The sequence below is a fragment of the Pelmatolapia mariae genome, linkage group LG14 (assembly GCF_036321145.2).
Source record: "Pelmatolapia mariae isolate MD_Pm_ZW linkage group LG14, Pm_UMD_F_2, whole genome shotgun sequence".
NCBI lineage: Eukaryota > Metazoa > Chordata > Actinopteri > Cichliformes > Cichlidae > Pelmatolapia > Pelmatolapia mariae.
The window spans coordinates 21,922,739-22,189,734 of NC_086239.1; the positions used below are offsets into that span (position 1 = coordinate 21,922,739).

Below are 266,996 nucleotides of genomic sequence, written 5' to 3' on the forward strand. Positions count from 1 at the left end.
TGATAGGCTATCTCTTAGGGTTCTTTATTATATAAAAATTTGAAAATGCATTTTTATTCACTGGCTTTTGACTCAGTGGTTGACTGACTTGTATTTACTTATATTTTATTGTTTTCGCTATGTTTATTATTTTATCGTATTTATTATTCTTATGGTATCTATTATGTTTCTATTGTTCAGCACTTTGGTCAGCCTTGTGTGTTTTTAAAGTACTATATAAATAAACGATGAACGATGATGAACGATGAACGATAAAAATTTACTTTAAAACTAGAAACAGGACTCATTATAGGTTCGTTCTGATTCAATGGTCATCCTTTTTTAAGGAGATTTGAGGAGATTCCTTATTCACAATAAATGCCAACAACGTATCTAAGGAAAAATCAAAACATGTTAATTATAGCCTTTTATAATATTCGTAAATTTAATATAACCTTTAAAATGTAATATTTAGAGACACCTCAGAACATGACATTACTGTTTCCTGTCTATAGGCATCCCTGCCCTGTAAAATAAATAAATAAATAAAAATCTTTCAATCCATCATGTTTGTGCTGTTTCACAGAAAACACTGTGATGACTGTTCGGAGGTACTCTACAAGTTCCAACCTGTCTGGGGTGACTGTACAGGACGGAAGGATTAACAGGGTCCAGCCAAGCAACTCTGGTTGGGAAAGACTGCAAGAAGAAATCCAACATGGGAAAGGTGTCTTTGGTAACTCAACAAAGGAAGATGTGGGAAAAGTTACCAACCGGCACTCCCTGCAGGAATATGTTCATAAAAACAGGTAGAGATAAATACTATAAATGCCCCAACTGTAGCCTTAAACAAAAATTCATCTTAAACTTGACCTCACAGAGGCTTTAACTGCTGTCTCCATTAATGGCTAAATTCAATGTACTTTGTTCATTGCTTTGCCTCAAAAAGCTAGTCTTTATACAGTATTTCTGAAACTGCAGCAAAATTATTCCCGTGTTTTCTTTGCACCTTAAGGTCCAAGGTGAAAACTGTCACCTTCCTTCTACCTGTGGATGACATTTACACCAGTCGACCAGCTCTGACCAAACACCAGGAGGATCCTAAACTGTCTGACCTGGATTCCATAACTGAGACGGATTCTTGAGAAAACAACCAGACTTTAAACAAGGCAAAATTCAGACATGAACTGAGCCTCTGTGGCCTGCGACAGGTGACAGGTTGGCCTCTTCATCTAGGCTAACGTAGACTGGGCTCTTAGTGAGTGAGCCAGCAGACCGATTTTTATCACACCTGACCACACAAACAGAAGACTCTGGTTACAGGTGTTGTTTTCATCTGACCATGGTCAACAGTGATGAAGCACAGAGCCCTCCGGAGCGAGGATCAGATATCTGGTCTCTTCACCTGACCTGGGGTGTTGCTTGAGAGTGACACACACACCTGCAGGTGACAACCCTTTTACGGACAGCTGTGGTCGCTGACTCAGACCTCATGAGCGATGTTTTATTCATTATTTATTCATCTTAGTTTCTTTTCACAATGTAAACTGAAGAAGAGGGTCAATGGACTTCCTGAAGATGACCTGCTGTTCCTGAGCATGTATTTTTTTTTCTCAAAACCAAATCACAATCTCTGCTTTCATGTATAAAAGTCTTCTTAAAAGAAACCAGTGTTTGGCTTATTTATATTAAATATAAATGGTATGAAAGTCATGTTTAAAGGAGACTGTTTTATTATTCCATAGATAGATAGATAATCATTTCTCAATAACATGAAAACATTTTGCTTACTGTGCCACTGTCACTGTGCAGGGCAGACACAATTAAAACTCCTAATATAAGACGCATGAGCTACAACCAAAGCATATAATCATTACTTGAACTTCACCTGCAACTTCAACATTTGATCTGCAACATCCAATAAATGACACATCTACAGAGAACCTTGTACAGTGCAGCGAATCACTCTAACTGATGAAGTACAGAACATAATCTCTGCAGCAAAGTTGTTTTGTCAGTAGTTGGTGTCAGCTGCAAGGGTTCATGCTCATCATTACACCCACTTTTGCTGATAAACCATTTACAGCCTGTAAACTATTATGCATGGTATTAGCAGCTCAGAGAACTACACAGAACTGGGTTTGGCTATGTTTTCTTTCAATATTAGTTTCCAAAGAATCACTCATCAAGTTTTGCTCCTGCATGTCCACATGGCTATCACTGTCTAATTCCTCTACGTTTTTCTCTGTGTATTCTGTTTGGCCAAATTTAGCAGTAGCTTGTAACTGGTCAGGAGCTCCATCCTCTGATTGGTTTTCAGTGTCGAGGCTTCCATAGCTTTCTGAGTCTGAGGGCTTGAGAATTGGGCGGATTTGAATCTCAGATATATTTGATGATGGCAGAGATTCACTTGGACTGTCTTTGTAATTCATTGGGATCAAGAAAGGCTCATCTCTGTGCTTTGTTTCAAAACCTGTAAAAGAGGACAAAAACCCAGTCAGAATCAGAATACTTTATTCACTCTAGAGGAATTTATGTGGTCACATTTGCTCCAAGACTGTTTCTATATACAGTTGAAATTGAGGTGCCCCTCTTGTCATATTGATTTTGTTATTTTCTCTGTAGAGGATGTGATACTAAGGCTGTGTATCTATTGCAGTGTGCACTTGTGCTTTAGATGGAGGAATTGTACAGACAGAAATGTCAAACAACCATCAGTTATAATTTAAAAGACACACAACAAATCACTACATTTGGTCTATACAGACCTGGCTGGTAGCTTCCCTGGCTGCTGTCCTCTCCATCTGTGGCCTCCAGGTCACAGAGACCCATAATCTGCTGCTCGCTCACTCCGGTGTTCCTTTCAAGAAAGTAAGTGGTCATACTCCCTTTTCCCTTCACCTCTATCTCTCCTCGTTTCTGGATGACAAAGCATTTGTTCTTTAAAGCCCTGAAATATATGAAAGCAAGACTTAGAAATAAAGGCAGTAATCATTCTGATGATAACACAGGTTTCATAGCACATGGAAGTGTGTATGGATGCAGGTTTTCTTGTGCAACATTATGTGTCTCCTCACTGGTATACAGTTGGGCTCAAATGGATCTTGTTGGGGAGGCCGTGACTCTCCATACGAGAGGCAGTGTTGACAGTGTCTCCGAAAAGACAGTAGCGTGGCATCTTTTCCCCAACTACACCTGCCAATACAGGACCACTGTGGAGACCCACACGGATCTACAGAAATACAAAACATCACACAGATGGAGTTACATATGTATATTTGGATTCAAACTCTGGCACAGGTGCATTTGGGGGAGTGAAAGAAGACTTCTTCCACTCGAAAGTGTGTTTTTGTCACTGCTGCTTACAGCAGAACTACCATAATGGTGTAGCGCAATAATTGAGTAAAATTACTTCTATTTCACAACCGTTTACTTAAGAAGTGCTCTATAAACTTCCTTGCACCTGAATGGGTCCTCCAGTTATGGGGTTAATAACCTCCTTGGCAGCTATAATCATGCCCAGAGCAAAGTTGGCCACCCTCTCAGCATGGCTGGAGACAGGTATAGGAACCCCACCTACCACCATATAGGCATCCCCTATGGTCTCAACCTGGTAAAAACAGACAAATACTCTGTCAGGTTCAGACAGATGACATGATGGAAAAAAAAAACCCCAACCCGTAACCAAAAGCTTTATGGAAATGCATGAATGGTTCTTTTCTTTTCCAGTGAAATGCACTTGCAAAAAAACAGGTTACACCATTCATATTTACCTTGTAGACATTGTGCACAGTGGTGAGTCGGTCAAATTGCAGGTACATGGAGTTAAGCATATGAACGATTTGAATGGGTTCACATATGGCACAGATATTGGTAAACGTCACTACATCACTGAACAATATGGTGCATTCTTTGAATTCTCCTGTAGGACATACACACACATTAAGATGCAAAACAGCCACATCAGATAAGCCTAAACAAATTATCCAGTATTTATATCTTTTAACTATCTATTAACCTGCTTCTACTTTTTTGCCCTCTTTCAGCTGGTTGGCTACATGCTTAGGCAGCATGGCATACAGCAAGTTCTCTGTCTTTCTCTTCTCTTCCTCAAGGTGCTGGGACAGGATGCGTAGCTCTTCCTTCTTCCTTTCCAGCTGACTGGATAGCTCCATTTCAGCCAGTCGCTGGTGATTGAGTAGGATAAGGTCCCGGGTGACATCATGGGGTGCAATGTCAGAAATGTGCATGTGCATGTCCTCCAGCTCCTGAAGGCTTCTCAGCAAAGGAGAGGCTTGATATAACATGCAGCGCAGAGAAGGCATCCAGATCATCTGACCTGAAGACAAATAACAGAAGATGGAAAAAAATACACACATAAGAAAAATAAAATATTTATTTCTTTTTACCTCTGAGCTGAAGCATAGGCCGGTCTTTCCATGCCTCAGGCATCATTTCCCTGCGAGTCTGCATGACAAAGTGGCTGTTGATGAACTTCCGGATGCTGGAGATCGTGAAAGTCACCTCAGGATGCACAATGCTGAAGTACTCATCTAAATGGATATTCACAATCTGCAGCCCAGGGACAGTCCTTTGGAGATTCACTCCAGCCTGATGCACCACCAGCTGTACCGCACACCACCACCATTAGGTTTTCACCGTTAATATTATATGCCCTAATTATTTATGACTCTTGAGTTGGTTTCTGCAGAGACTGTTCATCGCTAATCTAAACTATGTATATATTTCTGTAAATTTTACCTGCTCATCAAAGACTACATGGAAAGGGAAAGCATGGCAGAAAGTCTGCAGGTCAATTTTGAGCTTCATGGGATACACGGGTTCAAAATTCTTCAATGATTTGCCTGTATAGCAAAATAAATATTGTAAATATTTATTTATACATGCAAATGAAAACAACACTTCCTGTGCAGTTATCTCCAGTCTGATAGCAGTCGTTGGGCACAGCCCATTGCTCCAAGGCTTTATGTTAACTGTACCTTTTCCGATGTGAACCAACTCCTTTGATGTCTGCCAGTGACTCCTGGGCATGGTGAAACTGATCTTTGTTTTCTTTTCATGATGGGACTGTTTGCATAAACAGAAAGGAGTTAGAATTCCAGTAAAATAAAATAGTTGTTTAATTTACCACTTCTAAAATCTAACCTTTTTGATCCCGACGGTGGCATTAGGTTCATCAGTCAAAGAATGAAGGATCTGGGCCTTCGAGGAAGCGTCAGTTTTACTGCTAACTAGGAAAACCACATGCTCCTTCTTTCCAGTTCTCTCCAGTTCCTCTAGCTGGTTAACAATCTCCATTGTTATCTCACTGTTGAAAAAATCCTTGGCAACAGCACCAATAATACCTACAAAAGAGAACACTTGGTATTTAGATACAAATACTCCATATTAAGAATGAGAATAATGTAGCTCAAAATTGTTATTTCTAAAGGAAATGTTTCCAAAAAAACCAGGAACAATGTGACAAAGTCCTCTGCGGTCAGAATAATAATGGAGAAGCATGGTTCCATCAGGGTTCCTTTCCACTCGAAAAGAAGGTGCATTCATCTCCTGCAAGAATCAAGCAGGGAATAATAAAATATATCTCCATAAAAAAAGAGGAGGGGGGGGGGGGGGGGGGAGAGAGAGAGAGAGAGAGAGACAGAGACAGATGTGAAAGCAAGTACCTTATAGGAGAGCGACAGGTAGCTGTGAAGTGCATCCAAATTCTCCGTGAATTCAGACAGATTTCCTCCTAAAGTCCGCAGCATGTGATGGTAGCCGGAGCGTTTGCAAAACTCAAAGAAATACTCTCCGAACTGCCTCAAAACTACCTCTGGTTTTACTCCTGAAAGTAAATAAATAAATAAAAAAAAACAGGTCTGACTGGAATTTTCAATTTCATATATTGAAACAACTCGTGAATGGAAAGACACCTAAAAGCTTGCAGGCCTCTGCCACTAAGTGCAAAGTGATTTCATCTTCATAGACTTCATGTGTCAGGAAGGTGTCCTGGACTCCAGCTTCATCCCTGTGTATGATAATGATGATGATTTTGGGAAGACAATATGTTTATTTCCTATATGTTTTAAGAATGTAACAGAAATGTGTTTCTGCTGTAAAAATTCATTAATAAAGTAAACAGATTTTGAAAAATTCAACTCTCTCAAAGGGAAATTTTTCTTTTACCTGAGCTTGACCCATGCCTCCTCGCCAAACTTTTCCACTACCAGCGATTTCAAACAGGCATTAATAAATCCATACTGTCAGGAATACAACAAACAAATCAGGCCAGCTAAGAAACTAAGATAATAAAAGATAGCATACCATGAAAAGCAGCATACCATGTCTCTGTGCAGTTTGGCTCAGTTTGTCCACCAGCAGCTTTCCCCTTCAGGATTATCGTCACACCGCTCTCTCACCACACCCAGCTACAAACCCTGCTCGTCCCGGTCTCTTCTCTCATAAAATAACCAACAAGAAAATCCAGCCTGTTTAGAGACTTCCCAGTCTCATCTCCACAAAGGAGTTGTTCAGTCCAGCCTGGTGCTAACAAACCCCCCTGGGGTCTGGGTGACATACAGCCTCTTATAAATAACACTTTGATAACAGGGACTTGAAAATCACTGTAACTCATAACTGGTAATGAGTTACAATTGTAGCAGCCAAATTTCTTTTTTTTTTTTACCCATTTTAGGAGGGTTACAACATGTGTTCTTATTGTCACATCTAAGTAATTTTGATTCATATATTTGTATAGTCAAGTCTCTATGTGCAGATAAACAATTCTTTGTATTTGGACCATTTTAATCAATAACAACTTGAGGGTACTGTTATTTACATCGCTGATAATGCAGGAAATTATAACAGAATTTAATCTGGATTAAAAAAGGGGAAACAGAAACAGACATTTAAATGGTCTTTTAATGCAATGGTATAATGTTTCATACAATTTCAGGAAAAAGTAATCAGGAATGGAGAATTTATTTGATGGATGTTGTGATTTCACTGAAGTCGGACACCAGCATCAAACGCAGGAAGGACAAGTCTTTGGAAGAGGAGCACCTCAAGCACATGAGGGTTTGAGGAAATTTTCAGTATCCAGCCCTCACCCCCCAAAAAAATCTCAACAACCAAAACGATGTACTGGACCAATACTGCACAAACATAAAAACATAAACGTGTCTTCACTAAGATCCAGGCTACTCCTGATTGTAAAAATAATAAATCCCCTCACATTTGGGCCACTTCTAGAAATGATCATGGACTTTAAAACTGCATAGAAAATATAAAAGTGTAACTTTTACATACACAAATTGCAGGATTTAAAACAGATGTAGAGAGACTTCAATAGTCTCTACTGGCATAAAAAAAACAGATAAGAGGAAAATGTTGGGGGTAAAATGCTCCATGAACCAAGACACTGTCTCTTTAATAGTACTTGTAAATAATAAATCAAGTACCATTTAAAGCCCAGTTTTCTTTAAAATATTCTCAACATATTGTCAGACAGTAATATGAGAAATCATTAAGAAAAAACAACAAGTCATTTAGTGTTGATCATCAGTGACATCTTAAATCTGACTCATACCACAGTCTTTTCAAATATTCTAGTAAAAACATATTAAAGAATTTCAGGTCATATGCTCTTGAACCTGCTCATCAAATAGACGCTTGGTAAACACAGGCTGGTTCTTCGTGTTCATCTAGTGTTTTTCAGCCAGTGTCTGTTTTGAAGTTGAAGTAATTGCTGAGGGTAGGTAAATAGCACCAACAAGAGTGACCTAAAGTGTGGGCAAGTGTCAGGTCCGTAATGAGGTCTGCAGAGCCTTCATGTCCCTCAGGAGCCTCAGATTCATCTTGCTTCTGTCTCCTGGTCTAGCTTTGACTGCTGCCGCAGAGTGACCTCTGGTGGACACTGTGGTAGACACCCTCACCTCATTCCCATTGCTCTGCCTGCAATTGGCTTCTTTTCTTAACTTTTTTATCTGGCAGAGAGACAGGAAAAGATAAGAGACACAAGCTTTAACAAATTATAATAATAATAAAAAATAAATAACAAGAAAGAAAACTAGTGACTGCATATGTGAAAACACACCTGTGACTTGTGCTTGTACAGCTTACTGATCTGCTCTCCTTTCCTCTCCATTTTCAACAACAGCCTCTCCTGCACTCTCCGAAGTTCCTTTCTTTCCTGTTCAAACACACAATCCTCTACCTGCCTCATTAACTCATCATGCTCCCTGCAACACACACGCAGAAACACACTGAAAAAACCCCCCAAAGTACTTTTGATAATCTTCGTCTGTGACTTGCTCCATGTCGAGATCAAATGAAATACTGCTCACAAGCTCATGAGTCGCAGCTCCTCCTGCAGGGCTTGCAGCAGCTCCGATAATTCCTCCCCGCTAGCCGAAGAGGAAGAAGAGGAACTGTCTGAACGCCGGTGGCCGTCTGTGCCGGAGCCGTTTGTGTTGCGTGAGAGGACGCGGCTGTTGCAGAGGTGGGGCTGGTGTTGCTTCAGGAGAGACAAAACTGACTGGACGTTGGCTCTGACCGAGTGGCTGCAGCCTACTGACTAAACGTCACAGAGAAAGAGAGCGAGTCAGCGTAAGGGAAGTGCATGTTAAATATGGCAGACCATTTTATTCCATCACTCTGGCATTTCTTTTTATACCGTTCCAGCAACAAAGGGTACATCTCTCAGGCTCAGTCTATAATGTGGCTCTGTGTAGGAATATTGCTGCGATGATTTCTGGAAAGGAAATGGAAATAAAACTAGGGAAGATGGAATTTGGATTGATGTTTTTATCTGGTTTCCCTGATGAACATGTTTAACCTTTTTTAATAAAATCTACACTTGTGAGCAAAACTGTCTCTTCTACCATCTACTTATAAAGAAGGAAGACACCTTAGCAGTCTCAAACAGAAGTAAAACCATGAGCTGAGCATGTGAAGGTCTTAACCTTTGTATTGGACTTCTTCTCTTTGGACTTCTTGGTGGATCGGCACGGTGACACAGACTGCAGCAGGATCCTACTGGCCTCCAACCCCGTCTGTAGCTGAGCATTGGAAAGAAGAAAGTATGTAAAGTGAGTAACAGAGAGAGCAAGGATGAAAATTATATTTCATGTCTCATTACTTGGTTGGCCTTGTCTTGGATGAGCTTTCTTTGGTACTCCTCTTCCTGTAGTTTCATCTCCAACTCAAGGATCTTCATCTGAAGACAAACAAACCCATCATACGATGAATATATCAAAACACAAACTTTTACTTGTTACCACTTTTAAGTCCAGTAAAAATAGAAAATACTGACAAATAAAGAACAAACCTGCAAATAATTCTTAGCTTCTTAATGTGCAGATTAAGGTTTAATCCAGGTCCATGACAACATACAGGATTTTAAATTCTGAGCTCCCCTTAAGAACCAGTATTCTTTTTGTCTTGTTCTGGTCTGTTTAAAGACTTCTTCTAAACTCTTGTGAACATTTATCTGTTTTCTTTAATATGAGCCGTGGGAAATTCAATTGAAAATTACACTAAAACTGTTGTTCAGTAATCTTAGAAAAGACTTCAGAACTCTTCCCTTTTCTTTTAATGTAAACACGTTTATGCAGATTATGGAAACATTCACATTTAATGATGTACTGACTTATAAAGCAGGTGATGAACAGCTTGAGATGCTTTAAAGTCCTATTTCTGACATGAAAAAACAACCTATTTTAGTGATTAAATGTTTTGTGAACCACTTGCTTCATCTATATTTAAGTAAGTAGTACCGTGAAATAGCCAACAAATTATGCACTGCTTCACTGCAATTTTCTCATTTTGCAAAGCTAACTGTGGGCCAAAATCAGACCCTTTAGTGGGACATTTACAGCCCCCAGGACAGCAGTTTGATACTCATGCTTTTGATTTATCTTGGGTGGTTATTTTAAAGTTTTTCTTTTTACTCAAACCATGCTTGAAGAAAAACAAGCTGCGGGTAGTCTGGGGAAACCTGATCCCACTGCCATGGATTTTATGATGTTTAATGGCAATATTCTCTTCCTTATGACAGAAGAGCATGGGTTGTTCAGTAGATAATTTCAGTGTACCTGACACTACGTCAACACGTCTGTATATTTACCTCGGAAATGTTCTGTGTACGTGTCAGTCTGAGATACTCCTGCTCAAGTCTCTCCAGCTTGTCCAACTGAGCATACTGTGATGCTGTGTCAGATTGCCACTCAGCTGATTTGGCTTTCTGCAAGATGGCCTGAAAGGACGATAACAATTAATATGGATCTACTGACTACTGATTTCAAGTTTTTAAATGAATACAGTGGTCCCTCGCTATAACGCGGTTCATCTATCGTGGCCTCCCTGTTTCGATTTTTTTTTTCGTGCAATTTTACATGCTTTTTTTTTACAGTGCATTGTGTTCTGCGTCCTGATTGGCTGTAGACCATTGTCAGTCAATCTCGTGCCGTGTCTCCTGTACAGTACAGAATGCGTCCAGCTTGTCAAATTTACATAAATCTTCTATCGCTAGCAGTGTGACTCTGAAGTGCTGTACTGTATGCTTGTAAGTTTTCTCCCCAACAAACACAACAGTGTCGACGAAATGTTTTGCACCGTCAAAGGCAACCGCGGGTGACTTTGGTTTCATTCTATAATACTGGACTTATTTTTCTATGAAGGTTTGAACTTTGAGAGTGTTTAAACAAGAGAGAAAAGTGTGAAAATATCTGAGAAAAGTGTATAAAGTGTGTAGTGAGGGGTTTTACAGCCTTAAAACATCTACAATAATTGTAAAAAATAAAGTCGACTACTTCGCAGATTTCACCTGTTATTTTTAGAACGTAACTACCGCGATAGACAAGGGACCACTGTATATTTTAAATGAAAAGCTACAGGCTATGACATTTAACCTGCTGTTTGAGCAGGTTGGTCCTTTCTGTTCTGGCATTGCGCAGCATCCTCCTCATGTGATCCAGCTGTCGCTCCAGCTTCAAACAGCGAGACTCTGCGGCAGCAAGGTGGTTGATCAGCACTAGAAATAGAGAGAAGATACGCTGAAGACATGTAGGTAACAAAAAAAGACTACAGCTTGAAACAACACAGTAATAAAAGTATATGAAAAGGTAATTAAATTATTATCACCATCTATATATCTATATCTATCTATCTATTCTCACCTTGGTTGCAGTTGGACTGGGCACTTCTTTGTCTTTCTGGGTCTTTTTGATCATTTAAGAGTCTCGGTGTAATATCTTCATTCTGTAGAAGTGTTTGTGAAGCATCTTTTCCCAGTGCATGCAGACTCCGCTCTGCATGTCCTTTTTCCATCTCCAACCTCCTGATCTTTTCTTGGAGGTTCCTCAAGGCAGATAAGATCACTACACAGACATAAAAATATAAGTTAGCTACAGGAATGGTCTGCATATGGTGACATATCTGGTGTAACAAGATATTTTTGGGGTCTAAAAGGAAAAAGAAGATAACATGACAGGAGCTAAGAAAGGATGATTGGACGAATGAATAGATGTTGGTGAAGCTGAGACATTCAAGTAGTGCAGCATCATGTTGCATGTGTAACCATGGAGCTCTGAAACACTACAATGCCTAAATGGAAACTCTACAGAGGCGACAAAAGAGATGCACAAGTTAATTGTACCAGTACTGTTGGTCTCAGGGAAGGCTTTGATGGGTGATGATGGAACATATGATTGATGAGTGTGTGTTTGAGGTCTGTGATGCACAAGTGTGTTGATAAAAGGTCGGTGAGCTGGGTAGTCTTTGTAGGATGGCAGAGACAGACTGTCAGGCACCGGTCCACAGGTTGGTGGTGGTGGATAAGGTTCCTGCAGGGAAACAGGACTAAATGTTATTTAGTTATCTGCGTTTTCCATATTAGACTTTAGATAACTGCTGGCATCTACATTTTTTACAGTGAGCGAATAGAACAGGGCCAAAAAACAACAAATGGAGTACAGAAAGTGAAATGACCGTGAGAAAAAAAACCTATATTCATTCCGTTCAGTTCACGTCAAACACAGCATAACTTCAGCCCACTATTAGGTTTGCAACATCGTTTAGTTTGAGTTGTAGCAACTGCTGCTAGGCAGCTTCCTGTGCAGTCTAGCTAACTCAAGATAAACGGTGGCAACCTGCTTTTAATTTTTCTTTCAATTGAAATTCACCCAAATCTGGTAATACTACCGTTTCCCGCGTAGCATCAGCTGCGAGTGTTTTTGGCAGAGTCTCCATTGAAATGCAACCATTCCAGCCTGTCTCGCATGTGTTAAAGAAATGCAAATGACGCAATGCTAGCTGAGAGTAGAACTACAGCACATCGCTTTTTAATTACGACTGACAGATTGCTAGCTAAGCACAGTTTGTACAGCCGCTTGTGCTAATATGGACTGTGCAAAAGAAAACACCACTTTGGCAAGCGACACAGTCCATGGTTTCTGAAGGGTACGAATGGTTTAAATCACATTGTGACTCGTTAGATACTAAGGATATATAAAAGACGTGGACCGGAGTGCCAATATCAATAAAACAAGCGCACACGGTGGGCTTACCGGAAATGTAGTTTCTCCTCAGCGGAGATTCCGCTTTAAAGAATCGAGATGTTTAGGAATGAAACTACAATAACTCTCAGGCACCCTTGAGGGGTGGAGTGAGGGTTTGCAAGAGTTGCCGGGAATTTTATGGCAACTTGGGTAGTTTAGAGACTGTAGAGAAGGTAAGTGGGATGGTCGTGTTATTTTTCCAAACTGTGTCGTTACCTAGGCCGTATGAGCATCTTAACTGTAGGCTACATCGAACAAATTTACGAACACAAGATAGGTTTGTAGTAGTTATACTATTAATACATTTCACCCACCGCTTTCCAACACAAGCAAAAGCTAACCTGCTGTCTTTCCAATAACGTGTTAGTGTTAGCTGTAGCTACCGTCTTACTAACATAATAATAAGTTAGGTCGGCGGTTCATCATGCATAGTGTGTCGTTAGCATGTTTCTGGGACATAGGAACTCTTAAAAAGTGCTAATTTTGATTCTGAACTTTTTACAACTATCCACTTATTTTCATTGTTATTGTTTGTGATTAATTTTCTTACGTTTCTTAATATCTTAGGTTTCCTTAAGATATTTTTAAAATAAATATTAATTGTTTATATTGTTTGTATTTTTTGCAGAAAAGCCTTATTGCTGAGCCCCTGCCAGCTGTAAACACATCATCATGTCTTCAGAGAATACCTCGTATGGTCTTTTAAGTCCTTCCTCTTGAATGTGTTCTTGAATGTAATGTTTATATCCATGTAATATATACACATATGTTTCCATTTTCTAGAGATGATGAGGATACTTTCAAGATCCTGATTGCTACAGATATTCACCTTGGTTACCTTGAGAAGGATGCCATTCGTGGAAATGACACATACAACACACTAAATGAAATCCTGCAATGTGCCAAGCAAAATGAGGTGCATGCTTGTTGTAACTGGACCTGAATGGACCATTACCTCCGCATGTCTCAAGTACCCATTTCTTTCCTTTTTGCCTGTTTCTTTGCTAACAGGTAGATTTCATCCTCCTTGGTGGCGATTTATTCCATGACAACAAACCTTCACGCCAGTGTCTTCACAAGTGCCTCACTATGCTGCGAAAATACTGCATGGGAGACTCGCCTGTACGCTTCGAAATCCTCAGTGACCAGAAAGTCAACTTCAACACAACACAGTCAGTTTCACTTGGTGTCATCTTATAGAGGTTTTGGACGTAATGTCATGTGCAGGTCGCTTAAGAACTGTTCGCCATATTGGACATGATAAGTGGTAGCGATCACATCCAACACACTTAACATACAAATTATCACTACTTTTTTCCCCTCACAATTCCTATATTCTGCTGCATGGTTGGGTGCAGCAATCATCAAGGACAGAAAGAGAATCCTTTTTAATCACTGATTTCAATCAATAATTTCGTGTTTCAGATAGAAGAATACAAAAAAACAGTATCTGTTTCCAACATCATAGGTTTACTTGCTAACTGTGAGTCTGCCCATGATAGATCCACTTCAAAAAAAGTTTTGGGAACAGCAGCACTTATTGATGGGAATTACAGATATCTTCAACAATTCACCTCAGTACCGCTGATATTAATAAGAAATGAGCTATGCTGACTCATTGACGATGTAAGAGATAATGTACAGAGATGTGTCAGTATCATTATAATATAAATACAATAAAAATCAGGGAAATACCTGAGCAATGACTGTGGTCCACTTGATCCAGTGACTACAATTCCAGTCAGTCCAGTAACTGGGTTTTTTTTTTTACCGATCTTGACATCTTAATACTGATAATTATTGAAACTTTTGTACGCCTTCATATCTTGTCCAATATAATTAGTTTTTAAAAAACATAATGATCTAAATCGTGTGGCGTGCAGTCGAGTAGAATGCCATGGTTACACATAACAGCACTAGTAAATTAACATCCTTCTTCAGCCCTTCCTTTCCCAATTTCTCCCCATAACAAGCAAGATGCTTGTCATGAAAGTTTATCACTTTCTCTGAGAGAGTATGTACACTGGTTTCTTTACTCTTTTACTCATCTAAGGAATGGTTAGTAGGTTTTTCACTGTATTTCAGGATTAATACAAGTCCAAAAAACAAGTTAATGTCACGTGGTAAGCGGTCTGCTAAACTTTTATAATCCACTGTTTTATTTGTTATGTATAAATGTTATGTGTGTGTTGATGTTTTGTAGGTTCCCCTGGGTTAATTATCAGGATGAAAACCTGAACATCTCTATTCCTGTGTTCAGCATTCATGGGAACCATGATGACCCAACTGGAGTGAGTTGCTTTTAGTAACAAAGGAAGTTATTAATTCAGATACAACACCCATTGGGTGTATCCCAATTCAGGGTCTGCAGCCTTAAAGTACGCAGCCTTAACGGTCCACAAGGGCCGCATACTCAAAGACCACTAAGGCCGGAAGTGCGAGGCTTGTGAAATGGGCGGTCTAGCCTCCGTCGCGCTGCCCAGGTTGCCTAGCAACCATGACACTAACAGCTGGAAACGTTTCATACAGCATTATTTGACAGAAATGAAGGAGAAAATCTTTTGTTCATTTGTTTGTTTGTTTCTACACGAGCTTTGATTTGATAAGTATCTGAGGCTGAGACCACGGGACTGTGAAATCATGATTATTGGGCTTCATTTCTGTACTGAACAGTCATTTTAAGATTAGCTAGTAAATAACAATTAGCTAATGTTGTTCATGAGACTAAAGTCATCTCACTTTGGTAATGTAAATATAATATGGCCAATATTAAAGTTATCATTTCAATCATTATTAGTTATTACAGCAGTGAATGAACTCTGTTTCAAATACTGAGCTTCAGTAAAGATTCAAGCTGCATTTATTTATATTTCCTTTCACCTTAAATCTTCACTCAAAGACAGGTTCCTTTGACACTGTATATATAACTGTGTTATATGTAAGAGACAAATATTGTTCTTTTAATATGTTGACATTACTAAATTTGTCTCAGTGCTTACTTTAAATATCCATAAAATCATCACATTCTCTGTAAGATTAAGGTCAACTATTGAACGGCGTATATTTTAAAGTAAAGGCTTTAAAACCAAGTTAGTACAAACATCGCTAATGTCACATAACTTTCCCGACATGTGGCCAACAGTAATGTTTTAATGTTCTTCGTTATTAAACATTTGCACATAAATAAGTGACATAATATTCAGTACTTACTTTTAAAGGTTTACTCTTCGGGCACCCCTCTTCCGCCGTTTTTTTTCGGCAAAATTATCCACACCCACCGCCGCGCTATGCATTCTGGGATATGTTGGGCCACGAAGTCTACACTGCCACATCCTTAAAATTCAGGGAAATGAAGGACGCATTTGAGGGCCGCATTTCGAGCAGCCTTTGAATCGGGACAGCCTTCGTCGCGTCGCTGTGACGTAATCGGCCTTAAAATGCGGCCTTTAAGGCTGCAGACCCTGAATTGGGATACAGCCATAGTCAGGGTTCCTTTGACCCAGTGTTTTCAGTTCTGGACCTTTTGTCATTGTTTGTTTTCACATGTGTGTTTCCTGTTTTATTGTGTTAGTCTTCTGTCTGTGTGCATTCTGTTGAGTTCTACTTCCTCTTTGTCATTAATCAGATTTAGTTCAGCTGTTCTCACCTGTTTACACTCATCATCGTTATCCAGTGTATTTAAGCCCTCAGTTTCCCTCAGTTCTTTGTCTTGTTGTCATCAACTCATCATGTGTTTTTACAGTCTAGTTCAGTAGTTAAGTTCAACCTTTCATGTTCAGTTCACCGTTTCGTTGTAATAAATCTGTGAGTCCTGCAGTTGGGTCCTCTCTTTCCATTCCCACACACCTGACCATGACACCTATGCACTAATATCCAAGTATGTGGATTTCTGTATGTTTTCTCCAAGGCTGAAGGCTTGTGTGCATTGGATTTGCTGAGTGCTTCCGGACTTGTCAATCATTTTGGCCACTCCCACTCTGTGGAGAAGATAGAGATCAGTCCCATTTTAATGCAGAAAGGCATCACCAAGCTTGCCTTATATGGTCTTGGTAGGTTCATGTTTCCAGATGGATCAGTAGTGTCCATTCCTAAAATAATCTTGTTGTTTCACTAAGATTTGTCAATCAATCAACGATTGATTTTAATTTTGTATTAATGTGTCTGAAGGTTCTATCCCAGATGAGCGCCTGTACAGGATGTTTGTCAACAAACAGGTATCCATGCTTCGCCCGAAAGAAGACCAAGATGGCTGGTTTAACCTCTTCACCATCCATCAGAACAGGTAACTACATCATTTAAAAGAATTTGAGATGCAGCTGTGTCAAACTATGGAGTGCTGAAAGTGTCAAACAGTATTAAATAAATACATAAATAAATACTTCATCATGTAATCAGTTAAACAGGTCATTAAAGTAAACAGTGTTACTGGCGATTTAATTTGAAATGTATTCTGGGATACCTGGATACTCCAAATCCACATAGCCACCTATTGACATTGACACTGCATCAATCCATAATCCATAATCTGGGATTGGGCCATCTTGATTTGCTGTGCAGGGTAACCAAGCAGATGTGTGGGTCTGTTGACGAGTTGTTGTGATAGTTTAAATGACTTCATGATCCAGGAACCATGAAATAAAAATAAATAAATAGTGAAATAGTAAAACATGTTTTTAACTAATTAATTTAAGTAATTATTATTTTTTAATTTATTTATTAATTTGTTGAATTTATTTCCTATCTTAGTTAATTAGTCATACAATTAAATAATGATGTCTTATCATGAATTATTAATATGTGTTATAATTAATTAATTCAATAATTAAATAAGTACACAATGGTGCATTCATTTATTTCATTTACTAAACAAGTCTATCTCTAAGTGTTCCTCAGTAAAAATACAGGGTGTTGTGTATATGAGAGGGAAGTTGTGACATGAAAAAAATCTTGTATTAGTATAACTTGTTCATAAATAAGCACATGTTAATTAATTTAATAATATCTTTTTACTGCAGCACCTAGCTATTTACATAAAAAAACAACAACTTTTTCTGTGTTTGTATTTTGTCAAGGAGTAAACATGGTCCCACAAACTACATTCCTGAGCAGTTCCTGGATGATTTCCTTGACCTGGTGGTGTGGGGTCATGAACATGAGTGTTTGATTAAACCCACCCTAAATGAACAGCAGCTCTTCTATGTGTCACAGCCTGGAAGCTCTGTAGCTACATCCCTTTCTCCTGGAGAAGCCACCAAGAAGTATGAATGCACACACGTTAAATGAATCACATTCTGCATGTATTTTAATGTCAGTTCTCAAAACACGGTTTGTCTGTTTATTTGTATCTAGGAAAATTGGTCTGTTGAGGGTGAAAGGTCGTAAAATGAAATTGCAAGAGATCCCCCTGAAGACTGTGCGTCAGTTCTTCATTGAGGATGTGGTGCTGGCTGATCATCAGGACTGCTTTACACCAGATACACCTCATGTAACAAAGAAGGTGGAGGACTATTGTTTTGCAAAGGTCACAGAGATGCTGGACGAAGCAGAAAGGGAAAGACTTGGATGTCCGCTTACCCCTGAGAAACCTCTTGTTCGCCTTAGAGTAAGATGGACACACTGTGTGCATACATCCTAATGTTGCTGCTTAATTTAAATCTAAATATGAAATTCTCTTTGCAGGTGGACTACAGTGGAGGTTTTGAGGCATTCAATACCTCACGGTTCAGCCAGAAGTTTGTGGATCGTGTGGCCAACCCGAAAGACATAATTCACTTTGTCAGACGACGTGAACAGAAGGAAATCAGAGGTTTGGCTGCTGCTGTGAATCGCTACACCATTAACTCAGCACTGAATAAATCCCATGATGTGGTGTAACATGCTTTTATTGTGTGTTCGTACAGATGGGTTCTGAATCCTAAATGTAGAAAAGTATACTATTTGAAATGTTTTGTCACTGACCTATTTATGTAACTTTGCTTCAGAGAGCAAACTGACCATTCAGCCCTCTGATTTAATTAATTTTGCTTTTTAGATGAGAGCAGTATTGACTATGGGAAGCTGTTCAAACCTACTGCTGTCGAAGGGTTGAGAGTGGAGGACCTTGTCAAGCAGTACTTTGAGGCAGCAGAGCAGGTGTGCTCATCTTAAAACCGGCATGTTTAGTGTATGAAATCTCTTGTTTTCATCTGGCATTTAATCTTTGTATTCTTTCTGTATGTCTAGAAGGTACAGCTGTCCCTGCTGACCGAGCAAGGCATGGGTAAGGCCATTCAGGAGTTTGTTGACAAAGATGAAAAGGAAGCCATCGAGGAGCTTATCACTTACCAGTTGCAGAAGACACAGCTCCATCTTCAGTCTAGAGGAGTAACCACAGAACAGGATATAGATGCAGAGGTAAAAGAACGTGGCATGTAGTGGAAGTGGAGTAATTATTGTGGTTATATTATATATTTTTCATGTTTTTATATTTTCAGGTTCGACTATTCAGAGATTCCAAAAAGAACACAGCTGAGGAGGCGAAAGACATCCAAGAAGTAAGTAATGAATTCACTGAAGCCTGAAATTCATTTCTATGTTTGGTTAATTGTCTCTTTCTTTCTCAGGCTATGAACAGAGCCAAGGCTCACCGGTTGGAGCGTGGTGATGGTGACTTCGCAGATCAGGATGTTTCAGATGTTACTATGGACTCTGACGAAGGCTCAGTTCCAGTTGCTGCACCTACACGAGGCAGAGGGCGAGGAAGCAGAGGCCGTGGTGGCCGAGGGAGGGGCAGAGGTGAGAGCGATAAAGAGAAGCAGTAAAGGTGTATTTAAAAGTCTTGATATGCAACAGTGCAGTGACTAAGTACAAGTTCCCATAAATGTGTGGCACTTGTAGGTTGACTTGCTTTCACTCTTATGTCCAGTTCATCCCAAACCAGCTCGATGGGGTTTAAGTCTGGAGACTGTGCCGGCTACCCCATGTTTTCACGCTTACCATCTTGTACATTTTTCGTGAGGTAGTTCTGGCATAGCTTGGACTTATGTTTTGATGTTGATGCCACACACTGTGGAATCATCCTTTCGCCTACTGACGGCGTTCAAAGACCCTGAATGATGAACCGAAGATTTCAAATTTTGATTCATTAGTCCATAATACCTTCTTCCAGTCCTCAGTAGTCCAATGACAGTGTTTCATAGCCCAGGCAAGCCTCTTTGTCTTATTCTGACGTCTTAGCAGTGGCTTTCTTGCTGCAACTCGTCCTGTCAAACCTGCAGCTCAGTCTTCTCTTCACAGTTGAAACTGAGACTTGTTTACTACGACCACTATTAAGCTGTGCTTGAAGCTTTTGTACTGTGAGCCGCCTATCACGCAAGCTGTTAACTCTCAGAAACTTGTCCTCTGATTCAGTTGTGGCTTTGGGTCTGCCAGAGCTCTTCCTGTCAGAGTTTGCCCCAATTTCTGAGTAGCTTTTGATGGTGAAAGAAACTATAACGACTCCTTGACTTTCTTTGCAATTTCTTTGTAGGAAGGACCTACATTTTTAAGTGTTATGATGCTCTGTCTCTCTTCCATTGTTAATTGCCTTTTTCTCACCATTTGTGTAGCAACACACTAGTTTCTGCAATACAGTACTGTTCAGCTGATGCTCACAAGGGTATGGTACCACAGGGTGTTCCAACACTGCTTTATACAGACAAAGGAGTTTGTAAGTAATCTAGAAAATTTGAAACACCTGTAGGAATTGTAGCACCAGCTTTCAAGGCTTGATCGACTTCCATTGCTGCAGAACAATTTTAAATTGTTAACCCATTTTGTGTTCCCTGAAAAAGGAGTGTTTTGTATAATTCTGAAATGTACATTGATGACAACATGATGTCATGATGGGATGACATTTCGCATAAATGTCAACAAGGCTAATGTGATAGTACAGAAAAAGCAACGTATATAATATCAATCCATGATTTCAATGACTTGTTCCATTATTTTTCGGGCTGTTCAGGTGCGACTGCCTCTGAACCAAAGCCAGCTGGTCGGGGTCGGTCCCAGAAGTCCTCAACAACATCCCAAAGCAGGAGCATTTTGCAGGGTAGGGGAATGTAAACTTCTGTTAGTGTGACTGTCTGTATGTAAACATCTTGCAATTGTCTATCCACAAAGAGAACCACAGAAAATTCACAGAAATCTGTCCCCCGTCCACTGTATGTTTCCTCCCTCGCTCTTCAGCATTTCAGGCATCCTCTCAAAAGCCTTCTCGGACTAGAGCCACCAAATCTTACGCAGATGAAGTGAGTTAATGATAAACGATAACACTCATAAACTCACACACCTCTATTTTTAAGTGAAGCATATGGTCAACTAACCTTTAATCTCATATTTATCCATCTTTAGGTGATCATTGATGACTCAGATGAAGATATACCCGTAACAAAAGCTGCTCGACCCCCTCCAAAGTATGTTTGTTTAAACCTAGACTGTAGAAGTGTTATATAGTGTTGTATTTTAGAGCAATGGCTTTTCTTAAAATCTTTGTTCTTTTCTACACCAGACCGTCATCCTCATCATCATCGTCCTTCTCTAAATACGGCTCTCAGAGCCAGAGCCAGTCAAGAGGAGTTGCGTTTGAGGACAGCGATGATGATGAGGTAAAACAAGAAGGCAAATTCATGTATAGGATGTGTCGTGTAAAGTGGGATTAACATTAAATCATATAATTTTAGGTGCAATAAAAATGCATCTGAATTCATGACATCACACATATATTTATCCAACATTGTTACATCTTTTAGTTTTCTCTGACTCGTGCTTTAATCCTTTTTTCTTCATCTCTCTCTTTTTTTTTGATACAGGATGATCCATTCAAAGCCCCGACCAGAAGATAACCATAAGTGCATCATAATTTTTCCAAAGTTGCAAGTTAGCTGCTCCGGTATTATTCTGAATGATTTCAAGGTCCATACGCATTCAATTTTCTCATCACTCATTCTTAATGTTAACATTTTCATATCAGTCTGTTTTCTGGTGAAAGGTTAGATTGAAGGGTACATATGGGCAAGGTGGAGGTTTTGTCCTGGGTTTCCACAGTAAGACTGTGCCTCTCAGTTGGTGGTGGACTGCATCTGTACATCAACAGTAACCACTAGTGGGGTTTATCTCTGGCTTTTGTAGTACTTTTGTAGTTCTTGGAAAATAAATGTTGCTTTTGATATGTAATCAAGTGTTTTATTTTTGCAATATAACTCAAAGTCACACATACACTTACTGGACCCTTTATTAGGTCCTCCTAACTAGTACAAGGTCGATAATCACTTTTGCCTTACTTCTTCGTGACATAGATTCAAAAAGGATACTGGAAACATTTCTCAGAGACTTTGCTCCATATTGACATGATAGCGTCAGACAGTTGCTGCAGATTTATCAGCTAGATATCCATGACAAGTCTCTTAATTCCATTCCAACCCAGAGTTGTTCTATTGTATTGAGATCTGGTCACTGTGGAGGGCATTTGAGTACAGTGAACACATTCTCATGTTTAAGAAACAGTTTGAGCTTTGGGGCATGGAGTCTTACCTTGTTGGAAACAGCCATCAGAAGATGGGTGTACTATAATCATAAAGTATAACAAGAAACTATTTTTGACACCTTTACACCAGCAGCAACGGCTCGAACCATTGCTACAAGGCAGGAAGGCTGACCCAACCATCTAAATTCTGCAGGAGACATTGGGTCTCCTTAGACTCCTCTGCAGCTGTAGCTCATTTGCTTCAAGGTTTGAGTGTTGTGCATTTAGAGTTGCTCTTCTGCATTTCTTGGTTGTAACAAGTGTTTATATAAGTTACTGTTGCCTTTCTATCAGCTTGACACAATCTAGCCATATTCTACGAATTCTGAATAACACCATTTTAGAGGTCAGGTATTAACCCTTTAAACCCTAACCTAATTTACCCTTTAAAGCAGGGGTAGGCCTGGAGTTGCGCACCCCTGCTTTAAAGACGGGTTAGGGTTTAAAGGGTTAACGGAGTGAAAGCCCTGTACTTTGTTGACCACAAGGGGGCAGTATTTCTTTAATCTTCAATCATGCTGAACAAATGATTGTTTCTCCTGGCAAGGTGGGCTATCATCTGATTGTGCAAAAAGTTTGAATTAAAAGTTTGATCTAATATTTCATAATCTTTTGTTATTAATGTAAATAATGATAAAAAAATATTTCTTCTTCACTTTAATTTAAGGTCTGTGGGTGTTTCTTTGAGGCTGGGATGACACTGAAACATTTAACGACACAATTAAGAATAGAACAATCGTCCCAGTTATCAAGTTAACATTGTTTTTATTGTCTTTGCAAACGACTCAGATATATTAAACAACAACAACAAGAACAACAAAATGGAAAATATTCACAAATATTAATCCCCATGGCACTCATACTCATGTCCAACTCTATTTAATATATGATATAATAAAGTACATTTTTTAGTAAAGAAACAGTTTTTAAACAAATTCAGGTTGATTTCCTGTTCGAATGAGTTTTGGTTGAGTGCAAAAATTAACCAACTGCAATAAATTTGACAAAAACAAATTCTGCAGTATTTTTGGGAGAAATTCCCTTGCAGTGAAGGAAATAACTTGGTGAACACTAGTTGGAATATTCTGGCTATAGTGAGAGTATGAGTTGCTTACTCATGATGGAGCCAATATGCAGTGTGATCTATGAATGTTTGTATTAAATCTATGTGTAGACTCGTGACCTAAATCCTCTGCGCATAAAGTGAGGTCCTTTAATTCTCACTTTCCACTTAAAGTGCTAAATCATCTTGAGGTCAGAAGTATCACACCTGCAGTCCTGCAAAAAAAAAAAAAAACAAAAACAAAAGAAAGTGCCTTTGCCCTTTAATAGAGTGATCATCTAAAATAGCACAATAAATGCAAAACTCAGACCTTTTGTCACTTTTAAAATATTACCAATACCTGATAATAAGGTCTGTTACCTTTCTCTGTAGCAGTTGAACATATTAACCCTAACCACATATTCCTAACCAAAAGTCAAGGCACACAGTAAACAAGTACATTATATCTGAGGCTTGCCAGACAAACTCCAAAAATAAAAGACACTAAAAAAAACTTCACAGGACAGTGTTTGCAGCAATTAGTGTCAATATAGCTAAAATAAACTTTGATGGTTCTTCTCTAAGAAAAACAAAACAACAACACAAGTCAATTGGGTCTGACAAAGACACAAACACAAAAAATGCTTTAAAAACAAAAACATGTATAACATTCTGCTATAAAGCTCCCAAACATACCAGTTCACACAGCTACAGGCATAAATAGAATTGTCCCCTGAGATAACGAATATGAAATGGCACAAGCAGTACCTGATGTGTGTGTTTGATGAAGTGTGTGTGCGCGCGCACTTTGTTTATGCATATGGCTGTGTTTCTGTTTCCATTTTGCTGTTGACATCCTCAACTCCCCCTCTCTCTGCAACCTTCTCTCACCTTTTGGCAACCAAAATGGAAAAAAAAAACCAAAAAACCAAAACAAAACCAGATTTGTTTAAGTTTCACAGTCTATCAGAGGTAGACCGCACTGGATTCTCGTGGTGGTACTTTGTCACAGTGGATGACATCATGGGTTTTTCTGTAGAGATGAAATAGAAATCATCTTGAGGATTGTATATATTAAATTACAATATTATGTTTTTAATATTTTTGAGGCAAATTCTTAGCCAGTGAAGTGACAAACATTATGTTGTGATGTGACTTCCTTTCAACATTCATGGTGCTATTATTAATCCATATGCAGTACCTCAATGACTGTTTGGATCCAGTTGAGCATCACTTCCACGTTTGAGTAAACACCTGGCTTTCCCTTCCGGGCACAGCCCTCACCCCAGCTCACCACGCCTACCAGATTCCAGGAGTCACTGATGTGCACCAAAGGGCCTCCACTGTCCCCCTGACATTTAAAATACATTTTAAAAATGAAGTTTGTTCACCAAAAATAACTATAATACCCAGAATACAAAGTCTAATGTAACACCTTTAATGAACTCAAATTAGAAAATAATTACCTGGCAGGCATCAACCTTCCCTTCTGGGAAGCCAGCACAGAGCATCCTATTTGTTATGGCGCTACCATAGACTGTGGGGCTGGAACATACTGACTGAGCAATCAGAGGGATATTGGCCTCCTGCAGTATGTCAGCAACTGCACCTGAAGGCAGAACACAAGCACACAATGTTTGCAACCTCATAGACAGGCAAAAGTATCTTTTCTGTTTGCATTATTAGTTGATAAAGAATAGGTTACATGTAGGATTTCTCACCATTTTCCCGTTGGTATCCCCACCCTGTCACAGTCATGTAGGTTCCAGCTGTAATGATATAGTCTTTAGGAGGCAGACAAACTGGTCTTCTGACATCTGGAAGAAAAACATTAAATAAAGTGGAAATTGTTATTTGTTTTATGTAACTTTGAGAGTTTGAAAATACATATAAAGATATAAGCTAATTACACAGACTGAATATAAGTTACTATGTAGTGAGAAGCTTGGTATTTGACGCATAGCCACTAGAGGGCAACAGAGAGGTGGTTGAGCCTACTGAATACAAACATACTGAATACAATTTAAACTAACCTGACACTGTGATCGGCCTAGTGAGTCTCATCAGTGCTATGTCATAGTCATTTGTTTCTGCATTGTAGTCTGCATTCACTATAACTCTGTCCACAGAGGAGCCTCCCAGTGCGATTATGCTTGTCTGGCCTGACACCACTGCCCATTGCCTCAACTCCTTATTACTTCTGCAAAAAAAAAAAAAAAGAAGAAAAAAAAAAGAGAGAGAGAAAGCAAGAAGGAAGCGGGATCATGAGGCTAATGAATAAGACAAAGCAAATTTAGTGGAAATGATATACTATGGTAACTATACTGACCCAGTGAAGCAGTGGGCAGCAGTGACTACCCAGCGCGGTGACACCAGTGAGCCTCCACATGTATGTTGGCCAGACCGCTGCAGGCTGACCTGCCATGGCCAGTGGTCAATGGATGTATCAGTGCCCCCAACGATGCGATCCTCAGGGCCCACATTTCCACAGTCTGATAAGATATAATATTGTTATTTGCAAGGACCCATGGTTCATTTCAAACTGCTTTTTATATTATGTCTGTTTATTTGCTTTCGTCCAAAACCTCTCTGAGCAGTTAGGAATGAAGGAAGCTACTTTGTTATATGTTGCTAGGAAAGAGTTCTGCTGTTTCCTGGAGACATGTATGGGCCTGTTAGTGTGAAACTCTAGTCTTCCACCTACAAAGCCAAGAACTTCACTCTACCTTGTTAGGTGTTGTAAACAATATTAGTGACAGGTGCTGCCTTTGTAAAAATAAAACTCACCTGAACAGGATAAAGATACCACAGATCCAGACTGGCATACACTGCTGTTGAAGAGATGTAAGAGGAGTTGGGCAGATGTCAGACATTATTCATATGATCACAAAACAGCCTCACAATTAGTCAAATACAGAAAACACACATCCAATTGCTAACTTGTCTTCATGAAGAATTTCGTTTGCATTTCTGCTGGGGTTTTATACAAAGTAAAATCTTTGTTTTGTTCACTTTCGTAAAGGATAAGATAGAAGGAACAAAAACTGGGGGACTTTTTGTCTTTCAGGAATAGAAACTAAAGACTCATTTGAAGGGGCTGCATATGAAAAGGGAAAAAAAAAGTGAAATCTAAAAGAGAAAAGGAGAGAAGAAGTGAAGATTTTCCTAACAAACACGGATACCAATAGGGATACCAAGCATGGGAAGTGTATATTGACATCCTGTTTTAGCTAAATGCAGAAGCAACTCGCAAGGAGCCGGTGCTTCTTTGTAAGAATACATGTAGCAGAAAGTGACTCACAGAAAGTTCCCTTATTAGCATTTCTATTTTGTCTAGTTTATGTCGCAATGGCAAAACATGAAGTCATGATTTGGCTCCCATATGATGACATCTTCCTTACCGGTCAGCAGTGGCTTGTTGTATAGGTGTGTTTGAGGTCCCTGGCCTGACAGCTGTAAATGGTCCAGTTTTCATCGATGACGTTAAGGAGCTTACTAAGATGTTTTTGCTAGTAGGCTTCCTGTGGAAGCAAGAAGTGTGTGTGGGGGGGAGCAGATCACATAACATAGATGTTAAATTTGCAAGGTATTCCTCAAATATAAACACCTTGTGATCATAAACTCACAGTGTGTATCCCAGTTGTGTACATGCTGTCTGTGTGTGCGCTTGGGTCCAGTCGTCATAACAAACAGTCCGCCAACCTGAGTCTGGACTGTAAACTTGCAAGACCTGATCATTCGACTGGAGTCGCACTGGAGAGCGGAATGAGGAGAAGGCATTTTTCAGTTTTTCGTTTATTTATGATGACAAAGAAAGAGTGGGGAGTGCGCTCTACCTGGAAATGTAGTGTTTACTTTAAAGGTCGTCATGCAGGTAATTTCATCTTCTGCTCCTGCACAGTCAATGTGCCCATCGCAGGTTTTGTCTAATGGGATGAATTTCACCGACCGTGTGCAAAAGAAGTATTTGCTTTCAATCAAGTTTTTAACTAAAAAGAAAAGAGAGGGACAGGAATCACAAGGGTGTGGCCAGTTGTACATATTGCAGTGTGTAAAGTGTGTTTTGAGGAAGTACATTTTTCAGGAATTGTAACTCACTGAAGTATGCTGCAATGGCCAGTATGCCCAGTATCAACAGAACTGTCAGTGTAGTGATCAACACTTTCTTGATCTTCGCTCTCTTCTCTTTTGGGGTGTTTGGAGCCGTCATGGGCCTTCTGTGGCGTCCTGGCCGAGGAACTGCAGAAAGAAGAATAATTTGAAGTGAGATAACAGAATGTAAAAAGAAACGTAAGGACGCAATCAACAGGAAACTGCGATAGCAGAATAGAAACCGCAGAACAGAGACCAAAAGGGTAGAGAAATTTGTCAAGATGGAAAAAAAGAAGTGTGCACATGCAAATTCTAATTACTGCCTGGCCTGGCTGTTTCCAAGTATTTATCATAATATGCATAAAAACATTATTCCAGTGCAGCATAAATACATATATTGATCCCAAACCAACACAAACTTATAGCTTACCTGGATTCTTGGGATTTAATGGCCTTGAGGTTTCCTCAGGGAGCTGACCAGCTGTCTGAGAACAGAAGAGACAAAAGCAAAGGTGAGGACTGGGGTGTAATCTGCACTGCATCACATCAGGTGCCTGTGTCTCTAGGTTATACCTCCTTCAACTCCCTGAGCATGGACATGCTTTATTTACCATGCGACCATGCAAATGTCAGTGTAAGTAGCTGAGCTTGCACAAACTCTTTCAGCAGAGCTTTTTTGTGTTTAGTTCCAGATAAGTGTTTAAATATGTGTAAAAATAGCTCTCTTAAACTTAAGTTTCCTGCAGTGCCTTGCTCTTCTCCATTGTGTCTTGTCTTCGTCTGAGTTGGGATGTTTGTGTGTGAAACACTAGACCCAATTTCCTAGTCTACTTGTGACTGATCACACCTGCCCTTCATCTGCCCATCTAGACAGCTGTGAATAAAAGGTGGGCCTTCATCTCCTCTCTGTTACATTGTTCAGTCTGCTAACATGATGGTATCAGTAGTCATTAGGCCACCGGACTAATTAGCTGTGATTACCTTTTGTTGCTTTAGCTAGGGTCGGTTTTTTTTTGGGATTAACATCATTCCTGTAATTCAGCACGATCTGCCATTTTGTCAGTATGTTTCAATTAATCAGGAGTGCTAAAGCCATTCAGCCTCTAACCCATTTCCTCTTTCAGCCCTCACCCAGCCAACCACAGTAGGCCTGCCCCACCTGTTTTCACAGCTTTTTCAAGTGCTGCCATTTCAGCTCGCTTAGCCCTTCTGCCAGTAACCAACATCTCCTCCCTGCATACTCATGGTTTTACCATTTCTTCAATTCTCTAAGTATTAACAGTAAACCGGTGGATCTGTCTTTTATGGGTCTGCATTTGTAGATTGGTGCATAAAATACAATCTATGTCTAGTGGAGGATCACAGAAAAAGACCAGTTATGGAAACATGGCAGAGAATGTGTTGTTCACATTAAAACTATGTGTCTTTTTGGAAAAATCACCCAAGCACAAAATACACCAACAGTACAAAGTGTCCCGTGTAGTGAGGAGTAGTATGACAGGCTGTACTGGGGACCAGTGAACTTTCTGTTTAACTGGAGCTGATACTGTGGAAACAGTATAAACTGATAGATCAGGGTGAGTGTCCTTCACATAAAAGGAATCAGGTTAAAGGCCCATATTATGCAAGTCAAACAGCTTGTGTAAGTGCATAGTGTCCATTTCAGTCACGAAATTTCAGTCACGAGTAATGCCTATATTCTTTTTGTTTCATTTTCATACTTTGGCTTTCAGATTAGGAAATGTGTCTAAATGACCTAACTACAGAAGACTTAAGACAGCAGCAGATCCATGATTTCAAATCAGTACACTTACTGATGACTGATGACACCTTGATTTTGTGATTTTTCATAAGGTTGAATTGTGCTTGAAAAAAGCTCTGCAGTGTCTTTTTAAAAATGTTTACCTTACACAGACTTCAGTTAGAAACATGAATGTTTTTTCAGTAAGTTCATTTTACTTTGGTCTCTTTAGTGGAGATCGGTAACACCAAAGGGGTAATAGGAGCAGATGGTCTTTGACTCTGACATAAGTTGTTTTAATAATCCTTTTTTCCTGCTTACCTTTTTACTTAACAACACACAAAGTGGCTGTCTAGCTTACATTAGCCGCAGCATAGCAAGATGTTACTTTAGCTCATACATAACAGTTGTTCAAAGATGACTTTTGGTAATATTATTGGCATGGTTACTGCATATATAGTAACCGGTTATCCATCCCTTATATATCCACTCTGCACCATTGCACCATAAATACGCAAAATGTGTTGTTATGTGTTGTCTATGTCATGTTGATGCCATGTTGTCAGTATTGTCTGTTGTGTACACGGAGAGCAAAGAAATAACCAGAGATCAATTTCTTGTATATGTACACATATTTGCTATATCAAGCTGATTCTGATGGTCAGTAATGATAACTAATATAACTAATGAGGCTGGTTCCAAATGAGCTCTATGGGGTAGTTAGAAGTTTTACATCATACAAACAGCAAACAATCAGGCAACACTGACAATCAGTGTACCTCCAAAAAGTAGAGTGCTACATGTGCTAATTATCAAATGTGTCATGGGAGAGATTTGGGGTTTAGCCAGCGACTGGTTACATTCACATTAAAAAGACATTAAAAAGGTATTTGGTGCTGAGCTTGAGGAGTTTTACAGAGCTTTGTGGTTAAAAACAGATGCTCCAAAGCAATTATTCAACTTGCAGGCGACCTAATATATACATTTTTCTTCTTTCACTCATTCGTTGCGTGTACTACACCAGAAAGTCAGTCACTACTAAGATACGTGTCTCTTGTTCAATTATAACTTAGAGTAGCTTATTTTATTCTCTCATTCACTCAGTCATTTTTTCAGCTCTGAGGTGTCTCTCACATCCATACCATTAAGCTATGATGTGCATATTCATTACATCTAACCAGTCCCTTTCCTGCCTCACTGGCCCTCATTAGCTGTTGTTGACAAGACAAGCTACTTTTAGAAAACAACAAGAACAACTAATCTGTGAAGAAATTCAGGTAACAAATTACTTGAAGAGTCAGGACCTACAGATTTCAGATTCAAGTAATAATTTACTAACTATTAAGTCAGCAGCCAGATAAGAGGAAAATGAAGACCACAGTGGAATAAAGTAGTGAAGAATGATATGCCAACATTGCAGAGGAGGATGCTTGCATCAGGGTGAGATGGAGGTATATGAACAGTCAAAAAAGAAGAAAAAGAGGAGAACTGTGACATGTCGTTTGGCATTTACGGGTTTCATCAGGGCTATAGTCCATAATCTGAGAGTAACAGGGGTGTTTGTCTCTTCCTGAGTTCCTGTTTTTGAAACGTAAATGTTTCAGATCATCAAACAAATTTAAATATTAGACAAAGATAACACAAGTAAACACAAAATGCAGTTTCTAAATGAAAGTGTTTATTACTTAGGGGAAAAAAAAATCAAACCTTCATGGCCCTGTGTAAAAAGGTGATTGCCCCCTAAACCTCAGAACTGGTTGGGCCACCCTTAGCAGAAAAAAACTGCAATCAAGCATTTATGATAGCTGGCATAGAGTGTTTTACAGAGATGTGGAGGAATTTTGGCCCTCTCATCTTTGCAGAATTGTTATAATTCAGCCACATTGGAGGGTGTTTGAGCATGAACCACCTTTTTAAGGTCATACCACAGCGGGACTGGGCCACTCCAAAGTCTTCATGTTGTTTTTATTAAGCCATTCAGAGGTGTACTTGCTGGTGTGTTTTGGATCATTGTCCTGCTGCAGAGCACACTTGGGTTCAACATAAACAAATGGCTGCACATTCTCCTCCACGTCTTGATAGACCAGAAAAATTCATGTTCCTGTGGTTCTTAAAGTTGTACTGGTGGTCTTTTGTGACCTCCTGGATGAGTCATATATGCTTTTTTTTGCAATTTTGGTCAGCCATTCACTCCTGAGAAGCTTCGCTACTGTTCCAAGTTTTCTCAGTTTGTGTATAATGGCTCACACTGTGGTTCACTGGAGTCCCAAAGCCTTAGAAATGGCTTTATAATCCTTTCCAGACTGATACTGTAGATGACAGTAACTTAGATTGTGGCATGATAGCCTGCTTTACTTTGTTGGAAAGGTTCTTTTTAAGTAAGTTCTTGATTCAACAGGTCTGCTAGTAATCAGGCCTGGGTGTGCTTAATGGAACTGAACTCAGATTTCCATGAAATGTAGTTAATTCAAGAAGAGAGAAAATTACTTTTTCCACACAGGACCAGATAGGTTTTGATTATATTTCTCCCTTAATCAAAGACATCATCATTTAAAACATAAATGTTGTATTTAGTCAGGTTTCCTTTGTTTAATATTTAAAGTTGTTTGATGATATGAAACATATAAGTGCGACAAATATGAAAAAAAAAAAAGAAGAAGCGAAAAACAAAATTCAATCTAGAAGGGGGCAAGCACTTTTTCACACCACTGTATATACTGGTAAAATATCTTAGCTTTGTTCAGGTTCAAAAAACACTTGGTAAACTTGTTAGCTTCTTTATTTCTTGTGCAATAAAGGGACTGGGAAAAAATCTAATCAAAAGTATGGTATTTTTGTCATACCGGTTTAAACTGCTCAGTCAAGCATGTAGAGTGTTCATAAATTTCACACAGCAGCGAGCAAAAAACCGCGGTGAAAGTGTACAACACAGAAAAATTCCCATGGCTTCGGCTCGGAGTTTCTGTTAGAGTGATTTCTCATGCTTGACTGCCATTACTGTTCCTCAAGTCCAGTCACCTTCGCAATTAAAATCGCAAGTTGTGTTCTTAATATGAATGTAAAATTCTATAGTCTTTAATAGGAATTAGATGAACATTTTACTGAACAAAACTGGTGAAATCTATTTCTGTACTGTGCTGTGTGAAATAATAACTACATTTTCAACTTCCCTCTTAAAGTTCCTAAAATGCTACTGTAATGTTATTCCCCCTCGAAAAGTGCAAACCTTTACTTGCTTATCCCCAGCATCTCAACAACATATGCCAACATTTTGAATCTCAACCACTTTTATGCCTTTGACAAACAAAGGTTATCTGTGTTGTGCTATGCTCAGTTATGACTGTTAGTCTCACTGCATTTCCAACATTTGGCACACATTATGCTAGTCATGTGGTTTCGCCTGTAGCATTATACTGTAGATCAAGTGTCACATCAATGTGGCTGCTGACTGGCCTATTAGAAGATTTTAGTATACGGTATATTTTGTTACAGAGGGGTAGCTCGAAGAGCACTTTTCATCTGCCTGCTGTTCTACCTTTGTCTTGTCCTCAAAGCTCTTCAACCGCTAGATTACAAATACATTCAGCGTAGCACGTATGCTTCAGATCGGCTGGTACAAAAACACAACATGCAGGTCACTAACCAGTGAGGACTTTCCAGAACCAAAACAAAAAACAAAAGACAAAGATTAAAACTGGGAAGAGTTATTTTCTTTCATTTTCACTACTGCTTATTTTTGATGCAGAAGTATCAGGTAATCTACCCTTCTATTTGCACATTTATGTGTCACTAGTGCCACTTAATTTGGTAGAGCTACAGAGAAGTATGAAGGCTAAATTTTGAAAACAGATCCCATAACTGCCACTGTCTGTCAGTGGAAATATACAAGTTGCGGAGAGAGAGAGGCGAAGAATGCTGTTGGGCAGGTTCTTTTTTTTCTTTCTTTTTTTTCTGAACAGTAGCTCAGTAGCTCTGTGCTGGTTTTGCTCATGTGCTCATGTTCAGCATTCAGCTTTCATCTTAAAGTACGAGAGTTGAATACAGTGTATAAAAGAATGTGACACCTTCCTCTTTTTTTCATTTACTGACATTTCAGAATTCTCAGATTTCACTTTACATAGAAATCCAGTATCCAGTGGCACTTTTGCAAATAACATGAGAATTTTACTCTCCTACAGTAAACATGCTGTTAAGCTGTAGTTAGTCTATATCCATATACTTAAAAAATAAAGAAACAAAAAAAGCAATATAAGATGATTCTGAGATTTAAACACTGTGTTTCACCAAAAATAAAACATTCACCATTCACCATCCCTGAAACCAACTGGAAGTAAGGTTTATGGGGGAAATAAACAGTGGGAGAAAGTAGGTTATCGTCTTGTGGTATAAATTACAGTTATTTCGGGAAGTAATAAAAGCAGGATAAACAAAACAGTGGGCAGGCCATACGACATGGGAAACCAGGAAGCCGGCTAAAGAAATTTGCCTTGAGTGGACCTTCCTGTAAAAATGCATTGTCATGCCATGAGATATGACGACAGTGTACTTGGAAACTTAGATGTTGTCATTGGTACCAAGACAAATATAAACTTTTATGAGTCAGGGCAATATTTCAAAACAGCCTGGTAGTACTAGTTAGTCACGTGTTATTCAGAGCAACAACTAACCTGTTTATGAAAAACACTGGGAGTGCTGCACTGGATCAAAAACACTGTTGGTAATGTTTGCTCGTCAAAAGGCCAGTGGTGAAGTACAAGTGGGAAAAAAAATGACAGCCTATAAAACCAAGGGCTTCTATTGATAACAATGACTTGATATTAATAGGTCCTTGGTTTTATTTGGCTGTTAACCAAAATACTGTATGTAAATATAAATGTCCTTTATACATGAATTTAAAAACAAACAAACAAAAAAACCCAGAACAAAAACCAACAGCTATGTATTTGGAGTAAGTAAGGGTATAACTTGCGATCGCAATAAGGTGAGACTCCTTCTGGATTGCCACCTACAGTAAGCTTCCACTTTTAATAAGCCTAGCTGATTCATACAGTGGACTGCTGCCAAAAAGCCTTGAAGGGAAAAAGTATAATTGGGTCAAGTTTAACAGAAAAAAGCCGTTGATACGGTAAGCTCAAGTATGTTTCCCTTACTGCTTTGTTGTAGTAACACACACACACACACACACACACACACACACACACACACACACACACACACACACACACACACACACACACACACACACACACACACAAGAGTCATCCTCTGGGAACGTGTGTGATACTTGATCATTTTTCCTTTTTAACATAAGACCATTAATTGTTTATTAATGTTTTTAAAATCATAATAAGGCTGATACAATATATAGTTTTCTATGCAATAACCAATGCATGTTGATCTTTCCTGTAGAGTCATTGTGGAGCATTGCTTGTTGCTTGGGATGAGTGCGAAGCTACTAATTGTAATGTAACAAGTACCTAGATCTCTCTCTCTATAAAAAAGACTTGACTGGAATTATTCTTTATGAACCCTGAAATGAGTAAACGTACACACTTCTTGTATACCCACAAAATGTGTTTGCGTTAAGTGTTTTGTGGGTCCAACATTAATGGCTGTCTTTTCCATGCTGTGTTATTATGAAAAGTATTGTATTCTTCATATGGCCTCGCTCTACATTCAAATATCAAAAATTCTATTGGCAAAATTATGAATGTGAAATGTTCCTGCGTGTTACTTCTACTTGTCACAGACCGTTGATAAGGTCCTCAAAATATGTCACTACGCAACATCTGTTCTGGTTTTGTATGAGCTACCATTTCAACATAGCTGCTGTTGTAAATAATATCAATGCAAAAGGTCTATCCAGTGTCTTTATATTACGTTAAATATCAAGTTTATTACCAAGTAATATCCAGAGGTCATTATTCAAATCACTTCTTAAAGGTAAGCCATTGACTGTATATCTACACGATGTAAATAATGTTGATTGTACTTCCAGTTGCACTTACCCACATGGTGAAGGTGTCTCTTTTGGTAAGGCCTTGATGTAGCTTGTCACAGAGTACAGAGTAAACACTGCCCTCCCTTTCAGGAGGTGGGATTCCTCAGAAACTTTGCTGTCCCTTGGTTATCTTTGTCCCCTTCCTTTTACCGTCATGCTACAAAACCTGGCTCAGTTGAGTCTCCCACTGTCTTCCTTCTTCCTTCCTCTTTTCTTTCTGTATTACTGTAACTTAATCAGATGCCCCTCTTTAAAACCCCAAGGCCGCAATGAAGCATGATAATATGTAGCCTTTCAAATCAACACGGAGAGCTTCTTTTAAATGATCGATTCCCACTGACAAAACAAAACTAAAGTCCAGGTAACCTGACACTTTAACCCTCCTCTTTTCCTTGCTTTCTGTCTCTCTCTCTACCTGTGCGCTTTTCTCATTTCTGTCCCTCCTCCCACACCATCCTCCATATCTAAACTTCTTCAGCCTCTGCGACACAAAGCATGCTCTCTTTGTATTTTTCTCCTGTCCTGTTCTTTACCCCCCCTTCAGTCATTCTTTGGCTTTCAAATTTTACCCAAACATACATTCATGTGGCAAGCCATCTGCGTGTATACAAATGGATGCAAAAACACAAAAGTAACACACAAACCCAGTAAAACATGAATTTTCCAGTGGCAGGGCGTACGCCCGGAGGTTTAGGTGTGTCTCCTATCTGTTTTTTTTGACAGTGTAATGAGAGTTTGGTTTGTATTAGTCAGCGCCCTGTCTGACATCAACGTCATGAAATACTGCACGTCAGTACAAGCAAACTGTGTACAAAATCGGTGTAGCATACTGGAATGCAGAGGCAAATACATTTCAATATGCTTTCCTTCTATATGTTATGCAAGATTAATTTAATAATGGAATGGCAGTAGTTGCACAACTGTTTTGGATAGATTACTGTAATACTATATGTGCAAGTACACCACAGTTGTAGTGACAGCTGTAGTGACTGTTGAGATTGTGACTAAAGGTCCAACATCCCCGTCTGTTTCAACCATGCTGCAGAATATCTCTTCTTAATATTCTGAGAGCTAAATTATCTTTTAAAGGTGCATTCAGTGACCGACCTGGTCACTAAGTCAGAGTTTCTAAAAATGAAGCCACTGTGAATGTCATGGGACACTGAGCATAGATGGCAGAGCAAGAAAAAAAGCTTGATTGGGAGTGTGCGAGAGAGAAGACTGATAAGGTCATCTGAAGAGAAAGAACCATTGTAAATAAACAGGAGCTGACTGTGCTGTTTGGTCTACTAAAAGAAACAACCCTTCATCACTTGGACTCTCATATGGTATCATCAGTTGTCTCACAGCATACACTATATAAGAAAATGGAGGGACTGATAGTACTCTAGGTGTGCTGATACAATATACAGGTAGACTTGCCGGAGTGAATCAATTTGAAGCTAATCATTTTTGCTTAGGTCTCTTTCAGCCAATAACTGCTGTTACTTTGTTGGAATTCAGGCTGGGGTAGAATTAATAAGACATTTAGAGCCTCCACCCTGAATTATATGCATGAATTCTTTTTGTGAGTTTACCCATTGAAGCCTGTGGAAAATTGTAGTCACAAGCAGCATTACACACTGGCACTTTTTTTTTTTTTTTTTTTTACCACAGTTTGCAAAGAAAATCAGGCATCATTTATATCCCCTTTGCTATATTACATTTCTCACAGGCAAACAATGTAAGTTGTGTGAATGCTGCAGTCGCAATATTTACCCTCTCCAACAGTCTGACATGATTAAACAATAGCTGACAAAATGTTTGCACACACAATAAAAGAGAAGACGAGAGAAAGCCAGGGATCTAATAAAGCTATTGTATGCCCTTGCTTGATTCCATTAAAAGACTGTTCTTTTTTTTTTTTTGATAATCCTATCAGTTCTGTGACGTGACATCCAGTCGAATGCAGATAAAATTAATTAACTTCTTTGTGGAAGCCACCTGTTGTTTGTATCTTCTGTTTTCTTTTAAATCTAGTTGTGTGCAAAGCTCAAGGACAGCATGAACGTCCTGCTAATAAGTTACATATTAACTTAAATACATGTGTGTTTCTGCTGAGACTCAGAAATAATGACAATGAACATGAACCAAATAAGAGAACTTCCTATTTTCAAGCGTTTGTATCGCTTATTCTACGAAAGCATTCTCGAGCAACAATTATTTTAGCAGCACATTTGAATTCTGTGCAAACCTCTGAAGAATTTAAGCAGAGAGTGATTTTGTTTCACATATTAGGTTGTTTAAAAACATATTAATGGCATTGAGTATTACAATGCCAAATTTGCACAAATTAAAATAAAAATATGCTTGCAGAAACAACTCCAACAACCTCCTGTTAAAACAGCTAATAATGCTGTATTTGACTATGTTCAACTTTAGCCCATCACGAATGGACGCAACGCATACACGTTAATTCCGCACAGCTTTCCGTTTCTTTTCAATGACGTCAGAGATTGATCTTATCATTCCATGAATTTCACTGAAAGAATGTTCATATGAAGAACTTGAAAATGTGTTGGACTACAGAAATTTAAAATCTGGGAATCCCCTTTAAGGCTAAGACATCTTTATCAGGCATGCTCTTATCAGAGTTTAGTAAAGCTGAAACCTGGAAACAGAATTATGAAAGTTTTCTCTGAGCTGGTGAAGTTCCCCATATCTATAACTCATACAGGATGCTGTTCTTTCCTCAGTTCTCCCTTTTCTGGATGAATACAATAAAACACGCATAATGACGTAGACATTACCTAGATGCCATCACGATTGCAAAGTTGTAAAAAAGAAAAAGAAAAAGAAAAAAGAGAGAAATAGAGCAGCAGGACTACAAAAAATACTTATTACATTAACACAGATAAACATATATTGCTTTTCCTTACTTGAGAAATGGTTGTCACTGTCAGTCTTTCTCAGTGAAGTTCTCAGTAAAGCATCTGTAGAACAGGGAGCAGCCTGGTTGGAAGTGACACCTGGTATGCAAACTTCCACTCTGTAGACCGCTTACCTGAATGTTTCCCCTCTCTCGCTCTCTCTCGCCCTCACATGCCTGGCCAATTTATCATCAAAGCTATTTCACTGCTACCTCCCCACCAGTTGACGCAAGCCCTCCTTTGTCCACACAGGTGTGTATTTTGTGAAACTTGATACATCCTCAAGAAACCTGTGAGACTCAAAAAAATAAACGGTTAATGATTAACAATCTCACATTTTAGGGTCCCGGGTCTCTCCACTTTCATCTTAAATCAATCCTTTTGTAAAAATAGGATCATCAAATAAGACTGAAATTAGTTTTAGCTCAAGAGAAAATTGACTCAAAAGACACAAACAGATAAATCAGTTTAGATATTTATTATATTTTAAGATAAATAGTGCTATTTTGGAACATGAGTGGACTGGATAAAGCAAATAGGGTTCATTTTCTTATCGGAATATGAATGTCTATCTTAACAAAACTCTAAATATGTGAGCCGTGGAAAGTAAAATATGCCGTGTGGTTTAATTGTGGAGATTTTCCAGAAACTATGATCCTAACTCTTGTATCTATTTCTACCGGGAACACATTCAATTGTGTTATTGTGTCACCTGCCACCCACCCGCAGTATAAGGACTACTGTCTTATGCCCAGAAGTGTACTCTTTTACGGTACTTATGTGTGCCACAAGCAGGTAGTCTTGATCGTGAAAGACGATATCTTCATAGACGCAGGGCGGCGCAGCCTGGTTTCCTATGATTACTGTCATTGCAGAGGATCAGTGACACTTCTCAGTGTGATGTGATAGTAAAGGAAAATAATTTACTGTAAATTTGCTAACTTATTTCCAAGAATTTTTTAAAAAAGATTCTTTTCAAGAAATGAATGGATTCCCGCTCTTATCAACTATTTCCTGCAGTACAGAAACAAGGGTTACATTTGAAGATTTGGATTGCTCATGCCTTTGGAATTTTTCTGAACTTTATGAAAAAGTATTCCCTGGTCTGATGACCGTCAATTTCTGCTGCAGCATTCAGATGTCAGAATTAGGAATAAACAACATGAACTCATGAATCGGACTGGTAAATGGCCTGTATTTGTATAGCGTTTTACTTGGTCCCTATGGACCCCAAAGCGCTTTACATTACATTCAGTCATCCACACATTCACACACTGGTGATGGCAAGCTACATTATAACCACAGCTGCCCTGGAGCGCACTGACAGAGGCTAGGCTGCCAGACAGTGGCACCACCAGGCCCTCCACCACCAGTAGGCAACGGGTGAAGTGTCTTGCCCAAGGACACAACGGCCGAGACTGTTGGAGCCGGGGCTCGAACCGGCAACCTTCCGATTACAAGACGAACTGCCAACTCTTGAGCCATGATCGCCCCGTGATCGTGGTGGTGGTATAATACTGTGAAGAATATTTTCTTGGTATATTTTGGGCACCTTAGCATCAACTGAGTGTTATTTAAATGCCCCAGCCTATGTCATCATTACTGCTGATCATACCCTTCCCTTTATGACTACAGTGTACCCATTTCCCGATGGCTGTATCAAACTTGTTTCTTGAACTTGATAATGGGTTCACTGTACACAAATGGCCTCCACAGTCTCTGTAACTTCTGTAACTTACTGATGGCCATTGTATCATTTGTCAATATCATTTTTATATATATAGATATTAAAATATATGCAAAACTTAAGAAAGGCCTCAACAGTCACCATATTGTTGTTATTGGGAAAACCAATATATGCACTACAGTTTTGCAAAAAGATTACTGAAAGCAAAAAAAAAAAAAAAAAAAATACTGTTATTCATGTTACTACAAATAACAATAAACATCAAACTAACATTTTCTGTTTGATAGAAATTGCAAAGCAAAGTGCTCAAATATCAGGTTTAGTTTTGCATACATATCTCAGTCAGACATCTGGCTTTGGGTGTAGGTACTGCACCTGGCAGCGTTGCTCTGTGAGCCAAGCTTCTAATCAGCAAGCAGCAGCATTTGTGGACATCAGCAACGTGCAGCCACAGGAATGCAGTGACTGGGCATACGTTGCCAGAGGTCAAAATAGATGAAACTGCAGTTAGATTCAGTCAGGATCACTATGCACATATAGATGCTTTTGGACTACAGGTTACACTGCTAGTCTCAGTGGGAGTGAATGTCTTATAGTTTCAATACTTATTTAACTGTTAAAAGCTAATGCTTACTGTGATGATTATCTTATTTTAAGAACAACAGGAAGTACATGTCATTATGGTTAAAATTTTGGATGATTTAAAATTGTGACCTTATGATACTGCACAAGTAAAGTCAGTGAACATCAAAAACCCTCAGGAGCCAGAACTGAGGGCAAATACTGTTAATGTGGCTGGTTGAGTCAAACTAGACTGGCTAAGTGAGATAAATAATACGCAAACTAATAATTCAAAAGTGGAGCACAACTGCAACACCAATTTCTTTGCTCTCTTTTGGTTCCTTTCAATAAGCAGGAATTTTCCCACAAGTAAATGCTACGATTCCACGTCATAAATACCTGGAGATGAAACAGCATTAAGGGTAGAACAGATGAATAACGGAAGGAAAAATAAAAGGGTCACTTTATATACGTGTACTGAGGTAACACATTTAGCTTAAATTCCAGATAAATGTGGAGGTGTTAAAGACATTTTGATCTGGGTTCGTCAGCAGCAAGAGAATGTGTCACATTTATCAGTTTAAGATATGCAGTTAAGTAAGGCATTTAACTTGATGTGCAGCGTTGTGGTTTGCATTTCGTGGTTAGGCTCGTGATGTCAGAGTATGATTCACTCAGACAGTTTTAATAACAGGAAACATTTAACCACTGGTAATGGCTCGTGCATAAGTGTTAGCACGTCTTTTAGACTTGTTTTGTACAGTACTTGTTAAATCGTGATGAGTTTATAGCAACCGTTTTCTATTCTCATGTACAACAACACACAGATAGACAAAATATGCACAATATTGTATGCAACAACATACAATATACATATTAAGCTCACTATCAAGAAAACCTGTGAAGGACAAAAAATATAAAAATGAATCCCAAAAGGTTCACTTTAAGCATAAAAGTTAATAAAGTCCTGGAGCTGGTGGGTCACTGCATTGGATTCTCCTTGTATATTCTAAAGAAGCCCACCTATTCTGTGATACTTTCACAGGGGAAAACAGAAAATAAAAAAACAACTAGCCAATAACAAAAAATTATCTTCTGGCTGGAAACTTTTATTTTAAACTTGCAACTTTTTACACTTATGCAAAACCTTTGCAGCATGTTGTATTTTCAGACTTCTTTGTATGTAACTTGTGATTCAATACCAATACTGCTTTTTGACTCAGATCTATTCATATGCTGTTTCACCCAGGTAAAATTTGGTTTCACCTACTGTTTGCTGTCACAAAGATGTGTGATAACTCAGCCATCCAGCAGGAGTCCCAATGCACCACCTAATTCAGGTGTCAAATAGATGGATAGTAAATGAACAGGATTTTATGTAGAAGACTTTTCTACTCAACTTGAGCACTTAAAGCAGTTTGTATAACATGCCTCATTCACCCATTCATACAATCACTTTTTCCTACATTTAAGTACTTTATATCAGGAGCATCCTGGGGTTCAGTCTCATGCCTAAGATACTGATACAGGGGCAAATACAGGGACTGCAGTCTTTATCTTAATGCCAAAGAGAGCCAGAGATTTAACTACCAATCTTACAGTTAGTAGATTGCTCTATGTCCTGATTTAAAGTCACAAAATAGTCTCATTACAAATGTAAGGCTCTATGTTCAACATAGTATTCTTAAAGCTTAACTTTCTATTTTTGAGTTTGAGTGTCCAGTTATTTAATCATCAAACTGGTGACTGATTTGTTAAAAGGTTTTCCACTGCTCGCAGAGTGACAATGCAAAAGAATGACGGGCTAGTAGAACCACTTCTATTGTTCTAGCAATTGTTAATGAAGGTAGGGTAGAAGACGTGGAGAATATAGAAAGGAGATGAACCGGTTTTAAAGCATGACTGGTATGGGGACATGGAAAAGCAGACGCAGGCAAAGAGAGCAGAAGACAGAGAACTCTGCCTTTGGTCTAGTTCACAGTTGAGGCAAATAACTTAAAAAAGGCTGATGTAAAGTCGAGAAAGTGAGTGACACAGCTCAACTCCAAACAGACGGGGGAGACTCAAAGAAAGAAAAGTGATAACAACAGTCATCCTGAGAAGTCAACTATGGGGAATGGTGGTAAGAGTCTTTAAGCTGAGATACCTTTTTTTAGTTTTGTTTACAGTAAGCGTGACACACGCGAGAAAGTATCAAAAACTGTTCTGTGTAATGAGTCAGATTTATCTTTCTTGTCAAGTACTGGACTTTCGCAGAAAGTTTTCTTTAAACTTCATTTCTTTCTTGTTTTTTCTATAGATACACTGCTTTTAAATGTGTTGCTGGTTTTGCTTTTCTGTTTCATACAGTGACTAAGTGTTTTACATGCATTTTGTATTACAAGCTGTCAAATCTGAACTTACACAGATCTTTCTTGAAAGCTGTTAACGGTTCTGGAAGTTTATAAAGAGTTTATGGTGTGATACTTGTTTTTATTGAAAGCAATACCTCCCCAAATCAGATTTCTGTCTCTTAACTGTCTGTACCCTTGGTCTCTCAGTTTTGCATCAAAGAGAACCACTAGCGTAATGGCCAGTTTTATTTATTTTTATTTTTTGCTACAGATTGATTTTCCAATCAGAGTCAGAGAGAATATTCATTCAACACAAACACACATATATATATTGATCTAATTAGGCCCAAGAAACCAGACAGACTGTTTGGTAATTCATTTTTGTTAGAAATACCCTATGAAATTCAATTTCCATGTCATTTCAAAACTTTGTTTATTATTATTTACATGCCTGTAAGGTTATTGGAAAATGTATTAGTCTGTAGTATTGATCTAATTAACTAATTTTCTATTTGCAGAAAGCAGAGTAAACTCAACGGCAGTTGGGGTTCTTGTTGGCTTTGGAATCCTGTTCATTCTATTCACCATAGGCATTGTACAATTCTGCTGCAAGTACAAATGTAAAAAGTGTAAAAAATGCTGCAAGAAAAAAGGTGAGATAACAAAAGCATATATTTTCTAGTCTCCTTTTGGTCATGAAGAATATAGCTTGTGTCTACAGCATCTCTGCTGCTTCACCAATTAAAAAACGTACATTTAGTCAAGTCTAACAGTCATTATAAGTCATTATACTAACCACTGACTGTGAGTAACAAGGGTATTGAATTCATAACACAAATCAACTTTTTTTGCATCACAATTTGTGTTTGTAGCAAAGACACACACAGTACTGTGCAAAAGCCTTGAGCCAATTCTCATTTCTTTATATTTTGCTTCCAAAGAGCCAGAATTTCTTGTAATTTTTTTAAGTTGTCTTCGGGGATAGTTCCCCAGGCTTTCTGAAAAATTTTCAAAGTTTTTCTTTGGACAATGTCTGCTTTTTAGCTCCAGTCCTTGTACCTTCCCATTTTCAGATTTTTTTGTTTGTTTGTTTTGTTTGTTAAGCCACTTCAAACTGAAGTAAATTACATTGAGTAATTTAAGCATAAAAAAGGCAACTAACTCAAGGGATGAGCCAATGTTGTATGGGACATAGCATAAATTTAGAATCTGAAAGTCACGTTCTTAAGAAACAGGAAACAATCCAGCAAAGGATAGTCTCCTGAGAGATGCATCTGGCTCTTCAGCTGATCGATCTACTGTGCACTGAAGCTTAATCAGAAATGGTGTCAGTGGAAAGGTGGCTTTCAAGGAGGAAGGGAAAAAGGGAGAAAAGGTTGAGGTATGAGGGACTGAAGATCAGTGGCAACAAAAAAGTAGAACTTTCCAAATATGAAATTTTTGGTTCTATTCAATGTCAGTATGTACAGGAGGTCAAGAGAGAGGTATTACACTGAGTGTAATCTGTAAAACAAGGTGAAAGTTCTGTCTTGGTTTGGGGCAGCAGTTGTGTCGGGGATCTTGTTAAAATTGATGGAATTACGCATGCAGAAAAGTATAGCGAAATTTTGATACACCATCTAACAAGCATCTGATTGGCTTCCAAGAAAAAAAGTAGATCTCTGAATGTCCTTCAAGAACCTACTTTAATACATTAAACAAAAGCTTGCTCAAAAGAAGTTATGCTATGTCATACCACATATTAACTTTCATGTTAGAATTGTACGAACTCCATTCCTGCGTTGTATACTGTGTATTAGATTCGGTAAATCGCTGCATATAGTTCCTTTTGTTCTAGCAATAAATGATGAAATGATGAGTTCCTCAGGTCAGTTCCACAAAAGTGGAATGAACCCGCTTATTTTTCAGAAACATCGATTTCAACATGCACAAAAACGGAAAATAAAAGAAACTATCCACATGGTGTAATAATTTGACTGAAACAACTCTCTAAATATCCTTCTGAAACTGTCATACGTGTGGTTAAATGCTTGACTGCATCACTGCCCAGCAGTAATGCTACAGCATGATAAATCCACCACACTATTGTGCTTTAGAAACCTTACTTATTATGTCTCCTTTTATTCTGTAGAGCCGTCAGTGAAAGACAAAGTGCTCACGTAAGTAGATTTTTTCAACAATGACCTTTGAGTGTAGATCTTTCACATGCATTTTAAAAGTTTTATTTCCTCCTTTGCTTCATGATCACATGGGTGTTTTTGATTTTATGCTTCACAGCAAAGTCGGCCTGAAGAAGGCTCCCCCTCCCTTCTCCATTAGCAGAAGCATAAAATAACATCTTGTCTGTGTTTCGATCATCACCTTGATGGAAGGCATTCAGTCGTTTGTCACTTTCCTACACACCACCTACCTTTTTTCAACATGTATGGCTCTGTTCCTGCTTGTTATTTGCTGCTTTATGTTGGTGTAAAAACCTGAGGAAAACCCAGACTGAGGGGTTTGTTTACCATGTTACTTTTTGATTCCTTTTGATTATATTTGTATCATGCAACAACTTTATTCTATAGTTATGTTTAAGAAAATGCAAACTTTTTCTTAAAACAAGGAGAGGTGTTGCATTTTTTTCTGTATATGCAGAACTACGTTGCTGTTAATATCATGTGATTTTAAGAATATAAAATTATAGATGTAAATAAATATTTCCATCCAATTTCACACTGGCAGTTTTGTTATGTGTCATGAGAAACTGACAAGATGTTGCGGTGTCCCGTGATACAGATTTGAGTATGCACACACACATGCACACACACCAATGGGAGGAAGCATATATACACTTGTATTGCAGAGGAGACTTTTTTTTTTTTTTTTTTGCATTGAAGGCAGAATATCAACAACTCAACCACAGCAACACGGCAGTTTTCTGGTAAGCTGCAGGTGACTTCCCTCCTAATGCACATGCACATAATGGTTCCTTTCTGATACTTGTGATAATTGGTAAAGTCCTTATAGTCGCATTATTTTATTTCCCATAATGAAACTGAACCTTGTCTAAGTCATGTATTGAAAAAACAATGACCTCTCTGAGGTGGGGGTGAATAAATGTCATCTTTTGAATTCAGTGAAAATGAGTCATATCTCACAGAAGACAAAAGTTTTTTTTTTTTACAACCGAAATAGTTTTAGATGGTTTTTAACTCAAGCTGTAAAAACAAACCTTCATATCTGTACAACAATAGAGTTACATTCTCTACTAAAGCTCTAAAATAGAAAATATAATGTATTAACTTTTCAGTGCCCAAAATATTTCACTGACTGCACATAAATTTGCATGTGAAGATATTTGCAGTCACTGATCATTGGATATGCATGGATTACTGAACTGACAAAAATCAGCTATGAAACCCTGGGGCAATGCATAAACCTTTTGGTTTTAGACATTGAGGTCTTATATCTTCACAACATCACTCAGATTTTTTTTTAAGACAAAGATGTTTCATGTAGTTTAACAAGTCTCAAAAAATGAGTCAGCAAAGAGTAAATATACGATTACATGCAAAACTGTCTTTTCTAATAGTAATTCTGAAACAGTTCCAATACTCTGGTTAACATTTAACATTTAATATTTATTGTTTTTATTGGTAAACATCACCCAAAAAATAGGTAAATAAGAGTTGTTCTTTTTTTTACTTGGCTTCAGATTTAGATTTGCTGTTGTTTTATTGCAGGAATATTAGATTCTCAGTACTGAACAGTTGTATTGTTAAGGATTTGGTATCTACAACACATTTTCTATAGTAGGATAGTAGTTTATTGACTCAGTGATTCAAGTGACAGTGTTTTATTATTAAATGGAAAACAGTTCCATATTTTTGTTATTTCATTGGGAATTAAGCTGGCAATCATGTGAGGAAGGCTTTTCATTTTTTGATGAAAAGATGAAAACTGAGCCTCTTCTTTTAACGGGTTTTATTTCTGTGATGTCAGTCTTTGCTGGCAACATAAGATAAAGCATAAGCTGCACTATAGTTCTTGTGATACCTGCCATAACTTGTCTATGCATTGGCTCTAGTACTGTAAGTACAGTAACTTGTCAACAGAGAAGGATTTAATCTGGCAATAATGGGAAAAACAAAGTGACATGTTTCTCATTGTTAACTAATGTGGGTGTAGGCGTATTTTGAAATCATACAGAGGACAAAACCCAGTTTTGGAAGTTTTGTGTTGCACTTTAATTGTCTTAAAATTAGCCAAGTATTTTTCCAGTTTTGGTAATTGAACCGGGAGTTCCCCTCAAGTTCAATTACCAACCTGGAGAATGCACAGACATTCAAAAAAAGTAAGGGAACAGTAGGAGCGCATAAAGAAAGTTTTACCACAGGAATTCCCAACATGTTAACGTTCTATAATAATCATCAGTGTATATGTAAAAATATTATGATAAGTTGCATGAAACTGTCTTACTTCCCTGTATGCAGTTTATACAGAATACCTGTCACAGGATTTCCCTAATGCTGTTTGGTGTATGAAAATCTACCCATATTGACAATATTCATTCTCTTCTCGGGACTTTTTTAGAAATGGGGTAAGGCCTGACAGAGGAAGTGTTTGTTTCTCAGTTTAGAAGCTTCAAAACCACTGACCTGGTTCCTGTACATAATTTGCATATGGAGATCCCTAGTAGCCTACAGATTGTCTTATGTAATGGTTCTTTAAAGAAGGTATCATTTTGTTGTCTCAGGGTTTTCCTTGGGTTTTCTTTAGTCATGGTTTCTGAAAACAGCATGTCATCTGCCAACTGGTTTCACTGACTTGTGAGTGTCTAAAAATAATATTCGCTTAGTTCTAAATTGGATAAAAAGTTTGCTGTTCAACAAAATAATTTGCAATGCCACATAAAGTTGCAGGTGACTGGATAATCCATAAGACTTAAATGCAAATGACAAGAGTTTGACTTTTTAACTTAATTTAATAATTCTTTTCAAAAAATATTTTCAAGTTCCACTTTCACTTTTTCCACTTTTCACTCACTGTTTAGCTAGGTTTAGGCATTGTTTTTAGGAATCTTAGCAACATATGAATTTTACAGACTAGTCCAAGGTAAAGTTTTAATCATGAGTAGCACATGTATCAGCAAAGACATTAAATAAACAGACTAATAAATAGACTGAACAAAGAAGTAGCTGGTCTATAAGCACAAACATGAAAATATTTTGCCATGTAAGAAAACATGAAAGAGAATCAGACACTAAATGCTCTTTATATCAAAGTTTGCTTGTTAAGTAAGGTGAAACCACTTGTTATTGTAAAAGGTTTGTGGATTGATTAAGTATCATGAAACTGTGTGAATTAAACACACTGCTGAGAAATAAGAACACTCTCATGTGGGCAACTGCAATAAAGTTCATTGTTGGCGGCGATGAAATCACAAAATGTCCAAGAGCATATAATTGTCAAGCCGTTTCTCTTCAGTGCTCCCCACACAGTTTCACTTCCGGCAGACAACACATTAGTCAGTTGTAAATAGACTCAGTGAAACAGGGTTAAAAAGGGTGTTTCTTAGAATCTTCTCAGTCTTTATAATCTCCCAAGACTCCTTCCAACGGTTACCAGTCAGTAGCTGTGTAATCTAACCTCTGTTTCCTTCCTACAGTATGTTCAGTAACTGCCTGTTAACCACTCGGTTTTATCCCCAAGATTTCCGCATGTTTTTTCAGTTTCTGGCACTGGAGCTTTTTACCTCACTCTAGTGCTTCTGTTTCATTAAGTGTAGAAAATGTGAGTTTATTGCTCCAGTATTGCACTGTAACATGCGGTGGCAGGATTTTTTTTCTTTTTTCTTTTTAAATAAAGTGTTTTGTCACATCTCACAGTTTATCAGTCAATTTTCAGCTGTACATCGCAGAGAGAAAGGGACACATTGTTCATATTGAAGTCCTGCCCACACTTCACTAAGGGCAGTGGGGACAGAGAGGTCAGCAGAGGAAAATCCCTCAGTGGAAAGACTGATTCTAAGTCATCCATCATGTGTGTGTCAGTTTGTTTCTCTCTAGAGTAACCTGGATGTGTAACATCTCCTTTGTAAGAGTCTATTAAATCAGATTGGCTTACAAGTAGTCCATTTTCAATAGACACTTTTCTATATTGTTTGATGACTTTGGTTTCATCGTGGCCTTGCTGATGACACCAAATGCACTGACCAGCTCCTGAACAGATACACGACTGAGGCCCAGCTCTGTAGCCCGTGACCACCTCGGCCAAAACCAAGTCTGGAAGTATCTGTTTAAATGTTTCCTCGTCTTCAGAAGCTTGCATCTGCACATCTGAAGGACTCTGGCTGCGATAATTACCTCCAGCAGCAGACTCTTTTAGAGGCCCACTGTCCTGCCCATCCAGGTTTATGCAAGAAATCATCTGGCAGCCCAGACCCACCCCACTGTCCTCTCTTTTCTGACTGGAATCAGCCCGCTCAGTCTCAAGTGGGTAATCTGTTTGGCTGCTAGTTGTGCTTTCAGGTCCTCCCATGCTTCCACAGCCACTGTCATCTTGTCTCATTGGTGGATTCTCTTCATTGTTTGAGTTAGACTCCATACTGAGCCCACTATCCATGCTGGTCCTCCTCTCCTCTTCTTCATTGTCCTCTGTTACTGTAAGATGACTGATTGGGTCTTTCACACCATCTTTCATGTCTTTTCTGTATGGTGACAGAAACCATCCTTTGTCTGTAACCACCTCCACAGTCCCATCTTCAACATAGAGTGGAAGCCAGCCACTAGCAGGGGATTTCTAAGGTGAGTCAAAGAAAAGAGAAAATTAGGTTTGACTTATGAACCATAGGATTAGTGTACATTGTAAGATCTCTTTTCAAAATACTGTTTTTCTGTTTTCCAAATAGTTGACACTACAAGTGTGCACAGTTGTCTATAGTTTACTGTACCTACCAGTGCAGCAGGTGTTTTCTCTGGACTTTTCAGGTAACACAGCAGGCAGACTGCTATGATTGCAATGAATGCCAGCCCACCCACAACTGACAGGGATGATACGGCAATAATGTAATATTCTGAAAAGAGCAAAAGCACCAAAGAATTTAACAAATGTGAGTGTCTTGCTGAAAAAAAGCAAGGCTATAGCTGAGCTTTTATCATACTAACAATGATACTTCATAAAGGTCAATCCCGTGTTGTAAATATGAATCTACCACACACAGTGGACGATAGATGCTTTATTAAGATTTGTTTTAATGCTGAAAAATTTTCAAATGTTTGGCATTTAGCTGCCATTCCTGTTTTCAGGCCCTGTGTAAATGTGTTTTATAGTAGACCTAGTTAATAATCTTCCTAAATAATCTACCATTTTTTTCTTTACCTGGCTCTGGCAACAGCAGACACTGTTTTTTGGAAACACTGCTGGTGTAGAGATTTCCACTGCCCTCTAACTTGACGCTGACACAGTACTCTTTACCCCAATGGAGAGAAGTGAAAGTAGTCTTCTGATCCTCTTCCATATCATCATTCAAGTATGCCGTGGTATTCTGTAGGGCAAGAACATAGCTGTTTTTTTCTTTAAATAAGCTTTAAATAATGAAAGTAAGGGCAATTCATCACTATATTTTCCAGGCTTAAATTATGAAGTTGTTGGAAAGGTATAAAAACCTTATTCCTTTAACCTAATCCTAACCTACCTTATTATCTTGTCCTTTCTCCTCTAGGTAAATCGTATAGATTAGACCAAAAGGAAAAATCTTCTTCAGAATGGGTTTTGGGTGAACAGAGACGGTTATAGTGCTGGATGTAGCCCACAATGTGAAGGAGGGAGGTTGCAGTTTGCCTATGATCAGAGAAAGGAAAGAAAAAAAAATCTTATTATGTGTCTGAATTATTAATTACAGCATTTTAACCTTGAAATAACACAACAAAATGAAAATCAGTACTTACTTTCATTCAGGAGAAATCTTTTAAGAACCCAACCAGACTTGTTACTCCCTGCTACCAGCTGAACTCTGACCTTGTATTTAGTCTGAAAATCAGGTATAAAACTGCTAAGGCTGCAGTAGGTATCATTAATCTGTGTGCAACTTGCCAAAATGTCCCAGTCATCGTTGAACCTAAGGACAGAAAACAGTCACCAAAATAAAAAATGTGAACTTAAAAAAAAAAGGTTTAGTAACTCTTAGTTGAAAAATAATTAGCATCACATGCTTGAAAAACAAACTGAAGACAAAAATAAAATTACGTCACAGAGAATAAAAACAATAGAAAGTTTTGGGGAAATTTAATAAAAAAAAATAAGGGTAAGGAAGTTCAGAAATTGACATATTGTAAGTCTGTAAAAGGATTCTTACTGATATGTAAGTTAAACTTACTTTGCCATTTCCACATTGTAGTAGTAATTTGAAGGTGCATCCTCAGGTGTGTCCCAATGTAGTATTACCTCCCCATCCAAAATTTTCACCATCACATTGGCAGGGCCAGGAATGCCCTCTGCTCCTGATATAGAAAAAAGAGGTTAAGATGTCATTAATTGTTACAATAATGGAAGTTTAAAAAAAATATATACACATATTTTTTTCAAACACGAAGCTTCGAATTCCTGTATATGGGGAATGAGCTATAAAGTCAATGGTAATGTAAAACCCTGTTAACATATTCCGAAAGTGTTACTGCCAGACGTTTTTGTGTGGAACTTGTGGTCAAGAAAAGAAGAAAAAGAAGCTGACAAGCGTTGATTTATGGGATCTCCAACTAAGTGTCTCTGGGTTTTTTGGAAAGGGAACAGAATTTCCACTCTTGCTGTTGAGCTCATTTACTGGTATGATTGTATGAGGCTTCATATGATCATAGAAATAATAAAAATATTATAAATGATCGTGAAGGAAAAATATAGTATGTTCTAAATACTTTTTAAATTGTTATTTGAGTAAATGATCAACTGTGAGTTTTTTTCCGTAACTGGACATACTAAGTAAGATTACAAATAGAGCATATGAAAAGCTTTTAATTACCTGACACAAGGTTCATGTAGATCATTAAGAAGACAAAATCCAGCAATTTGGCTTTGATATCCATTTCAAGTATCTGGAAATACACCATTTAGTTAGAATCCGGTTAGTAGTCGCCAACAGAGTCCCTTATTCCAGTCATCACCGACAGAAACATCCAGCCTCCACATCGGCACTGTGTAACTGTACAGAAGAGCTAAACTAAACTGTCGATTAGTATTAACAAGGAGGAAGCAGCTGTTTTCTGCTGATACTGTGCTGCCTACACATCTGCGGTACAAAGAAGAAGAGGCCCCTTGTTTTTCGAAAATGATTTTATTTACATAGTTCTCACCAAGTACCTTCGTCGCTCGCCTAACTCCCCTCCCTCTCAGATGATGAGTTTCCTGTTGTGACTATATCCGTGACGTTGCTGCTAGTTTCATCTCTCGCTTGCTCTTGCCTTTCTCAACAAGAGAGCCCTTTCTTCCTCTTTTGTTTTTTCTTTTCCCCTTTCCATGCTCTCACCGGGCTCATAATGTAATTAGTGTTGAGCACTATCAGAAAAAAACACAGTTGGAGTGTGTCTACACCAGATATGAGAAGAGGAAGCTTTCAGGAATTCCCCTTTCACTTTTTTTCCCCCTAAAATGTAGGCAGTAGTTACTATCAAAGACTCATTCTGGTGTTTATCAGTTCACTTTGTATACTCTTTTGTTTATGTAATTTCTGTTTTTTCACTGACAAATATAAAATGTAAACTCAGGAAACTCGTCTTAACACTGGTTTCCTCTTTTAGGTTTTGTCTACCTTTTCCTGTGACACTTTGTTCAGCACGACCTCCTTTGTGGTTTGATGCATTGCATATGTTGTTTCTTTTTTTTTCTTTTTGCACTTAACCATGGCTGAAGATAGAAGAACAGAGACAACTAAAAATGCACATTAATTATAGGCACAATTAGGATGAATGTGCTTACTTTACAGCATTAAAACTTAAATGAATCAAAAATAAAGGTCTTGAAAGTCAGATTGCACTTGATGAGAAGAATAAATCATGAGCTTGTGTGGATAACAGGCATATAGCTTCATCATGCATTATACCATATTAATATGTCGCAAGCATGCGAGTTATTATGTGCGATTAGGCAGAAACATTTTTCTATGTTCTTTAAAAACTTACATTATCTAACGTGAGGGATGCAAGGCAACCTATATCTTTAAATATTACATGAATAAAGTATATACTTTTATCTACAGTATGTGCGCAAGAAACCACAGTGACTACCAGGCCTTATCTCTACACCTCATCCTACACAAAATTTCAGTAGTTCAGTTCATTACTCCTGTTTTGCAGATTAACAAAGAAAGCTGACGGCATAATGTGTGTTATGGGTAGATATATCGATTTCTGGTTAAGAAATGACTCATAAAAATACCCCTTGTTAAACCGTTAACAATCACTTATTCCTGCACAATTCTCCGATTTTTCATTGTGTCCATCATTGTCTCTGCTGATTATCAAGGCTTAAAAGCGTCACATACAAATTACTTTTCTTCCTCTGTCTGCTGGATTCTGCTCATTCATTACCGTAAATGTGTAAAGGGTATTGATTTACTGCTTAACATAAGTTCCCTAAAACAAATAGGACATAGACTGCTGAACCTGCAATGTCATCTAGCCTTCCTCATCTTTTTAAACTGTTTCAGGCTTTACCCAGTTTTTCCAACAAAAGAACAAGTCTGGTGCCCATGGGAGTACCACACTCTTTCTTTTATTGTGATTGCATGTGACTTATGCTTAGTCCACTGAAACTGTATCAGAAAGAGGATTGGTTGGATCTAGCACAAACCTCAATATCTAAATTATACCAAAGAGAAATACATTGGGATGTTGATTTATTCAAGGAGCTTTTATCTAGATATACTTTAGTAAAGAGTGCCTTCCATTTCTGAGAAGCAGCTTTCTCTTAAAGTTAGCCATATATACCCCCATGTTTTCTCACCTCCTCCTCTCATGTGATTTCTTTTTAGTTTTACTTCCCAGTAAATGCAAACAGGGTCTCTGCAAAGCACACCACATCTCTATTTGATAATGTCAGGTGGACAGAGAGCCGCTGACTAAATGTGAGCTGTGGGGGGAGGGAGTCTTTTTTAAAAGGTCACAAGATCAACTGCTGTTGTTCAGAACAGGGACTTTCTTGCAAGCCACTTTTTAAGTTATAAGTGCCCTTTGGCTTCATGCACAATAAGATCACCCTCTAGTGGTGTGAAAAGGTGTATCATAACAGTGAATATACTCTCTAGTGTGTATCACAGACTCAGTGCATCATTAAGTATCTCATTAATATCAGCCATGAATAAACCACTAATGAGCAGACAAATTAAAATGCTGAACATCAGGTCTCATAATACAGATCTACATTACAACACCTGGATTATACTTAAGCACATTTCCTTTAAGGTCATTATCTTTTATGCATCAGTTTTACAGTCATGCAGAGTCACAACAAAGGAAACTTGGGGGAAGATAACAGGCGGATGACGTGTCACAAATCATCTAGATTCAGATCTAAAACTGTGTTTACAGTTTGCGAATGTCCCACATTCATGTTTCCAAAAAGTTGATTCTGTTCATCTGGATTTTGCATTCAGCGCCCGAAGAAGACACCTGGATGAGTCATGAAACATTTCTGAAACTGTAAATTTAACATCCAGATGAACAGAATCAGCTTCCTGGGATTCCCTTACCTGGATGACTGAGGATATGTGAAGACATTCATGTTTACAGTTTGTAAGATACGTATTATGCAACATGCTCAACAACGGTTCAGCAAAGATGAGCAACAGAGATGCAAAGAGTTTGCAGAAATAGTATCCACTACACTAAACTACAGATGAGTGAAAAAATTAAAGCCAGAACTAAGACAAAGTTGGTATTAACATTGTGTTAGACCGGTATGTGCTGCCATAACAACTTCACTGTGTGTTGTATTGATGCTATAAGCCTCTGGAACTCTACAGGTGAAAAGAAGCTGGTTTTTTTGCTTAAAAGATATTCCATCGGGAGGGTAATGAAGAGCGTAAAAGTTCAAAAGACCCAAAAAACACTCCAGCAAAATGCCACCCGAAGCAAAACATTTCCTGGATTCCATCACTGTAGGGAAGATTTGAGTTTTTTCTTTAATTTTCACCAACATACCAGTATTTCCCAACCAAGTGGGAAATACTGAGGATGATCAGCCTAGTGGGACTTTCAGATTTTCAAGAGTCTCAATGGTTTGGCACCACCTTATTCAACTGACTTTTGCGTCGCTGCATTTCCAGCTGCTCCTCAATAATCCTAGATCAAACCTTAAAAGCAGAGGTGATAGAGCCTTTTCATTTGTGGCTCCTAATTGAAGGAACAACCGATCATTTCACATAAAAGCCACCCACTCTCTTAGTCATTTCAAAACACTGTTTAAAACCTACTTATTCTTGCTTGCTATTAGTTCTAGTTGAGCAGAGTACACTAGTTTTTATTATGCAAACACAGACTTATGTGTATTTTTCCTTTCATGATTTTAGTGTATATTTATTTTTGATTTAGTGATTTTTATGCATAGCGTATATCTCTTATAACCTGTACAACAATTGAGGTTGTTTAAAATCTGCTATAGAAATAAATTCCGACCTGACTTGACTTGTCAGTTATACATTTTGCAATGGTCAAAGTGAAAACAGCGATGAAAATTATGTTTTAGTTTCAAATTGAAGGGGGTAAAAAAGAACAACTGAAGAAATGTGTGGCTGCAAGAGGAAGTAGATCATATGTAAAGTGAATCTGGCAGGTGCAAATCAGAAATACCCAGGAGCCACATCTGTGCGGAAAGGCACCAACTTCGTGAGAAAAATGCTTTTTCACACATCCAAAATTACTTGTATTACCACGATTTGGTTCCTTGGGATTTTGCCACCAGTGTTTCATTTTGCTTAACGTTTTAAAGCCCGAACAATGAAATAATTACCATAAAATTCAAATTGGTAGCACTTTATAATAATGTCAAAGTATTAACTACTGTTAAGATATTAGTAAATCATTAACATGTACTTAATTCATAATTTATATAGCATTACCCCTCCTTATTATGACATTTATAAATACAGAGATATTATTATGACTATGATTATGATTATGATTATTACTAGCAGTAATGTAGTAGCAGTGATAGCTGTACATAGTTACACCATGTACAGTAGTGATAGCTGTACATGGAGTGACTGTAACAGATATACTTATAAATATAATATTAATACAGATAAAAACACATCTATATTTATGAATGACAGACTAATTCAACATATATGATGATTTAAGCACTTGCTTATACCTTAATAATACCTTAATACTAATGCTTAATAGTGTGACATCAATTTAATAGTGCTACCTTTATTCTTTTTTGAAAGTGGAATGTTTATTTAACCTTCTGAAAAAAATGAATTCAATACCAATTTTGGATATTTTAATTTTAATTTATATCATATTTCCATTTTTTTGCAATGTAGTAATTATTATGTATTATACAATGTAAAATATATTGTTCAATTTATTTTTGTTTTTAAGAAGTGCTGTGCAATACTGCAAATTCTGGTATCAACCTGATACCAAGTAAATACGGGACCAGTATTGCCATAGCGATACCGATACATAGGGGAGAGCAGTGTGTCATGATTTATGAGATGAATCATCATACGATGATATCATCTTACGATGATAGAAACAAAGTATCAATCCTATCGTGCCAGTATTGATCCATTAACAATACTAATAAACTATCAATATTTGTATCGATTCACCCACCTCTATTTTTCAGACGGAGAAATTGCACTAATAATGTAGAAGTCTTCCTGGGTAGATGCTAGGTGGAACGGAAATGCTGTAGGTGAGGTCAGACGCTGGAGACTTGGGGGAATAAAGATTAAACAGACACTTTTTGAAGCTTAAAACACACCAGAAAATTGACAGACAACAACACATATCTGCATAATAATTTCCAACACCCTGGAGGACAACAAGGAGAATTTGGATGCTCTGAAGGAATACACTGACTGCTGCTTCGACGCTATAGTCAGAAAGAAGGCCCAGAGTTTCTCTTCCCCAGCCAAGAACGAGATGCCGTCTTCCAAGAGAAGTCATGGACCAGACGACCAGATAGCCAGGAGGAGCTGGTCGTCTGTTCGGGGTCCAGGCTGATGGGCTGCTCTGCTGTTGCGGGGCCGGGCAGTCTGCTTGTCTCCATCCCAGAATGAAGGGGATCATCTCCTGGGTTTGTGAGCTGATTGCACCTCTGGTGGTATTGGTCCCTGGACCTAGGAGTATAGAGTGTGTGATTCTCAAAGTTTTTTTGTCTCTCTCTCCCTCTTCTTCTCCTCTATTTTCATGTCCCTCTCTTTCTGTAAACTTTCTCCCCAACTTCCGTTTCTTGCTTTTTTTCTTTTCTGTCCCCCTGTCTTGTCCGTTTATTGTTGTAATAATCCAAAATAAAAAATTCTAATAAAGTTCCAATAACAAAATGACAATTATAGCCATTATACTCTCACATGGCTCATGTATTAATCATGATACACTAGGTGTTCAGGGTTTAAATACACTGTGGTGAATTCTACATCCATGAATTCCAGATTGAAAAAGAAATCATGTCATACTCTCGGGAGAAGAGGCCAGTTGGGTCCAGGGCCCTGACAGCTCAGCTGAGGTTATTTGAGCTTCATACTGTGAATCAATCTTAGTATGCTGCTGCTACAAAACTGGTCTGACAGGTAGGATATTGGTGCACTGGACACACCCGTCTCTGTGAAGCAAAGAAGGAAGGATTTACATGGGAGGTATTACGATGGGAGGGGGAAGATAGGCCTACCTACCTGTTGCTTGGTTTAATTTGAGTGGGAAACACAGTTGAGTGGAAAGCAGAGGAGAAGAAAGGAAGGAGAAGAACAAACGTGCTTAATGTTTCACCACCATGCTCCAGACTGTGTAAACCTGCACTGAAAAAGCTCCACCCACCTGCTCTCACCTCCACTCTACACGCTTTGCTTTCCTGAATCCAATGGATAAACATGACCCGGTAGGTTCTGATTCTTGCTGGTGTGTCTTCACTCAAAAGTCAAACTTCCCACTTAATTACTGTTCACCTGAATGATGGCTGTGTTTTCTGCTTCAGTTTGCATTATTTTGAATTTAGAGAACTGTGTTGCTTGTGAGTATATGTAGCATTCCCCAGAAGGCTGAAGAATGTTGTTCAGTATAGAGATTACAGAGCGAAAGGTTTGACTTGTTTCACTTTCCTTCTGGTGAAACAGGTGTTATAGAGGCTTTCTGTCTTAGCTTATCTAGTCTATATGGGCAATTATTTGTATTCTTTATTCAATTTTAGACTGTGTAATATAGAGATATGGTATAGATGCACTAACACATAAACAAATCCCTGTGTCTGTGAAATTGTGTATATTCCTGATGCGATGATGGAGGAAATAATGTTATTAAACTTCACATTTTCACTGTACTAACTCTTGTCTTTTTAGATAAAATAAAGAGAGAGATAAAATACCTGTAATTGCAGGTTTCTGCATTTCATTGTATGTTCTGGATATTGTGTTTGAATCTAGAATTATTAATTTTGCACATACAAGGCAGGCAGATTAAAAAAAAGGGGACAGTTTTAGTTTACTATTTTATATCAGATTATGTTGTAGCTTACCCTGAACTGTGCAAACAGAAGAAAATGGATGGATGGATTTTGTAATTTTAGATGACATGGTTTTTTTTTTGAGTGATGCTGTCCTTTGTGTTGCTTAGATCCTCTAATTCTTCCACCTTTTATTTATAATAATAGCTGGAAAGCAAACTGTGAAATATGACCGTGTTCACTATGCTGAGAAATATGACTATACCTCCACCTAATTCTGCTTAGGCATTTGATTTCAATAAAGTAAGGTTTATGCTGCCTATAGGTCTTTTTTTAAAAACTATACATCTTTGTTGGTGAGTAATGCTTGCCTTCACAGTTTTTTTTTTCAACTTTTACTGAACTCAACTTGAAACAGGCGTAATAGCAAATCTAAATTTTGAGAACTATATGCTCGTCTCCCCAGTTTATGGAAGTGTGATCACACTGATATCAGAAAAAGGTCTCAACAGCTGAGGAAAGGCAATGGTCAAGCCCAAAATTTAGACTGCAGAAAGGAAAGTATTTCTTTAAGGGTTATTTACCAGTAACCCTTACACTAATAGCACATCTTATTTTTTCTCAATTTCTTGGTGCGGTTCATACACAAACTGCAAACTGCTGCTGTGCTATTCAGGATTGGAATAACTTACAACGTGACAAAAACTGTTTAAATAATGTATGTATGTGAAAACAAACAAATGTTTCTCTTTCATGCTATAAGAATGTCAGGAGGTCAAATGACTCATCAGAAACTTGTTTTTTCACATTGTATGACTTTCTACAGAGGCTTAGTTGATAATGGAAACAGGTGATTAAGGCATGCTGTGTTCAAACAGGTACAGCCACAGAGCATTTAGCATTTGTAAACTTTGATATCACCAGCTGCATTCCTGCATGTCACATAAAGAGCACAGTACTAAAATTAGCACACGTTTTAATTGCTGTACAAAAATACTTTTGCTTAGTTTAGCTCAAAATAGTTAAGAAAACTGTTCAAAAGTATCACATGAAAGTTAGTGACATGTTGGTTGGTAGATTTTGTTACCTTTAGACACAACCAGGCACCAGTAGAAGGTTTGCCTCATTAGACTGATCTACAAAATATATTTTTATTTGCTAGTAGGAAATTCCAGGTCTTTGTCCATTGTTTTACAGTGATTTCAGATATGTAATCAAATTGGAGCTTGCGTGTCAGGTTTATGACATACACATCACTCAAGCTTTGATACTGCTGAACATCAGTATATCAACACAATGTTTGGAAGTTTAACTATTTTCTGCCAAGACTGTTTTGTTTCCTTTGTAAGCAAACCAGAAGAAAATACTAGAGATATGTTAAAGCAAATCTCTGTTAATTTAGCTCTTGGTTTTTCACTTGTACTGCATATCTGTTTGTCTTTGTAAGGACCAAGAGTTGATATTGTTTTTTTATTTTGATGAAATCCTTTAACATGCTCATTGCTGGCATAGCCCAAATTCAATAAAGAATACTAAAAAAAAACAACCCAAAACTGATGAGAATGTAAAAAGTGGATATTCAGGGACATTCTGGCTCTAAGTAGTTCACACATTTTCTGTACGTTATCCACAAGCTCAGCAAAACTTTTTACTCTGTGACTGCCGAGAAAATTCTGGACAACCTAGTTGAGTTGGGTTCAGTTTCATTTGGAACCAATCATCAAACATCCGTGGACAGATTTCAGGACCAACAAAAATGCTTTCCTTAATTTTGGTTTTACTTTTCTTGAGACCAAACTTATTTCTTAAATGCGGAAACATCATCCAAGTTGGCGAGTACTTGGAACTTAATTTTCCAGTTTGATGTCAGCCAGTAAAATCTGCTAAAATACAGGTGAAAGAGTCCCAGAAGGAAAACGCTTGTTGACCAGTGTTGTTAGTCTTATTAGGTTAATTTCCAGTGAAATTAATCTCAAAAATTTATCAGACCATTTGTCATTAAAACAAGAAAACACGAATATTGAAGAAATCAGCAGAAAACTTGTTTAAAACTAAAGATCATGCTGTTATTGATGAAGAAAATAACAAATCAAATTCACACTTTTTTGCCCAAATTTGATTTAGCACAGTGGACTTCTCTGAGAAGTCAGAAATGATTGAGCATAACGTTTAGCCACTAAAACAAAACAGTGCATTTTAAAATTAATGGCTAAAAGCAATAATTATATTCTAGTATTAATATTATTATTATTAGTTGTAGTGGTATTGATATGCTAATTTAATATTAAAGATATATTTTTGATTGCAAGTAAATAAAACGAATTTGTAATTACCAATCTCCTTAATTTAGGGCAGCTGTATCACTGAGTGGAGATCTAATAAATTTGTTAAGCACGGTATATAATTTATAAGACTTTAAGTACTTTGTAACCATATAACTAGGTAAAGATTGACTCTATCTGCATAACTGGTGTGAACACATGAGGATGAATCTTCTTTAATTTGTTTGCTCTAAAACAAAATTGCGGTCTATAACCAGTGCAGTCTTCTAATAAATAAATGTATCTTATTTTTAAAGCTTAATTAAGATTCAACATTTTTTATGACTGAATTCAATTGAAAATTTTCATATTTTAAATAACAAAGAAAAAAGTGTTTTCTTCAACCAACAGATTCAGATTCATTCCTGACAAAACATAGACAAACATCTTTTAAAGCGAAACAATGGGCAATGAACACCATGCTATGTTACACAAGTGCTACACCTATGGCAATTATAGTCCATTGTGCACACTCACAGGGTTTTTTACTGGTGCTGACTGGGTAGCAGAGTCACCTGAATCACCTAGCCAGTAAGAGAAAACATACCTAAAATGCCATTGCACACTATTTCAAGGAAATGGTGCATGTGACACTGAAACACTAGCAGCACAGGCCAAACTCCTTTCAGAATAAACACAGCATGTGTTGGTGCAGTGATTCTCAAGGTGTGGGGTGGGGGCCAGGGGTGAGAGACAAATTTAAAATTAGATGGGAAGTGAACAAAGACAAAGAGTTTGCTGATGCTCTCATGCTGACCTTAATTTCACTAAACTTTAACCTGGGCAAACTTTCATTGTTAATAATTGATAAAAATGGGGAGGTATGGCCCACAGACTAACTTTATCATCTTAGGAAAAAAGAAAACGAGGCACTGGGTCAGTGTTAGGGTGCTGAATTGCTGGATTGTTCTGTAGTAGAAAGGCAATCAGAGAGATATTGTTATATGCAGTGATTCCAGTCAATGACACCCAAAAGTTGAGAAATGCTTACTGGAACTTTTTTGTTAACCAAAAACAATACCACACCCTCTTAAAACAAACACAAAGAAAAAATGCATTAGGAAGTGTTCACAGAAAATGTTTTCTGTTACAAAATCCTTGTTTAGCCCAGATTAACCTCCAACACATTTGGGAAAACATAAAGTAACACTTGCTAACAACGAAGCGATACCAAAACCAGTTCTTTGGTAGATACAGTAGGGAAACGCACTAACACACACACAAAAAAATATTGCTGACAGCTGCTTAGACACCATTCTTTTACCAAGGTGGCTTTCTAACTAGTCAGTAGTCTGTGCCATGAGTCACTCCCACTGAACACATGGTAGAGCTTTAACCCGTGTGGATTAAAGTATTTGAGCTACTTATTCCTCTAAGAAAAACCCAGTGAACAAACTTGTTCTTAGGTGCATTTTTCCCACTATCATTTTGCACCAACTTGTCCCATACAAGTCTCCAAATATGGATTAAGACCTTTGTTTGAAATTCTTGATATGGCTACTGGCAGAGACGATATCACACTGAGAAATGAGGAACATACTCCTAAATCTGATCTGTTAGACACTGTTGCCAGGATACATCACTTCTTTCTTTGTGCCTATAAGGTTGCTGAGCTGGTGTAGACTTGATAACAGTGTTTGGATATCATGAAGGACAATAGGTTACATGCAGACTCTTGACAACCAGAAACGTGCAGAGTCTTAACAACAAGAAACACATATGGATGATTTACCATTCTAGCTCATGTATGTCTAATTGTATATATTATACCTAATATATATACCTTAGAACATGACTTAGTACTGGAAAAATCCTTGTTGGCAAGCACAGTGGTCACCAGCTTTTTACTTAGGAAGGCCCACTTTGACCCACTTCTCTTTACAGAAACAAATCCTTTAGTTTTCTTGGCTGCTGCTTGGCAATTTGAAACTTCAGCTCTCTCCACAGATTTTCTATATGAGTGAGTTTTGGCTATGGCCCTACATGACCTTGACCATGGTCTTGCACATGGTGGTGGTCAGAGTCAGGTTTCTAGCTAGGCTGCAGAGGACCAAATACTAATTTCACTCATTGACATGCAAAACACTTTATAACTTTGATTTAATTTGGTTGAAATTCAGAACGTTCAGGTTCTCCCCACTAAAATAAAACTACTCTAAAGATAAGCAAACATACAAATTCAGCAGGGAATCAAATAATTATTCCGCATCTTGTGCCCAAGGAGAGATTACATAATATTGGACATAGACTTCACATGACATTGTTTGTTATTCCAGTAAGAGATTTTATCTATGAAATCTTGCAGAGTATTTGTTTTGCCCTCATTGTTTTTGTCTTTTTCTCTTAGGACACCCCCCCTCCTCCCTACTACTCTGTTGCTGTCCACACGCAGCCACCCCTCAGGTCTTATGAAGAGGTGGTGTACGGCTTGGGTCCAGGGATGATGCCCCCAACCCAGCCACGTTACATCCCTCGATATCCACCATCTGTGGCTGTTCCCCAAGTCTCACAGCCCATCACAAGTGAGTTATACCTGCACCTCCCATATTTTTCTAGGAATAAAATCCACGTATTGCAAATGTACAAACAAAATAAATGTTGAGTCAGAGTCGCTCCAACGATCATTAATATGTGTGTCACTATGTGCTTTTGTTCTGACTGTGTTTAGTCCCAAAGAAGAAAAAGGGATGCTGTGAGAGCAAGAAAAGGTGCATTGGTGTGTCGGTGTCAGTCCTACTGTTGCTTGCTCTGCTGGGGGTGGCCATTTGGCTTGGAGGTATACTTTGATCACTGGACAGTGTCATCAAAACTTGTGAACTAAGTTATTTGAAACGGTTGTATCTGCATGTGAAGCTCAGTTAGTTACAGTAGTTTTTGTGCCCTTGTGGTCCTAACAGTGTAAGAATTTATCTATTTTTATTTGTTTATGCTCATTTTGTGTAACTGTTGGTATTTAAAAACAGTATGAAGCATAAACTCAGTTACTAAATGTCATTACTAGTATATGACACATTATTTTGCAACTATAAATACAATTGAATTGAATTATTGGGCTCCCACCCATTTTTTTTTTTTTTTTTTTACTTCCACAGAGATTTGTTGGCAGTGACAAAATGTTTCCTCTGTGTGGTCCGTTGCATGCAGTGCTCACTTTGAAAATCATTTATGTTAACTGGAGTACATAGGAATAGTTGCTGATATTTATTAAGTGAGATGGAAAGTCAAGATTTTAAGATGCATATTACTGTTCTTATTTTATTTCATTATTTTGTTTGGGTGAAGTATAACAATAATGGCACACTCTACCTCTCCTTACTTTAAAACCATTACTACATACTCTCCAACCACAGTTGTGTACGGCACCAGGAGAGCAACATCAGCGATCCACTACGATGAGCATGATGGGAGTGATGATTTGAAAACCCAAAGTGCAGTTTTGCCAAAGGACACCTGCCCAAACAATACTGTCATATGTGATGGAAAAGAGGACTGCCAACATGGCACTGACGAAGCATACTGTGGTAAATCAGCACACTCATAATCTTACCAGGATTGGGCTAATACAAGGAAAGAAGATGAAGTAAGATTGGAAAATAAAAAATAATAATCTACGGAAGGAATATGTATCAATATGTGTCAGAATTCTTAGGGGATCCAACTTAAATCTGAATCATGTATAATTATATTGGCTTTATTCAGATTATACTCTCTATGTAATGCCTAACAACAAGGTAAATATATTAGAAGAATGCACAAGAAAGGTCTTGGCAAATTAAACATTTTCTGCAAAATGAAAGCTAAAATTGCCTAATAGTCACATATGCACATAATGGACTTAGGAGATTTAAGGTGTATTCTTTTTGTTATCCCTCCATTACTTCTCCAGTGAGGTTTGGTGAGGGAAACAGTCTGCAGGTCAGAACAGCCACAGATGGCCGCTTCCTACCAGTGTGTAACCGAGGGTGGGATGACAATGAAGCCAAGCAGATCTGCAAGCAGCAAGGATTCAGAAAGTATGATCACCACTTTACCCTGCCTATTATTGTCATAGCTCACCTAAAATGTATTGAACATCATGTATAAAAAAGTTTAAAGATAGCTGGGTGCTGGTATAGTTCAGTAGAACAAGAAACCCAGACCATTACAGAGACCTGGGTTTGTATACACCCTGAGGCCCTTTACTAGCTGTCTTCTCTCTAGTGCCCTATCTAAATAAAGGCTAAAGAGTTTAAAGGCATCTGAGAAAATTTTTGGATCAAAGGTAATCTTCATAATATATATTACCATTATCTATCATCATTTAGACCTAGCACGGGCTTCATGAAAGAGTGATTTAGCTCGTCATTTGGAAGGGTCAATTTCAACAACAGCCCTTAAACACGTGGACTTCAAACCCCAACCTGTAATTACCCACAGAGGTTCATGTAACATCACCTCATCTGCTGCTGTGTTTAGGGTTGAATTGATTCTCCACAGGAATGACTACAAGTGGGGGGTCTCAGTATGACAGAAGCACAATTAGTTTACAGATTCACTCAGATATTGACTGCAGAAAATGGTCTCTATATGTGCACGTTTATCTAATCATTTTTCTCTCTGTCTCCAGCGTCTATATGACAGATACAATTCAATCAGATTCCATAGGTTTAACACTGAACAACAGTACAAGATCTGCTCCAATCCAGGCTCGGGTAAATGTCAGGTACATATGATTTGTTGGTTAACAACATTAGCATTGGTTGAGTGCATGTACCCATTTTAACATGTTTCCCTTATTGTGGCAACATGCAGTTCTCCCTGTCCGAACAAGCAGACTGTCTCCCTGCAGTGTGTGGGTAAGGAGCCTCCATCTGTTCCTACAGTCATATGTCACACACTTTTTATTTCTTTTTCTATGTCTGTCTTATGTTACACCCAGTACCTATGACTGAAATGCAGTTATTAGCCAGTGCAATACTAACAAAAGTATCTGAATCATTTTCTGAAAATTTCAAGGTTCAAGCATTTTTCTGTTAGAATTTTTGATAGCGTTGGTCAGTACACACGGCCTCAATCATGAGGATGACTGCTGGCTGTACGGTTGTTCAGATGATGATAACTGACAACCTCCAGGAGGGTGAGCCACAGAAGGTCACTGCTGAAAAGGCTGACTTTAACAGGCAAGATGAAGCTTTGAAAGGATTGTCAAAGATTAATTCAAGAACTTGGCAGAGCTTTGAATTTGGGAAAGAGGCTGCTGTCTGTGAAGGTTCTCAGTCATCCAGGTCATCGTAGTCAAAGGAGTTTGCAAAGAAAAGCGTCTGGACTTCTTTAAGTTGCTTGAAGACGTTTCACCTCTCATCCGAGAAGCTTCTTCAGTTCTAAGGTCAAATGGCCGAGAGTCCCAGATTTAAACCCAGTGGGAGTATCCCCCCAAAGAGGGACAAAGGACCCCCTGGTGATCCTCTAATCACATGAGCCAAGGTGTGAAAGCGGGTGTGGGACCTAATCAGCCAGGGTTTCGGGTGAGCTCATTGTGAAACCTGGCCCCACCTTGTCATGTGAATTCCTGAGGTCAGATGGCCCAGGATGTGAGTGGGCGTTAAGGCGTCTGGGGAGGGAACTCAAAACTGGATTATAGATGGCAGACAGTTGGTGTCGTAAACCACCACCTCTGTTCAAAGATGGTCGCTCACAGTGGACATAGATGGCCTCTTTCACTCCTCTTTCAAACCATCTGTCCTCTCTGTCCAAAATGTGAACATTGGCATCCTCGAAAGAGTGTCCTTTATCCTTAAGATGCAGATGGACTGCTGAGTCTTGTCCTGTGGAGGTGGCTTTTCTATGTTGTGCCATGCGCTTGTGAAGTGGCTGTTTGGTCTCTAAAATGTAGAGGTCTGGGCACTCCTCGCTGCACTGTACAGCATACACCACGTTGTTAAGTCTGTTTTGGAGTTTTGTCTTTCGGGTGAACCAGTTTCTGTCTGTGTTGCTGGGTCTGAAGTACACTGGGATGTCGTGCTTGGAGAAAACTCTCCTGAGTTTCTCTGATACACCGGCTACATAGGGGATAACAACGTTGTTACGTCTGTCTTTCTTATCCTCCCTCGCTGGTGTCTGATCTTCTTTTCTGTGCCTCTTTGCTGACTTTATGAACGCCCAGTTAGGATAACCGCATGTTTTAAGTGCTTCCTTTACATGTGTGTGTTCCTTCTTTTTCCCTTCAGGCTTAGAGGGAACATGTTCTGCCCGGTGGTGTAGGGTCCTAATTACTCCAAGTTTGTGTTCCAGAGGGTGATGGGAGTCAAAGAGGAGGTACTGGTCCGTGTGTGTGGGCTTCCGGTAAACTTCGATGTTGAGGTTGCCATTCTCTTCAATGTGCATGACGCAGTCCAGGAAAGGCAAACAGTTATCCTTTGTGTCTTCCCTGGTGAACTTGATGTTTTTATCCACAGCGTTAATGTGCGCAGTGAAGGATTCCACTTCTTGTGTCTTGATTTTGACCCAGGTGTCATCTACATATCTGTACCAGTGGCTGGGTACTCTTCCTTTGAAAGAGCCAAGAGCCTTCCTTTCCGCTTCCTCCATGTAAAGGTTGGCTACAATAGGTGACACGGGGGAGCCCATGGCACAGCCATGTTTTTGTCTGTAGAAGCCTTCGTTGTATTTGAAGTATGTTGTGGTAAGGCAGAGGTCTAACAGTGTGCAGATCTGATCGGGTGTGAAGTTGGTCCTGTCTTCCAAGGAGCTGTCTTCTTGTAGTCGTTTTCTGACAGTCTCCACTGCTTCCGTGGTGGGTATGCAAGTGAAGAGAGAGACTACATCAAAGGACACCATGGTTTCATCTGGATCCAGGGTAAGTTTCTGGACCTTGTCGGTGAAGTCGGTGGAGTTCTTGATGTGGTGTGGGGTGTTCCCCACGAGAGGTGCAAGGATGGTAGCAAGGTGTTTCGCAATGTTATAAGTGGCTGAGTTTATGCTACTGACTATGGGTCTGAGTGGGACCCCTTCCTTGTGGATTTTAGGAAGTCCATAAATGCAGGGTATGGCATCCCCTCGATAAAGGTGGTGATATGTGAGGCGGTCAATGATTTTGTCCTTTTCAAGGTCTTGAAGGCAAGCTATAACTTTCTTTTTGTAGCTGCTTGTGGGGTCTCGCTTTAAAGCTTCGTAGGTGTTGTTGTCACTGAGGAGAGTAGTGATCTTTGTGTGGTAATCTGTTGTGTTTAGGACCACGGTGCACCTTCCCTTATCCGCTGGTAATATAGTGATGTTGTGGTCTTTGCTCAGGGAAGCGACGGCCTTCTTTTCTTGTAATGTAAGGTTAGACGGAGGGACTTTCGCACTGGAGAGGGTGGCTGAGACTTTCATCCTGATTTGCTCTGCTTCTGTCTGTGACAATTTATTAATCCGTATGGCGGTTTCTGTGGCTGTGATGAGGTCCACTATGGGCAACTGTTGCGGAGAAATGGCGAAATTGAGTCCTTTGGCTAAAACCCTCTTTTCAGGTTCAGTGAGATTCCGGTCTGAAAAGTTCTTTACCCATTTCTCCCGACTGTCTTCAGGTGTGTTTTTTTCTCTGAGTTGTGTGGGTTTAGACTGAGGAGTGTGGGTTTTTGAAAGCAAGGTGTGAAATTTCCTGCGTTGTCTTTCTTTTCCTTGAGAGTGTTGGGCCCGCTGAGCCTTGTCCACAAACTTGTAAACCTCTTCTAGGATTGGAGAGGGTAGAAGGGTTTCCAGTTCCTGCAGAAAGAGGCTGCTATTTTAGCATTACGAGCCACCACATACAGAAGTCTTAAGGAGCATCTTGATATTAGGAATGCGAGAAACAATATCAAAAATTTCTTACCTGGACGTTATGTCCAAAGTCCTCTTAAAAGATCAAATTACATTTTGCATTTCATTTGTAAATCAAGGTCCTGAAGTCTGGAGGAAAAGTGGAGATACAGAATCCAAAGTTTTGTGTGAAGTTTTTGCTGTCTATGATGATTTGGGGCACCAAATCATGTCGGTGGTATTTTATCATATCAAAAGTTAATGCAGCCATATACCAGGAGAGAGAACTTCATGAGGACTTGATGTTTCCATTTGCTGACAAGCTAGTTGGAGATTCCTTTTCCTAATGGAATAAAAACCTACCCACAATGCCATAACTAATGCTAAATGGTTTACCGATCATGATCAGAATGCTGATAATCATTACTGCATTTGGCCAACCGGTCTGATCTGAATCCCAAAGAGAATCTATTAGACATTTAAGAGGAAGAAAAACCCCAAAATACAGATTACCGGAAGGCCAAAGCAAAGTAACTTGAGCTCGGAATTGGCCGTCCGATTGGGGTCTGGAATGTGGGGCCTCCCTGCTGCTGCCGAGTCGGGGAAGTCTGCTTCTCTCCACCCCAGGGAAAAGGGTAACACTACCTGGGTCTGGGTGCAGTTCCCCCTCTAGGGGCAAGGGTACCTAGACCTGGGATATAGAGTACGCTTGGGGAGTGTGATTGTGTGTACAGTGTCTGTTTATGTCTGTCTCCACCACAGATAGGCAGTAACGCTGCGTTACTGCGTTACTAAAACCGTGATTTTTTTTTGCGAGAATGTCTCATAACAGTGACGTAAGCGAGTGCGACGTTCATGACAACAGCTGTGTGCAGATCAACAATGGACAATATATCGAGTGCGGGAGAGAGTATGAGCGTGCAGCGTTTAAAGCGTGGAAGTACTGACCTTACTTTGAGTTAGATTCCATAAAAAGTGACAAAAACATTAGTGTCCGTTGTGCGTGGGAAGAAAACTTCTTTTTACAGCGAAAAAAACCCCTAAGCTTCCAAACAAGCAGCGAGTGCGCTACGACGTAATGGGAAATTCACAGAGAAACTCGCGGATTCTTCAACTGACCGCCGCGGCACACCTGCACCAGGGTAAACCTCCGCCTAACCCACTCCTGCTTTATAGGTGAAAATAGAGCAACAGGACCGCTAGTCTTTAATTTTATTTATTTTCTGCTGTGTTTTACTCGCATCTATTTGAAAGAGTGAGTGTAAACACAAAAAAATATTTTATTTTATGTGCTGGAATGTGCAGAAAATAGGTTTAAATGTTAAACAAATTTCTCCCAGTCAGAAAATGTTGCATATAATTTAATTTTTGCTTGATGCATAAAGTTAAAAGATTTAAAGTTTAAAGTTTTAAAAAGAGACGTTTCCATTTGATTACATTTTGTATGATGGATTATGCAGAAAAAGTAGAATTGGGCTGAAAGATCTATTGCTTTATCACCTATTCAGGTTGTAAATCGTGTTTTTAAAAAGTAACTAAGTAACTAAGTAATTAATTACTTTTGAAAATAAGTAATCAGTAAAGTAACGGGATTACTTTTTGGGGGAAGTAATCAGTAATTAGTAACTGATTACTTTTTTCAAGTAACTTGACCAACACTGGTCTCCACGTTGGGTGAGTGCTTTGTATTTGCATATGAGAGCATGAGGGTGGGAATGGATGTTTGTATCTGTGTGTGCCTGTATGTCTGTGTCCATATGTCAGGTTGGGTATCAGACGTCACCTCTCTAGGGACATCTCAGGCCCTCCAAGGTATGGAGGCCTATCTCCCCCCACCGCTTCCCCTGCCAGTGGCAGACGCCCTCAGACATCGGTGTGTTGGTGGTTCTTTGTGTCCGGGGATGGGCGTCTAGGTACACACCGGCTCACTCCTTGGTGGCTGCTTGTCGGGGCCTGGAGCCTGGGGCTCACTCGGGCCACTTCGGGGGTGGGGTGCCCTCGGCCTGGGGCTCGGTCACTCTGGCACAGCTGGCTGCCGGCGGAGCTCACGGGCACGTCACTGCAACCCCCCCTGGCTTCTGCTCCGCGGCTGCTCAGTGACCCCTCATCTGGGGCTCTCCTTAGCTCTTTCTGGGATAGTGGCGCGGCTGCCCCTCTGTTGGTCTTCCTTGGTCTCTTGTGTTCTAGGGGCCTCTGGATGTCTGGAGTTTTGATCTCCTTCATACCTGCTTCATGCCCTGGAGGACGGGGCTGTGGCTCCTCACACCCTCTAGCAGATCATTACATGAAGGAACCTTTTAAATACAAGCGCGCTCATGCTCACAGTTGTACACACGGGGACTCACACACACAAACTACACCCTTTTTGGCTCCTACCTCAAAGCACACTGTGCGCTGTCGATCTTACGTGCTGCACAATATTGTTTAATATTTAGTATTTACTGTTATATTCCCATAGATCATTGTGATGTTGTTTATTATGTTGCTTTTTTTTCCTTCTTTCTCAACAGGTGATCCAGGTGATTGATATATGTATTTTCTGTCTGTTTGTTTTGTTGGTTTTTGTTTTTTGCCCTTTATCCCCATCCCTCTTCCCCGCTGTTTTTCTTTCCCTCTTTCTTTCTCCCCTTTCTTTTCCCCAGTCAAGTCTGTCCCGTATTTAGCAAGTGAAAATAAAATAAACAATAAAAGGTGAATCAAATAGACCATTACGGCAAGGCTGGGATGGTCCATTTGGTAAAGTAAATCCGTTGGGAATCTTTCTTCGCCTTTAGACAATAATTCTGATGGCAAAAGAGCCAAACGGGACAGGCAAAAACAAACAAACAAAAAAAAAAAAACAGTAACTTGAGCTTCAGTAACATCTCCAGATTGCCACACCTCCATGCCTCTCAACGTAGTCTAAATCCATCAAATCATAAATTAGGATGAACTATAAGCCCAGGACCCACCGCACCAGCGTAGGGTGCGACAATGGATCCAATGATTTAATCCCAATACCTAATGGCAGTCAGGGGGCCATAGTCTAGCCTGCAGAAGTCTGTTCATCCTCCCATGGATATGGTTCCCCAAACCATCCTATCTCCATCACATACAGGTTTCTCTAGAGCCTTTCATGTCTCTCAGATATGGTAAGGGTGAACCTGCTCTTACCTGCGAAAAGCACAGGGTGCCAGCGGTGGGTCTGCAATTTCTGGTAGTGAGCACAGGGCCAATAGCGGATGTTAGGACCTCATCAAAGCAGTTAAGAAAACCCCTCTGCTACTTAACTGGCTAAAATTTGGCCTCATAAAATCTTAAGACTTGTTTAAAGTTGTGTAAAAATTACTCAAAGAGTTCTTAAGTTATGGCCACAAGGTGTTTTGTTAGGTGACCGTGACCTTGATAACATAAAACATTGTGACTCCTGTGAAGATCTAACAGCACTGCAGCAGCAACGCTGGCACATACAGTGTATTTTTTTTCTGCATTCATCAAGGATAAAATTGTATGCTGACAATAGATTTGTTTCCCTTTCTTTCTTTTGCATGGTACCTTGCATTGTTGTCCAGATTGTGGTAAGCAGCAGGCCACGTCCCGGATCATTGGTGGCACCGTAGCTAAAATAGGTCATTGGCCTTGGCAGTTGTCGCTACAGTTCAGAGGATCCCATGTCTGCGGAGGAGTCCTGATCTCCCCTGATTTTGTGCTTTCTGCTGCCCACTGTTTCCCAAGGTGACAAAAAAAGAATAAAAAGAAAACAAACATACCTTTGAAATTTTTTTTCACACTCTCTTAAATTGACCACAGTCTACCTTAAGAAACTCTCTGATTCCTAGAGTCTGTACATTGTAATTGTAGATATTTTAAGGTCCAGCTGCAGTTAACAATTCAAAATCCATACATTTTAAAAACCATAATGCCCATTATTCTGTGCTGAAATCTACATTAATCTGTTGCTGTCCACTGAAGAGTGTCTTTCGGGGTTTCAGAGACAACTCTGCGGCTCTATCCCCTCAGAACTGGAGAGTATATGGTGGAACGGTGTCGCTGAACAACCTGCCTGCTCCGTACCTTGTTGAGAAGATAATAGTCAATGAGAACTATGACACTAAAACAAATGACCAAGATGTTGTTCTTCTCAAACTTACATCCCCAGTCACTTTCAATGGTCAGTTGCATCTTTACATTCTTTAAAAAATGTGTGTAGTCATCCAACCTCTATAGCTGTGTTCAGATTTTAATAATCACATAAGCATGTATGTGGGCATCATGTTGGAAAGCAGAGTGTGTGAAGGATTTAATTGCTTCCTCCATGGAAATATTCAGCACAGAAATCCTTCGATGATGAAACCTGTGTTTAGTAGCACTATGGAGAGTGTTATGCATATATATTCTGTACAGTATAGTGGGGGAAATAATTATTTGATCCCATGCTGAATTTGCTCAAAGGAAGGAACAGCCTTTAATTTTTATTGTAGCTTTATTTTAAGCTACCATACACATCACATAAAGTTTTTCCAAATTCAGCAGGGGATCAAATAAGTATTTCTCTTACTCTCTGCTGTATATAGTCTACAGTAGATTATGTAGATTATTAACAAAAACAGGACACTAAAACAATATGCAGGATAGTAACAGCAATGAAAATATTTCCTTTGCTGCTCAGTCTGAGCTTTGAAAGCCTGTGAGTTCACAGTCAAACTGTTAATCTGCTTTACATAGTGAAGTTGTTTTACCGTATATATACAGATCTATCTACAATACTATCCTTTTGAGCACACAAGGCGGCTGATGTGTTGGCAAAATTTTAAATACATATTTTTGTGTTAACCAGATAAAGTTCAGCCTGCTTGTCTGCCAGCATATAACCAGAACTTTGTCCAAGGAACTCAGTGCTGGACCTCGGGTTTTGGCACCACACAGGCCGGTTCAGGTAAGCAGAAATTCAGAAATGTTAAGTATCTAGAAATCTAGACTAGAAATCTAGCAAATGATCAAGTTTTAGTTATTCATGAATGTAATTTATTTTACTGAATTCCCATGATTTCCATACTAATGTGTTGGGCAATGCAGTCTGCCTTGCGTACATCTGCATTACATGTTTAAGTGCTGTTGTTTCCAGTAGTGTTTGATTGTTTTACTGTAGATAAGGCTTTAAAAGTTTAGGTTTGGTCTATGAGTGACGTTTAGCCATTTTAGTCTCTAAAACTAATGCCTTAAATTGTAGGAAGATAGGACCCACCCAACGCATTGATAGAACAAAAATACAACATGAGCATAAGTATTCGCAGCCTTTGCTATGGCACTCAAAATATGTCAAATGTTTCTACAACATGACCGGAGTTCATCTGTGGTAAATTCAGTTGATTGGAGATTATTTTGAAAAGCACAGATCATCTATATAAGGTCCCATAGTTGATGGTGCTAATGAATTGTTGCGAAAGAATTGTATGGAGGCATAGATCTGGGGAAAGGTGCAGAAAAAAAAAAGAAAAAGAAAAACTTCTGCAGCATAAAAGGTTCCAGTGAGCATAATGGCCTCCATCATCCGTAAATGGAAGAAGTCTGAAACCATCAGGGCTCTGTCTGGCCAGTCTGAGGTATTGGGAAAGAAAGGCCTTAGTTAGGGAGGAGACCAAGAACCCAATGTTCACTCTGACAGAGCTCCATCTTTGCTCTGTGGAGAGAGGAGAACCTTCTAGAAGAACAACCATTTCTGCAGCACTACACCAGTCAGGCCGGTAAGGCAGAATTACCAGATGGAAGCCACTCCTCAGTAAAAGGCAAACTATTAAACATTGCTGATGCAATAAACAAACAATCAAACAAAAAAAACAAAAACAAATCTGCAAGCTGAGAAAGAATGGGGAAGGATTACAAGAAAGCAACAACAATGCCATCAGGGAATGATGAGAAAGTAACTAGTATCTGTTGTCTATATAATCATCTGATGAAAAATATGCTTGAAAAAAAATGTTAACGACTGATGGGCGGGTGACAACTCTCAATCAATAAACAAAAGACTGGGACATTATTAACCATAAAAACTGAAGAAAAATGAAGAAAACAAACAATGCACAATTTCTGTTGCTGAGACGGTGCAACTCACAATAATGTGTAATATTTACATCAAGCTACTAATCTGGGGTATTATACTGCCATGAAAAGGAAACAATGGCCTTTTTTTTGTTTTTTCTTTTTTTTAAAGGTGTTGTCTCGAAGGATCTGATGGAAGTGAGTGTGGACATCATTGATACACGGGTGTGTAACAGTCGTGATGCTTATGGAGGTCTAGTGACCAATAATATGCTTTGTGCTGGGAAACTCGAAGGAGGCAAAGACTCCTGTCAGGTGAGCAGTCAGTATTAAGGAACAGCTAACAGAAATCATATAAGTATGCATGGATTTGACCATCTAGCAAACTTTGGAGTAACATTTCTGCTAACCAAGTATAATATATTTTTCCAGGGTGACAGTGGTGGACCTCTGGTATGCCAGGGAGAGAGTCGCTTTTACCTGGTGGGGATTACCAGCTGGGGAGCTGGCTGTGGTGAAAAAAACAAACCCGGGGTTTACACCAGAGTCAGTAGTGTTCTGCCCTGGATCTACACAAGCATGCATGTAAGAGCGAAAGCAAAAAGAATAAATAAAAACTAGAAGGGGAAGGCTTTCTCTATGTTAACTCCTCCTTTGCCTCTTGCAGAGAGCTATGGTGTGACATCACTTTGCCTCCTGCTGGTGTTTTCCTCCCAATGAAGTCTGCACTATGAAGTTGTCTTGAGGGAGTAGCAGCATGACAAAAATGCCCACATACATTCATTAATGTTGTGCTCATCATCTATACTCATCCCAGGTCACATGGATTTAATATATTTTACACTACCCACATGTATACAAGCTAATCAATGCACTGACTTCAGTCTTTCAATTTTGATTTTATTCTTTTGTGTGTGTACTAAAGCTTACTTTTAATTTAAGTGAACTTTAAAAGCAGATTATTTTTTTTCAATTGTATTTTATTGTAATTCAATGAAAGGCTTTACTGAGGCTCTACTGAGATTTCCTTAATCGGTTTGTGGTTGATTAATGTGTGATTGTATATAATTATGTATGATTAATTATTATGAAGGTGTTTTTTCTCTCAGGAACACAATTTTAACTGTTGTGTACCATATTAAAATCAAAACATTTTGTGCATTACCTTTGTGAGGTACAAGTACAAGTGACACTTGACTCAGTCACTAAGCAGTGCACTTAAGCCGCTACTCATGTTGGGATTTTTCTTGAAATTGTTCTTGATTGTATGCCATTTTTCCGTATTCTTTATGTTCATGTCATAAGTTTGTGAAGGATTGCGCGAAAAACAAACACAACATATATCAGATAAAGAAGGAACCACCCACTCCCCTTTATTGTGGTGTTTAATGATTTTGTGGGCAGGAGGGTCTGTGGTGAGCGTGCCTGGTGTGTGAGAGAGGGAGAGATGCAGAAAGGGAGCGGCAGGGACGATTCCAAGCACTAAATAAGCAGTCACTCCAGGAGTCACACTGTTGTCGTCATCACATCTATTTTTCCAGGGGAAGTACATATGAGCAGGTTGCACATATTGACAGATGAGAATACTTGAAGCAGAGTCCTTGTGAGACAAACTGATTGATTTTTGCGGGTGGATATCAGTTTGTTAACCAACGGTCCGCTGGAGAAACAAAAGGTAAGTTAATAAGCGACATATTTGATTGTGTTATTCATATAAAAACAAAAAGGGATCCAGTGGTCTAAAAAGAATATGGGTGCAATAAGACTGTAAGGCAAGGCAATTTTATTCATAATGCCTCTCCAGTGTGCATAAATTGTGTCTTTCGTGCAAACTTCTTTGTGGAATTATTTTAGGCAAACGTGTGGTGTAATTTATTACTATTATTATTATTATTATTATTATTATTATTGTTGTTGTTGTTGTTTTTAATGTCCCACCTGTATGGTGTACATGGTCACAATAACTAATCGAGATGGCATTTTCGAGGCTGCTTGTTATTTACCACGCGAACATGTACCACGAGGGTGTGTCTGTTGGCACTAATCGCTGGTTACGCAGATATTGCAAAAACGGGATAAAAACCATGATTAATCCACTTGTCATTACCAAGTAAAATTAACTCGTTCGTTATGACACTGCTGTTTAGCTGTTTCAGTGTAAAGGAAAATCACCAGGCGGATGATGATGATGGCTCGGGTTTTCTCAATCATCAGATAATCCACAGGTTGAGAGACGCAAAAGTGGATCAATGCGAAGACGTCACGCATCGGACATTGAGGCATATTGTGCAAGGTGTTTTTTGTTGTTGTTTTATGAGACTCTCAGTCAAACCAAACAACACGTAATTTAGCTCAGAGCCTTGATGGATCGTCACGAGTAATAGAGAGGTTATCAGTGTGTGTGATTGAGGTCTCCCTTTGTCCCCGACAGGCGACTTTATCTGGAAACAACCGCTGAATGTACGGTCACGCACATTTATTTATTTATTTATTTATTCATACATATATCAGTTATCTTAGAAATGGTCTCAATCTAGGCCAGCGATTTCGACCTTAAAGATGCGTGCCACACCCCTTATTCCTGTTTAAGTGGAGTCAGTGTTGTCTCTGCTTTAACCCATTTCTCTTTCGGCGCCACAATTGTCAGTTGGAGACAGTTACCATGGCGATAACTGGACACTAAATTACGATGGCTGTCATAGTGGTGTAACATCATTATAATGGCAGATATAGAGGTCAAGGGTGTTTTTTGTTTTGTTTTGTTTGGGTTTTTGGATTAATGTATTGTACAACCCAGTAAGCTGCCCCACATTGTATTGATGTTAATATATAGGGCTCTTTTCATATTTAATTGGATTTATTGGGTTTAGATAATGCCTAAGGGTTATTAGTCACCCAAACTAATTTCCTTCAGACACCCGCACTACTTCAAAGTGTAAAGTGAAACAGGAAGATATGGCCCAGTTATCCCAGCCAATATTTTAAAACTGTGTTAAAAGGTACGTCTGCTATCTAAATACCAATAGATCTACAAAGCAAATAGTGTGGTATCAGTCAGGGAAGTGCAAATTGAGGTTCAAATGAAATCTACATGAATTTGCACTTCCCTGACTTTGAAACACACAGGACAAGCCAGTGGGGAAAAACAACAACAACAACAACAACCACAACAACAACCACAACAAAAACATCTGTCATGTGATAATTTCTAATATCACCTAACCTCTGTTTCATTTGGTACATGATAGGCTATTGATAGAACTACTATACTATTATTGTAGGGTCTCCATCTTGCAATATAAAGCTCATTGAGGCAACTGCTATTGTGATTTGGCACTAATATAAATTAAATTGAATTGAATTGACTGAGTGTTGGTGTTAGTGGGGTGTGGTCATCTGTAAAAACACACACTGTCATTTTAGGATGGATTTTCCTTCATGACCTTGTTGTTTTTTTCCATAACTCCTGCATGAGAGTTACACATTTGCCAAGCAGTATAATGTCAAAGGTTAAACCATTATTTTTTTTTCATGTCTCTGTGATTCTGGAGCACTCTGCTGCCCTTGTGTACTTCACTATCTCACTGCTGTTATTGCTTTGTCCCTCCTTGGCCTTTGTTTTTAAAGCTCTGTGCATGTTATACTGTAAATGTCACTACGGTACAACAGGCTGCCCTATCACAGTCCTCTCCCCTCAGACAGTGTCTCCTCTGCATGCCCTTCACCTGTACTACCAGACAATGTCTAACCCTGTCAGCCTGTCTCCCAGTCTCACTGGCTTTCAGCTTGCCCTTGCCTCGTCCCAACATTACAGGAAACAGCCTCCATTCAGTGTTGTTGCCTTTTCCAAACAGATATCATCACCACGTCTGCCCTTTTCTAGTTCTGTACTCTCAGACAATAGAAAGCCTGGCTCAGGAACTTGATATTACCAAACAATGGTGCAGATTAGACAGAGGAAAGATGGAAAGGCAACTGCTCAGGTGTCATGTTCATGCACAGGGAGAAAAAGGCTGGCAGAAACAGTCAGATGATACATTATATGGGGAAGTACAATTGTGCCAAATCGCTAACTCATTCTCACAGGAAAAATATGACACTGACCCACCCAAGGTCAAAAGTGCGACACTTCAGAAGGAAGCCAAATTGAGCTCTAACAAAAGTCATTATAATTTTTGTATTCATCTGATGCTCAGGGATATTGGTCAAAGAAGTAAGTAATTTTAAGCTAAACCTATGAAGCTGATATTTTAGTACTGGTGTATAGATGTTTTGTCTTCATCCTTTTGTGGGATATTTGATAGGACTTGGTAGATTACAGGTTTATGTCATATACGAGTATATTGTAAACTAAATCATGATATCTTCTTAAATATAACCAAGTTATTTAGTGCCTAAACCTTGCCCAACACTGAGTAAACTGTTAAACTGAACAGTGACTGAAACCGAAAAGAAACAGTAAGCAGCAAAGTATAAAAACTCCACTACTGACTAGATTATATATAGTGTTATGTATAAAACACTCAAACCTAAGGAATTTCTCACCTTCAAACACAATATAGTAAAAGGTAGTGTAAAATAACAGGCGTCAATCACTTTTCTACACATCTCATCTTAATGTCTAGCACTCTAAATAAATATTCTTCTGCTTTTCAGCCATTAAAAATCAAGAGTTTTTGCAGGCAATCTAAAATCAATACCTCAATTATTGAAATTGTTGCAGAACTTTTTCCAAGATGAATGTTTTTTTTACTGCTCAAGGGACAGCTCTCTATGTTCTTACAAAGGGGGATGAGTGTTGTGGTCTGAATAAACTTGCTATATTTTGTGTGACACTGATTACTTGCCCTTTAACCTCAGACTATCTTTGGCTCCTCTGAAATCAGCTGAGGTTGTCCAGCTGGCCACTTAACCCTGGGCACTTACTGTCATATCTATGCCATTAGCAAGTGCCTGAGTGAGAAGGACACAAAAGAGCATCAGACCTCTCTCCATCAGCCTCAGTATGGTTCTGTCTACTTTTTCAAAATTCTCTCCTTCCATTAGCACCAAAGTGACAGATCGAGCTTTAGATTACCAGTGCAAGAGAGCAGCTGGCTGACACACATTACGCCATATTGCTCTTGCTGTATTATGTTGAGGGATATTACACGAAGACATTATTCACATGAATAAGTGAACAATTCCCCGTGTCAGTATGACCTCAGATTATGCTATTTGATAGAAAAGCAATCTTGTGTATGCACACACACACAGGTGACATGATACATTTTCCTCATAATGTTTACTGATGCACAGCTGGTGGTAATGCATCAACAAATGTAACATATTCAGGGAGAAATGTATTAGAAGAGCTGGATATGATGCCACCCTGTACATGCTAATATTTACTAATAGCCACTTGAGGTATTGCAAAAACAAAAAAACAAACCATTGAAAAAAGCCATTTTCCCTTTTTTATAATTAAAAAACCTTTTAAAAAGCTGTCAGGTCACTCTCCCTCTATCATGTTCATAAATGTAGTTTTTGTGATGCCATCACCAAGTAAAGGCTTAGTGGAAATCTGATCTGTGGGTGGGCGCAGGAGGATAAAAAAACTTTCACTGACTATTGATTATTTTTGATAAAGGCTCATCAAGCACAATCGTTTCTTGCTATCTGCCTTTTTTTATTTATCCCATATCATGCTGGATGGTGTTTTTTCAACAACAGTTTAACAGCATGTGAAGAGTCAAAGATGAAAGTGAAAGGCCATTGAAAAGGGAGTTGTAGGTGGCTCACGGTCAAATACCTTCCTTTATTGTAACCATCATCACGGCTGTCAGCTCTTTGGTTATTGTGATTTTAGCCACAGTAAAACTAGCATGAAAGATGAAGCATTAAAGATTAAAAAAGAAACAAAATCAACTAAACAATTGTCCATGAAACAAGGAGTGTTTGAGAAAATAAACATAGATGACCTGCTTAGTTAATGAATGACCCATTTTTTTATGCCTGCTGCATGCTGCACGTGAGCAGATGCAGTGTTTATTAATAAAGCTGAACTGCATGTTAATCTTCTTAACATGCACACCTTGAGAAAAGAGGACAGAGCTTTCTGTCTTGTCTGCTTAGTAACAGGTGTGAAAAAAAGTGCTGCGCTAAAGGAAGCTATTTTCTTTTCTATCACTGGGATGTTACATAGAACTTTGAAGGTCTTAATAATGCAACATATAAATGAATACATTGATATTATTTATTTAAAAGGGACAGTGCATATTGATGAATATATCAATGTAAATAAACAGAGTTAGCCAAAAGGCTACTTTTCATCTGTAGTCCCTGGCAGGTCAGACTAAAACGATAAATAAGAAATTCAACACACCATCAAACAATGTATACCAATCTAGTCCAGACAACAAATTTAAAACATAACATTTCATAGGACAGTAAGAAAATGCAGAACAACAAATACATATAAAAATACATTAAAAAATAACATATAAAACATATATATTATATAATATTATATATTATATATTACTATAACATATATTAATATCAAATTCATGATCACAAATCTGATTCCTCTTTAGCCATCATTTGAGATGAGTTTTAAATGATTTGAAGGTAGTACATTCTCCTATTACAGCTGGAATATTATTCCAAATGTCACTACCTTTAACTGATAATACCTCTTTACTGAATGTTGCATGTCTAAAAGGTATTGAACAATTGCCTGTAATAGAGGCTCTGGTTACTCCATAGTCCATAGCAGGTAGGATCTTATAAATAGAACAAGCAACCTTAAAGAGTCAATGATGGAAGGAAAAGGATTTTCTATGTAACATTTTAAGGCCTTTTTAATTAGTGATTCTATTGATTTTAAAGTAGCAGTACTTGCCAGTTACCAATTAGCAAAACAAAATTTGTCTAAAATTGTGGACGTTAAAATGAATGATTTTAGATATGTTCTTAACATATCTTTGCCTGCTGCTTAAAATATTCTTAAAAGATTCCACCTTATGATTCTCAAATCATAAGGTGGAATCTATAGGAATGTATTCGTGTGTGAAACAGGCAATTAACAAAAAATATTTCTTCTGTTCAAGGTCACATGCAAGGATTTTTGTTTCAGATGTAGCCGTTATCATTCTATTGGATGGGACAGCTTCATCTGTTCCTCCATCATCGTCTTATGTCACATCATTTTAGAAATGTCCCAGTTACTATTCTGCTGTTTAGATCTGTTTATAGCTCACAAATCAAATAAGTGGAGCACAACATACAAATTGCAAGTGCGCAGGAATGCTATTGTTCATACTACAGCTAATGACCATAATGGGATAATTTGTTTGCTTAAATGCATTATGTCCTATACCAGTGATGCAGCTGAACACAGGCAAACAGCCAGATGGCTAGATGGAGTCAATCAGAGGACCAGTTCAGTTCTCGTAGAAATAGTAGTCGATACTCTCAGTTAACAGTACTAAAGTATGAGTTATAAAACCTCTGGAAGGTGCAGTGCGGACATCCCATGGTTTGTTTATAGATCATGCATGTTGAACTGCAGACTTGTTTTGTTTTATTAGTTCACATAGAGCATTGTTCTGCTCCATCGAATCCATTGCTGTCATGCTGTGTTTCCCATCTATATTCATTCAGAGTGAAGTATTGTAGTCAATAGTCACTGTCAGCTGATGTATAACAATCTATCAGACACTTTATTTGCACAAGCTAATTTGATGGGGAATTGGACTGCTCACTAAACATTGATCTATGACACGTATTTGCATTCAACAGCCATGTACAGTGGTATCATGATATTAGAGTGACAAAAAAAGAAACAGATTAACTGAACCTGCCATATGTTTTGTTTATTTACATGCTAAAAAATAAAATCAAGAAAGTGGTCTAAGTTGGTCTCAGAGATTCCAACACTAGAGGTCAAAGGTGAGACTCATTCATTATCCACTGATCTGCTAAAACACAGAAAAAGACCAAATCTGTTCATTTTACACATTCTCACACACCTGAATTTTTATCGCCAGATGGTCTGGATGATGTCAGAATGCAAACTGATTAACTGAGTTTCAATTTTACTATAATTCCCCTTACAACTGATCACGGAATAAATAGGAGGGAAGAAATTTCATAAATTGACTTGTTGTAAAAAAAAAAAAAATCGTCAATTGAGGGTATAGAACAACTTGATGCATATTTTTTCAGCACTTGAAAGTTGAGCCCAGTTCTGTAGTCCTTGGATTACTGCACTGTGTCGAAAACAGATTTTACAATCTCACAACTTTTCTAAAATCTTACTCTAACATCGAGAAGTTTTGGGACACCCAACGTTATTTACACAAATTTTTTCTAAGTGGATTTAAACCAAGCAACATGAGGCAGCATTTAATGTCTAGAAACTGCTAAAACTTCCTATCCGTCCATCCATCCATCCATCCATCCATCCATCCATCCATCCATCCATCCATATGTGTAATACCTTTTTAATATTTATTATTAATTTCTATGTTACTGTGAATTGTGTTAATGATATTGTGAAAAACAAACTTCCCTTCCCTGTGCAGAATGTCATGACAACCCACGTAATAACACCTTAGATATTTTAGTCTGGGTCAAAGTGGGGAACCCACTGGCTGATTGACAATCCAACATAGCGAGCTGTGGAGCCATATACCTTGGATGTCTAAAAAATGATTAATTAAATAAACTGAAAATGAAAAAATACATAAAATATTTTAGCGCATTATAGTTTGCCTGGACATAACAACATTGTAGTTGCCTAAACATAAGAGATATCTCTGTAGCAGACATGGTGTGTGTCTGCATGTGGGTGCGCAGTGAATAGCCTACATAAAAATAGGTCAAGGTTGTGTGATGCCCACAGAGACGAAGAAGCAGTCTCTGGCAGAAAAAGAGAACATGTATGGCTCTGAACACAGATCATTGTGCAAGATAAAAGCTGTATCCACAAGCCTTTGACATCTGCTATACTCCAAAAGGCTGGACAGAGCAAGTGTTGTGCGTGATGTGAGTCCTCTTCCTCAATAGGTGTGTAATTGTGTGGTCATCATCTGCGCAGTATACCTTGAATGCATGTTCATTGTTACTGTTTTTGTCCCAGACTGCAGACATGAATGTGCTGGAGTGGAGTGGGGAAAACAAACAAGCAAACAAACAAACAAACAAAAATCCCTCTGACTGTCTATTTTGTCTTTCTTCCATTCTCTCTCACCCCCCCCCCCCCCTTTCTTTTTTCATTACTCTGTGTCAGCAGTTGCCATGGAAACTATTTTGCTCATCGTCTCTTCACTCCTTGTATATATGACTGGTAAGTACAACCCTATTCATGCAACGCACACGTGCATCCATGCATACAAACACACATGCATGCACACTCGCCGATTGTCCATAGGGAGGCAGTGTTGGCGCAAGCGGTGACATTTCATGGAAAAAGGACTGGGGGTGGACAAGTCAAATCCATAGAGAAACATCAGTTACTACTTTAGAGATTTAAGTGTGGATTTTACTGATTGCATGCCTGGTCTCTTATTGTGTGGGAATGAATTCGCAAAGATATGTTTTTCATCTTTCACTTATGGCCCTCTAATTTCCTCTGTTTCTCCCCTTTCTGTTTTCTTTCCACCTTTTCACTTTAACCACTTAACACTCTGCCTTGCAGCTGCAACAAACACTGATACAGAGGGGGGTGAGTACTCTTCCTGTGGTCTCTAATGGGGTCAAACGTTAAAGTGCTTTACTGATGATCTATTCATGTTTAGATCAGACTCTTCCGATGTACTGATAGAGCCTTAAAATTACCAGACCAAGTTATTAACCCAAACAGATTCTAGTTTTGAAGACATATGAGCAGTAATTTGGCAAGAAATAGAGTTGATAAAGTAGGATAAATATATAGGATTTCAAAATCTATGAAATCCAAAGTGTAGCATCTAAAGAGCACTGTTTCAAAGTCAAACCATCATAATGCTATTACTGAAAAATCACTGCTTGAAGCAAATGACATTTTATATGAAATCTATTTAATATGTGATATTATTATATGCAATATTGTTTCATGCCAGCTTTCCCCTTATCTCCTATTGACATATAAAGCTATAAATATTTGTACGTACATAACAAGAATCTATTAAATAAGTACCCTTCAAAAATATGTGTTTTATATTGTGTATAATTTATGTAAGCTGGATATTATAATGTGTGAAGTTACAATTTGTTACTACATCCATTAGAGCCCAGAGTTTTAGCTTACAGTGCCACTCCAGACTGAAACAAATAGTAGCCTACCAGACACACTGACTTAGGCTTAGTATAGTCATTTTAGCACAAACAAAAAGGTTATTGAGATACTGAGATATTGTTATTGAGATTAACATCCTGTTCACAATAACATTTTGTTTCTGAAAAAACAAACAAAGAGTATTTATCTTTTTAAGCACAAGCTCTTACAGTCTGTATTAGCTGAAGAGAGAGACAGATCACTGAGTCAGTGGTTTTCTATATCCATTTCATTTTCATTAACAGAGCCATAATTTCCTGAATGACCACCAATACACTTAGGAAAGCTGATTTTAGTTTACTAATTTTCAAGATGAATAATTATATGGATTACAAAAGATGAAAGACATGGATTTTGTCACAAAACACTCAAAAAAGTGTATTGAAAGTAGTGATACAGGCTTGCAACTGAGACAATGTGTTTTGATTTCTCATTGTGGTTTTATAAATGTGTTTGTTTTCCTGTTTGCAGCTACCAATGCATCTGAAAACCCATTTATTTATGGTAAGTTAAAGCAAAATCTTCTGAAATAACTAGCACATTGAAAGTAATTAGCACATTGCTGAGACATAGACTCATTGTAAATCCCTAAAAATAAATAAATCAAATAATTTAAAAAGCATTATTTGCGATAAACAATGATTAAATTACACTCCTGCTGTTGCTTTCTATCTTCTGCAGACTATGAGACCTTGAGGATTGGGGGATTGGCATTTGCAGTGGTGCTGTTTACACTTGGCATTCTTCTAATCCTCAGTAAGTTAACCTTGTGTGTGTCGTTTCATCTTGTCTACATGCGCTCTCCACTATAACCAAATGTTACAGTTTAATTAGAAATAATAAAAAACAGCATTTTCATAGAATTTTCACATCATTCTACTCCATGACCTTGCTTACACGCTGTTTTACAATCCAGTAACACTTTAATAGTGATGACGCAGATGTTTCGTTCGCAACAGAACAATACAGCTGACAGTTTATTGTGTTTCCAGGTCGGCGATGCCGCTGTGGTATTAACCAGAAGCCCAGGTATGTCAGTGTCCCTGTCTGATTTACAGAAATGAAATTTAAAAAAAAAAAAAGCTGCATGAAGAGCTTTTTTGGGTCATACTATTTGATTTAGTTACCATGACAACCTGTGGATCCTCTCTTCAGGGCCCCCGGAGATGAGGAGGCACAGGAGGAGAATCTGATTGTCTCCAAGGGTAAGATGCACATTTTAACTCTTGTCATTTCCTCCTCACCTCAAGCTCACCCTCTGACATACATCCATAATTAAGTTTCCTTCTGAGAGAGCCCATACAACACAGGAACTGGGAAAACTGCTCCTTTTGGCTACATTTCAGAATAATGCAATATCTGCTTTTTTTTTTTTTTTTTTTTTAAGTTAAAAAGCTTTTAAACAATCAGTCAAATGTGGGATCATTTTTTGCAGTGTTTCTGCTCTCATGTTTTCCTCAGTATCCATTTGTCTAAAGCTACTGATGGAAGATGCATTGAGATCCTTTGGTCACATAAAACCAGTAAAATCACAGCAAAAAATATGCTTTACTATATGCTATAAAAGAAAAAGTGCAAATTTTTTACAGTGTTATTACTGTAATTATTACATAACAGTGCTTGATATATTTCAAGATATTTTTAAATAACGTCTTGAAGAGGACATATATTCTTACACCCCACAAAAAGTTGGTGTATACCGTATATTTCCCCATTATGTGGTTTTCAAGTTTAAGCTTAGAAATATTGCTTAGACTTTTCATTTTAAAGTGGCTTTTAGTCCACTGTATATAACCTCTGCTTTAAAGAGATGTTTCAGCACCTGTTGCTTTAAATCTTAGTGAATCTTAGCTTCTGTTCATGCCGTCTTTGGGAAGAGCTCAGTGATTCACAAAGTAGCAGGGAGAAAGTTTGTCTTTAGGCTTTAGACCAGAAAGTTTTTCTTTAAGATATTATTTTAGTTTTGAAGTGAAGTTTGGTTAAACTTATGCAACAAAACTACTTTAGGTTTGGGGAACAATCAAGATTTGAATTAAAGTACACCTTTTCAAGAAAGCATATGGGCTATGTGTTTTAACTGAATATTGTGATATGACATTTATAGCATTTTTACTGAATTGCATGAGTTAACTTGTGTGAGTTATAAGAGTATCTTCCACTCTAAAATACGCATACCTTGTACATTAAGTGAGTGAATACATGTACTCTACAGTAGTGCTCTTTGTTATAAGGTCACGAGTACAAAATCCATGTACTCCTTGCATATTTAATGGCCCTCAATTAGCAGCAGAGCCCTGAGCATTGTCCTTCACCTTCAAGTGATTGCAAGTGAGTGAATGTTTTGGCACAGGAGAGGAATATTTAACAAGAAATAACTCTGGGCAAGTTTAATGTTTTGCATGTTCGCTTCAGCTAACTCACTCATCATTGACCTTTTTCAGCTGCAGCAGCTGCCAAGGAGACTCCACCAGAGAACTGAGGCAACTCTAAAGAACTACCTTCTGAAATGAAGATTTTATTTGATACTTATCCACAATAATAGTGAAGGTGTGGGTGATTATTATAACCGGTCATGCGATAGGGTAAGAGGGGAGGTATATGTTTAGAGGTGTAATGCTGATATGTACATAATTCTTGTGCCTGCTGTTCTTCGTTGTGATCATGCCAGTCCCTCCCTCGCTGCCTGTGCTCTTGTCCATTCCTGTGCCTTTCTGTGACCGTGTCTCCACTTTATTGTCGTAGCCAGTAGCACCTTTAATGCAAGATTGTCTTTAAAAGAAAGAAGACTTTCGAATCTTGTATGACCTGCTGTTCCTAATTGTTTTGTTAATTGTCCAGCATCATATTTTGCCACAGTTAGAATATAACACACACACACACACACACACACACACACACACACACACACACACACACACACACATATATATCAATACGATATGTGTATAAATAGTACTGATAGTTCACAGAAACATGAATATCTTCATTTATGTTTAAGTGTGAATGGCTGGGTGTGTTTGTGTGGCCATATGAGTGTAGTTATGTGTGCATGCATATCCTGTATGTGTATGATTGTGTGTACATCACAAGTGCATGTGCATCTCTACATGCAAATGTGATGAGCCTTATATAAGACAATCTCAACTGCCACAGCTCTCTTGAGTGAGCACAGTAGTGTGCAGGTACCTGCATGGGCCCCTCCACCGCAGTATTTAACAGTTCATAGTGGAGGGAGCTTCTGCATCAGCTATCTCACTGCCACCTTCTCCACATATCCACTCCACTGCTCTGTCACTGGCTCCGTCAGGATTAGCTAGTCTCCAGCAGGCTATAATTAGTTTTCCCATACACACTCACTGGTGCCACAAATCTGTCGAGCCAGGGTAGCTTTCTTTTCTCTTTGTTATTTGTTTAGTCAGTCTCATGATGTTTTAAATAACCAGACATGCATTACACTGCCGGAAGAGAGATTAAGTTTGTCTGTGGAGTTTGAGAGTCGTGATATTGATATTATTTTTTTGCCAGACTACATTAATAGTAGCCTAATGTAAGCCAAATTATAGAGAGAGTATAGATGACTAGTCCTTGTTGTCAACCTGCTGCCAGTTCAGGTTTTAACCAGTATTAAGTCTGAAATTAAACATGACAGCTATACAAGTAAATATGTTCATTCTTCACACAAGAGCCTTGTTGTGTGGCAACCTGTTGTGCTTTTGGCATAAATAAAAGTGGCTGAACACAAAACGTGTGTTTTTATGTTTATTTATTTAATTTCTTTTTTTGTTTTCATTTAGCTGGAAACCTGATTATGTTGTAGAATTTGGATTCTTATTGTTTTCTTCAGGGAACTTTTCTACTTTCTTTAAACATTAATTTACATGCAAACGTCAAACAGCATTTGAAATCACTCTGCTGTTTTCCAATCAATGTCAGTCAAGGTTATAATACTGTCACCTGGGGCTATGAAACATGTGTCAGGGAAAGATTTCTCCACCTGAAGAATCTATAACATGCCGCATTTTCTGTTACGATTCCAAAGGTTGAAGCAGCTTTTGTTTATTGGCACCAGCTTGCAAATTTTATGAGACTATAAATATGTAACTGAGCGGCTGAACTAAAATATGCCTGAGCGTGGAGGGGTGGTTTAGTGGGTGGGGATTTCTACTGTGGGAGTCTAGTCTGGAAATGCAGACAGGGCCACCCGCAGACACACCTGGACAGTGGTGATACAGAGCCTTCTGCAGCTAAGGTGAGTGACTGCTCTCTTAAATAAATATTAAAATGAATGTGGCACAAAAATCTGTTACCTTAAAATGATTTAAATGCTAGAGCTGGATCATGTATGGAAGATACATGTTTTAATAGGTTTAAGTTAATCTCTGTGTTTATTTCTGTATTAAATGTGAATTACCGGCATTCCTGCAATGAAAAGTTTAACCTTTCTATGCAGGCTGTCCAGTAAACAATAGTCCAAAACATGTTCTCATGGCTCAGTTAATATGTGTTGTTCTGCTGGGTTTAGAGGACAGTAGTTTGTTTGCTAAATATCCTGCTAGATGCCCACTTTTAAAGAAATCTCATAGCAGTGATGTAGTGCTTGACTTTAGGGGTGCTGTCTTTATTTGCCAAAATCACTGAATATCAATTAGGCAGTTGTCACAGCAGCTTCTTTTCCATGTTCTATCTATAACCTCTATCAGACTGTGCAAGGTTCAAGGTTAATGAATATTGGAGCTGTAATATATTAATGAGTAACTGTCCAGTATGCCCTTATGCTCAGTGGTGCATTGAAAAGGCCTAGGCACATAAAGGATTAAAGAACTGAAGTTCACAATGCACACAATGGCATGCTTGAAGTAAGTTGAGAGAGCAAGGGAAAGTCTCAGTTCTTTAATCTGTTTAAGTTAACAATTAAAGACTTGGAGATCAAACAAGAAACGTGTGTTTGTGGGAATGCGTGTGGTTTTGGTGGTGGGGAGGGGTGGTGAAAGATGTTGGCAGAATGGGTGGGGAAGAAGAATCAATACTGCCATTAACCTCTCAGTGAAGATCAAGGCAATCGCTTTGCCATTAAGACTGCAGTAGGCAACCCACAGGGCAATTTGTTCAGGACATATAAAGTTTCCAAGCCTTTCAACTGCCTCTCATCTAAAGCGAATAAGCCCAGTTAAATTAGCTACTAGAACAGTCAAACTTTATTACAAGAGAAGGGCCGTAGAAACAAAATACCCACAAACTTTTTAACCCACACACGCTTTCACATACCAGACCCAATGGTGGGAATACTATTAATACAAAGGTTTGTGTTTAATAATTCAAAACAGTGGACCTTGGTGGATCACCGGTTGGTAGATGTGCAACCCCCCCCCCCCCCCCCCCCCCCCAATCGCCCCACACACGCACACTTTAAATTAAAAAAACCTATTTGTATTATCTTTTTGCAGTTTGACCAGCTGAACACACAAACAAGACAAGACAAGACAACATGTCTTCTCCTAAAGGTGAGTTACACAGCAGCTGAACTGCTCATTATGAACAAACGCCAGGGCAAGGAAACAGACGCATTCGAGTGACATAACATTTGCAAGGTCATAACTATCCTTACTGTTGTGATTCTGAGTCAGAACCGCAAGTGAGCATGTTAGTCATATATCAGGGGAGCGCAAAGTTCCCTTTTTTATTGTTATTAAATTTATGAACAACAATACAAAGGTTAACACTGGTCATGGAAAATATGACCTTCTGGCATTTAAGCATTGTTCCACAGTCAATCATGCTTACTTAGAATTTCTGCATTACTAGTCATGCCTCTGGCTTTTTGGTAATAAGGTGATATAATAAATTAGATGACAGTGAATTCAAGTGCATTTGTGGAGGCAGTAAAATAAAAACAAATTTAGGGGCTGATAATGGAATACGGAATCATTATTTAAAGAAACATTTGAACTTTTAAAGCCACTTACGATCTGCCAGAAGAGCCTGTTGTCTGTGCACAACTTCAGACAATGGACCAATTTAGACTGTCACCCTGTTTTCACAACGTGCACAAAATAAAACACTGAATTGAGCCCTGAATGTGTCCAAATGACAACACAGTGAAAAATAGCTTCAATATTTAAGCTTGATGCAGCTTGCAGTTATGTGTCTGTAGAAAAAGGTTTTTACTGGCTCTGTATCTCTTTCCACTCGCTGTCCTTCAATAGGTGCAGATGTTGACCCTGATGCAGACTTTGTATATGGTAAGCAACTACGTCTTAAAAAAGTGTATCTCATCATAGTGTGTAGAAAGCAAGATACAGTCAGTTTCTGTCGTTAGGATTAGGGGTCTGGGGGGTGAGGGGGTGGAAAGTAATGGTGTAGTGACAGAGCGCTTTGTGAATTTGTAGATTATGAGACGCTGCGTCTTGGAGGTCTGATCTTTGCCGGGGTCATTGTGTTCCTTTCCATCATTCTGTTGGCAGGTAAGACAACAGTTCCATCCTATATGTGCTGTGTTTTGTGTTTGTATAAGATTTCCTATGTGTTTCAATGGAAAAGAAAGGAAAATAGAAACAAAGGCCCTAACAAATGGAACAGCTAAGGTGAGGATTGCCGAGGACATGGTTGGAAAGGCTGGCTGAGTGTGAACAGCCAATGAAGATACAGAGATATATGCTCTCTTTTTCTAGTCCCTGTCAGTACTCTCACTGAAGTATTTTGGATCAGCTGAAGGCTTTTCAGGGAGTTTTTAGGACATCCTGATAATAATGAACTACAGCAGTCCAGCCTAGAAGTAACAAATGTATGAATACATTTTTCAGCATCAGTACAACATTCTGATTTTATAGATATAATTAATTTATCAGAACAGATTTATTTATTTATTTTTAACTATCCATAAGTTTTGATAGGAACTAACTATCACCTGGTTTTGCTTTTTTTCTCAAGGGAACAAGATCAGAAACTGTGGCAAATCCAAGGTAAGATATTGCCGGATGGGTTTATAGTGACATCTGCTGGTCATTATGAAACAATAACTCGTTATATGATGAAGCAGTACTCTGTTTTAACTTCTGCATAGTGCAAATCTTCATAAAGCTAAAGTTAACATGATATGAAAAAGGCATTAATGGATGCAACCCCTACATGAAAAATGACCTCATTTGTTTTCTTGTCAACAGCCAAGACGTGTTGATGAGGAAGATTACTAATCTGAGAAGAACCATTGTGGCAATGTCCTGCGATACACGGCATTGCCGTGAGGTGTTATGTGTGTAAGAATGTAAGGCTTTTGTAAAAATAAAGTGTATTCCACCACGCTTTGTTTGTGCTTGTATAAGAAGATATAAAAGTAACTAATTATACAATTTAAAAAATAACATAACAGCAAAATGTATAATCTGACAGTATTAAAGTGTTCATATGCATTAAAGTGAACAACAAAGGCAGTTACTGAATAAAAACAAGTAAATGGTATCCAGAGGATGATAGCCTTCCAGTTAAAAGAATCACCTGACATCTGACACCTTAAAGAACAAAAACAAGTCTGCTCGGAAAGGAAACGCCCATCCCAGGCACAGCGTCTCTTTAGTAGCCTACCTGGAAGTGGTTTGCATTACAAGCTCCCCATCATAATATAAAAGGCTGTATGCAGAACTGTATGAAGTTTACACTTTGATAAAGAGAATGGTAAGTGGACAGTGTTTGTACGGCACCTTTCCAGCCTTATAGAGTACACAGGAAATGATCCAGACTCACACCAACCTGTAATAAATCCTCCCTTTGTCTATGAGGCACCCGCGGCCCGCCCAACAAGTTTCACAAGTTTTTTTTTTTTTTTTTTTTGCATAAACCTCCTGACAGTTGATGAAACATACACAAATAGCGCAAAAACAGCTCTGACGTCGCGATCTTAATTCCACAAGGACCTCAGGTGGAGAGATGGAAGAGCGTCCTTCGAAATTTCTTCTGTGTTTTAGTAATTGCTCGTGATTCATAGGTTTACGGGAAGTCTCTCACTTTAAACTAATTTGTGTTGATTTGCAGTTAATCTTCCTTCTAAGTGGGCGGCATCCAAAAACTGAGCAATCAAAAAGTCCCGTAAGAGAGCCGCTAAAATTCCTCTTTCGACAGAGGTCAATAGTTCAGGTTTCCACTTGTAATTCGTGTGAACTTCATATGTACTGCTTGTAACAAAAACAACCACAAGGTGGCGCCCTCGGATCAGTATGACGATTAAAGGAGTCGCACGACGGGGCCGTGAGGAGAGAGCTGCTGACTAAAGAGAAGAAATTCAAAGTGTGGGAAAAATGCACTACACTGAAACAGAACACCGCGAACTGTAAATTTCGAGGAACGTTAATTCTGCAGATTACATCAGCGTCAACGTCAAAGCATAAATAGAGGCCCCCAGGTTGTATTTAAATAGCGCAGTATATGAAAAAAATTCCCTGACGTGGTTGTTTTTCCTTTTTTGTTTTGTTACAGAAAGAGAATGCACACATCAAAAGTTAGGCCTGCTTTCACGGCTCCTTGCTGGGAGGCAAACAGGACTTCCCCTGTTTGCCGTTTCATCTGAGCCAGTTAGACTCGAGCAGCGGCATCATAGGTACTGTATTTTCATCGCTGCAGCACAAATGACAAAGCGCATTAATCATACCGCCATAAAACTGCGCCTGATTAATTATCCCTGAATAAATAAGTCGTTACAGAGAGAGACAGGAGCTGTCAACCAGCTGAGTCTCAAGGACCCCCTGCGCTCTTTTTTCTCTCTCTTTCCCTTTTCCCTTTCTTTTCCCATTCAGGCCCCAGAAATTGCTGAAAAATACCGAGCTGTAAAAATTACCGCCCTTACTGCTAAGCGGCGAGGAAGGCAGTTTTAACAGTTGGATCCCCCGGGCCTTGGTTCAGCTGCTCTCCATAAGGGCTTCAGTTGAGGTAAGCATGAGAAGCCATTTATCTCACACTTCACTAGAACTGATAACATCTCTGCACCAAGAAGAGGTTTGGAGAACAACACACATACAGATGCATATTATGCCGGACAGGTGTTAGACGCTGATCAGATACTGTTCACATAAGCGTTTAGAGTAACTGCTGGTAACTGCTGAGACAGCACTCCGGGGTGACTGCTGAGAGAGGGTGGAAAAGTTTGACAAAACAGTTTAAGGGAAAGTGTTGACAAAGTAACGTGAACTATTCTCGATAAACGCCTAGCACCAAGCTACCCTATGATCTCACATAGACTGGCTGTTTTCAACTAAAGCTGGAACTTCTTTTCTTCTAGTTGGTGCAATGTTCCTGTGTTCTCATACTCTCTTCTACCCACTTCATTAGGTACACCTGTTCAACTGCTCATTAGCCCAAATAGCAAATCAGTCAATCACATGGCAGTACCTCAGTGCATTTAGCTATGCAGACATGTTTAAGAAGACCTAATAAAGAATAGGTAAATAAAGAATCTTGAATCTAATAAAGTCCAATCTGAGCATCAGAATGAAAAAAAAAGTGATTGTTGATGCTTGTTGGTTTCTGAGTATTTTAGAAACTGCTGATCTACTCAGATTTTCTCAGGAGAATGGGCAGAAATGCTTTGAGCTGACTGACAGTAACTCCACTGTTACTTGATATGTTACTTGATAATGCATTCACGCTGCCACAGTATTTGCCAACTGAGCGATGTTGTTGAACAAGCTGTTCTTTTCAGGACATGTAATATCAGCAGCTTGTGACATGCAGTCCTTCAGAAACTGCCCTTCGGTGAATCACTTTCCTGCTTTGGCGATTAATTCATTAACCGCATAACGTCCTTACTGAATTGTGGAAAAGTTCTTGCAGGGATAGTAGTCGTCTTTGTAGCTGCTCTGCTATTTTTTTCTGTCTTCTCCCTTGTTATTCTCATTACGCTCTTTGTGTTTAGCTGCATAATGACACTTGAGATTATATTCCTTCAACACAGCAATTTTCTGCTTGCATATAAGGCAGATCACATTTCCATAAAATTCAACAAAAAATACTGCAGTATGCATCTTTCTTGAAATTGTCTGTGTTCTTCATCCACTTCTGCTTCTTTTTGTTCTGCTAGTACTACTTTTTCTTCTTCTTCTCCTGCTTCACGTTATCTGCCCCGATCGCATCAAAAGCTGCACTTACTTAATTGAACAAAGTAAGTGCGTGGGCCGGGAGGTTGAGATCTCTGGTGTAAAGGATATTTTCTTGCCACACTTTGAGCACCTTAGTACCATTGAGCATGAATTAAACACCACAGCCTACCTGAGTGTTTTTGCTGATCATGTGCCTCCCTTCATGATTACAGTGCACCAGTCTTCTGATGACTACTGTCAGCAAAATAACACACCTATGTCATAAAGGTGAAAGCAACTTAAATTGGTTTATTAAACATGAAATATGGAATCTCATTTCACTGTTATGCCGATTGACAAATTTACTTTCCTCTTAAAAAGCATTCTACAGCCTCTTAAAAAGTTTTGCTGGACTGCTTTGCTTACATAAAATCATGGTTTTTAAATGCGAATGATCAAAAAACAGAGGTTGTACTATTTGGACCTCCTGACCCTCGTTCTTCTTTTAAGGGTTACCTTAGCCCTTTGAAAAACTCCACAACTCTCTTTGCGAAAAGTCTGGGGATGATCTTTGTTGGCAGTTATACATTTGAGAAACAAATAAATTGTCATGTTAAAGCCACATTCTTCCAGCTGAAGGCCCATTATTTTGGTATCAGCCAGGCTCTGCTCTCTTGTCTCCAACTTGTTCAAATTGTGGCAGCCCAACTCTTGACAGGCACACGTAAACGTGACAATATTTCATCAGTTTTGGCTCATTTACACTGCCAGTACGTTATAGAATTGGTTTTAAGATTTTATTGTTTGTTTTAAGTCTCTAAATGGATAGTAGCTCCCTCTACCTCTCTGAACTTTTAACTAAACATACTCCAAACAAAATCTGGGGTCAGCTGATCAGTTGCTTCTGGTTGTTCCTAGAAGCAGACTAAAACACAGAGGAGACTGGGCCTTTGTGGTTGCTGCGCCGAAACCTTGGAACAGTTTTCCTGTGAGGTCAAATTAGGATCTCTCCAACACCCAACATTTTTAAAACCCATCTGAAGGCCCATTTTGCTCCCCAGCTTTTAATTGTTGTTTTGCTTCTATGTCTTGTGTTATATATGTATATACACACATCTATTTATCTATTTATCTATATATATATATATATAGATAGATAGATACATAACATATAGATAGATAGATAGATAGATACATAACATATAGATAGATAGATAGATAGATACATAACACACATATATATATATATATATATATATATATATATATATATATATATATATATATATATATATATATATATATATATATATGTTATGCATCTATCTATCTATATATGTAGCCACACATCTGAAAGCATATTGATTTGCTCTCCTGATATTTAGACTGTAGTATTTATATTATAACCTGGAAGTCCCGAGGTCAAAATGGGAGATTCCCCCAAGGGTGATGGAGAATGACCGAGCTAAGATCCTGTGGGACTTCCAGATACAGACGGACAAAATGGTGGTGGCTAACCAACCGGACATAGTGGTGGTAGACAAACAGAAGAAGACGGCTGTAGTGATCGATGTAGCGGTTCTGAATGACAGCAATATCAGGAAGAAGGAACACGAGAAGCTGGAGAAAAACCAAGGGCTCAGAGAAGAGCTCGAGAGGATGTGGAGGGTGAAGGTAACGGTGGTCCCCGTGGTAATCGGAGCACTAGGTGCGGTGACTCCCAAGCTAGGCGAGTGGCTCCAGCAGATCCCGGGAACAACATCGGAGATCTCTGTCCAGAAGAGCGCAGTCCTGGGAACAGCTAAGATACTACGCAGGACCCTCAAGCTCCCAGGCCTCTGGTAGAGGACCCGAGCTTGAAGGATAAACCGCCCGCAGGGGCGAGATGGGTGTTTTATAAGGGTTACATGAATAGGATGAGGGACCTATGGAATCTTTGATACCTATCATCCACATTGACAGCGAAACAACTAGTAGCTCAGTGTTCCAACATCCAGAGCAGAGTATGGCCTGGAAGTCCCGAGGTCAAATTGGGAGACACCCCCTAGGGGGGTGGAGAATGACCGAGCTAAGATCCTGTTGGACTTCCAGATACAGACGGACAAAATGGTGATGGCTAACCAACCGGATATAGATGTGGTAGAAAAGCGGAAGAAGACTGCCGTAGTGATCGATGTAGTGATACCAAATGACAGCAACATCAGGAAAAAGGAACTCGAGAAGCTGGAGAAGTACCAAGGGCTTGGAGAAGAGCTCAAGAAGAGGTGGAGGGTGAAGGTAACAGTGGTCCCAGTGGTAATTGGAGCACTCAGTGCAGTGACTCCCAAGCTAGGCGAGTGGCTCCAGCAGATCCCAGGAACAACATTGATCTGTGTCCAGAAGAGCACAGTCCTAGGAACAGCTAAGATACTGCGCAGGACCCTCAAGCTCCAAGGCCTCTATATAGACATGACAATGACTTTGCTGTATTCAAATGGCCTCCACAGCTATCTGATCTCAGTCCAAGAGAGCACCTTTGGGATACAGTGGATCAAGAGATTCACATCATGGAAGTGTAGCCAGCAAATCTGAAGCAACTGTGTGATAATGTCTCTGTTGAACATTTCCAGCACCTTGTTGAATTTATGCCATGCAGAATTAAGGTAGTTCTGAAAGCAAAAGCAGACTCAAGCTGGCACGAGCAAGGTACTTAATTTGCATGAAGTATCTACTCAAAATTAAACTGCTTAAATCATGAGTGACATGCTGAAGACAGGAAAAAAACAAATGCAACAGAAAAAGAAAAGAAAAGAAAAAGTACAACCCCAGCTCCAAAACAGTTGGGACACTATCTAAAATGAGATAGTGTCCCAACAGGATAACTCCCGTTTAATTCACAATATCGTACATTTTCTCAGTTGGTATGTTTTCGATGTTCTGTCGTCGATAAAATGCAGGTTTACGAGATTCGCAAATCATTGTCTTATGTTTTTATTTATATCTTACACAGTGTCTCAATTTTTTTGGAGTTAGGATTCAAAAGCTAGACCAACGTGTAGCTTATGTTGACATTTAAAGACTTTAACACTTCCAGCTGTTTTCAGGTCTCCCAACAGCCTGTTTGAAATAGTACTGTGTTCTGCCACTGATATCTAATGAAAATAAGTGAAGCAGAATATTATCAGAATATTCTCAGTACTCTCAATGGTTCTTTCCCAGTTGGCTGTAGTGAGCACATGTCTTAATGTAGCAGCTCACATAGTCACCATACCAACAAATATGTTTCTTAAAGGTAAATGTTGTATTAGGTAAACTTCATTACATTTACCAACACCCGCTCTCACATGAACACTTGCCATATCTATTTTTCTGTCTCTGTCTTCTTTCACTGTCTCTCTGCCAGTCATTTTCTCTCTATGCTATGCATCAGTTTATTGCTGACATGATCTGAAGTAACAAACCAAAACAGCAAATGTTTAAGTGAAAATTCATATTTACAGTTTTAGAGTATGTTGGGTTTCTTTTTTTTTAGGTTAACCAGTTTCACCAGTTTCCTGATAGCCTAACTGTTGCACTCTGTGTTGTATGTATTTACTCTACAACCTCAAGGTTTTCATTAGCCAAGCAAAATCATCATTATATACCAGTCACAGACTTGTACCATCTATTTCAAGGTTTTCTGTTTGTGACTTTGTTGCAATTTGATGAAAAAGTCCATTTAAAAACATCCACCGCATGACCACTTTGAAGAAAATTTAGAACATATGATTTTTGACTTTAAGATTTTGGGTAGGAGACAGAGCATGTCATCCACTAATCCCAAGGTCAGTGGTTCGATTTCCAGTTCCTCTCGTCTGCATGTCGGAAGTGTCCTTGGGAAAGATGCTGCATTCAACATTGAGTGGTTTGGATAAATAAAGTATCTGAAATTATTAAACTACCATATGAATATGTATGTGAATGGATAAATGTGGCTTGTAGTTTACGAGCTTTAAATTGTCAGTAAAACTATAAAAGCACTATGTGAATACTAGTGTCTTTAATGTTTGCCATAATTAAAATTTTGCTACTTTAAAGTTTGCTCATTTAAATTAGAGTAACTACTTTTTAAACTGTTTGAATAACTACATTTTTGTACAGTAAGCGTAACCAAAAGCACGGATCACTGAGCCACATGTTATTGATCTGTGGACCAACATCTTGAGGTTGAGTCACTCGCTAGTTTGGTCCTATACTGTTTGCTGGTACCAGCCTATACAGGAAATAGAGCAGTATATGATCTTCTAATGATAACATCTTTAATTGTGACCACTGGGTGTCACTAGATATCTCTGATCAATATCTCTGTTAAAGCTGACTTTCTGACACTTTCAAATGATGATGTTAATCCTTTACTGAGCTATGCAAATTTCCTTCTTTTTATGCTTCTGGAACGCAAAGCTAGTAAATGTGTTTGTATGTCACCCACTATGGAGCAAAAGTAGCCGGTCTCCGGGTTGCTCCCACAGAGGACAGCTCCAGCGGCAGCCATCTTGAAAGTGGTGGTATCGCCCTGGCACAGTATGTTTCTGTCTGAAGGCGTTCCGTCTGCTTCAGAATCGCAACGTTCCACGTCTCCAATATTTGTCTCTCCCTTTTTTCCCCACCATCTTTCTTGCCTTCCTCTGTCTCAGCCATGCAAATAGTCTCATTTGCAAACCTAAAAAAACAAGTGGGTGGATGAGGGGTGGGGGCTGAAGAGATGAACCACCAGCCAAAGAAGGTGTCCCCCCTTATAGCACATACACGTCCTCTGCCCTGCACCCTATCGTCTCGTTATCCTCCCCAGCTCATTTGAATAAATTAGCACCCCTTGGTGTATTTTGTGCATGCGCATGTGCTCGCATGCAAAAACACACACACGTGCACACACATTTACACTCATGCAAACACTTAGCAATGCAAGCGCGGTACGGTAGGATGGCAGCCAGAATTCTATGTCCTGTGCTTTCCCGTCATGCAGACACATGGTCACGTACGCACACATCCTCTGATGTGCTGATACACTTTAACGCATCTGCTACAACAATCACGCATGCTCGGTTTAAGGCAAATACACTCCATTGGTTGGCAGCTTCCTATTAATGTACTGCAGCATGGTGGTGTGTGATTCATATTAGCCTAATGCAGAGGCTTGTTCACACACAAAAATGCATGCAGATCCAGTTATCCTGCTCCACCGAGGTATAGTTCTATAGCACGCCCGTTAACTTTGACCATATTCTGAACTGCCTCTTAATGTAAACTGTAGTTTTGGTATTTTTAAATTCTATTTTCACTCTTCTAAAGGATAACTCCTTCAACTGACCCATCAACAAATGACCAAATGCAGCTTTTCCCTGATCCTCAAAACATAATTTAACCCCATCATCTGTTTTCCTGCAGTTCTGCTAATTTTGATCCCTGTGACCTTGCATCAGGCTTAAGCAGCAATACCATGTACCCTTTTCCCTTCTTAATTCTAGCCTTTCTAAGGTTTCATTGGGCTGAGGGGCTGTGCATTAATACTGGATACATTAACGCTAATATGATCCTAGCATGTAGTCAGGGCCTGAGGGGAGCTGTGATTGTCTGAACATTAACATTAACATCGACATTAACTCATCTGCCTCACTCTCTGTCTGCACCTTGCCCCTCCCTCAGCCTTCTCTGTTTCTCTTCCACCCTCCTCGCCCAAACTCTCTTCTTCTCTTTCTCTTAATACACTTGCTTCCCATTTTCTTCCCTATCTCCGGGCAGCGATGGAGGAGTGATGGAGATGAGTCACATTCTGCTGTGGTTTTTAGCGGTGTGGTGGCAGCCTGTCCTGGATCCTGTCCACAGTGACAGCCACTAGAGCTGTCAGGGAGCTGCTTGCTTTTTCTCTGGCCTGGCTGGCCCGCCTCAGCCTGTCAGTCTCCATGATGATCACTGGCTGACATACAGTATAACCTGCTTGGTGTTGTCAGGCCAGCTCACATCAGCCCCTTAACTAGCTTGCCACACTGCCTTTTGAAGTCCTGGCGGAGACTTGAAATGTTAGGATAGGGCAGCTGGGTGATACTTGTGTGTACAAAGAGCTTAGTTGAAGTGTTAATGTGTTAGGTGCTGGTTTAGGACAGCAGGAGTATTGAGGCTCAGAATACATGATCCAGAGGCAGATCATGTTTTCTGAGGGCTGTCGGATTTCTCAACAAGCGAGCCCATCTCACTCACAGTGCACTCTAGGCTGTAAATGTTCAACTAGTGAAATGCATAAAGCTGAAAATGTACTCACATAAGGACATATCGGGATACACAGAATATGAAATAAAAGCGCCACTGTGCGCTCTCAACAAAAATTCCTTCTTGTTGTGTGGTGTTTGTGTGTTCATATTTGTGGGTCTGTGTGTGAGAGAGAGACAGGTTGCGTGGGTGTGTGTTTCCACCTGTTACATAACAGAGAGTGGAGGCACAGCTTCCTTGCCTGCCACACTACAGCGGCTCTTCAGTGGGAGGGAGAGAGGCCACAGCTTTCCTCAGCTTCCACAAGTAGCACTGCTTTTGGTTAAGACACTCAGAACATCACATTGCACCACTGAGAGACACAGAGAGAGTGATGGCAGAGGTTAGAAGGGAGTTCTTCATGTCAAGTAGAAGGTGATTGATGTTAGATGAGTAGGACAACTGAGTGGACTCAAGTGGGGCCTCTGTGGTTGGTCTGAAATGGGTAAACAACAGTAAGCCAAGCTTGTGCTGACTAGTCAGCTGATGAAGTAAATCTTGTATGAGAATGCATATTGGTATATTTTTTTTAAGTATTATTATTATTACTATTACAGGATTAAATACATAATGGCCTAAAATTATTTTGAACATTTTTTTTAAGAATATCAACTAAAGAATGTGGTTCAAAACATGAATAACACTTATCAGTAAACCAGTCGGTGCATGTGACACTACATCAGCAGAGGATCCGTTTAGTTGGACAACCAAATTTCTGACGCTGTATGTTTAGGTTGTGCTGAGCTTCAGTGTAAATTTATGCAAAACATGGTTGTGTAACTACAAAATGTCTTACACGGCTTTATCCGTTTTCATATCTGCTGGTGAAAGTAGTGTGAAGTCATAGTGTGCTGAACAATGGTAATCGTATTTTTGAAATGGGCTGCATTTATATAACAATTTTTAGTTTTCTTTGGAGCAAAACATTGAGGGGCAGTGGTAACATAACAACTTGGTTATGGCATATGTATAATAATTCTGTTTTACTTGTGATTTTAATATGACAAAATACAACCCTGTTTTACAAAAAGTGTAGCTAAAATGTTAATAAAAGTAGAAGTTAAACATTTACAAATCATTTAAACCCAATGTTCAACTGAAAATTGGAAAGAAGTGACATCAAATGTTGAAACTAAGAACTTTCCTTTTTCTAAAAAACAGTTTTTGAATTTGAAGGTATCGATGTCTCATGAATAGTGAGGTTAAATCCAGAGTCTTTCACAAATACAGATGGTGAGGGGCACAATGGTCTGTGAATGACTGCCTGGGTAAATAGTTGAACAATTTAAGAACAACACATCTTAATATAAAATGGGAATGAATGCTGGCACTTCATCATTTCCATTACTTATCATAAAAATATTCAGATAATCCAGAGAAGTCACTGAATGCAAGCAGCAAGGCCAAAAACCAGTACTGAACGGGCAAGAATTTTAGGCCTGTCAGAGACATAGAGACAGTAAAATCGTTTTGTATTTCTACAGTTACAATCTGTAACTTAAGACTAATTACTGTAATAACTTAAAGTTACTTTTGTGCACTTTTTTGATGGCCAAAAAGTTGGTGTCTTTATAGTGTCTATGTTTGGTCAAATACAAAAGGAAATGAGATAAGATCTCAGAGTTAAAGATTTTACTTTATTTCAGTTAAACAAACAGTATTTAATACACATATAAACCATCACCTTTGTGATTCCATGTGGCTGGTTGATTTTCTCTGGGTCCTCTGGAATACCACAGTTTAAATACATGTGTATCTTTAAACTGTTATTTTATTGTTACAGGGGAAAAAGTAACAATAAATTACACACACACACACACACATATATATATATCTAAGCCAGCAGCTGTGATGGTGCAGGGCTATAGTGGAAAACATGGTATAGATAATAATCTCATGTGTAAAGGTGCCATGAATGTAGGGTGTTATATAAATGGTATTCATCCATCCAGGCTATAATTTTAAGATAAACATTTTCTTATATCAGCAAGACAATGCTAAACAAATTGGCTTCTTAATAAAAGAATCAGACAGCTGAACCGCTCTGACTGTAGCTGTTCAGCTGAAAACTGCTAAAAATATGAAAAGAAAATACCACAGAGGCCCAAAACTGTTGAGCAACTGAAGCCCTACATCAAGCAAGATTGTGAAAACATTTCACTTTCATAACTGCGTCAGATGGTCTCCTCAGTTAGAGATTGTTGTTGAAAGAAGAGGTGATGCAACACAGTGGTAAACATTCCCCGGTCACAACTTTTTTCACAACTTTTTTTTGCTACCATGCCATTTAAATGGCTTGGTAAATACATCAGCTTAATAGCTGTAGTTATTGGAGTTATTGAAGTATTGGACCCCTCTTTCAGAAACACCTGTTGTCACAAACCAATAACAGCAACTTCAAGTGCAGCTCCTCAGTGTGTCTGAGTGTTACAGTGAGAGAAAGGCGCATGTACACAGATTTGTTTTTTAATGAGATATCCATCAACGCTGTGGTGAGGTGTAGTGTAGATAATATCAGTCTGCTGTTCAGTATCAAATGTGACTTCAGCGCCACCACTGTTGGTAGCTACATGCAGGTGCGCAGCGCACATCATTCCCACTTTCCTCTAGAAGGATATGGAGGCTGCAGCTTCTCTGTTCTCTTTTTCCTCCTCCGGGTGTGGAATTTGCGCTTGCCAATGGAGTTTTCTGTTTCCCCAATGCCACAACTGATCCTGTGGAGAATTTACTTTTACTTTCTAAGTGCACCAGTGTAACGACAAAAAAAAAAGCGATTTATGGAAATTCTTAGGCTGATTTGCATGGGAAATCGCGAGCATTTTCATTTCTATTTGAAGTCCCTTGCCTGAAAACCAAATTTGAATGACTTGTATGTCGGGGAATTTTGAAATTTGCACTTGGAGCTCCATCCCATCACCGGATTAAAGAATCTATTCAGTGCGCGTAATACAGCGGTGCCAGTGGTTTTCGTTTGGTCCCCATTTAGTACCTATGGCTCACCTCTCCACCACGGCGCATCATTAGGATACCGGGGGTGGGGCAACGGCAGCCTGTCCCGGTAAGGGGAGGAGAGTACAGGGAACAGAGGCGGTACTTTCTCCGCTGCCTCTTTCTCGGCGCTGGAGAGTGTGGGACCAGGGCTGGAGAGACCGCCGGGGAGCATCAGCAGAACCAGTCCAGCACGGAGCCTCGCCTGGCCGACCGCTGCGCCGTGCACTCTTCTTGGGGACTGCACAAAATTCCTGTGAAATATAACTGCTTTTAATGGCATGTGGCTTGTAACTTTACTTCTGCTGTATTCTTTGCAAGAAGGTAGGCTTGAATTGTGTCTCTTCAAGTGTTGCTCATCTGCATGTTGCCCCCTTATCAGTGCAATGCTGAAGTTGTCTGTGCATGTTTGTTACGTTGTCCGGGTGATGAATTGTGCTGGACTAAACGAATTAACGTCTAAAACGAATGACTCAAACTCCAAAATTGCCGTTAGAGGAAGAATTGTAACTTTTTTTTATGTTTGGCGGAGATGCTTTCCTGAGCAGCCATGATTTTTGGAAGAGAACATGATGGCTGATTCATCGCACGTCCTCACTGTGATTATCTGATGATATTATTAAAATGATAAAAAATGGGGGGTTCATTCGGAGAATAAAATCAACATGCCCTGCCGTCGGGTGACAATAAAGAAAAAGCACAAAGATCTCTGAAGTGAACACTGCCTTTCGTTGAGATGAGAAAGATAACGGCATTTGCATTTTGCATGATGAATATGTGGAGGTGTCGTGAATATGGAGGCTGTTGAATAGGAGGAGAGGCTGATAAGGATCTGCAGGCGCGCGCACGGATAAAGGGGCGACCTCGAGTGCTGATGCTGGACACAGTTGTAGACTGTTTACTCGCAAAAGTCCAAGGAGGCAGAGGAGTTTAATATATTTGCTGACTTTTTTTTGCTGTCCCGTCGAAGCACAAATAAGATGTTAGGGTGTGAGTTTTTGTGCGCGAGAATGCGCACACGGGGAGCTTAGGTGACACGGGAGAGGGGAAGAAGGGGGTCCCTAGAGGTTAAAGAATCTTTTTTCTCAGTTTCTTTTTGAATGAACACTGAACTATTGCATAAACATCGTTGTGTGCTGATTGGATGCGGGTGCGAGGCAACAAGGGTCAATACGTTTTATGATAGACGTGTGAACTGGGTATTGACCACTGGCCTTTAATTTGCAGATAATTTGCCCCAGTTGAATAATTAAAATACGATGCCATATATTAGCGTTTATTTTCTTTGGCAAAATATAGGAGTGTCAGCGTGTGCAGGCTCGGTTGTTATCACCCCTGGTCTAATTATTCATCCACCATTTTCTGTGGCACCAGATTTCACTGATTGGCTTCGCTCTAAATACTGCAGATGCGAAGTAATGATTCATTTTTTCCCTTTAAAATTTAAAAAAATCTTCTGTTGTTTGTCTACTAATTTCCCAACACTTCATAAAAGCCACACAATGAAATAATGTGTTTAGTGTTTACACTAAATGTTCTTTCGTTCCTTTACGCACAGGTCTGTAACCGAATACACGTGATTCTAAACCATTTTAACCTCACAAATTAGAGAAAAGTTGCAAAAATGTCTTTATAACTGTGGGCAGTGCGCCTGTTTCATGCTCATGCCAGTCGCCATGATTGGCCTTGGCAGTGCCCTCTTTCAGGCTGCAGCTGCGGCGAGGACTTCTGTGCTGTTTTTGTTATATGTAATTGGATTACAGGGTCTATTTCGATTATACAGACTGTACATCGCCCTGTCCCGTGACTGAACGAGATGTGAGTGTGTGTCTGTGTGTATGGTGGAGGGGAGGGGAGGGGAGGAAGGGTTGGGGGCTGCAAACAGCCACTGGAGCGGAAAGAGTGCTTGAGATGGGAGAGATGTAGATAACGCGGTGGAAAACAAACTTCAATTTTTCCGTTGTTTTTCCTACGCCATGTTCCCATCGTTTTGCACGATCCAACAGTGATTTGTTGTTTCATGGGGTCGCTGAGTGTTTTATATATGTTTGATTTTTATAAAATAAGCGAAAGGGTAGGTCTATTATCATACATGCATATGCATTAGTACTGCGTATTTTGCTGGTTCGGCCGCGCCTCCTAGAATGACACACAATTTGTCTTTTTTATTTTTTATAAACATGATTATGAGGATTCGCTATATGTTATGATATTTTGTGAGATGTTTAACTTTATCGTTTCTTTCTTTCGTTAATTAAACATTCATTCAGTCATTCTTGACTGTTGGTTTGGCGTTTTTCCCCCCAGCACACCTGCACCCACGAGTGCGGAGAGCAGGGGGAGAGAACAGGGATAGACAGATAGATAGATGCATGGATGGATGGATGGGGGGACAGAGGCAGAAGAGGGAGGGGGAGTACAGCCATTCTTCTTTGTCATGATTTGGGAGGCTGCTTGTCATTTTATGGAAATAAGATTGAGACAAACACAGCTGAGGGCTGTGGGGGAATCTTCTGTCAGGCCTGACAGGCCATAATAGGGCCCGGGAAACTGGAAAAGGGAAGCCATTATTGCAATTAATACATTTAAAAAGAACTGTTAGAAATGGGGCACACGGTACAGAGTGGAATTCGAGGAATTTCGATCAGTATTTCTACAATTTTCAAGGAAAACGCCATGTAGTGATCGACATGGACACGGACTAAGCTCTTGCTATAATTATTTCATCAATTAACGTCATTCCGGTTTCATCCAGTTTTGGTCGACAGGCCTCCTGCAACACACACGTAAAATTAACCGTCTGCATCATGCTGTTCCTCCCACATAGCTACAAAACACGTTGACTTATATATTATTTCAGAACTTTATTTAAACGTGTGTGTTTCTCTTTCTTAACCTTGAGACTCGAATGCAGTGTGTCCCTATCTGCTCTGTGTCTGAGCACTCTGATATTAAATGATGCCACGCTTTTACTGTCTTTACATTCTGACTTGGTGTACGACATATAAAGAGTGTTTCGACACAAGTTAAGTATGGAGAGTAGTTTGGGTATCTCCTCTGGGTATCTGCTAGAGGATCATCTGTCAGTGTTCTCGCCTTCCTTTGGGACACCTTCATATTCTTGAGAGCGGTCTGAGCCGCTGATGTGCGCACACCGCGGGGCTGTGTGTAAATTTGGAAACAAAACAGTCACCGACTAGTGGAGAAGTGCTTGGAGGGGGAGCCCTGTAATTGCGGTATGAGTCAGACTCTGGTGGCTTCTCGGCTACACCCGCACGATGGACTCGGATGTATTGTTTCTGGACTGGAAAACTTAGTGGCTGATAGAAGTAAGACACCATCTCTGGAGTTGTTTATTCTGTTTTTTTTATTTATCGATTGATTTATCGAGTTCTTTTACACACACACACACACACACACACACACACACACACACACACACACACACACACACACACATATATATATATATATATATACATATATATATATGTTACTCCATGAAGGACATTCAAAGGTGACCTTCTCCTTTGGCACCCCTTCTGTTTTTTTAAACCACTCTAAACACAACATCAGAGATTATTGGTACGCGGTTCATGCAGTCCTGCCCGACTGGATTTAATTATATGGCTGGAATTCACTTTCCAGTCTATCTACGACGCACATGTCAAATATCACTTAAATTCTTCCAAGTCACACTTGAGAGCTCCGCGTCTAATTTTCCCGGCTCTGCCTACACAACTTTAAAGTGTTGTCGGAGACACACGGCTCAACAGTTTAAAGCTGTAGGACTGCGTGTCATATTTGGCTGTTTCACTGTCAAATGTCGCTCTGCTCACGTCCATCCGAACGAGCCATTCGGCCTCATATTCAGTCTGAACATTGTGCCATTTTGTGTATTTTGAAACACATGAACCTCGTCGACAAGTTGGTGCGACGTGATAGTTTCAGCATTACGACAAGTGAGGTCTGGACTCCAATCGAAATGATTTCGGTGATTTTTGCTTTCTGTTAAGGATGATGAGGGCCTTTTTTAAGTAAACAAGTCTCACAGAGATCGACTTTGACCGCTTACACAGGTTACTCAAAGTAGTGTCCGGTAGTCCGTTTCTCCCACAGAAAGCCATGTTTCATGTCTTAGGACATAAGTAAGCCCCCCCTCCCCAAAAGCAGTGAAACTACCACAGTCCATAGTAACAATCAACTCTCTTTCACTCCGCCTCTCTCTTGTGTTCTGCTTAGTATCAAACAACTTATTGTCCTGTCTCTGAGGGAGAGGAGAAAAAAAAACATCACCACAACTCTGATACTCACTTCAACAGCGGAAATCATCTTTTTGAAGTGTGAGATGTGAATTTTCAAATACCGAAATGGCTGCCTAATATTTTACTGACACTGCATAAGTTGTATGCAGGGCTTTAACCCCCCACCCCTCACCCTGCACCTCAGCACACACACACACACACACACACACACACACACACACACACACACACACACACACACACACACACACACACACACACACCACCTATATTCAATCCAGAATTTTTCTTTCTTTTTTTAACTGCAACTTTTAATGAAACTATATGAGACACTGTTAATTTTCTGACTGCACACAAAACTATACTGACACATTGCCATGCAGCAATAATGGATATCTTAATCTAAATGAGACCCTCCCCTCCATCAAACATGATCATATCTTATGTCTTTTATGTTTTGCTTTTTGCATGCATCATCACTGCAAAGACTTGCTTTGGCTATTATTTGACCTGAATGGGTTTTGTGGGCCGTTATCTGTAGTGTTGCATGGATCGCAATATTGAAAATCTACTTGCAATTAAGAATGTATTTATGTGACTCTGTGTGTGTCTGTTTTATGGGGAGAAAGAGTTAAAGAGGGAGGGAGAAGGAGGAATTTATAGCCCTGTTTCTCTGTGCACGTGATGGTATGAATGTGTGTGTCTGAATAAATGTAGACGAGACAGAAAAGGCTGCATTATGCATAGCGGTTCACCATAGGCAATATTCTTGCTTCTCCAGCATACATATTCATACACCAGTTTTATATCCACTGCAAAAGCATGGAAGGAAAGTGCAAAATGTATTTAAGTCTATTGCTGAGATGGACTGGAGTTAAAAAGAAGCACCAAAAGGGATACATGGACAAAAAGAAAAGTAAGAATTTAAAAAGGGGGCAAGAGGAGAGAACAAATGAGGAAAATATTGAAGGGTTCATCCAGCAGGAAAGATTTTTCACCCAAAATCACTTTGACCTTCTTCATTGTAATCAGTGCATTGAGGCTCGAAGAAGAAAATCAAAATACTGTTCATGAATGAATGAGTGCTGCTTCCTGGCTCCTTATTCCTCTGCTTGGGAAAAAGAAAAAGAGAGCCTGGGGCAGTGAAAGGACTCAGATAACATCTGAGGTTAGATGTTACCCAAATAAAGGGGAAAAGCAAGATTATTGTACCCCATGTTTTTATATGTCACTTTACACAAATTATTAACAGTTTGTTATAATATTTGACAGAAAGATATCTTTCTTTAGTTTTCCAGTGGTTGTCTGCATTTCATTGACATTTCATAGAAGCTTTGAATTGGGAAGTTAGTATACAGTATGTCATGGAACATGCAGTATAATGCAGCTAACTGCTATTTGTTTAGATCACAATAATTCCTGTAATTGCTGTCCAATTTGAACATCTCACCTGTCAGATATCCTAAAGAGGTCAAGTCTCCAGGGAAAATTTTACTATTGCCCAACAGCAAACAAGAGCTCTTTGCCATATGTATAATGTATCTCTGTGATACCCATGACCAGTACAGAGTTACTTTTGATAAGTTTAAAGCAGATGCTTCATTTTGGCAGCTATTATTTGTATGTTTTTACTGTTCTGTACTAAGCTTTAAACCATTACTGCCATAAGACCCTTGGTTGCCACTATCATCTTGATGGTCTTTTCTGCTGGAGGCTGTCATTTTTGCAGTGAAGGCCTGGGCTTGCTTTCATGTGTTTTAGCACGTGTGCATGAATGTGTGTGAACTCAGTGACCTGGATTTATACCATAGAATAAAACAATTAGCTCGTTCATCCTATGCTACTACTTTTAAGAGGTTTTCCCTCTAAATTTAAGTGAGTTGTTTAAAAAAAAAAATTAAGCCATCTTTGTTGATTCATCATGATTTTGATTTTTAAGGTTGGTTTATACTTGAACAGGATATCTTGTATTAGAGCTTCACTGCCTGGGGTTCAGGAAGCTCATAAGTGTTCATATACCAAATCTCAGAAGTTGGGAAGTTATTAAACGTCTTGAAAAGGAATAAATGCCTTTATAGGCTTCATTTCATGTGTTCATTTATTCATACGGCACCTTTTTTGGAAATTTTTATCTCTTTGACCCTTTAGAAATGATTCAAATACAGCAATCAAACAAAACCGCCACTATATGAGAGTGTACTTGTTGGCAGTTTGGGTATCTATCTATCTATCTATCTATCTATCTATCTATCTATCTATCTATCTATCTATCTATCTATCTATCTATCTATCTATCTATCTATCTATCTATCTATCTATCTATCTATCTATCTATCTATCTATCTATCTATCTATCTATCTATCTATCTATTTTTAGCTTCCCCAGATTAATTAATTAATTAATAAGTAAAATTAATATACTGAACAGAAAGAAATGATTCCGACTCATATTGTATTCTATATCATCAACTTTGTGAAAGTCCAGCAAAGTTTTGGTGCTTAAAATGAAATAACCAATATGCAAAAGCAAAAGTAAACAGCAATAATATTAATAAAAACAACAACAACAAAACTAAAGAGCAAGAAAAAAACAAAATGAAATGAAGCAGGACACAAACTGTTTGTCTCCTTTGATTTTTTGTGATATGCACCAGTGCCACTGCTCTTATCTGGCTTTGTTGCTTTCTTTCAATCAGGATTGTTCTCTCTTGGTGCCCACTGCTGCCAATACCAAGTTATTGCAATGCCAAATGACACTTAGAATTATTATATTTAAAGCAACTTGAATACTAGAGTTTTTCCTGAAGGCCACCAAGCTGAAATTTGTTGGTGTAGAGGTGAAGCTCAGTGAAACAGCTCTACTACAGGAGTCATAGGAGTTTAGAGACTTTATTCAAACAGTGTTGACAAGGTTTGGTGTGGCATTTCAAAATGGAGGAATAGTCTTCCAGTCATTTAGATCTCTTTTAGCCTTTACAAAAACTGTTTTACATGGCAGTCAATCTTCCAGCATCTTTTATTTGTTCTACATCTCATTTTTAGATCCAAATTCATTCACTCGTCCTAATCTTTTCCATTTAGTGGCCAGCCTCATATGGCCTCTGTCTAAAAGGCCACAAACCTAGAGCTGTCTTTCACTGTTGATTTTTTTTGTATTTTTTTTTGCAGGTACTATACAATGAATCTCGAATTTGAGGATGTGTGAGTTTCTTGATTCTCAGAACAAGTTGTACTTGCTCTCTTGCTTTGCTGTGTGTCAGAGCCTCACACTTCTTTTTCTTGGCTTTGGTTAGAGCCAGTTTTTTCTTTTCTGTGAAGGTAGAAATACACACTGTTGTATAAAATATTCAGTTTTCTTGCAATTTCCTGCATGGAATAGCCTTCATGTGTTCAAACAGATATATTCTGATAAGTTTAAGAAGAAAGCTATTTTTTAGGTGATATATATTAGCCCAGCAGTCTTTGTGTTTTAGGGATTTTTGTATTAAATATTAAAACAGCAGTGACATTTCTAAGGACACTGCCTTTTAAATGAGAATATAAATATTTTGTAAACATTTCATGTGCACTGAAACTGGCTTGTTATCAGGAGTTTGGGAGACAGGTCAAACCTCTGTTGTGAGTTTTTCATGGATAGTGGATTGTCCTGCTTAGTAAGCACCTGTTGTTGAAAAGTGGTGCTCTGTGGGGAGGAACTTTATAGCGTGGGTTTCCATGGCTGAGTAACTCCTGTAGAGATAATGTAAAGGTTCCTCAGTACTTTTGTCCACATAGTGTACATATGCAACACATACTGTCAAACATTTCCACAAAAATTACTTCATCCCAGCAGCTATGAACTCAAATACTGTTTGAGTTCATTTGGTAAGGCTTTAAGATTAAAGACAACTATGTTACAATTGTGAAGTGCGAGGTGTGTGAGGAGAAAAGTACTGACACGCAAAGCAGGCTATGGTAAACTCGAAGTGAGCTGAAGGGCAACATTAATATTATGATGGCAGAGGGAACAATTGTGTAATTATGAATACTTTTTAACCAATACTTAGTACTTTATCATGAAAATATTTTACTTCCAAATAGTGTCACCTGCTAATAGTTTTCTCCTTATTTTCCAAGTATGGCAGCACTTCTGTGTTTATCCCCCAGAAATACATTGTGGTGCTCTCCGTGGTGCTGAAAGTGCAGATCAGTAAGCCTAGCAGCCTGTGAAAGTGATTGACATGGATTCAAACGGTAGCATGGATTGAACTTGACCTAAATTCAGATTTTTGAAGAGAGGATCTGCTCCAACAACGACTATCTCCTCTCTGCCGTGCTTGTACACACATACATTTACAGTCACACGCTCTGCACATGCACAAGTGATCGCAGATTTCTGCTGTTGGTTGAGTTTGGCATCAAGAGCGGAGGCAGACATTTAACATTAACCTCTCTATCCCTTTCACCTTACCACACACTGAGATGCACGCTCGGTCACTCAGTTGCATCCGAACACCTTTGCACCTGAGAACCTTTCCCCCAACCAGCCACCCATATAATGTCTACAATATTGCGCTCCTGCCTGGCTCCCTTCCGCTTCACACCCACACACGCATGGAAAAGAGGGAAGTCGGACATCAGCCTCCCACAGCAGTGCGATTACAGAGTGGATAGACTATGTGTGTGTTAAATGTGAACGGAGATTATGTGGGTTTAACTCTCTGTGTCTGGCATACAGATTTCAATCACGTAACATCGCCTTTCTCTAACGTGGCAGGAAAAGACAAGGTTTGTGTCTTTTGAGGGGTATCTGGAGGGGGAAAAGGAATGATGGGAAACAGAAAGAAAAGGAGGAGTTATCGCTCAGATAAGAGAAAGGAAGGCAGGTAGGCGCATTAGGTGGCAGGCAGCAGACAATTGAGAGTGAAAATCACCTTATGTCAGTTTAGGCTAATCCCTGCATTTTACTTTTGAGCCTTTTCTCATGTGACCCATCCTATTTATGTCATGTTATTAATGTCATTACATGTTGCTATTTATACTAGACAGAAAAGATATAAAAATAGCCTTTATAACATCCATTCCTTTTTGTTCTTACCATGCATTCAGATGTTAAAAAGGCAGCTAGTCAGCCTTTGTGTTTCATTTTATAGCTGGCTACTAATGATATCCATTGATATAGAGGATCTGTAAAAATTAGAGCCTAAATGACATTGGATAGTGTCTTTATATTTCCATTGATAGCTAACACCCTATTTTCTCCCAGCACACAGAGAATTAAAGAGACAGGGCTAATCCAGGCATTGTTGACAAAATCCAGGAAAAGGAATTAATTAAGTATCATTGTCTGAGAAGAAAATACTCTGGCTTGGGGCATAGCGTCTTCCCCTGGCCTCCAGCCAAGCCGAGCTCAGCACTTCTATACACTCCTCTACACCCCTCTCCCCAGTCCCAACAAGCACACAGAGAAACAGAGATCTTAAAGGATGCCTCATTGCTTTATAGCTGACGAGGGCATTGTGAGAAAGAGGATATTTGGTGGTCTCCTTCCCCTTAGGACATCTTAACTCTTCATCTGTGCCACAAAAGTATTGATATACAGCAAATTTCTATGCTACCCAGCATAAATGCACACACATACACATATGCAGCACTTAGCTTTCACACCCATGAGTATACATTTTTCCCTCCAGAAAAGATAACAGTGGTGGCAGGGTCATCTTATGTAACCCATTTTTTTTCCTGTTGAGAGGCATGTTTCTAAAGAACTACCTGTTTACACATATTCGATTATAGATGTCAGGGGATTTCGTATTGGATGAGATTTATGTCTGCCTTTTGGCAGACAGTGAGGAAGTTTTTTGAGTTAAGGTGACCTAGAAGCCTGTAGATGCTTTCTTATGGGTTGAATGCGAATGCATGTAGGTTTATGTTTAATGTTTGATTGTATCACACTGATTTAGTTAACAGACCTGTAAAATATTGTAAATACAACTCTAGAATGCATTAGGCCTGAAAGAGTAACATGGATGTTCACAATGCACCTCTATCTATCTATCTATCTATCTATCTATCTATCTATCTATCTATCTATCTATCTATCTATCTATCTATCTATCTATCTATCTATCTATCTATCTATCTATCTATCTATCTATCTATCTATCTATCTATCTATCTATCTATCTATCTATCTATCTATCTATCTATCTATTTTAAAGTCAAAGTTTAAGTTGCAAAGTGAATAAGTACAATTAATATACTATATATTTCATTATTAATGCACTGGCAGTCTGTTGCAGTTTTTCATGCTATGCAACTTTATTCAGTCTCCTTGGTCCTTGATTGTGCACATTCTATATTGGGCGTGAATGTTGTCTCTATATCTGACACATATCAGCTATTTAACTCTGTCTCCCCTTCTCTCATCCTAACAGTCAACAGTGAGGATGTTGTCTCTACGCGGCTGTACTTTGTGAACGCCTCCCTGCAGCGGGTGACCTTCTCCAGCTCGGTGGGGGTGTCCCTGCCCTGCCCCGCGGGTGGCGCCCCCCATGCCGTCCTGCGCTGGTACCTGGCTGCCGGAGATGACATTTACGACGTGCCCCATATCCGCCACGTGCATGCCAACGGCACCCTCCAGCTCTACCCTTTCTCCCCCTCCGCCTATAACAGCATTATCCACGACAACGAATACTTCTGCACTGCTGAGAACCAAGCGGGCAAGATTCGAAGCCCCAGCATCCACATCAAAGCAGGTGAGGGCTTAAAACTGAATGGCCAGAAGGACACTTTCATTCAGGAATGTTATTGTGTTTCTTACTTACCAAACCAGCAGACTATTACCTTTTTTCTTCTTTATATGTATTTAGAATATATTATTGATGTCAGTGTTATTGTATTTAAGGTCAGTTTTAAATGTATATTAAAAGTACTGGTCCACCTACATGTTACACATACAGCAGCTGCTCATGGAAAGTCATGCTACGAAGCTCCCAGCGTGCAGTTTTTGTACTGATGTAAATGCCAAAGAAGGTTTGGAGCTCTGCAGTTACTGAGTCAGTGGAGCGGTATCAGCTTTGACGCACTATGGAACCTCAACACTTGGCAAACCTGCTCTGTAACTTTACATGACCTTTGACCTCATGGCCAAGTGGCAGCTGTTTCTAAATGCTTCCACTTTGTGAAAATATCACTTTGTAGAATCATGCAATATCTAGGAGGGAAGAAATTTCACAAACTGACTTGTTGTAATGATGACATTTTATTATAGTACCACATTTCAATTTAGTGAGCTCCTATTCAAAGATTAAGAGGTGCAACTTTTGTCCATATCATGTATCTTCAGGGCAGGTGAACTAACTAACCTTACCTTTTCATGCTTTTCTGGCCCGGTGGTTGTTACCGTTATTAAAACTAACATGGAGATATAAGTATTTTGTGTCCACTGTTATGACCATGTTATGACCATCATAACAAAAAGACTTTTTCGTTCATTTCTAGACTGACTCTTTTTTTTTAGCTTTACTATAGAAATCCACTACTGGACTCTTTCAGTGACTGGATACATTTTCTGTAACAAAAAAAAGAGAGGTAGCAAAACTTTTTCAGGAGAGGTACTTCAAGTTTTGAAAAACGAATTCTTGTGCTACCAAACTGGTCGAGTACAGCGCGTTGGAATATGACAAGAAAACTGATCTTCATGTTTTAAATTTGTTGAGGGCCCACTGGAGACCACTAAGGTTATCAATAAAATAATATTATGTGGACATTCTGAAAATTTTCACTTCACTAAATACTTACCAAAAAATGTCCAAGTGCCAAGCTGGAGGCAGTGTTTTTTTGGCACACATTGAAGTGATCACAAAAACAACATAGCCACAGCCAGCATCTGAAAATATGGTCACACAAACAGCCCACAGTCATATTGTCATTTTAAACCAAAAACTTTTCTCGGTGGGGCTTAAGTAGCTCCGAGTGCCCTGACACACATGCAGGCACAGAGACAGTTGGTTTGGTGACCTGTCCACACTCCCTGCCAAGGTCAAAGCTGGAGAGAGGTGCTGAACACACCGAGGAAAGGTGTTACTGATCTTTTAACACTTGCACGGTGACACACACACAGACAGACAAACACACCACAAAAAGTAAAAAACACATGCACATGACCTCATGTGATACACACTTTATACAATAGATATGCACGTTTGCATGTTAATGCGCATGTACACAAACACGGACCCACACATGCACGCGCACACACAAACAAACACATACCAACATGCACACCAGCCTGCGAATAGCTCATGCCAGCAAGCCTCCTGTCTCCCAGTCTCTCCATCTGTCCATGAACTGGAAAGTCCCCTAACTACACACACACAGGCTAACACAGACACACATATCCGTGTGCACACACACACACACACACACACACTGAAACACAGGCTCAGCCATTTTCCTCAAGCTGGCTCATGGTGTTTAGTCGCCAGCTCTTTGTAAGGGTGTTTGGCAGGATAGATTTTGGAGTGAGCTAGACACATGAAAAGATGTGAAAAGGAATCCTGAAAAAAAAGTAGATTTTTAGGTCATGCTAACAACCAGTGAGGCATTTTGACTGTGTTTATCAATTCTACCTGAAGAGAGAGTCAGTAGTTCCCTAGCACACATGTATACCAACCAAATCATTCACCAAAATGCTGCTGGATCATCTTTCTCGCCACCGCTCACACAAACACTCCCATATGGCCCGTGTGGTCCCCTGAGGATGACAGTCCCTTCAGCGTGAGAGTGACCTTATAGCCAGTCTCTGTGCTGGGATGACCTTCCCTCCCAAATAATTACAACAATTAATCAATTAAATGCTGAGGCAACCACAACTCCACAGCTCCATAACCAGAGCTCACATGCATGTGTGTGCCTCATTACCCCTAGAGTTGTACACAACACACAGGCTCGGTTACACTCACACAAAATCCTGTAGTTGCCATGGGCGACAGAGGCGTGAGCGCTAGGGTGTGGCATGCCCTGTCTCAGGTGGTGCAGGAGAATGATGACAGCTGACAGCTCACAGTGTGACACCCCCCCCTAAAAAAAATCCTCTCCCACTTCCCCCTGCGTCATTCTCCCTCTCCCTCTCTCTCTCTCTCTCTCTTCACATCTTCACATCTCTCTCTCTCTCTCTCTTTCTCTTTATCCCTCCCCCTCTTTCTCACCCTTTTCTTTGCATGCTGATTGTGGTCCAATAATAGCTCAAGCACCTGTCTGGATAGCTCTACATTTATGAAAATCAGTATGTGGGCTGCTTGTTTTCCTGTATATGTTTTTGTTTGGGTATCTCATTTTGAAAAATCTAGTTTTCTCTGTGCATTTTTCACTCGAGTGTAACACCAGTCTATTGCATGCAACTATTTTTGGTAAAACAGTTTGATACATTCTCATATCCAGAGGCAACTGAAAGGCTATTGATATATGTATGTTTAAACTGGAGTGTGCATGGCAACTTGAGTTTCAACTTCAGTTTGATCTGTACTTACTGGAGGGTTAGGCACTTAACCCAGCTGTCGTAGGGAGAGATGCAGGGTACACCCTACCCAAGACAGAGAGGCGCACATCCACACCGACAACCAATTTAGAATCACCAGTTAACTAAACAAAAATTTCAATATTATATTATAAATGGTATAATTTGGTGAATTCAACTCTGACAAAAAAAGAAAACCTTATTTCATGACTGCACTGTATATCTATCTGTCTATCTGCCTAGCATTACCTTAGCTTCAGTTCAAAACTTAAAAATATCAAGGGACTTTCTCATAAAGCAAATTTAGCATTTTTCTCTGTCTGTTAATAAGCAAAAGACCCAAAGGACATTTGAAGGATAAAAATTTAAAAGAAAATTGCAAAAAAAACATTGCATCTGAGAGTTTTGTTTTTTGCTCACATAACATGTCTTTACACAAACTTGGTATAATGATTTGGGTAGACCTGTTCGGTGAGCCCCACCCTATCTCCCCTTTGTTCCACCTAAAACACACAAACCTACGTAGGACAGGGCCAAGGCAGCAGGTGTTTAGATCTATTTCTTCTATCTGCCCTCCTCATATCTGTCTGAACCTGAACCTGATAGACTGCTTTTTTTCATCCTTTTCATTCAATAATGCAACCCGCATCCATTCATTTCTCTTGTATTTCATTATACTTCCTCTTTTCTATCCTTTCCCTTTGCTGTGTTTTTAATGCTTGCTTTATGAATAAGTAAATGCAGTATTTGGTTTCTCCGTCGTTAATTATTGAAGCGACAGTGATACAGGACTTGCCTCCCAGTGCGCCCAGTCGCCCAGACCCATGTTTTAACTCGTATCTAGGCAACCAGGCTGCATATAGTCAGGCATCAGTAACATCCTAATGATTCTGCTGCGCATGCGATGAGGGGGAGTGCAATTTACACACAAATCAGTTGGGGTACCATTTGCATCATGTCACAAGGCTTAAGAGGATGAATATGTAATGGTTTTTTTTCCTCTCTGTGTCTTTCATATTTTCTAAGAGAAACGTGTGATAAATGACAATGCTATCACAACAGCTGCCTCTTAGTGGGGTCGGTTACATAGATGTGTCCAAGGGCATGTCGCCATACATGGCTTGATTGACAGATTTTAATGGGGTAACGAGTGGTTAAACAACACTTTCTTAAAAGGAATCAAGTGTAGGGCAAGGTGGGATCACCGACAGGAAGTACAAACCCGAGGTGACCTTGACTGGTTTAGCACCTCTACCGTATTAAAATGTGACCACTGTCATCATCACGCCAAACATTTACAAGCTGCCAAGCCGATTTTAAACACTCTATGAGAGGCTCAGTGGGCACTGGGGATTTTACTTGCTATTGACAAGAGGCAGCAGGGTCAGTCAGAGAGTAAATAAATGATTGAAAGAATTGGCTCGGCCACAACAGCCGAGGCCACTCTGTCAATCCAGGGTATCGATCTGAGGTAGATGGCTTCAGTGAAAAGCAAGGGCTGTTTAAATGAAAAACTGAGATGAGGACCTGATTGGAATTAATTGTGTTTTAGTTTTGATTTATTTACAAATTAAGCTTCAATTCACATTAGCCGCCCGTGAGTCAGGTGACCAAGTGAGAAACAATAACCAGGCATAATTAAGGTCCAAAGTGGCATGGTAGTGCCATAATTGTCAGTGTCAAGGCTCAATAGCCAATATGCATCATCTGTTTTTGGCAGGATCATATATATGTCAAAAAGTGAAATTTCCATGGTGTTGACGCAGTCTGCCCCAGTCTTAACTCCTTAACAAATCAGAGGCCCAAGGATTAGATGATCATGGATAAAGTAGGCTAGTGTGAAAGAAATAGACATGGTGAGACAAAGAATCAGGAAATTAAACATCGAACTTTAAGGTGAAAGACTCCCCACCGTTTGGACAAGGACACTGGCTTTGGTTCCACTGGGTTCCAGTGACAGTGGCGGCTGGCATAAAGCATTATTAATGACCAAGGAAACTGGCCTTCAGGCTAGGCGTTAATTATATCACTGGAGAGCTGGGGGAGAGCGAACACACAGGAGTGCAGGGCCACTCCCTCTGTTGTGTGTATGTGTGTTTTACATTGTTAAGTCATTACTGCCCTCATTTCTAAAGAGAGCCCACATTGATAGATTGCTAGAAACACTCCCCAATATCAGCCTTTCTGAGACCCTCTCTGACTTCTATAACTTTGTTTTTCTGTTCGTCTTATTCAAGTCAAATAGTGTCCAATGTGAATTGTCTGTGTTGAAAAATCTGGCAACATACCTTTAAACAAATGAGATGACGATAGCAGGCAAGGCCACACAGTTCAGTTTATAAAACAGCTCACTGTTTATTCACTCGAGCTAGCATGTCCTTGAACTACCTGTCTGTCCTTCTTACCAGAATAATCCATTAATTTAATTTCACTTAATTTATTTAATGAAAATTTATGCTCTGATTCAGCATTTCACATTTTTCACCAATCAGGCTATTGCTACAGGCTAGTGTTTTCATCATTAAGCCTGTCTTAATCGCCACCATCCTTTCTGTACACTGGCACAGATTCACAGTTTAGTGCTCTGCATGCCATGTGCAGAGGGTGTGTTTTTGATGCCTGGCGCCTGCATGTGACAGTTCCATCGGCTCTGTGCAACCCTCCACTCCTTGCCGTCTCATAGCATCTGTGGCGTTGTTCTTTAAAAGGCCAGCAGCAACTCGCTACGTATCCCCTTCAACACAGCTCCGAGTCGGTCCTCCTTACAATCGCCCTGTGATTTTTAAAGCTGTGGCTGAACAGTGAAAAACTGGCTTAATGTGGCTGAACAGAGCACCAGACAAGTTTATTTACTCACCCTGCTTTAAGTATTTGTTGAGCAGGACAGATGTCAGCTGTGAATTGTCAACATGTGAAAAAAATATTTGAAAAAACTATTTGGTTTTTTGTTTGTTTGCTTTAGATGTATTACTATTTTTTTTATACCACTGCTTAAAATCAGGACTATCACTATATCCGAATGTCAATTCTTGATAATAATGACTAAAAAAATTATCTTTTGAGTTCAGTTAATTAATTCTGATTCTATAGAGAGCAACTATAAAGAATAATAGAGAATAAAGAATATTATAATAAAGAATTTCCACACATTTAAGATATTTTAGGTTGTAATTTCCAATACCTAAAAGTATTCTTCGCCAGCATTGTTAGCTCAGTGTTCCACATTCCTTGTTACTTTACTTAAAATGTATTCATTACCTTAATTAATCTCCAAAATAAGTAATTTTTTATATTATTTGTCATGCATAATTACCTACAGTTCTATAAACTGAGGCAAAACAATATCGTAGTAAGGACAATCATACAATCTTACTTTTAGTGTTTACATTCAAAGTTGAAAACCATCTGAAAGCGACGTCCCCATGTTCATCACAGCGATTCTCCTGCAGGAACGTGAACAGGTAAAAATACAGACTCCTGGACGTAGTTTGTACTTTTACTACTACATTCTTATTTTTTTTGTGCAATAAAAACCAACGCAATGCCCGAATCCCCACTTCTCTAAAGATGTAGACTTTAGCACCCTTTTCCTAAAAACTAAAATTCACCAGCTGGGCCAATGTCCTCATTTTAGGTTTGACAGCGTTTTAGTAGGTAAAGGTGAATGCTTGGACATGAATTGAGCTGCGGTTTGGGGAAGGCCTTGACTAGAGATGGCTCCCGGGCTTGGCAGATCCCCGTGCACTAAATAGAAGTGAAGAAGTTAAAGAATTGAAAACAAAGAGGGAGGGAGGGTGGGGCACGTAAACGAGAATAAACAGCTTGTAGAGCTGGGGGAACCTATATAGATGAAAACCGGAAGGAGCGTGTTTGGAGGCATGGTCCCGCTCCTGAAATTCCGATACTCCAATTAGATGTGAGAAACACTGCAGTTAACTAAAATAAAAGTAAAAACTAGACTAGACTAAACAAATGCAAACTAACTGAAATGATATTGTGAATTTGGAAAACCAAAATAGAAGTGAGTTTTAGTATCTGTTAGTCTGCTAAAAAAAATATTATTACAACATTCCCAATGAGGCATTGATGGATGTGTTTATTGAAACTCTGGATGTTCACGAGACTGTGAGGTAATGCTTTCAAAAACGTAAGTGTTTTTATTTTAATATTGATACTTATTTTCCTAAATCTTACCTCTGACATAATCCCTCTATAAGATAATAATTAAAGAGACTAAACTAAATTAAACTAAACATCCATCCATCCATTCGCTTCCGCTTATCCTTTTCAGGGTCGCGGGGGGTGCCGGAGCCTATCCCAGCTGTCATAGGGCTAAACATATTTTAAAAAATTACTTTGAATGAAGTTAAATTGAATTAAAAACGAAAATAAAAATGAATATAAAAATAAAAAACTAATTAGGAAATTTAAAAAAAAAAAAAACTATGGTTACTCTGGATTTCAGTACAAGTGCAGGAAGAAAAAGTCCTGTTTGGTGTATTTATTGTTTCTGTTGATGCATCCTGTAGATAACTGAAGAACCTTTATAACAACATAATTGCAAATGTAATGTAATTACTGAATTTAATGCAATACAGTAACATGTTATTGGAAAGTGTAATGTGATTACAGTAGCATGTTACTGTGTAACATGTTACACTAAATACCAGTATGTACGGTAGAAAGTAAAGAGAAACACAACAAATAATATTGCAAATATATGTAATTTTATGAATTTAGTTCCTTAATTTAGAGGGAAGAATAAATGTTTTCAATGAAAATGTAACACATTATTATTAGGACTGTGGGCTGTATTATAGATTATCTTTACCTCCTGTTCTTACATTGTAATTACATGTTGCCTTTAAGGGTCTGAGCTCTATTATAGAGTATCCCAATTATTTTATGATTTGGCTGTATGGTAGCCCTCCTGTGGTACTTCACTTGACTAAATATTATAAAGACTTTTGTGGACTGGTTGACAGCCTTTGTGGACTAAATTGTATATAAAAAGCTATTTGAGGGATGTAGATTTGATTAAATTAAAGCATAAAAATAAACTATACCTCTCATATCACAGTTTGTGCAGACTCCCTATTTACGATATCAGCATTCATCTGTAATTTTTAAACATCAGTATTAATTTCAGATCTAGGTTTATTAAACTGAAGTGTCCACTGTCACTCTCACCCAGTGTACATCTAGTGACTAATATCAGCTCTTTTCTTCACTTACCAGTGTTCAGGGAGCCCTACACAGTCCGTGTGGCCGACCAGCGCTCCATGCGGGGTAATGTTGCCGTGTTCAAGTGCCTCATCCCCTCAGCTGTCCAGGAGTATGTCAGCGTTGTTTCCTGGGAGAAAGACACCGTCGCCATTGTCCCTGGTAGGAGATTCAGCCACTCATAATCAATGATTCATCAAAAAACCCAAACTAAGACTGCAGACAAAAGCTTCACGTTCATTTTCCAAGTTCATGCTCATTCAGTTTGTGTCTGTGGTTAATAATGGAAAGCAAATGATCAAATCTCATTCCACTACATAAATGGAATATTTGCAGGTGGAGAAATAAGAATTTTCTCTGTTATTGCAAATGAAGTCCAAGCTTTAAATCCGGGGATGGTTTTTGTTTGTTTGTTTGTTTGTTTTTAAAAATGTGGTTTGCTTTCAGAACGTAATGGACTTTCTTGTGATTGCTGATTTCTCTTTATCAATAATAATCAATCTATTTGTGTTTATTTGTGTTGCTGGTACTGGTCCCAGTGAGAGAAGATGACAGAATGCCTCATTCATTCAAAAATAAGGCTGATGAAATGGCCTTTGCCTGACACATTCCTGGCTGCTCAGTCACTGTCACTGCTGTGGTTCAGAGCTGTGTTATGTGGGTAAATCAGACATTAACAGACATGTGCTATTTGTGTTTGTGAGAGAGAGAGAAAGTGAGAAAGCAAGAGAGAGAGAGAGAGAGAAAGAGGAGGACCGAGGGGTGTGTGTGGACTGGGGGGAGGGGGGGGGGGGTCTAATTTGATGTTATCACAGTCACCTAAAAGAGAGCAGCAACACCTCTAGGGCTCTCTTATGTCTGGTGTTGTTCACTCTGTTTCATCTGATCCTCTAAACAAATCATTCACTGTCTAACTGAAGAGTGAAAATATCAGTGTGGGCCTCCTGCGTGCTGCTATGCTTGTGCATTGGCACTCGTGTGTATCTACAGTATGTGTTCAGGCTTGTGTTGCAGTGTTAACATTTGCTCCATGGAGCAATGGCAAATTGCAGGGTGTCAGATGAGACTGTTTAGGTCAGATGATACGTATTGTTCTCTGCCCCTTATCTTGCTCTCTGATACAGACTGCCTGTTTCATCTCTCAACACTGTGTGTGAGTGTATCTATAAAGGTGTCTGTGTATTTGTGTGCCTCTCTATATGGCTCTGTCCTTCACACAGGAGCACTCATTGATCCAGCACAACTATAGTAAGTGTGTGTGTGTGTGGCCTGAGGGGGGTTTCCAGTCTGGATCGATAAAGCTTGCTGTTGGATTCCCCTCTCTCTTGTCACGGATCCCTCAGTGTGAGAGTGGTGAGACCGGGCCAGTCTGTTTGACTCATAGCTCTGTGTGTGTGTGTATGTGTGCGTGTGTATGTGTATTTGCTAAAGCCACTGTATCATGACTGTGTGCAAGAGCTCAGTGGGAGTATGTTATTGATCGAGTGATGGACGCCTTTGGTAAAGCATGCACATATAGACAAGCAAAAGTATGTATGCACATGTGCACACACACACACACACACACACACACACACACACACACACACACACACACACACACACACACACACACACACACTTGAATGAGCAGCTCTTTGAGCTTTCAGCTGTGACCAGTTCATGTTATCCATAATCTTTAAGAAAAAACCTATACATTCCATTGATTCCATTTGAATGAATTATCACTGCATGAACTGCAATAATCTGTTTCATTTTCAATAACTGAAACACCATTTTTAAGGTGAAATGATCAGTCAGGTTATCAGTTGTCACTATTTTAATGATCACCGTCATAACTTTCATGAAGAAATAATTGGAAAGCAATCACATATTTGTTCTTCTTGGATTTTTTTCTTGTTCTTATTTTTTTAGATGATTATAAATGGTCACTTTTACATTTCTGCACATGTGAAGATGTCTAATAAGGCATCTTTAATAAAAATGGTTAATTGATTTTCCAGTTGTTTACTAAGTAATATAATCATCCCGAAATATCTGAGCTGGCATTTCAAAATACTTGAGAGTATTTGTTTTCCGTTTTTCCTTTGCTTCCTTCTCTTCTCTACTTCTTCTCCTCTCAGTCCTGATGAATACGTTTTATTAGTGACACAGTGCATCTCTTCTTCTTTCTGTCCATCTTTGGCTTGACGCCTCCTCCTCAACCCTGGTACAGACTGGTGGCCTGTGTCAGCATCATAACCACACACACACACACACACACACACACACACACACACACACACACACACACACACACACACACACACACACACACACACACACACACACACACACACAAACAGAGACACAGAGGGTCCATGTGCGGGCCCCACCCACCCCACTTGCACTCCACCATGCACCTCATCCATCTATCCATCCACTTCATCTATCAGCTCCTGGTGGCATGTACAGCTTTCAGTCTTTCGATAGCGCTCGAGATGCTCTAGTGGTTTGCCATTTATTAGGGACACTGTATGCCAAGGTATTGGCTTGACAGGATGATACATGTCAAACAGACGGCTGTGTTGGTCAATAAAGCTGAGTTTGAATGGGCTTTGATGAAGAGGCAGGAGGGTGTTTGCTGACAGCTGGCCTCACTGTGAGACGACCCTGCCTGGGTGTCATGTCACTATTTGACAGCCAAATCTGTTTGCGTTGAGGCCTGTTCGTGGAGCGATTTGTGGGGGAGTAGACAGATAGATAGACAGGCAGACAGTCAAACAGAGCGAAGCTTTGCGTGTTGACTGGCTATCGTGGATTTTACTCCCTTGTCATATTCCTCCCCTTCTCGTGCTACTTCTCTATCTAGCCATGCCTCTCCCTTTAATTGATGGTTTGCTGGTGTTGCTGTCGGTTAGAAAATTAACATTTGTTTGCTTGTCAGTTAGGGAACTGAAAGAGTATGCTCTGACAGCGATGTGTACGAAGGAACTTCATCCGTGTGTATGTGTGAGTGTTTGCGTGTCACTTTGTTAGTATCGCTCTCCTCCTCCAGTTGGAGCTTAAAACATTGTGAGTTTTATCTGGTCACCATGGTAACGGGTGCGATCCGGCGGGCGGAATGAGGAAGGTGTGAGGATGCATCGCTGCCTGATTTTTATAAGTGCATCACCACGGTTCATCTCCACCATACTCACACATGTGCACGCACACACACACATACAGAGGACATATCAGCATATGTAGTATCTTTCTTTCTTTCTTTATTTCCTGCATTACAAACTGTATAGTCCATCATCCATGGTCTGGATTAGGATGATGAAGCACTGTGTGTGACTTGTCGGTGACACTATGTGCCTGTGTGATATACATATTATTATAATAAACCTGTTGGCCACTCTGCTAACAGGGACAACAGCCAATATCTAGGAGCTTCCAGTGTAGAAGGCAGATATTTGAGCCAACACTTCCTAATCCGTCCAGCAGAGAGTTTATGAATGCAGGTACATTAACAAAGCTGTGTAAATCACAGACAACAGCGAACTCTTTTCAAGATCACATGTCGACAAGTGCAATCCCACTTTTGCTCTCTACCTGCATGCAATCAAACCCTGCTTAAAGATGATTGGTCGTTAGAGGTTCAGTTGCAAACACACCTTGGATACATATTATGCATGTATTGTTATCGAGAATAGCTAATAACTGACCTAAAACCGTACAGCAGAATTGTCAAGCATATGTCAGTTTACTTTAAGTATTTTGGAAATGCATGACAAAATTTTACACTGTAAAAGCTTGGGTTTTATATGGTGTGATCATACTTTTCCTTTGAAAGATGATCAGTTTTTCTCCTGCCATCCTGTAACTATATGTATTTTCTCACTTGTGTATGTTTTCCTATAATCCTAGAATGTGTCCCTGATTTCTACATCAGGCTTGTGTCAGGGGCATAACACTTGTTGCAGCACTCAAAAGGGCCAAGGAAACAAAAATGCAATGTGCACACTTAGATATTAATTTTAATCTTAATTTTAATAAATGATTGCCATGGGTTTAATTGTATTTGTGGGAAAGGAAATGTCCAAAAGTAAGCAACACATTCAACAATATCATCAGCATCTGGGATTGCGCCATGATGTAGACATAACCCCAATCTTCAGGATTTTATGTTTCTTATAGACCCGCTTTTAATAATATCACCATAAAATACTGAAGTTAAAATAGAAATATCAAAGTTTGCCAACAGACATTTACAGGAATGGTCTTTATTTTATGTAATAGCTACACATGAAGTCAGTGTAGTCTCTTTAATTTTCCTTTCTTTTGTGAGGCAGCTGAGTCAGTTCTGCAAACTGTACACTTAGATATAATGTGCTTGCTTCATTAGAGCCAAAAAAACTACAGCTTATTTGAATTACACATTTACATACTGTGGTTGAATGAACTATTCAGGTGGCATCTGAGTAGCATGCTTCATTAAATGTTAATGAGAACATTGTGAGTCATATTACAGCATTAAACCAGGGTAAGGGATAAAGAGATTAACACACACAATTAAGTTGTTTTCGTTTATCTTAAACAATGTATGGCTTCTTAAAGAACAATCTTTATTAGCATGAGAAAGAAGACACTTGCAATGTTACAATATTTTTGAAAATTTTAATAGTTTGAACGAGTCACAGAACAATACTAAGTGATTGATTAGTTGATATCGCGGGAGATAACAACAGAAAGCGTAAACATCGAGGGTGAAGAGGGTGTGGAAAAGTGTGACGTCTGTGTTTTTTGCATTGATTGAGGCTGTTTAATCCCCCTTCTCTTTCATACACACTGCCTCTCTCTCTGTGAAGTGTAGCGTCACCACAGCTGCAGTAGCTTCTGTCCCAGTCTCCATTTTGTAGCCACTCCGCAGAGGACCTGTACTCTTCCTACCCCTCTGTCTTTCCACTTTTAACTTTATCCCTCTCCTGCCCTTCTTTTCTAGAGGCACTTATTAGGAAATAGTGAAGTGACAAAGCATCGTCTTTTTTTCTTCCACTCCATCAGGCCTGAAAGTGAACAACAGATAGGCTGAAAAATGGCAGAATAGGCAGAAAAAGAGAGAGACAAAGTGGCACAAAAGCATGACATGTTAAATTATGCAGATGGGAAAGTGGGCATAGGATGCAGGGATGATGGAATGAGGTGGGTAGGTGTATGAGGACATATAAGGGGTTGGACAGATGGACAAAGAAAGAGGTGTGTGCGCTGAGATTTCCTGCTGTCCCCAGCACCCCAGGGAGGGAGAGAAGGCCAGGGGCTTTAAAGCCAGTGGGGGCTACCATTAAAGATGCATCTGACAAGTGCTTAATGCTCCCCTGCCTCCCCTCTCCCCTCCATTTCTCATTTTTCTTTAGACTTTCTTTACTTATTCCTGTTAGTATCTAACCATTAACCATTACACACATGGTGCACATCTATGTGTGTTTGTCTTTAGAATGGTTACAATTCATACCTAGGGTAAAGGTGGGGGAAGAGGGCAGGCAGAGGGGTAACTGTGGAGGGGAAATGGGTGCTGTTTACTTATTGATGTGTGTGTGTGTGTGTGTGTGTGTGTGTGTGTGTGTGTGTGTGTGTGTGTGTGTGTGTGTGTGTGTGTGTGTCCGATTCTGGCAGTGATGCATGTTAGGTTGGGTTATTTATTCAGCACTCGTGTTTGGATGTTTTACAGAGAGAACAGGTGCAGAGTGACTCTGAGCTTGCTCTGTTTGAACGGACTTTGTGTGCGCATGTGTGTGTGCGTGCGTGTGTGTGCTAGCTGTGTCAGTGAGACAGACAGAAAGAGAGTCAGACACAGGGGCATTCACTGCTGTCCAGGCACTGATAGGGCCGCTGTGTTTGTCTTTGTGGATAACATGATTTGAATATTGAAAAGAAATTCTAATTTGTAGATTTCAGATAGATAGATAGATAGATAGATAGATAGATAGATAGATAGATAGATAGATAGATAGATAGATAGATAGATAGATAGATAGATAGATAGATAGATAGATAGATAGATGGAAAGTACATGCTCAGGAACATGGATGTTCTGCATAGAGATTGAAATGGCGGGAGAGATGGAGGGAGATTGAAGGAGGGAGAGAGGGAGATAGGAAGTGAGAGAGGGTTGTGCACGAGGAGAATTTCAATGGCACTCCAATCATGCAGGCAGTCTCGTTAGCCCAGGGAACATTTGCATAGCGCTTCGGCGAATTCATTTGGCGTTACTCAGAGAAGATGGCTCCCTTTTCCTCTCAGCTAGTTAGTTATTCATTAAGCACAAGGTGTTCAGAAGCACATTCACGCGAATTTCTCATGCGTCCGTGTGTGTGTGTTTGTGACCTGTTGACCGGTGTGCCTTTCATGTTACACTGTATGTTTCTTGTTATATAGGCTTTGTTGCAGATCTACCTCCCATGAGGTTTGCATATTTATGACTGACTGGATACGTGCCCTGGATCTTTCCACGTATATCCTTACAATACTGACTAGGTACATGCCAGCAGACAGAATTGCTGTCAGATATTGTGCCAATTGCAGAGCCGACGTCAGAGCATTACTCATCACCCACCATGATCTCGCCAACAACTTCTTCCTCAAGTAGTGACGCCGGAGCTTTAACTTTGTATATCGCTGCTGCCTTTCTCCTCCTCTTCCATCCCAAGAAGCTAATTAGGGGAAAAAATACATGATAGAGGTTCAGACAATTAGATTTTTACCTCAGATCATCACTAATGGGGAGCATAACTTGCCTAAAAAAGCATGTCACTTGTAAGATTGGTTAGGATTGTGTGTGTTTGTCAGGGGTGGGAGTATGGGTGGTGTCAGTGAGGAAGCAGAGCCAGTAAGTGAAGATGACACACATAATGAAGAATGCAGTGGATGTGTTATTCTAATTATCCCACTGACACCTCCTTGCGATCTAATGTTGTTTGACAGTGCACAAAAAACCATGGTGAAGAGCTGCACTTGTATGCACATTTGTGTGTATGTGTGTGTGTGCTGGGTGTGTGTGTGTGTGTGTAAGTGCGTGCGTTGAAATCTGCAACCAGGAATTTGCAGTGACAGTGTTTGTCACATGTGCTTAAGCTGTAGGATGAATTCACTTTGTGTGACCTTTCCTTAAGTTGGTCTGCTGCTCATTTTAAGTAGGCAAACACCATAGTTTGTGTTTGACACGAGTTACTTATTTTACCTTTATTTGAAAAAAGAGAACTGCATCATGTATTGGCTTCAAATGGTTGAACTGCACTCTTAAGTAGGTGAGAAAATATGAGCTGGAACTGTTTAAAGTTAGAAAAAAAACTGTGCTGTGGGCCAATATTTATTGTTTTCTTCAAAAAATCAAATAGTGTATGATTGGTGAAACCATAAAGAAGCCTGTTTTAAGTAAACATTTCAAGCTATTATCTTAAAATTTCAACTAACTCACTCAAACTTCTGAGAAAATAACTTGAAATTTCAAGTAATTAAGTCAAAATTTGGAGATAATAACTGAAAATTCAGGTTTTTCTTTTTAATGGCCGAAATAAGCTTCCATAAACACCACCGGCTGATTAAACTAAAGAAAAAAATGATTTGGATAATTGATTAATGGTTTAAGTCATTCTTGAGAAAAAATGAAAAGGTTTTATAGAAGAGGATTTGCTTCTTCTTTGCATCATTGTCGACTTTTAGAAGTTGTGATGTTGTGACAATTTTCTGCCATTTGTGGACAAATCAGTTAATGATAAAATGTGAGGCTTTATCATTATTGACAATTTTCAGTTCAGCCCTGCTGTGTACAGAGTGCAGTGTTGCGATTAAACACTGAAAATGTTTCATTCAGTGTCAAGAATATGATGACTATCTATCTATCTATCTATCTATCTATCTATCTATCTATCTATCTATCTATCTATCTATCTATCTATCTATCTATCTATCTATCTATCTATCTATCTATCTATCTATCTATCTATCTATCTATCTATCTAACTTCATATGATCACAGCAGATAATGTTGAAGTTGAGTGTCGGCAGGTCAAAAAAATTGTCTAGTCGTTGCACTTTGTGTTAAAGAAAGGCTACATAAGCAAAGGAAAAGAAAGAAAACAGAGCATTCCTATGTGCCTCTGTAGTTGTAGACATGCATGTGTTTCTGTGTATTTGTGTTTTTAGTAGTGCACTGGGGGCAGGGCAATATGAGAGATATCCTGTTCCAACACATCCCCGCTGGAGCTGACTTAATGACCCATGACCTGAAGATGTACATGCTAGGAGAAGAGAGAGAGAGGGTGGAAGGAGGCAGGGTAGCTGAAGAGGAAGAGGAGGAGGAGGAAAGCAGAGGGGTGTGTGACCGGGAACAAAATGGATGAAAATTGGAGCAAATAAAGCAGAAAAGAGATGAAAATGTGTTCTGCTTGATGCATTGCTCTCTATTTCTTTGTCCTTCCAGTCTCTTTCTCTCTCTGGAACACGTCTTGGTCTGACCAGCGTCGTGTCCATCTGCTTGAGGAGCTCCTCCTCTTACCTCTCTTTGTCTGCCTCTGGCACTCTTACTCACTTTTCTGGATCCACTTCTTTTCTTTGGGCTGAAAGATCACAGTTAATCAAAGTCAGGATGGCGACAGCCGACAGACCCATGACATGCAGCCCACAGTGGACAGAAGCAGAGGCAGTAAGGGAAAGACAGAGAGCTTCAAAGTAAAAGGACAGCGAGATAGCCGTAGAATAAGAAGACAGGTGAAACAGGTTAGCACATTTGACCTGCACTTCCTTTTTTTTAGTCCTTCTCAATTTTTCTTTTACCCTTTTTGACACTTGCCATTTTTATTGGATTTCTGGACTTTCCCGCCCTTCCCACTCTTTCCCTCTAACCTCACACAACCTCTGTCATATCTGTTAAATTCAGATGTGCATCTGCCTGTGTGTACATGAGCGCATGTGTGTGAGCCCACTGATCTCCCTTGTCAGCAGTGCCATCTCTGTGTTTTATTAATAGCTAATCAATGAGCTCTCTGGGATCTATGAGATGGCCTGAGGACTCCCATAAGACATATGCCTCCGTATCAGCGCACACACATCAATAGCTCATAGAAGTCAGTGGAGTATAACACATTTAGAGTTGGTGTTGTTGGTTGGTTTTTTTGTCAATACCTTTTTTTTTTTTTCAAGTTTTCGTTTCGTATTTTAATTTAGCTGCAGCAACAAAGTGGTGCAAGCAGCTCAGATCCATTATAGACCGATTCACATCTGCCCTTCATGTTTCCATATCTGGTTTGTTTGTGTCATAAATGCACTCTCTCTTTCTCACTTTCTGTTTTACCTCTGCCTCCTAGGGTTCTCTTACTGCTTGACTTGACATTTATTCCTCTCAAGCGCTTATCAGGCCCACTTGATTGCCTCTTGTTTTGCATCATTATTTTTCTTCACATTCTGCTATTTTCAGTGTGTCTGCCCTCTTCCTATTCTTCCTTCACCTACCTATTTTCTCTGCGCTCACTTTCTGTACCTTAGTTGTTGGTATTTTGAAAGTGCAGCCTGTTTTTTTTTCTTTTTTTCATTTTGTTTTTTGTCTGTTTTGTTCATGTGCATAGCCATTGTTTTACGATGCCCAGGGCAATCTGGGTTTTTGTTCCTCTCACTCACTGGGGACATTGTTTGAAAACAGAAATGTGAGTTTCAAATGTCTTTGGAGGAATCCTCCAACTTTTTGCTTTTTCATTTATAAGCACCCAAACTAAATAAAGGATACTGCTATTAATAATCCGATTTTTGGTGTGGTCAACAAACAAAATTAAACATTTTGTTTTAAAAATCCACTTTTAAAAAAGTTAAAAAGGCACCTTATTCAAATATAAGCATTTATCCGTAACATAAAGTCATTAAAACTACTACTAAGTCCCCAAAACAGAACCCAGTCCTCCCCAGAATTCACCCCCAGTTAATGGGAATACACGATTGCAGTGTTGTGAAGATATTTGGAAATGTTTATGCGTTTCTTAGAAGTCATTCTGCTTAGTTTGTCTTTACTGTAATTGGTGTATCTGATTTTCCAAACAAAACTCCTGAGTTTTATTGCGTTAAAGTGACAGAACAGAGTCAAAGTTTAGGCTAAGCCTTAAGTTTCTGTTTTAGTGCTTTGGTTTACAAACGTGCATTCGCAGCACCATCTATAGTAGCAACCCAGGTGTATTAGCAGCTCACGGCCAACAACATGCCCTTGTATTTCAGCCTACGCTATGCTGAAGTTGTGGACACTATCATATTTCATGTTTCATGCTTCATCTAGCCAACAATTGCGGTGCCAAAATGAATGTAGCCTCTTCTCATGTTTTATTTTTTGGCAAATTTTGCAATTTTGTGGTGTTTTGTGAGCAATGTTTTTCTCTTGGACAGCAACTGTCTGAGCAGACACTGAAACAGCTTTTGACTTGGCTTAGACTTTATGCCAAGTCAAAAGAACGTTCTCATCTGTTTTTCAATGCAGTGACACATTTTGTAGGTGGGAAATCACAACTCAAAATTGTGTCCTTTTCAACCTCCAGGTGTTCAATGCACAAAGCCAGGAGAAAAACCTTGCCGCCTCCAGGTTTGCTTTGTTGCGCATGAAGTAAAGTTAACAATGTTAAGCTAGTAGTGAGAGCTTGAATCAATTATGACAATACAGCCACAGTTTCAAGTGAGCTAAAGGACTAAATTAATTATCATTCAGCCAAACTCATACGTAGAGAAGCTCTACTTTATTTTTATTGTCCAAGGTTCCATTATGTGGAATAACATCAAGACTTAGAAAGAGCATTACATTGAACTTTTTTTCTTTGAATTTTCCTAGACACTGGAAACTTTCACTTACCAGTTGTCACTGAATGCAGCACGGAGAAACAAGCTGTCATACTGCAGGTCATTTTTTTTCAGCTTTCTTATAACCTGACTATATTTTGTGTTTCAATACTATTCCTACATCCAGCTGCCCTCTGACAAAGAATGTGTGTTTGGTGTGTGAGAGAGCAAGAGAAAGAAGGCAATCTTTTTACATCTAAGCTTAGCTGACTAAGGCTCCCAGAAGACAAAGAAAGGGTGAGAGGAGTGCGGGAAGGGAGAGTATAGTGGAAAAAGAGAATGTAATTTGAATCTCATATACATTTCGGTTGAAAGTCATTTTAGCCTTGGTACATTCTCTCTGGAGTCAGCTTTACACACACACACACACACACACACACACACACACACACACACACACACACACACACACAAAGACACACTCCCCCACCCACACTTGTGGACAAAGCTCTTGTGTATGAGCACAGATTGACAGTTGAGTGCTCACACTACAGCTCATTCATCCTTGTTGACTACATCTCTGCAGCCAAGTTGAAAATGAATGATGTGTCAGATGCAGCCTCTCTACAAGATAAAACATATTGTTTTCTATTGTAGCTACAATTGCTTGCGTACAATACAACATTAAAAGGTGGTAAAAAGAAAGAAAGGAAGGAAAACAACCTGTGGGCGACAAACTTGTTTTTGCATTTACATTCCTCCAAAACATGTATCCTAAGAAAAACACAGCTGCTTTAAAACTGTGTTAGGCGTCCAAGTGAAAAACTTTAGAAGTTTGATTTTTTTAGTCTTTCTGGGAAGTGGTCTTAACTTTTTGGCCTTTTAAGAGTATATGTGCAATTTTGGAAAACCAGGAAGTTAATGACACTGTTGTGACTTAAACCTGCCAAGGCTACATATCAGGCGCTTCTTGCAATGTCAACACTGTAGACAGATATTTTGACTTAAGCACTGTCACTCGCCAATGGCATCCATCCCCAGAATCCCCCGATTTGCTTTGTGTGTGTGCGTCTGTGTAAGCATGTCTCTTTTCCTCTGCATAAACAGTGTTCCCTTTTCCTGAAGGCTGACAAGCGAATGCCTTGTTTATTTCTGTTGACTGGAAAAAAGATGTCTATTGGTCCCTTATACCTACAATTCTTTCTCATTACCCATCTTTTTTTTTTTTTTTTGCAATTTTAGACTAACATAGGTGGGAATGATAGAGTAATCAGCTATAGGACAGATGAGAAAACAAAAAAAGAGTTTCATGTTTATTACACAGTTATTAACATTAACGTATCTTCATGCTGTGGCAGCTTATATAGACTGTAGTCATGTGGCACTATGGAATGTATGTTGAAAACAGTATATTCAGTTCTATCCGCCTGATACACTGACCTGATAAACTGATCCCCCAATTCATTTGGTATCACCCTAGAGGGTGTGGGTATAAGTGGAACTTGACATCACTTTACTGGGCATGCAACAAATTCTGTTCAGTTTTTTAAGTGCAGGATAATGTATAACATGCAAAAATGTGATTGCTGTTATTTTTAAAACACACATTTTTAAAACCTCCATGTGCATACACAGTGTGTTTGCACAAGTAGTTAGGTGCAGATTAGCCAAGTAACTGCTGCTCTGATGCCTGGCATCCCGGATTCAGGTTAGTTTCTGTTGCTATGGAAACGGCATAAACTTTCATGTAACCTCAAGCTGTAGCTATCTAAAGGCATTTAATTAAGCCTATCTTTAGTTCACAATATCTGAATATTATTAAGCAGTTCTCTAATTATAACAATATTTAATTCACAATAACATCAATGCATAAACTGTGAAAGAGCATTGTGGAAGAGTAGCCTGGACACACTGACATAACTAATTAATAGTGGTTCAAAACCAAAGTCAGAGCCCCAATTTTTCTGCAATTCAGACTGAACCAGAACAAGCATATTTTACCCACCACAAAAGATTTGAAGTACATTGCTGCATCGTGTTTTCCTGTGTTTCTTTTCAAGTCACCAATGAAGAAAGTTAAATCTTCAGTAACAATCTCCATTAAATATTTTCTCTCAAATGAATAAAATTAAAATGTAAAAGCTGGTTAAAAATATGCATTTGTATCAGGTTACAAGTGACTCCTATCGAAGTGTCATTGGAGATAACACCCTATCTGCAAAATAAAATCTTTATTGTGTTTTCCTAAGCCAGATAAAAAGGTTGCTAAACATAAGGTTGTTAATTGAGTCCTATAGTCAATAAGTGCCTTGCCCCATTACCGCTGTGCTGCTGTTTTCTTAGGACATAAATAAATGAAATACTTTATAGTACATCTTCATGTAAACCATAATTAAGAGGGTATTGATGCTTGAATGGATCAAGATATGGATGAATAGAAATAGTCAGTTGTGCTGCTGAAAATAGTTAGATTAGCTAGATTAGTGTAGTTATAACTGATTAAAAAAGTTATATTATTAATTTATATTAAAAAATTGGATGTCAACTGGGCATCATTTGCATCTAAAAAATCAAAAATTTCTTTGTCCATCAACAGAAAATGACCCAATTTTTCAGTGTTAGCCATTATTTTAGTTTGGCCTACTGTATGGAAGCCATCTACCTATTACGTGCATGTTGCACATGCTCAGTGTAGGAGGTGGGTGGGTAATTGTAACATCAGTTGATAACCTCTGAATATGACTGTATGTTTTCCTCTCCAGAAGTCAACAGCGTGTAGCAGTGTTCCACTAATAGGGAGAGTGGCTCTGCATATACGCAATGTGTTGCTGTGCAGGACAGAAGCATTTTGCCACGCTTAGAGTGTGTGTGTGTTTGTGTGCTGTGTGTGTCCTATCTGTGGGCTTGAATTTGTACATTTAAGTATGAATATGCATGGTCGTGCATCTGTGTACTTACGCTTTCGCCTGCTTTTTCTTCCGTGTGTGCACACTCAAAGTGTATGTGGGACAATAATTTTGGACTTTGGGGAGAGAAAGAAGATGAAATAGAGATACAGACTCAAGGAGAAATTGAGAGATAGGAAGAAGAGAGCTAAGAATAAGTGATGAAAGAAAGATGCAGGATAAAGGGAAAAAAGAAGTTGCCAAGGAGAGATTGATAGAGAGAATAAAAGGCAGAGGAGTACTCTCCAGAGATATGCTGCACATGGGGACCAAAGACACTTTCTGCCACCATAAGCATGTTTAAATTTTGAACAGGCACTTAAGAGGGACAGCACAGAAATGCATATTTCTCAAAGAGGTTCGGAGCAGGCGCTTGTGGGTAAAGCAGTGATTTTTATGAAAGACAAAGAGGTGTTTAAAATAAGGGAGTGAGCAGAAAAGGGGAGAGTTAGAGTGGAAGAAGAGAGGGAAAAGAGAGATGCAGGCTTTCTTAATGGAGGTGTTTTTGCTTCACTAATTTTAAGGCCCATTTAACAGAGTGTGCTTCTTTCTACTCTCCCACTGTCTCTGCCTCGCTCACTCCCCATCCTTCCATCTCACCCTCTCCTCTCTTTCCCTACATCTTCAGTTAATTTAATGAAGGGTTACCCGATTGCTTTTAGCATTAATATTCCAATACCAAGTGATGTAAATAATGAATGCAACCTTCCCCTGTTCTGTCCCTCCATCTCTCTCACTCTCTGGATGATGTTGAGCCCCATCTGTCCTCTCTGCGGTGGCACAGAGCACTCCCCAAGGATGAGAGGGAAAAGTGGGATAAGAGGGCAGGGCGAGAAAAGGAGGGAGGGGAGGGCGAAGGGTGAGAGAAGGTGTGTCTAGATGGAGCATCGCTGAGATTTTGTGGTTGTGGTTTTGTTTCAGTATGAAGATTTGTTTTACACATTTGAATTTAGTATCACAGCTGATCACTACACTGTGGGCTTTAAAGGTCTCCAACTACAGACCTGGATTCCAGGTCCAAGAGATTTCTGAGGGTTTTGGATTCATTTTCACATGCAGCACACAGTTGTTTCTTTAACTTACCCGATTTGGGCAATACCCAGTCTTTTATTTGAGAATAATTATTGCAGTTATAGTGGGATAGTTGATTTTTTCAGAGGTAAAACTTACAGGAAACCTGACCAAAAAAATCTGATGCTTAAAGAAAAGTTCATATTTTGCAAAGACAGTTCTCTCTCAAGAGAGAACTTCAATGTGTTGAGCTCTTCATTTTTGAGTCTCCTAAACATGCAGAGAAGTGTAGGAGGTACAAGGAACATGATGGGCAAGAGTTGTTAATTTTTCAGTGAATAGAGATGAAATTTAGGGGTAAAATAGTATTTATATTAGTGTGTATGTCAGTGATTTTTGTTCATTTACCCAAATAGGAAGAATTCCAACTGTACAGACGTTACCTGTAATCCAACAACAATGAATGTGCAACTGTGGCTGTGTTTTTGTGTTTGGTTTAGCCTGTGACTGATCTCACAGCTCACCAGGAACTACAGTTCTTCTCTGATATCCTCCTCCTTCATTTCCTCTGATCTGTATATTTGTGAAAAAGACTCATAATGCCTCACCATGAAATATGATCAAATTCACACCCACCTAAATGTTTTCCTTTGACTTTGTATATCATATCACCGTTTCTCACATTTGAACGTTTTGCCTTTATTTAACCAGAAAGTGAAACTCATGAGATCAAGAGTTTCTTCCATCAGCAGCATTAACCTAGAATGTTTTTCTTTCTGATTTCACTTTAAGATAGACAAGCCTGGCCAATCCCTCTGATTAAGGTAAAAATAAAACAGTGACAGTGAGTCTGCTGATGACAAGTTAAATTTAATATGTGCATTATAATCTTAAACATTTCAGCACAAGGTCTAATCTATGCTAGGAAGCTTTTTAGTCACAAGAGAGGGTGAAGAAGAAGATACTGTGAAAAAAGGGAAGTTGGAGAGCTGGTGTCTGGTTTAGACTGCAGGCCTCTTGCAAACTAGTAATGAGTGGAGCTAATTAATTTAGACTCTGCCAACAGATGGCTAAAGCCACATGGCAGCCACTAAGGGAGGTACTCCTCTTTCCTCTCACTCTCTGTTTCTCTTTTCCTTTAACTGTCTCTGTCCATTTCTTGAGCTGCACTCATTGTTAGCCCCTATGTTTTATGTGTGTGTGTGTGTGTACATGTATCTTCGAAGTTGTCACTGGCAGCCAGAGTATTTGATCGATCTTCACTGAGCAAAGGCCTCTGGAGTAGACATGGGAGCTTTCAGGCTATTAAGCAATTATACACTCTCAAGGTGGTCACCTCAACCTTTAACACAAAGAGAGAGAGAGAGAGTGAGAAAGTATTTTTCTAGGTATGCATTTGTTCCTGAAGGCAGAGGAGACTGGATGGAGGGATGAAGAAAAGGCAGATGGAGAAATGGTGGAAAAGGATTTTGGTATTAATGGCTACATTTGTCTGCAGCTTCGCTTGCTCGTGTAAACACGACTCCAGCATCATATTGTGACCTCACCCCACTCATCTACCGCCACACACATACATACACAGCCACTTACCACTTAAATCTACTTCTCTCACAATACCACCACACACACACAGAAGCCACACTACAACCACTCTGGTGTTTCTGCAACTAAAGCCATTTCTGAGGAGTTTCCCTGAGTACTTGAGCGGGAAAACACATTAAAGTTTAACTCGTTGTGGAAATAAGGAGGAAGGAAAGGAATAAAGGGGACAGTATTGTCACACACGCTATTCTTCCCTCGCTACCCTCTCACTCTCTGCGGTTCACTTTTCTTTTTCTTTGCTAAATCAGATGGCTGAAGAATTCGAAAGGGATAAAGAGAGGAGACGATCAGGTATTGGGAAGAATATTGATATTCAGTAATAAGTCTGTCCCACTATGATGCATTATTCTATTCCACATTTTACACAACTGAATCGGTGTTTAGCCACTCGAAAAGAACCTGCTGTCCACTGTATAGTGCTGAGAGAAATGTAAGTAGTAAAAATTACATGTCTTTATTCCAACCCCTCCCTTCCAATAATGGATTTCCCCTTTTCTGCCGAACGACAAATGTCTCAGGGTGCAGAAACATAAACAGATAAAAAGTGAGGGAGGGAGCAGAAAGAAAAAAAGGGGGAGAGAGTAGAGGACAGATGGGGTAGCTGGCAAGCACGTGGCACACTTTGCATGGGAGTGTGTGTGAGTGTGTGTGTGTGTGTGTGTGTGAGAGAGAGACACAATAGTGGTAATTATCCTAGCCGTTGAGTGCACAGAGAGCTTGGCAGTATAGGGTCTGAAGGGGGGGTGGAGGGAGAGAGGGATAGGCAGTCAAACAGTAATATAATCATAGTCCTTTGTGTGAGCGAGAGCAGAGGGCAGCTCAGTGTCAGCTGTTATTGAGTGCTTATCCCCTAACGGCCTCCCCTACACGCAAACACACGTACACAAATGCACACAATGTACAGCCATGCCGATGAAATCGCACTATTCATGCATTCGTGCTCAGCCACTTTCACACGTCGGTTCCCTGCAAATCCATCAGTCACAGCCGAACAATGTGCGTTATTTAAGCCAAACATTATGGCTAATCTGACATGCAGTGAAGGGTTCCCCGTTGTTGCGACAGGTGACAATTTGAGTTGCTAATACAAAGCTTAATCACTATGGTAACTAGTGTTAATGCTTGAGTTGTCTTAACTACTGCACGCAACGCAAGCTTTGTTCATTCATCATCTGCTTCTCATTTACCTACTGTGCAGGAAATCTGCAATCCCTTCTGTTTTTGGAGAAAGTCAACATCTCTAATACTGTATGTGTGCACTTGTGCTGATAACATGGGGGCATGTAATGCACATTTTATGGGCACTTCTCTTCGAATCCTTTACAATAGAGGAATCAATAATTGAAAAAGTAGTCAATTAAATCCCAAATAAGACACTTATACACAGCTGTAGTCTTAAAATAAGGAGAACAAAGATGTTAAAATAATGGGCTTGCGACAACATCAAGTTTTGTGTAGGGGGGGTTAACAGCAGCAGTTAAACAGTGTGGTATGGAAGCATGTTTAGGACTCATAAATAATTCTCTGTCCTGGTCTTGATCCTTCAGCCCAGAGGAAATCCCACAGCAGACTAGATAAAATGCGCAGGACACATCTTAGTCTTGACCTTCTACTGTATCCTCACACAAACACACTGAAGCCTCCTTAGACATCTTTCTTTCAGCTTGGCCTCTTTCTGTCTTTTGACCCTCACTTACTCTCTCTTTCTCTCTCTGTTCCAGCTCTGCGGGGATCGGCTTAGCTTCTGCACATCCTTGATGATAAATAAATGTTTCGCTTTGTCTCCACATCAATAATGCAGACTTACTTTAAGTGCTGCTTTGGGGGCTTATATTCTCCGTCTTTTCCCTCTGTTCTACCCTCTCCCTCACTTCTTTCCTCACCTCCATTCTTCCATCTGATAGAAGACAAGAGGCAGAGAGGGAAAACTTCGAAAAGCACTCAGAACCTCCTCCGGTCTTTCAAGGACTACCTGTGGCTTTGTGAGAGAAAGGCATGGGTTTACTAAAGCAACAGGAGAGAACCACAAAAAAGGAGATTAAAACAGATTTTGATTTATGAAAAATTATTATTATTGATTGAAAAGTGGGGGAAAAGGCAAATATTCATTCAAACCTGCTGTGTTTTGACTAAAAGAATCAGCTCAGCAGCTCTACTCAAACACAAAAAAATAAGGCTTTTTTGGAAGTGTGCAGAGAAAAACATGATTTTTACAGATATAACATATTCCTAAGTTACAAGCCAAAAAATTACATTATTGGGCTCCTGATTACTGATCTGCTGTCCTGCAGAAACACACTCAACTCTTTAGGTTCAGTTTTGCTTAAGCTCAATGGTTTCTGTAATGTGTGTGTGTTATGTACTGGGCTCAAGCAGCAACACAATCATCTGTGGCATAAGATATTTTTTTTATCTTATCTTCAAAAGATGCAGCTCTAACTGTCATGTAGATCTGGCAATAGATTATAGAGTACTTTCTAGACTCATGACACAAGAAATGTTATACTTTATGCAAGGACCAGGCCGAGCTGATTTCACAGCCTGCCTGAAATAACACTGTCTACGAGTGTCTTTAACTTCTCATCATATGTTAACGATGTCCTTTTTGATGACCTACCTCACGTTACCTTGTCATTTATCCTATTATTAAACTTCTTATCTCTGAATATTTCCAGGGAATTTCTTTATTGGAAGATAGTTGTAGCTGTTTCTTATCATACTGAAACCAGTACTGGAGCTTGTGCTAATTGTTGTACTCATTTTAAGCAATTCTGTGTAAGAGCACACGTCTAAAGAGAGACTACACTTAATTAAGTTCCAATACAAGAAGAGAATTAGTCCATAGGAGTGAAGGCAGGCAATCAAAAGGAAAGAAAGGAGTGAAGGATTTCGCAGCATAAATTAATCACCTGATTAAAAAACCAGATAGTGCTGTGACACTGCAAAGACACATCTGCATGATATGACTTGTATGCACGTGTGTACTTTCTATCCATGTGCAAACATAAGCCCATATATGTTTAAATAATAGAGAACCTTTTGGTTTATGGGAGGGCATAATCTCCCTTATTTCAACTATGACTATGACTGCTCACTGCAATCTAGGCTGCTTTCAAGTCTTATACTCCTAGTGCATGGAGAGTATCGAGATGTCATGGTGACTAACTACAGTGCAACCAGGTATCATGGCAAAACGTGTAATAGACACGCTGATCCACCGTAGGCATTTTACGCTTTGTCTCCCCAAAATGAATCGATTAAGCTAGGGGACTGATATGGATATACATGTAAATGTGTTAATAATTTCTGTTTAAACACTTTATCGTGATTATATTTTCATGTTGTCTTGAAAAAGAAATCTCCCTCTGCTGTTACTGCAGATTACTGTAACTTCTGCATGCGTGCACATTTCACATTTTGGAGAGGCAAAGCGTGAAATGGACACCGTGGATCGGCGTGTCTGTTACACGCTTTGTCATGATATATATCAGGTTGTACAGTGAGCTGCTATTGATATGTAAGTATCAGGTTACTACACTGAGCCCAATTTATGCCAGTTATAGTAAACCAATTAAAACACCAACACCTCCATAAGATTAGGGTTGAAAAAACTGAAGGAGATAAAATTATTGAGATTTGTTGATCTTAAATTAATAGTTACTGACAATTTGGTATTGGGTGTTGTTTCAAAAATCAAACCATAGGATATCCCTAAGCAAAAAAATGGGCTTTAAAGGCAAGGAAACCCCAAGAGAGTGGCGTCTACAAGAGGCTTTCATTGGTTAAGACAATTAAGACAATGAAGCCCATGTCTCATCACCATAAAGTCACTCAGAGCGCTGGGAGTGTTAAGGGGCGTAACAATAACATGGCACAAGGCACTCATTGCCTTATTAGCAACAGCCATAGCTGCTGTAACTATGCCTTTGGATATGTACTATACATACATCCATTTTACTTCATCTAAACTGCAGGATAATACTGTACATAGACGTAGCCTGTAAATGTAACCTGACAGTAAAAAAACGCCTAAAAAAGTGTGTCAGTATTTGGTGAAACAAGCAGCAGTGTGTGTGTGTGTGTGTGTCATTGTAGCCTATGAGTTTCTGGGTAAGGAGCTGCTGTGTATCAGATGTGATGTGCAGTGTATGCTGTGTGTCACAGCAAAACAGCTGTTCTTGCACAGAGCCGTTGGGCACCTGTGTGTGTGTATGTGTGTGTGGGGGGGGGCAGACTGCCTCGTATCGCTGTCACTCACAGAGACAGAGAAAGACACTGATGTTGGTTCACACTGACACTTATTTGACTCCACTGTCCTTAACTCTTACCCTGCTCCAGGCAGATATCTGCGTTCTTGTGTGTCATACAGTCATATCACATCAAACCATGGCACCCAAACACTGGCCTACAGCCCATTCCTCTGCTCCACAACATTTTTTGGCTCTCCCACTATATTTGCCCTCATTTTTTTCTTCTCTCCTATCCCTGTTTCATCAAAACACCTTACTAAATACTTACATTTAAAAGCTTTATGGTCATTTTATATTGATTTGTTTTGACCTGAGTCACATGGTGGGTTTAAGGCGTGATTGGTCTTATCTGATTTCAGTATTGAATCCAGCACTCATTGGACTGTTTAGTCAAAAATAATTTTACTCCTGCACATGAAAAAACAAAAACAATATAAAATAAAATATATATAAACTGGCAATATAGATTGCACAATGGAGCAGAGCCACATATTGGACATGATTAACTACATGCTTTTTATTTACTTTAAATTTTTTAATTAATTTTTTACCAAAATGTGAAAGAGGTAAAGTCAAGGAAACCCCGATCTCTTATAAAAAGCAAAAATAGATGATAATGACTTTGAACTAACAGAGGGCCAGTCATCACCCTCTAAGTCAACAAAGGGTTTGATGTTTACCTGAGTTAGCAGAACATGGATTTTTTCTTACAAAAAAAATGTGTTTTTGTTACAACAATACTGTCTCTGATGGGGCTGTGCTCTGAATTCATAGGGTTAGGTCACAGCACACACACACACACACACACACACACACGCACACACACACACACACGCACACAGTCAGCAGTCATGTTCTGCCAGCACTTCTTGTAATCCCTCAGACAAATTACAGCGTCTTCTTCTCCTCTTCCTTTCTCCTCCTCCACCTTGCTCACTCTACTCTCTCCTTCCAGCTGCAATTGGATTTGGATAAAGATGGCTTTTCCTTTTCTTCTCTATTCTTCCCTGCTTTGGCTAAAGAGGGATTTGCCCGGGGAGATTACACACAGATGCAGGCATACCTACGTGCATGTTCACAGACCACAGAGTGGAGACATTGTATTTGAGGAAAAACATCTTTGCTAACAAACAGCCCCCACCCCCCACCCCTCTACCTCTCACACCCACCCCGCCTGCACTATAGCGACAAGCTTCATAGCCAGAGGTCAACAACCTCTCTTGCCTTCTCTGTCTTTCACTGCTTCTCTCCCTCACAGTTGGTCTTTACGACTATTTAACTCCTTTGCACAACTTTTTCTATCGTTCCCGTCTGTTCTTTTACACACTATCCTTGCATTGTTCTCTGTACATCCTGCAGTCAATCTTCTACTTCATCTTATAATTTGTCTTCAGTGCTCTTCTTCAGGCAGAGGAATTGGCCTTACCACAGTGTAATGTTAACTCTGAGCCCCCCACAGAGGACTGCTTTCTTAAAGTGCAGGGGCTGACTTCCTGTCTTTCAGCCGTGAGCAGTTAAACTGACGGTCACTGTGGACTTATGAATTGTTTGTTTGTGCTTTTGTGAGTTCTATTCTAGTTGTGCCATGTGATGAAGGAGACTGAATGAATGCAAATATCAGTAACTGATAACTCGGCCATTTTTCAGGGCACAGAAGCACACAGTATTAGGCTATCATGACACACAGAAACAGAAAATATGCCCCCAGGGACTAATTTGTGTCTGTGTATGTGTATGTGTTGGAGTAGGGGGCTGGTGGTGCTGTGACTGAATAATTGAAGGGTGGAGGCAGCAGATGGTCTTTAACCCTGAACCCCAGACAAGACAACAATCAATATTTAAGCAGAAAAGAAACGATGCATTGCACGCATGCACACACAGAGGCCGGCGTGCACTATATGTAAACTCAGTGACACTTTCTTATGAGAGACAGGGCATGGATGTCACTGTGCATGATATATAGAGTTTGCTTTTCTGCATGTAGCGAGGGAATACATATGTGTGTGTGTGTGTGTGTGTGTGTGTGTGTGGTGTACATCCAAGAGGTAAAGACTTTGTGTAAAATGTGTTTATTTTGCAAGTGATTTTTTCCACATCAGAGTGTCAGGGTGTAGTTTTTGTGTAATTGTGGTGTGCTTTCAGAAACGTATGAAAGTTGTTTTGTACAGGCACCGTTTATATGCAGATGTGTCATGATAATATCCTCCATGTGCACAGAAAGGAGAAGCACATCATGTGTTTTGAATTGTACAGACATTTGGTAAAAACCACAGCCCCCCCACCCACCCACCGACCCACCCACCCGCACACACACACACACACACACACACACACACACACACACACACACACACACACACACACACACTTCTCTCTCTCTCTCTTGCTCTGTCTCTCTCTCCTTCCCTCGGCCACCAGTAGTGGTAATGGGGAGGGACCTGTCAGCTCACTTAATGCAGCTAATGTTTGCCTGCGCCTAGGGACACAAGCACAGAGACACACACAGTCCTGACACACACAGTGCTCCACTCTCTCTCTCTGTCACCACTCTGTCACATTCCCTCTCTTCTGCCTCCATCCCCCCTCCTTCCCTCCCCGCATCCCTCTCATTCTCTCCCAGCTTCTTCTCCTCTCTTCACTGTGCTGCGCCCAGGCTCTTAATATTCTTCAGTCTTGCTTTTTCTCACAGCGTGAAGCTTTTTGGGCAACATTTATTATGATCGCATTCATCTTGCATATTACTCAGAAGCTCTTGTTATTCCAAATGACCAGTCTGTTTCGACGGCAGTGAGAGGGTTCTGTTTAAAACAACAAAAGTCACATTTTACGTTAAACATTGTGGCATTATCCTTTTTCTAAATGCCAGCAGAAAAAAAATGTTATCATATGTCTTAATACTTGGTGACTGAGTGGCCCAAGGAGGCATGTGCTGTAGATTTTAGGCCTCGTTACTGAAATGTGTCATTTGTGGAAGAATATGTGACTTCCTCCATGAGCAATAAAATCCATCTTAAAATTAGTAGTATTTAGGCAGGCTAAATTCCAATTGCGGTCTCTTTTAGCATCCTGTCCTCTCCTTTTTTCTTTACTTTGTACAGCAAATACAAAAATCTAGACGTTTTGACTGCAACACTTTACCTTAAGCTTGTAATACCACTATATTCATGCTCCTGTAACTGAACATAAACAAATACAAACCAGTGAAGAGTGCATGAAACAGCTACAAGGACAGGCAGGGAGGCTTAATAAAAACAAATGGCTTATAGAGACAAAAAATACTTCTGTGTTCTTTCTCTCTTTTCCCTTCACCCTTGTTGCTGCCTCACTCCATCTATTCCTCCCTATGCTCTGTCGCTCTGATGAATATCACCCAAGCAAATCAGAGATGCAGAGGAATCTCTCTCTCGCTCTCATTTCTCACCCTCTTTCCTCTCCCCTTATTTCTCCTTTCCTCTCCACCCTCTGTGTTTCTTCTGGTCTCCCTTCTTTCTCTCTCTCTCTCTTTTGACTTGATTTCCTTAACTACCTTCCTTTCCTCCCCCTTGCATATGTGGACCTCATTCTCTCTCATTATGATGATTTGAGGTTCAGCTTCAGTTGCTGGCCCATTAAAAAACAAACAGCAGCAGCAAGCCTTGCCTTTCCTTATATTGCAGTCAGCCTCATAAGATGGCCTCTGCTCTGCATACTGCATTATAAGCTCGACTACAAAAATTGCCCATCTGTGCTGTTTTTATACTCCAGTATAATATGTTTAAATATGGTCATGCAGCAGAGATGGTGGTACACACAGACATGCTGAATGACCTTGGCAAATGCCACCTCTTGCCAAACTGCCATATCTCAGTGCCAGCCCTTCATGAGGCCTCCCACTCTTTAGGGAGAGTGCTACATGGCTGCACAGGGATTGGATGCTGGACTGAGGGGAAGAGAGGGGTTCTGTTGTAAAACATACATGTTGGTGTACGGACAGGGATCTGGAGATTTCTGGGGTGTTTCTCACAATCTTGCTCCGCTCTGTAAGGTTGGGTCAATATGTACGTTTAATCAGAGTTCATCTGCTGATGTGCTTGGCCCGTCATTTACAGGAGATTTTCCCAACCATTACTGCAACCATTTCAAACACAAGCAGCTGTAATGTAAACCCATGTCAGCATAATATTTTGAGTGTGTTTGCGTTGTTATATCCTGAGCTGGACTGAGGAAAAAAAACAAAACAATGTCATGATGTGATAGCACCTGTTAAATTGGTCTCAAGTGAGATTAGAGGGTCTGGTTTCAGAGATGATGGGATTTAACAGTATTTGTTTGAGCTGCAAGACAGGCTGGATCAGCCAGAATGAGACACAGAGGATGGAAAGATAATGGACAGAGTGGAGAAACATATGAAGTTAAAACATGGAGGAATAAATTATAAAAATATATCTTTTTTTCCAACAATTTTGAAATAGATTTTTACTGTAGCACTAGTTACAGGTTTACAGTTGTTTCATTTTTTTTAAAATTCATATTTAAAATGTTTGGTGTTCAGTGTGTGAACTTGTCTTTGGTTGAAAATGTTCAAAAGTGATCACGGCCTCTTTTAGCCATGTAGACTTTTGCGTGACTACACTGTGTTGAAGTATTCAGTCATGAAATACAAACTACACCTCAGCTGTACCTTTCAGTTTGATAATAGAATCAAACGTAACCAGGCCTTGTGCACAGTGAAGTTTATGCCAAATTTAAACATGTTCCTTAATTCTGTGCATATATACAAAAATTAATCAAAATTCGTTACGGTTGATGGGTCTTTGTCCCTTGTGCTTCTCTTTTTTACCAAATATGGAGCAAACACCCAATTGCTATGAAGAACAATAAGTTAAATTTCCAATTAAAACAATCAGCACTCAGTTATCTTCCAATATCACTTAATTTCAGCTCGTCATAATCTCATTACTTGAGTCAGGATAAATGTCGCCCTTTCCCTGATTTTTCTTTCAAACTGAACTATCTGTTTGTTTTTCAGAATAACATCCAGTACTAATCAGGCTTCATAAACATGCCTGCTCAAGACCAATAATATGTTCTTAGAGTTGTTGATTCTTTTTATTCTTTTAAGGTATAATTTAAGGGTAAAGTGCTGTATAGCATAGACTACCCCAGTTTATAGCTCACAGTGTAAAGAAAGCCTATTGATCCCCCTGACATTTGAGCAAATCAGAAGCTAAGGAAAATGTTTGTAAATGGCAAGGTTAGCAGATACATTCTTGGTCTTGTGTAGACATGAGAGCAGCAGTACATTGATTGTGCCAAATCTGTTACATTAAATAATCCCCAAACTCGAAGTCCTTAGCACTTCTAGGTTCTGTTTGAGACTGCAGAGGCCTCCAGGGTGGATTTGATTTCTGAGTCTTAATGTGTAAGATAGAGCATATTCAGAGTGACCGAATATGCTCTATCTGTCTAATCTTTCTTCTGCTTTAGATTTAGAAAGGCCACATTTGCTTGTCGAGCCCTGATTAGTGGGGGAACACAGAATCCATTCACGCTCACATCCACAGCTACGGCTAATTTAGAATAATCAGTTAGATGAACAGTAATACTGCTCACCACTGCACCACTGTGAAACCTGTGACATGAATCCCTTGTTTTGCACATTAAAGTCAGTTTACAGATATTTTTGAAAGCTTCTGCATTTATCATTTATGTGTTTTGCAAAGACTTGTACCTCTAAAGGGAGCTGTCATATGAGTCAGTGTCAGTTGGTGCTGAAGGGTACAAATTTGAATATGGAAAATTTGGGGGTGTGGAGTTAGAAACAGTTGAACCTAGTAGACCTTATATTTATTGCTAGTTTCTGAAATGGTTTCTGTTTATCCCTTAGGAAAATACTCAACCCTAACTCTGATTAGAGGTTTCTTCCTGTTTGAAGGAAATATTTCCTTCCCACTCTAAACAGCTGGTGCACAGAGGGAAAATAGTTGCTTTTGTCTATACAATTGTAAAGTTTGGATCTTGTAGTGGCCTAAGATAACTGTTGTTATTGTTTTGTCATATTATCAATTGAAATGAATTGAACTGAATCTATAATTAAGCTGCTACTGCTTAAATTGCACAGGCACTTGGATTTGGAGCTTTTTTATATAGATCATCATGACTCTGTTATAGGAGTGTAAGTATAATTTTTGGGGTGTCCTCTTTTAATAAGATCCATATTTGTTCCCCATCCTTCACCTTAATTGTCTTTATTTTACCTATGTGTTGTTCTGTAAAAACCGTTCTATAGCTGTTTGCCACTTTCTGTACTTGCAGATGTAATTTAACCATATCAAAGCCTCAGAGAAACCATCTTGTCACAGCGACTTTGGACTGTTTTCCTGTTAAGCATGCTCATATCTAAAAATCATACCAGGAAATGCTGGATCAGCTGACAAGGCCAAAAACACACCTGACTAGCTGACTTCAGTGTGCGTGCAGGCTGTGTGCAGATGTGTGTCTGCACATACATGTTTTTACTTGCTTGCGTGTGTAGCTCTACATATACTGAGTGAGGTATGTTTGTGTGGCAAAGAGACAAAAGCATTCCAAAGGAAGAGATAGAGGGAGAGAAGGAAAGAGAACATCTTCATACATTAAAGCAGCAAGTGATGGAATCTTAACTGGACTCTCAATGCTCCCTTTGAGCATCCTCTTCATTTTCATCCTTAATGTGATCTTTCTTTCATCTATTTCTCTTCTCTTTTCCCCAGTTTGTCTTTACTTTTTTGTTTGTTTGTTTCTCTCTCTCTCTCTCTTCATGTCCCCTCCCCCTTGCTGAGACAGTGACATTGGGCTAAAGTGGGACAGAGTGTAGGGGGGCATTGAGGCAGAAGAGACAGAGAGACAGTCATGCAGGGAGGGAGGCAGGAAGAACCGCTGCTGCTCTGCTGTGGCTGTGCCCTCACCCCACACCTTCCCCTAGTGCCGCTTCCTCCGAGAACGTACCTCAGGCACTCCTGGACCCTCAGGCCTCCTCGCGACGTCTGGGGGACCCGCTTTTAGCATGTCACCACTACTCCACTCCAATCTGCAACATCTGTCTCTGCAGCTCTTTTGCCTCCTATCATCCTTTATGTCATTCTCCTGCTCTGGCTCCTCCTCCTCATCCTCTTTTGGGTCTCTGTCACCAAGATGCCCAGCAACAGTGGTGAGGGAGCATCATCACGGTGGCACGGGCAAACGATGGGGGTTGGAGGCCATGGAAAGGCATGCCTAGGAGAATGGCAGGCCAGCTCTCTCCCTGCCTCCTTCCCTCCTTCCCCTCCCTCCCCCGTTCCTCATGCAAGGTGCACTCATCCGCACACAGGCCTTGCTCCCCGGTGACCCCCCTGCTCCCTGAGATTCAGTATGTGTCACTGCGCGCTTGCTTACACGCTGTGGCACTGTAGTACTCCCACTGAGGACAACATGGCTTTACAAAGGGCAAGGCTTTATTGATTTGTGTGAGAGAGTTTATCGCATGTGTGTCAGCACACTCGCTGTTCTCCCCTTCTCATGTATACAGAGGGAACACTGCAGGCAGCACCGTATGTGTCCGGATACACATATGAATATACAGTACATTGTTGTTGAATTTACACAAGCACACAATGGAATCAAGTTCAATATCTAAACAGAAAGTCCAAGTGGTGCTTTCAGAGGATCCATGATCAGTCTTTTCCCTGTTTGCCTTGTCTTCCCTTTCATAATGTATGACAATCAAACAAAAGCGACCGGCGTGTGAAATTAGACCCTTCATGCACTGTCGTTTTTGTGTTTTCCACGGCAGAAATAAGGTCACGCTGTAGTAGAGTTTACTTTGCGCTGCTGTATGTGTGTTTATAATGCATTAGATATGTCCTGTTATCATTCTCATGACTGGTGAGCTTGTCTCAATCTATTATCTATGAGACTAAATAATTAAAGACAAAAGCAACACAATGCACCACATGTTGACAAGTCTAGCGTATGTGTTTGCATGAGTGTCAGTGACCGAATTTAATCTAAGATAAATGCAGATGAAGTCTTTTTTGTGGTTGTGTGTGCTGTGTTTGCATGTGTGCTCTGACATACAGAACCATCATTTTAAGAGGAAAAGACAATCTGAGGATATGACGATGGTTTTGTCTTAGTCTGACTTTTGCAGTGCATTCCTTTTTTGTTTCTCTTCATCCAGACATACGTAACTACTCCCATCTTGCTGCTTGAATATTTATGGCCATTCCAATTAAGGTTTCTTAACTGTGTTAGAGGCCTTTAACCATTGCAGAGGGTAGTCTGAGATAAAGATGTGGGGGTGGGCTGATGATAAAACAGATTCTCCTTCTCTGTTTCTTTCGGTTTGGATGAATGCATATTTTCATTTCCTTTATTTGTTTTTCCATCTTCCTTTCTCTTTTTCTATTTCTTTAGTCCCAAGCATGAGTTGTTCAGAGAGGGTGAGGGGTGTGTGGGCGTATGGGGTGTCACCTTCTAACAACAAATATAGAAAGAGAGTGAAACAGAGAGACAGCAGCAGGAAGAGAGAAGTATGGAGAAACCAAGGAAACAGATACTGTGAGAGGGAAAGACAAAGAAAACAGGAGACTTGGTGGTGGTGGTGGTGGTGTTGGGGAGGGCAGCAGCTGGCATTTGACGGTGAAGCATGCCTTTTTAATGAGTGCATTAGTCCTCTGAATACCTATCCTCAGATCACTGCATCACATTGAACCTGGAAAACAGACTGAACAAAGGAAGAGAGGAGGATGCGAAGGTCAAGGGTTGGGGCTGAAAACCCAGAACACTTGTAGAGAGATAAGAATAGAGTAAATGTGTATCTGTGCTTCCTCTTCAATTATTCTGCTTCTAGTAACTGCGTGTGTCCTACACTCATGCAGAGTCAAAGAGGCAAACTATAAAAATTCACACAATTCTTCTTTAATAACCTTCTTCTGCTATTTTGACATAACCTCTCCCCAGTCTTTTTTTTTTACGTTTTTGTCTATGATTGACTCAAAAGAAAAAGTGGCAGTAATATGCCGTCCTTGTAGGTCTTTCTATGTCTGGCTTGTTCTCATAGCACTTAACTATTACAGACTACTTTGAATGTGAATAGAAAGGAAATAGGAGCAACCATCATTCATTTCATACTAGAGAGAGCAAAAGGGAGAAAGAGGGGGGGCTCAGATAGGGAGAGAGCCTATTGTTGGTACGTGTAGATTTCCCTTTGTCAAACACATGCCAATTCTTAAGCCCCAACAGAGGAGAGGAGAATAGGAGAATGATAGCAGCAGAGAAAAAAGATGAAAGGAAAAGGGCGGGTTGGAAGGCGGGAGTAGAACAGAGGGGAGGGGAGCAGTATTGATTTGACACTAAGGGAATCACACCACAGCGCTGTTCATTTTCATTTATCTGCCCTTGTAATGGGTGTGTTAATATGGCAGGTAGGGGAAGAGGGCAGGAGGGGATTTAGGAGGATGCGAGCATTTTATTAGAATTCAGTCTTTTTTATCCTTCCCCTCTGCTCACCAGAAAACCATCCTGCATACATGCACATGTGCACATACCACATGCATCTACAAACATGTCAGGGTGAAAAAAGTAACATTTTAATACTTCCCAAATGAAAAATCATAACAATATCCATAAGATCCAAAGGAAATCCAAAAAGTAGCCACTAGTCCAGCCCAAAATGAGGTCAGCTAAAGCTGACCTAATCTAACAATTAGGTGAGTTAACTTAATCTAACACATAGAGACATAGGCTAGACTACAAGACACAAAAAGGGGAACACTTATACAAACAATAATGACAGTCCTAATATAACATAGCAACAAGATTAACATATTAACTTGTTTGTCTTGTATAAAAGCCCTCTCACCCAGCTAACTAGTTCTTTGGAGCTCAGTGTAAAAACAAGAAGTAAGTATTTTTAGCACAAAACATAAGACAGAGCTGTTTATTACATGTGTGCACTCATATTGGAAAACAAGTGTCATAAATTTCTTAAATAAAGGTAATATTAAAACAAGACTATGTGCCATTGTGTGTTAGTAAATATGTTTGTGTGAGAGATAACTAACTAAACTAAAAAAAAATACTGATACTGAAGGATGGCTGTTGGAGCCGACACATAATGCACACATAATAAATGTGAGTGAAAGTGGGGTCAGGGTGGTAATTACATGTTGGGTCTGAATGGACTAAATAATGCTTTATTTTGTGTTCATGATTGTGTTTTCTTGTATGTCTAGCTCTACTTGAGATTTAGGTAGCAGGAGTGAGGACATTAGTAGAAAATATGGACAATTTTAGCGGCCTTTACTTTCACCCAGCCAGCACGGTGGAACAGTGGTTAGCACAGTTGCCTCATAGCCAGCAAGGAGGTCCTGGGTTTAAATCCACTGGCTAGCTGGAGCTTTTCTGTATGGAGTTCAGCATGCTATCTCTGTGCTTGCATGGGTTCTGTCTGGGTATATTCTGGCTTCCTGTTCTGTCTCTCTGTGTTTGTCCTGTGATCGACTGGCAGCCTGTCCAGGGTGTACTCCGCCTCTTGCCCTGTGACAGCTAGGACAGACTCCAGCCCCCTGTGACTTTGAATTGGATAACTGGAGGAAAATGGATTGATTTACTTTCTAACCCAGCTTCTAAGAGCTGGCTGAGGGTTCTTGGTTTTAGAGTATAAATTTCAATTGGGTTGGGTTAAGTTATGGTTATTGTTAGGCATAAGGGGCTAGGAAAAATATGTCATGTCAATAAGGGTTCTGTGTGTGTGCGTATGTGTGCTTGCGTGTGTGTGTGTACAAGGAAGAAGCTTAGATACAGTATGAGCAGCTCAAATGAAATAGCTTTTAGTAGACCTTCCCAGTGCCTCCTTGAAATCAGCCATAATGGGCCCTTGGTAATTATCAAATAAATTAGCCAGGGGAAAGAGTGGGAGAGCAGGAGGAGAAGGGGGAGGAAGAGGGAGGGATCAGGGCTGACTCCTTTCATTCTTTTTCATTCTCATAGCTGTCTTTGCCTGTTAAAACGCTTTACCTAAATTTATATAATTTTGTCAGACAGGCATCTTGGTGTAATTTAATACTTTTGTTATGCAAATTTATGTTGGTTTTTATTGTAGTTTAGGGCATGTTTTCTTTCTTTATTATGGTGTTCATCAGCTGAGATGGATTGATAAATTAAGGATTAGCACGCCTCCAGTAGGATAACAGGTTAAAGAAACCATTGATTTTCAGCCTTTTTCTCCCCAAACCCATATTATTTAGGAGCTAGAAAATATCTGACATTTCAACAAACCTATTAGAATTTTTAATATTTAAATAGATACGCATGTGTAGGGATGAAGTGTTGATTCTTAAATGGTACTTCTAATGTGGATGGGTGGTTAAAGAATCATGTGGTCATGAGATGAGTGGCTGGAGATGGACTGGGCAATACCAATGGACAGTGTTGTACATTATTATTTTATTGCTCGGAGACAGTATTCACTATAGCTAGGATTATCGAAGGAAAGCACACTGTTTGATTGTGACAATTTTGGGCTCTAGCAACAGAGCTGTCCATGGTGCTACTTCAGCTACTATTTGAGAGCATTGCAAAATGTAAGTATGCATGGTTCTGATCTAATGTAGTGACTCAATATTTGTTCTTGAAGATACCATTTGCACTGACTTGTGTATAGGTAAATTGGCTTTCTAGCATGTTAAAAAGTCTCTACATACTGAAGGGTGCACAATGTGAGAAAACCCTACAATGTTCGCCTTAATCATAACCCATTTAAACATATTTTAGACAGACGTCCTTTGGCTTTACTCCATCGTAACACAAATATATAGTTCATAGTTTGTAAGAAACAGATACATGCGCTCATAAAATCATGGGCTTAATGGGAAGCCGAGGAGGCCTTTCACACAGGTGCAGTTTTAGCCTTTGCATGCTTTTGCACTCCTGTTTTACTATACTCGAGAATATTTACTTCTGCACTTCTGCTTGTTTAGATGAATAAAGAACATCTTCTCTAAGTGAAGCAGTTGGGACTAAAGGGCATCAAACCAAATTAAATAACACACTGTCTCTTAATAGTGGTAATGGATTCGCGGTAACAACACTGCACTGGCTTAGTAATATCTACATTTTGGAACATAAGAATTTTTTCACTCCAGTAATGATGTGTCTGCAAACCTGGATAGCTCCATAAGTTTTTTGACTAAAACGTGGTTATATATTTTTGTGTCTGTACACTAATAGGGGGTTTGCATTCAAAAAAGATGATTTAAATCAAGATATGATTGTGTGCAGAGTTTTACACTTCATATTGCATTAACCCTAGAGCCATTTTTATCTATAGTCCCCATTTCCAGGCCCCAAAGTAGGACAGTTATATGCCAATCATGTTCAAGTGAATGATGCCATCATCAGGCTGCAAAAGCAAAATAAATCAGTATACATTCGTTACATTCATTTTAGCACTAATCAACTCTGGAACACCAATAAGACTGGAAAACCACAGAAACAACAAGTGGATGATCGCAGAATTATCTCCTTTTCAAGAAAAACTCCTTCACATCAACTCACCAAGTCAAGACATTTATGAATGCAAACACAGAGGACTTACAAGAAGGTGTAAACCACTGGTTACACTCAGCAACAGGAAGGCTTGATTAGACTTTACCAGAAAACATCTAAATGACTCTGTAGAGTTTTGAAAAAAAGAAAAGAAGACAAGATTAACTTGTACAAGTTGTGCGACCACAACACATCATCTGTCAGATATAGAGGAGGCAGTGTTATGGCATGGGCGTTTATGGCAGCCTGTGGAACCAGGTCACTAGTGTTTATTGATCATGTGATTGCTGACAGAAGCAGCAGAATGACTTTTAAAGTGTACAAGGCAGTACGCTCTGCTCAGATTCAGCCAAATACTACAAAACTGATTCAACAGCGCAAAATGGATAATCATCCTAACCATAAGGCAAAAGCAATCAAAGAATTTGTCATGGTAAAAAAAATAGGATAGTCCTCTATGGACAAGTCAGACAGCTGATCTCAACCCAACAGATGATGCTTTTCAGTTATTAAATAGAAAAAAACTTAGGAAACACAGAATTTTGTGATGCTCATGGGTTCATTGAGTGCAAAAGATTTTCATGCAAGTGTTAAAAGCAATCTTTATATTTAAAATGATGCTAGTTTGTCCAATTAATTTGTAGCCTCTGAAAATGGAGGACTGTATAAAAATGGCTAAGCATTTTAAAGCACACACTTAAATCCCTGGCTGTGACAACACATACACTCAAAGTAGACATCTTTCATTGTCACTGTAGCATATGTGACAGCTTATGTGTGTCTGAAAGAGAGATTGACCATTAAAAGTAACATTGTAATGATGGAGGGTAGATGGAGACGAATTGAATGGAGAGAGGGGAAAAGAAAAGGAAGATAGAAACGAGAAGGTAAATCAGGAGGAGGTGAATAAATAAGGAATGTGTAGGTGTACTCCACTGTCTGTTCATTGCTGCAACACGCTGTAGTGAGGATACTCACCACAAACACACACTCACAGTTTGTTGAGTGCACTTTGCAAATGTGGATTGTAAGACAGTGGGAGTAAGAATAGTGTAGCTCGTTAGACAGATTGAGAGTGTCTCTCGCTGTGTGTGTGTGTGTGTGTGTGTGTGTGTGTGTGTGTGTGTGTGTGTGTGTGTGTGTGTGTTAGTGTGTGTCTGTGAGCACATGCATTTGTGAGAAGTCCATTTGTGCAACTACTGGCCTGCATTGTACCAAATCTGCAGTCCATTTAGCCCAAAATCTGAAAGGCAAACCTCGATGTTATCCGTGTTTTTGTTAACTAGTGCAGCCTAAAAAATAAAGTGACAGGATGCACAGAGAAATGTGGTGAACTCCTCTGTGGCCTATAGCCTAGACTTGTGAATCAATTACAGATCCATTCAGCAGTTCCTTTCCTCTCCTCTGATCTCGTTTGCCATCATTTAAATGGCTGATTTCGTTTTTACCTCTAATGAAGGGTACCGTGCACGCACACACACACACACACACACAAAGACACACACATAGACACACGTGCACACAAAACTCACATGAAACGCACACTTGCACGTCGCTGTGTGCTACCGCAGCGCCCCCTACCCAGCTGTTATCACGTGAGTGCACGGGCCCTAGCAACAGCGAGCGAGAGAGTGAACAAAAAAGAGAGATCCTGGCGAGAGCAGGGTACAGGGGAATGGGTAAAGAGAGGGAGAGAGAAAGAGATGAGAGGGAGGGGGGAGCTGTGGAGCATTAATAAGTGATGAGTCCAACAGTGTGAATTGCTGTTAGTTAGCATTGCTGCAGCGCCGCTTTCATTTGCATGGCAGCACCAAGAACAAACCCCTTTACTTACACCATTTCCTCTCTCGCTCTGTATCTCTCCGAGTCACGTTTTTTTTTCTTTTTCCTGAACCATTTTATCTGTTTCTATCTTTTCCTCATCTCCTTGGTCTAGTCAACATCTCAAAATATGTATATCTTTTCTTAGGTACTTTTTAATCTTTTTTTTTCATATCTGATCTGTTCGTCTCCTTCTCCGAGCCTCCCCTGTGGCTACAACATCACTACATTAACATTATCATTTTTTTCTTCACTGCTTTCCTTTTTTATGAGCTCTCATGCTACTGTTCCTTCCTCCTCTATTTGACAATAATTTGTTGAAAATGGCAGCCATATACTACTGGAATATATTTAGCATCACCTTTCCTACATCCCTTCATCTTCTGCCTCCAACTCCTCTCCCCTTTTCACTATATCTTAAAAAAAAGAGGAGTGTCCTCTCTCTGGGGGAACTTTGGGGAAGACAAGTGATGCTCCAGGGCTCCTTAATCCTTTTTTCATTGCCCCCCCCCGTCTCAGCATCTCGTTATTTGCATGTATGTGTCTGCCTGTGGAATTTTTGGCATACGTGCGCATACGCTCACACAGAGATCTAGCAGCAGCTTCTGCACTTGGCTTGACTTGATGCCTCAGGCTGATCAGCTGAACTGATTCCATTACTTACAGACCCCCCTGAAAGAGAGGGAAGAGGAGCACAGACTAAGAGGGAAAAAGGCAGAGACAGAAAGAGGTGGAGGGCAGAGGGGAAATGAGTGGAAGAGAGACTGGGGATGGAGAATAGATGCCATGCAGAAGGCAGAAAAAGGGAAAAAAGAGCAAAAAAAGGAAAGAAAAGGTTGGAAAACAAGGAGGAAGTGAGAGGATTTTGCACCTCCCTTGGGTGAAGGATAGACCTCAAAATTCTCATCCTGCTTCCTACAGTAAAATAAATAAATAAAATACAGACACAGAAGCACATACAAACACACACTCAAAAACAACATCAACAAACTCCTGGAGGCGTAGGCAGACTAGACGAGAATTGATCTCCTCTCCCACAAGGAGAGGCTTGCAAGGAGGGAGAGAGAGAACGGGAGATGGAGAAAGATGTAGAAGAATTGTTTTTACCCATGTATGGCTCTCAGGCCTGTAGGCCCCTCATCCTTCTCACTCTCACTCCCTTCTCTGTCACTCCCAGCGGCATGTTTCTCTTTATCTCCCTATCTCTCCCTCCATCAATCTCCATCTGCCGTCTTCCTCCCTGTAGGTCCGGACCCTTCCGCTACTCCACTGCCTCTCGCCGTCGCTGCCTGCACCCTCTTCACTGTTTTAGGTGTGTCACATCTCCAAAGACAGCAGGGAAGCAGAGAGTGGCTAGAAATTAAATATCAGTAGTGAAAGAAGAGGAAGAGTGGTAGAAAGCTTTGGTCAGTGCAGTCAAGGGGAAATTTTTTTTTTTACATTTTCTGTTTTTATCTTAATTTTACACACTGGATACACATTTAAATCACAGCACTGAAGGACCAAATGTCAGCCATGATCACCATGTATATAGAAAAAAAATCATTTTTAATGCTACCAGCTGCAATGACCATGACTGAAAGGCAGTTGAAAAGGAAAGAAGATATGTGCATGCAGGTTGGCTTGAAAAAGCACATTAATAATAAGATGCATAGTGAATGATAACTCTCAGTTTTTATACCATGTCCACTTTTAATCTGGTATACCACTGCAGCCCTACTTATGGAAGATGCTACAGCTGGACATCTAAGGGGATTAAAAGGTAAATTAGGCTTCTCAAAAGAAGCCATCTGTTAGCATCCTGTATATGTCCTTGAGGTTTTTGCTGTTTAAAGTCACTTCTGATTTTGAAGGTTTTTTGTTTTTCTAAATAGTTTTTAAAACATAGAAAATGTCTGCATATTAATAAGAATAGAAAATATTGTTCATCATTACTGCTAAAACAATCTATAGTTGGTGTAAAATATGCATTTTACTGACTTTATGATTTTCTATGTTAATTTCTAATTATTATTTTGGTTTGGGGAAGTTTGATGTTTAATGTAACATTTAATGATATTTATTCATTTACAGAATAAATTAATCGGTTACACAGAAAAAAAAATATGATGCAGGATGAATTCTTTTCCTTGGATCCTTATGCAGTTTGAACAAGAGAGAAAAAAACACAAGATAAGAACAGAGTATAGAAAAGAAAAATAGTGAGAAGGCTGGCATAAGTTTCCTTCACAGTCAGCAATGACAAGCTCCTTTTCATTAAGGTCCCCTGCATCACTTTCCTTTCCTCCATTCTTAGCCATTTCTTACTCTACCCACCACTCTTCCCTCCCGTCACCCCCCTCTGGTCTGTCTTTCTCTCTCCAGGCATGTTGTGACAGGGTGTAGCAGTGTGTTATACAGGGTTCTACTCACCAAGTGCATATTATCCTGTAAGGCTTAATACCTAGGTTGGAACAAAAGGGCAGGCTTGGAAATTATAGCTTACGTCGCTTAGCACTCAGCACAACAGTCTGACTCACATGAAAACACGCGTGTGTGAACTTCATATATCCATGCAGATGCACAAGATGACACTGACGTGTGTATGCATATTCAGAAATCTGACAGCTTAGTTACACACACGCAAATATTTTGTAATGCCTCTTTCGCGATTAGTTCAAATGCATTAAATCCTGTTTTGTATTAATTGACTAGTTGATCAGCCAAAAAGAATTAACTGCCATTTCATGACCGAAGACCTAAATGTCACTATAATTGATGATTCCAAATTGGTTGTAGTGGATGTGAGTTTGGATGGTTCTCATTCTCTGTGTAAGCTCTGTGATAGACTCATGACTTCTCCAGGCTGTCTTATGCCCATTATCAGCTGGTATTGTGGCCTTTTGACCCTAGTTAAGAAAATGGTTATATAACAACTTTTATAATGATGTCTTATTTGGCTTACAAAAATAGTCTTAAATAAATCACTCAATTTATGCCTGGTATTGACAAACAATCTGTAATTGGATGACAGTGTATAAGGCCCCAGACACACAGGCCTACTGACCTAGGTCAGCAAAGCAATCCCCACCCTCCCAACCGACCACCTGGCAAGCACCTGTTATTAGAGAAAAAAGTGTAGTCTCCAACTGGTGGGCAAGTAGTCCTGGAAGTTGCTGGCAGTTGCTAGGTGAAATTGTTTGCAAAGAAGTATGCTATACACCTACTTGCATTTGCAGCAGTCTTTATTTTAGCAGATTGCTTTGATCGAGTGTTTTTGGGCAAGTCAGCATCTTGCATGAAAACTAAGGGTGGCCATAGTGATATGCTAGTAAGCATCAGGAAATACACCTTACCTACCGACCAGATGTTCGAGGGGGGAACTGACACGTCTCTAGATATGTGCGACTGAGGCCTAAAGAAGAAAGATTTCATCCAGGTGAATATAGCTCATCAAATAATGAATAAATACACCAAACAAGTTGAAAGGTCATCTGAGTCTTCTTGTAGACTTCAACAACTCTAACAAAATGTTTGTTGACAAGTCTGTGAGCTGTGTTTGACTTATGTTTTTAAACTGTGTTAACAATCAAGATAACAAAAAAGAATTGATGTACAACTGCAAACAGACCCCATGGACTGTATTTATTACCAAAGGTTAATGCCAAGGTGTGACTGTGGTGAAGAAGTACAGCCGCGACTCTCCGCCATATCTCAGTCTTGTTAGTGTGTGTGTGGCAGAAAGCCAGGTCAGTCTTCTCTGTTTTATAAATCTCCTTTGGATGGACTTGTGCAGCCATAAAATGCATTGATTTTGTTGCACACATTGTGGTAGGAGACACACACACTCACACACACATAGACAGACACAAAGCTGGTTATTGATACTTAATACACACTAAACATATGCATATACTTATTATACACATTTTTCCACCGTTTGCCAGCCACAATAAAGGAATAAAAATGTAAAGAAATAATCATTTAAATCATCTTGTCAATAATATGATTATTAGCTATGTTCCTGATTAAAACTTTACAATTTAAGTGTATAAAAAACAAACAGTAGCAATAAAGTTTTAACACTACATTAGCTGTTTTCCATAAACCAATTGATTTGCTTGCACCCTAAGAGTTTCTAAAAAAAAACCCTAAAAAACAATAATAATGCTGTGCTATGACTAGGCGCTGACCTATTGCTTGGAGCTGTGTGTGTGTGTGTGAGTGAGTAAGAGTGTTTTTTTGTGCTTGGCACATATTTCTAGTATTCAACTATTCAATGCACCTGCATTTTACTAAAGCTCTCTCTTGTCAACACTGCAAAGAGACATTGAAACATCGTGTACGGCAAACAACAGTTACCATGTTCTTACACTCACATACACTCTCACACACACAGACACTTGCACAAATGCACGCACACACACTGTAATAGCATTCACATAACCAAACAATCTGCAATCTACTACAAACTCTGAAGTGCACACTGTCTAAAATAACCCTTTGGGGGGAACAGAATACAAAAAGACTCAGAGAAGCGGAAAGAATGAAACACTGAAATACACTCTCCTCATCTCCTTTCCTTCCTTCTCTTTTTCTTCTCTCTCACATACACACATGTGCAGATACTCTGTCTATTGACATGCAGATAAATCACAGCCAGTCCAAGCAGTCACTGATGTGACATGAAAATGACGCTAATCTGCTGTTACCATAACACGCACCGACACATCAATTATTAACGCTTACAATAACTCCCCACTCTCTTTTCTCTTTCTCGTTCCTCTCAAATGTCTTTTTCCCGTTGTGTACATCTCACTAAAAGAACAGGACAGAGTCAGTTAAAAGCACTCATGTGTTCACCTAAGTGCCGTGATCGGGTCTTTTGATGACATGTATGTTATAGAAGTGCTTTTTATCTTCCAAAAACTGTGATTTTTTTTCCTTACAAATATGTTCAGTGTTGGTGAAGCTAGTAGCCCCAACTCTTCAGCAGCACACATATGCTATATGAACAAAAGCTCTGGGCCACCTACCCTTAACACCTACAGGAGCTGCTCAGCCATGGAAACCCTTGGCATGAAACTGCTAGTTCAAAGTTTTTAATGCTGATGTTAATGCCAGAGCAGGTTTGGATCTCTGCAGTTATTGACTTAGTGACTTTTACATACTTTGTCTACTCTGTAATTGAATGCAGCCTGCCACTTTGAAGTGTTCCTAAACACTTCCACTTTACAATAATACCACTCACAGTTGATCATGGAAAATCTAGGGTGGAAAACCGACTTGTTGGGACTGTGGCATCCTATTACAGTGCCACACTCAAATTCAGTTAGCTCTTGGAACAACCCGTTCCTTCACAAAAATGTTTGTAAAGGTAGACTGCTGTGCAGTGGCAATGGGACTGAAAACATCCGAATTCAAAGACTAAGAGTTAGGATCCAATACTTGTCCATATAGTGCTTATAGGGTTACCTTTGTGAATCTTGAGACCTTATACGTGTAATTAAATGATCAAATGGAAAACATGCTGTTATTATTTAGCCCTACAAAAGACAAAACAGGATATACATAAACAGCATGTATGTTTTTTTGACCCGCTCCTGTTCTGCTCTCCTCTACAGGCAATCGATTCTTCCTGACCTCATTTGGCGCGCTGTACATCTCAGAAGTGCAGAAGGAAGATGCCCTTTCCACCTACCGCTGCATCACAAAGCACAAGTACAGTGGAGAGACTCGCCAGAGCAATGGAGCCAGGCTCTCTGTTTTGGGTAAGCAACAAGTTACTCTATGAAAAAGAGACTTTTGAGATTTTTGGTGTTTGAAATCAATAAAACCTTTTTGTGACCTTTATAACATACAGACCCTACGGAGTCCACCCCGTCAGTGCTGGACAGTTTCCAGTCCGGTGAGGTGCAGGTGGGGCATAATGTGGAGCTGCCCTGCATCGCCTCTGGATATCCAAACCCGACCATCCGTTGGCTAAAGGATGGTCGACCATTACCAGCAGACTCGCGCTGGACACGGCGCATCACTGGTCTCACCATTTCAGATTTGAGACTCGAGGATAGCGGCAACTACATCTGTGAGGTCACCAACAGCTTTGGCTCCAAAGAGGTGACGGGTCACCTCAACGTGATAGGTGGGTAAATTTTTAATTTGCCTCTCCTGTCCTCCAGTGTTCCACTCAAACAGCAACTGAGTGCAATAGGCAGAAGTAGTAAATGTGACATCAGGACACAAACCGCAATAGAGACATCTTTTAAGCTCTGTCAGTTCTGCCGTGGCCACCCTCGTCTAGGTCGAGCATGAGCTTGATATTTAAGGATGGCTTGCTCCCCCACTGTGTACTCAAACCGCAGTGAAGCGTCTCCACAGTGACAGAGAACAGTGGTCATGCAGGCCCGTCGCTCCATTTTCCGATGGGTGTGTGAGAGAGAGGAGAAGGTTATGGAATACATACAATAACGTTAATGTTAATTTAAGAGATGTTAAAAGGTGACACACACAGAAGACACAGAACACTTAGAGGAGGTTATGGAGTTGGTAAAGATAGGAGATGAAATTTGAGGGTGGCTTGAGACGAGTTAGTGGACACTGAGTACACTGGCCACAGGGCACATCATTGCACAGCCTACAAACCTCAAGTGACAGGGCATGCAAGGTGGGACACACACACACACACACAAATTTGGACAAGCATACAGTATATACACTCAGTGCCCATGAAGAAAGTCTTACACATTCATTGTCACAGAGACACACATGCTCACACACATTCAGCAGCCTCCAGCACCTAACACCAGCTGCTTTATTGCTCACTGACATTTTCTCCCCTTTCTGTCTTTCTGTCTCGGTTTTCCTCGCTGCTTAGAGCGTGCGCGCGCACACACACACACACACACACACACAAACAAACACAAAAAGACAGAATAAATGATATACATACAGGAAGCACAGACTTATTATACCAACATGTAATTTGTGTTGAACAGCACAGCATAGCTCAATAAAAATTGCTCTTGTTCAGCAATGCAAATAATACACCTTTTAGTGCTTGAGGGACATGCACCAGTTTTTGTACCTTCAATATTTGGGTAGTAACTGGCTTCTGTGCTTGCTTGCTGCTTACTGCTTCATCCCTTTTCATTTTTTAATTTACTTTGCCTTACCTGTTCCTTCTATTACCTTTAGAGCCACTGCGGGTCACCTTGTCTCCCAAAAATCTGAAGACAGGGATCAGCAGTACAGTCATCCTCTCCTGTGCTGTTCAAGGTTCTCCTCACTATATGGTGTCCTGGTACCGCAACACAGAACCTGTTTTGCCTGATCAGCACTTTTCCATCCAGGGTGCTCACAATGAGACGCTGTTCATTTCTGCTGCACAAAAAAGACACTCGGGTGCTTACCAGTGCTTTGCCACACGCAAAGGCCAGACTGCCCAGGACTTCTCCATCATTCTCCTAGAAGGTATGGAAAATTATGCTTCTAATATTTGTAAGAAATTGTCTATGTCTGATACTCAAAACGGTTCACATATAGAAAAGGAAAAAATAATAAACAACAAACAACTTTTTGTTAATACTATTATGCATATACTGTTACAGTGGTCTATACTCATATTAACCCTCTGAAGTCTAAGCAGTCATTGTTGACAATCCCAGCCCCAACCACAACCATACTTAATCCTAGGAAATCGGAATATATCATTTTAGTTTTTATCAAATCGCTCTCTTACAGAAAGTCAAAGAAAGTAATCATTCAAACTTAAGCATGAAGACATATCCATATGTTTCCCAAAAAAGTCTGCTTTGCCTTCCTCCATAAGGGTTGGAGTAACCAGCCATGACTATTATGAGCCTGTGTGGGTTAAATATTGCCAGCGTTTTACATAATCATCTCAACGTAGAGTACTGCACAAAGTCCTGAGCTACTCCTTATTTCCCTATATTTTCCTTACAAGGAGCCTGACTTGAAATTTTTATTTTTTTGCAAGTGGTCTTGAGCAACAGTTGTTCAAGATTTGTTTGCTGCTTTTTCATCCATATTCAGAAAAGTTCTTGTACCTGGCCATTTTCAGAAGAGTGTGTTTTGTATATTTGGGTTAAGCCATTTTCCGCTGAGCAGGTCTGCAGATGTCTGTCAGCACACAGAGCAGAGATCTGAGCAAGAGCAAATGCCAACAACTGAGCAAGAGGGCTGTTATTGTGTGTGTATATGGATAATAGCAAACACTGAAATACATTTCTTGCACAAGCAATGAATTTTGTTCGCTCAAATTAAGCGTTTCTTTGCTCAAAATAATTGTATCCTCAAAATGCAACATTTGCACTTGCAAAATTTTTTTACGTGCACTCAGAATAGAGGCACAAAAATAACGGCATAGAAAAAGTATCATATTTTTGTATGGTGTGCAATGTGAAACTGCACTGAAAGTGGGTTATAAAAGAAGAAGTGGCAGGCTAAGAAAAAACTGTTTACAGCAGATGAACAAGACTTGAAAACCATGCTCTTCTGAAATAAGAAAAAAATTCCAGCAAAGACATGACACAGGACCTGAGAGATGCATCTGGCCCTTTAGTTGATCCATATACTTTTTGTCAAAGCCTCATCAGAAATGGTCTCAGTGGAAAGGTGGCTGTCAAGAAGCTGTTCTTAAGGGAGGGAGACAGGGAGAAAAGGCTGGGGTATTCCACAAGAACTGGACTAAAAAGCAGTGGCAACAGGTCTTATGGAGGGATTAATCCAAGTTTGACATTTCTGTTAAAATTATTTTCAGTATTTATTTGATGAAATCAGAACAGAGGTACCAGGTACCAGCCATTTGTGAATCACAGTGGAGGATTTATGATTTGGAGTTGCATTTTCAGCCAGTGGTGTTGGGCATCTTGTCAAAATTGATGAAATTAGGAATGCCGAAAAGTGCCATCAGAATTTGATCCGCCATGCAATATCATCTGGAAGTGTCTTGATTTTTCTGCACTGATCCCAAACAAACTGCTAATGCAATAAAATATCTGGATAGAAAAACACTCAGTGGAACACTATCAGTCGTGGATTGGCCTCCCCAGAGCTCAGACCTCAACATTACAGACCCAGAGAATGGGTGAAAGAGTGGGTGAAAGAATGGGCTTGCCTAAGAGAGTTCAGGCTGTGTTGAGGAATAAAGGTGGTCATATCAGATATTGACTCTGTTGTTCCTGTATACACTGTGTTTCCACTGCCACCCACCCCCTTCCCGTTTTCCTAGCAAAATATAATGGTACAATATTTTACAAGTAGTATCTGTAAGCCAAAAGCACGGGCTTCATTCTGCTCTAAAGACTTTGTTGCTCTGTCAGTGAAAGAGGAACTGGCTAATAGGGTCATCTCAGGGACACACCTCTGGCTACAAGCACAGAAGCCCCGCCTACCTGCTGTTCAAATTCTCTTTGCTAGGGGCAAATCAGAAGAGAGTGGGCTTAAAGATTGAACTCAGGAAATTAGCTTAGAGAGGAGCAAAAGTAACATTTTTCCTCCAAATTCACACTTTACATCTCTTGTGATTGTTTCCAGATGGCACACCCCGTATTGTTGCCTCCTTCAGTGAGAGGGTGGTTGTCCCGGGTGAACCGTTTTCCCTGATGTGTGCTGCCAAAGGAGCGCCTCCACCCACCATCACCTGGACCTTGGACGACGAGCCCGTGGCCAGAGATCTGTCGCGTGTCAGAGCCAGTCAGTACACCCTGTCTGACGGCAGTACCGTGAGCCATGTGAACGTCAGCAACCCACAGATTCGTGATGGTGGAGTGTATCGGTGCGCCGCACGAAACTCAGCCGGTAGTGCTGAGTACCAAGCGCGCATAAACGTAAGAGGTGCCTGTCTACTTTTCAATATCAGTCATACAGAGGCTTCTCATAGCCTGACCCCTACCCCACCCTCTCCTGTACCCTTCTATATCTCTCCCTCTTTCTCTGTATGTGTGTTTTGCTTCCTCGTATATATGTACATTTTCAAAATTTCCTTTTTTCCTTTTTTAAATTTATTTATTTTTGGTTGTTTGTCCATCTTTCTATCTACACAGTAATCTTACAAGGGAGTGTATTTTTTCTTCACTAGCCCATATACTCTGTCTCTTTCTGTCTTCTTTGCTGTGCAGTTTGGGTCCTCCAGCTGCATATGTGCTGGTGTAAACTCATGCATAGATAAGACAAATACACCAAGTCATCCATCAAGTTTATCTAATTGTATTCACATCAATATGCACACACATAAGCATTCTTGCAGGGAGATAGAATATTCAAATGGAAACTTTCCAGCTTTATACTGTGAGTTGTTAATGGAGAGGACGTGACATTAAGGTAATCTGAGACTTGAACGAAGAAACCTAAGAAGACGCAGAAAGACAGAGATGTAGGTGAGGCAGAGTACATGAAATGGGAGAAGAATAAGAGAAGGGGAGTGGCATTGTATGTTGAGGGAGTGATGGTAAACTCTGGTGACAGGACAGGTGATGTCACTGTCGTCTGAGATAACAAGAATGAGGAGTGACACCACTGAACAGGGCTGTATCACTGTCTCCATCTCCCTCTCTCTCTCTCACACACACACTCTCTCTGCTTTCATTGTCCATTGGTGAGATGTGTAGTTGTGACATGTGAGTCTGCCCGAAGCAGACATGCCAGAATGATCATTGGAGTGAGAATGAGCCCCGCTGCCAGAGAGTTTCAAGCCTACATGCAACACAAACTGACACAAATACAGCCACGATGCATACATGGACACAGACATTCAGAAATGAAACAGCAGCACAGCGCTATGCTTATCCACTCACTCAAATGTGATACGCCCAACTTATCTCATTCAGCGAGGGACCCACAGCAAGCATTCTGAGCCACACAGACATAGTTGAGCACACGCGTGTCACACAAACACGGTATCTGTGTTTGTGTGTGACAGTGCTGCTGAATAATACATCTTTGACTCGTCAGAGCTGCGACTTCAAAGGTTGGCACATGCTGTGAAAGGGAGGGGAAAGAGACAGAGAGAAGTGAGAGGTAGGGGGACGGGAAGGAGAGACAAAAACAAAGATACAAGACGAACAGTGGCGAGGAGGTCAACAAAGAAGTGACAGATGATTGAGTGATAGCTCACAGTGTCTTCCAATGATGCTAAACAGAAACACATTTTGTGTCGGCCTGACTGCCTGTCTACCTGTCCTCAGCCTTTCTCTGCCTCTTGGCAATACTTTATACTGAGGTAGTTGAGCTTTTTACTAGTTGCTTGTTGTGGTCACTATTGGACCACAACATTTAAATAACATGTTTGTCATAATTTAGAACTGTGGAAAAGATAAAGCACATTTCAGACACTGACACAAACAAGGGAGGGCTTTTACACCCAAAGATTTGCTTTGAAACCATCAGAATTGGTTGGTCAGCATGAATGAAAACTCTGTTATTACTGGGCATGTAAAAGTGCTATCTTCTCACAAAATGAAGGCCTCTAAATGAAGTACAGAATAAAGTCAAGTGTCATTTTAGCAGGGTTTCTTTCCCATTGGTTTCACCCACTCACTTTCCCTTTCTCTGTATTTCACGCTCTCTTTTTAGAGATGTCATGCAGTCAATTATATTAAACCCCGGTGTGTTTAAATGTCAGTAGCATTAAATAAAATTACCATCTCTAGCCCAGTCTGACCTGTAAACAACAACATTAACGTTGCTGTCTGAAATGTGTTTTCTTCTTCTAGTTTCTGCTTGCTCCTAAAAGAAACAGTGCAAATTATCAAAGGAAGAAAGACATGAGCCACTTTTATCCAATTTATGCCCTGCCTAAACCTGAAAAAAATGTAGTTCATGTTAATAAGGTTATTTTAGTAAACGTCTTAGTATATGTAATCTCCATAAACCTAAAAAAATTCCTTAAGATCCCACATTGGTGAGAAATGAGGTGAATATATTTTCTAGAGAAAACATCTGAGGGTGGGTGAGAAACTGTTTCCACCAGAATAGAAACTTAACACTAAGGCAGGCCATTTTAACCTCTCTTTCTCCCTCTCCTCTACAAGCTTTTCTCCTCTTCTGTCCACTCCCCCTCCCCAGCCCCCCTCCCCTACCACCCTTCCCGTTATTCCTAAAATTCCCGTGACCTGCTTCTGACACTGTCAATTAATACACTTCTTTTTTCCTCCTCTCTTCTTTCTGATCAACCCATCTCTCTTTCTGTTTTTCCATTTCTCTCCCCATTTGCTTGCTCTCTCCATCAGGTCCTCCAAGGATTCGGCCAATGAAGAATATCACCGCCGTAGCAGGAAGAAACACTTTCATAAACTGCCGTGTGATTGGGTACCCTTATTACTCAATAAACTGGTACAAGGAGGGACTTCTACTGCCTGACAACCATCGCCAGGTAGAGTTAGTGCTCTCCATTTCTGCTCCAAAATAAATGAATAGATAAATAAAAATATATCTCGGTATTGGTTTTTCATACAGCACTATAAAGCATTTAATCTGTACACATATTTCTCACTGTATGTATAGATTATCCGTAAGAGGCTTGTGTTCTTGTCATTTAACAGCTGTTATTTAGAAATATTGTATATTTACTGTAAAAAAAAAAAAGCCCCTAATGAATCTCATAACTTAGAATAACATAGCTGGACAAAATTACAAAAATTTGTATGTATATATCTATATATATATATATTAAAATCGTTAATTTATTTTTAGACAGTGTGGCTTTACATAGAGCAAGTGATCTTCATACATCCATGTTATAATGAAAGCTTAAGCAAGTATTTAACCACAAAAAAGGGATTTTGCTGTCTGAAACACTGACTTAATGATCAGTGGCATCACTGTTACTTTTTATTGTATGATACAGGCCTGTTACATTACACTGTTTTGGTCCTATTTGATTTAGTAGTGTACAGAAAAAAATCCTGTATGGAATCTGGAAAATCCTTAAAAAAGGGAAAGAAATTAATTTGCAAAGCAAGTATGTCTCATATTTGTGAGCATCCTCTTATTTAACATCAATGCTGCTGATGTCTGTCCAGGTGGTGTATGAGAACGGGACTCTAAAGCTCAGCGATGTTCAGAAAGGGATGGACGAGGGGGCCTATGTCTGTAGCGTGCTCATCCAACCGCAGCTCTTTATCACACAGACTGTTTATGTTACTGTCAAAGGTAAGTCACAGAGGTCACAGCTTTGAAACAGTAGCTGCTGGTCGGTATATATGTTTGTGGGTAGCTGCATACAGTAGAGGCATTATGACATGAGAATGCACATAATCTTCTCTCAGTGATGTAAATTCTGTAAATAGAAAAGAGATGAATATACTACAAGCAAAATTATATAGAACCAGAATTTATAGTAATCTGACTTTGTTTTACTGTGTCACAAAAAAAAAAGAAATTATGAATGTTAATGAGAGTGATTGTAAGAGACATGCTGGGGAGCAAAACTGGTTTAGAGCAAGATGGTGTGAGTGAAGCAGAGGGAGAAGCCAGAACAATGCTGTATGCATTGCCTCTAATAACCCCTGATTAAGGGGCGGAGTGGCCTAGTGTGAGCTCTCAACCACTCAGCAATTACATAGAGCAGGAGAGCTATTGTATACGATTTGTGTGTGTGCATATCATACTCATGCATATATATATATAATATGTGTGTGTCTGTGTGTGTGAGAGGTGACTATGAGTGTGTATTCTGCATGTCACCTTGTATGTTATTTGTCTCTCAGCTGCAACAGAACAATGTGTTTGTTTTAGGAAGTTGTCGAGTATAAGCGTGGAGTGTGTGTGTGTGTGTGTGTGCGTGTCTGCTTGACATTGGCATGATGTGTGAAATTTGTGGGGCTCAGTGGTCTGTGCATACATGCACATGTGAGTATACAGGCACATTTGAGTGCATGCACACGTTTGCCGGGTTTAGGTATGTGCTTGTATGAATGTGTGCTTGTCATGTCTTTGATTTAATTAGATGAATTTTAACGAGGCCCAGATTAAATCCCCCAGATGTCTCAGCTGTAGTCCCCCCCCACCTCCACCAACAACAACCTCCACTTCATCCCCCACTCCAAACCACCACCATCACCTCTGCCGGTATCCATGGTAACACTCTTCTTCCCCCTGTGGATGGGGCTCTAATTAGAGCAGCTATTATGGGCTGGTTTTAGCAGGGCAGGGTAGGGTGGAGTGGAGGGGTTGGTAGGGGGCACAGGCGGCTGCAGAGTGGGTAGTGGGCTAGTAGGCCGGGCTGCAGAAGCTTTTGGGAGTGAAGGCTTAGATGAAAGACTCAAGAAATCATGTTTTTGATCTCCCGCAGTCTCACAGACAGTTGGACCACTAGTTTACCAATCAGACTGTCAGTTGAAAATGATAGATTCTGAACCATGCCCAGTCTAACACAGTCTTTTTTATCTCTTCACTGTTTTTCTCATTTCACCTCTTCTCCCTTTGCACCACTCACTCTCCCACTCCATGTCCTCGAGATGCCCCTGAATCTTCAAAACTGTGTGTCTGCCCATATCCTCTCTATGCCTTCACATCTGACTCCGTCTCTCTTCTCTATACTTCATTTATTCATATCTGCCTAAAATCTGTGTCTTCACCTTTTACTCACCCTGCTCATTTAAACAGCCCTCTAACTGTTTTCATTCATTTTTTTCTTTATTTCCATTCTCTCTTTGCCTTATACTGACTTCTCTCTATATACCCTTTATTTCACCCTGCTGCCTGTCCTTGCCTTTTCTATTTTCCACTCTCTTTCATCTAACCGTTCTATCTCTTTTACTTATCTTCTTTTATTTCATTTCACTATTTCTCCCATATTTTGTCCCTGCATATCTATTCACCCTCCCACTATACCTTGGACTTTGTATTTCTCTTATTTGTTTTGGTTATTTTTTTTGGACTCTTTCATCCAATTTCTCTGTCTTTTCTACCTGTCTCAGTTCCTCCACTGATCCAGCCATTTGACTTTCCTCCGACTTCCATCGGTAAATTGATGTACATTGCCTGCGTGGTGTCGTCTGGAGACATGCCCATACGCATCACGTGGCGCAAGGACGGCCAGGAGATCGTGCCCTCTTCGGGCATCACTATCGACACGAAGGAGTTCATGAGCTCCCTCCAGATATCCAAGGTGTCGCTCAAGCACAATGGCAACTACACCTGCATTGCCAGCAATGATGCTGCCACTGTCAGCACAGAGAGGCAGCTCACAGTTACAGGTAAGAAAAGAAAAAGCACAAAAGAGAGAATATGAAAGAGATATTTAGAAAGGGATGAAGGACAAATGGAGGAAAAAGGAGCACTTTGGAGATTTGGTATTCCACTTGAATAAAGATGGAGGACCTGGATGATAAAAATAAAAATGGTCAAAAATCAAACAGCAGAACTGATTTGCACTGGATCCTTCACTTATAATTTTGATATTCCAATACCTTTTTGGTTTAATGCCACATTTTTCGAATCACAACACAACACAAAAAAGATACAATTTTTAAAGTATTACAGGACATCTCCACATCCCCCAAATAACATTAGATTTTTCTCTCTTTAATTATCAGCACATTAACACTTGAAGAAAGGGTTATTTTTTGTGAAGTCTATGTCACCTCTTACAAAGCCTTTTTTTGAACAACTTGAAAAATTAAGGTAAAAAGTGTAACCTGCACGATGAGAGGATGCAGGGATACTTTTGCGGTGTGAAGGCACGGTGACTGAATAGTTTGATGAGTTTAAAATGTATATGAATTATATTCCATGGCCTTTGCAGTCTCATTTCAGTTGATTAACTTGTTAAACAGTGCTCTCCATCATCATCAGCTATCAAAATTTCAACTGAGGACAACTCTTAGTATATGTTGGGTTTTTAAATTCATACTCATCTCCATTTCCTCACTAAACATTATAGGTTATTGAAATAATAACAGAAATATCAATCTCATGTTTAATATTCTCCAGTGCCTCCTCGGTTTGTGGTGCAGCCCAATAACCAGGATGGGATCTATGGGAAGTCAGCTATCCTGAACTGTTCTGTTGATGGATACCCTCCTCCTAAGGTCATGTGGAAGCATGCCAAAGGTGCATTAGGTACGTGAGTTTTATACGATCCTAAATTCTTTATTTATGTACTGTGATGTGCCTCCGTCAGCTGTTCTCTGCACATTGTCATATCTATTCTGTGCAAAGTAAAATGCATATGCTGACAGTTAACTACATCATAATCTCATGTTCCTTTGCTCACTCTCTCTCTGTCCAGCGGGTATTGGGAACCCACAGCAGTACCACCCTGTGCCTCTGACGGGCCGTATTCAGATCATGAATAATGGCTCTTTACTTATCAGACATGTCCTGGAAGAGGATCGGGGCTTCTACCTCTGTCAGGCCTCCAACGGCGTGGGCTCAGACATCAGCAAAAGCATGGTCCTCACAGTTAAGAGTGAGTATACAAACTTGCACTGGTTAATGTAGCAGGGTATGACTTCTTCGCTACGCAGACGACTGCAGTGAGGCCATCTAGGATGCTCCAGCGCTCCCTCTTTATCGGTCTTCATCCACATGCACTCACTAACCGTGTCAAACCAATGAGCCAGCTCGCAACACTCTCTTTGGGCACAACCGTACGCGCACATACATGCACCATCGTAGACTCGAAGAGCAAAGGTGACTGTGGACATAATTGAAAAAACATACAGTATAGAATGAGAAAAAAGTGCGTGTGTGTATCTGCGATAGACATTGACAAAGCAAGCAACTCAGCGATTGATCTTTTGACTCTCGGGATCTGTCTACAGACGATCAAAATGACTTTGAGCTAAACCATTATCTGCAATCAATCTCTTCAACCTGCCCTCGACGTCAGTAACACCCTATGTAATGCAATGTGAAACTCCACAGGGAGAATGTGTATGCAAACACACACAGACACACTGACTGTCAGTATCTAGTAGAGCGTTATATGATGCCAATATATTTTTTAGTATGCAGTACACTGACCTTGACCAAAAATCTGTAATCACGACAAAGATGTCAAGGCTTAATATTCTGGCACCTTTTGACACTTGTACATACAGACACATATAACAAGCTGCACATAAATCTATCTACTAGTTTCATCATGTTTTTCTATCACAGGGTTGCCCCTCTCCCTCTCTCTCCCTTTCTCTTTCTCTCTCCCCTTCTGGTGTTAGTGTTATTGATTGAACCGTTCCTCTCCTCTGCCTCCCTCAATTCTGTCTGTTTCACTCAGCGGAGAGGGAGGAAAAGAGGAAAAGAGGGAGGGTGAGATGAATAAGTGATGAAAACAAAACAGCAGAAGCCTCCTCAGATCGATATTTTGTGTGTGTGCAAATGAGTGCGTGTGCCCGTGTGTCTGTTGGGGAGAGAAGATTGAGTGTGTAAAGGGATTTTGTGTATAGAGTGTACACGAAAGGTAGAGTGTATCGTTTTTGCCTCTTCATTCACCTAGACCCCAGTGTTAACTATTGGGGAATGAGGAAGGAGGTTTATTGACTTTACCTCATTGACCACAGCTCTTCATTACTTTACTGCAATGGAACTTGGCTACTCTGAACTCCACCTTTTTCAACTGGCAGTTTTCCCACCTTTCTCCTCTCTGCTATTTCCCTTCTTTCTGCTTTTCCACTTAAACCCTGCTTATTATCCACTTACTCTTTCTTTTCCTTCCTCCCTCTCCCCTCTTTTATCTGCTTCTGTCATCTGACATCCCTCTCATCAATCTGTTTACTGTTACCATTTCTGCCTGCTTCACCCCATTTATTCTTGCCTTCTCTTCATCTCACACTCCATTTCCCGTCTCCTTCCAGTCCCAGCAATGATCACCAGTCACCCCAACACAACCATGGCTAAGAAGGGTCACTTGAAGGAGTTGAACTGCACAGCCAGGGGAGAATGGCCCATCATCATCCGCTGGGAAAGGGGTGACACCGTCATCGACCCTGATCGCAACCCCCGATACTCCATTACCACCAGTCCCAATGAAAAGACTGATGAGGTGTTGTCAACACTCAAGGTAAAAAAAAAAAAAAAAGACATATATAGTAGAAGATCTAGATCATTTCTGATGAAATGAGACATTAATGTCTCACCGACTCTTATTCTCATTGATGCATGAGCTTTAAATCTTTTCTTTTGATTTACTTTCTCACACCCAGACTTCAACCCTGAATTTTTCAACATATTACCCGACAGCATTGTATGTGTGAACACTAATGACAGACTTAATTTAGACATTAAACGGTCTTTGTCCTCCTAGCTCCCCAACATAAAATCCCTGTAATGTCTGATTGCGCTGATGGGATAGTAACGCAGTTGACCAATCAGAAGGTGCAACTTCAGACACAGTCCAAAACGGAAAATCACACAGTGATTTTCCAGAGATTCCAGAGTTCACGTGTGAAAACAGCTGTAACTTTCACCATGCAAAGCAAACTATTTGGTACAGTGTCAACTTTTGTACCTTCCTTGTCTGTGCTTCATAGCGTTAGGGTTAAGATTAGAAAGAAGATAGCAAAACCAATTTGTGTATTTGGGGTTGTTAGAAATGAAAATTGTGCTGGCCACAAATTTAGCAAACAGTTAGTGTAAGAGAAATTAATTTATTATTAAATTAATTTATCAGAATACAAGATTAGATATAATTTATTACCCCAGATTCAAAACAGAAATTCTAATTCTCAATATCTCTCTGTCTTAATTTTCCTCTAACATACCGTGGCAGTCATAGCAGCCACAGGTTGTCTCCTAATTCATTTAAAACGAAAATTCTGCACTGGCCAGGCTCAAATGAAAGCACGGAGCTTTTTTAGCCTGCTGATGCCATGTTTTTCAGATATTAACAAAAGGTAATGGAGGGAGACGCATAAACGAGGAGCAACTTTGTGTTCACTGAATTCAGAGTGTCACAACCTCACCAATGATCAAGTGTTTTGTATGTTTTGTACCTCAAACACCAACCAAATGTTTTTTAGGCAAAAACTAATTCTTGGCACTCAAACTGCAGTGGGTGCCGAGTGTACAGGTGTCTGTTTTCTGTTACACCTTTCAGTGAGGTGAACAGAGTCACCTAAATACCAAACAAAACATGGTCAAGCAAAAATTTGTCTATGCAGACATAGAGTTGTTTCTCTTGTTGACATTTTTTTCTTTGTACCTTTCTCACTCGAGCTCAAGCCAGCAGAGCGTGAGGATTCAGTCTTCTTCTCTTGTCATGCCATCAACTCTTACGGAGAGGGACGAGGCCTTATCCAGCTCACTGTGCAAGGTAAGCATCCATGTGCAAATGCATGTACTGTACCATTCTCACTTTAATTCCATAAAAGCTACAAAACTATGCTCTTCTTTCTTCACCTTTGAACTTGTCTTTCATGTAGTCCTTTTTTTCTCCTTTTTCTTGCCTCCTTTTGTTCACTTTGTCTAATTTTAAACCTCAGAGCCTCCAGACCCTCCAGAGCTAGAGGTGCGAGAAGTGAAAGATCGTAGCATGAATCTCAGGTGGACACAGAGATTTGATGGGAACAGCGTAATTACATCCTACGATATTGAATACAAGAACAAAACAGGTGAGTAAAAGTCAAGTCGGGTGATTTTTTTTTTAATGTATTGCAAAAGGAGTCGACCCTAAAAGTAGCAGTATATTCTACACTGAAAATTGCTAGGCTGTTGGTGCTTGTTTTATTTGAGCCTCTTTATTTGAAGCTATTTTAAACTGAATGTCAATAGCATTCCCAACTTCCCAACTTCCCATGTCCATCCAAAGTGTTGAAGTAGTAAAATGTGTTATTTTCTCCTGTTTTGTCAGATTCCTGGGAACTAAAGCATGCCACCCGAAATATCTCTCCAACCAACAACCAGGCCAACATAGTGGATCTTCATCCTGCATCTGTCTACAGTATCCGCATGTACTCCTACAATGCTATAGGCAAGAGCGAAGCTAGTAAGGAACTCACTATCAGCACAGAGGAAGCACGTAAGTCTTTGACAGCACTGCTTTCTTCTCGCATGAATGTAGGCAAATATTTTATTTTTTGCTTGTTGTATGAGCAATTAGCGTTTGCATCTGTTATGACTCTGACATCTGTCCTTGACTAATCATTTTGAACGCTAGTCTCTATAAAACTGAAAGAAACCTCTTTTGATCTAAATATTCAAGAAAAAGTATGAAACGTGGAAACGTTAATGTTGCATAATGTTTTTCTGACATTAGTGAAATGCCTCCACTCAGTCCCATTGTCTGTCTTGTTATAGAGCCTGATGGTCCTCCAATGGATGTCATCCTGCAGCCTGTGACATCTCAGAGTATCAGGGTCACATGGAAGGTAATGCATTTCAAGCATCTGTCTCCTGACCCCCTTTGCCTTATATTATTTTATCATTCTTTCTTCAGATTAACTTATTTTTCATCTTAATGTATGTGTGGAGGTGTCAATGTCATTACACAATCTAGCAATATGAATATTGATTCTAATGTGAGAACACTTTTTCAAATGGAAACCTTTAGGCTCCAAGGAAGGAGCTGCAGAACGGTGTCATCCGCGGTTACCAAATCGGTTACAGAGAAAACGGCCCGGGTAGTAATGGCCAGTACAGCATCGTGGAGATGAAGGCCACTGGAGACAGTGAGGTCTACACACTGGACAACCTGAAGAAGTTTGCCCAGTATGGTGTGGTTGTCCAAGCTTTCAACAGAGCAGGCACAGGACCTTCCAGCTCAGAGATCAATGCTACAACACTAGAAGACGGTGAGCAATACATAACTGTATCAACATACGTGTAAAGGGATTTAATTGTCTGTAGGACTGTATAATAAGGTAAATGTTGGCTACCTTAATGACCTGTAGCAATATTGGAACAAATAAAACAAATAAGTTCAAATGTGCAGTGGAAAAGGACAAAGTCAGTCATATGAAATATCAGCCTCTGCACTATTTCTCATGCCATTGTACTTCTTGCTTTTGCAGTCTGGTCTCTTTCAAATCATGCCATGCTGTATAACCTCAAATTACTACATTCGCTCTGTTGCCTCAACAAGAATGAATATTGGCTGTTGAAATTCCAGTCCCTCTTATAAATACCATCTACACAGATAACCTCTGTGATTCGTGTAAAGTGAGTGTAGACAGAGTGTAGATACTGCAATACGTCCCGATCATTATTGGGTAGAAGAGTTAATGCTGAATGGATGAATGACTAAAACACAAAAAGCACTTAGAGAGCAAAACCCTCTTCTTAGGCTGGAAAGTGTTGCACAAGATTCATAGTTTACCAAGCAAACACATTAGAGATTTGTTGATACTTTTGAAAAAAAAAAACTGATGACAAAAATTGACCAACAAAAAGACAAAAATGTGCAACACGAGCTTAAAAGCAGTTTGGGAAAGATGGAAGAGGCTGGTGTAGTAAACTGATGGAGCAATCACAATAGAGCAATGAATCCTTGTCCTTGTTTATTGTCCTGTGTTTGAATTCTGATCCATTTAGCTTTTCAACCAGACATTCAAGGGCTAAACTTTATATTGCAAGGGCAGGCACCTTTTAAAAAAATTTATTTTATCATTTATTTATTCATTTATTTTTTTTATATTAAGCATTGGTTTCTATTCTGACTGTATTAATTGACTTTTGGCTACTGATAAAACATGACAAGTTGATAGTTGTTATGCTCAAAATTAGCATTATGGCAGTCACCATTTAGGTAGGCAAATCGTATCCTGGTGTATTATCTTTTTGCCCATAATTTAAAAAAAATCAACATCACATCATATTAAATTAACCTATACAATTAAGACCAAACTGTTTACTGACAACATACATCAAGGTGAAGTATTGTAATTTTCTTATAGACATCTATACGGACTTCTTTTTGCTTTCATCCATTCGAAAGAATTAAAGTTGACGCATCGCCTCCAGTTTTTGGACTAGGTGGCTGCATCTGTCGTACTTCTTGTGTTCTCATTTGTCTTTTCTCACTCTTTGTTTCTTTAGCATTGGGCAGTTCATCTTCATGCTAAATGCAGACAGCCATCTTTGTTACATACTATCTCTCTCAATCTCCGTCACCTATTATCTACATTTGCATGTTTGTACCACGTACAAACAAACATACATACACCAATCACATACATATTTGTCCTTCCAGTGAACAGTTGGCTTAGCCTCATTGGTCTAGAAGAGACAGAGCCCTCCAGTTCTTTCCTGTGGCTGTCACCGTGGCGACAGTGATATTGATGGCCATTATGATAATAGTGATAACAACAAGCATACTAAAAATAATTATAATTAGCTTGTCTCTCTGTTTGTCTCTCTCTCTTTCCCTGTGCTAGCTTCCTGCTGTAATTATCCACAGCTGAGCGCATTGTCTCCCTGATCCCTCTTTTCATCTTTTTCTGCCCTTCCCTTGCTCCCCTTGCTTTTAACTCTCTTCCTCCCTTCTTCCTCTGCCCATCACCCACGTGTCCTCCTCCCTATAGCCTGAGTTCATCATTGTTATTTTCCCCAAATTAATGCAGTCATTTATGTAAGGTTTTTTTTTTATTTGTTTGTTTTGTTTTTTTATTTTAAAATATCCGTATAAGCAAGCCCTATTAGAGACACCCATTTGAGCCCACTAACCTTCTTGATCACATTTTTAGTCTTATTTTTCTTCTGGTAAAGGTGGGAATAGGGTTGTGTTTAGTTGCATTCTCATTATTTAGATATGGAAGCTAAAGTTTTTATTCATGCAAAACCATGTTTTGGTTTTCTGATCCTCCTTTCTCCTTTCCCTCCAGTCCTCCATCCTCCTCCCTCCTCCTTTCTCTTCACCAGCTGCAGAGAAATTCCCTGGTGGACCTGGCCCAATCCTTCTCTTTCATTACACTCTGTCTTTCAGTCAGCACTCTTCCTCTCTTCCTGCGCTTCCTTCTCTCACAAGTTGACTTCTGTTCATCTTCAACAGTGGTCTTTATTCAAAGCCTGAATGACTCGTGGTCAGTGGTAGCCAATAGAAAGGACACCTGGACTGGCAGGGACAGAGGGAGGCTTGTACAGAGAAAGAGAAATGGTCCTATACATCAGGCTTGACACATGGCATGGCCTTTCATCTATCACCTGTTTACTCATTTTAAGTTTGATATGGAAATGTATTTTAGGGTTTCAGGAAGGTCTGTTAATAGATCTATTAATAAACTAACTACCAAAGTCATATCTTTGAAAACAAAAATGTCAACCCCTTTGCATTCATTTAAAAATAATCTGCACAATGTTTAACTTCAGGCTGCAGATACCCCTGCAAGCTCAATATCCATATAACCTCAATGAACTTAAGAAATCTAATGGAGATGCTGGTTTTTCAAAATAGTTGAACAATACATAAAAAAAATTCCCCACTCGCCTCTGTGGGCGGTCAATCCTTCAAGCTCGGGTCCTCTACCAGAGGCCTGGGAGCTGCGCAGTATCTTAGCTGTTCCTAAGACTGCGCTCTTCTGGACAGAGATCTCCGATGTTGTTCCCGGGATCTGCTGGAGCCACTCGCCTAGCTTGGGAGTCACTGCACCTAGTGCTCCAATTACCACTGGGACCACTGTTACCTTCACCCTCCACATCTTCTCGAGCTCTTCTCTGAGCCCTTGGTATTTCTCGAGCTTCTTGTGTTCCTTCTTCCTGATGTTGCAGTCATTCGGGACCGCTACATCTATCACTACGGCTGTCTTCTTCTGTTTGTCTACCACCACTATGTCCGGTTGGTTAGCCACCACCATTCTGTCCGTCTGTATCTGGAAGTCCCACAAGATCTTAGCTTGGTCATTCTCCACCACCCTTGGGGGCGTCTCCCATTTTGACCTCGGGACTATTTTGAAAAATCTGCATCTCCGTTAGTTTTCTTAAGTTCATTGAGCACTGTGGCGTTTGGACAAAAAGCATGGAATGAAAATAAGTTCAAGCAATTAGATTTTTTAAGGGAAAAAAGTGTTTGTTACACTGACCTTTATTTAAGTCAAACTCAACTTGCATCCTTTTTATGGTTACTCCATAAAATAAAATATGAAATTTGTGTTGTGAAGGACATGAATTATTTTTCAGTTTCTGAACTGGGACATGCCAACAAAAGTTTTAGAACCACTCCCCTAATGTAATCCAGTTCCACAGCATGGAAAGAAATCAATCTTCTAATGATAAACCACATATTTAAGAGTAAATAATTCCTGGATTTTCTGCATTTTATCTTTGTATTGCACTCAGTCAAATGAGTTATAATTGTTTTTCCAACATTCAATGATCAGACCTTCATTACTGAAAAGGTGCACTACATATTTATATACCTGACGATTCACAACTTGGATAACTCATCTGACCTTTTGTCCTCTGTCTTTGTCTTTAGTACCCAGTCAGCCTCCTCAGAATGTGCGAGCCATCTCTGTAACATCTGACGAAGCAGTTATCACATGGGCTGAGCCTCCAAGACTGACACTTCACGGTGTATTGAAGGGATATCGTGTTGTTTTTTGGGCTGTTTTCCCAGATGGAGGTGTGTTGAGTTTGTCTTGTTATATCCAGGTTAAATTGCGGTCACTAACTGACTCAGGTTTGCATTCTAATCTTCTCTCTGTCTTATTGTCTAACAGAGTGGGGTGAAATGCAGAACATCACAACCACCAAAGAGCAAGTGGAGCTGAGAGGCCTTGAAAAGTTTACTAACTACAGCATCCAAGTGCTGGCCTACACCCAGGCTGGGGATGGCGTCCGGAGCAACGTCCTTTATATCCAAACCCGTGAAGACTGTGAGTCCGTATTTTACTAGCTCTGACCAAACAGAAAAACTAAGTGAAGAACTGACCTCCAGTCAGGAGGAGTCATTTACTTTCCTCACATCTTTGGGGCAGGTTTAAGGTTTTTTGTTTCATTTTCTTGGTTTAGGCAGCAATGTGGGAGGCAGAGAGCCAGCGGGGGTAGAGGGGGTCTTTGTAAGGCTGAGGTTGCTGATTAAAACCTCTTTGTGCTCTGATGTGCCATTACCAGTGCTAATGAGAATTAAGAAGCCAAAAAGTGTGTGTGTGGTTAAGGACCCTAAGGGTGTCAGTCTGTGCATGCGGGTATCTGGAGGTGTGTGTGTGTGGAGATGGGTGGGGGGTTAAGTCTGTCTGTTTGCAAATGTATATGGCTTTGTGTTGGCGTGCATGCACGAGTGCATGTGTGTGTACATGCGCTATTGTTTGTGTGCAAGTCTACCCCGGCACCCAGCACAAGGAGAGGGATTAATTCTTTGTGGCTTAGAGAGAATTAATTTTGTGCTTACACTGGCGGTGCTGTGGATTACATCCGTATCCGCCTCTCCTCCACCTCCCTGGGGCCAGGCAGAGGAGAAGGCAGGCGTCTGGAGATGAAGAAAATGAGGGAGAGAGGGAGTGCAGGAGAGAGAGGGGAGCAGAGATTCTAAGAAGTGTCATTTCAGAAAAGGCCTTTATTCTCTTTTCACCACCATATCTCCATTTTATGAGCTGGCCCCACTGCAATTGCTATTCAAATATGTCTATTGTGTTAGTCTTTGTGTGTGTGTGTGTGTGTGTGTGTGTGTGTGTGTGTGTGTGTGTGTGTGTGTGTGTGTGTGTGTGTGTGTGTGTGTGTGTGTGTGAGAGAGTGTGCGTGTTTATCAGGGGCAAACTGAGTGTGTCTTTTTTCCCTGATGCGGGTTGACACTGTGTCCAGGGGCAACCTCTTCACAAACGCTCAGCGTTTTCTGTATTTTCCCTTTGCCCTCGGTTCTGTCCGCAGCACATGGAAAAGTGTTTGCTGTGCAATTGTGTAAACAGCCAGTTCTCAGTCTGTCGTTCTCTGCCTCTGTCTCTTACATGAATAAACATAGAAGACAGCAAGCATAAGAATATTGAAGACCGGGATTAATTTTTCAGCCTTATATCTAGGGGACCACAGTATTTGGCTCTTTGAATGTGTGGTTACATGTCTTCATTTGTGGATTTTATGTTAAGAATACTATTTTGGTATAAATTCCAATGTTGTCAAGTTCTCTCAGGATTTTCTGACCTTTGACTCTAAATGAACTCATATCTCTTAATAATATTTAAGTATTACACAAATACCTCTCATATTAATAAATCCTAATGTCATATTCTGCTGGTGCTCGGCCAAATACAAATTTCCATCAAAAACAGCCTAATTTCTGGACATCACTAAGTAAGGGATTTGTTGGTCATATCATACATTGTTGTTATAGATCATGCATTTTTATATTTTTTGCTCAGTATGAGCCTTAAATGGTGATAGTAAACAGAGAATAATCATTTTCTCTTTATGGAACTTAAGACATATTGTCTGTTCTAAATGTATGCAAAGCTACAGGTGTCACTAGTGTCCAAATGAAGACTTTCTCATAAGATGTTGTTTATAATGAAGTGAGGTCTTAACTTAATTAATTCACCAGTAGTTTCATACTTAGCGGGGCTGATGAGAAGAAATCTTTATTTGGGAAGAGGTTGAGGAATACAGTCACGCAGCATAAGGCAATTTTTAGGGCTTTATAAATGATAATAAAGAACCAATATATTTTTAGAATGTATAATAATACACTACTATATGCAGGCTAGTATGCATATAGAGCAGCTTGAATACTGCTAGTCATGTTCTTAACATCATTATCTGTGCTCTATTAAATGGCAGAAAATACTGAAATATTCCTTTTGCATTTTCTCATAAGCCAGGCGACTGATCAATGGAGTTCTCTCTAATATTGTAGGGTTTTACCTAATAATATTAACAAGCGCTTCGAGACAGCTGTTATTGTGATGTGTAAAAGAAAGTTGAATTGAATTCTGACTGCTTGTTTTGTCAAACCAATAGTCTAAAACCCAAAGATGTTCAATTTACTGCAAATAATAAAGATGAAAGGGAAAACTACTTCCTGTTTACTGTAACCACATTGAAATACAAGTGGTTCACGTTTTACTCAGCCCTCCATTTCTTTCTTTTTAGACCCCGGACCCCCAGCTGGCATCAAAGCTGTGCCCTCCTCTGCCAGCAGTGTCGTAGTGTCGTGGTTGCCCCCTCACAAGCCAAATGGAATCATCCGCAAGTACACCATTTACTGCTCGAGCCCCGGGTCAGGCCAACCGGTAAGTTACAAGAGGGGCACAGAGAGTTTCAGGATAAACAAATGAATTAAAGTGGAAAAGTGAAGGGGACAAGATCCTCTTTTCTATGCAGAAAATAGCTTCTGTTAAACATTTTATATGTTGCTGAGATAAAACTCATTTGACTTAATTATAGCGTTTGCGAGTGTGCTTGTGTGCGTGTGTGTGTGTGTGTGTGTGTGTGTGTGTGTGTGTGTGTGTGTGTGTGTGTGTGTGTGTGTGTGTTGGGGTGTGTTTTTGTGTGTGTGGTCTAGTGCTGCAGTCTCAGCGAGATACGTGTGTGAAATGAGCTCTCCTCATTCTGCAGTGTGTGTGCGTGCAAACTCACCCTCCAGCCTCATTTACATATCTGCGTCTCATCACGTTGCCAGGACAACCTCATCTGTTCATCAACGAGGGCAGAAAACAAGCCAAGAGCAAATATACACTCTAGCTTAGACGCGCACACACACACACACACACATACGCACACAGAAACGCACTCATAAATGTATTACATGAGCGATATAGAGGTACATACATATATGCAACTCATGTTTCTATAACAGTGTGAATTTAAAGGCAAGAAATATAACCTGCTTGCAGTCTTGAACACACACACGCATGCATACACATGTACTATATAAATGTTCTCTTTGAGAAATTTACATCTTTTCCTTAATGTCCTTCATTCATAAATCACTCACACGTTCTATCTATCTATCTATCTATCTATCTATCTATCTATCTATCTATCTATCTATCTATCTATCTATCTATCTATCTATCTATCTATCTATCTCTTTCTGAAGCCCCCATGCAGAGTTCGGCATGATTACTATGTAAATGAGTGCGACTGGAGAGAAGGAAGGAGGGATGGGGGGGGTCAGACACACCGCGCGGGGAGTACTTTTGTTCCTCTTTTCATTATCTCGCTCTATCGTTCCCCGGATCACCGCTATCTCCACGCCGGAGGAATATTTTAATATCCGTTACAGCAACACACACTCTGTCACTCTTTCCTCCCTCCCTTCCTCCTAGCATTTACCCACCCACCCATACATCCATCCCACCATCTATCTATCCATCTCTCCATCCATGCTTCAGCTTGCAGTGGAGAGCATAGAGACAAATGTGCAGAAGAAGATATTGATGCGTATGTGAGAGTCGGGGGGGGGGGGGGGGGGGGGGATGCTAAAACAATGTAAAATAGAAGGGAGGGGGGTATATTGGTGGATAGATGCAGGAAAAAGCAAGGAGTGGGCCCACAGATGACAGACAAATGTAAAGATAAAGAAATGAAGAACAGTGATGGCATCGGGGGGTGCACAGAAGGATGGTGCAGTGGGGTGAAGAATAGTCAGAGAGAAAAATAGAGAGAGCGTCAGAGGCAAGAGGAATGGATGATGAACAGGGAACATAGTGAAGTAATAAAAAGCTCAGTGGATTCCTTCATGGCGACCTGCTCATAAATGTGAAAAACAACATGAATACTGGAATCTGTTTGCACAGAATAAACCGTTCTGCAGACAACAACCCAGCAGGCTAGGACAGAGCTCAGTAACGCTGCAGTGTCTTCGCAGGTTTTACTGGTCTGGCACATTCGCTGACTGTTCATGCTATTTGACACTTGTATCGCAGTCTTCATTTCATCTGTGCATGTGTGCCTGTCAGTCACAAATGTAAGACGGTGTCAAACTGCTTGGGTGTAGTAAAATATGATTTAGAGGGTGCCGAGTGAATGTTAGGTGCTGCCTTACAGTGCAGTGTATGTGTGTGTGTGTTGAATTTTTGATTGTGTTTCTTTTTTTTCCATACTATTTATTACTTGAGGCCAGTGGCACAGCAACAGCCAGAGTTGCAGGTGTGTGTATATATAGCTGACTGCTGGGATACCTGAGGAGTAGGTGAAGAGTAGGAGTTGAGGAAATACAGGTATAATTGGTGGGTAGGTGAATAGCGATTGGCAGGCAGTAAAAAGAAAAGATTCTGTGTGTGTGTGTGTGTGTGTGTGTGTGTTAAGGGGACAGTGATGCGTATATGTCTAGACAGGAGACACATGGCTGGGTTAAACACACTGCAATTACACATCCACCTCCAGGTCATGTATGCGGCTCTATGTGTGTGTGTGTTTGTGTATGCCTGTGTTTCAGTACGTTCATGCATATGTATTGGTGTGTATTCATACTGCTTGTGGGTAACCATTCCTCTTCCTCTGTCTGTTTGTGTTACTTTCCTCTCCTCTCCTCTCCATCACTGCTGATGCCTGCAGTAGATAGGCCTCATTAGTGTATGACTGTTCATGATATCTCTGACTGACTCATTTGTCTGTCCCCTATTGTCTTCCTCTCTCATATCTCTGTTTGCCCTCCCCGAGGAGAACAGAGAAGGCGAGGGAGTGGGATTCACTCCCCCAATCCAACCCTCTCGCCTCTCTCTCCTCAAGCATCGCTTGCCTTTCTTCCCTCCCTCCCTCCAGTGTCATCCTTTCATACCGTTTTGCCTTACCACATTATGATAAGCCACAGAACCTCTCTAACTTTTAGCCCATCTTGGTCTCTGTTTTACTGATACAAAATGAAGAAGAAAATAATTGGTTCACGTTAAAATGATGTTCACTCAGTTCATCACATCACTCCAGCCTTTCCAAACAATCTTGTATTTGGCATCCCCAAAATTTTACCTTATGCTACCTTGAATATACTTTAAATTTTCCGAGAAATGCTATAAAACATTTTTTTTTTATTTTGAAAAGGTACCGTTAAAGCGCTACATGTTTCCAAACCAATCCAGACTCTTTTTATTGTAATTGCCCATTTTGTCTCATTGTGCACTTTTTTGGACTTCAAACTACTTTAATTCTTCATGACATAGAGTCAACAAGGTGCTGGAAACATTCCTCAGAGATTTTGGTGCGTATTGACATGATAGTATCACACAGTTGCTGCAGATTTGTCAGCTGCACATCTATGATGTGAATCTCCTGTTCTATCACTTCCCATAAGTGCTCTATTGGATTGAGATCTGGTGACTGTGGAGGCCATTCGAGTACAGTGAAACCAGTTTGAGATTATCTGAGCTTTGTGACATGGCACTCTATCCTGCTGAAAGCAGCCATCAGAAGATGGGTACACGGTGGTCATAAAGGGATGGATATGGTCAACCACAACAATCAGCTAGACTGTGTTGTTAAACGATACTCAGTTGGTACTAAAGGATAAAAAGTGTGCAAAGAAAATACCCTGCACCATTACACCATCACCTTTCCAGTAGATCAGCAGGTTCTGAAATCATCAGACCAGCTGGCACCAACAACCATACAACTTTCAGAGTCACTTAAATCACCTTCCCCATTCTGATGCTCACTTTGAATTTCAGGAGGTCTTCTTGACCATGTCTACATATCTAAATGCATTAATTTGTGCCATTGGCTGATTAGATAATTGCAGTAAGAGGTAGTCGAACAGTTTTAATCAAGTGAAATGATTTTAGGACATTATCAAGTTTGTTCTTCCAAATCAACAATCTCTCTTCTCATTTCGTTTTTCCCTAGCTGCCAAGTGAGTATGAAGCTAATCCAGAGCTGCTGTTTTACCGAATCACACACCTCAACCACCGCCAGCAGTACCTGATCTGGGCTGCAGCCGTCACCACTGCAGGCCGAGGTAACTTCAGCGAAAAGGTCACTGTGGAGCCAGCAGCCAAAGGTGAGTCCCTCAATATGAAAGGGAGACCCATGATTAGTGGAAGTGCCCACTGTAGATAAAAGACCCTCAAAATTTAAGTTTCATATTTTTATCGAGGTTCAATGCTAAATTTGTGAAGTAATCTTTTGACCGACTTTTTGTTTGGTGGAAGAAACAAACACTGCCCTCTTTTTCCTGTTTATTTTTCCCCTGCTTCTGTCCTCTCTCTCAGGAACTATTAGGATACATCCGCTGTTAGAGTGGTGCTGCTCTACAAACCACTCGTTTTCTCTCCGACTATTCTTCACCCCACTGCACCACTCATGAACTAAAAATAAGCATTTTTAAAGGATGTTTTGCTTTACACCCCCCATCATCTTCTTACTGCATTACGTGCGCTATACAATGGAGGAAATAATTATTTGCTCCCCTGCTGAATTTATAAGTTTGCTCGCTTACAAAGAAATGAACAGTCTCTAATTTTTATGGAAGTTTCGTTATAATGAAGACAGACAAAAAATCCAGGAAAAATGCACATTACATGAAAGTTATACACTGATTTGTCTGTGAAATAAGTAATTGATCCCAGACCCAGCCACACAGACTGATAAGCCAATCTGTGTGAGCCCGATCTTGCCTCATGGGGTGAGAATGATCATGAGAAAACTACACGGCAGAAGCTTGCTAGTGATCTAAAGGCATTTGGGACTGCAGTCACCAAGAATACCATTGGTAACACACTACGCCGTAAAGGACTGTAATCTTGCAGCACATGTCATGTGTTTTTATTTGATAGTAGATGTGATGTAATTATTCCCAATATTATATTTTCTACTCCACAGCCCCTAGTTTCCTTCTTTATTTCTGTGTTACTGCTCGCTTTGACTTTACAGAGGTGCACGATTGATTTTAGAGTTCAGAGGGCACCAGATAAACTGCCCTCATCCAGGGAAATGATAAGAGGGGAGTAACAGAGAGGACAGCAGGTGGAGGAAAAAAGAGCAGAGCTAACTAATATAGAAGACAATAGAGAGGCAAAGTGTTTAAGAAAATGAGGATGGCAGTTAAATCAATAGGCTTTGGATTAAAGGCCAGGTTGAATAAAGGCGTAAGAATGAATAGAGTGCCTTTTCTTTATCTGTTCATTCCTTTGACTTGGGTGCAAAGGTTTGTTAATGTGTGCTCATATCGGAGTGTGCTGCTGATCGGCAGCTGTAATAGACAGTGTCCTCCAGGCTTGCTCACTCAATGCTTCATTCAACCTTAACATAAGTGCACTAGAGCACTAGCATTAAGACGCCAAGCTTGGGAAAGAAAGCGAGACAGAGAGGGTAGGGGAGTGACAGAGAATAAGAGGGTTATGTGCCTGAATGGAAAGACTTTTTTTTTCATATCCTCTCTTCTCATTCTTTGTATTCTTTATATTTTTATATATATATATATATATGTATATATATATATATATATATATGTTCTATTTTTTTCCAGCCAGTGTCACAAATTCAAATGTGAATTATAGAGAGTACACATTTCCTCTCAGTTAATTGTGCTTATTAAAAGAATTCTAGCAAGAAGATAAATCAATGTATGCACATGCATTAACACTGCGATGTATTGATTCAAAACAAAGTGATTGTTAACTGGATTTGAAAATTATTTGACAACAGCAAAATCATCCGATTGGTGCATATTAATTAGTCTATTGCTCAGCTGGTCTTATGGGCTGCTTGAGTGTTAATGCAATTAGCTCTAATGGTCTTTTTATTAAATTTCTCTGCCTCTATACACCTTTCACTTTTTCATTCCTCTCCTCCACCAGCCCCAGCTAAAATCATCTCATTTGGCGGTACCGTGACCACTCCCTGGATGAAAGAGGTGCGACTGCCCTGTAGCTCAGTAGGAGAACCTACACCTACCATAAAATGGACCAAAGACAGGTGAGAATCCACACTAGAAATACTGAAGCTGAGTGTGCTTGCTGCTCTAATTCCTCTGAGAATTGATTACAGACAATTAAGTGCACATGCTAAGATAATGTGCAGACACTGTACCTCACTTCATGCCAATGTCATTTGGGATAGCCTCCAGCTTCATTGCAGTCCTGGTTGGATGAGCCATTAAAAATTATTATGAAAACCTTCAGACTAGAAACTATGCAAAACACCAAGTCAGACCCTAACTTACATCTTAACACAAGATATCCACCTTAACCAGGAGTGGGCAATTCATTTTCTCCAGGGGCCACGAGAGAAGCTGGGACTGTTGTGGAGGGCCCACCAGTACGGTTATAATGAGATAAAGTTAATATTGAGCAGAACTGAGTTCGTCTTATTGCTGCAGCTCTCCACAAAAGTCCCAGTTTCTCTTGAGTCCCCTTGGAGTCCATCCTCATGAGTAAAACTAAGACGAAAGAACATATAACGATATACCAAAAATTAATAAATCATTAACATTGTTAATCAGAGAAATAGATTAGAATTAATTCTATTTTATTAATCTTTTATTATATTAAATAAGTTTTTTATGACCATAGGTGTTTCAAAATGGCTGCTGATACTTAATTAACCCTAATAATAGACTGAAGGTCCTCTTATCAGTGTCTCTTTCTCTTCAATAGTGAGGACACAGCCATACCAGTTTCTCTAGATGGGCAGCGTCTCATTTTGGCTAATGGGACTCTGGTGCTGCGCTCTGTCAAAGCTGAGGATTCTGGTTACTACACCTGCACAGCCACAAACACACTTGGCTTTGACACTATTATAGTCAACCTTTTGGTGCAAGGTAAGCGAATGGCTATAATGACACACTAGCAAACTTTTTTTTACGTAATAAACAATAAGATTTGCCAAAATGAATACATAACTCATCATAAGTATGTCTTTGATAATATAAGTCACGGTATTATAAGATTCTGTGCCTCGTCCTCAGTACCTCCAGACCAGCCACGTCTAACCGTCTCTACCACCTCCACCTCCTCCATCACTCTGGCTTGGATACCAGGAGACAATGGCGGCAGCTCTATAAGAGGTGCGTAATTTTTCAGAGGAAAGCTGTATATCTGTCTCTCCTCCTGTGTACTCACATTACTTTCCTCTTGTCTATAGCTGACATGTTTGTCTTGTCTCAGCTTGTCTCCTGCCTGGCATTATTGGTAGTGTCTCTATTGACCTATTAGTTTATTGAATGGTGTCTTGGCTTTATGTTTCCCTGTTAATTGTGTGTCTGTTTGATTAGCTGATTATTGATGATCTGTATGTGAAGATGGCCACAGTGTGCGTGACTGGGTATTTCCCTTTGGTCAGGCTGTGGCAGTTTAACTTATTACTGCTCTATAAGACACGCTCAAGCACCATATATGGTTTTGGTAAAGCCACTATGCTACCTTATGTGATTACAGAATAAATGACAATGAAAACAAACAAATAAAACCAGAGAAATTTCAGTTGACGACATTTAGTAATAGCTTCTTGTAATCAGCACATGAAGGCCTCCAAAACTGAATAGAATATACTCCTTTTGGAAACCGTGCTGCCAGGATGACCCAAGAAAGACTCTTGCGTGCATGCATTATGCAAAACTGAAACAGGATGTAATGCATAAACTTAAACAGCTTCTACTGGATGTGCAGCTTGGTATTCAAATAGTGACGTGCCAGTATTTGCATACAGCATCTAGTCTTATGTGTCCATAAATCTTTTCTGTAGAACTTGTGTGATAGCGGAATGTCCCGTCGCTAAAGCTATCGGCTCATTGTCAGCAATAGTTCTTTGTAACGCACCTGTTTTGCAGTATCACTGCCCTGATGTCTGTATATGATTCCCTTTCAGAAAAAACATGCTAGTGTGCACTAATAAAGCCATTTTCAGCTGGTAATGAGGACTTTTTTCCAGTTTGTGTAAAAATAAAATAATTGCTAAATAGACAAATCGCCAAATGTCGCAGACTGGTCTCATACACTGAGAATCTTATATTCTGTACAACAGCAGTCAGTCATAGTGTTCTTCTAGCCTGTTGTTGTGCTGTTCTGTACTGTTCCCTGTGCTATCTTCTGTTATGTTCTGCTGTGTCCTCTTCTGTTCTGTGACAGACCGAGGGTGACTATAAAACTTACAGACACTGCTCGATCTGCATGTTAACCCTTTTTAACGTTTTGGGCTCCATCGCACCATCTGTTAGAGAAAGAGAGAGAGTAAGGAAATGAAGATGGTACAAAGAGTACAAGGAAACACTCAGAGTGAGACAGTCATATATGCGTAATCATATACAGGCAGAAGGAAAGACAGACAGAGGATTAGATGGAAGGTGTCTCAGAGTGGGAGGGAGTTGGCTCTTCAAGGCAGCTGATTATAAAAACAGTCACCATATTGCATGCCCTCATTTGCATAGATGCTCAGTCAGCGCCATCCCAGTCTTGGGGTTTGTAGGTAACTAATGGCGGCATAGACAGAGAGCAGCTACACCATCCTCCAATTGGGGCTTAACTGGACAAGGGAAGTGCAATCATACATTGCCATCTAGTGGCCAGCAGTGGTACCAATGTCTGAAAGTTCAGTAGACTTTATATTAGTGAGGGATTTGCGTCAAACTGAGAAAAAACTAATTATTATTTTGTGCATGTCTCATTTCTTATGCAGGTTTTGTTCTGCAGTACTCTGTAGACAACACAGAGGAATGGAAAGATGTTTTCATCAGTTCTAGCGAGCGCTCTTTCAAATTGGACAACCTGCGCTGTGGGACCTGGTACAAAGTCAAGCTGGCTGCCAAGAACAGCGTTGGTGCCGGACGTATCAGCGAGATCATTGAGGCAAAGACTCACGGGCGAGGTGAGATGGTGGCAAAAAAGGACTTTAAACAATATATACAGCAGACAAGTAAAAAGAATATTGTTATAAAATGCAATTTCTTTTTGAAAAGGGGTTCTAGATAACACTCAGAAAATACAGCAGGTCACATGTGAGGAGGTCAGCAAAAAAAGCCAACTGAAAGTGTTTAATGCACCTTTAAATGTACCTTTTCTCAAAGTTTTAATTTACTTTTGAAATATGTGAATGAATAGATTATCTACCAAGAGATCATGTGTTTTATTACAGGAGGATTATTTTCTTTCATGTACGCTTCAGTCTATTCAAATGATATCAAATTAGTTTCCATATTGAATATCAGAATTAAAACATTTGATACATTTAATGCTTTTTAATTTACAAATGGCTCCAGAGCAAGGTTATGTGTCATTAGTAGCTTTAAATTAATATACGCTGCTCTCAAAATGCAGTGGAAAAGGTTTGTTTTATGGTCAGTGATATGACTGACCAGTGGGATGGTGTGCTGTATACTATCTGAACATATTTTGTTTATGCTGTCATTAAACTTCTTATAATGCAGACCAGTTTCAAATTTGGTAGTCATATTTAACCTCTTAGAGATTATGCAAATATATTACATACAATACTAAACTTTGCTGCTTCAGTTTTTGCTGTAACTGCATCAATATATTATTTAGTTTATTTAACTGAATGTTGTGTGCAGGTCTGCTGATGATGACCTGTGTTAACCATATTACCTGTGAAATGCCATAGCAAATATTGTTTTAATATTCTGAGCATATTATGCATCAAACCTTTGCTGCCTTTACAGAACCCCAGTTCAACAAAGACCAGCCTGTCTTCACCCACATTAACTCTAGCCATGCTCGCCTCAACTTGCAAGGCTGGGCCAGTGGAGGCTGTCCGATCACAGCTGTCACGCTAGAATTTAGACCGAAAGGTGAGTGACTCCTTTTTCATTTTTCAGTTTTTGGTAATATTGGAGATGTCCGGATATAAACTCAATGGAAAAGTGACCAAACTTAGACATATATATTATTTTTGATTGAAAAAACGTGATCATAATTAAGAGTCGTGTGCACTCGTGCAGGCACTTGGACATGGCAGAATGTGCGCACCAACGCCACCACAGATGTGTTCCTGGCAGAGCTGCGTGAGGCCACCTGGTATGAGTTAAAGATGAAAGCTTGCAACAGTGCTGGCTGCGGTAACCAGAGCTCCCAGTTTGCCACTCTAGACTATGATGGCAGTGAGTACAAGATGATCTTCATTTGCCATTTACTTTGGATAAATGGCATTGTTTTAATGAGAAATCCATTAAAATGGGTACCTTATGATATTGTCTTATGAAAGCACATTAAACTAATCTCTACAGGCACAATACCGCCAATTAAATCCCCTCTGGAGAAGAACGACGATGTCAAGAAGCTGTTTTCTATTGGCTGTCCTGTGATCTTGGTCACACTTGGTGTTGCATTGCTCTTCATCATTCGCAAGAAACGCAAAGAAAAGAGACTAAAGAGACTGAGAGGTGAGAGAATAAATAAGAAGAGAGGGGATAAGTGGTGAAAATGAGAGAGAATATTACATTCAGCCTGCAGAGCATTTATTCTAAGAATACTTCTTTGTCAAAAAAAAATAAAAAATTGGCATATCCTCTGTTCTCTTTAGATGCCAAAAGCTTAGCAGAGATGCTGATCAGGTAAGACTGGAATGTATTCTCAGCAAATTAAGCTTGAAATATTATTAAGCATAACCTAAAATCCACTCAAAAATCAACTTTTTTTCCCCATTTTCTTCAAATTATGCATGTTTGTGTGTGCTTGTCTTGTATCTATGAATTAGTAAAAACAACCGCAGCTTCGACACCCCGGTTAAAGGGCCTCCTCAAGGCCCACGGCTGCACATCGACATCCCCAGAGTGCAGCTGCTAATTGAGGACAAAGAAGGCATCAAGCAAATCGGTGAGAGGAAGAGAGAGAAAGACAGACTTGTCGCATATGTTCACACATCTACGCCGAGGACCGGATCGATGACCATGACATGAAATGCGGTGTTAGGCTATTTGTTATTTTGTTGACACACAATATTTCTGCCTGTCATAGGTGAGGACAAGGCCACTATCCCTGTGACAGACACAGAGTTTAACCAAACTGGGAACCCTCAGAGCTTTTGCACTGGTGTGTCTGTCCATCATCCTGCCCTCATCCAGAACACTGGCCCTTTGATTGACATGTCTGACATTCGGCCAGGAACCAGTATGTGCTTTTACTCCTCACGCCCCATTATATCATTAAATGATTAAACTGATTAAAGCAACATTTCTGGTCAGTTCAATTGAGTTATTAGTATAATATTTTTTTCATGAATGATTCAAATGTTCTCTGGACCAAAATATGAAGACCAATCTTTCTTATTTTTATATTCTTGATGATTTTTTCTGGCTGTGAACATCCTGTGTGCATATGCCAACCCTTCTTATTTCTTCATCCATTTACCATCAGATCCAGTGTCAAGGAAGAGTGTTAAGTCAGCCCACAGCATCAGGAACCGCTACTCTAGTCAGTGGACTCTGACCAAGTGCCAGGCCTCTACGCCAGCCCGTACTCTCACCTCAGACTGGCGCACAGTTGGCTCCCAGCATGGCATCACTGTCACAGAGAGTGACAGCTACAGTGCCAGCCTCTCGCAGGACACAGGTTGGTACATGGGTGAAATGACACTTACAGCCATTAACATGTACATACAATTAAGGCTATTTATCTGCAGGAAGCAAATGTGATTTTGCAGTAGGCTACATCTCAGCAGCGTTTATAAACCTGGATGAAAGGGGCTTGCCTTCATTTCCTTTCCTTATTTTTTTGCACAGATAAAGGGCGCAACAGCATGGTGTCAACAGAGAGTGCCTCCTCCACCTACGAGGAGCTGGCAAGAGCATATGAGCATGCCAAGCTGGAGGAACACCTGCAACATGCTAAATTTGAGATTACAGAGTGCTTTATTTCTGACAGCTCATCTGATCAGATGACTACAGGTACCAACGACAATGCAGACAGCATGACGTCCATGAGCACACCGTCAGAGCCCGGCATCTGCCGTTTTACTGCCTCGCCACCTAAACCCCAAGACTATGACCGTGGCAAGAATGTAGCTGTTCCCATTCCGCATCGCGCCAAGAGTGAGTCGTCACCTCTAAGCATGGTTCTTTTTTGTCTCTTAGGGTTTTTAAATTAAAAAAACAAGTTTGAAAAGTATAGCCAAAGGCTTAAAATTGTATTGTGAAAATCAGACTTCATGTAAGTAAATGTTTTGTATAAATAACTCAAACACTGTAGACTGTAGACAGTATGTATGTATTCTGATTATTAGATGAGTTTATAGCAAGTATTGTGGTGCACAGTATACTATCCATTACATCCTATAAGCTTGTGCAGTGATGATAAATTTTACTTTTCCCTTCCAGGTGACTACTGCAACCTACCCCTCTACATGAAGTCAGATCCCTTTTTTCGAAAACAGGCAGAGCGTCATGACCCGTGTCCAGTGGTCCCACCACGCGAAGCCTCTATTCGTGGCCTGGCCCAACGTGCATACCACACCCAGGGCCGTCATGTGACTATGGACTCTGCAAAACAGCAGGCCCTAACCATGGGCCACTCTGGTCTGTCCAATCTCACATCCTCTGGGGCTTCCTCGGGAGGAGCAACAGGAGGCGGTGGTTGTGGCAGTGGGAGTGGAGGGGCATCTGCTAGCTCTAGCAGCTCCACACTTCCCCAGAGGACTCTCACAATGCCTGGCTCCTCTGCTGCAGGAGCCCAGAGTGCAGCAGCAGCTGCTGCTTCTGCTGTGGCTTCTGGGGCATCATCATCCTCCGGTGGAGGTGGGGCAGTAGGGGCCACAGGAGGGACCCCTGGAGGTGCCTCTTCATCTTCCTCCAAGATGGGAGGATCCAGAGACTCTCTCCTGGAGAGCAGCTCCTCGGGCTTAGGCAGACTACAGAAGCAAAGGGATGGAGGGGCGGGGGCCTACTCCAAGTCCTACACACTGGTGTAGCCTGCCATCACTGCGGCCTGTCACTGTAACTCTTCATTGAATGCTGGTCAAGCCATCGCTTGCCTAGAGCCTCTATGAAAAATTGTGGTGAGGAACATACAGATGCACAGCTTACCCGTCAGTGCCTGTGCTGTGCCAGGCTGCAGGGGGCTGGTTGGGTTCCCACTGACAATATTATATGATGGGGTCAGAGTTGGGTCTCCACAGCACAGGGGTTTGCCTTTCTTTCTGCCTGATTGCTTTCTGTTATTATTGTGTCATTTTTATCTCTTACTTCATCACCCTGGGAAACACCCTTGCCAAAACATAGATGATTTATTCACATTTGTTCACTCTATATTTTGATTTTCTGGCAAAGACACAGTACTTATGCACAAAATGCTTTCCACGTGCACTGTCTTGTTTTCTGGATCAAGACAGCTGTAGAATGAACCAGGTTGCTTGAGTTTCAGAGAGATGTGTATTAAGATTTTTAGGTTTTTAAAAATGTTGCTTTTTTTTGGCCTCTGATGGAAAGGAGCTCATATCACAGCATCGTGCCATGGCAGGATGCTTTATTGTATGCATTAACCACCAACCTTGGTGTTACACTGGCTCTGAAAGATTACTCCATCGTGGATTCGTACATTAGAGGCAGTGGACGGACTGTCGTCTCAATATCAGATTTGAGACAAAGGGATTTTCATATACATGCAATGGATGATACAGCATAGTGGTCTTAATTGATGCTTTTCTAAACAGACTCAAAGCAGAGAAGATGGGAAAAAAATTCAAGCATCATGAAGTGCAAGATGAATCCAAACTTTTTCTTTTTAATCAGTTTTCTGTTTATTTTCAGATGATGGAAATATAATCTCATGTGCACTAAGAGAAAATTAGAATGGATCCAAGTAACAGAAACCTTCAACAGCCTGCGTGCGTGTGTGTGTGTGTGTGCGTGCAAGCGTGTTTGCGCGGGTGTATATGTGTGTATATAAATGTATGCATGTGGCAGGCACACCAACGATGGACCTTTTTAAAATCAGTCTGTATGCTGACCTCTTGGGCAGACATCTGTGTCAAAACTGACAAATGTTCATTTTGTAACTGTGAAAGGGGATAATGGGTCGATGCTGATGATGTAACGCAACGACCCTAATTTGGTCCAGCATTTTGAACTTTTTTTGTGATTGATGACATGGCTTAGGAAATGAAAAACAAAGGAAAAGAAGTGGGTTTAGAAGAGAGCTATTACAGATTATAAGAACTAGGTCCCTCTTTTTCTCTTAAACTTCCTCAAGAAGGAAGCGACCATTATATGATTCATCATGGCGCCACAATATCCATTATGTTTTTTGTTTTAAGCCATTTTACCTGTGCCCTTTTCCTCCCTTTCTGTCCTTTCCCACTTTCACCTTTACCCACCCGGTCCATCATCATATCCATACAGTGTCACTGTGATCTACTGCTAGCTTACTGGCAGGTCAAAGAGACAGACTGACTGAGAGAAGAGGTCTAATATGCACAGACGGGCAGAAATGCTATTTGATGTGTAGTGTCAGCTTGAATGAGAAGCAAGTCGCAGCAGATTTATGGAGATTTATGAAGAAAAATCATATTTGCATAATCTTGAATTTATAAACAGACAGTAATGTTTAAGAGTATAATCAGAGGGATCGAGCGTCAATATAATATGAAGTAGCAGAGAGATTTTTCTTCAAAAATAAGTGGTCTTTGAAACTAAAAGGAGTATTTTCAAGTCCCTCCACCTTGCTGAAATTATTTTTAGCTTTATGCATGGTACTGTATCTTTTTTTTTTTATTATTACTATTAGTTCTTCTCCCAAAGCTTAATCCCATAACAAAGATCGTTCCAAAAAAAAAGAAGAGTTGCTCCACATGTTTTCCAGTGGTCGAACATAACATCAGGGCTCTCGCAATAGAAAAAAGAAAAAGATATATGTTTGTTTTCAAAAGTATGTACATATATATTTCTATTCAAATATATAGCAAATATATGAATATTGAAAAAAATGCAGAGAAATATAAAAGCCGTTCTAATTGAAAATATATATAAAAGATCACAAGACAATCGCTCAGAGTGAAAAAAAATTGCCAGAAGAGAAGAAGGAAAAAGAAGAGGGAAGTTTAAACGGGTAGCACAACCATGGGCAGAAGATCTTAGAGCGAAAGGAAGTTGTGTGAAAGAAAATTAAGTGGTGAAACTGAGGTTTGAACCCCTTGTGATTTTGTAAATGTTCAAAGCTGTACCGCCTGTGCAGCAGGTAGCAGCTGAAAGGACAAGCACAGTAAAGTCAAATTATAGTGTGAGATTGTGTCGCTGGTTACCTGTGGTTTATGGCTCAGTGCAGAAAGTGTGGTGTTGAAAAAGAAAACAGTATAACGAGGACAGTCTATACAGTGAGAATCTTGTATTATGTTGTATTGTACCTTCTGAAGGTGTGTTCACAAATTCAATGCCATTACCTATAATTATAATTAATGACAACAAACAACCAACAAGTATTTCTGTTTCCTATCTGTGTCACAGCAAGTCATTCCCAAACTCCAGGAGTGCAGTCCAATGAGCATACCACACAGTGGCGTTTAAAAACTGCTTCTAAATGTATCCATGCTCCCTTTCATTTGAAAACTAGCCAGGAGAGATATGTATTTTTGCTTTTTGTTGCTAATGGTTACGATACCTTTTCTTTTAGCTTTTACGTTTCAAGTTATGCAAATACTTGTCTTCAGAAAAACAAGAGTTTGGGAATGGGGCAGGCCTGCTTTCACAACCAGGGGCTTCCTTACTCCAGTTGTATGGATATTGGTTGGAATGATGAAATAAAGTTCTGTCCAACCTGCTTTCCCCAGTTCTTCTGTGAAGTTGCTTCTACCGTATAACACCGATCCTCTGTCAGTTTGCTTAAAGTAAATGTAATGTCTGTCTTTAAAGAAAATTCCACCCTCCAAACATTTCCAGAATTCTAGTAGGACATAAATGTCCATGTAACATTTTGCCATTATATATAATATGTGTTTTAACATTTAGCTTATTTTGATACTTTATAGCAGATGTTCTTTATTTTTTTGTCCACCCAAACATATGAACACTGAATTGCTTTCAATGCATTTTACAAAGCATACTCACATAGTAAGGAAAATGCTAACCATACTCAAATTTACATTTTAATATTAATAATAATACATCAGTTTCAGACGTTTATGTATCAAATAGTGAGTATAGAAAAGATAAAATCACTAACATTTATTAAGGGAAAGAAAACAATCCACTGGATAAAGTGGTCCTCATATTTTATTCTTATTTCTCTTATAATATTTGGACAGCTTTTCAGCTTACGAAACATCTGGGGTGGATTTTTCCTTAAAATACAACAACATACTTTCAAACTGACTTTGCCTGTGTTTGTAAGGCCAACTTCACACGTTCCACTTCCCCAACGTTTTCCCCATCTGCCAATCAATCAGAACCCCGTCTCCACCCCCACTGTTCCCCGTTGTCCACTTATACAGCTTATGTTTTACTCCATAATAGAAGACTTGTGTACATAGGAAAGTGTTTTGTATAAATGAGTACTATTTTCGACATCTTCACTAGAAACCAGGGCACAATGTAAACTTTGAACTGAAGCTATTGTAACGAAACAGAAGAGGACTTAACGGCAAGACTATAAAATTATACAGACACCGCTTTATCTTGATTTATGGACCAGTTAAAACGTGTCAGAGTGGACCATGCATAATTAAAAAAAATATATTGTTTTCTTCTTTTACAGGGCATTTGGTTGAGTTGTCTCCTTTTTTTTGTTTTGTTGATTTTTTTAATATTATTGTAATTTAGTTTGTTTTTACTTTGTCACAGAATTTAGAGTTTGCTTTTTTTAAAATCATTAATAAATTATTAATCCACATTTGTGGGGAGGGGAGCAGCATTGCATGTACTGAAAATTTTGCTGGTTATAAAAGAAAAAGGAAAATGGTAAATTGACCAATTTAAAAGGGGATTACTGAAACCATTTTCAAAATTTAGAGGTTGTTCCTTAAACTTTTATGGGGAAACATTGCTTCAATTTGCAATTGCTTGCGTTTAACTCTACATTTTCTTTTCTATGAAAACAAAACAAAAATGGGAAAAAAAGAGTACTCAACACCTTGTGCAATAAAGCTATCTTTTTATAAACTGTGATGATATTGTTTATTGGCGGCTTGCTGTTGAATGTTGAATCTTAACTATTTCTTCTGTTTAATGAAAAATCATAAGAAGTGTGAATTTTACAGCCATGGGGACATGTATGCTGTTGTGGATAGAGGAGGTTAAAAGCCAAATTTAACCTTTGCAAAGCCCCAAGACTTGTGTGAAAAAGGTCAAATGTGAACCAAGCCTGGAGAAATCTGTGCTCTTTTGTCTCATGTCAAACTAGTAGTAGAAACTTTACTGTAAATTGTCTTCAACTCTCCAGAGAACCAAGGAGTTTGAAATGAGGTGAAAAGTACATTTTTTTTATTATAGACAAAATATAGCCTATACAACTTGACATTTTTTTTAAGACTGCCCAAATTGTCATCATCTTGCTTCACTTTTTTCAGCTAACTTTATTTAAAAAAAATAAACACAGCAAGGTAATATGATTGGCTTTTATGTTGCTCTGAACAAGTAATTATTAATATTTGGAATATTTTGCAGTTCCTGAGTAATTACTTTCATGATATCTAAGTGTACTTAAATGCTTATTTTCGTCAGCATCTCCATACAGCCCCTTTAAACTATATGGAGTCATGCATGTTAGCGTTTACAGCTAGTACTGCACTTTGACTAATGTGTAGTGCTTAAAAAATTTACAAGATATACCTTATACCTTACCCAATGTAAGATTTATGCCACACAATTAAAATTTGATCATTAAAAATTATTATTTTCTTTTAAATTATGTAATCATTAATCCACCGGTACGTTCAAGCTCTTTAATCAAAATGATATTTTTGATACTAAAATATAATTTTTGTTCTTATCTATGAATTGTCATATTTAATCTTAAATAAAAATATGATTAAAAATATAGTCAATTACATTATTAATTTTTTATTAAGATGCTTAATTCCTGACTCCTAAAGTGACCAGGCTCAAATTTGGATATAAAAACATAAATTCTGTTTGTTTGCCTAATAAAGAACAATATAATTTTTTATATAACTTTTTCAACAAGTTTTTGACAGATTTGAAACATTTTAGTGTTTTCATGTTAATAATAAATGTAAGCACCATCCAACCAGAAGGATTTATTCATAGTTGTCTCTCTGGGTTGTCTCTGTGGTAGAAAACTGACCTGTTCTGGGTGAACTTCATTTCTCAGTATGAAATCTGCTATAGGTTTCAGACCTGGGAAACTGACCAGCCTAATATTCAGCATTGTCACTGATTCCTTCATGCTTTATTTATGTTATTGCACTTCCACATTTGTGAAGGTATTTGACTTCTCAATGTCGATGATGCTGTACATTGGTCGAATGCTGATTGGCCAGAGCAGAGAAGGGATTGACAAAACAAAACAAAAAAACACAAAGATAAAAAATACAGTATGAAAAGCACAGACCGTAGATACTTTTCATTGTTTTTAACACTTGGTTTCACTTCAGCTTTTTGCATGTTATAACTTACAGCTCCTCTCCACAGCTTGCTGATGGACCGACAAGAGCACAAGCAAGAGTCGAAAGACGAGCTAAACCACATATTTTTGACATTGCCCCAATCTGACAACAGACGCTCTCTGCAGGTAGATGGGCAGTGCAATGCACTTCCGCCTTAAACCAAAATTTCTCCAGGAGACACACAGAAACCGCATACAATCACATCTCATGTGCAGAAAAGCAATCACACTAAGGTTAAGTTCACCTCAGGGCAGCTACGCTGACAGAAGCTCATCACATTAGTGTCTGCTTTCATTGACTTAAACTAGCTCTTTGACAACAACTTAGCCTTTTGCTGGATGCAACAGCCTGTGGCTCATTTTTCTACAAGTGCTATTTACACCAGAAGAAAGCTCCTGTTTTGCTCCTGTTTCTCATTGAAAGTGAACATGTTTTTTGCTGTTTTTGAGAGTTGTTAGTAGTGTTGACAGGATTTGGTTTCCAGGTGCTTTTCCAATACCGATGAACACCAGAATAACCTACCTGTTTTACCACTGAAGTATTGGCGATTCCTCTGCTTCTCTATCAGGATTTCCTCTTCTTCTAATGTGGGACTCAGGTTTGACTGCACATCGACTCTTCACACCATTTTTTGATATAAATTGGTTGCATTAACATACAGTCTGGCTCTATTGTTGTGTCAGATCATACATCTTCAACACAATCAGGAGTGGACTGGCCAACTGGCAGCATCGCTGGCCTGAAGATCACTTTGACCTGAAGTGAACATTCAGTTTGATGAATTTGAACATTTTCACATTACTACATATAATAACTGTTGATAACTTTAATTGTGTTTTGCAAACTTTTAAAATATTTATTAAATAAGCACCTTAAAATTCATACAACTTGTGAGGCAGAAATTCCTCTAAACACTAGAGGGCAGTGAAACAACATAATCTGATAATGAGTTTATTGAAATGGACTGGGGGGGCGGGGGGGGTTCTTAAGAGACATCAGTGTTTTTCCACACATTTATATACAGGAAACAACAGTCATATATAAATTAGAGAATAACAACTCACTCACGCACTCTTAAAATCACTCTGTCATCACAGCACAGCAAATCTGTTCATTCAGAATTACAGAATATTCACATTTATTGTTCACATAGAAATTAAAATATGGTTTTATAAGCATTGTGTGAGATGTAGGCTGCTGTATGTTAATCTGGATTACTAATCTTGGGACCTCTACTAAGTTTAAATGTATGTATATTTGAATATAAGTGTTCATATGAATTTAATCATGACATCACAGCGTTCATCTAGCCTTTGATGAAATCACATGAAATCACAGCTTGCTTGCTATTGTCTCTCAGACTTGTTGGAGTAGTAAGACTCTCCTGGTCTGTCCATCTACTTGCCGTTCTTGTGTTTCTTCTGCTGGAATTTCCTGAAATGGTTCTGGATGGTAGAGGCGGCCTTCTCAACTTCAACAGGGCTGAGCGGAGGAACAGCAGGCACTGTGCATGTCCCGTTACTGGCATTGGAGTCTGAACACGACAGGACACAGGGAATAGCCAGGGAGGTAGAGGAAATAGCCATGTAGAGAAACTCTGTAGCAATGATTGAGTTCAAGCACGTTTTATATATTGGCCTTTATTGAAGCAGGCTATTTTTCTGAAAAAATCTTTTTAAATTGGATTTCATAGTTATTCAGAACAACTTATCCAGGGCCAGTCATCACAGCAGAATAATAGCCTGCATTTAAAATATTTACCAGCAAATGTTACTTACTCTTTCTATACACGCCTATGCTGTTTCTCCTGAGGCCATCATACTGTAAATGAAACAGAACAGCCTTGTGTTATAAAACTCTGAATAGATGTGCAGGCACACACAGGAAGAAGAGTAAGTATCGGTTTAGTGCACAAGATGTAACACATACAGATTATGTGTAAGAATAATCAGTAGTGCCATCTTCTCTGGCTGACATTCAGAGTTAAACATATGCAAAACTACTGAAATACTAAACTGCAATGTATGTTCCACACTTAAGGAACTAATGGCCAAAGTACATGTGTGTCTGTGACTGTGCTTTCTTTCTATCTACATTCACAGTAATGACCTCAAACACAAATCCCCTTGATTGGGATTATAGCTCAAACGGAGCAGCGGCAGGGAATCCAGAGTCTGAGAACCAGACCAGCTTATCATGCTTACCTGCCAATTTGACTGTGTGTTTCGTGCCTATGTTCAGTCCCATGTGTTGGCTTTATAACCTTGTCTATGAGGTCTGCTCCCTCCTTTCACCAGACAAGCTAAGGTAAATTTAAACTGTAGCCAGTCTAAGCACATAAGGGTATAGAGCTGCTTGTTGAGTATGACTGTTGCACCTTTTCATTTAAGTACTTGTGCTCACATTTAGCACTCCAGCTATTTCTCCTCGATGCATTTGTAAGTTTCAGTTGTATAAAGGTTTTAGCCAGAAGTAACCTTAGAAAAGGTACAAGAAAAATACAAGCCCGTCATCCAAAATTTCACTTTTACAGAAAGATGTGCGCACTTTCAACTTGGACTGAAATGTGCTTCTTTATTCGGGGATACATATTGAAACCTTCAGGAGACATCAGATGTGAACTGTGAAGATGTAGAGGGTGTTTATCTCTCTACTAGAATCGATTGATTCACAGACATTGATTCATCAAGGGCCAAAAGGCTGTTCTCTAACTGAGTCTGATGCAAAAGTCAACTTTATTTTTTAAAAATATATTATTTTACTGCTACCTTCTGAGTATAGAGGCAAACCATCTCTGCCTTTTTAAGACACATTTCTCTGCTTCTATGTCCTGTACTTCTGGACTTTCTTTCTACTAATTACCAAAGAATAAGAAAAGATCATTTATGAGTATTGATGATTAAAAAAATACTACTACTATTAATGTACATGAGATCATGATAATCTTATGACGATATTTATACAGGCTAGAAATCCTAAGAATAGAGGATGTGGTTTTACGCAACAGTTTTCTCATACAGAGAATGAAGCTATATGAACAGAACTGATGTGGTTTGTAATGTAAATTATGATCTGCAGTATCGATCTTGCTATAACTAACCTCATCTGCTTTGCTGCTCCTCCGGCTGAGAGACACTGAGTGAACCTGCCAAGGCAAAGGCTGAGACACCACATAAGGCAAAGGATCCTGTTCCCGCGTAAATCGCGCCCCTATCTGAAAATAAAAAGACGTTTTGCTTAGACAAATGAATATGGGTCAAAGGTCAAAAACTGGCTCAGCTCTAAATGTGAACATTGAATAACGAGAAAACAGAGAATAATGACAGGGCAGCATTTACCAGTTGGATCTAACATAACTTGCCTGAATACATCTGGAAGCTGTAAATATAAATGTGGTTTACACTAACCAGCTGTTGCAGCACGATGCACATGTACATTCTTATTTTATAAAGCTATTGCCAATGCCATTTACCTACAAACACTTACTATATTATATCTGATATCCCCCATAAATGAAAAAAAAGGCATCTTACTTTGTGCTAATAATCAACGTCATCATTCTTGTTGTTCTGATCTGAACAGTAGAGTGCTACCATTATAATCACCTTACCGTTTCTACCACTTTGACCACCATATACATAGCTGTTAGCATGGTTATCAACATCTTGATCACTATTCCTTTAGGGCCTTCTTCGTTTACAGTTGCTGTCTTCAGTTCTGTTGAACAAAAATAAAAATCCACACAGGCACAGGTCCGAGCAATCAGGAACAAACACACTCAATTCACTGTCTCAGTCTCTGACACATAAGGGTAAGACTGCTAAAGAGCTTTGCAGGACAGAAATAGAGAAGCAGTAATCTTTTCCTATGCACAACACTTATCCCTCAGGTGTGCATTGCACCTTTCCAGTAACTGTAGCAGACGTGCATTTATTTATCAATAAAGAAAAAGGCTATTGATAATTTAGGATGCATACAATTTAATTTAGCCTCTAGTTAAGTGTGTAGCAATCTTATTAATAAGCCGAAGAACAACAGCTTAATATTGACATACTAGAATTACCTCCTAATGAGGTATTTTTTAAAGAAAGGTTTATACTTTATAGCAAATTGTTTTAATAAATGTTATAAAATTGTGTTAAACAAAAAAATAAAAAGATCATATTTGACCTTCTTGGGATGAATCCCCTTCCTGGTATTTGCCCTATTTACATGATTATAATGTTCTTATGTAGGTAATCTTTTAATTAATGCTTAATACATTGTAGAACGAAGAGCAATAATGAAATTAAGCAATCAATAATTCCTATTATTTATTTATTTTTTTATTATTTATTTTTTTTTGCCTGTCCCGTTTGGATCTTTAGCCACCAGAATTGTTGTCTGAAGGCCAAGAAAGATGCCAAGCAGATTTACTTTATTGACTTGCAAGTCATTCATTCAGCTTCAACTTTAACCCAGAATCCTGGACAGTGTTACTAACAAGTTCAGTAAATATATGAAATGTCTGGTTTTGCTTACTTGCTATCAAGATCAAGTTGATCAGTTGCGCTTTTATTGTAAAAACAACAAACCTAAACGATCTTTTAAAAATGAGAAAAAAAATATTAAACTCAAAATGCTGATCGCCTCCATCCTCTACTGATTGTTGCACTGTTTGTACATCAGGCAGAGATTTCTGATAGGACGTCTACACTAAAATTCAGAAACTGTGGTTTTCTACAAATAAACGGATGCATCAGTATGCCAATTATGCGGTTATCTTAATGAGATAGACCTATCTGTGAGATCACACATGACTAAGGTCTGTGTGCGTCATTGTCTGGAGTGTCGCCTCTAACCCCTGCAGGCCAGTGATAATCCTTTAGGCATGTGTCTGTGAATACATTTCACCTGGCCCTGCACTGTGAAAGACACTGCTGTTATCAAGATCAAGTGTCAACCTTGTCATGTAAAGAATTTTTATATCACTAATCACTATTTGCCCTTTGTTTACACTTGGCGACGTGCAGGAAAGGTGCAGGAATGTGTTATCACTGTGTATTATCACTGAACAGACGGGTATAAGAGCGCTCCTGACACTGACAAACTGGTTACACATCACATCTACAGGACAGAGGCAGTCGTGTGAAGAGAAATTGGTAAGAAAATTAGGATTTTTCACAACTTTAACAAAAGACGTTTTCATAATTCCTGCTTTAAGAGAGATTACATATTAAGAAAGCATACTTACTGCACGAAGAGCAATAAAGGAAGAAGAGCAGCATTACAAAACTGGATCTAGGCTGTTGAGAATAGCAAGAGTGCAGCTGAAAAGCAACAACTACATCCAAAATGTATTTCAGATCTTCCTCTTCTGTTACTTAAATCTTTTTTCTCTGATGATTAAAAGAATCAGAATGAATAATAATAATGGACTGCATTTATATAGCGCTTTTCTAGGCACCCAAAGCGCTTTACAATTCCACTATTCATTCACTCTCACATTCACACACTGATGCAGGCAAACCACAGTTGTAGCCACAGCTGCCCTGGGGCAGACTGACAGAAGCGAGGCTGCCATATCGCGCCATCGGCCCAGTAGGCGGTAGGGTAAAGTGTCTTGCCCAAGGACACAACGACCAGGACAGAGAGAGCTGGGGGATCGAACCAGTAACCTTACGGTTACAGATGAGCCTCCTAACCCCCTGAACCACGGTCGCCCCGTGAATGTGTAAATCAGTGATTAGTTAACATATTGCTAAATGCTCTGCCGAGTGACAACTCTTTAAAAATCTGTATTTACTTACCCGTGTGTAACTGATATATATATCTCATATGTAAATCACAAACTTAGTAACAGATGATTACATGCTTATATAATAATTCATTATCAATTGTTCTTGGTAATCGATTATTAGTCTTAGCAGTCACTTGGTATATGTCACCGTACAACCACTATCTTTACTATGTTATGTAGCAGGCTATACTATATTACCTTAGTTTGTTATTAATTTTATATCACCACTATTCTGCTGCCATTCAAGCTCTCAGACGTGCAAGGTAGCTCAAACTTAAACTGATCAAAATCTAAAGAGTTGTGAGCTTAATGCTGTAAGATTTTTACAATAATGTCGCAGTGAAGAGCTATGAGCAGTTTGCTTTATCTTTCTGACACTGTACAGATCTATCTGAGGCGAAGCCATTATATCAGTGTATCACATTTAGTTTGGCAAGGATCAAATTTTATCATAGTAAAATGAAAAAATGAAACAGGGAAGAGAGTCTTGCTTCAGTGAAGCATTTCAGGGAGATAAAAATCATGACAAACCACGTTCATTCTGTACTTTGCAAAATCATCCATCTTTTGAGATTTTCCCTCGTATTGTTGTTAGCACAACAAAGCTTTTTACAATGCCTATTCATGTGGTATTTGCGGTATTAGACCATATAGATGTTGCATTGCAGGTTACATACCAGTAATGATTTTTGCTGTTATTGTTTGTTGTTTGTTTTGCTCACAGGGTTCCAGCCAATACTTCATACATGGTGATGTGGTGAACCATTGAAGAAAAACTCATTTAAAAGAGAGCAGAGAGCAGCCTCATCAGTTTCAATCATGTCACTCAAGCGTCATAAAAGACTGAGTAGCAAGAAGAAAAGTACGTTTCCTTTTTGTTCTTCTGTTTCGTTTGTCAGGGGTTTGTGCATCATTGTCATGCGTTTCATTCTGAACATTGTTTTTCATACTTACAATACTTGAACATGCTGTGGGTATTGTGTAGCTATTTTGAAAGTCAGTGAGTGAGTACAATTGCCAAAGAAATGCCTATCTTCTACAAAGATTTTTTTTTGTAACTACACTACTGAACTCAGTCACCTGTCATTTGCTGACATGATGCCAGGTCCCTCTTGAAAATTAGATTTAAATCTCATTGAGATTTTTACCTGGTTAAACAAAGGACTAGTTTCTTTGTTTAACCTAAGTATTGCTCAAGACAGCTTAAAAAATTTAAGCGTGGTTTCTTGGAAGAAAATGTAAAGAAACGAAGGATGACACAAGACTTTTGCCCAATACTGTGCATAATCTTGTGTTTTGATGTAAATAACCAGAGCCCTCTTGAGTAAAATTTAATTTAATAAGAATGCATACCTCTTATTACAATTATTATGAGTCCCACAAACAGACATAAAAGTATTAGTACAGTCTGATAACCTTTGGTAACCTCATTTGGTGACCTAAAACAGTATGGGGCTACAATGATTTTGGAGATACTGTTGCAAAAAACTGTTATTGAACCCTCATTTCTTCTCAGTTGCCAAAGTTAAATGGTGTTCATAACAAACATAATAATTTGAAAAAGAATGTGTCAAGTTTTATCTTCAGAGGTATGATTAAAAGCTGTCTGACATTAATGTGAGTTCTGACTGTTGCAGAAGGCTCCTATTGTTCAGACTTTGCAAACAATATGAGCTAAAATTTACTGGGTAGGAGTTAATGTGCTGTTATAAAAAGCACAGCATATTTTTTTTTTCAATATGTTTAGTTAATAATGACAATTGGCTTTTTGTTTGCAAGTGTAAATTCTGATGTTAATTGCACCAAGGGATGCCCAGTTTACGGATAACACTGCTTTTTTGTTTTCAAAAAGCGTGAGATTGAAGGATAATGTTCTTTTCCTGTTAAAAGAAAAGAAAAGAAAACAATAAAAATAAGTGTAAAGAACTTAAAATTAAATAGAATTAAAAGCAAAAAAAGAAGAGCATTTGCACAGTAGTTGAAATTTTTGTGTAATTGGACTAGTTTTTTGTAGCTATTTTCTGTCTTACTTATTTTATCAAAGTCTGTGTCGCACTTAAATGGATAAAGCTGTGTTTTTGGGTTGTTTTTTTTAAACTAGAATCTCCAAAGGATAATCTCCAGGCAGAGGTTCTGCATGAGCTCGGCTTGGAGGCCTACCAGACTATACCACTGGATGTCTCATCAATGCTAGATATTATCACTTGGACTCTGGGGAACCAATCTCCTCTAGAACCCTCTGATCTACCAAAAGCTTTCCTCCAGTGCCTTTGGCTGCTCAGGCAAGATGCCCGGACTCCTTGGTGTGAGTCTCTTCATAATCTTGTTACAAACGATGACAACAATTCTACCAGGAAGGTGCTCAGTAGTTTTAAAGGAGATAGCCAGGGTGCCATCAACCCGCTTGATCTAATCACAGCTGTCTATATGTCTGCTAGTACCTTTCTTCAGCAAGAGATCTCCAAACGGATGATGCAGTGCCAATTTTCTATACCACTGGTCCTTCCAAACAAAGATCCAGAAGAGCCTAGTTGCTTCCTTCTTTGGCCTTTAAGAGGGATTGTGGGCCAGTGGAGATCTCACCCCCTAAATAAATACAGGCGAATCCAAGAGGGGGATTTGGCAACCACATGCATGCCATTAGTTTCATTTGTCAGGCTTGGTTGTTGCAGTGTATCCAAGTCACAGGTGCTAAACCATATGTTACGTGGAGTCACATCTTCCTGTCAGACATTTCTCCACAGGGGGATGGAAGGAGGGCAGCTGCCCAAAAGGCTTTCGGGTGGCCTGGTAGAAATTGGATGGCATCTACCCACTGGAGATAGCACCAAAGATGTCTTCCCAGTCCCTTTGGTCTTCTCCAATCTGCGGGGTGATGCCAGTGTGCATGAGAAATGCCTTACCTTTTTATGCAAGGCATCTTCAGCTATAGTTGTTTTCTGTGGAAATCTTAAGGAGAAGGAAAAACAACTTCTTGCTTCCTGTAAGGATACAAACAGCAAACTCATACTCATTGATCTTTTAGACACTGAGAGAAATGAGAGCAGAGTTGTTGGTTTTGTTGATGAGAACCTTGAAAAGTACATGGGGCTTCCCGAAGAATCTGTGATTCAGGGCAGAGGTCTGAGTGAGGACGCACTGGCTAGTAAGCTATGTGATACTCTAAAAAATCTGCTACCAGACAGACTGAAACTTATTACGCTTGAGGAAGCAGCACAATTAGCGGCGGAGGTAGGCCTAAATGTGGATGAAGGACCCATTTGTCAAAAAGCCATGGCCTCAGTGGAGGAAGTGTTGAAGGGTTTAGATGAGGGATCTGATGAATATAGGCGTAAACAGCTTCCTCTGCAGGGGCCTTTGTGGAGCAAACTAGCAGAGCTAGAAAAAGCAGAGAGTAAGCAGAGAAAAGAAAGAACAGAAATTGACCCCCAGCTGCAAAAAGAAAAGAATGACATTATGGCTGAGTTGAGGAGCTACAAAATGACCCCAGCTATGAAGATCTTTACTGATGCTCTCTTTACCAAAGATAAAGTGAAGAGAGCTTACTTTCTTAGCTGGCTCACTCTAAGACTTAAGAAAACTACAAAACAAAACAAGATGCAAGATCTGCTCACAAATCTACAGACAGTAAAGAAAGACAGCATGCTGGTAGATTTGAATAAGCTTGAACAAAGAGTCAAAGACACCCCTGGAGACACTGGTTCAATATTTCAAGAGGGAACAGAAATACAATCTGCAGGTCTAAATTTGCAACTTTCTGAGCAACAGTCTGAAGGAAGCCAGCAACTGAATGTCTCAGAATCCAAAGAAAAGACCACAGAACCACTGTCACAACAGACAGACCATCAACATGACGCAATCATGGCGCAGGAGACATCTATCACTTTACAAGAAAAAGAAAATGTATTAAATTCGGTCTCTGAAGACCAAAGCTGTCTTTTAGAGTCAGGAGAAAATAGCACGTTGAGCTTCAAAGAGAAAAAAACAAATGAATCAGAGCTAACACTCACTACAGACGATTCAACTTCTGGCATGCAACCAATGAGCCTTGATGATTGTGCTGATCCCTCTTATGAACCTGATACATGCGCATTAGGTCCTGAGCACTTTCTGCGTGAGATAGGTCTAATCTTTGAGTTAGCACACATCAGCCCCAGCAGCGGAAGCCAAAATGTGTTACGTCTCCCTAGCTTAGCTACAGATCTTCTTCTTTATGGGATTCCACTTGAACTAATGGATGGAGATGCCTCAAATATCCCCATCCAGTGGCTGGGCTGTGTCTTTGGAGAGCTCAAACGTCGCCTACCACAAGAACAGTGTAGGACAAGAGTGCTGACAAATCTTGGCGACTATAATGCAAGGAATGCAGAGATTCTTTCTGCATTATTTGGAGTGAAATTCCCTGAATGGAAGAAACAAACCTCAAGAGGGGTGTACATGGTTGCCCTGTGTCTTCCTGAAAACCTCAGAAAGGACATGAAGTGTGATGTTTTGTTGTTAATTGAGGTCAAAGGTCTCTGCTCAGTCTCACTGGACAGCAAAAGAAATATACTGGGCGATGACAATGAAATGGCTACCTTTGCAACAGGACTGAGTGACTTTTTAATGCACAGCATGTCTTCACACCCTGGTTCTGATTTTGAAACAAACCTCAGTGTCAGAGTCAATGCTCTCCTGCGAATCAAAGAATATGGCTCCATGCCCTTTTGCCAATTCTTTGTCCAGAACGAAAACGTAAATAGCAAATTACATGCGTCACAATTAAGGTACGTTTCTCAGGTGCTTTTGCAAACTAGCAATATTGATAAAGATGGAAAGACCACAAGCTGCACAGTCTCTGTCAAAGGACCATGGAACAAAATGTCCCTCTCTGAACCAGTTGATACAGATTATAGTGGGGATGTTTTAAAGTTTAAAGAAATCCTTTTTGAAGCATTGAAGAGGAGTGCCGCTAAGGCAGAAGCCCCAGTTTTGCCTGAATTTATGAGGCGTTTGTGTTCTGTTTGGGATGCGATCAAAGAGGAATCATTCTCCATTGGTCTCCAAAACACTGACATAGCTTTGGCATTTTCTTTGTTGTGCACAGAATTTTTCTACTGGGAAAACAATTTACTGGATAACATGAAAAGTTGGCTAATGGGTGCAACAAAAAAAATCTTTACCACAAAGGGAGAAGCTTTGGATGCATCTATTCAAAATGATCTTCTCAGTGAATTAAAGAAGGAAGCCAGTGAGGAAGTCAAAGCAGAGGTGAACAAACTCACGTCAATAGCAGAGACATATGTGATGAAAGAGGAAACTCTCAAAATGAGATCTGACAAATTCATACCAATCCTAATGAGCAATATTGACAACCTACAGGACAGAGTAACTGAAGAGATAACGGAAAGGTTGGAGGCAGTCTATGAGAGCCATTACTCTTCCACACAGCTTAAAAAATTTGAAGCATTACTGGAAGAAGAGCAAGAATCCGAAGTAGATGCACTAGTAGAAAAAAGCAAGACAACAAAAATTCTTCTGCAAGATGCAGAGATAGAGGATGAATTTGAGGCTGTGTGGGGTAAGATATTGTCCAACTTTGAATTCAGGCCTTCAGAAACAGAAGATATAGCTCCAAGAGTAGAAGATATTCTGAGGCAGAATCTAATCAGCCGTGGCCTCCAGAAACACATGAAAAAGCTTGAAATGATTGGCCAGAACCAGAACTCTGACTTCCAAGTTTGTGATGAGCATTTTGGATACCGCAGCAGATTAAAGCAAATGTTTGAAGACAACAACAAACAACACAAGGTAGAAGCTCAGCAGGTAGCAAACAATATCATAGAGGAATGCAAACAGTATATAGCAGATAAGTGTAACAAACCAGCAGATTTCTCTGACGGTTACATTACAGAGCTGTTACAAAATATTGAAAAATCTTTAAATGAAAAATCTATGGAAACTAGATCAGCTTTTGAAGTGGATCTGAAAGTGTATCTCTGTAATGCTTCTTGCCAAGACTTTCAAAACCTGCATAACCGCTATGCCAAAGACGCAGAACTCTTGACATGCATCACCGAAAAAAAAAGTATGTACTTGGCAGAGTTTATCTACAACTTCAGGAAAAGAGACCAGTGTCAAAGGGTGGCCCAAGCATTCATCTCCATGGTCATCAAGCCCACAGTCTTGGATTACATCAACAGACCCCTGGGGATATCTCTTGCAGAGGAGATCCAAGGGAAAGCTCAGCAGTATCACTCCTCACAGGCCTTCCACCAAAGCTTGCTGGAAGAGATGATTAAAGAAGATCAATTTGAAGTCTTCCTGGAATATCTGCTCTTCTATGACAACTTCAGACTCAGGAAGATCCAGGAAACAGTGACAGCTCACCTCACTGAATCAAGCAACCTGGGACAATGGAGGCATCAGAGACTCTGTGAGATTGTAGGAAAAATTGAAGAAGCAGTGAACGAATCCACAGAAGGTATCAGTGGAGTCCTGAATGATACAAAGCCACTGCTGGAGAGAGTGTGTCTCACTTTAGAGAAGGGGGATGTTAATGTGATCAGGACCTGTCTGACTGGACCTCTGTTTAGCATCACTGTAGAATGGAACCGTTTTGCTAAATGTTTACTGGAGTCAGTGGCTGCAATGCAGATGGACCTTGATCAAGAGTTCTCCAAAAATGTGGATACCACCCAATTTCTTAACTGCCTTCCAGTTCAGCCCCAAGACTACCTCTTCAAAAAAGTGAAAGGCTGTGACAAGCGATGTCCTCTCTGCAGAGCCCCATGTGAGGAGGAGGATATGGGGCATGAGGTTCACAATGCCTTGCTCCATCGACCTAAAGGCATGCAGCCTTATGCCTCTAGTTCTGTATCCTGCATCAGTTGCCCTGAAAGCATGAGCGAGGACAAGGACACACATGATACATCCACAACAAGCAATGTTCTCCATTCACTCTACCCAGACTGGAGCTTCTCTCCTGACAACCCAAACAGCACAAAGGCCAGTGATTACTGGAGGTACTGTGTGACTTAAACACTCTTTATTGTAGAAATGTCAGTATTCGATTATATTGAATTTATTAAATGAACAAATTCTTCGTTACAGGTATGTGCTGGTGAAGTTCAATGAGAGGTTTGCACAGGAGTTTAAACGGGAACCGACAAAGATTCCTGAGGAATGGAGGAGAATCACTCAGGAGCAGGCCTTAAACAGTCTGAAGGAGGTGTTCCTCACCAGAACAAGTGTTTAAAATACTGCATTCAATTCAACTAAGAAAGAACATTTGTTCATATGTGAAAAAGCATAATTCAACCATGGTGCTGGGTAGATGCTGGGTTTTAAGGTTTCCCACCTGATTTGAAATGCAGAAGATGCAGAAGAAGGACTGCTCTGTGCTGAATGTTATTTATTGTTTTTAACAGGTTCAACTCAATATTACTTTAAAAAAAATACACTTTGAAATATATATATATAATATTGTAAATAGCATTTCTGTATAAACATTATAACAACAGGAAAACACATTTTAATTTTTTTTCATTATTTTGAAAAGGAAGCACGTTATTAATGTACTTTTATAACATATAAAATCATCAACATAAATCAAATATATTTTCCATTATTACTTTTTTTATCCTATATTTTAAAGTATAAAAATAATATGCAGATATGTCAATTATGATGTCACACCACAGTGAAGCATAACTGACAAAAGTCTAACTTGTGAAATGTCATGTAAAATTAAACCAAAAATTAATGTCTCTTTGGTAGCACCTGCTGATATTTGCTCAATTTAGTCATGTGCATCCCATAAGTAGATTCCTCCATCTGAATTTTAAAATATTTTGTCATCTGGTAAAGTGTTAGCAGGTGAAATTTTACAAGCACTATATCTCAAAGGCTACATACACTATCTCTTTGTCTGAAAGCACATGGAGAAGCTCTAATGACACTAATGTTTGCAACTTCCTTCTTGGCTATTCAAGAAAAAACGTGTAGTACACACCCTACTGTTTATCAGTAACATGAATCACAAGGGGAAAATTGAATGGAGGGATAAGTGAAATGGTGAAATCCACAAGAGGGCAATATAGGATGGAGGAATCCAATCTGAGATTTAAACAATGTTCACAATGTTTTGGTTCAAACTTTAAAACCTGGGAATCCAACAACATATTTCATTCTTAATTTTACATACCTGCTGCATATTCTCCTCAATACATTGTAAAGAATGTGTGGTGATGACCACTACAGTCTGGGATTTGAAGTGGGCTGTCTGTAACAGCTTTCCTGCACCTTCAGCTAAATCAGATAGAAAGGTTAATGCATGATATTGTTCATGTATATACACCCTCAAGCCATATTTTTTTCCTCCTCATTCCTGTGATGCATTCAAGGCGCAGACATAATGCAAGTAACTAGCCGTGCAGAAGATGAGCAAGCATAAACATGGCACCTTTTTTTTCTTTTCTTTTCTTTTTTTTTTTTTTGAGTGGGCGGTAATTTCAGTTTTTCAAGCAGCTCAACAAATATCACCAAAAAGACAATTCTTTCTGCACAGTTTGCCACAAAATGTGTCTGCTAGCTAAACACACAGTATTTCTCAGGGAGAGTGAGATGGACTGAGAGATGGAGAAAGGTGTAAGATTGGGATAGTAGCGGGAGATTAGAGATTATTTTTTAATGACACTGACTGCTCAGCAAGTGACATTTGCTAACCTAGAAATTTAGGAATTGTGTCCTAAATCATTTAACACAATTTTTCTGTTAATCAAACAGGAGGAAAGTACTGTGGGCATAGTAAGCAGTTTGGGACAGTAAAGTGCAATTTAACTGGCTAGTTTGCAATGTTGCAGTCAAGTTCCCAGTGATTCACTATATACTGGGCTCCATAGCAGACATGATGTTTATGGTCAGTGTTAGGTTACATCAAGGGTAGCAGACACCAATTTATATTTAAGGTGATGATGCTGATGAGTTTCATGCACCTTCAGCTTTTATACTAACGCTATAGTGTCTAAGGGTTGGAAATCAGCCATACAGCCCATGAAACATCTGCTTATATCTTGCTGAATTCTGGCTGATCCCACAAATACCAGTGAATAACAGAGTAGCAGCACATGTTAGCTAATCACAGCCTCACAAAATAAATTATTGTGTGACTTATTTATATGTAATTCTTTTCACCAGTTTTTAGGGTTCCCCCACCTGCCACCCACTTTAAACTGTGCCTATAGCCATATGAAAAAAAAAAAGCTAAGTACACCTTTGCTGCTTCCATAGGTATTAACTGGGTAAGTAGCAGTCGGGTGCCTTTAATCAAATCCAGTTTATTAGCCGATCATCAAGTGGGACCGCCTCCATAGAAGAAAAGGTTCTGGCAGTTTGCATAATCAGTTGTGTGTTAACACAATGCTACAGTCTTCACAGGAATGAACATTCCAGCAAATTCAGCCCAAGGTGAGACCTCACAATACTCAGAGAAATTGCAAAACACCCAAGTGCAACATCTCAGACTCTACAGCCCTCAGTTAGCATGTTTAATGTCAAGTTCATTAAGTTTGCAAAGTTGCACCTAAACAAACCACAAGATTTCTTGAACAACCTCCTTTGGACAGATGAGACCAAAGTGGAGATGTCTGACTCTAACAAACAGGTTTGACAAAACCAAACACAGAATAACAGCACAAACACATCATCCAAACTGTCAAGCACGGTGGTAGAGGGATGATTATTTGGGCCCATTTTAATGCCGCAGGACTCAAGGACACCTTGCAGATACCAAAGTGTACCAAAGTGTTCTAGAGTTAGACAGGTGTCAGATGGTCTCATCTGTCTGAGAGCTAAACCTTGGTTAAAATTAATCAACAATCATTGTCCAGCCACAGGACAATAATGTTGATTAAATGGTTGCAATGATCCATTCAAAGAGCAGACCACAACCCTGTGATGTGCTGCCTGCAAACCTCTGAAACGACACTGTAAAGACGAGTGCATCAGAAACCCTGTTAGAAACAGATTAGCTGATACAGGGAAAGGTTTCTTTTTCATATGACTGTACATCTGTATACATTTAGGTGTGTAGCATAGATAAAGTAATTTTCATGTTTCACTAATTATTCCCCAACTTCTTTAAATATCAAAATAGTTTCATCCTTTCATCCTTGAATAAAAACACAGCTGATTTTGTTCACCTCACACTTAGCATATACAAACATCAAAACACCCACATGCAACAGCATGAACAATATTCTCAGTTATGGCATCAATTAATGGATTTTCATAAAAAGCCAACTCTGTGTGGATTTATAATACACACAGATACCTAGCAAGGGACCATAATCTAAACTCTCTTTTCATGCAAATTATTTACAGCAGACATATAAACATCCAACTGCCATCATGGTTTATTTTTCCCAGTGAATGACCTCCTCCAGCTGTGCCTGTTTGATGAATAATCACAGTATGGTCTGATCTGCCTTGCAGCCAGATGGAGAAAACAAAGCTTTACACTCAGCTGCATGCCAAACGCAGCAAATTTGTAGACCAGCAGGAGAAGAACTTTTTTTTTCCTGTTCTACCTGCCAGATCGATTAAGCCTTCTGTTTGGTGTCTTGTCAAACCCAGAAGAAACTAAACAAAACCAGGATTTAAAATTTCCCCTAGATGTGCCTTATCTAGCATGATCCAAATGGATAAAGGGATAACATCTGAGGAGGCTGAGATAATAGAAAAGGTAATAAAGGAGAATCCAAATCAGACACATAAATAATTAGGCACATATAGTAAATGGTAACAAGCCCGAGGGAATTGCAAATAATTTGGTAAAGGGGGGGGAAAAAGTTGTGTGTGTAGCTTTTTTGTCTCCAAATATATTTCAGCAATACAGATCTGCAGCGAGGGTGAGTTTGAAGAGAGAGAGACAAAGCAGACCTCACTGTGGCTTACAGATATATATCTTATACCATCCAAACAGTGCTGAAAATTCTTAGTGGAAGCTTGCTTTAGCCATTTTAAATCCCTGTTTGCACATACACACATAAACAGGAAAAGGGAGGTACACACAAACATCCAGAGATAATGGAGTGAAAACTGAGCATACACTAAGGACTACAAAGCAACCCATCTTATTTTCCGATCTGCAATTTCTTTGTATTAAAGAAATAAGGTTGTGTAATGCTGTTTCACTAAATTCTTACAAACTACCTGTTTAGTCATTTGTGTTATATGCTTTTAAAGTATAATGGCTAGTAGCAAGGTGCATAATCTAGGGCTTATAAACGATACTGTTGTTCTTGTTCACACTTGCAAAAGCTTTGATGTGGAACTCAGAGTTATCTTGCCACGCTGACACCTCAAATAGGTTAAGAAGTGACATCAATATGAGGCCTCTCATGGTGTTGATGGGGCTGACAGATTTTCACCCTTGACTTTGTTGCAAATAGCTGTCTGACAACTGTGACCGCAAACTGCCTGTGACAAACAGGTTTTAACCTTTTTAGTCAACAGTGAACAGACTAACTGATGACAGAACAGTGTCTACCAACCTGAGAATAGTAATGACAAAAGTAGCAGCCAGCTGATTTTTTACACTAAACTGAAAATAAATGAAAACAAATGTGGCCTGAAAAATTGTCACCGCCATTACACAAAGCATTGTAGCAGTATACCGAATCTGTGTATTTCTGTCATGGATAGCCATGTAAAGCAAGCAGGATAGGACCTAAACAGGGTTTCACAGGCAAAAATAAATTCAAACTCAGTCTTATTGATGGAACAGAGAAATTACAAGCTAAACTGGAACTTACAGGAAACTAAACACACAGCCATGAGGGAGATTGCGACACTGGACAGAGGGAAACAGAGGCCTTAAACACACAAGGAATGATGAGGGAACAGGAAGTACAAAGGCAACACAGCTGAGACAAATTAGACACGACTTGACAGGGGAAGCAGACCTAAACACACTGAACATGGAACGTAAGACTTTCACAAAAAAACAGGAAATGATGGGACGCAAAGCTGATACATGCACTTGACACAGGAGTGGAAGAAAGGCAGACAAGAGAGGGAGCACAAGAGAGACATGATGGGCTGGGGAAACATGGATAAACATGGTACAAGGAAGGGAACATGGGAACAGACAAGGGAAACAAGACACAAGGACACACAGAGAAACTCAAGACAGACTAACCTAAAGACTGCTAATGATAATAATATAAAATGACACCAAAACACAAACACTCTGAATACTCTGAAGCATCCAAAATTTGTGCATGTTCTAAAGGTCAAAAGAAGGTCAAAGCACAATTAAAATATCTGCAGTCTCACATTATTTTAAATGCAACAATGATGGCCAGCTTGTTGCACTTACAAAGCAATAAGGCACTACAAGGCAGTTCCAGCTTCAGTCAAAAATGGCCAATGTGATAAGGCATTAGCTTTGTGTCCTTGTAAATGAGAGCTCCCATCCAGCTACTGCCATTCCAGATAAGAGTAAACAGCAGCAAATAGTGCCTGAGCTAACAAAAGCATTTCAAACCACAACAGTTCTCAAACACAATCCAACTATGATATTCTCATTTGTCCTGGCAGGTCACTGCTCATTCTGTCCCCAAGCCTCCAGCATTGACTTGTTTTAAGACAAAATCAGCAGGAGGCAACATTAATTTATAGGCAGTGGGCTATCAGTAATAATAATGATGGGTAAACAGTCCTATTTGGTGCAGTCTAACAAACCACAAGAGCTATGTGTTAAAATCTCCTTCCCTGATGCATATCTTTAGTGCTTCTTCAGTGGAGTGTGAATACAGACATACAGAGTTCAGAATCGAGACAGGTCATGAAAGACAATTTTATCTGCCATGACTGTTTGTTACAAAACGTGTCCTCAAGGGGAACTGAATCGAAATTAGACTGTCCGTGACATTTAGCAAGGCAGACATGCTTCACTGCTACACCCTCGAAACATCGTAGTTCAGAGGCAATGTAGCTGTAAATGTGAAAATCAGCATTTATCTCTTGAGCAGGGATCTCATTTTTCTATGAAATGCTGCTTTACCTATGTGTTTCTCACGTTTCAACAAATTTTCCAAGATCATGATATTTAGTTTAAAAATACACCTACAAATTATGTAAAACAACACATTAAAAGAGATTCTCAACCATGGTCAGCTTTTATAGTTGGGGACCACTATCACATTTCAAATGTTTGAGAAAGAAGTTTAATTGAAAAGTGATTTCACCATCAATCTTCCCAAGTGGCTTTATTTAAATAATTGCCTGAAGCCCAGACTAACACACTGCAGCTCAACAGCACTTTTTAAACTTCCACAAAGAGCTTCACAATGTCTTTCTCTTTCAGCACAGACACATTTCACACAGACACCATTACCAACCAAGTTGTCATGCGAGGCACACACACTTCCTGTTGGGGACAATTTGGGTTTTAGTGTCTCCCTGTAGCACACTTTGTCATGAGTAAAGTACAGCGGCCCCAAAATGCTAAACATAAACCCATCAGACGAAACAAAAAGTCAACAACTACAAGAAAACCACCACAGTACTTCACAAAACACAGCAGCAATTCAAAGAAACATAACAGCCTCCAAAAAATTGTTGCACCACAAGAACAAAAAAAATAACAACAAAAAAAAAACAACTTTTGGAAAGTTCTCAGTGGTGAACGACCACTTCCTGTCTCATGACACAATCCCACAGTCGCACATGCACAGTACTTGGCTGACTTCCTCTTAAACTTTGAATAAAAGGAAAGTTTTTTAGTGTCTTACATTGAAAATAGGGCAGAATGGTTAGCACATTCTTTTCTTTCATCCTCTCATAATTAGCTTATATGATACGCAAATGAAAACAACGGGAAGTGACATCAGCCTGTCCAATCACAGGCAAGCAATATGTCATCTTTGTTTCTGCAAAGTGCAGTGTCATGTTAGGAAAAATGTTCAGTTTTATATTTGAGTGCATTTAAGTCTTTTTTTTCCCTTCGCCCTTGTTGTACTTTCACTTTTGTATTTTTTTTTATCCATTAGGTTACCTGAAGTAATGCTATTTTGTTTTGTTGTTGTGTTTTCTGTGCTTTCTTTCTCCTAAATAATGTCAGAGTTCCTCCACAGTTCCTACTGAAACTTTACTTTGAGAAGTTCAAATCTGTTCCAGTGTCACTGATGTAACATTAAGAGATGCATTCATATTAAGAGCATACTGTTCAGGGCAATAACTACATTTCAATTTTATACAAATTGCAAATCCTGGGATTATATTACAGCTTGTATTTAAGAAAGTTTAGATGTACATTTTCTCACTTACACTTTTCTAGGCTATACAGTGCAATCTGAGTACTTTCCCCTATTGCAAGGTTAAATCTTGTTAATATATAATCGATTCAGCAATATCTTAACTGGTGTTAAGTATACTGATTCTTCAACTGCATTCATATTGGGATAGTGATTTAAGTATTTTCTTTTGCCATTTCTGTGTAGTTAACTTCCAAAATGAAACCATTTTGAGCCATAAAAGAAAAATAATGATTATTGCTTTCCTACTGTAATTGCACTTCCGTTTTCTTTCTTCCTGACCACTGCGCAAGCATGCTGAGTCAATGCATTCATCAGGCCGCCAACATCACATACTTGACCTTTTTGTAGGGAAGTGCAAAAGGCTCAGTGCTCACACAAGGACAACTTCATCGTGAATAAACCTCCTGAATCTCTGCTGAAGGAATAAAGATAGTGGCCATGCTTGAGCAAATACATGACACTTATTTTACTGATGCGTGAATTCTTGTATTAATATTATTCATCCATTCATTTTCTTAACCTCTCAGCCAATACAAGGTTGGACTAGACTGGCACATAAGCCACCTGACATTGGACTATAGGCAGGTTACACCATAGGCAGGTCATCAATGGATCACATGCTCAACCATCTTCATCTACTTCATTTACGGCAAAGTGACTGAATTACTTTGAACAAATCAATTAACAACATTTAAAATTAACAACATTGTCTATCTTTTTTCACAGAGCTGAGAAGCAGAAAACATTATTATAATTAGACAAATCCACGTGTCCTAAAGCTAAACTTGTTATATAGGCTAGCAAAGTTTACTGTATACACACAATGAATTTTACATGTGTATACAATCCTTGACACATCAATATGGCTCTACAACAAAGTAATTTCACACACAGGCAATCTTTCAATTACACAGACGGCTGGGACACACCAATAACAAGGTTAAATAAATGTGTGCTTATGTCCTCTGAGCCTGAATGCTGAAAGCTTATTCATATATCAGTGGAGAACAGAAGCAGCTATAATTACTTAGTCAGTCTAAGAAACCAGAGCGGTATTTTATAAAGCCATGCATGACCACGTATGAAAAATGTTACGTTTAGGAGCTGGCAAACCAAAACTGTCAAACTTTTTAAGAACTAAATGTTTGGCATTTTATCAGCCAAGCTTGCATTTATCTTTTGTGATGCTCTATGTTTATTTTTCCCCTTTCTGTTTCTTTGCAAGCTTTCAGAGCTGTGGCTCGGATCAAGCAGGGATTGTTTCTTACCAACACCTTCAAAAAGACCTGTTGCATAAAGTCCCTCTGAAATATAGCAATCCATATCTACAGCTTTCCCTTATCTGTCTCTTTTTACTCTGCTATTTTTTTATCTTTTATAGTGAGACCTCTCAATAGGTTTGTCAGAATAGTTTGTTCTACTGAGTGCCCCATCTTGTATTGAATTGATGCCCTCAATTGATGTAGTGAGAAATGGTCAGAACTCAAGTGTTAGATATTCATCACACACCCAACAATAGTGATAAAGAGCTGCTTTTAAAAGAGAAATATAGAGTGAGCGTGTGTAAGAGTGAGAGAGAGCGGGAAATGAAGGAGGAGAAAAGGCAGCAAATGATTACTTGATGTTTTTTATGTCTATGTGTCAGCAGGTAGTTCTCTGAGGTGGCATTGCATCACAAAAGGCAAAAGCAAGATTAATTGGTAATTGAGTGACAGCACGTGACTTTAGAAGTATTAATACTTTTAATCTTTTAATTTTGTTTAGGGTCAATTTGGCATAAAAAGCAATAGATGGATGAATTTATGATTGTTTGGCAAACTGTGCAGAAGCACAAACTCAGTTGCTTATCTGGTTATACTGAATATATAGAATTGCAGCTTTTTTTTCTGTTGATGCAATAACTGGACACCGAGTCTTCTTCATTTCCCTGAAGACCAAACAGTAAATCCCCCCCCCCTTTTTTTTTTTTTTACACTGGTGCTAATTTTCTTTCTTGTTCCTTTTTAGGTGTCGGAGTTTCTGTCAGCAATCAAGGCTTTTATAGAGCACATAAAGCAGAAAGAATAGGTTGTCCTCACCCCTGAGGCTAAATAAAAACTTGCTACACACGTCTTCACAGCATGTTGCAAGGGATACATTTGTGCGTGCAAAGTGTGCACATGCGAAGTGAGTGTGGAGCCAGACACAATAAAGGAGAATACGTGGGAGGGGGCACTTCTTTTTCTGAGGATTTGAGGGAGATAGGTTATGTAGGTCCCTTTTTCTCTCTCCCTCTTCCTGTCACTCTCGCTCAGACTGAGTGAGAAACACCATCTCTCTGCCTGACTCTTCATACCAGTGTGGGCTTCTGTGTAGGTTGCAATACGACATTTGTTACTAGAGATTTAAGACCTGTGGCACGAAAGAAAAGGCGTGAAGCGGGGGAAAAAAAGGGTAACGGTGATAGCTAGAAAATAACCTAATTTGCTCAAGTGAAGAGATACCACACAGGGATTTTCTAAGTGCCTCCAATTTGCACAGGTAAGATGCTTTATCTCTATCCACTCTCTTGTTGCATGCACTGATATTTACAAATACAGATTCACACAAGTAAAGAAACGGACAAAAACATATAGTGTTTTTTTTTATTAATGTTTATAGAAATGTTTATTTTTTATTAGATTTATTTGATTTTTGATTGTTTTTAATTAAGGAGTGTGGATAAATATAAGGTGTCTTAGTCTTATTTGCTAAAAATCAGAACTTCTAACTTTTGTTTGCTGTCATTTAATTTTTTTTTATTATATATGTTAATTTTATTAACATATATATTTTATAAATATCTTCACGAAGCAGTCATCACAGAGGGAACATACTGGACAAAGTAATTGGAACTCTCTGTGAAAAGGGGCTCAAATGCTGTACTAACGTAGTCACTTAATAACGCTGTCATTAAAGTGGGTCTCTTTAGGATGACTGGCAATTAAGATCATTGGTCAGGTTTGAAAGAAGTCTGGCAATCAGTTTTTATAGGGGAGAATGAGGCAAATTGCAAGGCATAGAGGGAAGGCATCTGTGACAAGGCGCATCAGTGCTTATTAGTCCTGAAAGCCAGCCATAAAATCTGAATCATTATTGTATAATCTGGTGATATTTTTCATCGCGCACTATTTCTGCAGGCTGTGGGGTACTTGGTGTATTTCATACTTCTGACTGCATACACATGTTAGAACAACGTGTCTGTGCTCTATTTAGCAATCATTTAAGGGTGTTCAGGTGCAAACTAGAAATGTTTCCATTTTATAAAATACAGGAGTTTTGATGATATTTCTATGAATTTACTTATGACGTTATTTACTTATTGATTTTACATCAAGGGATTTTTACAAAACAAAGATAGAAATTATCCACATAACACAAAAACACACGGACACAGTCCAGGGTCTCATATTGAATGTACTCGTGCAAAACACCAATAAAGATTTAGAGCCAACTATAATTTTGAACTGCTACGGAATCATTTTGCAAACTCATTTCTCTTGGGCATGACAAATTTACGATAAGGATAACTTGCAGAAATACAATTACAAACTTTCTGGATAAAACACACAAAAAACAGGTATGTGTATATCTTTAACCGTAGAATACAAGATATATAGTGTCATTTATGGTCAATCAAAGTAAAAACTGAAGGTATTAAATTAGAGATGCACCTACTTACCAAACATCGACATCTGCCAATAGATGCTGATTTCTGTGCAGCAAGTGTCATCGTCGTGGGAAAAGAGGTAAAAAATGTACTGTACTGAATGCACTAGCCTATTTTTCAGTGATTTGACTTCATTTTTGTGTTGCTTGTTTTGGGAATCCAGCTCACACGATTGAATTTGTATTCATTCAAGTTTGCATAATGCTCGTATGTATCCAAAGCAAAACAGAGGAATTAATTTTTTGCAACAAAAAAACTAAATAAATAATAAAAATTAGATGAAAAAAAAAACATCAGCAGCACTGGCGTTCTCTAAACATGAGTGTAGGCACAGAAATTCACAATCTGTGGATCCTTGAGAAAAAACAAATCTGGTACTCCATGGCATCTGCAGCACTTTGCATCTCTGTGCATCTCTAATTGAATAGAGATGCAGAGTGGTTGGTGCACACTGCCACAATTACAGAGCCAAATACTGAACAGTACTACATTTTTAAGTTGTCAAAAACACACACGCATGTGCGCACAAACACGCACACACGATCGCAAACAAGACCACAAAATCAGGAACTAAAATTCTTCTTGCGTGAATGTGGAAATAGCCAATATGAGCCAGGATACAGAATTTCACAATGTGTGGATTTTGGAAAAATAAAAAATGCTGAGCTGAACACTACTACATGATCGCAAACAAGACCACAAAATTGGGAAATTAAACTGCTGAAAGTCCTTGCACAAACGTGGCAATAGAATAGCCAGATAGGAAGAATCTTTTTTGTTGGCTATAACATGCTCTAAATGCTCTCTTCTAAAAAGATCTTCTTAACTGGAAAGAAATGGTTATGTCTTTTAGTTTTAATTCATCTTACCATTAGATATAAATGTTAATTTTTCTGCCCCCTGCAATCACTAAATGTTTATATGTGTGTGTGAACATGTCTTAAGTTGTTCCTAGACAGAGCCAATACTATTAGGCAGGCTCTGACCTCTCTTAATTAAAGGGTCAGAAGGCAATAAACATTTAGGAGTCAATCATTAGCCCTGCAGACTAGGAAAGACAGTAAAGCTGCTGTTTGAAATTCCACTTTTACTGGCTTTAAGACATTTTAAGATAGGATCTAGCTTAGACTTTCACAACAGCACCAGTTCACACAGAACGTCTTGTGTGTAGAGACAAAAATATGTCATCCAAAGTTGTTAGTCCAGCAGTCGCTGAGGTGTCTGCACTGGAATCATCAGCAGGCAATAATGTAGTCCAGGAGCAAGCCTCCTACACTCTCGATTCAAATAATGAGGGACACCATTAAGCTACCTCATCAGAATTTCATAGACTGAACCTTGACCTCATTTGTGTCTCATATTTGTCCAGCCTCTGCCTCTTTTTCTCTCAGGATGCCTCAGCAGCCTCAGAATGACAGAAATACAAGAGTTTTATCAAGTGGCAGGTTAGGAAATGTCAGTAGAGTCAGAGAGGCCACAAAAAAGTCGACGTAAAGAAAAATAAGGACAAGAGAGCAGACAAACTGGGGTGCGAGAGAGTCTAAAGGAGTTGTTCTTCCTGTTTTGCATTTTGAGGGTTCTCAATTCCCATCACGCTTCACAAATTAGCTGCAGGGTCTGGATGGCTTCCACAAAGGCCATGGCAACAGTGTTACTAGGCAAGGGTAGATTTCTTTCAAGCTGTCAGATAAGGTAGATAGAGTGAGGACAGATGGGATCAGAAAACATATTCCTGCTCTTGATTATTGGCACGTGCAGAACAAATTCGAAAATGTAGACACAGAGCGGTCTGCCAGCGAGTCTAGCCAGCTCAAAAGTGACGAATGCTGCTAAGCAAGTGATGGTACTAACAGGTTCTGAATTAAACATGGAAAATTGTCAAACATGCTGAGTGAGCTGACTGATTCACTAGAGTGGATCTTTCTGCTAAAAATTGTATCAGCAGTCTGAATCATTTGTTCTCGGTGCAAACGGACAGATAGCTCAGCTGTGCTCCCACCTTTCAGAGCTCGGACTTAATTAAAATACTGATATTTTACTGTGTTTTTTATTCTTCATAAAAAAGCCTGAGAGGCAGACTTCATCTTGAGGATCTTAGCATTCTACAGCAGCTTCACCATGGGCTTAATTTCAGCCTGACTGGGATCATGACCCTTTGAAAAATTGTCAGACAGGATTTAATATCAGTGGCAAAAAGTGACTCATAAATTGTGATTTCTTTTGGCTGTGATGGTGAATCGTTTACTTATGGGTGTGTGCACTACAGAAATAAGAATTTTTGCAAAATTTTTAAAGCTGGTACAAGTACATGCTCTGGAAAGGTCACACATGTCAGCTTATAATCTTCTGCTCATGTTGAATTGGTCTGACACCTATTGATTGGAAAGGCTACAGCATGCAGACTACAGACCATCATTTTCAAAAGCATCAACCCATTCAGCTGCACAAACTGCACTGCAAGAACTAGCATTTGATATGTTTGCTTCTGGGGATGTCAGTGCTACTAGTCTGGATTGCCATGAATTTTGTACTCCAATTTTAAATTTTCCTTTTGTGTTACCATCAGGTTTAGGAAGTCTCTCCAAAACTATTGAATGGATGAAGTGAATTCTATTTTTAAGTCTCTCCTGATTGCATTGCTCCATTCATTTTCTCACTCACTCATCTCGCTGTGAGTGGTCAGCAAGTCTTAAGTGTTCTTTAAGTGCAAGTCCATAACATGCCTCACAAATTTGCATTACATTATGTGTGAACACAGAGTTAGGAAAGGAGCAATAAATAAAAGTATGCTAAATGCTAAATGTTTTACCCCCATATATACTGTTTAAATACAGTTGCCGCAGACCACAGTATGAATAAAAGACTGAAAAATGCCTTATTCATAGAGTACTGAGTAGAATTTCAATCAGCTACCAGATGTTTTAACTTCCATCTTGTTCAGGGAAAACCTTAAGTTTATCCAGGCACCTTCCTGGAAAACAAATAAAATGTATGACACATAAATATTTGGGTTAGTGTTCTGAATGGTAATGTGTTTCCCTGTACAAAACACAGAAGGAGGCTGATGCTTTGTTTTTGTTCCTCTGTGAAAGCTCTGTCCTGACTGGTGTGCATGGTCTCCTGGAACACTTTGCACTCAGTATCCACAGCAAACAATTAAGTTGGAACTGGGCATGTTGTTTTTGTTAGGGATACTAAACTCTGGGTAGATGAAGACTAGTCTATTACAAGTCATGAACTGCTTAAAAAAATTAAGGGAACAATTGACTCATACGTCACATTTTAAAGAAAGAAATGGTCAAGTTGAAAATCTTTACTGATAAAGACTATGTAATTTATTGAGAGCAATAAGATGTCACTGGAAATACAAAATCATCAACCTTTTGAGACCAAGATTCAAAATCACCCCAAAAAGCTAACAATGTAAATCATTGGGAATGAAATCAATGAAATAATTTGCTTCATAATGTGGCTCAGTGAGGTTTGCGGCCCCCATAAACAACAGATGGTCTATGGATGCACTGATACATCCCACAGGTTCTGAGTTGGATTCAGGGCTGGGCAACGTGAGGGCCAGTCAATGGCATCAATGCCTTCATCATCCAGGAACAGCCTACACGCTCTAGCCACAAAAGGCCAGCTAATGTCCTGCCAGGGCCCACATTACCAGCACATGTTCTGACAGCGGGTCTGAGGTTACCATTGACTAACACTTCCTACATCTGGGCTATTCCCCAAGGACATCCTACCCCATATTGACCCACTCTCAAACCTAGATTAGGCTGCATGTGATATACCACTCAGATAATGACAGCATTACAGAAGTAGAAGAAATTCATTTTATTACTTCACCGAGGAGACACGCAAAACAAGCAAGCTGTCAGTAGAGCAACTGTCACAGACTCTTCACCAACCATGCATTTGGATTATTTCCTCTTCAGTTCAATTCAGTTTAATTCAAATGCTAAATAGACTTTAGCTGTGTCCCAAAACATAGGCTGCATCCTTCGGAGGACCCGGCCTTCGCGGTCTACGTGGGCCGGGTCCTTCGAAGACCGAGAAGGCTGGAAGTGTGCGGCTGTGAAATGGGACGGTCTAGCCTTCAGATTTGCGTCACCGCTGTGTCGGTGGAGTTTAATAAACTTGGCCGTCTGCTCCTTGCTATCTAAAATATAACAGGACACTGGCGTAAATTCTCGACCATCTCACACTTCTGTTTAATCAGTTTTCTGTTTGACGTTTATTCAGCTGTGTGAAAATCCCGGAGGAACCCACCCGATGGATTAATAAAGTTTTATTTAATCTAATAATCTAATAACTTTGATCTTAGCCAAACTGATTTACTCCGGAACAAATAAAACACCGAAAAAAGCCAATTACATTTTTAAGTTATCCGAGTGACTTATATATCATGTTTAACCTGAGTAGCGAAAGACAGCGGGGGTCTGAAAACGATGAATCTGGGAGTCCGCTGCTCTCGCCGGCTGGAGTGACCATTGAACCCCCCGGCTAGCTATTGAGCGGGTGGGCAACAGACGTCGGCGCACTTTTGGAAATATGCGATGTCTTGATAAACTAAGCAGATATTTGAAGTTTACACAGCTACTTTCTTGCCTGAAAATATGTTAAAAGTTTATTTTGTGACCCAGAAAGACTAATAAGAGTAATTTTAAAACTTAGTAGCGGCCGCCATTGTTGGAAACTGAAATTGGCTGGGCCGCGCTATGAATTCTGGGATATGGTGGGCCACGAAGGACACACCCGACCCATCCTTCAAATTCAGGGAAATGAAGGACGCATTTGTCGGCCGCATTTGAAGGAGTCGACGAATTGAGACAGCCTTCGTCGCCTGGCTGTGACGTAATCGGCCTTCAAATGCGGCCTCCGAAGGATGCAGCCGACATTTTGGGACACAGCTTGAGTGTCAGGGGCCTGGGTCTGTGATCCAGAATTGTGAGTTTATTTTGTATTTTTGATTTCTTTTTAGTTAAATGTTAGGGTTTTGTTGAATTTTACTTTAGTTTATGTTTCATGTATGTTTCCTTGTTTATGAGTCTTTTCCTGTCCTCTGTGTAGTCTGTCATGTCCTCTGTGTTTAACTTTTAGTTATGCTTGTGCTTGCGTCTCCCTTATCTGTTCTCATGTGTCTCTCCTTGTGTTTCATGTCTCCCCAGTCTGTCTTGTGTTTCATGTCTGCATGTTCCATGTTGTCGAGCTTGTGTTATCACGTCTACATCTATGCCTTTCCTCCACTCCTGTGTCAAGCTCATGTGTTCCAGCTTTTCCTGTTTTATTTTGAAAGTCTTGTGTTTCCATGTTCAGTGTGTTTAGTTTCGCTTCCCCTGTGGCGTCAGGTTCATTTGTGTCAGCTGTGTTTCCCCAGGTGTTTCCACTTCCCTCATTACCTTTCTGTGTATTTAAGTCCTCTGTCTCCCTCTGTTCAGAGTTGGTGTCACGGATGACGGAGTGAGCCGTGTGGCGGACTTAAATGGGGATCCAAGCGCAGGCACTCGCTGTAATGCGAAGGTGGTTTATTGCAAAATAAAGCACAAGGTGAAAAAATGGCGAAACGGAACTAGAGCTAATCTATACTGGGACAAACTAAACTACAGAACCGCAAACCTGAACATGAAGGAGGGTGAGCAGAGGCATATGAAAGTGGACGGCAGGGAAAACACACAGAGAATACACAGTAGATTCACAGACAAACCAGCGACCAGTACATGAGTAGACGCGACTTAAATACACACAGAAGAACACAGGGAGATTACAAACAGGTGGGGAACACAGCTGGAAGTAATTGAGAAGACAAGACAGGGGAAGCAAAACTGAATACACTCACATGAGACACGGACCTTCACAATAAAACAGGAAACAAGAAACAATTCACAAGGACCCAGACTTGACACTGAACTAAACCTACACTAAACGCGAGACACAAAACCTAAGAACTAAACCCTTAACCAGAATAAACTGAAACAGACTAAATAATAATAATCATCAAAGCCCAAGAAGAGATCAAGAATATAACCCAAAATACAAAATCAAACCAAAACATAAGAAACTCAAAATGCTGGATCAAAATGACCCAGAACCGTGACAGTTGGTTCCTCTGGTCATCTTGCTTCATGTCACGTCAGGTCTCAGGATGTTTCCAGCTCCTGTTCAGGTCCATGTTCATGTTTACATTACCTCAGGTCAAAGTTTTGCATGCACCTGTTCAGTTTCATGTTCTCATTTCACGTTCTAGTTTTCATGTTTAGTTTGCTTTGGTTATGCCCCTGTCCGCCTTGCCTTGTTTTGTGTTCGTGTATTCAGCCTAATAAATGGCTCCCTTTGTGTTACACTTAGTTTTCCTCTTTTCTGTGTCTGCTTTTGGGTCCGCTTTGCAAACATCCCCGCTGCCTGGCCTTAACATTGAGCCTTATATAAAAGCAGGTATTTGCATATAAAAAAATACACCTTACAGGTCTCACATTGCTTTGTCAGCAAAATAAATGCCCTCAACATGAGCATTGATTTAACCCTTATATACTGTTCAGGTCAAATTTGATCAATTTTGACATAAGACAGCAGCAAAAATGCATAAATTTTATCCCTTTATCCTGAAATTTGACTACTTGACTAAAAAAAAATTCACAATTTCGCGCCTTCGTGCCATTGCTTTGAAAGCACACACTAGTTTGCAATAATTAAAGAAAACAAAAACGTTTTGTGCTCTCAGTGTTAATTAATGTTGAATTAATATTGACATTTACAGATGTCAGTTATAAGGATTTTTTGTGCTACAGAAGCAGAGGAGAGTGTTTATTGGTTATAATGTAATGACACATGGTTATATTATAAATCACAGCAGTTTTTGACATTTTCATTTTTAAGAAGATATATTTAAAGCATTAAACATTCTAAGTTGAGCTGTAGTTCAGAATTTGTTGTAGACATATATTATGAGGGTCAAAATTAACCCAAACCTTACTGTGAATTCATGAAATAAAAACTGAATGTAAGGGTTGAAATGCAATATTGACTATACAACCTACAGTAAGTGCAGAAAATATAAAAATATGTGGCATAATATTGACATTAAACATTAATGGCCATAATGGCCAAGCTTTCAAACAAGTAAACTGTTACAAGACAGGTTTTTGTCATTACAGTTCACTACTATTACTGTGTAACTTGCCTGCAATCTGTTCTTGAGGACATTAAAATCACTGGGAATGATTTCAGTTCACAAACAGTCAAAGTTACTCTCTCTGTATTTACAACAATGATCAATGACAATATAAACCAACATTCATTTGTTAAACAGCCTCTTTGGAGTATCCTACAAGGACAGAGTAGGATAAACCAAATGTGCTTCAAACATGTGTGTGGGGGTGGGGTGGCCTGGGCACAGTATATTGCCCATATGCTGTTGCCAGTGAGTTCACATGTAGTGGGTTGGTGTGAAGCCCTAACACACGATGAATAGGCAGGCCTTATGTTTCATATGTTAATGTCTCCTAAAAACATGACTCACCGTGTGTCAGGCAGTTCTGTTTCCTGTTCACCTAGCACAGCTACAGTTTGCGTTACCTACTGGATGTCATGTCCAGTTTACTCAGGCTGGTGTGCTGTTTCCTGAATTTTAGGAGTTACTGTTGGCATAACATATTGATACCCAGGCTGGTGGTGAAGACACCAAACCTCTGATCCTCTGCTTAGTAATGCTTCGTATCATTTGAGCTCGCTGGGTCCTCTGGTATTTAATTTAATTTGGCATAATGTGCTTTCTTTTGCTCAACATAGTACATAGTACTCTGTAATTGTTCCTCAAAAGCTCATGTTGCAATGGAGGACTCAGATTCTCTCTCTACTATGTTAAGCCTTTACTGCACATTTTCTCCCATTCGCAAGATCACAATATACATTAGATCTTCCCAGTACAAGTGCCTTTTGCCAAGCCCACAATGCTCTGATATGAGGACTATGTCAAAAGGTGAAAGTACTGTACTCTAGCTCCTTTGATCATAGTATGAAAGTTTTACTCTTGCTGTAGACCTTTGGATATTTTTGGATGCAATGTCATAATCTGCTTTCATTTGTTGTTGCCACTTTTGAGGATATTGCAGTTGAGAGTTACACTCTTCCACATCATTAATCGCAAAAAATAAGATCAACTGGCAGATGGTGATTTGTATCATAAAGCAAATAAAAAGGAGAGTACTCAGGCGCTTCACTGGTTGTGCAGTTATGGGTGTGTACAACTTTGTTTACATAGCCACTGCAATTTCCCTTTTTTCCTTATACAAAGTCCACGGCATTGATAGCAAGATCCAATTAAATCTTTCTGTTGCGTTCCACTCTGAGTGATAAGAAGTTGTTTGTTAATTTGCAATGCTTTAATCTTTCTGCAGCTGCCAGAATAGCTGGTTCTCAAATTCTTTACCATCTAGTCTTTTTTTAGCAGGAAAGCCAAAGGTCAAAGAAAAAAAGGGAGAACATATCAATTATAAACCCCTGTATGGTTCCCACCCAGGCGTCTTCAGGTGGAGGACATGGGATATGGCAGGGTCCTGAAACTGCACTTGCAAGAACTCAGTCTGTGTTATTTTTATATGTGGTTTGCTTTGTGCAGTTATCTCTTGAATGTGTAGGCTAATAGCTGTAATAGCTGAGATCAAGTCCAAGTGCTTTTGAGTCTAAACTGCACTAAGTATGGCACCTAATACTTCAGGGGAGCACTGTTTTTTACATGCACAGCCCATACTCACAGATTTACAGGACAGGAAGTCTGCATCTGTACAGAATGTCAGAGTTCTGTTAAAATCACACAGCTCGGTCAACCAGTGATGCCCTGTGACTTCAGTTTAGCTGTGCTCAACACATAAGTGACAGAGTTATTATCACTGCCTCTAAACTGTCTGTAACGGCCCATTTGAGTGCTAGAAATACCAGATGGCAATAGCTGTAATGGAAAAAAGACTGCCGGTCCTATACAAGTTCATGGGAAAATAGCCTCCTTTCTTGACCTCTGTAATTGCGCTGCTGCCAAATTCATAGTCTTAGTCTGTTTTTCTTTTCACATTGAATAAAAAATATAATTGATTTTGTAAATCTTGGTCATTCAATGTTACAAATGGGAGAATTAGCCATAGCATTGTCCACTAGCTCTTTGGCTAAGGCCTTCAAAATCACGAGTCATTTTTCTGTTTCATTCAATATCTCCTCATAGACACTAATACTGGTCTTTGTACTATGTACATACTCACTATTACTGGAACTGGAATGTCATCAGGCCGTTATTTTAGCCTTTGGATCATAAAGTTTAAGGTTAGTCTTGATACACACTGATAAGGGGATTTCTCACCCACTGGCAGCTTTCATATCCAGCAACCCTTCTTTACAAACAAGGCATTTTCAGCTGTACAACTTGTGTTTCGTGTAAGGCTTGTATGATTTAGACAGTCGTTCCCTTTGTTTTGTGACTGGGGATTTTTTAATACTCCTTCTCTCACTTTGTGGGGACTTACATGAGTGCTGGGGGAGCTAAGCTTTGGTTTTGGGTCATTTTGGGACTTTTTTGCTTTTTTTTTTTTTTGAGGTCATGACATGTCCCTTATTCATAAGCTCTTTCAGCTACCGACGGGTTCTGTATCCTACTCTGCACCTTTTTACCTAGTGTACATCACCACCAAATATGATCACTTTGATCCTGCTGACAGACCTCCTTAAAGGCACCTTAGTTTTCTTTGGATTTTCTCTTACACTGGATCATTTGCAACAGTGATCTGTAAACTCCCTGACTGCAATATTACCTTCCTCTTTTTTGTAAATACCCAGTTTAATTTAGTTAGTTATCTAAACAGGGTTCATTAGAAAAAAAAAAATTTTTTACTCTGTGACATATTTTCAGACTTGCTCTGTACGTAGTTCTTTGTATGTGGCTTTAATCTTTAGAGCCCTCTCACTTTCATTGTACAAAGCAACAGTAATCCAGCACTACTGCTCTCATTCTGCAGCTCCACCCTCATCTGCCCTCACATCATCATTTGACAAGCTTGCCGTGATGGAGTGGAGGTCCTGGCTTTGAACTAAGTCTTTAATATACTTTCAGAGCAGACTGGGCACGCTGACGTGCAAACAGAACTTTCTGACACAGATCAACCACATGGATGGGGAAGTTACACTACTTATTTGGTCCATGCACACATTAGTCAGTTGTTGTCATGTGCGCTGTCGTTAAAGCTGCACAGACTCTCTTTAATGCCCACACCTTGCGCTGTCTACTTCACTTGCTTCTTCTGCAGAATTGGCAGTAATGTGTCGTTGACAGCTTACTCTGGCCCCTCACGGCAACTGAAATAATGTGTAAACAGAATAATAAATAAATAAATAAAACTTTATACGAAAAAGCACATTGTCAGATATTTGGGCATAAAAGAAAACACACTTTACAGGTGCCACACATGTGATGTAAGGTTTACCACAGTGTCTCCAGATTCTTTTATAGCTGTGTTCAGTGTGGACCTGCTCCCATCTGTGGGGCGCCAGAGGTGCCAGTTCTGGTGTTCTCTGGCAAATGCCATTCAGACTGCATGGTGCTAGACTATCACACTAAAGGATGATGGGCCTTCATGCCACCCTAACGGAGTCTAATTTTGGTAAGAAGCATCCACAAGAGCAGCCTACTGGAGGTCATTTTGTAGGGCTCTGGCAATATTTGCTCTCTTCCTCGCTGTACAAAGAAAGAGCTATTGTTCCACTGCTGACTCAGTCCCCATGTACAATCCCTTCCAGCTCTTCTTGTGCAAAGCCTTGTCTCATAGTTTTTTCCTGCCAGGCTTGAGAGTGACCTGGGTGACAAAGAAAATGTTTGTGTTACAGCATGTATGGATGTGCCGTTCTTGGGCAACTGGGCAAAATGTGCAATCAGAATGGGCTGCAGTACCATCTTATGCTACCTTTACTGCAATGCATACTAACAAGAAAAAAACAGACCCAGAGAGGGATATAGGGAGAGCAATGATCTGTGGCCACCACCCGCTAAAATCTATATGTTTTGGGGCATTTTCTTTTTCTTACCCTCCTGTGCACCATTCTCACGTTTAATTCATCACAGCAGGTGAAATGAAGTCAGATTCCTAACTGGACAGATTGATATCCCTTTGATGATTAAGTATAATTTGTATTTTTAAACACCGATTAGTTCAAGAAAATATCTTTAAAGTCAAATGTCAGCATTATATTGTAAATTCTCATATGTAATGCATGGATAAGTTTCCATGATAGCCAAGGACGCAGCCAACACAAAGCCTTTATAAATGCTGACTGAAAATGCCAATTCAAATAGCACATTAGATATGAGGCTAGTTTCCACAGCTCCAGTTTTATCAGGACAAGACATGCTATACTCATCTTTCTGCTGTCCTAAGGTATTTTTTCAAATCAATTTAAATCAGTACTTTACTTCTTACTCCAATGGCATAAACAAGACAGTTAAATGTCAAAAGTTAAAGTTCTGGAGGAAGTGTTGAGTATCATTCAGTGTAGCCTGTTAGTCTTTTAGAGAAAAAGTAATGTAACTGATAAGACATGCTGTAATACAAGCCTGTCCAGACACGACAGTTCACTCTGCCACTGAGGAAATTACTCTGAAAAAAAATTAAACAACTTGTGAATTCACTGTATTAAGTTATATCAAGACTGGCAATATGCTAAGGAGAAAATTACAGACTATATGAGCTTATAGACATTCAGTATTTCAACTTTAAATGATTTTCAGCATTATTTTCCATATCTATTCTCACTTAGAAATCTGACTGTTTTCACAGTGCATTAGACCAGTTGATTGAGCCCAAAATATATTTATAGGCAAGAATAAATAATATTTTTAGGTTGTCCATGTGCTCACGGGAAGCTGCAACTTCTGAAAGTAGCAAGTTGCCTATTTGAATTCTTGAAGTTCAGTATATTGGCAATGTATAGAACTCCATGTGAATTATCTATTGATTTTTTTTCTCCTATTAATGTGTGCTTTAGCTGCATCTGGTATTATTTGAGGGAGAAAAAAACAAAAATGTAACAAAAAAATCCTTTGATTGAAAGGAAATCCATTTGACCGTCAACATAAATATAGTGAATACTGATCTGTGGATAAAGGTCGCAATTTTGATTTCAAAAGAAAGAGAAGCTGACATTAACAGAAATGATTCACAGACATCTGAAAATCATTTCAAGTGCAGGCAGTGGTTTAGTCTGAGCTGTAGTAGCAGTTTGCTATTTTATTAACTGCCAAAGCTAAAAGGCCACACGATGATGAGGAGCAGCTATTCCAGCCTGGTACTGCATGAGAATGTGATCTGCAGGTTGTGGAGAAAGTCATATTCTGAAATTGTGTTGACAGAGACAAAATAGACAGAGACAAAATAAAAACAAAATGCCAATAATCAAATTCTAATTTATTTAAGTAGCCTCCAGACTTCTTGAACGGCATCCAAAGCTCTTCGTTGGATGTTGGATACATTTTGTTGTGTTTTCTGTCAACCTGATCCCACACTGCTTCAAAAATGTTGAGGTCTCAGGGGAGGCCAATCTATGACTAATAGTGTTCCACTGAGTGTTTTTCTGTCCAGGTATGCTTTTATGGTATTGGCAGTAAAAGCATACCTGGATCTTTTTCAAAAGCATTTGGGATCATTTTCATGCTGAACAATGAAGCTAGCTTTCCAAATGTTATTGCATGGTGGATCAAAAGCTGATGTTACTTTTCCACATTCATAATCCCTTTCATTTTGACAAGATCCTCAACACCACTGACTGAAATGCAGTCACAAACCATGACAGAGCCTCCACCATGCTTTACAGATGGCTGTAGACACTCACTGTTGACCTCCCCTGACCTCCTTCCTGCATACCAAAAACAATCTGAACCAATAATTTCACATTTGTATTCAACCTAAGACCTGTTACCACTGATTTTCAGTCTAATTCTTGTTTAATTTGGTATACTTCAGCCTTTTCTCCCTGTTTCCCTTCTTCAAGTATGGCTTCTTAAAAGTCACAGGTGCTCTGAGACCATTTCTGATGAGGCTTTGGTGAACAGTAGATGGATCAATTTAAAGGCTAGATGCATGTCTCAAGTCCTGTGTTAGATTCTTTGATGGATTTTCCTGTTTCTTTATGAAATAAATTTCATGTACTGTTCATTTGCTGTAGATAGTGTTTAGGCCTGCCACCCTGTTTTCTTTTTTGTCCTTCAGCTTTCAGTTAATAGCTCTTCGGCAGTCTCCTTGTTTGTGCAATAATATTCTTTTACCCGTGTCAAACTGTGTTATTATTTCTAAAATCAAAGAAACGAAAAGAAACTGAAACAAATTGTGTTTTAGCAGTAACAAAGGGCGTAAAGATATAATCAAAAATTGGCTCTTTGCTAAGTTTTCACTATGTATAGACACAACACTAGTTCCCTTGTTTGGTTAGGCCTTTTTTATGTAATGTTTGAATCATTCAAAGATCAGTGTTAAGTGGCTTAACACACAAAAAAAACATTCCTCTATAAATGAACAGGTACAAGAACTGGACTGAGAGAAAAAGTAGCCAATGTAAAAAACAAAACAAAAAAAAAGAAAACAGAAAAAAACAAATTGCTGAAAGACCTTCAGAAATCCTGGAAAACAACTACTCAAGACCACTTTTTAAGAAATACAAGAGTGTCAGGTTGCTTGGAAGCAAAATATAAAGAAATAAGGGAAGACTTTTGCACAGTACTGTCCATTCATGTACTTCATCATTCTTAGGAAAATGCAAGCCCCAAGGCAAGGTGGGGTCTAAAGTTAGTTAGCAAGGATGTGACACAACACAAGGATGTGTTGAGTAAACTGTCAGACATTAAAAAAAAAAAAAACACTTGCCCTGTTGCTAACACCAGTCCTGAGATGTCTGGGCATGTCCATGCACCCTATTGTGTAGTAAATTGTTATTAGATTAAAAACACACTCATATTACCACTCATCTATCCATAACAATCACAGATTAACGACTTATCTAAGATGTAAAATGCATGCAAAATAAAGTTTTAGAGGTGTACATAGTCATTTCTTCTTTATGATCTTTTTGGTCTGTGGATAATTGGCTTCTAATGACTGCATTTGGGCTAGCGGTGCCTAGAACTGGGAGTTGTCAGTTATTCGAAGGGAAAGGAAGGTGTATAATATCCTAGCGCATGATACATTACATGGAAAAAAAAATCTAAGGTGATGGAAAAAAAAGTCCATCACCTTAGATGGCTCACTGGATAACTCAGTAAATCTTTTAAATCATTTCTCAAAAGAAGCCATTTATTCTCAAAGCTCATACACAAGAAAGTAACTTAGACATTATTCATTTCTTCCTATAACAGTTTCAGAAGAATTATGCAGGTGAGTTTTTAGTATCCTGAGTCATGCATAAAATAAATCAAATCTCTGCACTGGCATGAAGATCATGAACTATGAGTCTGATGACATATTTGCTAAGGTGAATCAGATCCACCATTTTTAACTGCTGTCACAGATAAGCACCTTCGTGGCACTTAGAACTAAGAGATAATATACAAGAGTACACGTTAGATCAAGAACCATCACTAACAGGTGACTTTTGGATCAAAACAACATATTAGTCAATGTGGTGAAATGAGAAGCTGAAAAGCCATAAGACATACCTCATTCACATTAAAGATTCAGTATGCAACAAGGTCATCTAGCTTATTAACATGCAGAGTACACAGATATCTACATTCTGTGTTCAGGGTTACGTGGGATTCTCCACGATTTGTTTTTAGCACTGAAGAAACCTCTTGGATGAGAGATGAAACATCTTCACAAACGTAAAGGAGTCCTGGTGCCTTTTTTTCAGCCTCAATAGACTTTCAAGGAAGAGAGTGATACAACTGAGCTGTGGTTGTACAGTAAAGTTATAAAGGGACCAATGTTTGTTATGGTTTTAGTCAACTTTCCAATCATAATTTGTTAGATAAAGCTAGATGTGTCACTTTGAGTTAATGTGCCATTATCAGAATGGGAAATTGCATTTTACATATGGAGCTAACAACACTGAAAACCTGCATTGAAAAAACTCTCTGTGAACACTATTTATATTACACATACTTCGCCGCTGGAGAAATTGTTCCTATAAAACATTTGCTGCAAACATAAAGTTATTTAGGTTAATGAATTTTTACCCATTATAATTGAATTCTGTCACTTCAGCGTTATTATGTTGTCAGTCTACTGGATCCCTGAAGACTACAAAAATCAATGGCTGATTTTTCATGCAGTATTTATTGAATAACTGTTGATGGTGTCTTTTTTAAGGCTGGCGTGCAGAGACATGGATGTCTTCATGGATAAGGATTTCAGTATGACTGGCAACACAAGTCATGAAACACCACGAGTAAGAATAGAAGGAAACAAAGACCAAGGACTCAACCACAGCGACCCTTTGGACATGTTCATAGGCATAGAGCTCCTTCAGCGATACAAGCCTCTCTTCCTGCCTCTGTACTGCCTTGTAGTGGTAGTAGCTGTTGTTGGAAACTCCTTCCTTTTGGCTTGCATCCTGGCTGACAAGAAACTCCACAATGCCACCAACTTTTTCATCGGTAACTTAGCAGCAGGTGACCTGTTGATGTGTTTGACTTGTGTTCCGCTGACAGTGTCTTACGCCTTCGACAGCCATGGCTGGGCTTTTGGAAGACCTTTCTGCCATTTGGTTCCCTTGCTGCAGTGTGCCACAGTCTTTGCATCAGTGCTTTCACTCACTGCTATTGCTGTGGACCGCTATATTGTTGTAGGTAAGGGACTTGACATTACCATTACTGATTAGCAGTCATTTACTGTACGTTCAAAAGTTAATCTTACTATAATTCCAAAATGTGTTTTTTAAAATGCAAATTCACCACTCAGATTAAGTCTCCTGATACTGAGATGACTGAGCTAAAATAATTAGAGACATCTTTAATTTTTACTCACTTCTATACATGGCCACTTTAATTTAGGTATGAAATAACATCCTTAGTGTTTTTACCTAATATATATTATATCTGTATTTTTTCCTTGTCTCAGCTCATCCAGTACGGAGGAGGATTTCTGTGTGGGGTTGCGGTGCAGTGACTTTGGGTGTCTGGCTTTTATCTTTGGCCCTGGCCGCGCCTCCATCTTACTACACAGACTACCTGGACCTGCGGCCCACGGGCATTGACCTGGTAGTGTGTGAAGAATTTTGGCCAAATAGTGGCAATCTGCGGCTTCTCTACTCTTGCTTCATTTTAATAACCTCGTATATGATCCCACTGCTGTCAGTTAGCGTATCCTACTGTGCCATTACTATCAGTTTGAAGCGCTATTCAGTGCCTGGGGAGCCATCAAACAGTCAGCAGCGCTGGAGCCAAAGGAGGAAGAAAACTTTCTCTCTGCTGGTGGCCTCAGTGCTGGCCTTTGCCCTGTGTTGGCTGCCTCTCCAGGTGATTCAAGACACTGATGAATTCTAACCATTACTCCATTAATCCTTATCTATAGGCATTAGACAAAGAAAGTAACATTTTTCTATATGTATCTGTTCGAAACTCATAACCTCAATAGCAGCAAAATGATGCAAAACTGCAGGTTTAACTACTATTAGGATGCTTCAATTTTATGCATCATTAACTATGGAAACCCAACATCAGATATTTGTGTCCACAAAGCCAATATTATGTCCACAATGAGCCATGTAAAAGGCTAACAGATTAGGATTTCATTGTCACATTATTGAACTGGAAGGAAAAGTTGACACTGCAATATGGCTGCAAACACTCAGAGCCTTGTTTCACTAAAAGCACTTTGCATGCACTGCTTAAATGCAGATCGTAAGTGTTGGTAGAGTCGCATTTCTAAAGTCAATGTTGCATGCAAATTGCAGATAAATTCGTGGCTTCTGCAAGGCTCCTTCATGACTTAGGAGAAGGGTATTTGTCATGGATAGTGAAACGTGTCCAAATGAGTCAAAAGTGAAATGATCCGGTTTTATAAATTGCAGTTGGCATGTTGCAAATCCTGCTGCTAAACACTGAAACTTAACTTGTGACGTGGAATGATTTAGTATTAGCGTTCAACCAAATCTAATTATGCTGGCAAATTTCACATTTCTGAAATCCATTACCACAGTTCAAGCTGCCTCCTAATTTGTGATTTTCTAGGCAGAAAGAGAGGAGCAGCTTGGTCAGACTTTTCAAAAATCTTCCTAATAGTTTAAGAAATCAGTGCTGATTCGATGCAATAACAACTATTTCCATTGTGTTTTGTAGGTGCTGAACCTGTTGCTGGACTTGGACCCGGACTTCCATATTATGGGCAAGCGCTACATAAATGTCTTACAAGTATGTTGCCACTTAGTGGCTATGAGTTCTGCATGTTACAACCCTTTCATTTATGCCTCACTGCACAGCAAGGTGCGAATGCACCTCAAAGGTTATCTCTGTCCTTGCCACAACCACCAGAGAAGGATGGTGGAGAGATCCAGGAGTTGAACCCACAATGCAACTGTAGCAGCTCTTGATATGCAGAGCCCATTCTTATCCGCAAGCTAGCACCTGCACCTCAGCATGAGCGTTAATGTCTGAGACATCCAGGAGAATACAATGCAGCTGTTCAAAATTTATTTAAACCATTTTCTTCATGCTTTACCAGCATGTTGTGACGTCATGGCATTTAGTCCTTTCTTGTAGCGTCCCCAAAGGCAGTGCTAAAAAAAACAACAAAAAAACACTGCTTACAAAAAAAAATCCAATGATGGTAAAGAAGAAAGAAGACCAGTGAAGAGTCCACTGGGATCCCTGTGTTGTGCTTAGATGGCAGTGCTGCAGAGGCTAAGCAGACGCTGCAGCTTTGAAAAGGCCAGCGGGGGTATAAACAGTGTTCAGCTGTAGCAGACTTATGCTTGAGGCTGAGATCATGGGTGTTAACACTGGTTACAGGGACCGGTTTGCTTAAACATTAAACACTTGACTTCAGGGAGCTGAGTGTACAGTGAACTCCTCAAACCAGACGTGGATCAGGAAAATACATGGTGGTGGTTTTATGTTGTCCACAGAACTGAATGTCCGCCTTTCAAAAATGTCATTCAATTATTTACATATATTATTGGATAACAAATTTTTAGGTTTATTAAACATAATTAGGTGGTACAGTCTAAGTGTGTTGTATGTGTAATTAAATATATATTTGTGTTTGTGAATACATGCTGTATGCAGTCTCTTCATTTTCTGCAGGTCAAAACCTCAGTATGTGCAATAATGATAAAAATGCATCTTACTGTATATGACATCTTGCAGCAGTATTGGAAATCGTCTTCAATTATATCTTATCAATACCAAATTAATAAAGGATTTACTTGAGTGAGTGCTCATAGTTAAATGTTAAGTGCTCTGGCTCTACCTGACAAAAGAGACTGGCACAATAATTAATTATTAGATAATTAAAGCAAGAACAAAAACAATAACTGTAAAGCATTACTCTGCTGATGCCGTTCTCATTGACTTGCCATCAAGTATGATTAATGCTTTCATAGGCTGGGTATGAAGACTCACCAGAGGAAATGCTAATGTGCTCTAAATTGCATGTAAGCAGAATGAATTTGGTTCATTCAGTTAATTAGCAAGCTAAAATTTTCATTGCTGCGAATTTCTGTCTATGTAGATCTATCTAGAGCTCTCTATATGGACAGATAGATAGATAGATAGATAGATAGATAGATAGATAGATAGATAGATAGATAGATAGATAGATAGATAGATAGATAGATAGATAGATAGATAGATAGAGTGCATCAAATGCAATAAATGCATCAGAGTGCAGGGTAAAATGTCCATCAACAAATCTAATCAGCCCATTCAAAAATAGCAAACACCATTTGCTCAAACATATCCAGTGAACCTTTAGTGCAAACTAATGAGCCGCAGCTCCCCAGCCAATGCTCGCTGATGCCAACTGTCACCTTTTAACAATCAAATTACTTTGCTGTCTGTTGCTTGGCAGCTTGGTTGCTCTGGCTTTTCTCTCTAAGTAAACCTTGAGACTGCATTCACCTCTACTCAATTGGATTTTTGTCCTGATGCTTTTTCTGGAAGGGTTTAAAAGAGTTATTGTTGTGTTCTTTAAAAGTGATTTTGTTTGTTTGTTTTCTTGTTTGTATTTTTTTTAACTGAATTTCATCTCTTTCCGCCAAATGCCCTACCGCTACACATAATAGACACTTGCAGATCCCACCCCCACTCTGTGTGTTGATGGCAGCAATGCTCCTTACCTGAATGTATTTACGTCATTGTCAGTGTAAACTTTGGTTATATAGATGATAAGACAGTACTTCATCAGATGTGGACATGGGTTTCCCCACTAAAAATCTATTATTTTAATGAGTGTTCCACAACAAAAGAATATTAAAAAATATACCCATGACAACCATAAAGATACCTTCATGACGTATCAGTGTGAAAGTGTGAATAGTATGAGTCATTTCAAGTATTCTCTTGTAAACTGTAAATTATGCTGGTAAACTATGAGTGTGCAAAAGCTGCTAACATTTCCACTTTATTTATCTGTGACTAAGTCAATGGAGAAAAAAAGACACTGAACTGTGGCTTTGTATGTTAATTTCATTTACTGAACAACCATGCATGTGCAAGCAGAGTAATGGGTGGAAAACCAGGTCTTATGTAATTTAAGCCAATTTCAAAAATTCCATGTTTAGATTGTTGTTCTTTGCTAGTGTTGAATTAAAAAAAATTGACAATTTCTGTACAATTTCATTTCTCACAACTATGTACTTCAACATGTTGTACATTATAAAATAACAGCCTGAAATGCGGTGAAGTGATCTATGGTAAGGCTCATTGGATGATGTTTGTTTGTTCATAGAATCAATAGAATCAATTAGAACTGACAGTAATATTAATTTGTGTTTAAGAAGACACACACACACATTTGACCATATTTTTCAGACCATAAGGCGCACCGGATTATAAGGCGTATTAAGCGAAACAAAACAGTCAAGTCAGACTTTACTCAACTCATTCTTCTTGTTTCCTCCACTTCCGTACCATTAATTCATTAATCTTGAATTCTCTCGCAGCTGCTCTATTCCCATGTTGTTGCAGTATATTAATGACTAACCTTGTATTGTGGATGGATTATCTCAGTTGTTCTCCTGACTGAAGTTTGGTCCGTTTACAGCATCCTGCCATGCGATTGCATTTGTCCCTAACCATCAGGAACCCTCACGTTAACTTTTATCAAGTGGAAAAAGTTACTGTTCATCCTCCAGCTTCACTGTGTTTACGTTATGCTAACATAGCTGTGTCGCTAGCAATCACGTAGCACATCATTATATAGCAGCTAGTCCAACTTCAGTAACCCTACAAACGTCACTGCTGTTTAGTTTTCTGTCTTCATTTATGTTGGAAGTCATAGCAGAGCTGTACGTTTTAATTTTTTCAGAAATCTCTCAGTCAGAAGATCGTATATCATCTTTGGGTAGAAACTAGTGAGTTAACTTCCTGCTACCTTCTAACTCCGTTAAATTTAATAAATGCTGTTTTCATGGATGCCTGAATGTTAAACTTAGCCGTACGCAGCCGTAATGCTCCAAGAATCCATTAAGCGGTGCGGCTTCATAGCTTACCAAAGTCGTACTAAAACATTTTTTGACAGATTTTTGAGCCCGTGTACCACATAAAATCGGTTCGAGGTCAATAAGCACAACCAGAATTCATACATAAGGTGCACCGGATTATAAGGCACACTGTTGATTTTTGAGAAAATTAAAGGATTTTAAGTGCGCCTTACAGTGCGGAAAATATGGTAAAGGTGTGTATTTTTTAGTAAGTATAGTTAGTCATAAAAAAATTTGCTTTTTTTGTATGACTATTTTTATACTTACTGCAAAAGACTCCTGTGAAAAACGAAGTATACCCCATGATTCAATATCTTGCAGAACCTCATTTGCAGCAACTTGAAGTGAAGTTTAATAAATGTCTTAAATTTGCATGTGCTTTCTCCTGTCCCTTTTTCACATGATGGTACTCGCTTAATATTTTCTTAGGTACACATACAACAAGCTCATGGGCACCAGTCCTAGACCTCTGCCATGTACTCTACCTTTACACAAATTTCTACTTTTTGTCTTTTCATCCACTGACACTGCTACTAGAGAGAGTTCTTTTGTGAATACTTTTGCTTATTGACATCACGTACTGTTTTCTTTCGTAAGTTCTCTGTATGTGACCAAGTTGTTTTTCTGTGTCTCAGTGAACAAAGCTTTGTGTATTGATCTTCTGTTGGTGTGGTCGTTTTTGTTGTGCATGACTGTGGTTGGACATAATTAATCCAGTTTCTGCAAAACATTTTAGCATGCCGTGTAGTGACACTTGGGAAACTTTCAGTCTAGCCATGATGTGATTTAGAGAAAGTAACTTTTCCTTCAGAATTACAATTGGACACTTGAAACTTTCACTGAGTTCTAATGTTTCTCCATTACCTCACTGCCACTTAGACTTTGCTGTTGTTTCCTCTTTTACTTTTACATCTCTTACGCCATGTATCCACAGTTGTTTGACTTGCTGATTTGGGCTATTTTTCTCATCACTGTCTCGTAACATCTGTGTCACATTAGTTAATCAGTAGATTAGACAAACAGATAAATTGTAGTTAAATACTTCTGTTTCATGAGGCATAGATAATTCTAAGTTCAATGCACATCCTAATTGGCTACAACATAGTTAGTGCACTAACAACCGTTACTGGGCTTTGCTAAATTATACAGCTACAGTTAACTTATACATCACCGCTGCTCTGTTGCGTTGCTCTGCTGCACCAATGTTTAGACTGGACAAAAGCCACAGAGCATGCGTTTAAGATTATCAAACATGGATTTTGCCCTTCTGTCATCCTCAAATCTTCCTAAGCAATTACGCAACATGGTCGATGCTTAAATGTGTGGGTTGGGGTAGTGCTACCCCAGCAGTATCTGTTAGCCTTTATTTGCAGAAAACTGGCACCCACAGAGAGTAACTGTGACTTTGGGAAATGGAAGCTGTTAGCTATCGTGCTGGCTTTGGAAGATTGAAAGCACTGGAGGGTGCAAGGCAACCTTTTTTGGTCTGAGGAGTCTGGAATATATCTACTGTGTCAAGAGACCCAGCTCCCAGGCAGCCAAGTGGACATTATTTATGTGACTGTATTAAGCCAGAGAAACTCTCTTGTGCACACTCAAATGTGGCTAACCCTACAACTGCCTCCTGGTGTCAAAGAAGAATTCTTTCCACCTCTTACTTTTCGCAGCACGACTTTCATCTTCATCATCTATGTAGTCATCTGTTATGTTTTCTTTTTCTAAATCATTTACCGTAGGCCGCAGTCGCACGGGGTAAAGAGAAGTTGTAGGGTAATTCTGGTTCTAACTGTGTAGTCCCCAACCAGCTGGTCACCTTGTTAAACTGGTTGCAAAGAAGGAAGTGCAGTAAATCCTTCTTGTGATTGCTTTTGTTGTTAGCAGCACATAGTTTGCATGGAAGAGGCCAACTTATCTGCAAGCTATTGCCAGCTTCTCTCTGAACGTTAGTGAAACTGAAACGTGTGATTTAAACTGAAAAACGAGGTTGCTCGCCTCAATATTTAAAAAAGAAAAATGCTATTGTTTCACTGCTGCTCAGTGAGAAGTTGGCGTATCTTCCATGTAATTACAGGGATTTTATGGCAACCCACTAGAAACCAAACAATTTCAAGGACTTTTTTGTTGCAGTATCCCGTACCTCTTTGCGATTAATTTTATCTAGTGACAACCATTAGCAACCATTTGCCAACAGGTCAGGGAATTCACATTTTTCCATTGCAACTGTGGTAACACACCATTTCTAGGCCTGTGTGACTGGGAACATATGTATGTAGGATCTTTTAACTGCTTTTATTCTGTTAATTGTGTCTTATTAACCATTATCAGTCTTCTGTGTATACAATGTGTGACCAAAAAGTTCTTCGAATGAGCCCTTAAAGATCATCTTCAGTGGTATGCCCAGACAGCTTCTGGCATGGCTGTGTTTTCAGATTCTTCCAGTCAACTTCCAAACTTTTCCTTGTTCCTTGTGTATAAAATGATGCCGGTGTTGTACGCTGTTATGTATAACTAGCCTTTGTGGGCATTTTTGCCTCTTCTCTTGTGTAAATTGCTCTTCTGACTAATAACTAGGGATGGGTATCGTTTAGGTTTTATCCAATACCGGTGCCAAACCGGTACTTTTCAATCGGTGCCGGTGCTGATCGATCCACGATTCGATTCGATTCGATTTGATTTGAATCGGGGAAATTTTGCCTCAGACAGTCAGAAATATTATAATTCAGATCATGCATCAGTACATTTCCATATTTTTATATCTATAACAAGGAAGTTGACACTTGCAAGACTTTATCAAAGGTGTAAGCATCACAGCAGATGCCTTTGTGTCAAAGTAGCTGAAGATAAAACAGAAAAACATGAAGGCGATTTTCCTGGCTTGGGATTTTATAAAAAATATTCTGCAGTAGATCAAAAATGCTGCTGAAGTGAAGCAGAGAAAAGTTACAGAGGTTTTATTAGAGACACAGCTAAGTGTTTTGCAATTTTGCATAATTTTAAAAAGTTTAAATTTGTTCAGTAGCCTATTGAACAGCAGAAATGAGGCTTTCTTTTCGGAAGTAAGTAAAAGGAAAAAAAAACAGCAGCCGACAGCACTGTAAACAACGGTAGATTTGTGCGTAATAAGCAAGTTAATAATGCAGAAAACAAATTTTTAGACGGGAAACTGTTCTTGAAGTATACAGAGAGAGAGAGAGAGAGAGCTGTGCATGAAGTGTGATTTTATCGCTGGGAAGCAAAACAGCAAAAGTAAGAGGGAATTCATGACAATGTTTATGTGAAGCTAGTTTGGATCTTCTTTTGCTGCTGGTTCAGTCAATATTGTTTGGAGAGAGATAAAACCTGCAGCTTCAGAATCTAGTGCAAAAAGGGCGTAAACACAAAGCGCGGACCCGCCGACAGATCAGAATCAGTGAGCTGTCGGCTTTCAGCCCCGACCGTGTCCGTGCTGTCGGGTGAGAAAGGCGACATCTCACTGATTCTGATCCGTCGGCGAGTCCGCGCTTTGAGTTTACGTCTTTGTGCAGAATCCGTGTACCTGCTCTCATTTACTGTTTTAGCTGTTTGGTGGTTGTTATAATTTTGTGAGGTTTAACTTGAGATTCTGGCATTTGGGGGAAAATAAATTTATATAAAAAAATCGAATCAGGATTTTAATGAATCGATATCACGTTATCCAAGCTAGAATCGATTTTAATCGATAAATCGATAAGCAAAACCCACCCCTACATGTAACTACGACGGGATTTGCTAGTTCACCTTACGTGCATTAATTTAATAACGTGGTTAGTCTACTCAACGTAAATTACACACGAACAACATTAAGCTACTCACGCAGAGAAGAACGGCTGCTGCTGCTGCCATCATCATCCGTCATCATTTCTGCTACACTGGCAGGGCTAGGGGCCAGGACTCTCCTCTTCGGGTTCTTGGGGGATGTTGCTAACTCCGGGTCCGATAACAGGCACCACACCCGCAGTAGATGTGCTCGGTCTTGCAGCAAGCTATCAAATACGGTGCATTTCTCGGCTTTTAAAAAAACGCTATGTGTCGCCAGGTGTTTCATCAGATTCGAGGTGTTACCTCCTTTGCACAGTATCACCTTAAAGCACTTGTTGCAGGCTGCTGAGTTTGCATCTTTTGCTGTGAAGTACAGCCAGACTTGGGCATTTTTAATCTGTAGCTCTGCTCTAAAAGAACGTACGTACCTGGGCCCGCCTACTATCCTTGGAAAGGTAAAATGATTGGCTAGAATCCAAAGTGTATGACATCTCAGGAAAAAAAAGCACCGAAATAAAGCACCGAAATGTGCGCTGCTTTTCGGTCTGGTTATTACCGTTTATGTCAGAACCGGTACCCATCCCTACTAATAACCCATGTAAGATGTTTTTGCCTGCATGTAAAAGTTTGGATGCTTGGCTTTTATCTGATTTCCTGTATGATCTCTGGATGTGCTTCAATTTTTCGGACCCTTGTTGTTACAGTTAAGATATGGACAATGGCTTCACACAGATATACATGAACAAGTCTCTGATGAGACAAACCCTCCTAAGTGTCATTCAATTTAATATGCTTCAGTGGATGTGATGCAGCAGTAAGTAAATCGCAAACCCTTTATTGTACAATTACTAACTTGTCTGTCTTCCTTTTTTAAAATATTTCAATTATGTTCTTTTTTTTAAGGTCCACATCAAAATATTAAGATTTCTGATCTGGTGTTTTGGAATACAGTGTGTCATTTTTAAAGTGGATAATGGCCAATGTTGTATAGATAGGTGTGAGAAATTCTTTAGTAAGCAGAAATAGTTTTTAAAAAATAAAACAAAAACACAAAGACAGTACACTGTAAAAAAAAAAAAAAAAAAAGAGTTTCATTATGAGAGCTTCTTTCTTATGGAATACAAAACATAACTAGCAGGAAGTCTGCTGCGTTTCAGTAGAAATATTAATTATTAATCTGTTCATTAGGGTAAAAGGAAATGAAAAACTTCATTCTATTGAGTGCTCCGTTGTACATGTCCAAAGACTCCAAATGCTTAAAATAAGATCTAAGTATAGCTTGTTGGTATAGTCCATTAAGACCAAGCCTGCATTACAATGCTATGAGTCATAACAGCTAATCAATGAAGTCGTATTGATTTTCCTATGAGTCTGGCTACAACCTGAGTTAGCTCATTAAAAGCTGAGTCTGGAGAAAATAGATCTTTAAGATGTTGGAGCTAATGCCACAAGATGATTGACTGCAACATTAATTTCTTTAAACCTGATTAATTTACTAACGCTTCTTCAAAATGCTGCAAGCTTTAAAACTGTGGTGAAAAGAACATGGGTTTTTCTTTCTTTTCCATCTGAGCTGGAAAGAAGTTGATGGGGCAGCTTCAGCGTCACCAGTTGTGACTTCCATTCAAATGCCGGCATTAATCTATAGATATATTTTTTCTTTTTTTGCCAACAGAGCTTTTCAAGTATCTAAATATGATGTATATGAGGGTTTAAAAATAAAGTAAGGTTTAGAAACCAGAACATGTCTGTACTTCAGAGCAAAAAAGCCTGGCTTTATCGACAGAGACAGCACTTTTGGGTAGGATCATCTCATTGGTCTTTTTACTCTGTTTATCCTTTTATTAAAAAAAAAAAATCCACATTGCTAGACCTAAAGCAGCAATATCTAAAGGAGTCATTTTGTATAAATGTATTATTCTCTGACATTATTGTGGAAGAATTTTGGCAAACTCTTCTCTATAAAGTTGACTAAGTTAATTGAGGTTTGTGGCCATTTGCTTATGCGCAGCTATTTGTGTTCCTGCTGCAGCATTTCAGTTGACTTGAGGTCTGGACATTGGGCTATTGTAACACTTGTGTTCTTCCCTTTTTTGGCCAATTTGTCATAGGTTAACTGAAACCTGTAGAGTCTGAAATGTAGCTCTTGGGGTTTTTGTAGTTTCTATGAGCATAGCTCCATGGTAGGGTGAATTTGATGGGAAGATTATGGCATCATGTGAACAGATACCAGAATTCTCCAGCGTAGCAAACCTCCAAAACTGCTTCTTATGGAAGGGTATACATGATTGTACAATTCAGGAAATCAGCAGTATAGATCTTTAATTAAACAAAACTGGTTTTATTCAGGGTTTTTACTATGCAGTCAATGTTCATCTTGGATTGTAATGATGTGTACTAAAAAAAGCTCTGCTGATGCATGAGGAAGCTGCTGTATAAATTATGAACCAAGTAACAGCCATAATGTTGATTCAAAAGCTTCCTCTTTCAGTCTTTTTGCTGTCTTTCTTTCACTTTATTATTCTTTTTCTCCATTTCTGTCTCACACCCCTGACACACACTTATATACATCCATCATTATTGCCTTCCTTTTCAACTTGACACTTGTGAAGCACACAGCTGTGTTGCATTTATAATTATCTATATGTTTAATGGCGAAGACTAAGAGACTGGGTGTATGGGTTAATTGTTGCATACTGTCTGCGTGAAAAAAAACTCTGAGCACCTGGACATAATACTGATTTATTTCTTGTTAAATATGTCAGACACTGGGCACACAAAGTTATGCTAACAAAGGCTTTGTATGGCATGCATTGGAGGTAATGCATATTTAACTATATCAGGGTTGCTCAGTCACGCTATGATTGCATAGATTGGACAAAAAAAAATACAAGGGCTCTTCAGTTGTGGCAACAGAGTCTAACAACAAAACCAGAAGTGGCTTACACTGAAGAACTCGTGGGAGAGCAGAATCCGAGACTAATATCACATTAACCAGGACTGAGATGCATACATTATTCAGCTTCCTCCTTACACTGTGCACGATATAACTTACAAATGTAACCACAAAGATTGCCTTTTATACATACACAAAACAACATACACAAGTGGGATGGAAATAATCCTGCTACTTAACTCATGAGAGGAAGACTTTATTTAAAAAAGCTGCCATGCAAAATCCTATAATGTGCCAATACACACTCACACACATCCAATTGTACACATGTCTATCACATATAGCTTATTATTCATATTAAATTAGTAGTGGCAGTAGTGGCAGCTTTTCCTCTTTTGTAAGCAGTTAGTGCACAGTCTTCTTGTTCTGTCCGTCTGCGGCATCTCCAGGTTAGTTTGATCTGCTCCCAGATTCCGTTACTCACCAACACATACAGCACTGGGTCCACCACAGCATTCAAACTGGACAGTGCCAGCGTACAGGAGAAGAAGAAGTGCATTTGTTCTTCAAACTTGCAGTAACTCCCATTGTAACTCTTATCAAAATTGTTGTTATAAAATACTAGTGAGCGTATGAGCAAAAGAATATGATATGGAGCAAAGCAAACTGAGAAGATCCCAATGACTCCAAAGGAGAGAAGACGGACCTTCCTCTTAACCTGGGCGCTCAGGCCGGGACTTTGGCCCACAGTGGCTAGCACCCTCCAGTAGCTCACTGCCAGCACTAGCAGGGGTAGCAGGAAGCCCAAGCCTACTCTGAGCAAGTTGAATAGAGCAATAGGCTTCTCCATGGGGTAGGTCTCATAACAACGGTCATTATTGTTGTTCTCATCATGGGCGTCTGTGAGATTATCATGGACCAGCATTATGATGTGCATCACCACCACTACCACATAAACTACGATACACTGCATCCAGGCGTAGCAAGAAGTTCGGTGTGTCTTGAAGCGGAGTGGATAACTGACCACCAGACAGCGGTCCACAGAGATACAGCAAAGCAGGTAGATGCTGATATACATATTAGAGTAGTAGACAAAGCCAGCTACACTGCAGGACCCAGAACCTAGCATCCAGCGGTGGTTAAAACGGTAATAATTTATCCAAAGGGGCATAGTGATGATGAAAAGGATGTCAGAGATAGACAGGTTGAGCAGGAAGATTCCCAGGACATTTTTTTGTCTCACTTGTTCAATGATGGGGCCCAGGGTCAGTACATTGAAGATCAAACCAAAAACAAAGGCCAGTATGTAAACAGACATCAGCAAGTCACTGACAACACTCTCTCCAATGTTAACGCATGTTGAGTTGTTGCCTGTTTCTGGTTTAAAAGTGGAGTTCATGGTTCCTTTAGTTAGCTGTAACTCCCCTGGTTAAAAATTCACCTGCAAGACAAAAATACATTATTAAATCCCTGAAATTAAAAAAATACAGTAACAATTTGTATGGTAAATCAACTTCACCATAATACTTTAAAAACATATAATAGAGCTTGGATATTTTGTATCCCCTATTCTATTTCATGGTTGACTGAGCTCAAGAGATAAAAAATAATTTGGTTGTCCTGATGTTTCTCAATGTGAGATAGTTTGATTCTGCACACTATATGGTGTTCAGGCATAGTGTCGATGGGAGTCCTCCGCTTCCTAGTATGGGTTTAGTCATGCTGCCTGATGATAACAGTTTGCACCCACGGTTTTAATAGAAAGTGAAATTGCCAAAAGTCCCTGCCTCAGCTACACTGTATGGAGAACACATGTCGTAAGGTAAGCTGTCGTTGTTGTGGAAACAGACAGCATTAAGGAACTGATACCTTTTAGATTCATTTGACGTAGAACCTTCTGCACTCGATCCCTTGAGCTGAGCACATTACTTATTGTTAATGCTACTTTTTATTAAATTATCTATAAATTGCTGCATTTATTCTCCTGCGTGGTCTAAGTTGCAGGCGAGGATCGCGCAGAATGTACAGGCAAACTGATCATTTGCATTTTACAGTAATCACAGATTAATACAGGTTACTTTTTGTTTCTCAGCACAACAAGAGCCTGCAATTCTGGGGGACAAAAAAGTTGGCAGTCATATAGTGAGTTGGACCAGTTATTTCCAATTTAAATGTGACGTTAACAAATAGTTGCAGACGTGACGAAGGTAGTTGTTTACTGCAGCTTCAAGAATGAGTAATGTAAAATTCATGCACTCTATAAATGAATCAGTTAATTCTCTCCCTGATTTAATCTGTAGATGCACCATCACACCTGGTCCATCACAGAGCTCTGAGTGTAATTCACGCCAGACACATCTTAAAGATTAGCATAACCCAGCAGAGACAAGAATTTCAAAATGAATTTAATAATAATCCAGTAATACTTTCTGTTTCAAAAAGATAAAAGACGAAGAGCAGGTCAAATAATCTGTTGTGAGACTGATTTTGTTATTTTGACGTGAACCTTTCCTCTTTGAAGAAGTCTTCTTTTCCATGAGAGTAAAGTTAGCAGTGCAGTTTCAGAGAGGATACGAAACTATTCAACTGAACTTCGACATTTAAAAGGTGACGGATTTGTGGTTAAAGTACAACGACAAGGTCAGTGGGCAAGGCAGGCATCTGAGAGAACCTTTGTGCTCTTTGTTGGGTATTCTTTGTAATACACTGATGAGCGAGTTTTTTTGGCTAAGCTAGCATAACCGCAAACAATGTGTTATAGCTTAATGTGCAAGGAGTGTGTAGCTTGTAACACGTGAGCTGCATTTGATTTCCCATAATATGCATTATCACATAATTTCTTTTATTTATTTGCTTTATGTTTTATCCTTATAAATTTGTAAATTGTTATGTTTGTTGTTGTTATTGCTTGTCTCTATTCTGCTGTGTACAGTGTCCTTGAGTGTTTTGAAAGGCGCTTTCTTAAATAAAATGTATTATTATTATTATTATTATAATGCTAATGCTGGCTCACTAACTAGCTTGGTAAAGAAGAAGCATAATTCAATGCACAGGACATGAACAGATTCCAGTTCTTACTGAAGGCCATGTAAGCTACCTCCTGGGGAAAAAAATAAAAGGCTCTATGACTGAAAATATCATTGAAATGATGATGGAACACATTTGCATTTCCTGCTCTTTCAGTTTTTTATATCCAGAAAAGATAACAAAAAAGCTACGATACTGATAGGTCTACCTATTTTGCAGACTGAGACAAGTATGGGGTGCAAACAATGCCTTTTGAACGGCAGAAGGACTTTTTTGAAATACAGATTTTCTAGATTGTTTAAAAAATATTATTTGGAGCACACATGTAGATGATCACTTGACACTAATTGTTTTTCTTCATGTCAATATGTGATGTATGAAGTTGTCAACTTTGTTTGAAAATTTAGGTAGTGTCCATAACAGTGCAAAACATTATTATTTACATTTAACAAAGTTAATTCTTTATGACGTTTATATATCCCATACATATTATCCTGCAGGCATAATGATCAGTTACATTACAGGCGTGTCGCATGAGTTTTGTGCAGCACGTTGCAGGCTTAACAGAAAATGACTTACATCATAGGGCTTGCAACACATTAATGTGTATAAATGATAAATATTTTTATATGTTTTACTCAATTATACATCTCATTTATAAATATACAATTTTCAAATTGCTAATAAATAGAGTTCACTAAACTTTCACTTTTTAAAGTCCAGTTGTTTTCAATGAAATCCTACACATTTCATATGGGACATGACCATCTCTTAATATAACAGACCTAATTGTTTTCTAGTAATGCACAGCTTTTGGCTTTTTGTCCCCCTGTTTTTAATCTACTCTGTTTAATGTAAAAGTTAAAGAGTGACATGCTTAACTGTTACAGAAGAATGCTATTCACGCGTTCTTGTTAATGTTTTAAATTCTGACACATTAATAAATAATATGAAACCTAAAAATGGTTTGAAATATATAGTCATAATTGATGACTAATGCATTAAAAATACAAAAGATGCTGCACAGTTAAAACAGTTTAGTGGTTTATTCGGGGTAAATTTGGATTTCCTACAGCATGACTACAGATGCTAACAGTGCTGTTAAACAGACATGTTTAGATTCTGACTGAGAAGGATACATCTTTCCTTCATCTCCTCACCAGCATTGTAGAACTCTTTAGAGTCTTTACCCAGTTTCTGGGCAGACCGAGCATGAGTTCAGCTTGGTTCAAAACTAATTCAACCAAACTATGACAGGCTAACTAAGGCCAGAACCTGATTGTACAAAAGAACTCACATGCTACATAATTAGGAATGCTGTTTCAGAGGAACGGTTACAAAGTTCAACTGGTTGTGTTATGGTTTTCCTTTCAGACTGTTTATAGGCTTTCTATTGGTCTGTGAAACTGTGTCATCAGCCTTGAACATTTTTTAAAATTTTAGTTTATCACAACAGAATTTTTTGAAAATGTCCTCTGGTTTCAGTTAATAACGGAAGTATTTATTCATATTTACACCATCAGTACAATCTTATACACCCATTCATTGTGACGATTAAGGGGTTAATGTTTAGTTTGTGTTCCACTGGAAAAAACCCACATTAAAAAAAACTGTACTATTTTACCAGGTAATGGGAACCCATGGTTATCATTAGGAGATCAAACTTTGCTCGTTATTTCTGTGGCTTTCACTGATATTTGTTTCCTCTCTTTGTTTTGTTCCCTCTCTCTCTTCCAGGCTTGACCCTGGTGTGTTTATAGGCTCGGGAAGCATCTAATGCTATTAACGTCCAGAAAACTCAATAATAGAGAAGCCATTTGGAGACAGGCCGTCTTCAGAGAATGATAATGTGCGTCTGCACATGTGCCTGTGTGCAGGTGTGTTTGAAATGGGTTTGATTTAATGGATTATTCATAAAATTTAAAAAATGGGAGACTTATCATGACTGCATTATAGGAAAGTTTTCCTCATAAATCAAAACTTTTCTAAAATATTTCAGTTGTTAGTCACCACTTAGGATACTATGACTAACAACAAACAGGTATTCCCCTATTACAAAGATAGAGTTTACCTCTAATGCCTGTAATGGTTAATTTGTCCAATTCAGGTCCTTCTTAAAAACAATATCTTTTTCTTTTTTCCTCTTGCATACATCTTTTTGTTCTTTTGCTGTATCTATCAGTACATTTCAAATCCAAACAAACGACTACTTTGCACAGCTGGCCAGGGCTTGATTCACTCATTTCTTCCATCTGAGCCAACTATGTGTTTGTTAGCATTATGTGCTGAAGTAAATCTGGTTGTCATTATGAATTGTTAAGAGAGCAGTATTTTAGCCTTATCTCTAAAGAGGGGGGATGTGCTGATTGCCAAATCCCCCCTTTTAAAACAAAAAGAAGAAATATGCGTTTTAACTTGCCTCCCTCATACCAAAGTGGTGTTTCAAAGGTAAAGCAGTCCACAGTTTCTTCTTGCAGAGCAGTTTTCTGTTGCCCTCTCCAGCGTGCTGTGGTGACCACCGCTGGGAGAATCACAGAAAACATTCAACCCCCCAGAGAATCAACATTAATTATTTTTCCAATGGTTACTCACATCACCTCAAGCATTCCATCTTTCCCTTGACAACAGTCCACTGGGGACAAAAAGAAACCCAGCATATGAAGTGCGGTTTCAAAATAAATGAATACCTTTACTACATTTAAGAACTTGGCAAACATAATAAAAGTTACCTTTGAACTTGTCCTTTTCTAGGGCAGTTTATAAAAAGTTTTACATAAATTCCCGCATCTGGTTTCCAGAACTCCAGTCAGTAATGAATGACCTCACCTGTTGTTTGTTGATAGAAAGTTGTATCTTGTAGAAAGCTGTCCAGTGGGTGAAGAGTGTTAGATGCATTCCAGACCTGCTTCAGGTTCAGCAGAGTTCAGTCCAGGAAGATCAGAAAAAAAGCTTCAGAAGAGACTTTTCAGAGCTGCTGACATGCAGCCAAGCCACTGCAGTTCCTCATAATCTCAAATGAATGCTGAGCCAGATCATTAACAGTTAATTCAATAGCTACAGATGCAAGAGGTTGTTTTTCTCTGTACTGTGTAGTTTGCTCTCGTTGCTAGTTCCCGTTGACAGCCACAGCTGAAATGTCAGTAAGAAGTGTGGAAGGGCGAAGTACAGAAAGGGGAAGACACACGTAGGAGGAGGGAGGTTTGCTTCTGCACACGTGCGTGCAGGAAGTGTTCAGGGCTGGGCAAAAATTAAACGGTTATAGAAAAGATATGAATCATGTGTTAACGCTCTTGTGAGACCAGAAAAAAGTCCCCTCCCCCTCCTCTCCCATTTAAGGGAAATTTGTAATTTATGGGTCGAGAGCTGCATAGCGTGTGTCCTGTCTTCCCCTTTTACTTCACAGTGAGTGTTTAAATAACATCATTGTAGTTGTAGTTCTTAATGGGTGGGTCATTCACTCATCTTTTTGGTCTAAATGTCTTTTTCAGTTCGGCTGATCACTTTCAGTCTGGTTCAGTACAAGAAAACCAAAATGTGTCAATCACGTCACTGTAAAACACGAAGAAGATAAAGAACGTTGCTCTGTTTCAGATGATGTGAACACTGGGTCTCAGCACTGTGTAGGTTTCAGTCGAGGCTATTCATATGTTTATAAATGGAATCTGTGATGAAACCCTGAGGTTGCTCTGGTTATGTGTTGAGTAACCATCAGTGTACAGATGTGAATGTTGTCGGCAAGAACACATTCCTGAGGTGACGTTAAGAAAAACAAAAGGGAAAGTAGAAGATTATTGAAGAGGAAACGATAAATGTATGGAAATAAACTACTCAAAAAGGAAATTTCCAGATACTCTGATTTTCCACCACCTGAAGCACTGTTTCTTCTTTCCTCTGAAATGCTTTGATGTCACGCACTTGTTCCATAAGTTCAGTTTTTTATCACTGCATTTCAGCAGAATATGAGTAAGAACGAGTAATTTTCTTTTTATTGGTATTCTTTCTTTTAATTTTCTTCTTCTCTAATAAACAAATGATTAAGTAACATTACATGAATGTATACATTTTCCTGTTGAATTCAGGCTTTTATTGTCTGTCATTTCTAACAGATCCAGCTTTTCGTCTGTAATGTAGTCTTACAGAGCTTACATTACTTAGCAACCACATTAATTGTGTCTAAATACTTTTTAAGGCCATGTTGGTGATCTATTATTTTTACCCTACCTATGCTACTAACCTATTTTTTCTCATACTCAAATGTTATACTCAAATACGGAACAAGTTTATCTGTCACTTTCTGCTGTGGCTTTTACACTTTTTTTTAATGACTACGTCAAGGTGCCAATAATGTGACGCCCAAAAGTTTAAGTGCTGTGAATATTTTTAAAAAAGTTGTGCATGTGGATATTAAATTTGTCAACTTCCCTTTTTTATTCCTTAGTATAACACTGATATATGGAAAATTCTTTGCTATTTTGGGAAAAGAGAACAAGACAAGGCAGTGGGCATATGTTTGGTGCATTTCAGTTTCTTGTAACCGTTTCCTCACCTGATTGTGTGCTTCACCTCCATCACCTTAAAATAAATCATTTTGAGGTCTATACACGGGAAACAAATGTTCTAGCTCTGTTGGTTTACCTGCCTGTTTTTTGGTAACAGGCATCCAACTTGCGGTTACATGAAGCAGAGTCAGTGGCACTAATGAGACAAAGCAGTCAAATATACAGGAAACAGCTGTGAGAGCGCAGTAGTGAAGAGCAGAAGGCATACAGTGAACTTTGCCATCATAAATTTTCCATAAAAACTATTTAAAAGATTATTTATGGAAATGTATCTCTTAAATTCCTGTTAAAAGTCATTTTAGAAAAACAGTCTTATGTAATGTAATATAAATACAGATATTGACATTTTATGATAATGGTAGGATTGCAAGCATTTCACACCTCCCAGTGGTTTTTAAGCTTAGGGTTTAGCTTTTTTGCATCGCACTGTGGTGTGATATAGAAAGAGATTTAGTACCTTTTTGGTCATGCATCTACATGACAACCGGAAATGCTCTGCAATTTTCTGTAATTTTGCAAATTGCTTTACACAGTTGATCTATTCCCTTTCAAAATGCATTACGCCTAAGTGCAGGGGCAAACTCAGCAGCTGGTATAGCCGTTTAATGTACTTGATGGCCAAGCTGGAGGTCATCAGTTGTGCAGTCATACCAAGTGGAGGAAAGTGCAATCAGAATTTGTGATCATGTTACACAATCACAAACAAAACATTTCCAGAGCTAATGATGGTTTGTGGGCTTTGTGCTCAGTGTTTACACAGATCGTTATCTCGAGAAGCACGAGATAACAAGAAAATGGAAACGACTGAAAACTCTGGAAAACACTGATTACATAAGTTTACACTCCAACATCAGTTCTTATTTTGGTTGGGTAGCATTATCTAGAAATTCCACATGCGTGCACTACTTTCTTTTGTATTTAATGAAAAGCTGATGTGTTTCCAGATGGGGTGCAGCTATAAACTGAGAGTGCTAATTGCAATTGTTCTAGGAGTAGTTGCACTATAAATAAGATGACACTCTTTGAGTTATGAACACTCCTGGTAACCTTTTGAGCACACGGCCAATTGAATTTTGAGGAAAAACAGCACTTTCTCCCACAGACTTCATTAATACAGATAACTTCTGAACAAGCCCGAGAGAAAATGGAATTGCACCCACTGGCTAAAATCAATTGGCATGCGTGTGCATGCACCCCAAGCAGAGCTGCAGAACAAAACAGACTCCACTAAAGCTGACAAGAAATGAGCACTGGGAGGTCTCAGAGGTTTAGATGACAAAACGTGCTATGGAAATAAGTAATCAGTAGCTCTTTCTGTATGGAAGCGACACTAATGTAATACAAGTTCAAAGATCACATTACACTTCTGAGTACTTTATTAAAGTATCAAGTTGCGATTATTGTTAATATTTTTCTTAGTTTTAAAAAACAAAACCAAAAAGAACTATGTGGTGAAGTGTGGTCGGCGGTGCCATGCGGACGCACCGGCACGGCATCCGCAATCACGCCCGCCGTGTTTAAAAACACGGGGAAGCAGGGGTTGAGAAGAGTTGTGGTGTGATGAGTGTGTATTTAAAGATGGCTTCTTTATTGCACCACTCTCTGGACCCTCCGTGTCTCTATCGCACCACAAACTAATTCTAAAGAAAACTGTCTGTGGTAAAGACAAAAGAGCACACTAATGAGAACAAGGTTACACGTTAATTCACAACCAACACATGGACAGACAATTTTGTGTTATATTGGTCTACAACAGAAAAAAATCCCTCCTGAATGTATTGTTTACAACTGTCACATACCCTCATTGAGCTTATTAGATACATTTTTCTAGCACTGCACTGGCCCCCCTTTTGCCTTCAAAGCCCTCATAAAAGATTTAACACGGTGCTAGAATTTTTCCTCCGAAATTCCGAGCCATACAGACATGATAGCATCAAACAGTGATGTGAATCTCCTGTTCCACCACATTCCAGAGATGCTCTGCTGGATGGAAACCTGGTGATTGTAGAGGCCATTTGAGTACAGTGAACCCATCATGAGAAACCAGTTTGAGATTATTTGAGTTTTATGACAATATGTTATCCTGCTGGAGGCAGCCATCAGTTGATGGGAAATATACATTCCTAAATGATACACTGTGGTCATATATGAATCAGCATGATGGACAATAGCACTCACGTAGTCTGCGGAATTTTTTAAAAAATGCGAATTTGGTACTGAGGGACCTAAAGTGAGCAAAGAAAATTTCCTCATCACCACCAGCAGTCTGACCAATTTATAAAAGGAGGGATGGATCCACGCTTTCATGCCATTTATACCCAATTCTGACCCTACCATTTGAATGTTGCTGCAGAAATTAAGTCTCATAAGCAGGCACATTTTCCAATCTTTTATTATTCAGTTTTGGTAAGAAGTGTGAATTGTAGCATCAGTTTACTGTTCTTAGGTAATAGGAGTGGTACTCGGTGTGGTCTTCTGTTTTAAGTTTCATAAGGTGCATTTAAGGTGCATGTCAGATTCTGTTCTGCACATCTTTTCTACAATGAGCAGTCATATGCAATGTTCCCTCTAAGCTGCGCACGTGCGCAATTGCGCACTGCTGGCACGGTCTCTGCGCACAGAAAATCTGCGTTGCGCACAAAAAAAAATCTAACCTGAATTGAAATTAAAATAAATACGTTAACAATTCTGTTTAGCAGTGTTAGTCAGTAAGTGACTGGCTTCTCCCGTATGGGATTAGAACGATGCTACCTTATCCCATAGTCCAGCCAATAATGCGATTCACATTCGTATGCGCAGTTAATCAACGTCGTTGACAGGCTATGACAGCGTAATTATGTGCCGACACCGGAGTTTTAGCTAGCAAAGCGGCGTGGCTGATGTGGAGTGAAGCCAATGTGTACAACCATTGGAGATGTGAGCAGGACAGACGGAACAATTGACGAAAAAAGTGTGGACTTTATAGCAGTTTTTAAATTGTGTTGATCGGCCACGTAAAACCAGAGTTATGATAAAAATATCTGCAATGTTTGGTTTTCTTCCTGAATACTATCGTTGTTTATATTTACTGCGGGAAGAAACGGTAAAAACGGCGTTTTATAAGAAAAAAGGCTCGAAAGCCTGTGAGCAAAAACAAACCCCCACCCCCCTCTCTCTTTCCTATTCGTCCAAAAAAGTACCATGTCGACCAATCAAAAAATGGTATGGCAACGTGGCATCTAGTTGTTAAGAAACGTGGGGAAGTTTTAAAACTTCCCCACGTTTCTCCTAATTAGGAGTGACGGCGGTGTTTTGAGATGTGAGAGATTTGAGACGTTTAGCACAAATCTTGTGTAGTTAGTGTGTTTTGTTGCGTGTGTCAGAACAATGAGGCGACTGCTGAATGTTACAGGTGTTACAGGAGTGATACATCTCCTGTTGTCAGGCCTGCAGGTATCAGGCTGTTGTTCTCCTTTATCTCATAGTGGACAGAAATGATTTTTTGGAGTGGCACAAATAATTTGTGTGGCATCAAATTTGATACAGAACAGCTGATTGTTCTGTAAATAGTTTGAAATGTTTATTTAAAAAAACGCCTTGGCTGCATTTAAAAAAAATTAGCTGTTTTCAGTTTGGCAAATTGTTGTTTGCCAAACTGAGTTACTTTTTTGAGGAGTAACTATATAATTAATTGCCCAGCATTGGTCATTATATACTGTATTTTACAGACAGAGAGTTACAGGACTCTCTCCCAGACCACAGACTCATACTCATAATACAAGTCAGAGCTTTATTAAAAAAGAAAAAAGAAAAAAAGAAAGTTGTGTTTTCGAAATTGGGGTTCAAGTTATTTTTACTTCCAATAGTGTTAACATACTATACAGGCCAATGGCTAGATTTTTTTTTACATTTTCATTGTAAGTGGGCTAAAGCAGTTAATTAAAAGTAGTCTAACATAAATGTAAATGCTGTAATTTTATTATTTTAATAAACCATGTAACTTGGATGGATTAGATGCCGGCGTGAGCACAGTGCACACGTCTGATGTCGCTCAAAGTGGTCCAAGGGACTGCTCAGGGAGTTTGTGTGTTCGCTCAGACACATGAAAAATTAGAGGGAACATTGCATATGAGTTACTGTATTGACAATGCTCCTGTGACATTAACAAGCTATTTTCACGCAGAGAACTGACACTCACTGAATATGTTCTCGTTTTCAGACCATCCTCTGTAACAGCTAGAGATAATTGTGTGGGAAAACTGCAGCAGACCAGCAGTTTCTAAAACATTCAGGCTAGATACCAGCAACTATATCACATTCTTTCCCATTTTTATGCTCCTTTTGACAGGTTGTCCTGACCATGTCTATGGGCCAAAATGCACTGGATTGCTGCCATCTGATTATTAACTCTGTTATATAATAAGCCAATCAATTATTCCAGAGAGAGAGAGAGAGAGAGAGTGTGAGTGAGTGAGTGTGTATATATATATATATATATATATATATATATATATATATATATATATATATATATATATATATATATATATAGACTGCTAAACCTAGTGCTTGCAGCTGAAAAGAACACTTTCATTTAAGAAGCACAGGCTCATTAATCTGGATGGCTGAAAGCTTTTTTGCTTTCAGTGGAAAATCTTGAGTGAAAACAGAAATATTTTTAAGCCGTCTTCCACCTACTCTAACAAACTAGACTGATATTGCTCGTCACAGATAAAACTCAATAGAAATGTAATTTCTGGTGCCAGGTACGTCTCTCTGGAGGTTTGGGCCTGTCTCTTTTGCTTACTAAGTGGAGGGCTCTACATGACAGTGCAAAATCAATGGTCTGGAAGATTGGAGCTGATGAGAGAATGAAAGTTACTGACACTTGAAAGAAATAAAAGGAGGGGAGGAAAAAGGAAAAGAGTCTATCATCTGGCATTGTTTGACAATGACGATGGGTGTAGGGTAGGAGCAACAAGGGTGCACTTCTACCAGTATAACTGACTGAAGAGTACTCATTTCACAATGGAAAAAAATTCAGCGTCTTTGCCTCCATTGCCACAGGGTCCTCTTGAGTGCCACTCAGACTGTGGGGTGTTAAAAAAAAAAAAAAAGGAAAAAAAAAAAAACACTGTCTGTGCTTTGAGAGCTGGGAGTACTTTTTTTGTGTGTCTCTGGTTACATGAATACCCAATTCCATCATAATTTTTTAGTCCATGTTGCCTACATCTGTACGCAAGTACCAAGCAGCATATTTGGGGGGGAAAAAAATCTGCTCTTCTTTTGAGAGTAAAAGA

General features: G+C 39.4%; 12 protein-coding genes across 18 annotated transcripts; 6 read left to right on the forward strand and 6 right to left on the reverse strand.

Annotated features, from left to right (window-relative positions):
• Positions 1-2,096: 2,096 nt before the first annotated feature.
• On the reverse strand, positions 2,097-7,685 carry gucy1b2 (guanylate cyclase 1, soluble, beta 2). The gene is made up of 15 exons (XM_063492481.1): positions 7,635-7,685; positions 6,169-6,242; positions 5,916-6,010; positions 5,667-5,827; positions 5,451-5,550; positions 5,146-5,345; positions 4,980-5,067; positions 4,741-4,844; positions 4,389-4,605; positions 3,998-4,318; positions 3,753-3,901; positions 3,443-3,589; positions 3,057-3,211; positions 2,748-2,929; positions 2,097-2,452 (listed from the first exon to the last, which is right to left on the reverse strand). Exons 1-15 carry the CDS (start codon positions 7,683-7,685, stop codon positions 2,097-2,099), a joined length of 2,400 nt encoding a protein of 799 aa, XP_063348551.1.
• cep57 (centrosomal protein 57) lies at positions 6,886-12,432 on the reverse strand. 3 transcript variants are annotated; one of them, XM_063493199.1, is made up of 11 exons: positions 12,184-12,432; positions 11,639-11,825; positions 11,160-11,360; positions 10,893-11,014; positions 10,109-10,237; positions 9,122-9,199; positions 8,946-9,041; positions 8,657-8,734; positions 8,328-8,557; positions 8,078-8,222; positions 6,886-7,967 (listed from the first exon to the last, which is right to left on the reverse strand). In XM_063493199.1, the coding sequence occupies exons 1-11, from the start codon at positions 12,229-12,231 to the stop codon at positions 7,782-7,784; spliced, it is 1,500 nt and encodes a 499-aa protein (XP_063349269.1). In that variant the 5' UTR covers positions 12,232-12,432; the 3' UTR covers positions 6,886-7,781. The 3 variants fall into 3 exon arrangements, with proteins under 3 accessions (XP_063349269.1, XP_063349270.1, XP_063349271.1); XM_063493200.1 differs by lacking the exon at positions 8,657-8,734; XM_063493201.1 differs by lacking the exon at positions 6,886-7,967 and having other exon boundaries at positions 8,078-8,173.
• Positions 12,433-12,649: 217 nt separating this feature from the next.
• On the forward strand, positions 12,650-21,731 carry mre11a (MRE11 homolog A, double strand break repair nuclease). The gene is made up of 19 exons (XM_063494198.1): positions 12,650-12,712; positions 13,168-13,231; positions 13,323-13,455; positions 13,551-13,711; positions 14,743-14,830; positions 16,447-16,588; positions 16,707-16,821; positions 17,612-17,797; positions 17,889-18,141; positions 18,219-18,345; positions 18,571-18,671; positions 18,762-18,932; positions 19,013-19,072; positions 19,142-19,313; positions 20,521-20,607; positions 20,745-20,806; positions 20,910-20,971; positions 21,067-21,163; positions 21,368-21,731. The coding sequence occupies exons 2-19, from the start codon at positions 13,212-13,214 to the stop codon at positions 21,398-21,400; spliced, it is 2,070 nt and encodes a 689-aa protein (XP_063350268.1). The 5' UTR covers positions 12,650-12,712; positions 13,168-13,211; the 3' UTR covers positions 21,401-21,731.
• Positions 21,732-23,319: 1,588 nt separating this feature from the next.
• tmprss4a (transmembrane serine protease 4a) lies at positions 23,320-27,814 on the reverse strand. The gene is made up of 13 exons (XM_063492482.2): positions 27,788-27,814; positions 27,645-27,699; positions 27,221-27,361; positions 26,959-27,111; positions 26,749-26,875; positions 26,524-26,643; positions 25,910-25,953; positions 25,452-25,614; positions 25,156-25,322; positions 24,844-24,939; positions 24,589-24,731; positions 24,324-24,473; positions 23,320-23,358 (listed from the first exon to the last, which is right to left on the reverse strand). The coding sequence occupies exons 1-13, from the start codon at positions 27,812-27,814 to the stop codon at positions 23,320-23,322; spliced, it is 1,425 nt and encodes a 474-aa protein (XP_063348552.2).
• A 19,589-nt stretch (positions 27,815-47,403) lies between these two features.
• il10ra (interleukin 10 receptor, alpha) lies at positions 47,404-51,799 on the reverse strand. Of its 2 annotated transcripts, XM_063493666.1 has the most exons (8): positions 51,783-51,799; positions 51,445-51,517; positions 50,806-50,929; positions 50,378-50,547; positions 50,125-50,270; positions 49,809-49,974; positions 49,385-49,503; positions 47,404-49,229 (listed from the first exon to the last, which is right to left on the reverse strand). In XM_063493666.1, the coding sequence occupies exons 2-8, from the start codon at positions 51,506-51,508 to the stop codon at positions 48,321-48,323; spliced, it is 1,698 nt and encodes a 565-aa protein (XP_063349736.1). In that variant the 5' UTR covers positions 51,509-51,517; positions 51,783-51,799; the 3' UTR covers positions 47,404-48,320. The 2 variants fall into 2 exon arrangements, with proteins under 2 accessions (XP_063349736.1, XP_063349735.1); XM_063493665.1 differs by lacking the exon at positions 51,783-51,799 and having other exon boundaries at positions 51,445-51,683.
• Positions 51,800-62,401: 10,602 nt separating this feature from the next.
• On the forward strand, positions 62,402-74,861 carry tmprss13a (transmembrane serine protease 13a). The gene is made up of 13 exons (XM_063492483.1): positions 62,402-62,428; positions 62,754-62,928; positions 63,075-63,182; positions 63,757-63,927; positions 64,293-64,419; positions 65,013-65,108; positions 65,198-65,241; positions 71,713-71,875; positions 72,133-72,311; positions 72,978-73,076; positions 74,352-74,494; positions 74,612-74,764; positions 74,847-74,861. The coding sequence occupies exons 1-13, from the start codon at positions 62,402-62,404 to the stop codon at positions 74,859-74,861; spliced, it is 1,500 nt and encodes a 499-aa protein (XP_063348553.1).
• Positions 74,862-75,646: 785 nt separating this feature from the next.
• On the forward strand, positions 75,647-88,206 carry fxyd6 (FXYD domain containing ion transport regulator 6). 2 transcript variants are annotated; one of them, XM_063493583.1, is made up of 8 exons: positions 75,647-75,854; positions 83,454-83,510; positions 83,862-83,888; positions 84,951-84,983; positions 85,161-85,235; positions 85,472-85,508; positions 85,635-85,684; positions 86,921-88,206. In XM_063493583.1, exons 2-8 carry the CDS (start codon positions 83,462-83,464, stop codon positions 86,956-86,958), a joined length of 309 nt encoding a protein of 102 aa, XP_063349653.1. In that variant the 5' UTR covers positions 75,647-75,854; positions 83,454-83,461; the 3' UTR covers positions 86,959-88,206. The 2 variants fall into 2 exon arrangements, with proteins under 2 accessions (XP_063349653.1, XP_063349654.1); XM_063493584.1 differs by having other exon boundaries at positions 83,457-83,510.
• A 15,717-nt stretch (positions 88,207-103,923) lies between these two features.
• Positions 103,924-201,537, forward strand: dscaml1 (Down syndrome cell adhesion molecule like 1). Of its 2 annotated transcripts, XM_063492802.1 has the most exons (35): positions 103,924-104,113; positions 114,471-114,791; positions 122,792-122,938; positions 163,325-163,471; positions 163,564-163,842; positions 164,895-165,170; positions 167,256-167,555; positions 169,949-170,091; positions 170,741-170,870; positions 172,640-172,918; positions 173,655-173,783; positions 173,953-174,132; positions 175,520-175,725; positions 176,880-176,976; positions 177,146-177,274; positions 177,514-177,681; positions 177,960-178,030; positions 178,213-178,453; positions 182,071-182,217; positions 182,315-182,470; positions 184,677-184,816; positions 188,367-188,520; positions 190,319-190,436; positions 191,117-191,280; positions 191,428-191,526; positions 193,134-193,322; positions 194,134-194,262; positions 194,413-194,571; positions 194,698-194,853; positions 194,994-195,024; positions 195,168-195,286; positions 195,428-195,580; positions 195,827-196,021; positions 196,192-196,500; positions 196,786-201,537. In XM_063492802.1, exons 1-35 carry the CDS (start codon positions 104,071-104,073, stop codon positions 197,373-197,375), a joined length of 6,294 nt encoding a protein of 2,097 aa, XP_063348872.1. In that variant the 5' UTR covers positions 103,924-104,070; the 3' UTR covers positions 197,376-201,537. The 2 variants fall into 2 exon arrangements, with proteins under 2 accessions (XP_063348872.1, XP_063348874.1); XM_063492804.1 differs by lacking the exons at positions 170,741-170,870; positions 172,640-172,918; positions 173,655-173,783; ... (22 more) ...; positions 196,192-196,500; positions 196,786-201,537 and having other exon boundaries at positions 167,256-167,548; positions 169,949-170,075.
• Positions 201,538-202,963: 1,426 nt separating this feature from the next.
• LOC134641449 (uncharacterized) lies at positions 202,964-206,846 on the reverse strand. 2 transcript variants are annotated; one of them, XM_063493874.1, is made up of 4 exons: positions 206,632-206,846; positions 206,122-206,235; positions 204,800-204,842; positions 202,964-204,618 (listed from the first exon to the last, which is right to left on the reverse strand). In XM_063493874.1, exons 1-4 carry the CDS (start codon positions 206,683-206,685, stop codon positions 204,419-204,421), a joined length of 411 nt encoding a protein of 136 aa, XP_063349944.1. In that variant the 5' UTR covers positions 206,686-206,846; the 3' UTR covers positions 202,964-204,418. The 2 variants fall into 2 exon arrangements, with proteins under 2 accessions (XP_063349944.1, XP_063349945.1); XM_063493875.1 differs by having other exon boundaries at positions 202,964-204,555; positions 206,632-206,842.
• A 2,773-nt stretch (positions 206,847-209,619) lies between these two features.
• Positions 209,620-216,037, forward strand: si:dkey-202l22.6 (interferon-induced very large GTPase 1). Its single transcript, XM_063492484.1, has 4 exons — positions 209,620-209,662; positions 210,902-212,427; positions 212,614-215,804; positions 215,893-216,037. Exons 1-4 carry the CDS (start codon positions 209,620-209,622, stop codon positions 216,035-216,037), a joined length of 4,905 nt encoding a protein of 1,634 aa, XP_063348554.1.
• A 26,105-nt stretch (positions 216,038-242,142) lies between these two features.
• Positions 242,143-244,318, forward strand: si:dkey-202l22.3 (7 transmembrane receptor domain-containing protein). The gene is made up of 3 exons (XM_063494035.2): positions 242,143-242,605; positions 242,877-243,274; positions 244,097-244,318. Exons 1-3 carry the CDS (start codon positions 242,143-242,145, stop codon positions 244,316-244,318), a joined length of 1,083 nt encoding a protein of 360 aa, XP_063350105.2.
• A 9,696-nt stretch (positions 244,319-254,014) lies between these two features.
• gpr184 (G protein-coupled receptor 184) lies at positions 254,015-260,088 on the reverse strand. The gene is made up of 2 exons (XM_063493964.1): positions 259,985-260,088; positions 254,015-255,572 (listed from the first exon to the last, which is right to left on the reverse strand). The coding sequence occupies exon 2, from the start codon at positions 255,528-255,530 to the stop codon at positions 254,484-254,486; it is 1,047 nt and encodes a 348-aa protein (XP_063350034.1). The 5' UTR covers positions 255,531-255,572; positions 259,985-260,088; the 3' UTR covers positions 254,015-254,483.
• Positions 260,089-266,996: the final 6,908 nt, after the last annotated feature.

Coding starts and splice junctions, on each gene's coding strand:
- si:dkey-202l22.3 (XM_063494035.2), top strand. CDS start 242,143: ATGGATGTCTTCATGGATAAGGATTTCAGTATGACTGGCAACACAAGT. Junction 242,606..242,876: donor GGACCGCTATATTGTTGTAG/GTAAGGGACTTG, acceptor TCCTTGTCTCAG/CTCATCCAGTACGGAGGAGG. Junction 243,275..244,096: donor TGTGTTGGCTGCCTCTCCAG/GTGATTCAAGAC, acceptor TGTGTTTTGTAG/GTGCTGAACCTGTTGCTGGA.
- gpr184 (XM_063493964.1), bottom strand. CDS start 255,530: ATGAACTCCACTTTTAAACCAGAAACAGGCAACAACTCAACATGCGTT.
- LOC134641449 (XM_063493874.1), bottom strand. CDS start 206,685: ATGTTGATAACCATGCTAACAGCTATGTATATGGTGGTCAAAGTGGTA. Junction 206,236..206,631: donor TGGTCAAAGTGGTAGAAACG/GTAAGGTGATTA, acceptor TTTTATTTTCAG/ATAGGGGCGCGATTTACGCG. Junction 204,843..206,121: donor GGAGCAGCAAAGCAGATGAG/GTTAGTTATAGC, acceptor TTTCATTTACAG/TATGATGGCCTCAGGAGAAA.
- tmprss4a (XM_063492482.2), bottom strand. CDS start 27,814: ATGTCCATGCTCAGGGAGTTGAAGGAG. Junction 27,362..27,644: donor ATTAAATCCCAAGAATCCAG/GTAAGCTATAAG, acceptor TTCTTTCTGCAG/TTCCTCGGCCAGGACGCCAC. Junction 25,323..25,451: donor GCTGCCCACTGCTTCACTGG/GTCAGTATAGTT, acceptor TTTTTTTTGCAG/AAGTAATAAGGAGTTGAGGC.
- dscaml1 (XM_063492802.1), top strand. CDS start 104,071: ATGTGGCTTGTAACTTTACTTCTGCTGTATTCTTTGCAAGAAG. Junction 114,792..122,791: donor CAGCATCCACATCAAAGCAG/GTGAGGGCTTAA, acceptor TTCACTTACCAG/TGTTCAGGGAGCCCTACACA. Junction 182,471..184,676: donor TATCCAAACCCGTGAAGACT/GTGAGTCCGTAT, acceptor CTTTCTTTTTAG/ACCCCGGACCCCCAGCTGGC.
- tmprss13a (XM_063492483.1), top strand. CDS start 62,402: ATGGTCTTGCACATGGTGGTGGTCAGA. Junction 71,876..72,132: donor GCTGCCCACTGTTTCCCAAG/GTGACAAAAAAA, acceptor TCGGGGTTTCAG/AGACAACTCTGCGGCTCTAT. Junction 74,495..74,611: donor GAGGCAAAGACTCCTGTCAG/GTGAGCAGTCAG, acceptor ATATTTTTCCAG/GGTGACAGTGGTGGACCTCT.
- gucy1b2 (XM_063492481.1), bottom strand. CDS start 7,685: ATGAACACGAAGAACCAGCCTGTGTTTACCAAGCGTCTATTTGATGAG. Junction 5,068..5,145: donor CCACCGTCGGGATCAAAAAG/GTTAGATTTTAG, acceptor TTATGCAAACAG/TCCCATCATGAAAAGAAAAC. Junction 4,606..4,740: donor ATGTAGTCTTTGATGAGCAG/GTAAAATTTACA, acceptor TGTGCGGTACAG/CTGGTGGTGCATCAGGCTGG.
- cep57 (XM_063493199.1), bottom strand. CDS start 12,231: ATGGAGACTCTGCCAAAAACACTCGCAGCTGATGCTACGCGGGAAACG. Junction 11,826..12,183: donor CTGATGCTACGCGGGAAACG/GTAGTATTACCA, acceptor GTTTCCCTGCAG/GAACCTTATCCACCACCACC. Junction 7,968..8,077: donor TGTACAAGCACAAGTCACAG/GTGTGTTTTCAC, acceptor TCTCTCTGCCAG/ATAAAAAAGTTAAGAAAAGA.
- il10ra (XM_063493665.1), bottom strand. CDS start 51,532: ATGGTGTATTTCCAGATACTTGAAATGGATATCAAAGCCAAATTGCTG. Junction 49,504..49,808: donor TCTGCTGTTGCCAGAGCCAG/GTAAAGAAAAAA, acceptor TGCTCTTTTCAG/AATATTACATTATTGCCGTA. Junction 49,230..49,384: donor AGAAAACACCTGCTGCACTG/GTAGGTACAGTA, acceptor GACTCACCTTAG/AAATCCCCTGCTAGTGGCTG.
- si:dkey-202l22.6 (XM_063492484.1), top strand. CDS start 209,620: ATGTCACTCAAGCGTCATAAAAGACTGAGTAGCAAGAAGAAAA. Junction 212,428..212,613: donor TGCTCACAAATCTACAGACA/GTAAAGAAAGAC, acceptor TCCAAAGAAAAG/ACCACAGAACCACTGTCACA. Junction 215,805..215,892: donor AAGGCCAGTGATTACTGGAG/GTACTGTGTGAC, acceptor TCTTCGTTACAG/GTATGTGCTGGTGAAGTTCA.
- fxyd6 (XM_063493583.1), top strand. CDS start 83,462: ATGGAAACTATTTTGCTCATCGTCTCTTCACTCCTTGTATATATGACT. Junction 84,984..85,160: donor TGAAAACCCATTTATTTATG/GTAAGTTAAAGC, acceptor TATCTTCTGCAG/ACTATGAGACCTTGAGGATT. Junction 85,509..85,634: donor GGTATTAACCAGAAGCCCAG/GTATGTCAGTGT, acceptor TCCTCTCTTCAG/GGCCCCCGGAGATGAGGAGG.
- mre11a (XM_063494198.1), top strand. CDS start 13,212: ATGTCTTCAGAGAATACCTC. Junction 18,142..18,218: donor AACCTCTTGTTCGCCTTAGA/GTAAGATGGACA, acceptor TTCTCTTTGCAG/GTGGACTACAGTGGAGGTTT. Junction 20,807..20,909: donor CCAAATCTTACGCAGATGAA/GTGAGTTAATGA, acceptor ATCCATCTTTAG/GTGATCATTGATGACTCAGA.